We start from the raw sequence: 288,358 nt of genomic DNA, 5'->3' as shown, positions 1-288,358 counted from the left end.
AAGCATCAGGCAAGATTTACATACTCTTACTCATAATGAAAAAGTAGTGAGCTTAAACAAAATAACGATGTGGTTATTTTTTAAAATTCAAAACTTGAATTTTGCCCCTCAGTTCCTCATCTCTCCTAATCTGTCAGTGACCATTTGTGGGGTTCCTTTTGAGGACTGCCTTTGTCCTACTTTGGGGTGTGATATGCACCCAGAGAAGAGAACGGAGCGGGAATTATTGAAAGCCCCATTTCGGATCAGCATTAACAATTCATGGAGCTCATCTCCAGTTCCACCTGAGGTGCTGGAAAGGACACAGACAAGCACCGAGGGCTTGTTCAGAGGGGCTCCTAGGCTGCTCTGAAACGCACGGGGGGTCAGGGCCAACTCAGGTCAACACCTCGCCCTTCTTCCTTGTTCTGTGAGCTGCCTGGCTGCTCTTCTGCGAGAGGAAGTGAAAAGACAGACTGACTGCACACCCACCGGGTGTCTGGCTGGCCGCTGAAGGGTCTTTTGAAATGCAAACCTCCAGAGCTGAGGGTTGGAAACTTGTCTTCTATTCGGGGCCACTGTGACACAAATGGGGAAAAATAATCACCAAAAAGTAATTTAGGCTGACTGGTTTACCAAGCGAGATGAATCAAAGGGTTAACTTACGCTATTTAAATACTGAGAAGTGGGAATATTCAACGTGATTAAGTGCGGGCAAAGGCAGTTCAGTTTCAGATGCAGAGCAGGTAAGGGTGGGTGCTTATACCTTCACCAAATTTCATGCAGGTCCAACAAATGGGTCCATATCAAGACTACCCTAAGGCAACGTGTCCTCCAGGCAACACTAACCTCTTCTAGCTTCTGAGATGCCAAAATCTTACTTTCCTCCCCCTTCCTAAACTCTCCTCCTCTGAGTCATTTGCTGAAGGGCATGGCAACCCACTCCAGTATTCCTGCCTGGAGAACCCCATGGACAGAGGAGCCTATCAGACTACTGTCCATGGGGTCGCAAAGAGGCAGACACTACTGAAGTGACTTAGCACACACCTCCCATCTCAGACCTGGAAGTTGTTTGCTCATGACTTGGTCCTAAGTCTGCTTTGATTCCTTCCACGTGCCTTCTACCTGAACTGCCCCTTTTCATGCCCTGATTTCTCTCCATGTCTAATTCTTTTTTTTTTTTTAAAGCTCCAGGCCCAATTGGAAGTTTGACATTAGCAGATGCAAACTAGTCTATATAAGATGGATAAACAAGGTCCTACTGTATGGCACAGGGAACTCTATTCAATATCCTGTGATAAACCATAATGGAAAAGAATTTAAAAAATTGAATGTCAAAAGAATTTTGGAAATTTTTCAGCAATTAAAATAAATATGCAAAGCAATTTTTGGTCTTCCCTGGTGGCTCAGAGGTTAACGCATCTGCCTCCAATGCGGGAGACCCGGGTTCAATCCCTGGGTCGGGAAGATCCCCTGGAGAAGGAAATGGTAACCCACTCCAGTATTCTTGCCTGGAGAATCCCATGGATGGAGAAGCCTGGTACAGTCCACGGGGTCGCAAAGAGTCGGACACGACTGAGCGACTGAACAGAACAGAACATGCAAAGCAAAAAATTTTCTAAAATAAAATAAAACAGATTTATGGTTGTCACGGAGGAAGGGGTATAGAGTGGAGGACGGGATTAGCAGATGTAAGCTATTTTATACAGAATGGATAAACAACGTCTTATAGAACAGGGAACACTATTCAATATCTTGTTGAAGTGGAGCAGGATCCTATAGTCCTTCCCCCCCATATCCTCAGCCTACCTTTTGTCTGTGGGAAACCTTTAGTCAAAGAATAAGTTTAATCAGAGAAGTGAGAAAATGCAGAAACAAAGCAGTCAAATAGGACAAAAAAATAAAAATAATAGTTTAGTCATTAAGCAAAGTCAAGGACCTTTAGTTCCTTCTCAAGGGCTAATATTCTGAGCCATATCCTGTGAGCTGTCTTACAGGTACTGAAACCCCACCAGGTGGAAGACGTTATTAATAACTACATGATGACCAGACTGTAGCCATGATGTAAGCTGTCACAGTCCCGAGAACTGGCCTCAAGGAAATGGGAACAAACCGGCCCTGGAAGAGAATGCTAACTGCATAGAAACAATCGAGATGACGCTGGTTAGACGACCGATGACCAGTGTCAAGGAGCCCGTCAGACTGTGCTGTTTATACATGGAGCCCGCTCCCTCTGCCCGCTGATTGGGGTTGGGGAGGAGTCGGCCTTTGGCTATGAGTCCCCTGCCCTTGGCTGGCAGCCTCCAAAATAAAGCAAACTTTTCTTTCCACTAACCTTACCTCTTCATTGGCTTTCCAGCAGCAAGCAGACGGACCCACTTTCGCGAACAGACTTTGGCCCCAACGTGACACTGCGCTCTCGCGATATCTGGCTCCTGGGGTTTTCTCGGTCGGTGCTGCTGCCGTGACGACGTTCTAGGAAGGCTGTGAGGAACCTCGCTGGCCCCAGGAGGAGGTCTGGGGAGGCTGTTCCTAGCGGCTGCCTAAACCGTTGGTTTCGGGGATCCTCCCTGCTACTCCTCTGCTCGGCACTGGCTGCCCATATGTGCTTCTCCTTGGTGGAATGAGAAGACACCTCTGGACACGCTGACGAGCTCCCAGGCCCAGTAAGTTCACCGGTGTGCGCCTGGCAACGTTTCTTTCGAGCTGGAAGTGCTATATGGGTGTTTTGCCAGTTGGTTCCGACCTGTTTCTGATGTGGAGCCCCGTTTGTACTGGGAAGTACACTTAGAGAACACTGGCTAGATAAAATGCTGTTTTCAGAATTTTGACCACAAAGAGAACAAAAATATGCCTAGGAGAAAGCTTGAAGTTAACTCTTAAATCATGCCCTTGAAATGTTAATACAAACACAGTCCACTCCTACTAAGAATTCAGCCTTAGGTTAATTGGTAGAACTTCAAGAAAAGGGGGGAAAAGGTGGGTGGAGAAGCCTTTTAAACCCAACTGAGTAAATTCAGTTTATTCCAACTATTATTTATAAACTGATAACTTCTCTATTGAAATATCTGATTTGAGATCTCTGTCTGAATATTATATGGCTATATGTAACATTGTCCAAAATGAAATCAAAAGCTTTCAGATAAACTCTTTGAAAATAGTTGTTTCAGGAATGTCTACCTAAAAACAGCTTTTCCAGATTTTTGGTGACTTAAAACCTTACAGTTTTGCTAAATTAAGTTAAACTATAAAAGTTAATTGAATATTTAGATAATTTTTAAGATAAAATACTGGAACTTTGCTGAACAATTGTAAGTTTGCTTACTTTTGCCTTCTTACGTATTAAGTCTCTTCAGTCATTTCAGATCCATACGGACTGTAGCCAGCCAGGCTCCTCTGTCCATGGGACTCTCCAGGCAAGAATACTGGAGTGGGTTGCCATGCCCTCCTCCAGGGGATCGTCCGCATCCAGGGATCAAACCCATGTCTCTTATGTCTCCAGCATTCGCAGGTGGGTTCTTTACTGCTAGTGCTGCCTAGGAAACCCTTCTTAGGAGATAAAAAAATCACTAAAGATGTTTAGGTTTACTAAACAGACATCATGTAGTACATTAAAAAGAACATTATGGTATGTGGGGAAAAAATGTATGTTTTTAGAGGTTATGCAATATGTTCTTAAGTTTGCCAATCAGTAAATGCTGGTATAATTTACTTGATTCTTGTTTTTGTTAAGACTTTTAAGGACTAAAAATTATAACATGTAATTAAAGTTCCTAGAAATGACAAGGGGAGCATTTCAGTGTGTAAAGCAACTAGGATATATGTTGTAAGTGAGAGAAGATACAGAGAATAGAGATGTTTTTGTTGTAGAAAAATGATGATAATTTTGTCATAGAGCCAGTTGCTTCTGGATAGGGAAAAATAATGGAAAAACCGTATGGATACAAAAAGTGATAAAAGGTTTGTAAAAAAAAAGAGAGAGAGAGAACTTTGAGAAAATAAATGTGTATGTTGTCAGGAGTAATTAAGATCAGATTTAATTAGGTAAATGAACTTTTGTTATTAATAGTAAACTGGTTTAAGACTGGAATTTGGTTTTCTTCCTATTATGAGAATGAAATTTTCCTGGAATATTGAGCTACTTTTGATAACAGATTGTAAGTTTCTTTCTCTAGCTAATTTTGAGTATTCCAAAGGGCCCCAAGGTAGCTATTAATAAGAAGAAATCTTAAAATGCCTAGGATTTTGGTATGTTAAATTATTTGGAACACATTTGATAACTTTCAGACCATTCTGCTGAACTGGGTAAGAAAGTTAAAGAATTCTAATAGAAAGCTATTGTTTTGCTTCAGAATATATTTTTGACTCCAATGTTCAGGATGCGAAAATTGCCTAGTGAAGTTATCACAGAGTATAATTACTTATGGTATGTATCACTCCTGGCTTTAAGTTCACTGCTAAAAGCACACGTACATTGTTTGTGTCACAACTGTGCATAAGTGATGAAATGTATGCCTATGAAATGTTTCCCGGTCAACATATCTCTCTGTACTTGTTTGTTAAACCTGATTAGTTTTCTCCTAACATGGATAACTAGGCCAATATTTAAACAAAAAGTTGGCCTAGCACCAAGGGATATGAATGGCTCCAGAGCAGGAAACTGAGTCACTCTGGCAACGATGAAAAAATATGTTGTTTATCAATGTTTTCTGTGGAAAAATTTGCCATTATTAATAAAAGGGGAAAATGATGAAGGGAAATTTCACATATTGAGGTATGGGAAAATCATTCTGGTCTATACATGATTTAAGTTGAACTTTAGGCTAACCAAACAGCCTCTATTAAACACACATTGTAACACTGTAAATCAAAAATTGAAAATAGTAAGCAACACTCACATACATACATTGTACATCTGCTTTAACCATTAGGGAAAAATACATTCAGAGAATAATACAAAGATGCATTTTGGTTGTTATCTTCATTGTAATATGTCTACTAATTTTCAAGCATTTGTCTAAGTGCTGTGACAAGGTAATCAAAGAGAGGTAACGTTTTCACAATACAAAATATTGATGCTAGACTTGGAACTTGAAATTATTTCCAATTCTGTGTCCATTCCCCAAATTAGGTAGGACTGCATCCCACTTCAGCAGAAAGTAACCGGAGCAGTCCACACGCTCAAAGACTTGGGGAATATTGGAACAGAAATGGAACTAAAATCGAGTTCCTCTACCAAGTTTAGGATTAACTTCTCTATCAAAAGCTTGATTCCATCTCTTGTCAGTACCCATCCCTCCTCAAAATTGAGGAGATTTAAAGAAAAGGGAGAATTGAAATGGAGCAGGACCTTATGGTCTTTGCCTCCCATGTGTTTGGCCTGCCTTTTGTCTGTGGAAAAACTTTAGCCAAAGGATAAGTTTAATCAGGGGCTTCCCTTGTGGCTCAGCTGGTAAAGAATCCGCCAGCAATGCAGGAGACCTGGGTTTGATCCCTGGATTGGGAAGATCTCTTAGAGAAGGGAAGGGCTACCCACTCCAGTATTCTGGCCTTGAGAGTTCCATGGACTGTATAGTCCATGGGGTCGCAAAGAATCAGACACAGCTAAGCGACTTTCACTCCCTCACTCAAGTTTAATCAGAGAAGTGGGAAAAAATTGCAGAAGCAAAGGAAAGCAGTCAGACAGGACAAAATAATAATAGTATCATCATTTAATAAAGTCAGGGACCTTTAGTTCCTCCTCAAGGGCCATAGGCAATATTCTGAGCCATATCCTTTGAGCTGTCTTACAGATACTGAAACCAACACCCACCAGGTGGAAAAAGCTAACTGCATAATGACCAGACGGCAGCCATGACGTAAGCTGCCGCAGTTCTGAGAACTGGCTTCAAAGAAATGAGAACAACCCTGGAACTAAATATTAACTGTATTTAAAATAATCAAGATGATTCTGATCAGACCACCACATGACCAGTTTCAAAATACTGTCAAAGCTGTCATTCAAAAAGATACATGCCCCCCAGTAGTCATAGCAGCACTATTCACAATAGCCAAGACATGGAAGAACCTAAATATCCACATCGACAGATGAATCAATGACAAAGATGTGGTACATGTATACCATAGACTACTATTTAGCCATAAAAAAAGAATGCCATTTGCAGTAACATGCATGGATCTAGAAATGATTGTACTAAATGAAGTAGGTCAGAAAGAGAAACAAATACCATGTGATATCACTTAGATGTGGAATCTAAAATATGACACAAATCAACATATCTATGAAACAAAAACAGACTCACAGATATAGAGAACAGGCTTGTGGTTGCCAAAGTTGGTGGGTAGAGGAGGGAAGGATTGGGAGTTTGGGATTAGCAGGGGCAAACATAGAATGGGTAAACAGGTCCTACTATATAGCACAAGGTGCTATATTCCATATTCTATGATAAACCACAATGGAAAAGAATATATGTGTGTGTGTGTGTATGTGTGTATGTGATAAGTCACTTCAGTCACATCCAACTCTTTGTGACCCCATGGACTGTAGCCCACCAGTCTCCTCCATCCATGGGATTCTCCGAATACTGGAGTGGGTTGCCATGCCTTCCTCCAAGGGATCTTCCCAACCCAGGGACCGAACCCATGTCTCTTACATCTCCTTCATTGGCAGATGGGTTCTTTAGCACCATGGGTATAACTGGGTCACTTTGATGTGTAGCAGGAATTAGTGCATTAAAAATGAAGTATATTTCAATAAATTTTTTTTTTTAATAAAGATGACTCCTCCTATAAAAGCTCTTGCCCACTGATTGTCAGTGGTGGGGAATCAGCCTTTGGACAGGACATATTTTACCCTCCTCCCCAGTTGCTGACCTCAGCTTTCCTTATCAAACTTTCCTTTCCACCAGTCTTGCCTCTTACTGGCTTAAAGCAGTGAGGAGCTGGACCCCACTTTCAGTAACACTTTCTGAGTGAGTGTAGGTCCACCTACTCCATTTCAAAAATCAGAACACGAGGAGTCAGTCTTGAAACCTCCCTGTCCTCACCTGCTGTCTACTGCATCTTCAAATCCAAAATACTTCTGCCTTCTGCTCCTAAAGTCCCAGCTGCCAGCATCTCTCTGTCCAAAATGGCAATATGTTATTATCCAGTTTCTCTGAACCCATTTTTGGCCCCTCCAGTTCATTCTCTATGCACCAGCCAGGGTAGGTCTCTGCAAGGCAAAGCAATGCCTTCTAATACATTTAGGATAAAGACTGACATCCTATCATGGCCCACACAGCCCACCTCTGCAGCCTCACCTCTAGATGCCTCCCGCCCCCTAGGTGTACTCTGAAAACCACACAGGACTCGCATTTCCTCCAACTCGCCCAGCTCCTCCTCATGTCAACACCTTTAGAAAGGCTTATTTTCTCTGCAAGCGCCTGCTTTCTCCCATGAATCTGCTGAGTCAGTTTCCTTCATCCTTTCAGTGTCAGCAGAATTACCGCTTCCTCACCTCATACTAACCATCCTGCATCCCCAAGGTCAAGTCAGAACCTCGACTTTGAAACTGAAGGGAAGAGGAAGGGGTACAACTTTTAAAAGTAGGACAAAGCCATGCAGGATATAACATACACTGGTTAGAACCAAGCAGGCCCAAGATGGTGGAAGATTTGTCTACTGGTAGACCTTGATCTTCATTGTGTACTCATTATATTATCATGCTAAATGACATACCCACAGGCATCATGACAGTTTCAAGGCCACTCAGAAAAGGCACAGAAGTGGGTGGTGCCCCAGTTCCTGGAAATCCCCACTGCTTCTCCAAGATAGAATACCCATCCCACTTGTTAGTTTATGGAATTAGCCAGCCTGTGAAAATTAACCATCCCCATGCCTAGGGCTGCTGTCAGTTTCCAAGGGGACGCCGTGCCCTGAGGCCACCTCTCACCTGAGATGGAGCACATTCTGCCCATGGAATGTGCATCTCTGCTTTCTCTCTACTACCACTCACCCTTGAATTTCTCCTGCCTCAAGTCCAGGACTCTCACTTGGTGGCCTGTCCCAGGAACCCACCGGAGACTGCGACATGACCATTCTCTTGCACCCCATTTTTTGTAACATCTTTACAAAGGAAGAGGGGGAGGGTGGTCTTTTCTTCTTCACTTTGCCTTGGTTTAATAAATTTACTTCTCACCCATCACTTTTCCTCTCACTGAATTTCTTCTGCACCAACACACTCAGAACCTTAGCTTCTTTAAGTCCTAAGATAAGTTGTACAGTTTCAGTTGAATTATTGTCGGTTTAAGTGCAGTTTGAGGTGTGGTTTTATTCCTGGCCCCCTCCCCTGTCTCACCCTGCTCCTCCCCCAACACCTTCAGAAGGGCTCGTTTTCTCTGCAGCTCATTTTCTCTGCTTTCTCCTGGTGAATCTGCTGGGCCAATTTCTCTCATCCTTCTAGTGTCAGCAGAATTACCACTTTCTCACAGCAACTATCCTGCATCCCCAAGGTCAGGTCAGAACCTCCACTTGTCCAGTTTCATAGTCTCCTTGACTCTACTTTTGTAGGATTTGTCATGCTTTCTCGTTAACCCACTCTGAATAGTTGCTTGTTTCCTGTTTTTTGCATTGTTGTATGTCTAGTGCTTGGCACTGTATCCTGCACATTCGATGAAACTGTCCTGAATGAATGAAAAAGCGAATAATAGAAGCAGAGATAAAATCACAAGAAAGGAGAAACTTTTTCTGGAACTAAGTTAAAATTTGTGTGTTTTTATCCCTGTAAAATGAGACGCTCTTCCTCGGTGGCTCATGTTGAAACCCGTGATCATCGTAAACCCCAGTGACTTTTTCCATGTTAACTGATGTTGAGTTAGGTGTGCCTCTGTGCTGAGGTAATTGTGTTTCATCTGCACATAAAGTTCTTAACTTTGGAGAAAAATACAGTTTTTAAACCAAATTCTGTCATCCAAGATATTAACTGACGTCACCAGGTGTCATTTGAAAATAATGTAATTATGACTATCGTGCCTTTTTTCAACTTGTTAATAAATGGTCTGTCCATGTTAGCCCCCAGAAAACCCTACAAATACCCCTACAGTCCTCTTCCTCAGTGTGGCAGACATAATTGGTCAACTCATCCAATAGCCATTTCCCCAAACTTTCTTATTCCTTGCTCTCTTTTAATTACAGAGGCTGAGAAAAGCCAAAAACCCACTATGCCAACTTTTCTATAGCTAGTTATGGCTAGTGAGGCATAAAGAGACATCAACAAGGAGGAAGGAGCATAGGGAAATATTCTGCTCCCATTTTTTTAAAAAAAAGCAAAGTCAGTGTAAGGTGTCCTCTCTTAACACTGATTATTCCATTATTTCTACCTTTGAATGTGATTTTGATGCCTGGAGCCATAGCAGCTGTCTTGTGACCATGAGGTGACAAGCATAAAGGCAGAGGCAATATTAAGATGGAGAAACTTTGAACTATTATGGCTATAGCTAGAGTTCTTGTTATGAGAAATAACTGTCTTTATTGCTTAAGCCAGTAATTTTAAAAATATTTATTTATTTGGCTGCGTTAGATCTTCACTGAAGCACACAGGATCCTCAGTCTTCATTGAGGCATGTGGGATCTTTCGTTGCTGCATGTGAACTTTTATTTGTAGCATGTGAACTCTTAGCTGCAGATGTGGGATCTAGTTCCCTGACCAGGGATCCAACTTGGGCCCCCTACATTGGAAGCCTAGAGTCTTAGCCTCTGGACCACCTGGGACGTCCCTTAAACCACTGTTAGTTAGGTTTTCTGTGCTTTACAGTCCAACATGGCTTGAATCATACCTTTAGTGAAAATGCCAACGTGAATCAATATTAAAAGTATAGTTGATCAAACAGACACAATTCTGTCTAACCACAATGAACTCCAATGTTCATATTTTTATTTCATCCATGAAGGTATCATGAAAGACTTTATTCCAATTTTTCCCTCAAGTCACAGTATACTGAGACTATGATATCTCCCTCCTTTGACAGTTCTATAGATTTACTCTTTAACCATTGCTCTTGGCCTGGAAAGAATGAAGATAATAGATGTGTTGTGTTCATGTCCTGTTTCTGTGATATTTGATCTGGATTAACATTAAGCCTCTTAAGACCTTTTTCTCCTTAAGCTTCATCTTTCTCTTTTTCATAATTATTTTTTAAAGTGGGCAGGTATTGTTTCCTTCTGAACACATAAAGATGAAAAAGCCAGTGAAACAAACAATAAGGTCTCTGTGCTGTTCTTCCAAACTCTTTCATGGTTCCACATCCTGAAAAATCTTCAAAAGTAAATAGAATCTTTCCAGTAAATAGAACTGTCACACTCTTCTCTGACACTAGTGAGAATATTAGTTGGGCTTCTGTGTCATGGACTCAAAATAACAATGGCTTTGATAAAAAAGAAAGATGATTATTTCCAGCCTAACAATTCAGACACTAACAGTCTGGGGTGGTTTGGTAGCTCCATTTTGTCAGGCACCCGTTTTCTTTTTCCTCTAGCAGATCTGGTTGGATTTTCCTCTTGGTCAAAAATGGCACCTATCATACCCACATTCAGGGCCTCAAGATGGAGAAAGGGGAATGAGAGATGTCCTTTTGGGACTTCCATGGTGATCCAGTGGCTAAGACCCCACCCACATGTGTGTGGCACAGCCACAAAATTAAAAGCAAAATAAAGTTAACTTGCTTTTTAAAAGATGTCCTTTCCCTTTAAGGCATGACCCAGATTACACACATCACTCCTGCTCATGTATAACTGACTACAGCTTAGCCACATGGTCATGTCTACATGTAGGAAGGCAAGGAAATATAGTCACTTTTCTGGGAAGCCAGATGCCTGGCTAAATAGCTGGGCTTCTACTACTATAGACAAAGGGAGGAGAGATTTCAAGGAATAATTTACAGCCTCTCTCAGACTTTCCCCTCAGAGAAATATGAATTCCTGGACTGAAGTTGCAATAACAAGCAATAATGTAATGATGTATGTGAAATCAAGCCAAAGGCTTGACGCTTTCTCCTGAGCCAGACAGAGATCAACCACTTTAATGAGCGAGGCCCAGTATTTTTGAAGTTTCTCTATCACATTGGTTTGCAGAGTGGCTGGGACCAACAACACCAGCATCACCTGGGAACTGCTAGGAATGCAAAGTGTTGGACCGCACTGGTCTTTCTGAATCAGAAACCAGGGATGGAGCAGGTAGCCTGTATTTTAAAGAACTCTGCAGGAGATAGTGATATACGTCCAAGTTTGAGAGCCGCCATGCTGTCAAGTATCACATTCACAGGTCTGTGATGAACATTTATAAATTCCTATAAGATGACACCTAGTACCTGAAGAGTTCTTGCACTCAAGTGGGCAATAAACTATTCCATTAAGAAAATGTTCTGATCATAAAATGGATTCCAAATATGTATCCTTATATTAAGGAGTCTAACTCTTAAGAAAGGTTCTATCTGATTTGTCATTAACCTTTTCAAAACCAATGGTTGTGAAGCAGTGGATTTAAAATGAAAGAAAAGGGCAAATCGCCTTCTTACTAAATGGTCGAACAAAGACATGGACCAGCTCCGTTTCTAAAGCAGTCAGTATCATGAACGACATATCCAGTGGGGACATCTTGCCTCCAAGGTTGAGGGGCCCATGACTGATTCACTAGATGGAGATTGTAGGAGTCTCTGGGGGCACCCCGTCACACAATGCTTTCTTTTTCTAGTTCATCAGTTCAGTTCAGTTCAGTCGCTCAGTGTCCGACTCTTTGCGACCCCATGAATTGCAGCAATCCAGGCCTCCCTGTCCATCACCAACTCCCGAAGTTCACTCAAACTCATGTCCATCAAGTCAGTGATGCCATCCAGCCATCTCATTCTCTGTTGTCCCCTTCTCCTCCTGCCCCCAATCCCTCCCAACATCAGAGTCTTTTCCAATAAGTCAACTCTTCGCATGAGGTGGCCAAAGTATTGGAGTTTCAACCTCAGCATCAGTCCTTCCAATAAACACACAGGACTGGTCTCCTTTAGAATGGACTGGTTGGACCTCCTTGCAGTCCAAGGGACTCTCAAGAGGCTTCTAAAGCATCAGTTCTAAAGCATCAGTTCTTCGGCACTCAACTTTATTCACAGTCCAACTCTCATATCTATACATGACCACTGGAAAAACCATAGCCTTGACTAGACAGACCTTTGTTGGCAAAGTAATGTCTCTGCTCTTTAATATGCTGTCTAGGTTGGTCGTAACTTTACTTCTAAGGAGTAATCGTCTTTTAATTTCATGGCTGCAATCACCATCTGCAGTGATTTTGGAGTCCAAAAAAATAAAGTCTGACACTGTTTCCTCTGTTTCCCCATCTATTTCCCATTTCTAGCTCATAGATGTGAATAATTACTTATTTACATAATCTTTACTTTCTCCTATGGTTTTATTAATTATACGACATAATACATGGTCTTTATAATCATTTTCAGCAGAGCCTCTCAAACTTTGATTGGCAGATGAATACCCTGGGGATCTTCATAAAACACAGATTCTGATTCAGTGGGTCTTAGGTCGGGCCTGAGATTCTGCATTTCAAACTGGCTCTCAGGTAAGGCTGATTCTGCTGGTCCAAAAACCACACTTAGAGCAGCAAGGATGTGTAGAATAATAGGATAGAGAACAGAGGAACTGTTAGAAGACCTCCCAAATTTAGCTAAAGAAGTTGATACCCAGGAGGGCTGTTCAAATTAAGCACCCAACGATGGGGAGGTTAAAGGAGAAAAGATGCCCATTTACTGGGAATACTGGACAACGAGAGGAGAAAGGAGGGGGCCCATAGGGCAGGTCCCTCACGGAATGCTCCACCCTTGCTTCCAGGGAAGGATGTCTTCACAGCCCAGCTGTTTTCCCTGGGAATCATTGTGGTTGATGGCAGCTACTCCCTCATGTGTGCATTCATTAAAAAACGGCTTTAGTAAGCCCTGAGTACATGCCAGGGGGTCACCTGGAGTCTCACGAGATCAGTCAGAGAAGCAGAAGCTCACCGTCATGGTCCCACACTCTGACTGGGTCCCTGTCACTCCTGTCTGTCTGGGTGCTGACTGGTCTGCTGAACTTCTCCCCAGAAGTCATCTTCTCATTGAGTTGTTTAAAACAGAGGTCCCCAACCTACAGGATCTAATGCCTGATGATCTGAAGTGGAGCTGATGTGACAGTAACAGAAATAAAGTGCACGAGAAATATAATGTGCTTGAATCATGCTGAAACCATCCCCCCCCACCCCCACCCACGTCCGTGGAAAAACTGTCTTCCACGAAACCAGTCCCTGGTGCCAAAAAGGTTGGGGACTGCTGGTTTAATAGCTTTAAGTCATAGGCGCTCATTTATATTGGTTTCTTTACTTTACCTTGCAGAAGCCCATGTTCTTGGGTTGGGGAGATAGTCTGTCTAGGAATGCCCCCATGGGTATCTGGCTCCTCTGTCTACTCACAGAGCTAGTACTCAGTATCTCCCCGCTCAACTGAGAAGCCTTTTTTAGTCAGTCTTAAGGACAGAAAAGGGTTTCCCTGGTGGCTCAGCAGTAAAGAATCTGCCTCAATGTAGTTCAGTCTCTGAGTCGAGAAGTTCCGCTGGATGGGGGCATGGCAACCCACTCCAGTATTCTTGCCTGGAGAATCCCATGGACAGAGGAGCCTGGTGGGCTACAGTCCCTGAAGTCACAAAGAGTAGGACATGACTGAAGCTACTGAGCATACATGCACGCAAGGACAGAAAAAGCTCTGTTTACTTTTCTACCCTAAGCCCAAACATTCTCAGTGTCTTAACCAAAAAATTAAATGTGCTTCTTCCTTCACTATTCCTCAAGGCAAGATGAACTTCTGGAAACTCCCCAGACACAAGCTGACCCTGACTGTCCCTTTCTTATCCCCCACAAAAGAACATTAAGAAAATTCTAAGAACCTTTCTAGTCAAGATAAGTGACCATGAGGGCCCTGGGGTAAATCAAACATTTTTTTTTCAAGCCAAAAATTAAGCATGTGCCTGAATATTCAAAAGTACTTTTGGGGACAAAGAAAAAAAATTAAGAATAAGCTTGTCCTAAAAAGTTTCAAACAGATATTCATCTTGGCACTGGTAACCAAAAGTGTTCTAGAGCTGACATAGAAGGGCGAAAAGGACGCAGAAAGGAACAGAAGCAGACAGAGACTGTGCATTCCATATGTTTACAATAGCCAAGACATGGGAACCACCCAAGTGTCCAACAGACGATTGACTAAGATGTGATGTGTGTATATGTATGTGTATACACTCACACACAATGGAATAAAAGAGAATGAAATATTGCCATTTGCAGCATCATGGATGAACCTGCAGAACATTATACTTAGTGAAGTAAGTCAGAGAAAGACAAATACTATGTGATATCACTTTTATGTGGAATCTAAAAAATAATACAAATGAATCTATATACAAAGCAGAAACAGACTTACAGACATAGAAAACAAATTTATAGCTACCAAAGAGGAAAGAGGGAGTTAAGTTAGGAGTATAGAATTAACAAATACAAACTACTGTACAGAAAGTAGGTAAACAACAAGGATTTACTATATAGCACAGGAAACTATATTCAGTATCTTGTAATACCCTGTAATGGAAACAAATGAAAAAAACATAATTGAATCACTTTACACCTGAAACTAACACAATATTGTAAATTAACTATACTTCAATTTAAAAAAAAAAGATTATGTTCTTCATAACTGTATCACTCAGGATAAGCCAGATCAGTTTTCTCAACCTATTTTTCATTATTGTCTCCCCAGAGAGTCTTTTCCAGACTTTTTTTTCTTAAACCACCCCCCCCATGAAATTTCATTACCACAGATACTTTATGTATTTGTTTATTTACAGTATGTATAGACTATGTTTTCACCAAGAACCAGTTTTTACCTCAATGGAAGTGATATAGTTCCTCTTAAGAATGCATGGGCTAGATGCTGCTTGGTAACAAACAATCCGAAATCTTAGTACCTACTTAACAGCAAAGTTTCTTCTCATTCATATTCCCTGTATATCAGGGGTCAGATGGTAGGGGTGGGAAGGGAATGGTGCGGGGGCTGCTCCCAAATCTCTTTACCCCAGGATCCAGGCTAACAGAGCAACCACCAATTTCATCATTGCTGGATACCAGTGGCAGAGGAAAAACAGTGCTTAGGAAGGTCTCACACCTACTGCTAAATGCTGCAACTCAGGAGACTTTCATCTCAGTTCGTTGGATAGAAATAAGCCATATGGTCCCCACAACCACAGGGGACCAGGAGGTTTAATTCTACTAAACTCCCAGAATATGGGAAGCAAGAAGAAATAGTAGGCAAAAGCCACTGAAAGCTCTCAAAACAACCTTGCCTTGGACATCCCTGCTATCAAAGAGTACATGTTGATCAGAGAGGCTCTTGGGACCACAGGATGTTAACTGTCCTCGTCCAAGACTCACCTGAGTTCGTGGTAGAATTAACCCACACAGACACGCCCCCTTCCTCATCCCCAGCCAGTGTCCGGTCCATTCATCCCCAGCTGCACTGTAGCCCCAACACCATGTTCCCTCTTCTCCCCTTTTCTCTTCTGTTCCAACTCCACAACTAAGGATCTAAACCAGCAAAAGAAAGGGAGAAGGCTAAGAAGGCTGTCTATTAGAGAAACTTTCGAGATTGCAAAATGGTTCAACTGCCAGCACCTTTTGGGAAAGCCACTGAATTATATACAAAGAGTTTAACACCAAAGAGTTTAAGATGAAACAAAGTAAGTGCTCCGTAAACACCTGATAGCTCAGTGATTGCAAGGTTGGACAAATTGATGAATGAAAAGCATGATGTGCAGCCCATTTCCCAAAGTCCTCAGCAGGACATTTCCCCTTTATTGTTGTTTTTCTGATCTTCATGTGGACCAGTGTCATATCCCAGTCTTAGCTTCACAACAAGCTTTGTTTCCTTGTGGCCCCATCGTTGGCTTGACAACTGTGTTCTGTGTACCTGTGTTTACGGCTCCACTTCCTCTTTCCTTCCCCTCTGTTTGCAGGCAAGGCCCTGTGACTTACACTGTCCTGTATCCTGTTTGACCTATGACTATTCAGGTCTCATGCTGATCCCCAACAAATTCTCTAGAAAGAAAAAAACCTCCTGGCATAAACACACTGACCATGAAACAATGACATGACAAGCAGAAAGAAAGTAACTGGATGTTGTTCCAAAATGTTAGAAACATGGGCACACAGACCTGTGTAGGTTCAGCCAATAATTGTTTTATGGGTTTGTTGTTTCTCATTTTGTTGGCGGGCACTGTCCTAAGCTAAGTAAGTCAGGCAAAGACAAATACTGTATGATATCACTTATATATGGAATCTAAAAATGCAGCATTCTGGTGAATATAACCAAAAAGAAGCAGACTCACAGAGATAGAGAACAAAGCAGTGGTTATCAGTGGGGAAGAGGGGAGGGGCAGTGCAGGGATGCAGGAGTGTGAGGTGCAACTATTCTGTCTAAAGTAAGCCACACGGATGTATCGTACAATGCAGGGAATACAGGGAATATTTTGTAATAACTGTAACTGGAGTGTAACCTTTAAAATTTGCATACAAATTGTTTAAAGAAATAGAGAAAAAAGAAGACCATATGAAGACATAGCAACAGTGAGACACACCTAAAAGATACCATGTCGAGGATGAAAGAGATTGGAGTAATACATCAACACACTGAGGAACACCAGGGGTTGCAGACAGCCGCCACCAACGGGGAACAGACAAGGAAGGGATCTCCCTGCAGCCTGCGCGGCCCTGCCAACTCCTGACTTCAGACTTTGGCCTCTGGCCTTCTGATGAATTCTCTACAGTGAGAGAATAAAGTTCTGTTATTTTAAGCCACCAAAAATAAAATAAGATTAAAAAATAGAAAATTAAATAGAGAAGATAAAATGTAAACTAACAAAGTATAAATAAAAATAGAGGCAGAATAAAATACTAATGAAGCAGGCATATAGCCATCAGTAGTATTCATCTTTACATGCATAGTTACGTGGTCAACCAGTTGCTCTCAGAAGTTATGAACTATGAAAAGAACAAATCAACTGTCCATATTTAGGCAGTTAATGTGTCCAAGTGAAGGCTTGTCCTGTTTAAATCAAAATATCTACTTGGAAATATAAAAATGTTATTGAAGCTCCTTTTGGAAGTCAAGGCCTAGGGTGAGGATGTGGGAATGAGAGTCAGACTTTCTGTCTTGCAGAGGAATGCAATGAATTAAAAAAAAAAAAAACTACCCTTTTAGGAAGGGAGAGGAAGAAGATGTTCCTGGTTGGCAGGAGTTTTGCGTCAGGAATTCTAGAATCAAGCCCCCAAAAGGCCAGTATAGACTTGTTGTGAACACAAATCTACTGTCATTAGCACACTAGAAAGCTATCCAGGTTGCCTTTATCCTGTAACATCCTGTCTCCAGCTTGTCCCTTGCTGTGTGCTTCAGAGACATAGATTTCTGTTTCCACTGCCAGTCATCTGGTATTCTTGACAAACAACGTCATGGAGAGGAGAGCATATGAAAGGCATAGAAGGAAAAGATCTCACTTTACCCTTTCCATGCAGGCAGCCTGCTCAGCATCCTGCACATATCACCAGAGCAGAGCACGGAGGCTTGACCTGGTCCCTGATCTCAAGGAAGCAACATTGTAATGGAGAAGAACAGATGAGAGAGGCACTAGCATGAGATCATAAGTGTGGGAAGAAAATTGACACAGGGGACTTCCCTGGCGGTCCAGTGGTTAAGACTCCGCGTTCAGGGCCGGGGTGCAGGCTCACCTCTGGTCAGGGAGCCAAGAAAACCAAAACAGGAAACTTCCCAGGTGGCTTGGTGGTAAAGAACTCACCTGCCAATGCAGGAGCCACAGGAGACTCAGGTTCAGTCCCTGGGTCTGGAAGATCCCCTGGAGGAGGAAATGGCAACCCACTCCAGCATTCTTGCCATGGAAATCCCATGGACAGAGGAGCCTAGCAGTGTATAGTTCACGGGGTTGCAAGGGGTCAGACACGACTGTGCGGCTGAGCATGCACAAAGCAGAAGTGATATTGTAACAAATTCAATAAAGACTTTAAAATGCTCCACATCAAAAAAAAAAAAAAAAACCTTAAAAAGAAAAGAAAACAAAATAAGGTGAAAAAAATCTTAGAAAAGAAGGTGATTTTTTTTACTGACTTGGGGGTTGGCTGTTACTTTACATAGAGCAGTAGGTGAGATTTTTCTAAGATCATATCATTTGAACTGAGACCTAAATGATGAGAATGAATACGTCCAAAGACCCTGCGGGAGTCATGAACCTGGTGCCTTCAAGGAGCATAAAGAGGGTCAGGTGCCTGTGAAAGTGAGGAGGGGGATGCTGCGAGGAAACTGGAGCAGTAAGCCAAACCTGGATCACCTGGGGTCTTAAAGACCAGGTTAAAAAGTGTGAACTTCTCCGTGCATGTAGAGGGTGGTCATCACAAGTCAGAGTGAGGAGAGCTGGCCTCGGTGGTCTCCCCGTGTCTCTCCAGCCCTACTGTGCATGAGCTGGGTAAGCGCAGGCTCACAACTAGTCAAAGTAAAAAAATTATTGTCCTAGGTGAAAATTGCTAGATGTAGACCCCAAGACAAGGACTCATGTCAAGGGACTTAGTAAGGAAGTATGCCCTGAAGAAGCCCATAAGGAAAAGTGGGGGAGGAATGCAGAGTTTCAAGGATGGGAGCTTCAGCCTGAGGCAGCTCTGAGGGAAGACGGTATCACTTCACAGCTGTGCCAAGTTACCATGAGAAACCTGACCTTTCACAGTCTCTTATCTGGCAGGTATTGGTTAAAGATCACTCCAGGAAAAGTAGGCTCCATTGTCCTGAGTGTGGATCTCCAAGAAAGAGCTGAAGGTGATAAACAGCTCAAGCAAAAGCATACAGCATGAACATTCACACACACACAAACACACACACAGCAAAATCAGATCCTCGAGGACTAGAAGAGTTCCTATATCATCCACAACACAGACTAACTAAAATACCTAGTTTCAAAATAAGTTCCCCCCACTTAGTACCTCTGTGATCTCACTCTTCTGCCTGCAGCAGGGGTCCCCAGACTCCAGGATCTAATGCCTGATGATCTGAGGTGGAGCTGATGTAATAAAATAGAAATAAGTGCACAGTAAATGTAATGTGTGTGAATCATCTCGAAATCATTCCCCACCCCTGATCCATGGAAAAATTGTCTTCCATGAAACTGGGCCCTCGTGCCAAAAAACCTGGGGACCTCTGCTCTTTAGAATGTATATAATCATAGCCCCCACCTTATGGGGTTATGCCAAAGACTTAAATAATGATAATGCATTTAAATTCTAGCACAATGCCTAGCATATAGTAGACACAACAAAAATATTTTTCACCTAGTCAGGCATTCCAAAATTTCCACAGCAATCTAATGGAGTATTTTCCCATTCGTTGTCTTCTCCACACTCATATGAGATCATAAAAGCTCCAACAGTTTCCATAAGTGTAATAGCTTAATAATAAGGCCAGTTGGCAAGCTAAGGGATTATCCTCAGAACTTTCAAAGAGAAATATGACTGCGTTCCCACCTAATTATACATCAAGGCATCCTTAAGAATCTCTCTTACCCCAGGGGGGAACTAGGAATATTCTTAATGATAACCAAGGACTGTCATTAGCTATCAGAAATAGCTTCAGAAGTCATAGATACAAAAGACTTCAGTCAAACTCTTTATATTCAGGTCCATTATGAGTGATAATAGACTCATGTCTGCTTCATGGATTCTTGGATGTATTTCACTGCTTCTACAATTGCACTTCAAATGCTATCCTGCTTCCTAATAATAAAGGCACTTGTTCACTTCAGCAGAATTTTTGTAACTTGATTAAAGGACCCAATGTCAAAGAATCTCTATTTAGCACTCAATGGGACTTTGAACCTTTAATCATATTCTCATGTCTTTCATCAGCTCACTTCCCAGCACCTACATTTTGAGCTATTTCCAGGTCTGCCAATGTCTTTCTGTCCATTACAACAAGCCCACAACAAGGAAAGGATGATCTAAGATATAGAAATTCAAAACCACAGGGTCCCATGTGGGATCCATATCAGTAGCAAGATATCACTCAGCTCAGAGCCTGGTTGGAAAGGAGAGGAATACACACCATTCTTTAAAGTCAACACAGTCTATTTGTATGGAAATTAAGGGGACTCGATTGATAAAGATTGTTTGTGAAGAGTAGTTGTCTTAAACTTCTAAGTAAGATGGATAATCCTCTATGGTTTTCTCCCTTTCCAGCCAGACTCCACTGAAATTCCAGCAAATTAAAAAAAAAAAAAAGGTGTTAAACCAAGAGGACAAGGTAGAGCAGAGGAGCTAGCAAAGGAATGAAGATAGAGGTGGGACTGAAAACAAAGCAGTGAACCCACATTCTGAACTACAAGAACCTCTTCTCTCTTCTGCTGCTGCTGCTACTGCTAAGTCGCTTCAGTCGTGTCCGACTCTGTGCGACCCCATAGACGGAAGCCCACCAGGCTCCCCGTCCCTGGGATTCTCCAGGCAAGAACACTGGGGTGGGTTGCCATTTCCTTCTCCAGTGCATAAAAGTGGAAGTCGCTCAGTCGTGTCCAACTCTTCGTGACCCCATGGACTGCAGCCTACCAGGCTCCTCCGTCCATGGGAATTTCCAGGCAAGAGTACTGGAGTGGGGTGCCATTGCCTTCTCCTACCTGTCCCCAAATAACAGCAGCCCCTTCATCTAACTCCATGTGCAAGCTGGATGCTCCTCTATAGAGAAACTAAACACAAATATAAGAGCTTTTGAGACAGATAAAGTCCCCCAATAAAAATACCCCATCATTACCTCATCATCTTCAGATGAAGCCCACTGGTGAAAAGGTTCCCTTCCCACAACACACAGTTTCCAGTCTGCTTTCTATAATTTCCTCTCAATTATACATGGAAAGCCAAAGATGACCAGATATGAGAGCAGATTTCTGGCATGAGAGACATCAAAACAATCAGAAAAGGAGGATCTGAGGGAAACAGGGGACAGTGAATGAAGTTTGAAAAACCTATAGTGTGTATTTTTAGAATGCTAAGAAAAGATATTTGTATTTGGGAAACAAGACTAAGAAGCTAGTAAAAAGTACCAGTCATATTACAATGAGGAGCAGCCTGCCTCCCTCGTGTCTCCTGCATTGGCAGGAAAGTTCTTTACCATTGCACCACCTGGGAAGCCCTATGTAAAATTTAACTGAAATTAAATTTTTGATGGAAAGGCTAGATGATAAATTTGAGGAACATGGAAGAAGGGAACTTACCAAGAAAGTAGAACAATTTTCTGAAGACAGAAATGGGAGGGGAAATGAAACAAAATTAGATAATCAGTCCAGGAAGTTCAATGTCGAATTAATATGAATTCAAGAAATAATAGAGGAAGGGAATGGGTAAAATTATTAAAGTCGCAAAGAAGAAGATAGTCTATGACTAAAGACATGTGTCCCTAGTTCTATAACTGACAAATACAATGAGTTATTAGTGTCTCAGCCAAAGTCACACCCTCATGAAAAATCAGAACAGCTGGGATAAATGAAGCCACTTTCACAGTGAGAAAATATGTCACACGTGAATATTGAGGGCAAGCATGACAACAGTTCAGTTCAGTCACTCAGTCGTGTCCAACTCTTTGTGACCCCATGAATCACAGCACACCAGGCTTCCCTGTCCATCACCAACTCTCGGAGTTCACTCAAACCCACCTCCATCGAGTCGGTGATGCCATCCAGCCATCTCATTCTCTGTCGTCCCCTTCTCCTCCTGCCCCCAATCCCTCCCAGCATCAGACTCTTTTCCAGTGAGTCAACTCTTCGCATGAGGTGGCCAAAGCATTGGAGTTTCAGCTTTAGCATCAGTCCTTCCAATGAACACCCAGGATTGATCTCCTTTAGAATGGACTGGTTGGATCTCCTTGCAGTCCAAGGGACTCTGAAGAGTCTTCTGCAGCACCACAGTTCAAAAGCATCAATTCTTCAGCGCTCAGCTTTCTTCACAGTCCAACTCTCACATCCATACATGACCACGGGAAAAACCATACCCTTGACTAGACAGACCTTGGTTGGCAAAGTAATGTATCTAGGTTAGTCATAACTTTCCTTCCAAGGAGTAAGCGTCTTTTAATTTCATGGCTGCAGTCAGCATCCGCAGTGATTTTGGAGCCCAATAAAATAAAGTCTGACACTGTTTCCACTGTTTCCCCATCTATTTCCCATGAAGTGATGGGACCAGATGCCATGATCTTCGTTTTCTGAATGTTGAGCTTCAAGGCAACTTTTTCACTCTCCTCTTTCACTTTCATCAAGAGGCTTTTTAGTTCCTCTTCACTTTCTGCCATAAGGGTGGTGTCATCTGCATATCTGAGGTTATTGATATTTTTCCCGGCAATCTTGATTCCAGCTTGTGCTTCTTCCAACCCAGCATTCCTCATGATATACCCTGCATATAAGTTAAATAAGCAGGGTGACAGTATACAACCTTGACATACTCCTTTTCCTATTTGGAACCAGTCTGTTGTTCCATGTCCAGTTCTAACTGTTGCTTCCTGACCTGCATACAGGTTTCTCAAGAGGCAGGTCAGGTGGTCTGGGATTCCCATCTCTTTCAGAGTTTTCCGCAGTTGATTGTGATCCACACAAAGGCTTTGGCGTAGTCAATAAAGCAGAAATAGATGGTTTTCTGGAACTCTCTTGCTTTTTCCATGATCCAGCGAATGTTGGCAATTTGATCTCTCCCTCCTCTGCCTTTTCTAAAACCAGCTTGAATATCTGGAAGTTCATTGTTCACGTATTGCTGAAGCCTGGCTTGGAGAATTTTGAGCATGACTTTACTAGCGTGTGACATGAGTGCAATTGTGCGGTAGTCTGAGCATTCTTTGGCATTGTCTTTCTTTGGGATTGGGATGAAGACTGACCTTTTCCAGTCCTGTGGCCACTGCTGAGTTTTCCAAATTTGCTGGCATATTGAGTGCAGCACTTTCACAGCATCATCTTTCAGGATTTGAAATAGCTCGACTGGAATTCCATCACCTCCACTAGATTGTTCATAGTGATGATTTCTAAGGCCCACTTGACTTCACATTCCAAGGTGTCTGGCTCTAGGTGAGTGATCACACCATCGTGATTATCTTGGTCATGATGATCTTTTTTGTACAGTTCTTCTGTGTATTCTTGCCACCTCTTCTTAATATCTTCTGTTAGGTCCATGCCATTTCTGTCCTTTAATGAGCCCATCTTTGCATGAAATGTTCCCTTGGTATCTCTAATTTTCTTGAAGAGATCTTTTGTCTTTCCTATTCTGTTATTTTCCTCTATTTCTTTGCATTGATCACTGAGGAAGGCTTTCTTATCTCTCCTTGCTATTCTCTGGAACTCTGCATTCAGATGCTTATATCTTTTTTCTCCTTTGCTTTTCGCTTCTCTTCTTTTCACAGCTCTTTGTAAGGCCTCCTCAGACAGCCATTTTGCTTTTTTACATTGCTTTTCCATGGATCGTCTTGGTCCCTGTCTCCTGTACAATGTCATAACACCTAGGTGCCTCCAAATTTCTGAGAGTTATTATTCTTTTTTTTTTTTTTTGGCTGTGCAGGTTCTTCATCGTGACATGATACTTCTCTGTTGCTGCACGGAGGCTTCCTCAAGCTGTGGTCTCTGGGCTTCCCAGGTCGTGGAGCATGGGCTCCCACCTGAGCAGGCTCAGCAGTTGCGGCTCTCAGGCTTCTCTAGTTGAGGCACACAGGCTCTCTACTTGTAGTGCAAGTGTTTCGTTGCTCCAAGGCATGAGGGATCTTAGTTTCCCAACCAGGGATCGAAACCATGTCCCCTGCATTTGGAAGGTAGATTCTTAATCACTAGACTGCCAGGCAAGTCCTTGAGGGTCATTATTAATCTAAAATTCTATACAAGGTCTTACCACTGATCAAGTGCAAGGAGAAAATACATTTTCAAGCATAAAATCCTCAAATAAGCAAATCTGTCATCTACCCTTTTGATGGGAAACTATTAAAAAAAAGTATGCTTCAGTAAAAGAAGATACGAGTTTTAGTACACACCCTTTCTTCTTGAACCAAAAGAAATAGTGAAGGGAAGTCACAAGCAGATTGTAAAGGGAAAACTCATGTTGATAGCAGAGTGGAGGCCCTGAGATCAACTATTTCACATGGAACAGGAAGATACTGGGTTAGCCTAAAAGTTTGTTTGGGTTTTTCGTCAGCATCATACAGAAAATCTGAATGAACTTTTTGGCCAACCCAGTAGACTGTTGTAGGGAGATCTTCTGAGTAGGATGGAAAAAAAGAACCAGATTATTTCATGTGTTTTGTTGTTGTTCAGTCACTAAGTTGTGTCCAACTCTTTGTGACCCCATGAACTGCAGCACACCAGGCTTCCCTGTCCTTCACTGTCTCCTGGGGTTTGCTCAAACTCATGTTCATTGAGTCAATGATACCACCCAACCGTCTCATCCTCTGTCATCCCCTTCTCCTCCTGCCTTCAATCTTTCCCAGCATCAGGGTCTTTTGATCATTTGGAAAATATATGTTTATATATTGCTACCTTTAACAGATCAATGAGAGCATTTGGGGGAAAAATAGAAGTCTGTAGAAAACTAACCAGAAGTGAAAACAGGCAACTGTGGATGTAAGAGGCGGGGCAGGAGGCGAACAGAATTGGTGAAAGGGGTCAGAAGGTTCACACTTGGAGTTATGAAATAAGTAATCATGGAAGTGTAATATACAGCATGGTGACCATGGCTTACAGTGCTATATGGCATAAAAGATGCATCAGATCTTGTGTCAGCATGGGGGCTTCTCTAGTTGTGGCCCACAGACTCCAGAGGGGGAGGGCTCCATAGCTTAGTTGCTCCATGACAGGTGGGGTCTCAGTTCCCCGACCAGGGATTGAACCCACACACCCTTCACTAAAAGACGAATTCTTGACCATTGGACCACCACGGAAGTCTCTGTATGACATATTTAAAAGTTAGTTGATAAGAGAGTAAATGTTAAGGGTTCTTATCATAAGAAAAAAAATATTTTGTAACATGTATGAGGACAGATGTTAATTAGACTTATGGTGATCATTTCACAGTATATACAAACATCGAACCACTGTGTTGTATATCCAAAACTAATAAAATGTTCTGTGTCAATTATACCTCAATTTAAAGGACTAAAAAATAAAAAAAGCCAAGGAAGGGACTTCCCCGGTGATCCAGTGGTTAAGAATCCACCTACCAATGAAGGAGACAAGGGTTCAGTCCCGGGTTGGGGAAGATTCCACATGCCTTAGAACAATTAAGCCTGTGTGCCACAGTTACTGAGCCCACACTCTGGAGCCTGTGCTCACCACAATTAGAGAAAGCCGAAGTAACAGAGACCCAGGGCTGCCAAAAATAAATAAATAGTGTTTTTCTTTTTCCAAAATGCAAAGGCAGATATTTACTCAAACAAAAATTGTATTAAAATGCAACCACAATATATTACATTTCTCAGCAGTGAATGTTATAAACTGAAATGATGTAAACAATCCTTAATTGAACTAAAAATTGTGAAAGACTGGGTAGATGGCAGAGAGAAGTGGAAAGAGAATTGTAGAGAGTAGTATAAGACAGAGAAATTCTCAACTATCTAGCAGGAAGTAAAAAAATAATCTAAAGAGATTATTTAACATAAGAATATTATTTAACATGTGGAATTACAGGTCAGAAATAATTTCTAAAAAGGATTGAAAGTGGTTATTACTGGGGATCGGAGGTACAGAATGAAAAAGTTTTGAACAGAGGGTCACTTATTTTTCTAATAAGTATTTTGACACTACTTGAATTTTTTATATATGAAACTTCCGTATAAATTATTTTTTTAACTGTGAGGAAGGCTCATTTGCAAACCAAATCCAACAATATAAAAAAAGGATCGTACACTTACACTCAAGTTGGATTTTATTCCATGGACCCAAGAATGCTTCCATATCTGCAAATAAATCAAAGTGATACACCACATTAACAAAACAAGGATAACAACCAGATGATCATCTCAAAAAATGCAGAAAGAGCATTTGACAAAATTCAGTATCCATTAATGATAGAAAATCTCATCAAACTTGGTAAAGAGATAACATGTCTCAACATAATAGAGACCATTTAAGACAGTCCCATAGCTAACATCACACTCAGTGAGGAAAAGCAAAATGAGGGTGTGGGATTCAGAGATACAAACTACTGTGTATAAAATAGAGAAGTGAGGTTATATTGTGCAGCGCAGGAAATTATAGCTGTTATCTTGTAACAACTTTCAATGGAATATAATCTGTTGAAATCCTGAATACTACACTGTACAGCTGAAACTAATATTATAATGCAAATTTACTGCAGTAAAAGTAAAATAGGGAACAGATTAAAATAAACAAACAAATAAACCAATAAAGAAAAAAGGTCAAAGGCTTCTGTGATCCAATCTCTAGCAACAAATGCCCACAGGTAGAAAATTGTTCTTGTTGAAATGGTGCCCAGATCAAAGGTCTCTAAGGAAACCATAACCTACTCAGACTTTGAAAGACTAAGCCAGTTTGGAACTAAAAATAAAAAAACTTACTTAGCTCCCTAGAAAATAGATTCAAGTCAAGTAAATAAAATATCAAGTTTACTTTATGTTGAAGTCCAAAAATATATGTTGGTCTTTCAGTTTTAATTTTCTTTAATCATTTTAATGTGTATGTGTATATATATATATATATATACACACACACACACACACACATATATATACATATCATCCTTTATTCAAACCTCCATAAGATGTGGATTCTTATTTTTCATGCTTCACTTTTAATTATTTTGATTAAGTGGTTAACATTGTAATCCAGTTACTAGAGTTTCTTTCTTCTAAGAGTTTTCAGATAAAATACAAGATGATCAGTTAAACTGGAATTTCAGATAAAGCACAAATATTTTTAGAAGAATGTTTTTCAAATACTACATGAGATATACTTACCCTAAAATTATTCATTGTTTATCTGAAATTCAAATTTAAATGGGCATCCTAATTTTTATTTGCTAAATACGACAACCCTATTTTAAGGATTTCCTCTGGTGAACTCATCTCATATCTGTCTCTGAGTCAGTCTAAGCTGCAGCTGCTGTTTTCAGTCCATCTAAAGCCATCATTCTCTGTGCCTGGTCACTCCAGGACCTCCCAAGCCCTTGTTCATCCTAAAGTGGTACAGTCTTTGCCTTGCTGGCCTCAGCTAGTGGCACTTCCCTTTGCTCTCTTCCTCTTGACATCTGCCATACACCACTAACAGAGTCTGTGTCTTTGTAAAAGATTTGGTGACACTGGACACAGACTTTTACCAACAAAGGTCCTTATAGTCAAAGCTATGGTCTTTCCAGTAGTCATGTACAGATGTGAGAGTTGGACCATAAAGAAGGCTGAGTGCCAAAAAAATGTGATGCTTTCAAATCGGGGTGCTGGGGAAGATTCTAGAGCGTCCCTTGGACAGCAGGGAGATCAAACCAGTACATCCTAAAGGAAAGCAACTCAAAATATTCATTGGAAGGGCTGATACTGAAGCTCTAATAGTTTGGCCACCTGATGCGAAGAGCCAACTCATTGGAAAAGACCCTGAGGCTGCGAAAGATTGAAGGCAGGAGGAGAAGGGGCTGACAGAGGATGAGATGGTTGGATGGCATCACCAACTCAATGGACATGAGTTTGAGCAAGCTCTGAGAGATAGTGAAGGACAGGGTAGCCTGGTATGCTGCAGCCCATGAGGTTGCAAAGAGTTGAATATGACTTAGAGAAAACAGAAATAGAAAAACAGGTGGAAGAGATTTCACTTGGGACTTCTCAGGGAAAACTCTAGTTCCCAGATGGCTTCCTTGTCCTGTGGTCCACGACCATTACATCCTCCTCTGGTGATGAAACCACGTCCCTCAGTCCTTCAGAATATAACTTCCTTCCCCCTTTTAGCAGAGCCCACTTACCACCCAGAGGCGTGCCCTCCCATCCCCTTACCAGGGGAATTTAAGGGGTTAAGACTTCCCCAGGAGTGGTGGGAATGTTTCACATCGTGACTGCAGTGGGGAGTGTGTGAGTACACACGTTTGTCAGGGTTCATGAATTCTGCACATTGAATGCGTGCGTTTAATAATACATTAATGACACCTCAATGAAATGGATTTTTGAAAAATATCCCCTGGCAGTACTTTTACAAAAGCATGAATTAATCATTCTTTCATCTAAAAGAACACTACAGGGATTTCACCAGTCCAGGATGTTGCATCTCGAGTTTGCATTTCCCCAGGTTCTGGCACTGGGGTGAAGATGTGCCCTCCTGTGGGAGACTTCTCTGCTGGTCCAGTGGCTAAGACTCTGCATTCCCAATGCAGGGTCTCAGACTGGATGCCTAGTCAGGAAACTAGACCCCACGTGCCTCAACTAAGAGTTCACATACCACAACTAAGACCTGGTGCGACCAAATAAATAAATAATAATTTATAATAAGATTTATTATAATAAATGAATCTTAAAAAAAATTGTGCCTCCTTTAGTTTCTTGTGGTGGCCTCGTCTCTTGTGGGTACCTCTAAATAGCACACATGCAGACACCTTAGAGGTGGCGCAATATAGTTCATCTAAATATCTTACAGGGAATTCCCTGGCAGTCCAGTGGTTAAGACTTGGCCTGTCACTGCAGTGACCCCGGGTTCAATTCCTGGTCGGAGAACTATGATCCCACAAACCACACAGCATGGCCAAAAGAAAGGAAAAAAAGGGGGGGAAATTGTTTACTAATGAACTCTTGATGTGACCTGGAGACGCAAGATGGTGCTTGGTGGAGCAGTTCCATCAAGACAAAAGCATTCCCTCTCTACACAAATGCTCGCGTGTGAAGCAATATTAAAAATGGAATCGTTAAACAGGGATATCCTCTGAACTAGTACATGTGGGGTAGTGGGGTGGGGTTGGGGACGTGTTTAGTGTTGTTTTACAGGAATTGTCTTGGCTTCCAGGATTTTTCTACTCAACAAAGGGAAAATTCCATTTTCCGCTCAAACTCTAATCAGAAAATTATTCTTCCAAAAAAAAAAGATGTGTGTGGGGAGAGACGAGAGCAGCTGAAAAACTCTTCACTACTCCACGGCCCAGAAAATACAAACAGGACAGAGAGACCGGAAGAGTTTCAGCTCCAACCAGATAATAGCCATTTCTGGGTAAGGAGTAATTTAGGACCAGACACTCTGCAGATAATACAGGAGGAAACAAATCTCTTAAGTCAAGAGTGGGTACTTAAGTGAAACCTCTGAAAGGACGTAAACAAACTTGGACAACTTTCCATAAACTTTGATAAACAAGCGTGGGACTTCCCTGGCAGTCCAGTGGTTAGGAGTCCACCCTCCAGTGCAGGGGTGTCGGTTCGATCCTTGGTTGGGGAGATAAGACCCCACATGCCACAGGGCAACTAAGCCTATGTGCTACAACAAAGACCCAGTGCAGCCAAAAAAAACTTTTTAATAAAATAAATCCTTTGATACCAAAAAGAGAAGAAAGAAGAAATAATCCAATACCAAACCAAGACAGAGCCACGAGTCCCCAGTGAGCAGAGTGTCAAAAGAAACCAAAAGAGGATTATGACCAGACATAGCATAATAAGCATAACGTTGACAACTACCTTGAACAGCCCCTTTGCACTCAGAACTATTTCCAAGTGTTTTATATGCATTTGGTCCTCACAACAGCCTTGTGAGCTCAGACTATTATTCATCCCACTGTGCGCTCGATGAAACTGAAGCATGCAGACCTCAAGCTATTTGCACAAAATCACACTGCAGTTGAGTGACAGGGTCCGGATGCGAATCCATCTTCATCTGTTTGCAAATCCTTAACCCTTGAGCACCGTGCTGTAGTCCCATGCTGCTCAAAGTGTGTTCCATGGACCAACAGTAGCACGAGCAACCCTCCAGAGCTTGTTAAAATGCAGAATCTCAGGTGGCACCCCCAGACCTGCTTAATCTGAGTCTGCATTTGGTGGTGCTAGTGATAAAGAACCCGCCTGCCAATGCATAAGTGACTCAGGTTCAACCACTGTGTCAGGAAGATCCCCTGGAGGAAGGCATGGCTACCCACTCCAGTATTCTTGCCTGGAGAACCCCGTGGAGAGAGGGGCCTGGCAGGCTACAATCCATAGGGTTAAACAGAGATATGACTGAAGCAACTTAGCACACATGCACACACAGGTGATGCTATGAATATAAAAATTTAAAGAGCACAACTCTAGTCCCTTTCAGAAGACAGATCCGTCCTACCTGGTGCAGATTGATCACAGATTCCTTCTTGAGAAGGTACTGAAATGGATATCAAAAGCTGTTGCTTAGAATTCATCATTATTTTAAAGAAATTATGCTGTTTTTTATAGTAAATTGTTACAGGAAGGGCCACCCCATCCAGGACCTGAGGGTGGGCTTTTTTCAACACTCAAAAGTGAATTGTCCAAGGAGTCTCTGGTGCTGACAAAGCAAGAGACTTTATCAGGAAAGGGCACCTAAGTGGAAAGCAGAAGGATAAGGGAACTCAGGAGAACTGCTCTGACACATGACTCGCAGTCTGGGGCTTTATGGTGATGGGGTTTGTTTCCTGGTTGTCTTGGCCAATCACTGTGACCCAGGGTCCTTCCTGGTGGCGCACACATCACTCAGCCAAGATGACTTCCAGCGATGCGGATTCTGGGAGGTGGTAGGATGTGTGGCATCTCCTTTTGACCTTTTCTGAATTCTTTCAGTTGATGAGGGTTTGTTAGTTTCCTGTTCCTTAATAGGATCTCCTGTCATAAAATAGCTCAGGCACATAGTTACAATCGTGCCTGGCCAGGGCAGGCAGCTTTAGTCACCCTCTAACATAAGTAAAACAATACATAGCTTGCCAGGTTCTTTCAAGTTGCAGAGACTAGGCACACTCAAGTTAATTTACAGCCACACTCTTAAAACTTTTCCACCGAACACCCCAATAGCTGAGTGCATACCCTCAGAGGTCCTGGGAACCATACCCTTTTTTCTTTCTTTTTCTTTCTTCCCTATCTTCCTTTTGCTTTTTGGTAAACAACTTTACTGAGATGTAATAAGGTTGATCTGTTAAATTTGCAATTCAGTGATTTTTAATAAATTCACCAAATTCACGGAGTTTTACAGCTATCACCATAATCTAGTTTTAGAACATTCCTGTTCTAAATAAGTAAGACCCTTCATGTCTATTTACAGTTAATCCACATTCCCATCACCAACTCCTGTCTCTATAGATTTGCTGACTCTAGACATTTTATGTCACTGGAATCATGGAGTATGTGGCCTTTTTCATCTGGCTTTTTTCACTGAGTATAATCTTTTGGAGGAGTATCCATACTCTTCCTGACCCAGGGATCAAACCAGGTCTCCCGCATTGCAGGCAGATTCTTTACTGTTTGAGCCACCAGGGAAGCCCCACTGTAACCTGTAGCCTTGATTCTTTTTCTGCTCCACTGTCCACTGCATGGAGTTGAGGCAGGGTATAGGTGGGCTCCAGGCTAGACATTGACAACTGGCCTCCTGTTTATATTTCGTGGGGCAGGAAACAAGTGGGCTTCAGACCAGACGCTTAGAACTAGCCTCCTGCTTGCATTTCCTGAGTCAAGAGATAGGTGGGCTTCAGGTTAAGCATTTACAATCAGCCTCCTGTTTGCTCTCTGAAATGGAAATAACAGAAACAGTGTGAACAGCCAGGCTTTGTCTCTTAAAGTGAACACTTTAAGATAATAGTCATGGCAGAAACAGAGAGAGGCTAAAGCCTGTTTGAGCAAAAGATCAAGAGGTCATATATTTCCCATCCTTGGAGCGAGAGAGACATTGCACATGTTCAGAAAGGCTCCTTGGGCGTCAAAAGGAGAGGACACCACCCCACGATATGTGATGCCAAGGCTCCCCTATAGGCCTCTGGGCTGGAATCCATCTTGGGAAAAATTGTGCACACATGTTGGGGAGGGTCCTAGGGCAAGTCAGGTGTGGAAAAAGAAACCTGATAATTGGCCAAAGGTCAACAAAAGCCCAGAAGAACTGCCCTATATAAATGATTTAACCACGTCTCCTGCAGTTCTCCTCATTAGATCACCCACACCCTTCCTCTCTGGGTGTACATCTCTGCCTCGCTCCCACCTTAACTAAACAAATGGACCCTTTGTGTGCTCTCTGACTTGTTGTCCTGTGTCTCCAATAATAAACCTCACAAAGACACAACTCTGAAGACTCTCGCAGAATTTGCCTGCGTGTCTTCCCACATGTACTCTGCTTTTCCAATAAACGTTTTACTTTTTTCTTTACCTTCTGCTTCCTCATCAGAGTTCATTCTTGTCAAGGGAGGCAAGGACTGGGGACTCAGGCCCTAGCCATTAGCCTCTGTGGTCTAGCAATTAGGACTCCTGGGCAGAGAACTAAAGTCTTGCTTTCAGCTACTGTTCGCTGCAGCTGCTGCTTACTGCAAGCTACTGCTCACCACTGCATGTGTCCAAAAGCAGACCCATAGCCCCTCTTATTGTTTAGCAAGGATGAAAAAAAAATATTTGATGCCTCAATATGTATCTTTAAAATTCATTCCAGTGTTACACATGTCTATGTTTGCCTTAATAGAAAAATGTTTTAAATAATGTATTCATTTCCTCCAAATTATTTAAAAAGTTGATCTTTGCTCTAGTTTATCTTAGACTCCATCAGGGTGAGACATATAACCTCGGGAGATGAAGCACACGAGAAAGAGAGAAAGGTGTGGTCATTAAAGTCTTCAATCATCTAAGTCTTGAGTCACTGAAAACTAATCCTTCTGTAATTTGTTCCAAGTCCCAAGATAAAGATGCCCACCAGGTCCTGGCATAAAAGAGACAGCAGAGCAATATAGACATGATGGTGATATCACCATCGTGACAACTGCAGTCAAGATTTTAAGACTGACTATGAAGAACAGTGTGGAGGCTCCTCAGAAACTAAAACAGAGTTGTCATATGATCTGGCAATTCCACTCCTGGGCATATACCCAGAGAAAGCTATGATTCAAAAAGGTGCATGCACCTCAGTGTTCGCTGCAGCACTGTTTACAATAGCCAAGACGTGGCAGCACCTGAGTGCCCATTAACAGATGAATGGAGAAAGACGTGGCACACACACTGGATACTGCTCGGCCATAGAAAGAGTGCATGATGCCATCTGCAGCAATACGGACGGACCTAGAGACTATCATATTAATGAAGTCAGTCAGACAGGCAATAACAAACACCATATGATGTCAACTATATGTGGAATCTAAAATATGACACAGATGAGCCTATCTGTGAAAAAAACACAGACTCACAAAGAGAACAGACTTGTGATCGCCAAGAGGGGAGGAGGGAATGGGGGAGAAAAGGACCAGGGAGTTCAGGATCAGCAGATGCAAACCACTATATGTAGAATGGATAAACAGCAATGTCCTACTGTATAGCACATGATTAAACCAAAATTGGAAAGAATATGAAAAAGAACGTGTGTGTGTGTATATATATATGTGTGTGTGTGTGTGTAACTGAATCAGTTTGCTATACATCAGAAATTAATGCTAACTATAAATCAATTATATTTTGATTTAAAAAATGTGTGGAAGATTTTGAGGACTAAAACATGAAAAAAATAATAACAGTGTTGTTGCTCAGTCATGTCCGACTCTTTGCAACCCCATGGACTGCAGCACGCCAGGCTTCCCTGTCCATCACCAACTCCCAGAGCTTGGTCAAACTCATGTCCATCGAGTCAGTGGTGCCATCCAACCATCTCATCCTCTGTTGTCCCTTCTCCTCCTGCCCTCAATTTTTCCCAACATCATGGTCGTCTCCAATGAGTCAGTTCTTCACATTAGGTGACCAAGATATTGGAGCTTCAGTTTCAGCATCAGTCCTTCCAATGAATATTCAGGACTGATTTCCTTTAGGATTGACTGGCTTGATCTCCATGCAGTCCAAGGGACTCTCAGCATCATTCCTTTAAAAATATTGTTTATTGAAAGACTTTTTCTATCATGCCAAACAAGTAACTACCCCTCACCCTAATACCCCAAAAACTTCCTCTTAAAGGAAAGCCATTTCTTGGATGTTCTAAAGTTATTTTTGCTGGCTTTGTCAAATCTTGGAACAGCCGTGTAGGACTGTTAATTAACTCACAGATGATCAGCTCATTGTTCCCTAGCTGAGGTTCTATTAAAAGCACCATCAAGTAACCCAGCGCAAAAAATCTTGGTTTCTTTCTTTTTTTTTTTCTTTAATATGTTGTCCATCTTAATGAAGTGTTTATTGTGTTTTGTTCATTTTGGCTGCACCACATGGCATACAAGATCTTAGTTCCCCAACCAGGGATCAGCCTCACACCCCTGCAGTGGAAGCTTGGAGTCCTAACCACTGGACTACCAGGGAAGTCCCCAAAAGTCTTGGTTTCTAATATTTTTCCTATAAAATAAACCAGAGTTCCTTGGAGATATAGTTCATTCTAGGACTGGGGCAGGAAATATATAAGATGATCCTGGAGCCTCTTGTGGTCCTGGAAAGTAAGAAAGTATTTCCCCAGAATCATAATAATGAAGATATATCAAAGGGACACAAGAGCTGAGCTGAAAGAGCTGCCAAGGGCCAAAACTGGGACAGTTTGAGAAAAAGAATAAATAATGTAGGATTGAATTAAAATCCAAAGTGGTTATCCATGAGACCATACTGATATAAGGTATTGAATAAATAAACAAATGGAGCAGAAAAGACGATCTCCCATACAGAAAGTTCCAAATATTTTGTGTAGGGACTTCCCTGGTCATCCAGTAGCTAAGACTGTGCTCCCAATGCAGGGGACCCAGGTTCAGTTCTTGGTCAAGGAACTATATCCCACATGCTGAAACTAAGAGGTCACACGCAGCAACTAAAGACCCCAAGTGCCACAACTAAGACCCAATGCAGCCAAATAAATACATATTTTACAAAACTTTCAGTTCAGTTCAGTCGCTCAGTCGTGTCCGACTCTTTGCGACCCCATGAATCACAGCACGCCAGGCCTCCCTGTCCATCACCAACTCCCGAAGTTCACTCAAACTCATGTCCATCGAGTCGGTGATGCCATCCAGCCATCTCATTCTCTGTCGTCCCCATCTCCTCCCACCCCCAATCCCTCCCAGCATCAGACTCTTTTCCATTGAGTCAACTGGTCGCATGAGGTGGCCAAAGTATTGGAGTTTCAGCTCCAGCGTCAGTCCTTCCAATGAATATTCAGGACTGATCTCCTTTAGGATGGACTGGTTGAATCTCCTTGCAGTCCAAGGGACTCTCAAGAGTCTTCTCCAGCACCACAGTTCAAAAGCATCAATTCTTCAGCGAAACCCACAAATATTTTGTGTAGATACTCCTCTTGAAGGAGCTAGAACTTAATTCCCCACTTACTGGGCTTGGACTGCATTCAGTGACTTCCTGACAATGAGACAACTGTATAAAGGGAGAAAAAAGTTACTCCACCAAGGAGAAGCCTGGCAGCACTGCATTGGCCAAGTGACCAGCATGGACATCATCGATGATAAGTCATTTTGTAAATATGGGCACTTTAACTCACATGGTGAGAAGAGCAGTTTACCTCTGTGGCCTTCTTCCCAAGAAAGCCATAATCCTAGTCTAGCCATGAGAAAAGTGTCAGACAAACCCAAACTGAGGACAATACTACAAAGTACACCCTACAAGCGCTGACCAGCACTCCTGCCAACAAGGAAGGTCTGAATGTGTGAGGGCTGCTGCAGCCCAGAGGAGCCTCTAGAGACATGACAACCAAATGGAGTGGCATGGAGAAAGAACATAGGAAAAACTAACGAGACCCAAAGAAAGCATGGAGTTTCGTGAACAGTAATGTGCTGGTGTTAGTTCCTTAGCTGTGACAAATGCCCCCCTGGTAATGGAAGGTCTTACTATTAGGGGAAACTGGCTGTGGGGCAAGGGAACTGTCTCTACAATCTTTATAACGTCTGTAAACCTATGCTATTCTAAAACAAAAGATTTAATTGAATATTTAAAATTTTTTTACTTTTTGCTTTTTTTTAAATTGGAGTATAATTTCTTCACAATGTTGTGTTAGTTTCTGCCGTACAGCATCGTGATTCGGCTGTATGTATCCATGTGTCCCCTCCCTCTTGAGCCTCCTTCCCCCTCCCCCCAGCCCCCACTCCTCTAGGTCATCACAGAGCTGAGCTCCCTGTACCATACAGCAGCTTCCCACTAGCTCTCTAGTTTACACACAAAACATTTATTTAAAAAAAAAAAAAAACAGTAGTTACAACCAGAGTTATTTCAGAAATCTCTCTGCAGAGAAATATGCAGCCTATTAGACTAACCAATCAGCAACACCTAATAGACAACTGATAATTATCTGAAGAGAGACACTTGTTCTTTTTATTTTTGGCCACACTAGACGAGTTGATTTTCATTCTCTGACCAGGGATTGAATCTAAGCCCTCGGCAGTGAAAGCCCAGAGTTCTAACCACTGGACCGCCAAGGAACTCCCTCTTTCATTTTTTTAAGGAGTCATTCATGACCAGGTCGATGTCCTCCACAGTCCACGCCTTCGAAGTGCATGACAATTACTCATGAAGCTGTACAGCGACTGTCCCCAGACCCGATTCAAATACACAGAGCGTGATAAGCTTTCCACATTGCTATCACACAGGCCCCCAAACACAGGTCTATCTTTACTGGCTATTATTATAACAGTTTGAACATCCAGCACAGACTCACTTTCCAGAAAGCTGATGTTTGTGAGTGCAGCATCCTGGCTGGCCCTAGTGATTTGCTCAGCCTTTAAAATGAATAAATACATGTTATAAACCATACATGGAAAAGGTCCACTGGCAAATAACCCAGCCATTCCTAAGTGGTCAGGGCAGTCCTTGGGGTCAATCACTGAAAATAAACCGAAGCCAGTTTTTCAGTGGTAGTGATGAGGTGGGAATAGAGATTATGAATAACCTCCAATCTCTCCCTAAGGCTTCAAAATCAGGACATTGGGACCAGAGGCTGGGCCAGGGATGGGAATTCAGCCTCTCTCTTGCATTTATTTTCCATCTTTCATATATTCTTTCAGCAGTTATTTATCGAGCCCCTACCGTGACCTGGTGACCCTAGCTGTTACCTAATGCCAAGTGGTCTCTAGGTGAGCAGAAAAGAAGACAAGTGAGGGGAGCTAAGAATGCAATAAATCAAACCCAGGACTGCTCACATGCAAAAGTCCAAAGTTCTTCCCATCATCCAACAGTAGCTGGCTTATAGCAGTTGCTTAATAACTACTTGTTGAATGAGTAAGTGGATCAAGGCTTTCCCTGAATACCAGCGCGGATACCTAGAGGAGACGCGAACGAAAGAACTTTTCTGAAGAATCTACTTTCTGTGTGTCAAAGGAGGAATCACTTATCCTTCCCTAGTTTTCTTTATGACTAGTGACTTTCCCTCACACAAGCCCAGGCACTTCGTAAAACAAAAATAAAATAACTGTATCTAAGCAGACTGAGGGAAAATCCTTTGGAATGATAACGTGCAAGAAGGAACTGCAGATCCTCCCCACCCAACACACTTTATCCTGGAGCCCCTGTGACACGAGGGGACAGATTGAGTACAGAGAGCTGGTTCTCAAGCTAGACACCTAATTAAATTATTACAACGTTGTTCCTGTATTTCCCAGGTCTCTCTGATCTTAAAATTAGCTGAACAAGATCAAAACATCCTGAATATAGACGGAATAATCGTTTGTGAACAAATCTCTAACAGCGGAGTAATCAACATGATATCTTGGAAACAGTGCTGAATTCAGAATTAACAGCTGCGCTGGTTAGCTCGTCGTAGAGCTTTCGGTGGGTTACTCCACTTCTCTCTGGCTCTGTTGCGGTGGTGGTTTAGTCACTCAGTCGTGTCTGACTCTCTGCGACCCCATGGACTGAGGTCCACCAGGCTCCTCTGTCCTTGGGATTTCCCAGGCAAGAATGCTGGAGTGGGTTGCCATTTCCTTATCAGGGCATCTTCCCAACCCAGGGGTCGAACCTGGGTCCCCTGCATTGTCAGGCGGGTTCTTTACCAACTGAGCCACCAGGGAAGCCCAGGTGACTCTGTTACCTTTCCTTAAAAAAAGAGTATGAGGGACTTCCATGGTGGTCCAGTGACTAAGACTCCAGGCCCCTAATGCAAGCTGTTCAATCCCTAGTCAAGGAACTAGATCACACGTGACACAACTAAGACCCAGGTCAGCCAAAATAAATAAATAAATATTTACATTTTAAAAAAAGATGATGAGGTGAAAAGTTGGCATACCTTATCTTTAAGGTCCCTATTGTTTAAAACATTATAATTCTAAGCGCATTGCTCAAATAACAATAATACTATAATAACAGTTACTCTTTGGTTGTATTTACTGTGTGTCAGGCACTGTTCTATGTGTTTTTCAAGTATTGTTTCATGTAACCCCCAAGAACTGTATTGGATAGCTGTCAATATTTCCATTCTCCATGAGGAAACTGAAGCACAGAGGGTTAAGGTCCCAGGCAGTCTTCATGGTACACAATACCAAGGGCACAGGTCTGATATGTATGCAATTCTGTTAACACAGTGTCTGGAAAATTAATGACTGCCTGTAGTCAAAGCTATGGTTTTTCCAGTAGTCATGTATGAATGTGAGAGTTGGACCATAAAGAAGGCAAAACGCCGAAGAATTGATGCTTTCTAACTGTGGTGCTGGAGAAGACTCTTTAGAGTCCCTTGGACAACAAGGAGATCAAACCAGTCCATCAAAGGAAATCAACCCTAAATATTCACTAGAAGGACTGATGCTGAAGCTCTAATACTTTGGCCTCCTAATGCAAAGAGATGGCTCGTTGGAAAAGACCCTGATGCTGAGAAAGATTGAGGGCAGGAGGAGAAGGGGATGACAGAGGATAAGATGACTAGATGGCATCACCGACTCAATGGACATGAGTTTGAGCAAACTCTGGGAGATAGTGAAGGACAGGGTAGCCTGGTGTGCTGCAGTCCATGGGATCACACAACTTAGCGTCTGAACAACAGTGCACGAACTCAAGCAGCTCAGCTTCAGAGTCTGCATACTTAGTGTCCACCCACACCAGCGATTCTCAAAAGACAGCCACCAGCCCAGAAACAACATCATCTGTGAATTTGACGGAAGCGCTAATTCTTGACCCCAGTCCAGGCCACAGAATCAGAAGCTCTGGGGCTGGGACCAAGCGCTCTCTCTGAACAAGTCTTCTGGGTGATTCTGACGCAAGTCAGCATGAGACTCACTGCTCCGTCGCTCTGAGGAGCCATGATGGTGGAAGTCAGGGAGCAGGAAGTCTGAGGCTGGGGCATCCTCAAAGGCATCTCCTCTAGGTGAACTGAGGGTTTCTTAAACCTTAACAAGAAAATTTGCACAAGTCGTCAACTCTGCAGGCTAGTTACTGTTGTTGTTGTCGTGCTCAGTCATGTCTGATGCTTTGTGACAACACGGACTGTACCCGCCAGGCTCTTCTGTCCATGGGACTCTCCAGGCAAGAACACTGGAGTGGGTTGCCATTTCCTCCTCCAGGGGTTCTTTCTGACCCAGGGATTGAACCCCAGTCTCTTGCATCTCCTGCATTGGCAAGAGGATTCTTTACCACTGTGCCACCTGGTTACTTTTAGAGAGATCAGGTTCTTTTATCATAGCACCTCAGTGAATGAAGAATAAGAAAAAAACTCCATTTTTTCCCTTAAAAATATCATCTGTAACCACTTTTTCCAGGTTGAGGTATCTTCAGGACTTATCTCTAAGTTTCCAGAGTGCTCTCCAGGGATTTAGCAGCAGGAGTCTGATTAGACTCTGCAGGAGAGGTCCAGCCGGAGCCAGATGATGCTCTGAAGTATTCACCTCTCATGGACCGTCTCCCGTTTCAGACACAGCACTCAATGGTCTGAAAGTGGTGGAAAGCATTTGACAACCCTTGTATTTCTGTTTGGGCCCAATGTTGTTGATTCACTGGCTCTTTTTCTAAGAAGCACACCAGATTGTCAGCTTGCTTTCTTTAAAAAAAAAAACAAAACTTTCCAGGGTAAGATATTTAAGTCGCTGAGCCAATGGTATCATGGGAAGCCATTATAAAACCCTCTCCAAGTTAAGTCTGCATGCCTCAAAGAGCAAAAAATTAATATACTGTCATTACACAGTTGAGAGGGGAAATTAATTTATACGGAAACCTTTTCGAAGGCATGTTCATACTGCCTGGATACTGCTCCAAATGGGAGCATTATCTGCCTTCCCAAAATAATACACCATATGCCCTAATCTGGCAGACACAAAGATAATTGCATGACTCTGGCAGAGCCAATATGCTTGCTAATAAATGGAAAAATGAGGACAATGCAAATCTAAGCGAAGTTCAATGATTATTCAGAACACTGGGGAGGAAGCTACCTGCTACAATTAAACATGGTGACAGGCAGAAAATGGGTCTCTTGCATAGATTAAAGGAGCCCAAGCTGCTGGGAGGAGACCCATTTCTATCAAGGAATATTAACAGAGGAAGTGGGGTTGTTTGTGAGCACCTGTCTTAGGATTCCAAGTCACCTGGTAATTTCCCTTCTATTAGTCTACTCTTAAGGGATGCAATGGGAAGTTTTAGCAAAACCAAAGTTCAAAAACAGAATTCTGCACAACGATCTGCAAATTTAAAGCAAAGGGAACGGAAGGCAAAAAGGTGGTGTAGAGACTAGGTTTGCATGAACACAGATGACGTGATGGCCCCAAACCATGGAGAGCTCTAATCCACAGCAAAGAAATCAGACATCATAGGCATGCCCTTTAGAAAGCTCTCCCTTTTAAGTAAGCGATCTTTTATTCTTCATCATATTCTTGAAAAACTGCTTGGAATTCTCGTGTCTAAGCTTTGGATTCTGCATGCATGTGTACTCAGTCGTGTCCGACTCTTTGTAACCCCATGGACTGTAGCCCATCAGGACATGCGCTGAAAAGTGCTTAGTAATCGAAATTATCAAGCTTGACTCCACATGGCTACGAATGAAAGATACAGAGACAAAACAAACAACAAAAAAGTGTTGCCTTTACCTTGAAAAATATCCAGCTTTGCTGAGAAAATGCTTTTCCTACCACTTTTCTCTTTATCTTGCCCTCCAGTAAGCCCTTGGTCATAAGCACAGCAAGCCTTCCTATCTTTGCTTTTTTTTTTAAGTGAGCAGTAGTCTTTTTTTATTTCAATATTTATTTATTTGGCTTCGCAAGGTCTTTGCTGTGGCGCACAGGATACTTAGTTGCAGCATGTGGGACCTAGTTTCCTGACCAGGGATGGAACCCAGGCCCCCTGCATTAGGAGTGTGGAGTCTTAGCCACTGGTCCACCAAGGAAGTCCCTTATCTTTGGAATAGAAGGAAAAACACTGCTCTAGTGATGACAGAAGCATTGATGTGAGAGACTGTGGCTGAACACACTTAGCGTTGGATGCACTGCTATGTACGAGAACCAGCCAGAATCGTAAAACACAGCTAGGGTGAGATGTGGAGACACGGAACACCCTGGACAAGGGTCTTCAACTTAAAAGCCCCTCTCAACAACAGGAAAAGGAAAATCAGACCTTGGGACTCTAAGCCCTTGGAGAAGGAGTCCCACCTCGAATGCTAACAAATGCAGTCCCACGAGTGTCTCTTGCCAATTAGATTCCAGGAGAGTGACAGTGACAGATGTGGGGTGCCTGTGGGTTTGCGCTCTGTCAGTACAGATGCCTTCACAAGGGAACCTACATTGTACAGAGGAAGGCAGCAGTGATGAAATATTTACATATTTATAAATATATAGACATTAACAAGCTTGTCAGTTTTCTTCCATGCATTCTAAAGAGTTGTCCAGGAAAGAAAGAGGAGGGGATGGCCTTGATGGAGGGATGACCTATGCAAGATCTATCCTCCAGGAGGGTACCCACCATGGTCACTGATTACTGCAAGCCCAGAAATATACCTAATGTAACATCTCCTAAAGCATCTTCCACACTATTTCTGAGAGGTGAATGGGGGGGTGGGGGAGGGGAGCCTCATTTTCATCCAAACTTGGGGAAAGTTTTATTCTTAGAAACTTAAGGTATCCACCAGGCTAGCAAAGGCTCTGAAAATTCCTGCAGTAAAGTAAGCTGTTCAGTTTTGTTTAAGCCAACATTTCCCTGATGTCTTGGGTCATGAGGTTCCTTCTCTTCCCTGATACCTATGTCTCATACAGTCCAAATTATCCTTCACCACACTGTGTTACATGCTAGAATTTAACTCAGAAATTTTTCATTTGCTTATTAAGTAATGTCAAACAATACTGCATTTCTTTTCCAATAATCTAGACTAAGACAAGTTGTTGTTTTTTAAATAAGTGGGGGAAAAAGGGGGAACAGGATTGAAGAGCCTCTGAGGTTCTATTTGATTTAAATCTTTATTTATTATTCTTGTGTCTGAGGCCAAGGTCAGACTTGCTTTTCTCTCTAGACAGACATAAAAGGCACACCCATCCTTTGGATCATCCTCTGACCCTAAAACAGCTCTAGGTAGAGTGGGGATATATCATGGGGGAAGTATTTCTGAGAAGTGACTGGGTTTTTGTTTTTTTTGCCATCAAATCTTTTATTGACTTGAAAATTTTGAAAAATACCCCAATTAAGTTAGTACAGTTTATAGCAAGTCTTCTATGATATTATTGATTGTATTGTATAGTGTATTGTATTACTGTGGTATACTAATACCTTTTTAGAGTTGTTTTGTTTTGTTATGGTGTGTAGTTGATGTACAATATTATAGACGTTTGGCTTCCCTGGTGGCTCAGATGGTAAAGAATCTGTCTCCAATGAAGGAGACCAGGTTTCAATCCCTGGGTTATAAAGATCCCCTGGAAAAGGGAATGGAAACCCACTGCAGTGTTTTGGGGGCTTTCCTGATTATATAAGTTACAGGTGTACAATATAATGATTCACAATTTTTGGAGAAGTGACTGATTTTGATTGGTTTCCGGTCCAGCGTGTGTACTTGCTATAGTTTGGGGCAAGATGCTTAAGTCTTTTGTAAAAAGGAGCCACTGAGTTGTTGCTTACCCAGATTCATTATCATTTAAAACAGATTCTGAATATGAAACCGTCAAGATGAGTCCTCTTCCCTCCTCGCAGCCCCATGCAGGGCTGGCTGACTTATGAACAGCGTGCTGTGGCTGCTTTCACCTGTCAGCTCCAGGTCTGTCACAAGCTAGGATGGGCCCCGTATCCTTGCTTTGAATGCACCCCTGGTTCCTCTCAGTATTAATCAGCTACTGTCACAATGAAGCCACATAACAAAGTACCCCAAACTCAGCAAACACGTATTTTTGTCCCCCTCAGTTCTGGGAGATGGCTCTTTTGGCACTGGTTGGCTGGCCAAGCCCCGAGCTGTGTTTTGGGCTGTGGTCTGCTCCCATCTCTCTCCCCCCGGCTGCAGGCTAAGGAGGCAGCAGAAGCCATGCATCCTCACCTCACAGCAGAACCGGGAGCAGAAGAGAGCCCAGTAACACCATCCACGTAAGGGCTCTGTCACACCCTACCTGCTCACATGTTGTTGTTTAGTCACTCAGTCGTTTCTGACTCTTGCAAACCCATGGACTGTAGTCCGCCAGGCTCCTCTGTCCATGGAATTCTCCAGACAAGAATACTGGAGTGGGTTGCCATTTCCTTCTCCAGGAGATCTTCCCGACCCAGGGATCGAGCCCAAGTCTCCTGCATCGGCAGGTGAATTCTTTACCGCTGAGGTACCTGGGAAGCCCACTGTTCATATGCTACAGGCCCCAAATGTTACACAGCCAAGCCCATCCTCAACACAGTGGGAAGTGAGGGCCAGGTGAGTGAATATCTGCTGAGTAGGTTAAACCGTGTCATACATTTCTTGCCTTGCTTCTCCTGCTGCACGTTTTAAGGCGCATTCCCGCACTTCTTGTCTGACTTTCAGCAACTGGATGATTTTAACCACTCATATACTCCCTGCTTTCTAACTGGATCAAGTAGGGTGAAGAACATAAGGAATCCTAAGTGGAATGAGGGTGAATAGAAGCCGTGCTATTAGAGTGACATGAGTAACATGGGGAAGCCAATCTTACAGGTCAGAGGATTCTAGCACAGAAGATGTTAACAGATGAGCTGCGGGACTTCCCTGGTGTTCCAGTTGTTAACACTCTGCGCTTCCAGTGCAGAGGGCCTGAATTAGATCCCAGACTGGGGAACAAAGATCTCCCATGTCATGTAGTCAAAAAATTTAATACAAATAAATAAAATTTGGTCTTTAAAAGTATTTTTTTTAATTTTTAAAATTTTAATTGGAGGCTAATTACTTTACAATTACTTAATTGGAGGCTAATTGGTGGTTTTTGCCATACATTGACATGAATCCACCACAGGTGTACATGTGTTCCCCATCCTGAACCCCTCTCCCACCTCCTTCCCCATACCATCCCTCTGGGTCATCCCCGTGCACCAGCCCCGAGCATCCTGCATCATGCATCAAACCTGGACTGGCGATTCGTTTCACATATGATCATATACATGTTTCAGTGCCATTCTCCCAAATCATCCCACCCTCGCCCTCTCCCACAGAGTCCAAAAGACTGTTCTATACATCTGTGTCTCTTTTGCTGTCTCACACACAGGGTTATCGTTACCATCTTTCTAAATTCCATATATATGCGTTAGTATACTGCATCGGTGTTTTTCTTTCTGGCTTACTTCACTCTGTATTTTTTTTAATTAGAAAAACAAAAATCAGATGAGCCACAACAGTCAGAAGTTGAATTGATAGGTTGCAGGTCAGAGAGGCAAGGAGATTCCGCAGGTTCTTCTAGATGGTTCCCTCTTGGCCATCAGTCTTTTTCCCGGCTTGTGGGATCTTAGTTCCCCAATCAGGGATTAAACCCAGGCTCAGTGCAGTGAAAGCACAGAGTCCCAACCACTGAACCACCAGAAAATTGCCCATCACTCTTAATTTGGTTTGTCCCAGGCCAAATTTGTGACTGTGACCTACTGCCCCAGGGCAGCAGGCTGGACATGGACCCTCCAACACCTCACTCACCCCCCAGGCTGCATAGCAGTTACGGGAAGTGGCTTTGGAGCTCCTGTTTCAGCCTCAGCTTAGCCTTCCCTGTGATTGGCAAACAGACCCCTACTACATCTCTCCTAATGATTTCCCTTTTCACCAAAGCCAGAGATTCCTAGATTTTGCTTCATGTTGGAATCATCTAGAGATCTTTCTTTTATTGAAGTATAGTTGATTTACAGTGTTGTATTAGTTCCTGGTGACAGCAAAGTGATTCAGCTAAATATATATATATTCTTTTTCATTATGTTTGATTACAGGATATTGAACATAATTCCCTGTGCTATACAGTAGGACCTTGTTTATCCATTCTATCCATAAGAGTTTGCTATTCTCAAACTCCCAATCCAACCCTCCCCCACCTTCCCTTCTCCTTGGCGATCACAAGCCTATTCCATCTAGAAATTTTAAAAAGTGGCTCCTACCCCCAGGCATTCTGATGTAATTGCTCTGGGGCACAAACAGGGCACCAGAATTTTTTAAATCTCCTTAGATGATTCTAATGAGCAGTGCAGCAAAGTTTATACCCACAGATCTGAAGACCTAATCTAGCCAGTCAGACTATACACCAAGAGTTCATTTTAAATCTGCCACACTTCATTGGACAGGCAGAAGATGGCCCTGTTCTGGGTTTGTACATAGTTACTAGAGAGATCCCATCGACTCTGCATAGGAAAATACAGGTCCATAATCCCTTATTCTGAAATCCCAAGGACTCAGAAAAGCTAAAAGTTTTTTCCAAACTCAATGGTAACAAAGTCTGACCTGACTTGAACTCAACTTGGTGGCAAGACTCAACTATTTATAGTCTTTATCTATCACACTTAACATGAATATTCATGCATTTTGCCAGGAAATATTAATGTGTTTAATTACGAGTGCTTTCCCAGACCCTGCTTGAGCTATTACATAATACAGAATATGTGTACCTTTCTCACTCTAAAAGGATCAGAATTCGAAAAACAAATGTGTGGCCCCAAGGGTGTAGGCGAAAAGGAAGATAAATTCATAGAATTTGTTTTATTTCTCCCTTGATATAAATATCAGAAAGGAGAAGGGGGATCGAAGAAAGTAAAATGACCAGACAGCACGGTGCCTGTGTGACTTATCGGTGAGTGTCCCATTTGGGTGGATTATTAGAGAAAAGGAGTAAACACAAGCCCTTTGGTAAGACTCACAGCTTGACAAGCAGATTGCATGCTGGATTTCACCCTCTCTCACCTCCCTTGGCCACAGTCTTTCAAGCAATGCACAAACCACACAACCATACAAGCAGCCTGGCCAAGCAGTTTTGATAGCAGCTGGAACCTGACGTACAGAAATGGGCAAAGCCTTTTCTAAGTACAAGGACTCTTTTTTTTAATTTAATGTTTATTTGTTTATCGCTGTGCTGGGTCTTCATTGCCGCTCGGGGGCTTTCTCTGGTTGCAGTGAGCAGGCTTCTCATTGCAGTGGCTTCTCTTATTTCAGAGCACGGGCTTTAGAGTGTGGGCTCTATAGTTTGTCACATGGGCTTAGTTGCCCCACAGCATGTGGATTCTTCCTGGACCAGGGATCAACCCTGTGTCCCCTGCATTGTCAGGCAGATTCTTAACCCATTGGACCACCAAGGAAGCCCTAAGTATTTCTAATATTCAATTTCAGTGTCTGTTAATGAAATGAAAAGCTTTAGGGTGAAGAGCATTGGAAGGCCTACATAGAGTGTATGGGGACTCCCCAGTGGTTCAGTGGCTAAGACTCCCAAGTTCTCAACGCAGGGGGACTGGGTTGGATCCCTGGTCAGGAAACTAGACCCCGCATGCTGCGACTAAGAGTTCACATTGTCACAGCTAAAGATCCCACCTGCCGCAATTAAGACCCATTGCAGCCAAATAAATAAATATATATATTTAAAATATATATATCTATTAAAAAACATATGTCTGTATACACAGATGGAGAGAGAGAGCACATGCATGGGGAGGCATGGAAGGGCCAGAGTCCGTAAGACGCAGCACTGGGCTCTCCACAAACCACTGAACAGAGTCCAGAACAGTTACAGCCAAGCACTGAAAAGCAGTGCCAAGTGGGACTGCAACCTCTGTCTGAGCTACAGAATCATTTCAGTGAACACCTAATAGGTTGAATATAATACACACTATCTCAGATGAGCCTCACCCCAATTCTAGGGGAGGAAAGGAAGCTAGGAGTGATTAAGTCGTTTCTTCAAGTAAAAATAGTTAAAAAGTGACAGAGCCAATTGTTTGATCTAGATCTTTCTGATGCCAAAGCCAGTGTTCATCGCCACTGCTCTGTGCCTACATCATGCAGCTGTCGGAGCACTGGGCATGGTGTCTGCATAAACGTGCTCAAAGGCTCCTCTAGCAGAAGCAAAGATTGGTGCCCATGCAGCACTACATGTGGGAGAGTCTTGCTAAAACTATGCCTTAAAACTAAACCATAGGGACTTCCCTGGTGGTCCAATGGTTACAAACTCTCACAACGCAGGGAGCAGGGGTTCGATCTCTGGTCAGGGAACTAAGATCCCACATGCTGTGGGGCAGCTAAGCTCATGAGCCACAACTACTGAGCCCACGCACCACAGCCAGAGAGCCCATGCACTGCGACAGAAGACCCCACACCTGCAACTAAGACCCAGTACGGCCAAATAACTTAGTAAAACCGAAAGTCGCTCAGTCGTGTCCAACTCTTTGTGACCCCATGGGCTATACAGTCGATGGAATTCTCCAGGCCAGAATACTGGAGTGGGTAGCCGTTCCCTTCTCCAAGGAATCTTCCCAAACCAGGGGTCGAACCCAGGTCTCCCACATTGCAGGCAGATTCTTTATCAGCTGAGCCAAGAATACTAGAAAGGGAAGCCCAAGGGAATTGGATGAAAGCAGTCAAAAGGCACAAACTTCTGGTTATAAGATACATGTACTACAGTGGGTAGCCTATCCATTCTCCAAGGGACCTTCCTGACCCAGGAATCGAATAGGGTCTCCTGCTTTGCAGGAGGATTCTTAACCAGCTGAGCTATTATGATAAACACCCTACCAGACTAACACAAGCACGTGACACACGTGAACAGTTCCTGTATACTAACTGACCTCATTCACATTTATATAAACTCTACAATACAAAAGTACCCACAGTTTCAGCTATAATTTAAAGAGAAATGTTTTGTTTCAGGCATTTCATTTGTAGAAGTCATTCAACTGAATATCTCCAGTAGTTCCCTAGAAACCAAATACACTCTCATGTAGGCAAAGCTGAAAAGATTCACAGCACTGCTTATCTGCAAAGGTGGTTTCCATTGCCTGTGCCCATGTGAATATCAGCAGACCACCAGAAATTCATCCAATCAGGAACCGGTGACCAGCCACATGTGGTTCTGTTTGCATAAACTCCTATCAGAACCCAGCAACCAAACTGCACTGGTGATAGATATGGCACTTAGTAAGCAACATAGTTAAATTGAAAATATAAATTTCCTGCCGTTTATGACTATAGCAGAGACCCCTGATAGTCTACTATGGCAACAGCTAACTATGCATCAAAAATATGTCCTCCCCAAAGGGACTTCTGCAGTGCTGGTTATGCTCTGCTTCTAAATCTGGAGCTGGTCACACAAGTGTATCTGGTTTGTGAAAATGCACTGGACTAATGGTAACTAGACTCATCATGGTGAGCATTTTGAGATGTACAGAAATATTGAATCACTATATTGTGTTCCAGAAACTAGCATAGTACTCTAGGTCAATTATAGGTCAAAACAAACAGACTCATAGAGAAAAAGATCAGATTTTTGGTTCCCAGAGTCATCAGGGAGAGGGCAGGGGAATTGGATGAAAGCAGTCAAAAGGTACAAACTTCCAGTTTTAAGATAAATAAGTACTAAGGCTGCAATGTACAACATGATAAATATGGTCAACAGTCTTCTATATTACATATGAAAGAAACATAAGAGAGGAGATCCTAGGAGTTCTCATGGTGAGGAAAAAATGTATTTTATTTCTTGGATGGTGTATCTGTATGACGTGATAGATGTTCACTAAACTTACTGTGGTGATAATTTCATTATGAACATAAGTCAAATCATTATGCTGTGCACCTTAAACTTGTATAGCTCTATATGTCAGTTATATTTTTAACAAATACAAAGAAAAAGAAAATGCACTGAACTATACAATACATGCACTTTTCTGATGGTGAACTACAGTAAAAAGTACCTAAAAAACAATTATCCGGGGAATTCTCAGGCAGTCCAGTGGCTAGGACCTCACACTTCCACTGCCAGGGGCCTAGGATCAATCCCTGATCAGGGAACTAAGATCCAGAAGCCATGCGGCATGGCCAAAAAAAAATAAAATTAATAAATGAGAACAATTATCCAGTCTACACAGTATAGGCAAATAAAAAGACTACACTGAGGGAAAGGGTGTTCTTTTCCAGGTAAGTGTATTTAGTAGAAGCAAATGGCAGAAGCAGAGACTACATTCCCCAGAACCACTTGCTTCTAGATGGAGCCATGTGACTCATTCTCACTAATAGAATGTGAACAGCAGTGATGTGTCATTTCTGGGCCTTGGTGGCCAAGTCATTGTGTACTTTCTCTACTCTCTTCTCATCTGCCTAATAAATGAGGATTCCAGTGCCCTATAGCATAACTGATCAACAGAATGGAATGCTGCCCACTGACCAGGAAAACCCACACTAGACTTTTAGTGACCTGTAAATAAAGTTCTGTAGTGTTAAGCCATTGAAATTGTGGAAGTTCCTGGTTAAAGCAGCTAGCATCACCATAACTTGTACGTGTGTGCTAAGTCGCTCAGTTGTGTCCACCTCTTTCTGACCCCATGGACTGTGTCTGTCCATGGGGATTCTCCAGTCAAGAATACTGGAGTGGGTTGTCATGCCCTCCTCCAGGGGATCTTCCCAACCCAGGGATTAAACCCTGGTCTCCCGCATTGCAGGTGGATTCTTTACTGTCTGAACCACCAGAGAAGCCCTGACTTGTACAGGCACCCCAAATCTGTTCATTCTTGCTTTCTATAACTTCTCTATATTCCTTTGCAGAATATAGAGAGGTTATAATGTACAAAAACACCTACTTCTGCTTCATTGACTATGTGAAAACATTTGACTGTGTGGATCACAACAAACTGTGGAAAATTCTTAAAGAGATGGGAATTTCAGACCACCTGGCCTGCCTCCTCCTGAGAAACCTTTATGCAGGTCAATAAGCAACAGTGAGAACCAGACATGGAACAGTGGACTGGTTCTAAATTGGGAAAAAAGTACATCAAGGCTGTGTATTGTCACCCTGCTTATTTAACTAATACAAAATGCCGGGCTGGATGAAGCACAGGCTGAATTCAAGATTGCCAGGAGAAATATCAATAACCTCAGATATGCAGATGTCACCACCTTTATGGCAGAAAGTGAAGAGGAAATAAAAAGCCTCTTGATGAAGATGAAAGAAGAGAGTGGAAAAATTGGCTTAAAAAACTCAACATTCAAAAAACTAAGATCATGGCATCTGGTCCCATCACTTCATGGCAAATAGATGGGGAAACAATGGAAACAGTGACAGACTTTATTTTTTTGAGCTAAAAAAATCACTGCAGATGATATCTGCAGCCATGAAATTAAAAGACACTTGCTCCTTGAAAGAAAAGCTAAAAAACCTAAACAACATATTAAAAAGCAGAGACATTACTTTGCCAACAAAGGTCCATCTAGTCAAAGCTATGGTTTCTCCATAGTCATGTATGAATGTGAGAGTTGGACCATAAAGAAGGCTGAGTGCCGAAGAATTGATGCTTTTGAACTGTGGTGTTGAAGAAGACTCTTGAGAGTCCCTTGGACAGCAAGGAGATCAAACCAGTCAATCCTAAAGGAAATCAATCTTAAATTTCATTGGAAGGAGTGATGCTGAAGCTTCAGCTACAACACTTTGGCCACCTGATGTGAAGAGCCAACTCATTGGAAAAGACCCTGATGCTGGGAAAGATTGAAGGCAAGAGGAGAGGAGTTGACAGAGGACAAGATGGCTGGATGGCATCACTGACTCAATTGTCATAAATTTGAGCAAGCTCCAGGAGATGGTGATGGACAGGAAGCCTGGAGTACTACAGTCCATGGGGTCGCAAAAAGTTGGACATGACTGAGTGACTGAACAACAACAAATATTCCCTTGCAACTATTAATAGATACAGCTACATGATTCAGTCCTGGTCAGTGAGATATATATAAATGGAATTTGCCAGCTATGATCTCCTGGAAAACACTTTGTGTTCAGGTGCTCAGGCATGTCCAACTCTTTGCAGCTCCAAGGACTGTAGCCTTCCAGGCTCATTCTGTCCATAGACTTTTCCAAGCAAGAATACTGGAGTGGGTTACCATTTCCTACTCCAGGGAACTTCCCAAGCCAGAGATCAAACCATTATCTCGTGCATCTCTTGCATTGCAGGCAGATTCTTTAGAAGGCCAGGAAAGCACTTTTTAATTTGTTTTTTATTGAAGTGTAGTTGATTTACAATGTTAATTTCTGCTGCATAGATAAGTGACTCATTTATATACATATATACATTATTTTTTATATTATTTTCCATTATGGTTTATTCCAGGAGACTGTATATAGTTTCCTGAGCTATACAGTAAGACCTTGTTGTTTATCCATTCTATGTGTAATAGTTTGTATCTATTAACTCCAAACTCCCATCCATCCCTTGCCCCCCCAACCCCACTGTGGTAGCCATAAGTCTGTTCTCTATTACCATGATTCTGTTTCCATTTCATAGATAGGTTCATTTGTGCCATATTTTAGGTTCTACATATAAACGGTGTCACACAGTATTCGTCTTTCTGATTTACTTCACTTAGTATGATCTCTTGTTGCCTCCATGTCGCTGCAAATGGCATTATTTCATTCTTTTTATGACTAATATTCCATTGTGTATATGTTCTTGTTGATCAGTAGCTCAGTCGTGTCTGACTCTTTGCTCCCCCTTGGACTGCAGCACACCAGGCTTCCCTGTCCTTCACCATCTCCCAGAGTTTGCTCAGACTCATGTCCATAGAGTCGGTATATCCGTACCACATCTTTTTCATCCATTCATCTGTTAATGGACATTAAGGTGGTTCCCGTGTCTTGGCTTTTGTGAATAGTGCTGCTGTGAACATAGGGGTGCCTGTATAGTTTTGAATTATAGTTTTTTCCAGATGTACGCTAGTAGTGAGATTGCTGGGTCATGTGGTAATTCCATTTTTAATTTTCTGAGACCCTCCACACTGTTCTCCACAGTGGCTGTATCAATTTACATTTCCAGCAACAGTGTAGCATTCATCATTTGTAGTCTTTTAAATGATGGCCATTCTGACCAGTGTGAAGTGACACCTCATTATAGTTTTGATTTGCATTTCTCTAATAAGTAGCAATTTTGAGCATTTTTTCATGTGCCTACTGGCCTTCTGTATGTCTTTGGAGACACATCTGTTGAAGTCTCCTGCCCATTTTTCTATTGGGTTGTTCAGGAAAGCCCTTTAAAAGATTCAGCTTTACCCTGTGTGCAGCAGAGACATGTTCCATGAGCTGCAGCAGCCACTTTGCAACCATGAGAGTGTGTTAAAGATGGTCGTGAATTCCCTTTATGATAACCACCCAGTGAAGAAATTGAAAACTGCCACCACCCCAGAGATCCTTCATGTGTCCCTTCCTGATCGGAACCCCTTCTCTTTCCCTGGAAGTAACCAATATCCTGCTCAGCCTCTCCTATTCGTGGCGTTCCCAAACCCCACACACGTGCAACACACCTATGCTCAAACATTCCTTTTCAAAGTAGCATTCAGATATAAAGAGTAGGGACTCAAGAGTCTTCATGGCAATGGCAATGGTGTTCTCAGATCTACAGTCTCCTCTAATGACGAGCATAAGATGAGAGACCAACAAGACCCACGTATCCTACAAGTTCCCTTTTCTGCCTGTGTCTTTTTCTGCCTGACTCCCCTTTGCCCTAAACATCTCACCAGAGTAGACAGGTTTTCTCCTGTGTCATATTCTTTCTTCCAACTCCAGCCTCAAGACCAAATCAAAATGGGGATAAATATTTCTTTCCTTACTCGATAAGAGAAACTCTAGGAAGACTAGCATTTGCTATACTACAAAAAGAACTAAAGGAGCTTAGAAAAATCCCCCATCTTAACAATGTCTAATGCCCAAGACTACTGTTTGCCAAAGAAGTCAAGAACCTAACCTTTCCTGCTCGAACCACCAACCCTCCAGATTGGTAGTTCAAGGAGAATTGAGTGGCTTAAAATAACAACCCTTTATTCTGCTCATGAGTCTTCACGTCAGCTGGGCAGGTTCTTCTGATCTCAGCTAAGCTCACTCATGTATCTGAGGCCCAGCTCTGGATTGGCTGCTTGGCTCTGCTGATCTTAGTTGGACTCTCTCATATGTGCCCAGGGGTCACCTGACTCTCAGCTGGTCTGCAAAGACCTCGGCTGACCCATACGTCTCATCCTCTGGCTGACTAGCCTGGCTATCCTCTCAGGGAGAAAGCAGAAACGCACGAAGGATTTCTCAAGCCTCTGTTTGTAGCAAGTCTGCTAACATCCTTAGACCAGTGACAACACACAAAACCTACATTCAAGTGATAGGGAAATAGATGCCATCTCTTTCATGAGAGAGATCGTGAAATCATAGAGCAAGGAACTGGTGGCACAGTCAGTAAAGAATCTGCCTGCAATGTAGGAGACATGGATTCAATCCCTTTGTTGGGAAGATCCCCTAGAGAAAGAAATGGCAACCCACTCCAGTATTCTTGCCTGGAGAATTCCATGGACACAGGACCCTGACGGGTTACAGTCCACGGGGTTGCAAGGAGTCGGACATGACTGAGTGGCTAACACTTCCAGGGCAAACAGGATGGACTAAGAGATGATCAAAGGGGACTTCCCTGGCAGTCCAGTGGTTAAGACTGCACTCCCAATACAAAGGGCACAAGTTCGACCCCTGGTCAGGGAGCTAATATCACGCATGCCACATGGCACAGCCAGCAAAGAAAAGAAAGAGAGGGTCAAAGGACTGGTGCTATCAAACAAGAAATCTGCCATACCCACCAATTCCCATGTGCTGTTGATTTAGGACAGTTCCTCAGCACTGCCAGACTGCCCCACAAGCTGGGGTTAAGAGGAAGCCCTTAGGCAGAGAACTGCTAATACTGAGAGCAGTGCAGGGTTGATAATTACTGGAATGGTGAGTGATAAGGGACATGCGTGGGGCTCATCCATCACTCCACAGGTTGGTGGGTGGTTCGTGATAGAACAGACCTATCAGACTCTCACTCAGAAATTAGTCCTGGAGGCCTAGACAGATGTGACAGAAAAAGAAATTCACACAATTAGCAAGACAGTACCTAAGATTAGCTAGGTCTAAGGCAATGGCAAACCACTCCAGTACTCTTGCCTAGAAAATCCCGTGGATGGAGGAGCCTGGTAGGCTGCAGTCCACGGGGTCTCTAAGGGTCAGACACGACTGAGCGACTTCACTTTCACTTTTCACTTTCACACATTGGAGAAGGAAATGGCAACCCACTCCAGTGTTCTTGCCTGGAGAATCCCAGGGACAGGGGAGCCTGGTGGGCTTCCGTCTATGGGGTCGCACAGAGTCGGACACGACTGAAATGACTTAGCAGCAGCAGCAGCAGTCCTAAGCTACTCTATGTAGAAATGTGCAAGCCTCCTTGTATACCTAAATGAATCTATGTGTACATTGGTTGCCAAAAAATGGGCCAATTTCTCTATCTCTCCCTATCTCCATGCCCTTTGCAATGCAATTTTGTTGGTCTTTCAGTCAAAGAGTAAAAGAATTCCTCTTTATCCATGTTGGATACGTGCCAAGAAACCCCCATCAGTGGATGTCCGAAGCCTCAGGTAACACCAGACTTTTTTTTTTTTAACTGTTTATTCCTTTGCTTCTATACCTGTGATAAATTTCACTTTATAAATTAGGCACAGTAAGAGAGTATTCAGATTTCCAGCGCCCCTAATCTTGCTCTTTGGCATCATGGTTCAGTAAAACAAGGGCTACTTGAACTCAAGCACTGTGGATACCAAGGCAATCAATCTGATCACTGAGACAGTCTGCTAAGTTACTAACAGGTGGGAGGTGCTGGGTAAAGTGAAGATTCAAGTCCAGGGCAGGACGGAGCAGGACAGTGAAAGATCTCATCGCGCTTCTCAGAATAGCACATGATTTACAATATAAATTTGCTTATTTCTGGCATTTTTCATTTCATCTTTTCAGATCCCAGTTAATCACAGGTAACTGAAACCACAGAAAGCAAAACCATGGGTCAAAGGGGACCATTTATACATCCATGTCCAGACGTCCTGAATCTGGGCTCGTGTTGTCAGCTCCTTTGACAATCCAGTGCAGTGGAAGTGACGGTGTGCTAATTTCAAGTCTGGGTCTCAAAGGATGCACAATTTTTGTATTCTTGCTACTATCACAAAAAGAAGCCTGTTGGGGAATGAGAGAGCCACTCGGAAGAGAACAGTCTTTCCAGCCAAAGATATTCTAAACCCTTGAGCAGCAGCTGATCCTCAAAGCACAGAAGATCAGCAGAGCTGCTCAGGGAGTGAGCTCAACCCAGGCTGGAAAAATGTTCTACCTGACTCTAAGGGTCTTTCTTCTTTGGTGTGCCAATATGGTGGATTATATCAATCAATTTTTTAATATTGAACCAGCCTTGCTATTCTCAGGATAAACCCCACTTGGTTGTGATGTATTATTCCTTTATCATATTGTTGAATCCAAGTTGCTAATATTTTGCTGAAGATTTTTGCATCTGTATCATGAAGGTTCAGTTCAGTTCAGTCACTCAGTCTTGTCCAACTCTCTGTGACCCCATGGACTGCCGCACGCTGGGCTTCCCTGTCCATCACCGACTCCTGGAGTTTATCCAAACTCATGTCCATTGAGTCAGTGATGTCATCCAGCCATCTCATCTTTTGTCCCCTTCTCCTCCCTCCTTCAATCTTTCCCAGCATCAGGGTCTTTTCAAATGAGTCAGCTCTTCGCATCAGGTGGTCAGAGTATTGGAGTTTCAGCTTCAGCATCAGTCCTTCCAAGGAATACTCAGGACTGATCTCCTTTAAGTAAGATAGACTGGTTTGATCTCCTTGCAATCCAAAGGACTCTTAAGAATCTTCTCCAACACCACAGTTCAAAAGCATCAGTTTTTTGGCACTCAGTTTTCTTTATAGTCCAACTCACACATCCATACATGACTACTGGAAAAACCATAGCTTTGACTAGACGGACCTTTGTTGACAAAGTAATGCCTCTGCTTTTTAATGTGCTGTCTGCTGCTGCTGCTGCTGCTAAGTCACTTCAGTCATGTCCGACTCTGCGACCCCATAGATTGCAGCCCACCAGGCTCTGCCGTCCCTGGGATTCTCCAGGCAAGAACACTGGAGGGGGTTGCCATTTCCTTCTCTAATGCATGAAAGTGAAAAGTGAAAGTGAAGTCACTCAGTTGTGTCCTACTCGTAGCGACCCCATGGACTGCAGCCTACCAGGCTCCTCTGTCCATGGGATTTTCCAGGCAAGTGTACTGGAGTGGAGTGCCATTGCCTTCTCCAAATATGCTGTCTAGGTTGGTCATAACTTTTCTTCTAAGGAGCAAGCGTCTTTTAATTTCATGGCTGCAGTCACCATCTGCAGTGATTTTGGAGCCCAAAAATATAAAGTCTGTCACTGTTTTCATTGTCTCCCCATCTATTTGCCAAGAAGTGATGGGCCCAGATGCCATGATCTTAGTTTTCTGAATGCTGAGTTTTAAGCCAACTTCTTCACTCTCCTCTTTCACTTTCTTCAAGAGGCTCTTTAGTTCTTCTTCACTTTCTGCCATAAGTATGGTGTTATCTGCATATCTGTGGTTATTGATGATCCGTTGGATCATCCGTTGGATTGTGAAGGTTATTGGTCTATTATTGGGTTTTGGTCTTTTTCTTTTTTTTGAAACTGTACATTCTTTTTCTGAATCACTAATAATTAACAAAGATTATAATTGTATAATATTGGGAAGTATAGAGGAAAACACAACTATTGGAGCACAAGTGCGCTGCAGTATTGTGTTGGTTTCTGCCACACGTGGTCTTTTTCTTTCTTTTACTGTCTTTGGATTTTCTATCAAAGGAATGCTAGACTCATAAATGAGTTTGTAAGTATTCCCTTCTTGTGTATTTTCTGGTAGAGGTTTTGCAGAAATTGTGCTATGTCTTCATTAAATATTTGGCAGAATTTTCCAGTGGAGTCTTCTAGACCTGGAGTTGTCTTCTTTTTGCAGGTTTCTAAATATAAATTATGTTTCTTTGCTGGATATAAGGCTGGTCAGATGGTCTATTTTTTCTTGAATAAATTTTGGTAATTTTTTTTTTACTTTCAAGAAATTGGGCCATGCTATTTCTGTTATTGCATTTATGTTCGTAGTTTTCTCTTTATTATCTTTTTAAATCATGCAGAGTCTACAGTGATATCTCCCCTGTGTTACTTCTGATACTGGTAATTGGTGTATTCTCTCTTTTTTCCTTCAAAGTATGGCTGTAGGTATACAAATTTTGTTGATCTTTTCAAAGAATCATCTTTTTGTTTCATTGACTTTTCTGTCTTTCTGATTTTATTTCATTGATTTCTGCTTTTGTCATTACTATTTCCTTCATTCTGCTTGTCTTAAATTTATTTTACTAGCTGTGTAAAGTGAAAGTTTAGATTATACATTTGAGGCTTTTCTTCTTTTGCAGTGTTTGCATTTAATAACACAATTTTCTCTACATGCTGTTGTTGTTCAGTCACTAAGTCATGTCCGACTCCTTGCAATCCCATGGACTGCAGCATTCCAGGCTTCCCTATCCTTCATTATCTCCCAGGGTTTGCTCAAACTCATGTCCATTGAGTCAGCGATGCCATCCAACCATCTTATCGCCTTTTGCCTCCTTCTTCTCCTGCCCTCAATCTTTCCCAGCATCAGGGTCTTTTCTAATGAACTGGCTCTTCACACAAGGTGGCTGAAGTATTGGAGCTTCAGCTTCAGCATCAGTCCTTCTGATGAATATTCAGGGTTGATTTCCTGTAGGATTGACTGGTTTGATTTCCTTGCAGTCCAGGGGACTCTCAAGAGTCTCTTCCAACACCACAGTTCAAAAGCATCAATTTGGCACTCAGCCTTCTTTATGGTCCAACTCTTATATCTGTACATGACTACTGGAAAAACCATAGCTTTAACTATACAGACCTTTGTCAGCAAAGTGATGTCTCTGCTTTTTAATATGCTGTTTTTCATAGTTTTTCTTCCAAGGAGTATGCGCCTTAATTTCATGGCTGCAGTCACTGTTCACAGTGATTTTGGAGCCCAAAATTGGTGGGCCAAAAAGCATGTTCAGGTTTTTCCACAAGATGTTACAGAAAACCCCCAAAGAACTTTTGACCAATTCAATATTATATTTTTATTTTATTTTTTGAAAGCTAGTACCAGTACCATTTTATTTAGTGTTGTAGGAAATTTTAGGTTACTTCTTAAAAACAAAAACAAAGAAATTCAAAATTCCCAAAGTAACAAGGCAGAAGATAAGAATTCTATAATCCAGAAATGCTGGGTGAGCTTTCAGTCAGAGCAGGGAAGAGGTCACATCAGTAACTCACACAACAGATGCTGAGGAAACCACAGGGTAGATTGGTGTAAAAACTGGAGGTTAAGCTCTCCACCCCAGTAAGGCAGAAGATCCTTCAGCCTTGGGGGACCATTAGTCAGTGAATAGGTCTGAAAGAGAAGGGGCATGGAGGAGGGAAGATCGTGCCTAATTTTACATCAGATTGCCTCTGGCGTTCAGTCTGGCAGGTGGCTGGGGGTGGTGGACCCTCCTCCCTCCGTGCCCTTCTGAGCCCCTGCCACCAGCAAAGCTGGAAACCACACACGTGTGCCACTCAGCCATCCCCCACTCCGGGTCAATGGCTGTTCAGGTGGCAAAGGGCAGACTTTCTTGCTCCTCCATTCCACTACATGGGGAAGCTGACCCACAGAAAGTAAAAGAGGTGGGCAGGACATCTGTGAAAGGCCAACGACAGAAATGATATGAAATAACATGGCAAAGGATTGGCATTTTTTTCCAGATGCTGACCTCCAGTGGAAGTTCATCACAAGGTATTTGGTATTTCATTGGATGCTTCCCTGAAGTACTGACTGGTCTTCTGAGGGAGCAGCCAGGCAGGGACAAGAAAGAGCTGCTCCTGCTTCTGCAAGGCATGGCCTCCTCCCAGGGCCCATCAGTTCAGTAAGCATTCTCAGCAGCCAGAGGCTAAACCAGATTCTCCTGGTGCAGACAGCTGTGTGTAAGCCCTCAGACCCATGTTGGCTGCAGGAGCTCCAGCCCTCCAGTCCACCTGCCCCTGCGAACAGCTCAGAGCTGGCTCCAGCTTTCCCAGCTGAGATCTCCCTCACACTGGAGTCCTCAAGGACAGGTGTTAACTGTCATCCTCTAGAGGTGCAGGAATGCTACCCATGGAATTTTTTTCCAGCAGTTGGTAGAAATGGACACTCTTGAAGTTGATTGTCCTTCATTCTCCAGAGTTCTCGAGGGGCATCTCAGAGCAGAGAATTTCGCTCCCCCACCCGATGACCCTCTCAAACACGGACCAGGTCCCATCCCCAAGGTCCTAGCAGCAGATCTCCCACAATGAAAAGCTCTTGGGAAGAACGTGGGTCTCCACATGAGCTCTTCCCAGAAGAAACCACTCAGCGCCCCTGCCACCCAGTGCATGAGGGTTATCACAGTCCAAGTACACTGACATCAAGTGAAAAGCATTGCATAACAAATATATACACGTATATCTCCAGAGTTCAAGCGCACATCCAGTTTTCTTTATAGGGATGTAAATATATCCCGTAATGCTACAAAAATACGGAGTCAGCCGAGAGGTTTACAGTCGTCCCCGGTACTATATGTAGGAGGGTATTAAATAAAGCAGCTATCGATAATTAAAAGTGAATTAGTTCCATCAAGTTACAGTATCATCCTTCAGACTAAAATGCTCTGATATAACTAATGTGGCAGCAAACGTGATCCTGAGAAGGAATCCCACTGCCAATCATCTTGCCTCTTAACTTTGATACAATAAGAACGAACACAGAGAGAGTTCTGTTTAATAACTGCTCTTTCCTCAAGCCCTGCCCACCCCCTTGGCCTGTGACATTCTCTCCCGGGATTTGACAAGATTCTGTCTCAACTGGGACCAAAAAATAAAATGAGTAATATAGAAAACATGCTAATATTGGGTTACTAACAATGAAATTACCTGAAGAGTCTGAGTCGTTTAGTCACGAGTCATGTCCAACTCTTTGCAACCCTGTGGACTGTAGCCCACCAGGCTCCTCTGTCCATGTGATTCTCTAGGCAAGAATACTGGAGTGGGTTGCCTTTTCCTTCTCCATATATTTTTGTTTTCATTGAATATTCAAAATATTTTCTAATTTATCTTGATCTTTCTCTTTAACCCATAGATTTAAAATTTTTTAATTTATTTATTTTTAAATTTTATTTATTTATTTATTTTTGGCTGCACTGGATGCTCTTTTTTGCACAAGGGCTTTCTCAAGTTGCAACCAGCAGGGGCTACTGTTCGTTGAAGTGTTCAGGCTTCTCATTGCAGCATCTTCTATTTCTGCAGAGCATGGGCTCTAGATGTTCATGCTCCAGTATCTGCAGAAAGTACATGCTTATAATAATTTTAAAATATTGGGAGATATTTCGAATATTTTTTTGTTAGTGATTTCTAGTTTAATGCCAGTAAGGTCAAAGCTTATACTTGGAATAATTTCAATTCTTTAAAATTTGCTAAAGATTGTTTTATGATCCAGGATGCAGTCTATCATGATGAATGAATGCTCCACATGCACCTAAAATGAATGAGTATTTTGCTACTTTGGGTTTTTATAAATGTCAGTTAGGACAAGCTGGTTGACGGTATTGTTTAGGTCTTTACCACGGAGGACCCTGGTGGGCCACAGTCCATGGGGTCTCAAGAGTCGGACACGACTGACTGACTAACACTTTCACTTTCTTTACCCTTTCTGATTTCCTGTTTACCTTTTTTTCCATTCAGTTAGTGAGTGAGGAGTGTTGAAGTCTCCAGCTATAATTGGAGTTGTCTGCTTCTCCTCGCAGTTCTATCAGTGTTTGCCTCTCTTACCTACCCGTACTGTCCTCAGGCACACACACATCAAGGACTGTTGTGTATTCTTGGAGAATTGACCCCTTTACCACTGTGTTTTCCATGATAACTATCCTAGCTCTGAAGTCTGCTTTGTCTGGATTAGTGTAGCTACTCCAGCTTTCTTTAAAATTAACATGGTATAGCTTTCTCTCTCTCTATTTTCAATTTATCTGTGTCTTTATAGTTAAAGTGGCTTCTTATAGACAACATAGAATTAACTTACAGGTAAATTACAGTGTGGTCTTGTTTTTTTTCTAATTCCGTCTGACAGTCTCTGTCTTTTAATTGGCATATTTATTTAGACCATATACAGTTTAAATGATTATTAAAATACTCGGATTCATTGCTACCATATTGTAACTTTGTCACACATTAATTTGTTACTGAATTTGTTACTTGTTTCTGTTTATTTTTCTTTTGTGTTTCCCTCTTCTGTTTTTTGCCTTCACTGGTTTTAACTGAGCATTTTACATGATTCTGTTTCCTCTCCCCTCTGAGGATGTCAGTCATATTTCTTTTAAAAAATTTTTTGTGACTGACTTCAATTTTGCATTATACATTTACAACCAATCCAAGTTCACTTTCAAATAACACTGCATTGCTTCACAGGTAGTGCAAGCATCTTATTAAAATACACAGGCATATTCCTAACCTGTCCCTCCTAACATTGCTGCCATGCATTTCACTGATCCATAACCATAATCATTCAGTATATCGTTGCTACTAGTATTTTGGACAAATGATTATCTACTAGATTAATTAAGAATAAGAAAAATAAAAGGTTTTACTTTATCTTCATAATTTCTTCTCTAACACTCTTTTTTTATGTGGAGCTGAGTTTCTGACCTGCATCAGTTTCTTCTGTCCAAAGACCTCCTTTTAGAGGGTGGGTTGAATTGAGAGAGTAGCATGGAAACATATGCATTACTGTATGTAAAGTAGATAGCCCGTGGAAATTTGCTGTATGACGCAGGGAGCTCAAATCAGCTGCTCTGTGACAACCTAGAGGGATGGGATGGGGTGAGAGGTGGGAGGAAGCTTCAAGAGGAAGGGAAAAAGTGAAAGTGCTAGTCGCTCAGTTGTGTCCAACTCTTTGGGATCCCATGGACTGTAGTCTGCCAGCCTCCTCTGTCCATGGAATTCCCCAGGCAAGAATACTGGAGTCGGTAGCCACTCCCTTCTCTAGGGGATCTTCCTGACACAGGGATCAAACCTGTGTTTCCTGCATTGCGAGTGAATCCTTTAACATCTGAGCCACCAGGGAACCCCAAGAGGGAGGAGACGTGTACATATCTATGGCTGATTTATGTTGATGTCCAGCAGAAACAACACAATATTATAAAGCATTTACCCTCCAATTAAAAATAAATTTTTAAAAATCGAGAGCTCCTTTTGACATTTCTCATAAGGCAGGCCTACTGATGACCAGTTCCTTCAGCTTTTGTTTGTCTGAAAACTCATTATTTCTCTTTGACTGTTCAATGATAGTTTCACTAGATACAAAATTATAGGTGGAGAGTCCTTTTTTCCTTTCAGTACCTTAAATATTTCACTCCACTTTCTTTTGCTTGTGTTGTTTCCGAATAAATGTCTGATGTAATTCTTACGCTAGTTTCTCTACAGGTAAGATGAGCTTTCTGTGGTTTCTTGCAAGATTTTCCCTTGTCTTTGATTTTCTACAGTTTTACAGTGATATGCTCAGGTAGATTATTTAGTATTTATCCTTGTTAATGTTCTCCAAGCTTTCTAGATCTGTGATTCATGTCTTTCATTAATTTTGGAACATTCTCAGTCATTATTTATCCTGCTTCTCTGTAATTTGACAATAATATGCTTAGGTGTCATTTTTCATGCATTTATTCTGCTGGTTCTATAAGACCCCTGGATTGTGGTATGATGACCAACATTAATTGGGAGAAATTCAGTCACTGTTATTTCAAATATTCTATTCAAATTTTTCTGTTTTCTTTCTGATATTCTCATTTCATATATGTTACACCTTTTGTAATTGTCCCACGATAAGTGGATATTCTGCTCCATTTTTTTCCGTCTTCATTCTCCTTACTTTCCATTTTTGGAAGTTTCTATTGCCATGTCTCCAAGGTCACTGATTTTATTTCCTTGTCTATATCCAGTTTGCTGACAAGCCCATTGAAAGTATTCTTCATTTCTGTTATCATTGTTTTTATTTCTAGCATTTTGTTTTATACTTTTTTAGCATTTCTTTTTCTCTGCTTACATTATCCACCCAAGCTTGTATGTTGTACTTTTCCCACTAGTGTTGTTAGCATGTTTATTGTAGCTATTATAAACTTCTGGTGTGATAACTCCAAAATTTCTGCTGTCTCTGAATATGGCATGGATGTCTTCTCTGAATCTCCAGTGTTTTTTGAGGGAGTGGGAGGGTTGGGAGCAGCTTCCTGATTTCTAAGCAGCACCATCTTCCTTCTGTTGATTCTCCAGCCATTCCAAGGTTTTTACAACCAATTCTATATATTAAATCTGTCTCTGGTTGGAATATTTAGAAAGGTCATATTAGACATTGACTAAAATAGCCAGGTGGCACAGTGGTAAAGAATCCACCTGAAATGTAGGAGTTGCAGAAGACATGGGTTTGATCCCTGGGTCAGAAAGATCCCCTGGAGAAAGGAAATGGCAACCCAGTCCAGTATTCTTGCCTGGGAAAGCCCATGGACAGAGGAGCCTGGTGGGTTACGGTCTGTGGGGCCACCAAGAGTCAGACATGGCTGAGCAGGTGAGCAGAACAATGACAGAAAGATGGAACAGGGCTCTCATCTGAGGCTCCTGGGGCACCGGGCATGGACAGCCAGCATAGCTTCCGTTAATGCAGTTGTAGCGGAATCTGTTCAGAAGTGTGTGCCTTGGGGAGCAGCAGAAACATAGAGGTTGTCATGGACTGCAAATGAGAGAAAGAGACAAAAATTTTAATTCACAAATTTACTTGTGTTCTTATCCTGCTCTTAACTGCTGTTTGCCTTAACATGATATACACCACTGTTAAAATGTGGATTTTGTGCCATCTTGTAAAAATTGTTTTAAATTGATATTTTTAAATAGATGAACGGATAAACTGTGGTGCATCTGTACAATGTAATATTATCCGGCACTAAAAAGAAATGAGCTGTCACACCATGAAAAGGCATGGAAGAAATGTAGAAACATATTACTAAGTAAAAGAAGCCAATCTGAAAAGGCAGCATACTGTAGGATCCAACTCTATGGCATTTTAAAAAAGGCAAAACTCTGTAGAGAGTAAAAAGACTAGTGGTTGCTAGGGGTATGGAGGGAAGGAGAGATGGCTAGGCAGAGAACAGAGAATTTTTAGGACAGGGAAGTTACTCAGTATAATATTATGATAGTGGATATATTTTACATTTCTCAAACCCATAGAACATCCAACACAAAGAGGAAACCCTAATATAAACTAGAATCTTCGGCAGTGAATATGTGTCCATGATAGTTGATCGATTGTAACCAAGGTCCACTCTTGTGGGGAATGTCAATGGTGGTGGGGGTGGGGGTATATGGGAACTCTGTGCTTTTCACTAAAGTTTTGCTGTGAACCTAAAACCACTCTTGAAAAAAAAATTACGTGTATATATACACACAGCCACTGCTGTTTAGTCACTCAATCGTGTCTGACTCTTTTGCAACCCCATGGGCTGTAGCCTGCCAGGATCCTCTTTCATGGCATTCTCCAGGCAAGAATACTAAAGTGGGTTGCCATTTCCTTCTCCAGGGGATCATCCTGACCCAGGGATCGAACATGTGTCTACTGCTTGACAGGCGGATTCTTTACCATGAGTCACCTGGGAAGGTATATATACACATACACAAACACAATAATTACACTTAGAAGAATATTGTACAAAATATACTCAATTTAGTGATATGGACATTGGCTTATGAATCCATGTAACAAGAAGAAAACCAGCTTTCTTACAAATTTCCTCCTTTCCTACATTCCTATGAAAACCAAAATGATAAAACGTTATTAGATCAGAAATAAAAAACATTGGTTGCATTATACAGGAACTAGGACTAGTCCTTAGGCAGGTTTTAAAATCTTCTGTTTTGTAGAAATTAATCCTTTCAGAAACATCACAGAAACTGCAAGCTTAACTTCATGTTTCTGGAAAGAGGAGGGGAAAAGGGATCCTAGACCAACACGCACATGTCTTGGAATGCGCGCTTGCAAACACAGTCACATTGCTTCATGCTGAAGCAAGATCTCAGGGACATTCATAAGTGAACCTAAATGAGGGAATGGTAGCAACACGCCGAATGGCTTATTATCTGTGCCAGTCTGGAAAAGTACATTACACTCCAAAGCAGGAGATGACAGCACAGCTGAATGACAGGACATTTATTATTACAAGAAAAAGGAATTGCTCTAATACCATGGAACTGCATTTGATAACTGTTCTTTCAGTCAACAAACAAAAACAAAACTTTTTTGTTTTTACCATCTGACCTTTCTCCAACTGTTCTTGGCCCATGCTTCTGTCACAGTTAACAGTTGTAAGCCACAAAAGCTGGACTCGGGTTGAATAAGAAACAAGAATATTCAAAGGCCATCACAGATCCTTTGGAGGACTGGAGACCCAGGTTAAACATGAACTCCCAGAAACAGTTCTCAAATCCACACTGCAGAAATCGTCTGACTAGAAAAAGTTACACAGGCAGTAATTATGCAATTTGAACCACTGCAGTGTCCATGCCAGGAATTCTTCCTCACAGCCTTAACCTCCAAAGAAAGAGAGCAAGTCCACCATCTGTATTACTTCACTGGTTCTCCAGAGAAAACGAACCAATAGGAGCTACATACAGTTGACTATTGAACAACTCAGGTTGAACTGCATGGGTATGTTTCTATGCAGATTTTTTTTTCAGCAAATAAACACTGCAGGACTACATGGTCTGTTGTTGTTGTGAATGGATTTTTGGCTGAACAGGGGGTTGGGGCCCTTAACCTCCATCATGTTCAGGGTCAACTATATATACACAAAAGAGAGATTTATTTAGAAATTGGCTCATGTGGTTACGGAATCTTGTTTAGGTCCACAGTCTGATTGGGTAAGCTGGTAAGGCAGAATTGTAGTTCAAGTCCAGAGGCAGTCTGCTGGTAAAATTCCCTCTTGCTTGAGGGAGGTCAGTTCTATTCAGGCCTTCAAGTAATTGGATGAGGCTCACCCACATTCGGGCTTCCCCAGGGGCTCAGCGGTAAAGAATATGTCTGCAATACAGGAGCCACAGGAGACACGGGTTCGATCCCTGGGGCGGCAAGACCCCCTGGAAGAGGGTATGGCAACCCAACTCCAGCATTCTTGCCTAGAGAATCCCCATGGACAGAAGAGCCTGGCGGGCTACAGTCTATAGCGTCTCAAAGAGTTGGACACAACTAAAGCAATTTAGCACACAACCACATTGGGGAGGGAAATCTGCTGTATTCAGTCCATTGACTTAACTCTTAATTTCATCCAAACACACCCTCAGAGAAACTCGAGAATGATCTTTGACCAAATATTTGGTCAAAGACCATGGACCTACCTAGTTGACACATAAAAATTAACCATCACACCCTTCCAGCTCTCTGCTGTCACCGCCTTTTCGAGTCAAAGTTTGGCAAAGACATGTTTGGTTTACAGAGTGAACCAGCAGGAGTCCAGGCAGGAAAGAGATGGCACATGGAGAAGGATCATTGCAGAGTGTTTATTGAGGGAACTGTTTACAGTGATGTGGGGATGGATGGTGACACACTCAAAGTGCTAGCAGAAGGGGGAACCATTACCATACCTGGAACTGAAGGGCCAAGGGGAGGGAGTCATTCCTGAAGGTCAACTGAGGTAATACAGGTAGTCAATAGTTTCACTTTGTTTTGTTTTAAATTTTATTGGATTATAGTTGATTTACAGTGTTGTGTTGGTCTCAGGTACACAGCAAAGTGATTCATTTATATATGTATATGTATATTCATTTTTTTCAGATTCTTTCCCCATATAGGTTATCACAAAATACTGAGTAGAATTCCCTGTACTATACAGGAGGTCCTTGTTGGTTATCTATCTTGTATATAGTAGTATCTATGTGTTAATCCCAAGCTCCTGATTTATTCCTTCCCACAGCGTTTCCCCTTTGGTAACCATAAGTTTGTTTTCACCAACTGCAAATTTGTTTCTGTTTAGTAAGTATATTAATTTATATCATTTTTTAAAGTTAGATTCTACATATGTGATATCATATGATATTTGTCTGTCTCTGAATGACTTCAGCTAGTATGATCATTTCTAGATCCATCCATGTTGCTGCAAATGGCATTCTTTCTTTCTTTTTTATGGCTGAGTAATATTTGGCCACCTCATGCGACAAGCTGACTCACTGGAAAAGACTCTGATGCTGGGAAGGATTGGGGGCAGGAGGAGAAGGGGACAACAGAGAATGAGATGGCTGGATGGCATCACCGACTTGATGGACATTAGTTTGAGTGAACTCCGGGATTTGGTGATGGACAGGGAGGCCTGGCATGCTGTGTGATTCATGGGGTCGCAAAGAGTCGGACACGACTGAGCGACTGAACTGAACTGAACTGAACTGAATATTCCATTGTGTGTATATACCACATCTTATTTATCGATTCCTCTGCTGATGGACATTTAGGTTGTTTCTGTGTCTTGCCTACTGTAAATCGTGCTGTAATGAAGGGCACATGGATCTTTTCTGATTATGGTTTCCTCTGGATATTTGCTCAGGAGTGGGATTGCTATATATGGTAGTTCTATTTTTAATTTTTAAGGAAGCTCCATATTGTTCTCCATAGTGGCTGTGCCAATTTACTTTCCCACCAGCAGTGTGGGAGGGTTCCCTTTTCTCCACACCCCCCCAGCATTTATCGTAGGCTTTGTGGCAGTGGTCTCCCTGACTGGCCCTCATTCTGGTTTTGCTTTGCGTTTCCCTGATAATGATGTGAAGCATAATTTCCTGTGCCTTTTGGTCACCTGTGCGTCTTCTTTGGAGAAATGTCTATTTAGATCTTCTCCTTTGGAGAAGGAAATGGCAACCCACTCCAGTGTTCTTGCCTGGAGAATCCCAGGGACGGGGGAGCCTGGTGGGCTTCCGTCTATGGGGTCACACAGAGTCGGACACGACTGAAGTGACTTAGCAGTAGCAGTAGCAGCCATTTTCTGTTTAGATTTTTTTTTTTTACATATCACTGCATGAGCTGTTTGTATATTTTGGAGATTCAACACTTGTCAGCTGCTTCATTTGCAAATATTTTCTCTCATTCTGTGGGTTGTTGTTTTGTTTTGTTTCAGTGTTTGGGGCAAATTTACCGAGAGAAACTTTCAGGTACCAAAAAGATGCTGAGTTTTTCTCCATCGCTAGCAGGTGTCACGGCTGCTGGCTTTTTCATGAGAACTAGTTGGAAGGCCAGACTGCAGTGGCCACAATAGCCACAAGCAGCAATAACAATCACCAGTCATCCCACAAGATGCTGACTTTCTAGCCACCATATTCACACACCTGGTTTCGGTGCAGAGTTTCTCATCTGTGTTCTCCACCAGGTTGGCAAGGTCATCAGTGATCTCTCTGACACTCTCTCATCCCTTCTGTGTTCCTGCTACAGGAAGGACCATGAGAACACTTTATGGAACAGATGGGGCTGAGGGAATCTGGATCCCACTGCTCTCTCCTTCCACTCTCCAGTCTCCTGCTATTGGCTAAAGTCAACCAGAAGCCAGAGACAAGGAAACCATGTAAGTCCATGCAGGTCAGCCTCCTGGGGGCCAGAGCATGTAGGGAAGGGCAGAAAGCAGATCCAGAGAACCAAATGAAAGAGATCCATCACCCTGAGCCTAGGTCACGGGCCTGGACACCAGCTGTAAGTCTAGGAAGGTGAGGGCCGAGTGTGTGAGACTTGCCTCCTACCTTCAGGAAGTAGGATTTGTGAATGAGGGAAATTTCCAAAATAGAAGAAAGTTGTCCCCGTGATGCTGGGTGGACACACAAGAAAACAATTTAAACACCATCATTTGGGTACCTCCCCAAGGATCATAGACACCTCCACATAGTCGCCACTGCTGCAGACCACAATCTCCAACCTCACAGAAGCTGAAGACAACAAGGACCTCCTCATACACAGGACTTTATCTCCTCTTCCAGAACATCGTTGTCCTGCGACTCCAAATCATCTGTCTATTCAGTCAAGCCTTCATTTTCCCTTGAGGGAAAGCGGACACTTCTAATGTCATCTGAGAAAAAGAAACAAAAGACAAACATGCCTGTAACGAAAGAGAGAAAAAAAAATTTTTTTCATTTCAGCAAGGACCCCCTGAATGTGTAGTTTGGTACACAGGTCTCCAATGTAATCTTAGAAATGCTCCTCTCAGTGTTAGGGACGTTGGCCTGAGTGGAGGAGACCTCACAGGCCACTTAGCAGCCTCCTGCCCCCTAGCAGCAGCTGGGCGGGGAGTCGCCAGTCTGCAGTTTGGGGTCAGTGGATGATGCCAGCCCTCCCTCCAGACGTCCTCTTAAGACACACACATCTATGCACACACAAGCTTCGAGTCCAGAGCCAGAAGCCACACTTGTAACGCAGACCACGGCCACAGTTGCAGCCTGGCCATAAAGTCAAGCCTGCCTGGCCACAGTGCATCGCAGGGCCTGTGCCGAACTTCATGTTTTTTAGGTGCCAACATTTAAGAAGCGTAAAATTCAAAACCCACATCCAGATTGCCAACTTCTCCTAGAATTTAGGTTGCTCTCGGAAACTGCACCCATATTCCAGTGTGGCAGCACCCAGAGGGAGCCGGGAAATGACTGACTCCTTGGCAGGGCACAAGCTCTTCAGGCCTCCAGGGTTTTGTCCCCAAGAAACTGGAGCTGACCATGAGTGACTGACTGTATTTCTAATCATGCTTTTGTTTTGCTTATAGTAGAGTTAGAAAAATATTTCTCTATCAAAACGTGGGGAAGGGACTTCCCTGGTGGTCTAGTGGCTAAGACTTCCTGCTCCCACGGCGAGGGGCCTGGGTTCAGTCCCTGGTCAGGGAACTAGATCCCACATGCTGCAAGTAAAGATCCCGTGTGCCACAGCTAAGACCTGGTGCAGCCAAATAAATAAATACTTTTTTTGAAAAACTGGGGAAATTAGAGATAGAGAACCACATGTTTCAAGAAGAAGGACCGGGAGCCTGTTTCTGGGCCGCGATGACCCAGCCCGTCTCGCTTGTTAGTGCTTTGTGTGCAATCCCGAGTGACCGTGGGATTTTGAGACCCGGTTTGACCCTAGGCGACTCCTTTAGACCCACCATTGCCTCTCGCTTCCTTATTTGCTTCAACCGCCTTTTCAAGCTCTAAACCTATAGGCCGATCTCATTTTATTGCACTTTGTTTTATTATACTTCATAGAGTCTGCATTATTTTTTCCTTCCTTTTTTTTTTTTTTTAACAAACTGAAAGTTCATGGCAACCCGGAGTCCAGCAAAGCTATTGACACAATTTTTTTCTTTATTGACACAATTTTTCCGGCAGCCTCTGCTTGCCTCATGTCTCCATGTCACATTTTGGTAACTTTCGCAATATTTCAAGCTTTTACATTATTATTTTCATCTTATGGTGATCTGTCATCTTTGATGCTACTATTGCAAAACAACTATGAGTCACCGAAGGCACAAATAATGGTTAACATTTCTGAGCAGTAGGCGTTTGTTTTTATTTAAGGCCATGCTGTGCAGCATGTGGGATCTTAGTGTCCTGACCAGGGACCAAACCTCTGCCTCTGCATTGGTAGCACAGAGTCTTAATCACCGGACCACCAGGGAAGTCCCTAGCAGTAGGTATATTTTAATCAAGGTATGTGTATTTTTTTTTTTGCATAATGCTGTTGCACACTTAACAACTACTGTACAATATAACATAACTTTTGTATGTGCTGGGAAACCAAAAAATTCATGTGACTTGCTTTATGTGATGTTAGTTTTATTGTGATATCTGGAACCAAGCCTATATTATCTCCAAGGTGTGGCTGTAATTTTTTAACTCCAAAGTGCTCTCTGCCCCCTATAAACGTGGAGATGCTTGCTTTCTTATATATTCAATCGCTCAGCATGCATCCAACAAATAATTGAGCGCTTACAGGCAAGGCACCAGAGACAGAACAAGGCAGGCATGACCATGGCCCTCATGGAGCAACCACTCTGTCCAACTCTTTTCCAGAAACTTCCTGCAGAGTATTACCATGGGGAAACCTCATTTTTTGGCGAGCAGTTTCACAGCTTTCTCCTGAGCCTGTCCACTGACCTGTGAAATTATCCTTGCAAACAGTAATGGGAGTTACTTTATGAGCAAAAACCAAATAAGTTATTCAGTTTCTCAGTCATGTCCAACTCTGTGACCCCGTGGACTGTGGCACGCCAGGCTTCCCTGTCCCTCACTATCTCCTGGAGTTCTCCCAAGTTCATGTCCATCGAGTCAATGATGCCATCCAACCATCTCATCCTCTGTTGTCCTCTTCTCCTTCTGCCTTCAATCTTTCCCAGCATCAGGGTCTTTTCCAATAAGTTGGCTCTCCACATCAGGTGGCCAAAGTATTGAAGCTTCATGGATCACTGCCTTGTCATGGCGAAGGGGCTTGCATAACTCAGTGAAGCTATGAGCCATGCCATGCAGGGCCACGCGGGACGGACAGATCATAGTGGAGAGTTCTGGCAAAATGTGGTCTCCTGAAAGAGGGAATGACAAACCACTCCAGTATTCTTGCCATGAGAGCCCCATGAATAGTGTAAAAAGGCAGAAAGAAGGAGACAGCTGGACAAAAATCATTTTTGTTGATTACCGGTGTCATTCAGGATAGAAAGCCCCAAGCTGCAGTGGCTTATTTCTCGTTCCTGCTGCCAGCTGTCTTGGATCGGCCACAGTGCTCTGCCAGTTGGTGGCACAGCCCCTGGCACCCAGGCCAGCTGGTAGCAGGAAGAGAGCTGAATGGCAGCCCTGAGGTCTTCTGCTTGGTGTCTCACCTCATGGTTCTCTGGCTAAAGCAAGCCTCATGGCCACACTTGAGTTCTCCAGGGCAAGGAGGTACAGTCCTCTGTGCATCAGGAAGGGGATCACACGGAGAGACGGTTGATATTTTGAACAATAATATAGTCGACTACAAAGAGCGTTGCCATGCATGTCATTTGGTCCCTTGAGACCAAAATAAAGAGTTTGGCGTTAAAATCATATTCATCAAAAAATGACAGTCTCTATGGGATTTCCAGTGGTTAAGCATCTGCCTTGCAATACAGAGGATGTGGGTTTGATCCCTGCTTGGGGAGCTAAGCTCCCACGTGCAGTGGGGTAACGAAGCCTGCACAGCACAACTAGAGAAGCCTGTGAGCCGCAGGAAGAACCGTGTGCCAAAAGCAAGATCCAGAGCAGCAAAACAATTGAGTCTTTGGTGAAAAAGCCAAACAGTGTCTGGAAGGAAGAAAATGGGAAGCCAAGCCAGCTCCATCTTGTGTTCCTCACTGCTACAGCCCCAGCCCCATTTCCCCCCAAAGCAGAGAGATGCTCACACCGGGTACCCAACCTGCTTTCCAGCGTGAAGTTTCCCCTGCCTGCTCATTATGGCTAAGTGACTGAAACAGGAAGCCCAGAAAACTGTTTTGGGAGGATATTAAATAACTTCCTGACTTAATTGATTGATGAATAATAACTTCTAAAATTAGCCCTGCATTTCATTACTTAATGTCTGAAATGAAATCCACTCAGCTTACCTGAAATTCTGGGAAATGCAAACGTTGAACAAATAAATGTCCTTTACGTGCCCCAAATCATCTTCCTCCGAAGTTGTCTTCCAGGAGTGCCTTGGGGTGAGGGGGCGGGGGTGCGGTGCTCAGTCTCATCTGTACAGCCCAGATTTCCTCCACAGTTTCCAAGAAAATGTACAGGTTTACAGTCCTCATCATCAGAAAGGAATTAGTTCTTTAGAAAAAGACTGGGAATCAAAAAGTATAATTACTTGCCACCCATGCTAAGCTTTACCTTTCTCTCCAAAAATTCACCAGTAGAAACTGTCGAAAGAAGCAGGCGAGGAAACCAGAATTGAAAGAGACACGTGTACTCCATTGTTCATCACAGCACTGTTTATAATAGCCAGAACATGGAAGCAACCTAGATGTCCATCTGCAGACGAATGGATAAGAAAGCTTTGGTACATATACACAATGGAGTATTACTCAGCCATTAAAAAGAATGCATTTGAACCAGTTCTAATGAGGTGGATGAAACTAGAGCTTATTATACAGAGTGAAGTAAGCCAGAAAGAAAAACACCAATATAGTATACTAACGCATATATATGGAATTTAGAAAGATGGAAATGATAACCCTGTACACGAGACAGCAAAAGAGACACAGATGTATAGAACAGTCTTTTGGACTCTGTGAGAGAGGGTGAGGGTGGGATGATTTGGGAGAATGGCATTGAAACATGTATATTATCATATGTGAAACGAATCTCCAGTCCAGGTTCGATGCATGATACAAGATGCTCAGGACTGGTGCACTGGGATGACCCAGAGGGATGGGATAGGGAGGGAGGTGGAAGGGGGTTTCAAGATGGGGAACACATGTACACCTGGGGCAGATCCATGTCAGTGTATGGCAAAACCAATACAATATTGTAAAGTAATTAGCCTCCAATTAAAATTTAAAAAAAATAAAGTGCCAAAAAAAAAAAAAAAGGAGCAGGCAGCTGTGTGATTCTAAAGGCCTGGGGTAGGATGCGGAGCCTTGAAAGCAGTAAGGGAATTCTTTCATTTCCAGAGTGGAAGATATTTCATCCCAATAGGGGTGGAATCCAGAGGATCTATCTACAAACCATCTGTGAGTTCCCAGTTTATTTTCATTCCTTTGCTTTTAGCCCCAAAGAGACAGAAACTTAAATTCCCCCAAATTATTCTGCTGTAGACCACAAAATGTTAATTCCATGGGAAAACATGATTAAAAATAAGAAATACTGTTATTACAGATCTGAGACCCCCCTCTGTCAAGATTTGAATGTGGGAGAGTAAATGTGCTTTCCCAGATGTAAACTTCTTGTCCCACATGACCACTTCCTTTACCACTGCTTTCTAAACTCAGCAAGTATTCATCAAGCATCCTGGGATGCAGAGTAACTAGTGCAGAAGTTAACTCACCCACCAGGCAGTGAAGCACCTCCCATCCACTTCTGAGCAGACAGACATACAGGACAACTTGGTCAAATAAACAAGCTCCCATGGACTCTTAGACAAATCCCTCCCATAAAACATGAGAAGATGTGCATTTTCATCTGCTTGAGCTCATTCACAAAGAGACCTGGAAGAACCCTGATAGCAAAGCCTAGGGGTAAGACGTAAAATGTTCCAAAAGCCACACCATAAAGATGGCCTTCCATGATGCAAAAATGAACACCTTCAAAGAGGTAAACGCTACAATCAGAAAGAAAGAATGGTGGACATATAGCCAGTCCTCCGTGTTTGAAAGGTAAATGCTAGAGATACAGATGTGAGCAAGATGGACTCCATTCCCATTCCACATGGAGCCTGCAGTCTATGGAGAAAGAAGGAATATTTGGAAATTTGATGATTAGTATGAAAGGAGAGGTGCATGGAGCTGTGGATTACAGAACAGAAACATTTACTCTGAGGAAGTCAGAAGACGCTTACTTGGGGAAGTAGCTTAGCAGTTGAGATCTAAGAGTCTGTGGAACATTAGTTAGAACACATGGCAGTTCCTGTCGCTGCCTGTGGGGATTCACACTGTTGTCAGCTCCTCACTTTCCCATTCAAGAAGCTCCCGTGAGGCACATCCCAGCATCAAAGCGCAGCAGCAACCGCCCACCTTCTTCCAGTAGACAAATGAGAAGACAGATCCATGGGGAAATAGGTTAAGGATGACTTCAGCTCTAAAAACTTCAAATTGAGAAACCCATGATTTATTAGATGGGTCATCACAGAAATGAGCTAATTTTTATCCTATAAAACAGATAGTCACAAACTCTTGCCAAGGTCATGGTAACTGTACCTTCTCATAGTCAAGAATGGTGACCCCACTTTCTCTGAGACAGTCTCTAAAAGATAGTGTGATCTGAACTGTGGCTTTATAAATGGAAGAAGAAGGAACTTCTTGTTTGGCAAATGTATTTGAAAACTTTCCCTCAAGATGGATACAAAAAGACAATGTGAGTATTGTCAATGGTCAATATCATTCTTAGAATTATAGATAATACACATCACTTTGCTAAAATGTCATACTGTCATCAGAAGCAGAGTATTTGATCTTGTATTTTTCATCAACGAGCAACTACTCTCTTCAGCCAACAGTAATCCATTTGGCTATCAGATGCATGCAGTTTGAGCCAAATGACACGGCTGGATGTGGAAATCTTAACAAATTGATCACAAGCATAACTGCATGAGTATTAATAATTTTTCTGTTGAACAGGTGTGATCATAGTGAATAAAAATGTTCTTTGATGTGACTCTGATAGTTAGAATGCCAGTTTCTTCTGGGGGTTGTTTTAACCATATGCAGTGTCTTCTTCATTAGCCACATGAAGAGAACAGAATGCCAGTGTCCACTGCAGCACTGTTCAGAAAAGCCAAGGTTTGGAAGCAGCTAAACGTCCATCAACAGATGAACAGATAAAGAAGACATGGTACATGTACACAAAGAAATACCACTCAGCCATTTAAAAAGGAGAAAAATTTTGCCAATTTCAACAACATGGTTGGACTTGAAGGGCATTACACTACAAGAAACAAGTCAGGCAATGAGGAGAAAACATTGTACAATATCATTTATATGTGGAAGCCCCCAAAATACAACAAAGTAGTGACTGTAACCAAAAAGCAGACTTACAGACATAAAGAACAAACTGGTGGTTTACCAGTGGGTATGTGGGGTGAAATAGCCGGGTGGGGAATGGGAGGTACAAGAAGACTCAAGGATGTATCATACAACATGGAGAATACAGCCAGTTTCGTCATAACTGTAAATGGAAAGTAACCTCTAAGAAGTCTATAAAAAATAAAAATTATTTTTTAAAATGATTTAAATTTTGTTTCGGAGTATAGCTGAATTATAATGTTGTGTTGGTTTCAGGTGTACGGCAACTTGATTCAGTTATGTGCAAACATAGATGTGTTGCTTTTTTGATCCTTTTCCCATATAGGTTATTACAGAGTGTTGAGTAGAGGTCCCTGTGCTGTATGCATTCAGCACATATATAGAACCTATATACAGTAGGTTTTTGTTGATCATCTATTTCATACATAGTAGACTGAGCGACGGAACGGAACGGAACAGAGTGTGTATATGTTAATTCTAACCTCCTAATTTATTCCTCCCTCCGCTACCTTTCCCCTTTGGAAAAAAAAAAAAAATTTTTTTTTTTTAAATTTTAAAAGAGAATGGAATAGACCAAGAGAGCCATGAGAAATCTCATCTCATGCCCAAGTATATGGCCTTGGTATTGGAACCACAAGGACTTTCGGCTACCTTTTTCCCTTTTCCTCATGATATATACCACTGGCCTCATTCCTCTACCCAAACAAATTAAACCAGGTCTTCTTTGCTGACCTTGAAGCCATACTATTGATCAGAAGCACCTTAACTGAGACACCTTTCCTATTCAGCCAAAAGTAGAGAGACTGCAGAGTCTTAACTGGAAAATACTCCCTCAACACCCAGGATTCTTTTGTTGGGAAAGGGGGCCAGGAATGAGCATTTTCCTTGTGGCTCTGCACTGTGTTGTAACAGAAAAACGTCAGAAAAAAATGTGTCTGTTCTTTCTTTGAAATCAGTGTAACTATAACTGGGTGTCTTGGGATACACAAGTCTAGAAATGAACTCCTGGGTGATCACACACATTGTGATACATTTGCTGGGTGGGAATAAAAGTCTATGAATTATATGTCATTCTTCTTGGGATTAAATCTCATGAGAAAATTCTAGCAAAGCAATAGGATTTTTAGCTTTTTTCTGTTTAAAAATAAAAACCGATTTTTCAGATAGCACCAATGTGTATTCAATGTTTGTCATAAGAAAGCTGCATTTTGCCTTATTTGTAATGTGACTTGAGCAGTTATTGTTCCTACCATCTATATGATTCAGGAATGGTTACAATATTTCCACTGGGACTGCTGCTGCTGCTGCGTCACTTCAGTCGTGTCCGACTCTGTGTGACCCTATAGACAGAAGCCCACCAGGCTCCCCCATCCCTGAGATTCTCCAGGCAAGAACACTGGAGTGGGTTGCCATTTCCTTCTCCAATGTGTGAAAGTGAAAAGTGAAAGTGAAGTCGCTCAGTCGTGTCCGACCCTCAGCGACCCCATGGACTGCAGCCTACCAGGCTCCTCCATCCACGGGATTTTCTAGGCAAGAGTACTGGAGTGGCTTGCCATTGCCTTCTCCATCCACTGGGACTAACGTTCATCAAGCTAGTCAATACACTTTATTTCTTCTAAATATTCATAAAACATTTTAAACCTGATTTCTTAATTATGAATCATTTGGATAAACTAAAACACAATGAATTTTCAACATGTTAAGTCAGCTTCAGTGATTCTTCTGAAAGAATACACCAGCACATCCATTGGATGAATTACTGCCCTCCTTTCTTGACCTCTCTTCCATCAACACCAGAAAAAATAATCCTGCAAAGTCAGGTTTAAAATATAAATATTAGCTGACAGAGTTTCAACTTTCCAGATGTCAGTAGGAGAAATAAAAGGCTTCAGGCTGATTATTGATGGGAGCAGGACATACAAAATGACTCCAGTCTATCTACAGATCATCTTTTGTCTACCTCGTTGTAGACCTGATTGAAGTGATTCAAGCTCAGATTCCACTTGGAATATTTACAGTTCTTTTCTGTTCATGTAATTCTCTCTTCAAACTGATTAATGGTCTCTTCTTTTTCTCTCTTCCACTCTCTCTCCCCGTTCTCTAGGGGATTTGGCTTCTAGGAGGGACAGGACTGAACTATTCAGAAGTTTTTTAATGGCTCTAAAGAGAAAACCTCATATTTTCAGAAGGTGTTTTCCATTATGATCCATTCACATCTTTTAAGATCACCATTATGTTCACAGTTATTCACACTTCCTATATTGTTGTGATTCTCTTTTCTATAAAGATTCACAAAAAAGTAAAGATCCACGAATATCTCAAATTTACAGTTTCATTAATCATTTTCATGTGGACACTATCACACTTGGTACCATGCAGAATCAAAAAATTTCCCTGTGGAAACATCCAAGAACTAGCATTCTTCCTACTCTTTGACTTTCTTAAAAATCTCTCAGTTTAAAATATCCCAAATAAGAGACCTATTTCCTTCCTTTTTCTGATTTTACCATCTAAACAATGGGAGATTTTCTCCAGGAAAGGGAAATGAGGACTGGGAATCAAGGGTAAGAATGAAACTTACTTTTTACTAGTGATTTTAAAAACTTTCACAGCTTTAGATAATACAAACTTGTTATCTCACTGTCAAAAATCTGGGTTGATTGGTTTCTCTCTTCTGAGTTCCATGAGGCTGTAACCAAGGTACCAGCAAGGTTTGTTCCTCGTTGGAAGTTCCCAGGGGAAGATCTGCTCTGGGGCTCATTTAGGGTGTGGGCTGAAGTCGGTCGCTTGTGGCTGTAGGACTGAGGTCCCAGTATGCTGCTGGCTGTCAGTCAGGGCTGGTCTTGGAGTCTGTCGGTGACCTGCATCTGACCTGGTGCCCGGGGAACCAGCTAGTGCATCTCACTCACCCTCAGACTGCCTCCCTTCCTCATCTGCCACACCTCTCTGTTGCTGGCCAAGAAATTTCTCTGTTTTTAAGGACTCACTTGTTTAGATTGGGCCTACCTAGATAATCCAGGAAAATCTCCCTATCTAAAAGTTCATAAACTGAATAACATCTGAAAGTCCCTTTTGCCATGTAACATAAATTCATTGGCTCCAAGGATAAGGGTGTGGATATCTTTGGGAAGAGGCATTATTTGAGCTGCCACATCACTGTATGTTTTTCATTACATTTTGAAATCATCATTTGTACAATGAGTGTGTGCCATCTATTCAAAAAATAATTAAAATAATACAGAAAACATGTGGAATAACAATATGGCAATATTTGTGGAAGTTGTATATTCGCTGAGTACTTGACAAACATCTGGCTCTCTTCAAAGTACTGTCTATATATTACCTAATTCAATCATTACAACATTGTCATCTAAATTTTACAAATAGAAAACTAAGGCCCAGAGGGGTTAAGTCTTGGCGTGAGGTCACACAGCTAGCATGTGGCAGAGTCTTGCACATACACAGGTAGCTGGCACACCAGAGCCTGCTTCTAGCCACTAGACAGCACTGCCTGTAAGTGCCCAGCTGTGAGAGCTCTGTTCTAATTCCTCCTTCACCTCGCCCTCTAGCACAGATTTCTCTAGGGGAGTAAATGGCTAAGGGAAGTAACTTTAAGTGCAATTATGTTTTATGAGAGCCAGAGAAAGCTTTCTGGTTCTAGTAGATCAGCACTCCTGACAATCATTTTCCTCCTGCCCATCCCAAGTAGGAGAGAGTCAAGAGCCACCCCCAGCCCCTGGGCTGGGCCGGATGTGCCCGCATGCTCAGTCACTCAGTCATATCTGACTCTTTGCAACCCCAGTGGATGGTAACCCACCTGGTTCTTCTGTCTGGTTGCAGTTTTTACAGGTGGCAGGCTACAAATCCTCCCCCAACCCCTGTTCAGTTCAGTTCAGTTCAGTCACTCAGTTGTGTCTGACTCTTTGCGACCCTGTGGACTGCAGAACCCCAGGCCTCCCTGCCCATCACCAATTCCTGGAGCTTACCAAGACTCATGTCCGTTGAGTCGGTGATGCCATCCAACTGCCTTATCTTCTGCTGTCCCCTTCTTCTCCCACCTGCAATCTTTCCCAGCATCAGGGTCTTTTCAAATGAGTCAATTCTTTGCATCAGGTGGCCAAAGGATTGGAGTTTCAGCTTCAACATCAGTCCTTCCAATGAATATTCAGGACTGATCTACTTTAGGATGGACTGGTTGGATCTCCTTGCAGTCTAAGGGACTCTCAAGAGTCTTCTCCAGCAACACAGTTCAAATGCATCAATTCTTCCATGCTCAGCTTTCTTTGTAGTCCAACTCTCACATCCATACATGACTACTGGAAAAACCATAGCTTTGACTAGATGGACCTTTGTTGGCAAAGTAATATCTCTGCTTTTTAATATGCTGTTTAGGTTGGTCGTAAATTTTCTTCCAAGGAGCAAGTCTTTTGATTTCATGGCTGTAATCACCATCTGCAGTGATTTTGGAGCCCCCAAAAATAAAAGTCTCTCACTGTTTTCATTGTTTCCCCATCTATTTGCCATGAAGTGATGGGAACAGATGCCATGGTCTTAGTTTACTGAATGTTGAGTTTGAAGCCAACTTTTTCACTTTCCTCTTTCACTTTCATCAAGAGGCTCTTTAGTTCTCCTTCGCTTTCTGCCCAACCTCTGTGCCTGCTTGTAAATCCCTATCTTACCCCAAAGGCCTCTGAGATGCCGCCTAATGGTTGTCTGGCACTTCCTGCCCCAGACCACTTCTGAGCAAACGGGAGGTTCTATTTTACCTGTGACAGAAGGGAATCCCAAACCTCCATCAGCCCTCAGGAAGCAGAAGCGGGTGGAGGGCCCAGTGTGGGAACCTTGACAACTCCCTGCATATGTACACCTCAGGCATCCTGTCTATTTCTTGTGAAATTAAGATCTGTTTTTTTTTTTTCCAACTGTACAACTATCACAGTTTATTGGAAAAAAAAAAAGAGTAAAAGTTATACAGATGAGCAGAGAAGAAATTGCTCTCTTTCTCTCACCAAAAGAGAACCACTGCAATCTGCTGGGGTATGTGCTAACAGATGTGTGTGTGAACATGTGTCTGTGTTGTGCAAGCCAGGAGGAAAGGGGCAAAGACAGAGAACAAATAGATTTCTCTCTTTAAAAATAACAGAAAATTTATTTACGTTATTTCTGGCCACCCTGGGTCTCTGTTGCTGTGAGAGGCCTCTCTCTGGTTGTGGAGAGCTGGGGCTATTCTCTAGTTGCAGCGCGCAGGCATCTCATCGCCGTTTCTCCAGCTGTGGAGCACAGACTTTAGTTGCTCCCTGTCATGTGAGATCTTCCTGGACCAGGGATTAAACCTGTTCTCCTGCATTGGCAGGTGGATCCCTAACCACTAGACCACCAGACCGTTTTCCCATTTTAAAAAGCAGGATTATTCCAGCTGTAGGTTAACACCTTTTATTTACAATTGTTAGCTTTAGGAACATTGTTATCATGTCAGTAAACAAGCTTCTACAGTGAAACTCTTTTACAGTTCTAAAAATTTTTAATATTTTTAAATGAGTTACATAGTCATTGAAACCAAAGAAGGAGAAGCTCTATACAGTCAGCAAAAACAAGACCGGGAGGTGACTGTGGCCCAGATCATGAACTCCGTATTGCCAAATTCAGACATAAATTTAAGAAAGTAGGGAAAACCATTACACCATTCAGATATGACCAAGACCATCCTCAAGAAAACAAATGCAAAAAGGCAAAACGGTTGTCTGAGGAGGACTTACAAATAGCTGAGAAAAGAAGAGAATCTAAAGGCAAAGGAGAAAAGGAAAAATATACCCGTTTGAATGCAGAGTTCCAAAGAATAGCAGGGAAAGAAAACAAAGCCTTCCTCAGTGATCAGTGCAAAGAGAGGAAAACAATAGATTGGGAAAGACTAAAGATCTCTTCAAGAAAACTAGCAATACCAAGGGAACATTTCATGCAAAGATGTGCTCAATAAAGGACAGAAATGATAGGGACCTAACAGAAGTAGAAGATATTAAGAAGAGGTGGCAAGAATACACAGAAAAACTGTGCAAAAAAGATCTTCATGACCCGGATAATCACGATGGTATGATCACTCACCTAGAGCTAGACATCCTGGACTGTGAACTCAAGAGGGCCTTAGGAAGCATCACTATGAACAAAGCTAGTGGAGGGGATGGAATTCCAGTTGAGCTATTTCAAATCCTAAAAGATGATGCTGTGAAAGTGCTGCACTCAATATGCCAGCAAATTTGGAAGACTCAGCAGTGGCCACAGGACTGGAAAAGGTCAGTTTTCAGTTCAATCCCAAAGAAAGGTAAAGCCAAAAAATGTTCAAACTACCACAAAATTGCACTCATCTCACATGCTAGTAAAATAATGCTCAAAATTCTCCAAGTCAGGTTTCAACAGTACATGAACCATGAACTTCCAGATGTTCAAGCTGGATTTAGAAAGGCAGAGGACCCAGAGATCAAATTGCCTACATCTTTTGGATCATGGAAAAAGCAAGAGAGTTCCAGAAAAACATTTACTTCTGTTTTATTGACTATGTCAAAGCCTTTGACTGTGTAGATCACAACAAACTGTGGAAATTTTTTAAAGAGATGGGGATACCAAAATACCTGACCTGCCTCCTGGGATATCTGTATGCAGGTCAAGGAGCAACAGTTAGAACTGTAAATGGAACAACAGACTGGTTCCAACTCAGAAAAGGAGTACATCAAGGCTATATATTGTCACTCTGCTTATTTAACTTATATGCAGAATACATCGTGTGAAATGCTGGGTTGGATGAAGCACAAGCTGGAATCAAGATTCCTGGGAGAAATATCAATAACCTCAGATATGCACACCACCCTTATGGCAGAAAGTGAAGAAAGACTAAAGAGCCTCTTGATAAAAGTGAAAGAGGAGAGTGAAAAAGTTGGCTTAAAACTCAACATTCAGAAAACTAAGATCATGGCATCTGGTCCCATCACTTCATGGCGAATACATGGGGAAACAATGGAAACAGTGAGAGACTTTATTTTTGGGGGCTCCAAAATCACTGCAGATGGTGGTTGCAGCCATGAAATTAAAAGACTCTTGCTCCTTGGAAGAAAAGTTATGACCAAACTAAACAGCATATTAAAAAGCAGAGACATTACTTAGCCAACAAAGGTCCGTCTAGTCAAAGCTATGGTTTTTTCCAGTAGTCATGTATGGATGTGAGAGTTGGGCTATAAAGAAAGCTGAGCACCGAAGAATTGATGCTTTTGAACTGTGGTGTTGGAGAAGACTCTTGAGAGTCCCTTGGACTGCAAGGAGATCCAGCCAGTCCATCCTAAAGTAGATCAGTCCTGGATATTCATTGGAAGGACTGATGTTGAAGCTGAAACTCCAATCCTTTGGCCACCTGATGCAAAGAATCGACTCATTTGAAAAGACCCTGATGCTGGGAAAGATTGAAGGCAGGCAGAGAAGGGGACAACACAGGATGAGATAGTTGGATGACATCACTGACTCAATGGACATGAGTTTGATTAAATTCCAGGAGTTGGTGTTGGACAGGGAAGCCTGGCATGTCACAGTCCATGGGGTCACCAAGAGTCAGACACGACTGAGCACTCAACTGAACTGAACTGATTCATTGAAGAAAAATTAGAAAATACAGACACACAAATATAATTGTAATTCTGCGCTGGGGAGACAACCACTATTAACATTTCCACCTTTGTTGTTACAGAATGCATTGTCTTCTAATCCTTCAAAATTAAACACTATTGCCAACGGTTTGCTAGACAAGATTTTGCTAGACAGGCAGCTGCAAACGTTAAGAGACGCCAAACGTTCCTCATGTCCCTGATTATTTTCTAACGACTAAGTTCTAGAAGAAATACTGGGTCAAAGGACATGCACATTTTTAAGACCATTGATTAATATCATCAGACTGTTTTCTGGGAAAGGCAGCAGGGTATGGAGGTACTGTTTTCCAGGTCCCCTCACCAATCTTGAGTGGTATAATTTTTAAGTCTTTCAGGCACATTATTTAAAACATTTTCACTTGGTGCTGCACAAAAGATGTATGGGGTCTTGGTTTGGGGACGCAGGCCACATTGTTTTCATCACATCCTGACTGACTGGGAGGATCAGACATGGTCTTGTGCAAGAAAAAAATCGCAAAAGAGACACGTCTACAAGGAGAAAACTATTCAATTACAAAAGAAAAGATTCGAATGAAGAAAGAAATAGGATGCCCTTTGAAATTGTTTCTAGAGGGAAATAGAGTCATCTTCACTTTGATTTTGTTTTCTAAAGACAATGACCCCAAGTTCAAGAAGTCCATTTATAACTTAAAGGCTGTGGCATCAAATGCCAATTTAAAAACCCTGAATAGGCTCTGACACTCCTTTGGTGAACACTGGAGAAAAAAGAAATACAGGAGTGTCCCATCCTGTCATCCCTTGCTCTGCTCATCTCAAGACCAAGCGCATGTTTTTCATTGGTTGGTTGGTTGGTTTATTCTTCGTTGTGCTGTGTCTTCGTGGCTGCGCTTGGGCTTTCTCTAGTTTCAGCAGGGGGGCACTCCCTAGTTGCAGTGCGCAGGAATCTCATTGTAGGGGCTTCTCTTGCTGCAGAGCAGAGGCTCTAGGGCATGGGCTCAGTATCTGTGGCACAGGGGCTTAGTTGCTCTGAGTCATGTGAGATTTTCCCAGAACAGGAATCAAACCCACATCTCTTGCATTGGCAAACAGATTCTTAACCACTGGACCACCAGGGAAGTCCTGAAAAGTGCATCTTTAAGAAGCGTCTCTGTCTTACGTGGATCTGGTTTCAGTCAGAGAGCATATAACATGGAACTCAGTCCCGTGAAGGCATTGGCCCATTTCCAGCAATTATCTGAGAAATTCTACTCCAGCCACTAAATCTCCAGTTTTAATCAAGTTGCAAATCCCCATTGCTCCCAGCAGTGAGCGATCGGTGTGGTCTAATGGAAGCAGTGATTGTGTCTGTCACCCCAGAAGCCCTCTCCCCACCAGCTGGCACTTGAAGTCCAGGGGTTAGGTCTCACTGTGTCTCATTAAAACTTCCCTGTTTCCTGATAAGATATCTGAACGAAGGAAGAAATGGTGCCCAGGTGTTGGAAGAGCTGCCACTTGGGGTGGACTGATGCTGGCTGCATCCCTCAGCTGGAGCTTACGGAAGAGAAAACAGTTACCCAGGAAATAGATGTGTATTCTGTTCTTAGCTTCATAAGATGCCTGGCTCAACCAGGGCTTTCTCTCCCAGCAGTTCCAGTGATGATGGCTCTAGTCATCTGACAGTGCCAGAATCAGAGGGTAATTGATTCCTCAGCTTATTTGGCTTTGGTACCAGCAGCCGTTTTGAGGCAACATTTACCCAGAGCTCTCAGTTTAACCGCAGCACTGAAGTTTTCTTGGCACTGCTAGAAGCTGCCACCCCACCCAGCAAAAACCCCAGCAGTAGTGCCAGTGCCCAGCAGAGGGTCCAGGCTGTATGTTACAAGTGGAATAGATCAATTATTAACTCTGGCTTGTGAAAGTCATTCATTCATTCTGAACAACTGCATGTTAAAAAAAAAAGAGCCAAGTGAAAAACTTTTCTGTTATAAGATAAATCTAGGCTTCCCTGGTGGCTCAGATGGTTAAGAATCCACCTGCAATGCAGGAGACCTGGGTTCAATCCCTGGGTTGGAAAGATCCCCTGGAGGAGGGCATGGCAACCCACTCCAGTATTCTTGCCTGGATAATCCCACGGACAGAGGAGCCTGGCGGGCTACAGTCCACGGGGTCTCAAAGAGTCGGACACGACTGAGCAACTAAGCACAAAATAAGATAAATCTAGGAAAGAATATCACAAAACTTACTGCTTTGCATTGTAGATTTTTAAAACAGCTATTTCTGCTTTTTTTTAAGGGTTGAGGTAGAAGGGAGAGGACAGAGGTAGCCAAAATTTGCCTTTAGAAAATGAGATCTTCCTCCCCAAATGGCTAAGACAAGGTTTTCTAGGACAAATTGTTGAAAATTAGCTCTCTCTATTAAAAAAATAGTCATCGAATTCTAACCAATTTCCACTTTTAAAAAAATTCATATTTGTGTTCTAATTAAACCCAACAAACATTTCTACAAGACATTTCTTCACTGGGGTCAGGAATGAGGAAGTTAGTTGTGCCAACACCACTGTCTGACACACCTGCCAACTATCTCTCCCACCTCACGCTTCTCTGAACAGCGGGAAACATTCAGCACTGTCACAAAACTGCTTCCCTGTGCTTTGCTACGCAAGCATCTTTCGCCTGCATCATTTTTCAGGGCTTATTTTTCCTACCTTGCAAAAAAGAAAGGGCATCTCCTTGTTCCTCTTCTTACAAAGATTCCTCCCACAGTGTGGTGTTAAAGTGCTTGATCGAACAAACAAGCTACAGTCTGGGATTCTTGCACGGCTTTCTTGCTTGAGTTGTGGAGTCTGTTAACTACTGGCAGATAATACGAGGTGAGTTACTACTACATGATGGTGCTACTCACTGAGTTACTACTAATGATCTGACGGTGCCAACCTCAGGCCAGCCACACTCGGAAGAAAGCCAGAAGAGCCGGGGCGTTGACGCCACCACCCCTGCCCCACAAGGTGGTCCTTACCCAGTAAGCAGGAGCATGAAAACCTGAGGTTGAGATAACTCTGACACATAATTCCCTCAACAGGATCAAGCTGGAGATACTCTCTGTAGAATTTGGCTTGAAATCTTACTCCTACTGGGTCTCTGTTTCCGTGATCTGTTGCTGCATCACAGTCTACCCCAAATTCAGATATCTATTGTTGTGTAAAGAACTGTCCCATACTTCAATTATCTGTGACTACACAACATCCCAAAGACAGGTGTCCTGTGAAAAGGGAAAAAGAGAAAAAACAAAATTTAACCAAATCACCTCTTGCCTTGGGGACAAAATCTTATCACTGCTATCAAATAACATGGGTTGCAAATCTGGTTTCCAAACTTGATTGCTCTATTTCAAATCTAGGAGTGGAGTGGCTTCTTTTCTTGGCTGAATAAGAGTCACAAATATATACTCTCTTAGATATTTAGAAAAGCAAATTCCATTTACCATGTACTGTTTGCCTTATGGCATACAACATTGAGAATGTGATTCCTCACTCCCACTAGTGTTTTATAGAAATAATACCTAGCTTTCTCTTCGTGAGGAACAAAAAAATCCTGATTATATCAGTGCCTGAGTTGGGGGGGGGGCACGAAAACCTGTCTTCCACTGCCATTTATTAAGCTTCAAGGGTGAAATCTGCCTATTAAAGATCCATAGTCTAGAAGGATATTTCAGAGAAGACCCTTTTCTTGGCTAATTCTGCAATAAATAGGGTTTCTCGTTTTCTTTTTGTTGAGCCTGTTCGTCTTTAAGTGATTCAAAAGAGACAGTGTTATAACTTTCTGTTATTATATTTTCTTATTAAACTTTAATCCTAATTCTCAATTTAGTTCCTCTGATTATTGGGTTTTAGTCTCTAAAACGTAGTTTTTAAATTAGCATGATAGAGATCAATGTCATACAAAATATGTGCTAACACAGAGCTAGATTTTGCTCTCCTGTACATGGAAGCCAAGTGTGGAGAAGACAATCTGCCCCAGGTTCAAGGGAAACTAAATCTCATCCTAGAAATAATAGCCTATTTCACAGGAAGCAGGAATCCTGCAATACCGAATTTTAACAATGTACTTCCTCACACACACACACAAAAATTTAATACACATGTAATGAAAGTGCATCTTGTGATTATCATTGTTTGATTGCCTTCTTCTTTCATAGTAGTACGTTCAGTAATCGCGTCTCTTAAAACTGGTAATATCTGCGTCTAGATGAAACATGGCAATCCACATCAACTCAGCCGGAGAGAACTGAATCGACTTTATATTAAATGCAGGTGTGTGAAAGCAAAGACAAAAACGGGATTTCCTCTCTGATGGAGTCCCTTTTGGACAATTCCAGAAGCCAACAGCTACGCCCAAAATTCTAGTGCTATTTGCAGCTCATTATCTGTATATAACCCCTCTCACCTATTGCATTTTGGGGCATATTGACCACATTTAGAATGAGCCCTATAAGAGACTCATTCTAAACATGAATGAGTAGCTTTGCAGTAATAAATACTGCAATTACCCAGCTGGCATTTAGTTGGGTTTCTATGACATGCTTCTCTGTTTCACAGAAACTGCCCCTGAGTTTCTGATGCTAACACGAGCTCCAAGCCAGAAGAGCGATAATTCTCAAACTTTAATGAGAATCGTCTTTAGCATTTGTTACACATATTCATCCCATTGCCTCACCCCAGACCTTCCAATTCAGGAACTCTAGGGGCATGGGTGGTTGGGTTCAGGAGGCCAGCTGTGAGATTGACAAGCTCTTTGGGTGGTTTGAATGCATATCACAGTTGACCACTGCCCTAGTGGTGTGAAAATGCCAGTGCTCCACGTATGTGCACTGATTCTTTAGTGGTGAGATTTCTCTAGCCCCCATCTGCCTGGAGTTACCTGGCTGGGGGCTCACACTGATCCCTGGGCACAACTCAAGTCCATTTCTCTCCACATGTGTGTGTGCATGCTAAGTCATTTCAGTCATGTCCAACTTTTCACAACCCTATGGACTGTAGCCCACCAGGCTCCTCTGTCCATAGGATTCTCTAGGCAAGAATACTGGAGTGGGTGGCCATGGCCTTCTCCAGGGGATGTTCCTGACCCAGGGATCAAACCCGACTCCTCTGCGGCTCCTGCACTGCAGGCAGATTCTTTACCACCGAACAACCTGGGAAGCTTGTATCTCTTCACATCAGCTCTTTTCCCTATGAACTATTGTCTGTCCTCCATGTGGCTCTCCAGATCCAGGGAATATGTGGCAACAGTTATTTTTTTACCTTTTATTGGAGTATAGATGATGTACAGTGTGGTGGTAGTTTCAGGTGTACAGCAAAGGGAATTAGTTCTTGCTGTCTTTCAGTCACTAAGTCATGTCTGACTCTTTGCAAACCCATAGACTGCAGCACACCAGGCTTCCCTGTCCTTCACCATCTCCTGGAGTTTGCTCAAAGTCATGTCCATCGAGTCGGTGATGCCATCCAACCATCTCATCTCTATCTCCCTCTTCTCCTCCTGCCCTCAGTCTTTCCCAGCATCAAGGTCATTTCCAATGAGTTGGCTCTTGGCACCAAGTGCCCAAAGTATTAGAGCTTCAGCATCAGTCCTTCCAGTGAATATTCAGGGCTGACTGATTGGATCTCCTTGCTGTCCAAGGGACTCTCAAGAGTCTTCTCCAGCACCACAGTTCAAAAGCATCAATTCTTCAGCATTCAGCCTTCTTTATCACCCAGATCTCACATCCATACATGACTACTGGAAAAACCATAGCTTTGACAATGTGGACCTTTGTTGGCAAAGTGATGTCTCTGCTTTTTAATATGCTGTCTAGGTTTGTCATAGCTTTTCTTTAGTTTCATATCTTCACTCACCATCTGCAGTGATTTAGAACCCAAGAAAATAAAATCTGCCACTGTTTTCATTTTTTTCCCGTCTATTTGCCGTGAAGTGATGGGACCAGATGCCATGATATAGCCTTTTGAATGCTTGATTTAAAGTCAGCTTTTCCCCTCTTTCACCTTCATCAAGAGACTTTTCAGTTCCTCTTCACTTTCTGCCATTAGGGTGGTATCAAATCTACTTTTTTTTAAGATTCTTTTCCCATATAGGTCATCACAGAGTATTGAGTAGCGTTTCCTGTACTGTACAATAGGACCTTAGTGTAGCAATTGTTCCAAAAATGCTTCTTCAGTGAAAAGGAACTGGCCTAAACTGGTTTACTTCAAATAGTGAAGGGGCAAGGAAATTTGGGTTCATTAACATTGATTTATTTGCTGAATAATTTTCATTTCAACGGCCACACGGAAGCTGCCTTTTCCAGTACACCCACGTGTATTTCCAATACATGTCACGATTCTAGCCCAGCTTAACACTCAGGGCGGGGCCTCTGCCTCCTCTGCATTTAATGCACGTTCCAGACAGTGGGCCTCAAAGATGTCCATGTCCTAATCCCAGAAGCTGTGAATATGTTATCTCACAAAATGAAAGGGTCTTTGCAGGTATGACTAACTCATTACTGACTGGGAGATTTCTGCAGAAAGTAACACCTGTGGCCGGCGATTTTTTAATTTGGCCAGCCAAAAATTAATTCTGTTATTTCACTAATGCTTTGTGGCTTATTACATTCAGTAGTTATACCTGATACACCTGTAAAGTCTTCTGCAGCACTATAAGTTTCATGTTGACTTTCCATATCAGAATCAACCACTAAGGTCTGTTGTCTTTTTGTTGGTCTAATATTGACATTGTCTGAACTGGAACTATATTCTGAAGAACTATCATCTTCTGAGACACTAGTATCTATGTTGCTGGGACAATCAAGGAAAGTATCTGCATAAAACTCACCAAAAAGTTTTTCTTCATTCAGAATTTCCTGCTGTGTCATATTCAAAAACTGTATGTCTATAAGGTACACAAGGTTGGAACAAAAACCCAACAGAGCAAAATGTGAATGAGAAGGACAATATAAGTTGTATAAAGAACTTGTATTCAATCCTAAACTCTAACAACTTTGCACAGTGCAGTTAATTAAATCACTCTCTAAAAACACATTAATACATTAAGCAGAGCATAGCCTAGGTTGCCCAGCTAGACCCAATGTAATCTGATTGGCCTTATAAAAGCAGTGTGGGCAGCTCAAAGTCAGAGAGAAAAGACAGAAGCAGAGGTCAGGGAGGAAAAAAGTGCTGGGCTACTGACTTGGAAAATGGAGGAAGGAAAACAGGTGGCTCTAGATGCTAAAAGAGGCAAAGAAATAGATTCTCCCCTACAGTCTCTAGAAGGAATGCAAGTGTATGGACACCTTGCTTTTATTATATTATATATATATATATAAATGGCTTCCCTGATGGCTCAACAGGTAAAGAATCTGCCTGTAATACGGGAGACATAGGAGACACAGGTTCAATCCTTGGGTCAGGAAGATCCCTTGGAGGACATGGCAACCCACTCCAGTTCTCTTGCCTGAAAAAATCCAGGTACAGAGGAATCTGATGGGTTATAGTCCGTGGAGTCATAAAGAGTCGAACACTACTGAAGCGATTGGGTATACATAGGAGTACGTCAAGGTTGTATATTGTCACCCTGCTTATTTAACTTATATGCAGAGAACATCATGAGGAACGCTGGACTGGAAGAAGCACAAGCTGGAATCAAGACTGCTGGGAGAAATATCAATAACCTCAGATATGCAGATGACACTACCCTTATGGCAGAAAGTGAAGAGGAACTAAAAAGCCTCTTGATGAAAGTGAAAGAGGAGAGTGAAAAGGTTGGCTTGAAGCTCAACATTCAGAAAACGAAGATCATGGCATCTGGTCCCATCACTTCATGGGAAATAGATGGGAAAACAGTGGAAACAGTGTCCGACTTTGTTTTTTTGGGCTCCAAAATCACTGCGGATACTGATTTCAGCCATGAAATTAAAAGACTCTTAATCCTTGGAAGGAAAGTTATGACCAACCTAGATAGCACATTAAAAAGCAGAGACATTACTTTGCCAACCAAGGTCCGTCTAGTCAAGGCTATGGTTTTTCTCGTGGTCATGTATGGATGTGAGAGTTGGACTGTGAAGAAAGCTGATTGCCGAAGCATTGATGCTTTTGAACTGTGGTGCTGGAGAAGACTCCTGAGAGTCCCTTGGACTGCAAGGAGATCCAACCAGTCCATTCTAAAGGAGATCAGTCCTGGGTGTTCATTAGAAGGACTGATGCTAAAGCTGAAACTCCAATACTTTGGCCACCTCATGCGAAGAGTTGACTCACTGGAAAAGACTGATGCTGGGAGGGATTGGGGGTGGGAGGAGATGGGGACGACAGAGAATGAGATGGCTGGAAGGCATTACCGACTCAATGAACATGAGTTTGAATGAACTCCGGGAGTTGGTGATGGACAGGGAGGCCTGGCGTGCTGTGATTCATGGGGTCGCGGAGAGTCAGACACGACTGAGCGACTGAACTGATACTTGGTCTTTAGATGCAACCCTTGGGGTCTTAGCTGAGGTATGGGAACTCTTAATTGTGGTATGCAGGATCTAGTTCCCTGACTAGGGATTGAACTCGGGCCCCCTGCATTGGGAGCATGTAGTCTTACCTACTGGACCACCAGGGAAGTCCCCTAACACCTTGGTTTTAGACCAGCATTACCATCTGGGACCATAGGTAATACCATTGTGCTGTTTAAACTGCTATGGTTGTGATAATTTGTTGCAACAGCAATAGAAAGTTAATAGAGTGGGGTTTTAACTTATCTATCTCACTATAGAGCTGAAAATTCTCTGAACACTTAGTGGCTCTTGGGAGGCCCAGGCAAGCAGGCCTTACAGGGAGCCTGAGAACCGGGACACTGGCTGTCCCTATTTCTCAGAAGCAGATGGGATTAATCGACTGTGACTTTGATTCTTAAGTAACAAATGCCAAGGTCTCTGGGCTCCATCTAAATCAGCTGTAATTCTGCAACCAAATGGAAGCACCCACGAGTCTGCAGGTCTCTCCTCTTCAAACTCACTTGTGGCTATAAGCATGCTTTCTTGCCTCTTCCTGGGAAAGGCTGAAATTTCTGTTAGAGTCTTTTTATTTTAACATCTATTTTTATTTGGCTGCACTGGGTCTTAGCTGAGACACGCTGGATCTTGATTGCATCATATGGGATCTTTAGTTACAAAATGTGAAATCTAGTTCCTTGACCAGGGATCGAACCTGGGCCCCCTGTGTTGGGAACGTGGAGTCTTAGCCACTGGACCACCAGGGAAGTCCCCTAAGAGTTCAGATGAAAGTTTATCCAGCAGTGTCCCAAAGATGATGAAGTGTGTCCCATAATCTGTGTCCAGCATGAGTGAAGGGGACTAAACCATCCCACACCTGGAGGCCTTCCAAGCCTCTGAAAGGGAGGTGCTGCCTTTTTCTGTCCATTCAATGTCCAACCCCTGGCCCTCTTCCCCAGCTCCTACATCCCGATAAGTTCATCCTACACCAGTTCTGAAGCCTTGGGCACCTTGGCATGACATTCTGCACCAGGAAGAGGATGAGGACCTTAGGGTGAGGTGCCAGATGGTGTCTTCTCTTTCAGCCCTGGAGTGGGTAGCCTTTCCCTTCTCCAGGGGATCTTCCCAACCCAGGGACTGAATTGCAGGCAGATCCTTTACCAGCTGGGCCACCAGGGAAGCCCGTCTTAGCCCTACAACCCCCTATTCTAAGCTGCTTCTCCACTGCCCAGCCCAGAGCCTGCAAACTACACTTTCCAGCCTGGCTTTCCACTTGGCTGCTTGGCACTGGCAGGAGTTTGGAAGAAGCCTTTTACGTTTTTTTCCCATGGACCTGGTTGTGCTTCTGCAGAGGCGGGGCAGTCATAGCAGGGGAGGAAGGGGTGGCCAAGGGCAAGGACAGGCTCCTGGGTTTCTGCCAACTCAGCCCTGACAAGAGCACACTGAGTTCACAGAGCAGCATGTTTTATTCCCTTTGCTCTTTCCCGATCTGGAGGCGGCAGCCACTTCCTATAGAGACTGATCTCCGGGAAATCACATCCTCCCACCTACCCCCAGCTCTTCTAACACCTCCCAACAAACTCCCTATTTCACAAGCTACATCATTTGCTTTCCTGATTCGATGAGGAGAACCCAAATCTTTCATTTGCCTTGACAAGGACCAGAGTGAGTGAAATCCATCAACTGGCTTCAGTATCTTGGGTTTTGGGATTCCACTGTATTGGGATCAAAAGACTCAAATTACGGACTTACCCAGAAAGAAGAGGTGGCTTGAGTTTGGTGATGTGTATCGAACAAACCAGGTTGGAAGTCAATGTTTTTTCTGAGATATTCTTGGTCTTAGGTTAGTTTATCCAGAAAAACTACCTGAGGTGAGGGTCCTGTGTTAGTGACTTATCGTGGTGAAGTGGGCAGGCCTCAGAGGGTCACTCCAGGCTGGTCCTCAGGAGAGCTCTGGCAAGTGAGCCACCTTAGAGCTTTTGGAATGATTGTAGTCATCAGTCACCTCCAAGGACCAGCCTCAGGAGCCATAAACTCCCAGGTGATTTTGACTGACCCTTGAGAGTGCCTTGGACAGCAAACAGATCAAACCAGTCGATCCTAAAGGAAATCAACCCTGAATATTCATTGGAAGGACTGGTGCTGAAGCTCCAGTACTTTGGCCAGTCGACTTTGCTATGAGGCCAGTCGACTCATTGGAAAAGAGCCTGATGCTGGGAAAGATTAAGGGAGAAGGAAAGGGAGGAACAGAGGATGAGATGGTTGGATGGCCTCACCGACCCAATGGACGTGGTTTGAGCAAGCTCTGGGAGACAGTGGAGAACAGAGCAGCGTGGGATGCTGCAGTCCATGGGGGTGCAGAGTTGGACACGACTGAGCAGCTGAATAACAACAGGTAGTCTGGTAACAGGCTTCTGAAGAAAAGCTGCAGATGTGAGCCTTTGGAGCAAAAACACACAGAAAAATTTGGGGACCTGGGGGATCTGGCCAGGGAATTGACAGAGCCCTTCTGATTACAACCCATACTGTATCTGACTGTGAAAAGGCTTTCAAAAAGGGACTGCCAGTCCTTCACTTCTGCCTCCCCAGTTTTACACAAATTTCTCTTTGGCCAACTCAAACCCAGAATCATAGTGGGAGAGGGATTCTAGGAAATCTAGTTCCCAGCTGAACCATGTTAATGACAAAAGAGGCCGGACATCTCGCCCAGCTGTTTTAATAAATATCACCAAACCCAGGTGATGGGTGGGCCTCCTGTCACTAGAATATACACAGGAAACTGTTGGTGGGAGACCCCACTGTACCAGGAAGAACTGTTTGACACAGTTCTTCTGCGTGACCTCTGTGCCGTGCTCCATCACATGGAAAGAAGTGCTCCACAGGTGGGGAGGCAAGTCCCTAGGCAGCAGGGACTTCCCTGGTGGTCCAAGGCAAGTTAAGACTTTGCCTTGCAATGCAGGGGATGCGGGTTTGATCCCTGGTCAGGGAACTAAGATCCCACCTGCCTCAGGGCAACTAAGCCCGAGGTTTGCAACTACTGAGGCCGAGTTCCATGACTAGATTGCCTGCATGCCGCAATGAGAGATCCTTTGTGCGACCACTAAGACCTAACACAGCCAAAATAAATCATTAAAAAAAAAAATGTTCTGAGCAGCAGCCTGGCCATGGAAGGTAGCAGGCCAACTCCATACCTCTCCACATGGCTCCAGTATGGTCAGCTCACCCTGGCAACCCCATCCCCAGCGTTCTTGAGACTTACATGTTGATTCTTAGTGCTCACTGGGGAATTAGACACCATCACTAATGACTTTGATTCTCTTTGCATATAAATATAAAGGCAGTGTGGTGTTGCAGCAAAAAATCATAGTCTCAGAAGCTAGATTTCTGGGTTCAAGGACCAGGTCCACCATTTCCCAGCTGTGCCACCTTGACCAAGTTATTCAATCTCTATGCCCCAATTTTTTTCCTCATATCAAGTAGGATAGTATTACTCTGCTGCTGCTAAGTCGCTTCAGTTGTGTCCGACTTTGTGTGACCCCATAGATGGCAGCCCACCAGGCTCCTCCGTCCCTTGGATTCTCCAGGCAAGAACACTGGAGTGGGTTGCCATTTCCTTCTCCAATGCATGCATGCATGCTAAGTCACTTCAGTCGTGTCCGACTCTGTGTGACCCTATGGACAGCAGCCTACCAATATCCTCGGTCCACAGGATTCTCCAGGCAAGAATACTGGAGTGGGTGGCCATGTCCTTCTCCAAGTATACTCTATAATACTACTATATGGTTTTTGAGAGAATGAAAGGAGTTAATGTGTCAATCACTTAGAATTTATGTGAATACAATTCATTAAATTTCAATGACTATAAGTCACTTTTTTTAGTGATCGTATATTTCTTAGTTTCTTTGTATTCTACCAAAGCATTACCCAATAGGATCTGACAATACTTTGGAACAAATTAGCATCATCATGTGTAAAAAAAAAAAAAACAGAATGATAATTTAAGACAATGGTAAGAAAACAATGTTATTTTCAAAACTTTCATATTTCCACATGTTACTATTTCAGAATGACCTTTCCCCAAATTTGTGAGGTTTTATCATCTATGGATGAATTCCCAGGTGACTTAGTGGTAAAGAATCTGCCTACCAATGCAGGAGGCACAAGAGAGGTGGTTTCTCTCCCTGGGTCAGGAAGATCCCCTAGAGAAGGAAATGGCAACCCGTTCCAGTATTCTTGCCTGGAAAACCCCAAGGACAGAGGAGCTTAGCGGGCTATAGTCCATGGTGTCACAAAGAGTCAGAAATGACTGAGCACAGCACACACACACACACACACACACACACACATCATAAATGGAATTTACTCATATAAGGCAGTCTTTAGGGAACTTTTCTAATAGTGATTATAGAAAAGTTAAAGATCAAGTATGAGGCAAAGCTGTCTTATTTCTATCAATAGCTGGCAAATTTCACCCACGACTGTTTGCTGAAGTAGCAGGAACATAAAGTCATAAGAAAGGTTCGCAATGTTGGGTTTCATTGAAGATCTCAGCAAGAGTAGAAAGGTGTCCTCCCAGAGACATAACCTTGAGCTCCATGTGCTTGGTCTCTAAGAAGTAACTGGCATAGTCTCGTGATCCACTATGAATCATCATGATCAGAATTTTCCCTGTAAAAATATTCTCGTAAGCTAGTGGGACTGTGTGTTTGATCCAGCCTCTTAGGAGGACAATGGAGAGGTGTGTCAACACTTTAACTGTTTGTACCCAGTGATGTGCTCAGTGTTAGTTGTATGGATATGATGGAGAATCGAATGGTCTTTGTCCCTGGTTAATGGGATGTGTGCTTAGTCACTCAGTCATGTCCTACTCTTTACAACCCTTTGGGCTGTAGCCTGCCAAGCTTCTCTGTCCATGAGATTTTTCAGGCAAGAACACTGGAGTGGGTTGCCGCCTCCTCCTCCAGGGGCTCTTCCTGACCCAGGGATTGAACCCACATCTCCTGCATTGCGGGCAGATTCTTTACCTGCTGGGCCCTTGGGGAAGTTCAATTAATGGGATGGAGCCTCTTCAGTTCAGTTCAGTCACTCAGTCATGTCCAACTCTGTGACCCCATGGGCTTGCAGCACGCCAGACCTCCCTGTCCATCACCAACTCCCAGAGTTTACTCAAACTCATGTCCATTGAGTCAATGATGCCATCCAAACCATCTCATCCTCTGTTGTCCCCTTCTCTGCCTGCCTTCAATCTTTCCCAACATCAGGGGCTTTTCAAATGAGTCAGTTCTTCGCATCAGGTGGCCAAAGTATTGGAGCTTCAGCTTCAGCTTCAGCATCAGTCCTTCCAATGAATATTCAGGACTGATTTACTTTAGGATGGACTGGTTGGATCTCCTTGCAGTCCAAGGGACTCTCAAGAGTCTTCTCCAACACCACAGTTCAAAAGCATCAATTTTTCCATGATCAGCTTTCTTTATAGTCCAGCTCTCACATCCACACATGACTACTGGAAAAACTATAACTTTGACTAGATGGACCTTTGTTGCAAAGTAATGTCTGTGCTTTTTAACATGCTGTCTAGGTTGGTCATAACTTTTCTTCCAAGGAGTAAACATCTTTTAATTTCATGCCTGCAGTCATGGTGCCTCTTAACTCTTAGAATTTCCTGAATGTTAAGAGTGCCACCTATTCATGCTGGGCTCCTGGGGTCGCACGTGGGTTTCTGTTAATGAGTTAACTTTGACTGTGACAGTGATGGGCTTCTAGGAAGTTTTAAGATGGGGGCTGGCCATGCCAGAAAGATGGATCCTGTGATTAGAGGACTGGGGCTTAGGCCACCCACTGGTAGCCCATCCTTCCTTCCCTGGGAGGGCACATGGCTAGAGACTAAATTAAATCACATGGGCAATAATTGAATCAATCACACCACCTTAATGAAATGCCAGTAAAAGCTCTGGACACTTAAAGCTCCAGTGAGCTTACTGGTTGGTGAACACTTTGATGTGCCTGATGGATGACGAGTCCTGCAGGCCCCAAAACTCTTCATCCGGGACTCTGTCAGGTCTCACTCTAATAGGTTTCCTCATTTGGCTGGTCCTGATTTGCATCCTACATGGTGGCTCAGCTGGTAAAAAAGCTGCCCACAATGCAGGAGACCTGGGTTTGTTTCCTGGGTTGGGAAGATCCCCTGGAGAAGGGAAAGGCTACCCACTCCAGTATCCTAGCCTGGAGAATTCCACGGACTGTATAGTCCCTGAGGTCACAAAGAGTCGGACACGACTGAGTGACTTTCACTTCACTTTCACTAATGTAGCCATAATGATAAGTGAAGAACTGAGTTCCATGAGTCATTCTATTAAATTATCAAACCTGAAGAGGTTATGCTAAGTTGCTTCAGTCGTGTCCGACTCTTTGTGACCCTATGGACCATAACCCTCCAGGCTCCTCTGTCCATGGGATTCTCCAGGCAAGAGTACTGGAGTGGGCTGCCACATGCTCCTTCAAGGGATCTTCCTGACCCAGGCATTGAACCTATGTCTCTTATGTCTCCTGCATTGACAGGAGGGTTCTTTACCACTAGCACCACCTAGGAAGTCAGAACAGGTCATGGGAACCTCCAAGTCTGTAACCAGTTAACCAGAAGTGTGGGTGACCTGGGAACCCCCAGACTTGCAGCTGGCATCTGAAGTGAGGCCCGTGAAGTCTGCACTGACTCCAGGTAGAGATAGAATTTAATCATAGTACTGCAGTGTTTGACAACCAGCTCTCCAGGAGAGATAAGTGAAGCCCTCTTGTGTAATGATTGCAGGTTTCCATGATGTAAATACTCTCACTGTGGCCAAGTCAAGTTACCAGTGTGATGTCATTGACTGTGGGGCTGGGAAAGGATGCATTTGGCCTGGTCCTCATGGGTGTGTGTGAACTAAGTTAACGTCAGTTTACTCTCGTATCCTTGGGCCAAGCAATTTTGTAATTCTCAAAATACATCTTGCAGGTAGGCTGGCACATTTTCCGCATCCCAGACATTTACAGGGATGTTCATTGTGTGTTGTTTGTATTCATAAAAGACTAAGAACAAGCTATAGGCCCACCAATAAGCTTTAAAAAAAATCGTCGGACATGAATAAAATGAAATGCTCTGCAGAGTTTAGAAAGAATGAGGCAAATCCATACTGACGTGGAATAATTTGCAAGATGTATCGTTAAGTGAAAAAGGGAAGATGAAGAACCTTCTCCTGGTTGCTACCATTTGGTATAATGTGAAGGGGGATATATATTAACCTGGATACATGTGTAGGCTTTCTTGGGAAGGAGTACACGAAAATCTAGTGAATAGGGGAGACTCTGGGAAGGCAGATTGAGAGATCTGAGTGAGAGACACTACTTTTTATGTACACACTTTTGTACTGTTTGCATTTTAATGGCGCCTATTTAAAAACATTAAAGATGAAAGCAATAGGCCATGATAGTAGGGTAATTGGCATGAATGAGTAAATAAATGAGTGAATGAACCTTTGAACAAAATGACCTTAGCTCTTTCTTCATAGTTAATACACTTGTCACAAATCGCTGGGCACAGCTCTGTTCTGAAAGTGACAGGGTTCCAAAGGAAACCATGTGGCATTGACAGTGAGGTCAAACGTGGAAATCCCTGTAGAAGCCGAGCAGGGACCATGAATTCACGAAGCTGTCCATGGAGCCAAAAGGCTCCTGCCAACCTAAGGGAAGCCTTGATTCAGCTACAGTTGCTGTTGGCTGGCAGAAATGCGGGCCCAGGGTTGCCAGATCTTCTGAGTTCTTCAAGAGAATTCAGAAAAAAAAAAAAAAAACTAGTTTAAAGCAAGCAACTAGTGCAAATCTTTTAACAACATAATATGAGCCAGATAAAAATCAATTATAAGTTGGTAGCAGAGACATTACTTTGCCAACAAAAGCCTGTCTAGTCAAAGCTATGATTTTTCCAGTAGTCATGCATGGATGTGAGTTTGAAAAGTTTTAAAAGTGCAAGTTGCTCAGTTGTGTCTGACTCTTTACAACCCCATGGACTATACAGTCCATGGAATTCTCCAGGCCAGAATACTGGAGTGGGTAGCCTTTCCCTTCTCCAGGGAATCTTCCCAACCCAGGGATCAAACCCAGGTCTCCCACATTGCAGGAGGATTCTTTACCAGCTGAGCCTAGACTATGAAGAAAGCTGAGCACTGAAGAATTGATGCTTTTGAACTGTGACATTGGAGAAGACTCTTGAGAGTCCCTTGGACTTCAAGGAGATCAAACCAGTCAATCCTAAAGAAAATCAGTCCTAAATATTCATTGGAATGGCTGATGCTGAAGCTGAAACTCCAATCCTTTGGCCACCTGATGTGAAGAACTGACTTATTGGAAAAGACCCTGATACTGGGAAAGATTGAAGGCAGAAGTAGAAGGGGATGACAGAGGATGAGATGGTTGGATGGCATCACCTACTTGACGGACATGAGTTTGAGTCAACTTGGGGAGTTGGTGATGGACAGGGAGGCCTGGTGTGCTACAGTCCATGGGGTTGCGAAGAGTCAGACATGACTGAGAGACTAAACTGAACTGAACTGAATTTTAAAGAGGATGTTTGTTTCCACCAGGAACTTGCTATTCATCTAACTTCAGGCTAAGCAGGATTTGACAGTCTAAGATTTTCATCATTTTTTCTCCTCAAGCCATCATTATATTTAATAATGGTATGGTATTGGTAAAAATCAGTGTCTTAGTCCATTTGTGTGCGTGTGTGCTCAGTCACTTCAGTCATGTCCAACTCTTTGTGACCCTAAGGACTGTAGCCCGCCAGGCTCATTCTGTCCATGGGATTCTCCAGGCAAGAATACCAAAGTGGGTTTCCATGCCCTTCTCCAGGGGATCTTCCTGACCCAGGGATTGAACCCGAGTCTCCTGTGGTTCCTGCACTGCAGGCAGATTCTTTACCACTGAGCCACCAGGGAAGCCCTAGACCATTTGGGCTACTATAACAAATAATAATTTTAAAAAATAAATAAAACTACTGCAGACTGGGTAACTTAGAAACAACAGAATTGTAGGATTTCCCTGGTGGTCCAGTGGTTTAAGAATCTGTGCTTCCAATGCATGGGTTTGGGGTTCAATCCCTGGTCAGGAAACTAAGACCCCATGTGCACACATGGTGTGGCCAAAAAATGAATTAAAAAAAAATGACAACAAATTTCTCAGAGTTCTGCATGCGGGAAGTCTCAGATCAAGCTGCCAGCATGGTCATGTTCTCTGAGGGCTTTTTTCCTGGCTCACGGCCAGTGACCTCCCTCTGGGTGGGGATGCTGTGGGAGGAGTTCCTAGAATGTTGTTGTTTTTTTTAAGTTTTTATTTTGTGTTGGGGTATAGCCAATTAGCAATGTGGTGATAGTTTCAGGTGAATAGTGAAGGGATTCAGTCATACATATGGCTGTATCCACTCTCTCCCAAACTCCCCTCCCATCCAGGCTGCCCCACGAAATTGAGCAGAGTTCCCTGTGCTACACAGTAGGTTCTTTCTGGTTATCCATTTTGAATATAACAGTGTGTACCTGTCCATCCCAAACTCCATAACTATCCCTTCCCCTTATCTTTCCCCCAACGACCAGCAACCATGAATTTGTTTTCTAAGCTTCAAGTCTGTTTCAGTTTTGTAAATAAATTTATTTGTATCCATTCTTTTTAGATTCCACATATAAGGGATTTCATCCAGTATTTCTCCTTCTCTGTCTGACTTCACTCAGAATGACAGTCTCAAGGTCCATCCATGTTGCTGCAAATGGCATTATTTCTTTCCTTAGTGGTTAGGATTTCAACCTATGACTTTGGAAGAAACATGAGCATTCAGACCATAGCAGTCAGTTAAGTCTGAAACCAATTTCCCTTGGCAGTATATACCAATTAACAGATTTTAAAAGCTATAAGAAATTGTCAGACCCATACAAAAGTGAGGGATGAGAGTGTGCAGAGGAAAACTTCAGTGGGAGAAAGCTCTAACAGCCACAGCTGGGCAGACCCAGGAATGCAGCCAGAGCAGACCCCAAACCGGAACAGTGAAAGGAGAGGACCACAGTAGGGCTGTCCCCCTCCCCACCCCAGAAGGAGGCGGAAGAGGTCAGAGATAGGAGGTCCAATCATTATAAGGCAGTCTTTTCCAGTGGGTTTTCTTGTTTATCGATCTGCCTTCCTGAATCCCCTGTGTTTCCACTCTAGTTTCATTAGAATTGCCCGAGTCCATCAATATCCACATTATAACTTATTTATCCTTACTGACTGAGATCCTCCCGTCACCCTCTTGGCTGAAAGTGTGCAGGCTTCCTGTTGCTCTGGCTTTTTAAAATCTCAACTGTCAGGCCATGCTTCCATGCAAGCCCAGGCCCACAGGGTTAAGCAAGCCCAGATGGAAGTGAAATTAATGGGGCTGTCTGTGTTACTGCAGAGGGAGAGAAAAGAGAGACGTTAATAATAATGATGACGAGACTAGCAGCTTTTATTATAGGCCAAGGGGCTTTATAGGAGAGGCGACCGGAAGTCTCACCCTATTACTCCATCTAGCTCCAAGCCCAGAATCTCTGGGGAAATGTGCCTTCCTCTGAGTCATGTCCACGTATACTTTCTCAGAGTCCTGGAATGATCAATTTAAATATTTCAACAAACAATGGTTGAAAAAACAAATAAGGTAACCACAGATGACTCCTTTTTGGATAAAAGCAAATAGAGTCAACCAGGACATCCAGTCCTGAGCAGGCTCTAGCCAGCCAGAGAAGACTGGCAGGCACTCCAGTCCTTGGCAGTGAAGCGATGTCCTTGGCCAGCCAATCTGGCCGCACATGGTTTTGCAAACAGAAAAGACTTTTCGTAGCAAGGTTATATCCTGTTTCCTCTTCTAAGAGCCATCTTGGACCAAACTTTGTCCCATTCTCTCAGGACGCAACCGAAAGCTACAAGAATGAGCCAACACACTCCAACATTCAGATTTTTTTCTACATAAGTCAAAGCTAGTGTTCCATACTACTATTGTTTCCTATCTTCAGAGCCAGAAGCCAAAACTCAGCGAGATTAAGTTACTCACCCCATCACTAAGACATAGAGCACACATACAAATGGATTTCTCCTACTTTAATACACAATGGAGTATTACTCAGCCATTAAAAAGAATGCATTTGAATCAGTTCTAATAAGGTGGATGAAACTGGAGCCTATTATACAGAGTGAAGTAAGCCAGAAAGAAAAACACCAATACAGTATACTAACGCATATATGTGGAATATAGAAAGATGGAAATGATAACCCTGTATATGAGACAGCAGAAGAGACACAGATGTATGGAACAGTCTTTGGGACTCTGTGGGAGAGGGTGAGGGTGGGATGATTTGGGAGAATGGCATTGAAACATGTATATTATCATATGTGAAATGAATCACCAGTTCAGGGTTGATGCATGTTACAGGATGCTTGGGGCTGGTATGCGGGGATGACCCAGAGGGAGGATAAGGGGAGGAGGGAGGTGGGAGGGGGGTTCAGGAGGGGGAACTCATGTACACCCGGGGCGGATTCATGTCAATGTATGGCAAAACCAACCAATATAATATTGTAAAATAATTAGCCTCCAATAAAAAAAAAGAAAAAAGAAAATAAAAAAATAAAGATTATTGTTCTTTCTATTTCATCATTTATAACTTTTCATTTCTAACTACAGAAGTAAGTACATAAGTGTGATGGGAAAATTGGAATATACGGAGATGGATTTTGCATTTCTTTTCAGGCTCACTTTTATCACTTTTACCGTTACACGCGTGCAAAAAAACACAGGTCACATTTCATCAGGATTAGTCACTGCATACGCTTGACAAAGTGCAGAATTCTCACCCTCAGGCAGGAAAAACAGCCCCAAGAACTGGAAAGTTTCCCATGGTTTATAGCTTAGGCGAGGACAACCTTGAAATTACTTCAGATGGGCTTGTATTTCACTGGGTTAATTTTCAAATAACCCATTATAATTAATAATCCAAGTACTAGATAAATGGAGATTTTTTAAAAATATTCTGCTTCATGCCTGCTTTCAGAAATGGTGCTGGGACATGATGAACACCAAGTTCACTTAAAGTCAGAGTAATCCTGGCCACCGGCAGGGTGAGGAGGTGATACACAATAAGGTCAGATAGTCATCCAGTCATTTATCATTCAACAAGTAAATCAGGGACTTCCATGGTGGCCCAGTGGCTAAGACTCTGTGCTCCCACTGCAGGGGACCCAGGTTCAATCTCCAGTCATGGAACTAGATCCCACATGCCACAACTAAGACCCAGTGTGACCAAATAAATAAATATTTAAAAAAATGGTTCAGAGCACCTTTCATGGGCCAGGCACTGGTTTCAAATTTGAGATACAACAGTACCCCAAACAGTCCCTGCCCTCAGAGGGCTTCCACTCCAGGAAGGGAGACAGACAATAAACAAATGAACTGAGAAAATGCCGGGCTGTGAGAAAGAACTGTGCAGAACAATAAAGCAGAATATAGGGAATGTAAAGTGCTGAGGTAGGAGGTTGCTCCTTAATGCACTATATTATTCTGCTCAGGCTGCATAGCAACATACCACACACTAAGTGGCTCAAACAACAGAAATTATTCTCTTGCAGTTCCAGAGGTTGGATATTCAAGATCAAGACCGCCCCCTATTTGGCCACAGTGGGAGCTCTTCTTCCTGGCTTGCAGACTGCCACCTTGCCTCAGCATGGCCTCACATGGCCTTTCCTCAGCATGTACATACAGAGGAGAGAAGGGAGGGAAAGAGCTCCAGCTCTCTGCTATCTCTTGCATGCATGTGCCTGATCAGTCATGTCTGACTCTTTTCAACCCCATGGGCTGTAGCCCACCAGGCTCCTCTGCCCACGGGATTCTCTAGGCAAGAATACTGGAGTGGGTTGCCAATTCCTACTCGAGGGGATCTTCCTGACTCAGGGATTGAACCCATGTCTCCTGCATCTCCTGCATTGGCAGGCTGAGTCTTTACCACTTGAGCCACCTGGGAAGCCCCCCTGTTTTCGCTGGAAGAAGCACCAACTGGAATCAAGATTGCCGGGAGAAATATCAATAACCTCAGATAAGCAGATGACACCACCCTTATGGCAGAAAGTGAAGAGGAGCTAAAAAGCCTCTTGATGAAAGTGAAAGAGGAGAGTGAAAAGGTTGGCTTGAAGCTCAACATTCAGAAAACAAAGATCATGGCATCTGGTCCCATCACTTCATGGGAAATAGATGGGGAAACAGTGGAAACTGTGTCAGACTTTATTTTGGGGGGCTCCAAAATCACTGCAGATGCTGATTGCAGCCATGAAATTAAAAGACGCTTACTCCTTGGAAGGAAAGTTATGACCAACCTAGATAGCATATTAAAAAGCAGAGACATTACTTTGCCAACCAAGGTCCGTCTAGTCAAGGCTATGGTTTTTCCCGTGGTCATGTATGGATGTGAGAGTTGGACTGTGAAGAAAGCTGATCGCCGAAGAATTGATGCTTTTGAACTGTGGTGCTGGAGAAGACTCTTGAGAGTCCCTTGTACTGCAAGGAGATCCAACCAGTCCATTCTAGAGGAGATCAATCCTAGGTGTTCATTGGAGGGACTGATGCTAAAGTTGAAACTCCAATACTTTGGCCACCTCATGCGACGAGTTGACTCACTGGAAAAGACTCTGATGCTAGGAGGGATTGGGGGTGGGAGGAGATGGGGACGACAGAGAATGAGATGGCTGGATGGCATCACCGACTCGAGGGACATGAGTTTGTGAACTCTGGGAGTTGGTGATGGACAGGGAGGCCTGGCGTGCTGTGATTCATGGGGTCACAAAGAGCCAGACACGACTGAGCGACTGAACTGAACTGAACTGAACTGAATCCTATATGACCAGAGCCCCACCTGTTTGATTTCATTTAACCTTAATTACTTCCCTTCTCCAAACAGTCACACTGGAGGGTTAGGGCTTCAATGTATGATTTGGGGAGGAGGGTGCAGCAGGGAGGGGATACACATACATTCAGTCCATAATATACAGAGTAATCTGAGAAGGTAACTCTGATAAGATGGGGCAGCCAGCTTTCAAGATGGCCCATGGTGAGCCTCACCTCCCTGGTGTTTACACCTTTGTGTGTCTCCTCCCACAATAAATCAGGGATGGCCCCTTGGCCTATAATAAAAGCTGTTACCCTCATCATTGTTATTAATGCCACTGTTTCCTCTCCCTCTGCAGTAACACAGATGCCCCATCAATCTCACTTCCATCTGGGCTTGCTTAACCCTTTGGGCCTTAGCTTGCTTGGAAGCATGACCATGCTGACAGCTGAGATTTTTAAAAAACTAGAGCAACAGGAAACCCACACATTTTGGTTTTTTGGGTGACTCGCTTTGGGGCAAGCCAAGCTTCAAGTCAGGAGGACACTGAAGCAGCCTTGAGAGAGGACCATGTGAAGAGGAATTCGGAACCCCCTCCAGGCTCTGATCTGTCAGAAGTGTGAATAAACCACCATGGGAGAGGAACCTCCAGCCCCAGTCAAGCCTTCAGATGACTGTGGCCCCAGCTCAAAGCTGCACTCCAGTCTCATGGGGAACCCTTAGCCAGAGCCACACAGCTGTTCCGGTCCTGAATTTCTAATCTACAGAAAAGGTGAGATGATGAAGCTACCGAGTTTTGAAGTAATTTTTCATGCAGCAAAAGATAAGTAAATATATAAGGTGAGTGTCCTCAAGGAAAGAAGCAAGATGAAGCCTTTCGGGAGGAAGGAAGAGCAAGTATCCAAGCCATTAGATGAGAGTGTGTACGGGAAGTTCACGGAACAGCACTGAGGCCAGTGTGGCAGGAGCAGAATAAACAAGGGCAGGAGGGGTCGGAGGTGGGGCAGAGTGGAAAAACGCAGGGTCAGATCACACAGGGGCTGTGTGTCCCTACCCTGCCAGCACGGGCAGAGACATCCCCTTAGGGGAGCTTCTTAGCTGTTCAGATGGAATATCCTGGTAAGTTTTGAATCTCATATCATCAGATTATGCCAGATAGCTTAATGTTCTCAGAAAGTATTCCTTTACTTTTTATTTATTTATGATTTTAAAAATAAAATGTGCCGTACTGAGTCTTAGTTGCAGCTTGCGGGATCTTTAATTGGCAAGTGAACTCTTCATTGTGTTATGTGGGATTTAGTTCCATGACCAGGGATTGAACCTGGGCCCTTGGTATTCAGAGTGCGAGGTCTTAGCCACTGGACCACCAGGGAAGTCTCCCTCACTCTTTTGGATATTACTTATGTTTACATCCAGCATATCGGCAAAAGACTAGAAACCCTGCTTTTAAATTGTGAACAGAATCCAACACGTCTCACCATCGCCAGTTCAGTCACTGTCCTCCAAGCCACAGTTATTTCTTGTCTGGGTTATGGTACAAGTTTCCTAACCAGTTTCCCTATACCTCCTATGGTCTGCTCTCAGACCTGTAGCCAGAGGGAGGTTTAAACATAGACGTCAGATCACGTCATTTGTCGGCCCTTAATCCCCCAGTGTCTCCCCGTCTCACTCGGCATAAAAACCGAAGCCTTCATAGGATAAGCCCTTCAGGATCTTGCCCAATTATCTTTCCAAGCTTGTCTCCAGTTACTCTTGCCCTCATTCACTCAGCTTCAGCATCAACAGCCTACCTGCTGTTCCAGAAACAAGCCAGGCACACTTCTGCCTTGGGGGCTATGCTCTTGCCTGTTCCTTTCATCTAGAATACTCTTTTCTCCAGCATATACAAGATTGACTCCCTCACCTCCTTCAGGAAATGTGCTTCGTGTTACCTTGCCAGCAAAATCTTCTGGGACCACACTATTCAAAATTGCAACCCCCATCTCTCAAATCCCTTATCTCTTCTTTGCTTTATTTTTGCACAGAGGTCTTATCGCTACCTGACATGTTATGCATTTTAATTATATTTTGTTTTATTTATTTTTGTAGGGCTCCTGCTATTACAGTATAAGCTCCTTAATGGTAAGAGTTTCTGGTTTGCTCACTGCTGAACCCCCAAGGCCTAAAACAGGTCTTATCACATAGTAAACACCTAATAAACACTTGAATGAATAAGTAAGACCCTTAGTGCAGATGTAAGAGCCTCTGTTTGGGAGGTGAACAAATGTTGAAACATGGTAGCTAGCCTGGCAGGCTTAAGATAGTGGGGAGAACTTAAGATGCTCTAAAGAGTGAGGAAAAGAAAAACAAAGGAAAGGTAAACAGAGAAGGGCCCAGCATAGCTAGGAGGAACCTGGGGAGGGGGAGCCAGACAGAAAGCTCTTCCCTTGGAGGTGGGTTCAAAAGACTGGGGAAATCAGAGACTTCCCTGCTGGTCCAGTTGTGAAGACTCCATGCTTCCACTGAAGGGGCCATGGGTTCAATCCCTCTTCGGGGAACCAAGATGCCGCAAGACATAGCCAAAGGAAAAAAAAAAAGACTGGGAAATACTTAAGGGGACTTTTAAGCTAGTTTGTTATGGGATGTGCAATGAAAACCTTAGTCCTCCACCTTCCTTGCAAAGTGTTTCCACCACTTCTTCTCTGCTTGATAATGCTTCTGCAGGAGGGGATTCTCGCTGGAGAAATGGACGAGGACTGACTTTTGCATCCACGTTGGCTAATGGTCAGCGTGTTTAGTGCAGAAGTCAGAGGCCAAGAGCACAGCTGATGTCTGAGTTGCACCTGCAAGCTTTAACCTTGCTGTGTATTTCCTTGGCTGGCTTCTATTGAATAGATGGTAACTTGAACAAGGACCAGGGTTTTTAATTCATCATACACTGTGCACTGTGGCTTGGGTCCAATTCATCTTAAGGACAGCTGCTTTTCTACACATTCTTCAATTCATACTTATAATCATTATCAATCAGCACATACACACACAGTGTACCAGACATGACAGCCTGAAAAGACCTGATCTCTGAGCTCAACAGCTTAGTTTCTCTTTTAATCATACAGTTCTAGGGTGTTACTCTCCCACTTGTTTTCTAATAGAGTTAGCTGATTCAAAGCAAGGAGACTTTTTGAATTTCCCTCTCCATGAATCTTGCTCCAGCCTGTGCTTTGAGAGAGCAGCAGGCAAAGAAATTTCTTTCAAGAACAACTCACCATCACTGGAGAAGGGCCAGAAAATTAAAGCATGGAAACAAGAAGTGTGTTATTTTTGTATTGTTAATATAAAATCACATTGAGATAGTACTTATAATAAGATAGAGAAAAAAATATTTTTGTAGGCTAAAAAGCCATATTCGCAAAAGTTATATTCTTTTTCTCTACATCCTATCTGGCTTTTATCTGCCTTTATTTTGTTTCCATGATAGTTCTTAAGGTAGCAATAAAGTGCCATAGGCCCAAAGAGCCATAAGGGTTCTTATCCTTTGCTGTCTTCCATCCTGAAACCCCAGCTCTGAGCAGCCTCTTCCCCCTTCCCATCTTACCCAGCCTTACTCATCATTTACCTTCTGTTTTGAAATAATTGGCCTTTCAGGTCTTCTCTCCAAAACATATTTCTTACCCTCCAGGTTTTCTATTGGTAAAAAGAAATTCATAACTTTTCCCACTCTCAGATTTGTAAACTCAATTTCATTTAGTTCTAATACCACAAGTGATTTTTTAAAATAAATCAATAATGCCGATGTTACAAGTGGGTGAGTGAGGACAGAGATTAACAGTGATGCCTAGTAGACAGAGGGCTTCCCAGGTGGCTCAGTGGATAAAGAACCCGCCTGCCAATGCAGGAGACACAGGAGATGCAGGTTCTATCCCTGGGTCGGGAAGATCCCCTGGCAAAAGGCATGGCAGCCCACTCCAGTATTCTTGCCTGAAAAATCCCATGGACAAAGGAGCCTGATGGGCTATTGTCCATAGGGTCGCAAAGAGTCGGACCTGACTGAAGTGACTGAACACACAAACACTAGTAGGTAGAATTCAATACAACTTCAAACCAGATCAGCAAAATACTGTTGGGATATATGAGGAGGCACAGGAAGAGCCCAATTCTCCAGTCCAGGGAACTAGACTTGATTTTCCAATCCAATTCTCTGCTCGTAGCCATCGAAAGCATGTGTAAGTCCTACATTCAAAAAAGCAGACAAGACTTCCTCAGCAGTCCAGTGGTTAAGACACTACCTTCCCATGCAAGAGGTGTGGGTTTGATCCCCGATTGGAGAACTAAGGTCCCACATGCTGCAGGGTGTGGCCAAGAATTTTTTAAAATAAAATAAAGAAAGATTTAAAAAAAACCACAGAGAGATGGACAAACAGGCCAAAGGAATAGGACAGAGAACCTAAAACAGGTGTCTACTTAGAAAGACACTTGGTGTGTAATGCAAGTGGCATTTTACAGCAATAGAAAAAGACAATCTTCAACTAAATGGTGCTAGGACAGTTGAGTGTCCATGTGGAAAATTTGAAACTGAGCAGCTGCTTTCCAACATATACAATAAACTCCCAGTAGATTAAGGATTCAAATATAGAAGGTAAAACCCTCCAACTTTTAGAAAAGAATATCTTTATGACCCAAATATATTCATGTTGCTGTACAGCAGATACTAACACATGGTAAATCAACTATACTTCATTTAAAAAATTGTTAATAGACTACATATACCAATAGCAGTGCTTTGTAAATGATGAAGTGCTGTACAATTTCATACAGGCTTCCCTGGTGGCTCAGATGGTAAAGAATCTGCTGGCAATGCAGAGACCTGGGTTCAATCCCTGGGTCAGGAAGATCCCCAGGAGAAGGGAATGGCAACTCATTCCAGGATTCTTGCCTGGAGAATTCCAAGGACAGAGGAGCGGGCTACAGTCCATGGAATCTCAAAGAATGGGACACAACTAAGCGACTAACACTTTCACTTTCATACACTTTCCTGTTATGATCTTTAGAAGTTTAACTGGGATCTATACATAGGAGTGAGCCTGATGAGTTGTACACAGACTGTGTACATCTTCAACCTCACCAAGGAAGGCCAAGTTGTTTTCTACTATGAGTACAGAATAGAGTTCCTATTGATCTACATTGTTTCAAGACTTTTTAGTTATTTTAGGTACTAGACTTGATTTTCCAATCCAATGTGTATCTCATTATAATATACATATTCCTGATAATTTACAAAGACCATATTTTTAATATTTATTGATCACATTATATTTGTTGGCTATATTTAGAGTTGTAATTGTCCACATTTTTTACTTATTGAACAATTGTGTGTGTCTTTTTTTTTTTTGCTTTCTCATACATTCACAGAGAGCTCTTTTTGTATTCAGAATACTAATACTTTGTTGGTTACCTGTTGGAGATTCTTATTCTCAATTTGTGGCTTGCTCTTTCACTTTTTTTAGGCTGTCATTGGATGAATACAAGCTCATAATTTTAATGGTCTAGTTTACCAAATAGCAGATTCTTTACCATCTGAGCCACCAGGGAAGCCTGTATGAAATTGTTAGTATCGGTTGTACAGCAACATGACTCCATTATGGACATATATACATTCTTTTTTATGTTCTTTTCTCTTATGGTTTATCCCAGGATACTGAATATAGTTCCCTTTGCTATACTGTAGGACCTTGTTGCTTATCCATTCTATATGTAACACTTTTCATCTGCTAAACCCAAATTCTCAGTCCATCTCTTTCTCACAGCCCTCCCCCTTGGCAAGCACAAGTCTTTTTCTCTATGTCTGTGAGTCTCTTTCTCTTTTGTAGATAGGGTCATTTGTGCCATATTTTAGATTCCACATACAAGTGATTGCACATGAGATTTGTCTTTCTCTTTCTGCTTACTTCAGTTAGTATTTTACTCTCTAATTGCATCCATGTTCTACAAATGGCGTTATTTTATCCTTGTTTATGGCTGCGTGGTATTCCATTGTATACATGTACTACAGCTTCTTTATCCATTCATCTGCTGATGGACGCTTAGGTTAGTTCTGTATCGTGGCTAATGTGAATAGTGCTGCTCTGAACATTGGGGTGCATGTGTCTTTTGAATTATAATTTTATCTCAATATCTACCCAGAAGTGGGATTGCTATTTTTGGTAATTCTGTTTTCAATTTTATGAGGAACCTCCATACTGTTTTCCATAATGGTTATACCAACCTACATTCTCACCAATAATGTAGGAGGATTCCCTGTTCTCCACACCCTCTCCAGCATTTGTTACTTGGTTTACAAACAATTTTTTATCCATTTTTAGTACACATTATTAACTCTACTTTTCACAGAGGTTTAGTTATCCTTTTAAGGTCACATGATTGGTGAGCAGTACTGATACTCCCGTTCTCCTAGTAACGGCCCCCATTTTTGTCCTGAGTATCTACCTTCCCCACTCTTATGAGATCCGGTTGAGGCTCTATCCAGACATGGTCAATTAAAACAGCACAGTGATTGGTCTGGGGACAAGATGGATCTCGGGTCTGTCCATTCAGAGGACAGAGTAGTCCCTTAGGACCACTGGGAAAGTTTCCTGCACTTTCTTGCTGGTCTAGAGCCTGGGAGAAGATGAGACCAGAGCTGAGATGACCTGCCATGTGGAGTCTGAGAAAGAGGCAGGGTGGAGTTGAAGGATGGAAGGAAAAGAAGCCTTCATGATATAATTAATAGCTCTGAGCTGCTTGAAGACAGATTTACCCCCAAACATGTAAGTTACTTCAGCAATAAGCTCTCTTTTTGCTTAAGTGACTTTTAAAATTTTATTTATGATTTATTTATTCATTTTTGGCCACACTGGGTCTTCATTGCTGCACAGGGTCTATCACAGTTGCGGGCTTCTCACTGCAGTGGCTTCTCTGTTGCAGAGCACGGACTCTAGGGTATGGGCTCAGTAATTGCGGCTCATGGGCTTAGTTGCCCCTTGGCCTGTGAAATCTTCCTGGACCGAGAATTGAACCAGTGTCCCCTGCATTGGCAGGCAGATTCTTAACCACTGGACCACCCGGGAAAACCTGCTCAAGTGATTTTGTGTTATTCTTTCTGCAAAGTACAAGCCAGTGAGTTCCGGGCCACACAGTGACAAAGCCAACAGTAGAGCCCAGCTGTCCTACTGTGCAGGGCTCTGTCCATAGCTCTAGCTAGCAGGATGGAGCTGCTGTTATTTGGATGCTGGCTTCAAAGCCAGCAACAAAAAAAATGGAAACAGTATTTAGCTTTTACCTAGACAAGACTCTTTGGAGTGTTTCCCCAGCCTATTACACACAAAAATTTTCTTCCCTCTTATTTCTACAGGTGTATGTCTAGTTTGTATCTTATCCAATTCAAGGTCAACTACTTCATAATTGAAGTAGTTTCTTTATCAAAAATTTCCCCTAACATAGTCAAGGACAACATTCTGTAATTATAGATTAATTCATCCAAGCTGCCAATTGTGTTTAAAGGTGATGTGAGGATATATGTTAATTATTATCTAACAACAGGAAGAAAGTATGATGACACTGTAAAGAAAATAACCAAGAATACAGAGTGGTAAACAGTTCCTCTCCACATGGGAGAGTGGCAGATTGTCAGAGTTGTCAAGAGAATGTTCTTGTCTTCTGACAGAGGCTGACTACACCCAGAGAGAGGGGCCACCTTGCCAACTGGAATTAGTGAACTGGAGCTGAGGGGCTCTGGAAACCATGCCCGTCATTGTAAGACCATGATTCCCAAAGTTAGTCTGATGTATTTATGAGGACAATAGAACAGGGTATTTGAAAGCAAGACATCACAGGAATTCCAGAATGGTGATCAGCAATGTAGATAATAAAAGCCACTCCCAGTCAGAACAAAGAGATCAAGTTATCAAAGAATGAGCATGAGCTATCAGCATAGCTGCCGAAATTACAAAGCACACAGGAGTGGTCTTCGAAGTCCCCACTGCTCCTTTGCCTCCCCTCCTGAACTTTCTCTGTTTCCCCAAAGCTCCACAATGAGGCACTGGCTTTGGATGCTTTCTCTTTGAAAGGGCTTAAAATTCAAATTAAATGTTTTTTCTCTCCGTCTCACTCAGCAAAACTTCCATTCCCTCACAGAATCATGAGCACCAGATCCAGGCAGTGCTAAGTTAGAAGCCAAGCCATGAGACTTCCCTGGTGGCCCAGTGGATAAGAATCCGCCTGCCAGTACAGGGGATAGGGAAATCAAACAAAGATTCCACGTGCCCTGGGGCAACTGAGCCCGTGTGCCATAACTACTGAAGCCCACATGCCCAGAGCTTGTGCTCCGCAACAAGAGAAGCCACCACAACAAGAAACCTGCATGACACAACCAAGAGTAGACCCTGCTCACTGCAGCTAGAGCAGAGCCCTTGCAAAGTGACACAGACCCAGCGCAGCCAAAAAGAAACGAATAGATGCTAAGCAGGCCACTGACGGAGAAACGAAGCTAAGCAAGTAAACATCTCTAGGCATCAATGTCCTCATCTGAAAAATGCGAATAATAATAGCCCCTCACTCATAGTAGTCTTGAGAGAATTCATAGAGATAAAGCATGCAGTTTACCGCATGGGTGGTCCATTGGAAAAGTCAATAAACTTCAGTAATTATTATTGCTGCTACTGGTAATAATAATAATTATTATTATGATAAAGATGATCAATAGGTCTAACAATCCTGTGGAAGTTTACCTATTTGGTGGGGGGGGAAGAGCTTAATTGGTGGTTGATAACTTTCTGGAAGGAACCATTCACCATTTGCACCCTGCCTCCACTGCTTTCGCCTATGGGGCTTTCTGTACAACAAATCATGTATTCCTTACACATGTAAACTTCAATATTCCTTTTTCACAGGATCCACCAGCAGGTAAGCAACCCAAACAATTCAAAACAAGGTGGCAGCTCAGAGATCTGATACTAGCAATGTTGAAGAACTTTCCCCCCCCCCCTTGCTTTAGTGATTTACTTTAAGAATAAATTGCTTTTCTTTAAAGGTCACTTTGTTATTTTAGAACACTTTACACCTGACACTATCTTATTGCTGTAGGGAATTACACAAAGGATGATTTAAACAATATTTCCTAAGATTTTATCTATTATATATCGCAGTTCTCCTAGGGGAACAAAAAACAAGATGTTGACCAAAATGATTTTCCTGAAAATCAAATTTTTTAAAAGATTTTTTAAAATGTGGACCATTTTAAACTCTTTATTGAATTTGTTACAATATTGTTTCTGTTTCTTATGTTTTATTTTTTTGGCCATGAGGCATGTGGAATCTTAACTCCATGACCAGGGATCAAACACATACCCTCTGCATTGAAAGGTGAAATCTTAACCACTGCACCACCAGGGAAGTCCCTGAAAATACAAATTTTATCAGAAATCAAAATAACAAGCAACCTTTTTTATATATCTTCCACCTGGGTAAGACATAATATGTAATTACAATTAATGTATATGAAATACTTCCTATATGCTCAGCAATAGACACTAAGGGTTTGTCATCTCATTGAGTCCTGACAATTACTTTATGAAGTTATTATTTTTCTCATTTTTAAAATAAGAAAACTAAGGCTTAGGGATATGAAGCAACTGAGCCAAAGTCACACATGTAGCAAAGGGTGAGTATAGGATGGATTCATCTTCCTCTCTAATTCAAGCTGCTTGGTGCAACCCAGCTCTTGCCCTTGACACTTTCAAAAGGCAATGTTAGGAGATGTTCATTGGGATAGCTGTAAATCAAAACAGCCAATTCCAGCCAATCTTACAGACATTACTCTCTTAGCTTCTTCAAAACATCCATCATTAACTTCCCATCCACTAGGATGGGATACGAGAATCTCCCAATTCTGAAGCAGATTCATCATGAAACAAACTAAATACCGTAATGACTATCTGCCCAGGCATACACTATTTCCTTCCTTCTTTCCTATAAGGTTTTGAGGTGTGTATCATTTCCAGTTGACAGATGGGAAAATGAAGTTCTGAGACATTCTGTTCAGAGACCAGAGCCTGCTCTCAGCTCACAGGGATGTTCTTTTTGGCCCAGAGAGTGGTATTAAAACATTTGAGCCAACATTGAAAGATTGGATGACATGCTAAAACCCAGATTGCTGGGTTCTATTAAGACTCTCAAATTTCCAAAACCCCTGGCCACATTCCTTCCTGGCATCAATAGCTAAAACTGAGGAATAGTTGCCCAGGGCCCACTCTCTCCAGGCCACCACTGTCCCCATCAGCCAGCATCACTCATTTCCTTTTGTCTTAAATATCCACTGGCTCCCATCTCATAAAAACAGGCAGAATATTATAACCAATTGTTGACTTATCTCCGAAAGACCCAAACCATGGGAAATACTCACTCTGACAAGGCCATCATCTTCAAAAGATGACCACCTGCTAGGAGAGCCAGAGTAGTGGCACAGATAGCGGACACTAAATGTATTCTCTCAGTCTATTAGAAATACTATTTGCCACAGGACACATTTTTGAAATTGTCACAGGATATTGTTTTCATTAATTGTCTTGTGTAAGTGTCTATTATTCAGATAGACTTTGTGGTTTTGCCATATGACTTGCCTAGGAGCAATTCTAGTAAAAGGTTTAGAGCATATAGTATCTATGTTCTCCTTCCTTTTAGTGGTAGAACCCCTGGGTTTTAGCTAGAAATCTCGTCACCCGGGAAGAAACTACATTTCCCAGACTACCTTGTGGCTTACTTAGACCAATGGGATGTAGACGACTTCCAGGTCTTCTAAAAGACTGACCCAGACACTCTCTCTTCCCTGCCCCAGGCTAGGTCATGAAGGTGGAAGAGAGCCAGCATCAGCCATAAGGACATTCAAGGAGATTACAGGGCGATAAGATGGAAGGCATCAAGGTCTCTGAATGTCTTTGCAGAGCAAAACCACCCTACCCGCAAAAGTGAGCTCATTCTAGACTGCTCTTGGGAGCTACATAAGCCTATTTACTTAAGCCATTACAGTTTATATGTCTTTGTTCCAGGATCTTTCCTCTCCTTATCCACTCCCTCTCCTTATTTTCAGATATCCTTCGTTCTTCTTTGGGTTTCAGAGGATGTGTCCTTCCCTCACTGCCTAAAGTACAGCCTTAAATCCTAACACAGCCTCTGAGGAGCAGTATGGCCTTGGGCAAGCTTCTTACCTTCTCAGAATCTAGTCTGCAAGATAATAGTTGGAAGGATTTGTCAAAAGAAGAGAGTACAGGTACATCTACATTGTATTTTGGGATGTCTTTAGCCTGTATCTTATACAGCCACTTTCCAACCTACTTTTCTCTAATGAGAAAAGAAATTTAAATTTCCTTTTTAATTTCTCTTTTATATACATATATTTGGCTACACCAGGTCTTAGTTTGGCATCAGTTCAGCTCAGTTCAGTTCAGTCGCTCAGTCGTGTCCGACTCTCCGCGACCCCATGAATCACAGCACGCCAGGCCTCCCTGTCCACCACCAACTCCCAGAGTTCACTCAAACTCATGTCCATCGAGTCGGTGATGCCATCCAGCCATCTCATTCTCTGTCGTCCCCTTCTCCTCCTGCCCCCAACCTTTCCCAGCATCAGAGTCTTTTCCAGTGAGTCAACTCGTCGCATGAGGTGGCCAAAGTATTGGAGTTTCAGCTTTAGCATCAGTCCTTCCAATGAACACCCAGGATTGATCTCCTCCAGAATGGACTGGTTGGATCTCCTTGAAGTCCAAGGGACTCTCAGGAGTCTTCTCCAGCACCACAGTTCAAAAGCATCAATTCTTTGGCGATCAGCCTTCACAGTCCAACTCTCACATCCATACATGACCACGGGAAAAACCATAGCCTTGACTAGACGGACCTTGGTTGGCAAAGTAATGTCTCTGCTTTTTAATATACTATCTAGGTTGGTCATAACTTTCCTTCCAAGGAGTAAGCGTCTTTTAATTTCATGACTTTTTTTTAGTTTGGCATACAGATCTTTTTTTAGCTGGGCATGTGGGATCTAGTTCCCTAACCAGGGATTGCATTTGTGCCCCCGCATTGGAACCATGGAATCTTAACCACTGGACCAACAGAGAAGTCCCTCTAATGCATTTGCTGAGCCCACACTCCATACTCAGTGGCACCCTGATTGCTCTTGGCAGTGAATCCAAGTTTCAAAAAGGCATTTAAAAGGCCCTAGATGACTGGACTCCAGTGCCACCTCCAGGCATGCTCTCCAGGCAGCCACAGATGCTCTCGTTGAGTTGGGAAAGGGCCCTTTGCCAACCAGGCCTGTCACTCTTGTTTCGAGGCCTTGCACTCTTGAGTTTCCTACAGCTCAGCCAACCAGAAGGCAGTCCCGGGTAGGGATTAAGACCAGAAGAAGCACAAAGATCTAGGTCCCAACCTTGGCTCTGTCACTGCCTCCTGTGAATTCTGGCGAAGGACTTAACTTCCCTGTAAAATGGGTGCCGTCCGATGACTCATCTGAGGTGGCCCTGATCATTATATCAGATGGAGGGCCCTTGGCTGAGAGTCCTGCCTGTGGTGGGCACGCAGTACACAGGCACTGCCATTATTTCCACTCTCTTTACTGGCTTTTTCCATTTTGTTACCACGCGGAAGAAGCATGGAACAACCTCCCACTGGTCAGCCTCTTTGTTGTTGTGGTTTAGTTGCCAAATCGAGTCTGAGTCTTTGTGACCCCACGGAGGGTAGCCTGCCAGGCTCCTCTGTCCAAGGGGTTTACCAGGCAAGAAAACTGCAGTGGGTAGCCCTTCCCTTCTCCAGGAGATCTTTGTGATCCAGGGATCAAACCTGCGTTTCCTGCACTGGCAGCCGGACTCTTTACCACTGAGCCACCAGGGAAAACTCCTCGGCCTCTCCCTGAGGATCTATTCAGGGCCATACACAGTGAGTGTCCCATCCCAAATTGCATCTCCCTGATGACAATGTGCCGGTGACACAGGATGGAGCCCAAGCTCTCTCCCACACACCTGCTTGTCTAGTGCATGTGGGGAGAGGCAGAGTGGTCTATGAGTAGCCAGCTCCCAGCACCCTGGTGCCCAAGCATCAGCTCCAGATCCTTCTCTACCACTTTGCCCCCAGGATCCACAAGCAAACTGACTCTGGCATTTGGAGTTCTCTGTTTGGAACCCTCAGGCTTAAAAGTCACTCTTATGAAAGCCCCAAAGTGAAAGCTGCTCAGTCAGGTCCGATTCTTTGTGACCCCATGGACTGTCCATGGAATTCTCCAGGCCAAAATAAATACTGCAGTGGGTAGCCTTTCCCTTCTCCAGGGGATCTTCCCAACCCAGGGGTCGAACCCAGGTCTCCTGCATTGCAGGCGGCTTCTTTACTAGCTGAGCCACAAGGGAAGCCCAAAAGCTCCAAAGCCCAGCTATATTGTGGTGCAATCATGCATCCATTAAAACAACAAGCCAGCAGCCAAAAAGTAATTTTTAAATAGCATTTTACTGCAGTTTCTCTCAAAGAACACCAAAGAGAAAATACAGAAGAACTTGTTAGAAATACTCTTTTCTTTTCCTTTCATTTCCAATTATTCCCCAAACCCTGCTGCTGTCCCAAAGACACTCAGCCTACTCTCTAAAGCAAGACATACACACATACACACCAGAGCTGGCTTGCCTCAGCTTGAAAAAGCCAGTTGTTCGATTTTCAGGAATTTTGCCAGTCAGTTGTTCAATGTGGCCATTATTAAAAATTAAATTATAGACACTTACAACAAAATAAATTATACACCAAACTGATAAATATGCAATACTCAGAGGAAGAAAGGAATGAACGTGGAACAACATGAGTGAATCTCAAAATAGTTATGCCGAAGCCAGGCAAAGGAAGAGTGCACATAGAATGATTCCACGTACAGAAAAAAATCGCCCTTGTAGTGCTAGAAAGCCAAATGAGTGGTCATCTGAGGGTGGGGCTGGGAGGCAGCGGAAGGGACAGGTTATAAAGAGGCATGAGGAGATTCAGGGGTATTCAACATATTGTGGTGGTATTTTCACAGGTGTATATATATGTCAAACTATCAAATGCGTGTATGTGCGGTTTACTGTATGGCAATTATACCTCAAGATCGCTGTAACACACACTCAAAATCCATCACTGTAACTATTTGACTATATATACTCTTTTTCTTTCCTTTTCTTTGCATTTGGCTGTATCAGGTGTTAGTTGCAGTGTGTGAGATCTAGTTCCCCCACCAGGGATCAAACCCAGGCCCCCTGCACTGGGAGCACAGAGTCTTAGCCACTGGCCCCCAGGGAAGTTCCTATCTACACACCCTTAAGGTTCCTTTACACTCTGCATCTGTAATTCAGAAATACTGTACAATGGTGCTTCTGGTCTCTTCTCCCAATTCCATTTTCAGTGACCTCATGTTGAGAGCCTGCAACTGGCTCTTGTGGGAGTGTTTACACCATGGAAATCAGCAAATACTCCAAACCATGGCTTGATATTTTTGTTTTCTTGGCTGTCAGGACTTAAAACAGTCATGGAAAAAAATGTTATTAATAGTAACACAAGTTAAAATTGTGTTATGCCTCACATTGTGAACATCCTTCCCTGGTGGCTGAGACAGTAAAGAATCTGCCTGTGATGCAGGAGACCTGGGTTCGATCCCTGGGTGGGGAAGATCCCTGAAGAAGGAAATGGCAACCCGCTCCAGTATTCTTGCCTGGAGAATTTCATGGACAGAGGAGCCTGGAGGACTACAGTCCATGGGTTTGCAAAGAGTCAGACACAACTGAGAGACTAACACTTTTACTTCCTTTTACTCTGTGAACAGGATAAAAAAGTTAAGAAATAGTTCAAACACGATTATCCAGTTCAGCAAAGGAGTCACTGACATCATTGATGACTGTGTAAATTAAACATAGTCTTTGTTGTTTCACTTTCTTGTGTCTAACTTAACATAAATGAAAATATTAACCAATTTTAGGTTAGGACTATATTCATTTATCAGTTGCAATGGCTCTAAGAGTTCAGCAAAAATCAATGAAAGCATTCTGTGGGGATCAATTGTTTGTAAAGAAATTATAATAAAGAATATTATATATTTTATTATCTGTAAATTGTGCATGACACAATAAAACCTATAATAAACTTACATATGTATGTGCAAACACACAGAGGTTTGTTTTTTCAGAAAGCCTATATGAAACATTTGCCAGCATTGTCACTTTAATGTTGCTGTGATGTTTGCAAGATAAACAGTCCATTTGATGGTGTCTCCTGTATTTCCTTCACATTCAGTCTTCATTCTATAGTTCTCTGGTTAAGAGTATTTTTTTTTCTAATTAGTTTTGCTTGCTTTTCATTTTTCTATAGGTGTTCAGTTTTCCCAATTCCAGAAAATAAGAAGGGAAGACCCTGGAATGACCAGATAAGCAAGAATCCTTCCTCCTTTGCGAAGGAGCAAGATTGCAACTGCTTTAATGTTAACCTCCTCTCTTTCCCTTTACTTCCGCCACATACATCTTTTTGGCTCAGTGCTTTGGGGCTGACAGGATGCTTTCACACAACTACGCTACGCTTACCCAGCTGGCTGCCCTCCCCTCCACATCCCCCTTAAGCCTCTTCACTGAGATCCTGTCATGAAATCCAGCATCCGTGTGCTGACGGCATCGCAGACTGAAGGCGTGCAGGTGTTCCCTGCATCACACCCTCCAAGCTCAGAAGTGACAAGCAAAAGCCTTGAATCCAAGATGGCCTGACCAGAAAATCGTATCAACAGTGATGACAGAGATAAAACCTTCGTAGGTTTTCCTACAAGACCTGGAAAGGCACAGGAATGAAAAATACTTGTTTATTTAGGTGGTGTATAAAAAAAATTTCAAGTGAACTTTCCCCATGTTTTGTATTCTATTCAAGCCACTCTTTTTTGCATTAACTATGGAAATGATTCAGAGAATGTATTTATGTAGAGTGCATCAAAACAGAGAAATTTCATTTGATTTATATTTTTTCTAGTCACCCTAAAGCACAAAGTGTTGTATAAATTCCGCATGCGTGTGTGCGTGCTAAGTCGCTTCAGTTGTGTCCGGCTCTTTGCAACTCTATGGATTGTAACCCTCCAGGCTCCTCTGTCCATGAAATTCTTCAGGTAAGAATACTGGAGTAGGTTGCCATGCCCTCCTCTAGGGGATCTTCCCGACCCAGGGATCAAACCCAAATCTCTTAAATTTCCTGCATTGGCAGGATCTTCCTGACTCAAGCATTGAACCCAGGTCTCCTGCATTACAGATGTATTCTCTACTGTCTGAGCCTTGAGGGAGGCCGTATATGAAGTATGTATGTGATAAATGCTAGTGGAATGAATGAACAAAAATCCTCTGGTGTCTGGATCATTAGAAAGCATCACTTTGGCTGAAGGGAAGAGAAATGCTGTGTCCCAGGCTTGCTGTATTCAGCTGGACAGGTTGGGTGCCTCATTGCTTGAGGAAGGTGTGATTTATGTCACGTCTGTGTGAATGGCACCCCCAGCCACGACCCAGGAAGACCCAACACCACCTCTAGATAATCATTCCTTGAAGGCAGGAACTTTGGGGTCTTTTTTTAATAACTGTTATTGGAATATAATTGCTTTACAATGTTATGCTAGTTCTGTTGCCTATCAAAGTGAATCAGATAGATATAGATAGATGGTGGTGGTGGTTTAGTTGCTAAGTCATGTCCGACTCTTTGCAACCCCATGGACTGTAGCCCACGAGATTCCTCTGTCCATGTCCAGGCAAGAATACTGGAGTGGACTGCCACTTCCTTCTCCAGGTGCTCTTCCCAGGGATTCCCTGGCCCAGGAATCAAATCCGAGTCTTCTAAATTGCAGGCAGATTCTTTACCAACTGAGCCACAAGGGAAGCCATTATATATATATATATATATATATAAAATCCCCTCCTTTTTGGATTTCCTTCCCATGTGGGTCACCACAGAGCTTTGAATACAGTTCCCTGGGCTATATAGTACTTTCTCATCAGTTGCCTATTGAGTTGAATTGAGTTCAGTCGCTCAGTCATGACCGACTCTGTGCGACCCCATGAATCACAGCACGCCAGGCCTCCCTGTCCATCACCAACTCCCGGAGTTCACTCAAACTCATGGCCATCGAGTCGGTGATGCCATCCAGCCATCTCATTCTCTGTCATCCCCTTCTCCTCCTGCCCCTAAGCCTTCCCAGCATCAGAGTCTTTTCCAGTGAGTCAACTCTTCGCATGAGGTGGCCAAAGTATTGCAGTTTCAGCTTTAGCATCAGTCCTTCCAATGAACACCCAGAATCGATCTCCTTTCGGATGGACTGGTTGGATCTCCTTGCAGTCCAAGGGACTCTCCAGAGTCTTCTCCAGCACCACAGTTCAAAAGCATCAATTCTTCGGCAATCAGCTTTCTTCACAGTCCAACTCTCAACACACATATATGGAATCTAAAAAAATGGTACTGTACAGTTCAGTCACTCAGTCCTGTCCAACTCTGCGACCCCATGAACTGCAGTATGCCAGGCTTCCCTGTCCATCACCAACTCCCAGAGCTTTCTCAAACTCATGCCCATCGAGACAGTGATGCCATCCAACCATCTCTTCCTCTGTCGTCTCCTTCTCCTCCTGCCTTCAATCTTTTCCACCATCAGGGTCTTTTCCAATGAGTCAGTTCTTTGCATCAGGTGGCCAAAGGATTGGAGCTTCAACTTCCTTCCAATGAATATTCAGGACTGATTTACTTTAGGATTGACTGGTTGGATCTCCTTGCAGTCCAAGGGACTCTCCAGAGTCTTCTCCAGCACTACAGTTCAAAAGCATCAATTCTTTGGTGCTTAGCTTTCTTTATGATTCCACTGTCACACCCATATATGACCACTGGAAAAACTATAGCTTTGACTAGACGGACCTTTGTTGGCAAAGTAATGTCTCTGCTTTTTAATATGCTGTCTAGGTTGGTCATATCTTTTCTTCCAAGGAGCAAGCGTCTTTTAATTTCATGGCTGCAGTCACCATCTGCAGTGATTTTGGAGCCCAAGAAAATAAAGTCCTGTCACTGTTTCCCCATCTATTTGCCATGAAATGATGAGGCCAGATGCCATGATCTTAGTTTTCTGAATGTTGAGTTTTAAGCCAGCTTTTTCAGTCTCCTCTTTCACTTTCATCAAGAGGCTCTTTAGTCCCTCTTCCCTTTCTGCCACAAGGGTGGTGCCATCTGTCTCTATGAGGTTATTGATATTTCTACCGGCAATCTTGATTCCAGCTTCTGCTTCATCCAGGCTGGCATTTCACATGATGTACTCTGCATGTAAGTTAAATAAGCAGGGTGACAATATGCAGCCTTGACGTACTCCTTTCCCAACTTTGAATGAGTCTGTTGCTCCATGTCCAGTTCTAACTGTGGAAAGTGGTACGGATGATCTTATCTGCAAAGCATAAACAGAGACCCAGATGTGGAAAGTGGACATATGGAGCTGCCTGTTTTGCATCAGTTCTGCCTATAGCACCTCACAAGGTGCTCTCCACCTGGTAGGTCCAACTGGCTATTTGAGGAATGAATGTATATGTCCAAGGAAATTTTTTACAAAACCATGGTAGCCAAGGGATTGCCCTTCTTCACATTAAGGATATTTTCATCTGTAGAACTGTGATGCATAGTCCAAAATGATGTCTTTTCCTCGCTACAAGCATTCATTCACTGAGCAGAATATGCCAAAAAGCCTGTTGTGTGCCCAACAGAGTCACTGCTCTGGACCCTAAAGGTATAGTGGTGAGAAATAAGAAGACCCCAGCCTCAGGGAGCTAAGATTCTAGTGAAGACAGATGAGAAACAGATTCGCAATGCTTTGATGAACCTATTTGCAAAGCAAAAGTCGAGATACATGCAGAGAACAAGTGTGTGGACACCAAGCGTGGAAAGAGGGGCTGGCAGGCACCAGGAGACTGGATTGACACAGATACACTATCGATGCCCTGTGCACAGAGCTGACTAGTGAGAACCTACTGTGCAGTACAGGGAACTCTGCTCCGTGCTCTGTGGCGACCTGAGAGGACAGCCAAGAAAGGGAGATATGCGTACACATATATAGCTCATTTACTTGGCTGTACATTATAAAGCAATGTACTCCAAATAGAAAAGAAAGAAAGGAAAGATTAGCAAAGTAGGTGTATAATGCAATGTCAGGTAGTAGGAAATGAGAAGAAGAAATTTAATGCCAAGTTCAAGGACAGAGGGGAACAGAGACATTTTAGGGAAGGCGGTTGGGACAGGCCTCCATGAGGGCCTGATGTGTGAGCATCTTTCTAGGTTCCATGAAGCCCTTCAGTTAAAAATCAGCATTTTGTTTGTTTTCATTTCTATAAGTCACTTCTTATGTCAGGATTCCAGCTTACAACACCACTCAAGATACTGGGTTTGTTGTTATTGTTGTTTTTTACATCTTTATATTCCAAGTCTATCTTTTTGGTATGGAATGCTGAATTTAAACAAACAAACAAACATTTCTTCAAGCAGTACACATTTTCCTTTTTTTTTTTTAAGGAACATGAATGAGGAGGGATTGCCCATCCATGTGCACATAGCTGTCCACGATGAATCAGATTTTTGCTAAATATAATTTTTTAAATGGCTTTTTCCTGACCTTACCCCAGTTTCTAAGCATCTTCTCTGTGTAGGCTATTGGCAGTGTGACCATAAAGCAAGACATCTCAAGCAAAAAGCTAACAAGAGTTTCACTATGGAAAATTAAGATGGTTGAATTTGTATGTCTTTGTTTCCCTAAGCATGTGAGGTAGCAAAAACCATTCACCATTGCTCTTTTCAAAGACAGCCTGGTTAAATATTAACACTTTTCATCTAACAGAGATTCCTGCTATTCCTTATCAACCAAGTCCAATTTGACCAAAGCATTTTTTCTCTTTTTTCAGAAGGTACTTGTAGGCAGAGTATTATAAGGCTCTATTATCCTCTAGAAAATAATTCCTGAACATTTTTTCCTACCATGGAACACTGAGCAGTGAGGCGATGTGACATACTTTATGATCAGATGGGTTGTGCTGAGAATTCTTCGCTTTGGATGGACCGCATTGTAAGAGTCAAAACAACTCAAGTCAATTTCATTCGATCCCTACAATGTCATTTCTCTTCCTCACACCACCTTCCCGAGAAATAAATGATTGCTCATTTGGAAGGTCAAAAGAATAGCCACATTCAGACTAGAGCTTATGAAGTATCAGGATAGAGTGCACTCAATGACATTGTAAACAGTGGTTAAAATGCCTGCTTAGTCCATAAGTCTTTTCTGACTCTTTTGCAACCCCATGGACTGTAGCTCCTCTGTCCATGGGATTTCCCAGGCAAGAATACTGGAGTGGGTTTTCATCTCCTTCTCCAGGGGATCTTCCTGACCCAGGGATCAAACCCAAGTATCCTGTATTGGCAGGAAGATACTTTACCACTGAGCCACCTGGGAAGCCCGAAATGCCAATCAGTCTTACATAAAACCTTGCAAGAGACAATAAAACAATGCCTTTCCTAGCCTATTCTACATGAAAAATATACAGTTCATGATTTGGGAGAGAGGGGAGGAAAGAAAGCTGTATACGTCTTTATAAAGCTCCCTGGATTTCGTGGTGATTCTCTTGTTTTCTCCTTCTTTATTGTTGCTCTGTTCTGGGGCTATGTTTCTATGACTTTAAAAAAATGTCTATTTATTTATTTTCGGCTGCACTGGGTCTTCACTGCTGCATGCAGGCTTTTTCTAGTTGTGGCGAGCTGGGGCTACTCTTAGTTGTGCTGGGCAGGCTCTAGAACATACGGGCTCAGCAGCTGTGGTGTACAGGCTTAGCTGCCCCATGGCATGTGTGGTATCTTCCCTGACCAGGGATGGAACCCACATCTCCTGCATTGGCAGGTGTATTCTTAGCCACTGGACCACCAGGGAAGCCGTTTTCTAATTTTCTTAATACCTCTTCCTTTCCTTTTACCCCTCTCAGCTGATCATAATACAGATTTCAAGTGTATTTTGGAATAGCTATTGTATCTCTGAAATTAAGTTTATGTTTGCCATTCTTCATGTAAAGTCAGATTTTGGAGGAGGAGAAAGGAACTAACATTTATTAAATACTTTAGTGCCAGACGTTATGCAAGGTGCTCTGAGGACATAAATTCACTTAATCACTTAAGCAGTTGGTGGTAGATGATTATTATTCAGAAATGTTCACTCCCTCCTTCCCTCCCCATGTTCCTGGGAAGCATAGAGTTTCTGCTCCAAGGGTGCTGAATTTGCTTATGCGACTTGCTTTCACTTCTATGAGGTAGGTTGTACTTCCCCTCCCCTTGGCTTTGGCATCAGTCACATGAGCAGCTTTGCCCAATAGGGTGTTAGTAGATGGGATCCAAGTAGAGACTTGAAACAGGGCAACACATTCTCAGGCAGCCTTCTGGTTTCTGGAGGGAAATGAGACTCTCAGAGAACAAAACCCCTGCAAACCAGCAGCGCTATTTGCAACAGCGTGACATGGAAACAACCTAAATGTCCATCAACAGATGAATGGATACAAAAGTGTGTATTATATATGTATGTATGTGTGTATATATACATAGCCAAAATTTTTATTAGGTTTTTCCATAAAATTTGCAAAAATTTGAATGAATTTTTTTGCCAACCCAACTATCTACCTGTCTGTCTATCTATCTATATATACAGTGAAATATTACTCGGCCAGTAAAAGGGATGAAATATGCTATTTGCAGCCACATGGGTGCACCTAGAGATGATCATACTAAGTGAAGTAAGTCAGAAAAAGAAAGACAAATACCATATGAAGAATCTAAAAATTGATTCAAATGAACTAATTTACAAGACAGAAACAGACTCATAGACTTAGCAAACAAATTAATGTTACCAAAGGGAAAAGAGGGGAAGGGATAAGTTAGGAGTTTGGGATTAACAGACACACAGAATTACATGTAAAATAGAGAAGCAGCAAGTACCTACTGTATAGCATATAAGATATTTAGTATCATAATATCCTATAACATAAAAGAATCTGAAAAAGAATATATATGAATGAATCATTTTTGCTGTACACCTGAAATTAACACAGCTTTGTAAATCAACTATACTTCAAAAAAGAATAATTGAAAAAAAAACTCTCCAACCTACATTAGCCAACTCGCAGCTGACCTCACATGACATAAACAAAGATTTGCATGCCACTGCGATTTTGTGACTTTTGTTACACAGCAAGAGCTAACCAATGCACAATCATATGAAGTAAATAATAATATCCCTTTCTAACGAAACTGGAAACAGAATGACAAACAAGCCCGAAGTCACCAGCTAGAGTGCTGAAGAACCGGGATTCGCACAAAAATCCGTCTGATCTAAACTCCAGCGGTCTTTTACTAGTAGCATGTCTCTTATTTAAGCTTTATATTCCTCTTTCCATAAAATGAATAAAACTGATTTTATTTTTACTTAGTATGTCTCTTAGTTGATTTTTACCAAGGTACATAGTCCTCCCTGTGTTTCCCAGGTAGCTCAGTGGTAAAGAATCTGCCTGTCAATTCAGGAGATATGGGTTCCCTCCCTGGATCAGGAAGATCTCCTGGAGAGGGAAGTGGCAACCCAATCCAGTATTCTTCCCTGGAAAATCCCATGGACAGAAGAGCCTGGTGGGGTCCATGGGGTCACAAAAGAGTCGGACACAACTGAGCAACTAAACAACAACAGTCTTCCCTAGAAAGTGTTTTCTTTTCCCAGCCCAGAAATTTGACTTCCTAGGATCACTTTTCTCCTTTATTGTGTGAGTTCTCAATATGGCCTGCTGAGAACAGAAGCAAAAACCTAATAATTGGTTATTCCAGAAATGTAATTTTTATATATATGTAATTTTTTTCTTAAGCTCAGAATTAATTGAATATGAAGAGCAAGCCCTGGCTGCCAGCATGTGATGGGAAATCACTTTCTCCTCTTCTCTAGCCTGGAGGTCGAGTGCCTGATAAAAGGGGAGTATTCCAAACACTAGGTCCTATAACACGATTCTCAACACTCGGCAGGATTGGGTCGCCTTACTGCTGAGTCACTTGCCATTATTTTTCAGAACTAATAGGACTGAAGAGAAAAAGAATGAGGAGACAGGTAGATACAGTGCCCAGTAGTTTAAGAGGTCAGAAGACTCCCCTGGCTCTTCGAGATTGATCAGTTTAACTTCAATATCTGCAAAGGAACTCGACAGAAGAGTCAGTCAATTTGAAATGATGCTGTAGTCAACTCAATTGCCAACCAAAAGGGTTCCCATTTCACTAGCTTAACCTTGTGTGGTGAATTTTTAGATATCACCAACAATAGCTGTCAAGTTGATGGGGAATACTGTTTTTTTGTAAATCCATCTTTGGGATACAATTCCAAGTTTCTCAGTCTAGGCACTGTTGACATTTTGACTCAGATAAGGCTTCCCAGGTGGCTCAGTGGTAAAGAATGTGCCTGCCGACGCAGGACACATGAGTAAAATCCCTGGGTCGGAAAGATCCCCTGGAGAAGGAAATGGCTACCCACTCCAGTATTCTTGCCTGGGAAATCTCATGGACAGTGGAGCCATGGCGTTGCAAAGACTCAGACATGACTTAGGAGCTAAAAAATAACAAGCCTTTGGTATGGTGGCTGCCCCAGGCGTGGCAGATGTTTAGCGGTACACAGTGGCCTGGACCCCCCAGCTGTCAAAGTCCAGACATTGCCAAATGCCCCTGGGGGTCTAAAAATAACCCCTGGTTGAGAATGACTGGGACACATAAATACTGCCTCTAATTGCATTTGTGTTTGTGCTTGGGTTTTTTTTGTTGTTGTTGTTATTGTTCTGTTTGTTTCTTTTCCTTGCCAGGTCTTAGTTACAGCACATAAGATGTTTCACTTACAGCAGACAAACTCTTATTTGTGACATGGGGTATCCAGTTCCCAGATCAAGGATGGAACCGGGGCCCTCTGCATTTGGAGCTCAGAGTCTTAGCCACTGGACCACCAGGGAAGCCCCTCTAATCACACTCGCTTGATGTAACGAACTGTAATGTGACCTGCTCTCCTTCAGCCTTCCCAGACTCTGAGCTGTGGCTGCTGGTCTTGTACACAGGGGTGTGGCATAGGCTGTCAGTTCTCAAAGCCATGCAGTCTTGCCCTGTTCCTTCAGGGAATCGGCAGCCGGCGGGGCAGAGGGCACAGGTGTGGTTCTGCAGACGGTGCCTGCCGTTCCTTCCGCCTCTGCCCTCGCCTCCCTGCCCACCCCACCCCAGGTGTCTGCCACCTGGTAAGCTATTTGAGGACACCCCAATGGCTCTGCTGCCAGTCCCCATCAGGATGTCCCTGTTGCCTCTGGGGGCATTTACAGATGCCCGTGCTGGAGATGGCAGACTGACACCCCTTCCTGAGAGTCCTGCACTGGGCACCCGTCATGGGGCCTCTGTGCTTCAGCCTGCTTCACCTGCGCTCCAGACGAATACTGAGTGGCTTGAGTCTCCCTCGCACCTCTGAAGACCTGCAAGGAAAAGAACCCTCTGGGGGAAGTGGTTCTCAAACCGTTAGGCCAGGACTTCTCAAACGGACTGTGCATGAAGAACCACGTGGGAGAATGTGTTAAAAGGTAGACTCTGATTCAGGAGGTCAGCGATGGGGCGCCCAGGTGAGGCAGGTCCTGTCCTCCGCTTTAAGCCCCAACATCGTAGTAGGTGTCAGAGTCACCTGGGGTGTAGGTTCCTAGGCCCTTCCATCAGAGATTCTGATTCCGAGGGTCTAAGTGGAACCCAGACCTCCATGTTTTCTGGAATCTTTTTTACATTCTTTTTTCTTTTCATGTTCTTTCCCATTATGGTTTATCACAGGATATTGAATATAGTTCCCTGTGCTATACAATAGGACCTTGTTGCTTACCCATCCTAGGATAACGACTTACATCTGTTAACCTCAACCTTCCTCTCCATCCCTCCCCAGCCCCTCCCTCTTGGCAACCACGAGTTTGTTCTCTATAGATGTTTGTTTTTCATTGACTTTCACCAGGTATCTCGGAGTTCACACTTAGAGAACCACCTCATCGCTGCTTATCTTTGTAAGACTAAGAAACACATTCCCAGAGACTGGGTCTGCTAGTCTGGCTCCACACAAATGTTTTCTTCCTGGTCATAAGCTCTCTCCCTACAGGCAAACCGCCAAATGCAAACACCTCTCTGGTAGCACTCACAGGTCATCAGATACTCAGACGAGCCCAAGCACCCAGCAGCTAACCCAGGCTCCCAGCATATGGAAAGGGAAGAAAGTTTGGATGTCCTTCCAGGCTGGAGTAGTTGTTAAATAAAAGGCACAGTTGTGAGCCCACACAGGCAGTATGCGCATAACTCAGCTGCCTAGAAATGCAGAGTTGGAAGACCACAGGTCTTGCGGACCCTGGGCCATGGCCCTCCTTGCCCCTTGAGCAGTTGCCCCAGACACAGAAGGTTAGAGAGATGCACTTGTGTCGTGCTTTAGATTCCACACATAAGTGATATCGTATGGTATTTGTCTTTCTCGTTCTGACTTACTTCACTTAGCATGATCATTGCTGGGTCCCTCCATGTTGCTGCAAGTGGCATTATTCCCTTCTTTTGTGGCTGAGTAACAGTCCATTGTGTATGGGTACCACATCTTTATCCACTCCTCTGTCGGTGGACATTAGGTTGTTTCCATGTTTTGGCTATTGTGAATAGTGCTGTAATGAACATTGGGGTGCAAATATCTTTTTGAATTAGAATTTTCTTCAGATATACACTCAGGAGTGGGATTGCTGGATGACATAGTAGGCTCTGTTTTCAGTTTTGTAAGGAACCTCCATACTGTTCTCCATTATAGCTGTACCAACTTACATTCCCACCAACAGCATAGAAGGGTTCCCTTTTCTCCACATCCTACCCAGCATTTGTCATTTACAGAGTTTTAATGATGGCCATTCTGACCAGTGTGTGGTGGTACCTCATTGTAGTTTTGACTTTCATTTCTCTAGTAATTAGCAATGTGGAGCATCTATTCATACACCTATTGACCATTTGTATTTCTTTGGAGAAAAAATGGCTAGTGTAAAGATAGCATTTAAATACCACAATTTAGGAGAGTTCACATTTTTCTGAGTGTCTCTCCTTGATGGCATATTTGCACATGAATGTTCACTGCTTTTCCCTCCAGTATTTCTCTAAGCTCAACCCCATCCACCCTCCATTACCCACTAACCCCATAATGGCATCCATCAAGCATTTCAATAAGGACAGTACACAAAGAAACATCCAGACAAATCTGGCAGGATCAGGCTAAATCTACCCAGGAAGAAAATGTCATTTTCTATTTTCATAATAGACTTTTGAAGAAGCCTATCATAGTCCTCTCCTTCTTTATGAAAACCTATATTGTAAAGGATAAGCCACTGAGCCAAAACAGATCAATAAATATGCCATGTGGTTTGTCTTAATTCCAGTTTTCTCTGGTTCTAACTTCAAAATCGATTTCCGTCTCATTGCACACTATTTTTACAAAAAGAATGATCAACTTTTTACATTTTAGGTTATCATCCAATCTCCCAATCTCTGAAGAGATTGGATACAGTGTCCATGTAACAGGCCTTCCAGGGTCAGCCTGATTTCAAATGCTTTTCAGTCATCATCTTTAGGTCCTGGACTGTGGTTCACCTTGTGTCTAAGGATGCATTCATATTTTCCCCTTTGAACATAAGGAAATACTGGCTGCTTCAATCTGAAAATTGACTATCACATACTCTCGCTGGAATATGTTTTTTTAACAGGCTACCCAGAAACAAACTGCCCTTTTCTTATTTATTTATTTATTGGCTGCCCTGGCTCTTAGTTATGGCACGTGGACTTCTCTCTACTTGTGGCACGTGGGCAACTAAGCCCACACACCACAAGTACTGCACGGGCTTAGTAATTGCAGTATGTGCATGGGGCTTAGTTGCCCCACAACATGTGGGATCTTAGTTCCCCAACCCATGTCCCCTGCATGGGAAGGCAGATTCTCAACTACTGAACCACCAGGGAAGTCCCATTGGAAAAGATTTGATTCAATTAACCTGAATCCTTCCCAAATCTTCCCTCACTCCCATTTCTGCTTTTCCTTCTAATCCCTTAAGGGCCTACATCCATTTCTATTGTGTCACATTTCTATTATCTAATATATTATTGCAATGATAATATTATCAGGATATAATGATATCTTACCATATATGATTATATTATCATATATTATTGCGATAGTTGCTTGCTTTGCTATTTCACGTGTAGGTGTTAGTCGTTCAGTCATATCTGACTCTGTGCAACCCCATGGACTGTAGCCCTCCAGGCTCCTCTGTCCACGGAATTCTCCAAGCAAGAATACTAGAGTGGGTTGCCATGCCCTCCTCCAGGGGATCTTCCCAATCCAGGGATCTTCTGCATTGCAGGCAGATTCTTTACCATCTGGGCCACCAGGGAAGCCCACTATTGTACATACATGTAATTTACATGCATCTATCTTTTTTATATGGCTTCCCTGGTGGCTCAATGGCAAAGAACCCGCCTGCCAATGCAGCAGACTCAAATTCCATCCCTGGGTTGGGGAGATCCATTGCAGAAGGAAATGGCAACCCACTCCAGTATTCTTGCCTGGGAAATCCAACAGACAGAGGAGCCTGGTGGGCTACAGTCTATGGAGTCGCAAAAGAGTTAGACGTGACTGCAACTAAAACAACAACAATCTTTTTATATATTTATTACCCATTCACTTGTTTGCTTACTTATTTATTTGGCTGTGCTGGGTCTTAGTTGTGGCTTGTGGGATATTTTAGTTGTGGCATGTGAACTCTTAGTTGTAGCATATGGGGTCTAGTTCCCTGACCAGAGATGGAACCCAGGCCCCCTGCATTGGGAGCACTGCGTCTTAGCCACTGGACCACCAGGGAAGTCCCATATGCATCTATCTTGCCCAGATCGTTATTTTTTTGAAAATAGGGACCCATGGCATTTACTTTTATATCTACATGCATGACACAATGTATGTTCAATTACCATGTATTTTAAGTTAACAAAAATAAGTAAGTAAATACAGTTTTGCTCATAATTAAGTACAGAAGTAGGATTTCTGGGCACTACAGAGAAAATTGGGTCTGTTTAAGATGGATCACCCAGGCAACATGAGTGGCTTGGTGTGGATGGGAAGTAGAAAGGCAATCGCGTTAACGCGGGAGGTGAAAGGGAGCCGGCGACAAATGCGACCTCCTTCCAGTTTTGTCTAAAGTCTTCTTGTGCTCAGCAATCACTTGAGGGCTCAATTTAATAGCAAGAAGGGAGGTCAAGGGCCGAGGGCAGACTTAGTGGAACTAGAAATTAAATAAGTTCTGCAGTTGGAGAATGAAGAGTAAATGCCCTGCTGCTACACTCCAAGAACATCCTTAAGAAAAAGACGTCCCATTAATTTGGAGAGCCAGAAATATGGTTCAAAAGAGAGATTGTTTCCCCGCTCTATAAAAAGCTAACTGCCAGACGCTCTTGTCGGCTGATCCTGTGAGATGTGATCGTGGAATATGGCTTTTTTCAATGCAAGTGTTTTCCCTTTCACCAGGGAACTGAGGCCTTTAAATGGAATACTCAACAAATAAAATCAGGCAAAATTTCAAGGGTACTCAAAAAGACTTAATTTTATTTTTATCCTTTAGAAGAGGTGATCCAGAGGAAGAGGAAATTCTCTTGAACGATGAGAGAGAGATAAAGAGTTTGGATCTGAGCCCTCAAACTCCAGTCACTTCCTACAGCACCCACATCCACCAACCCAATTTATTTTCTACCAAAACAGGCAAAACTCACCCTCCCAAAGTTAGATTTTTCCAGAGCTGGAGAGAGGTCTACAGTTTGCATATTTCTTGATTCATTTGAGAAATCCGGATGCTTCCTCCCCCAGGTTCCGATTTTTGATCTGTGAATTTTATTTTTGCCTTGGTTGACAAAAGATAGTATATCCCTTCTTGGCTTTCTGCAACCCTCAACTTAGTCACCAGAAAAGCAGATGGCTAGAAACATGTGATCAGACTTTTTTTTTAATGATTTTATTTTTGTAAAGTCAATATATCAATACATGAAAGCAGGCGGCCTGATAGCCTAAAATAATAAGCATGACAAAAATTTCTGATGTTTGAAGTGAAAACTTTGCTCTTGTGTATTCTCTCAGGTGCTCCTTGCAGGCTATAAAGGTTCCCCTTCCTTTGTTCACGATGTTCATTAACCAGGGTCATAAGTGTTTCGGATCCTGCTCTCATATAAACGAACGGCTGTACTGGCAGTTTGATGGGCACAGAATTATAGACTGGGGCTTTGTGACTCAACATGTAGCCTCTGCTATGTTCTCGTTTCCTTTTAAGGAACTATGAACAGCTATTCCTGGTTATCCAAGTTCTTCTTGATGCTGTTACCCACTCAGCTTAATTAAGTCCTGTGTTGATATAAATAAGGTTCTGGTTTAACTGAGCTCAGCAAAAGGAAAAGTGTGTTTGTTAAAGTTCTTTGGTTGCAAACAAGAGAAATAAAATTAGATGAGCTCAAGTTCACAGAGAAGGGGGCTTTGAGACAGCGCAGAGTCTCAAAGGCCTGGAGACTGCAAGACACACAGCCTCAGGAGAGAAAGGACTTGGCAATGACAAAACTAGGAGGACACATTCAGTAAAGATATCTTCTACATTCTCTCCCCAAAGCAGCTTCATCTGCTTCCTGGAACCTGAAGGTTCAGCCAAGAAACAGACTCATCTTTCAATCTCAGCCTCAGATGCCCAGAAGACTGACAAGTGTAGAGCTGGTATGTGGCGCTGGTTCAGATAACATAACCAGAGATGAACTTACACAGAAAGACTATGGTGGCTGGAGAACCAGCTATTAAGATGAGAGCTGTTCCTGGGAAAATGGGGAGTTGTCTCATTAGCTAATCAAATATCCCCAAAAGAATCCACCAAAGAACAGCATCTTCCCTGATGGCTCAGTTGGCAAAGAATCTGCCTGCAATACAGGAGACGCAGGTTTAGTCCCTGGGTTGGGAAGATCCTCTGGAGAAGGAAATGGGAACTCACTCCAATAGTCTAGCCTGGGAAATCCCATGGACAGAGGAGCCTGGCGGGCTACAGTCCATGGGGTCGCGAGAGTTGGACAAGATTTAGTGACTAAACCACCATATGTTTATACCAAAATATTTAAACACTCTGTGATTCCATAGAAGGTGTGGGATAGCAAGTTTGGCAGTTGGGGTGGAAAATGAGGAATTCTTTAGGTCATTGTTTCATATTCTGCAAGAGAATGACCACAATTTCCAGCTTGTCACAGGGAAAGTAACAGGGATTTTGGACAACTTTCTAGTTCCTCTTAAACCTTATTTTTTTATTATTATTTCAAAACTTTAAAAAATGTTTGTTATTTATTTGTTTGACTGCACCGAGTCTTAGTTGCGGCATGTGGGCTCTTAGCTGAGGCATGAGGTATCTAGTTCCTGATCAGGGATTGAACCCAGGCTCCCTGCTTTGGGAGCGTGGAGTCAGGGCCCAGTGGAGCACCAAGGAAGTCCCGAACCTTATTTTTATAATGTAAATATGTTTGCTTTTTAGTTAGAAATGTTGTGATTTCCCACTGTGTCAAACAAATCCTTATCTTAATAGAAGTACCAAAATCCACTTAAAGGCTAACATATATGACTTATGAAAGTGTACTGTCAGATTTTTATCAATATTCCCTCCAAATTCCTAAGAACTGATGCATGATCAGTGGATCTCAGCTTGTAAATGTACAAAGGTCATATTTTTAAGATATTTTCCCCCAGTCATTCTCTTTTCCCTAAGTCCCTTCCCCTTGAGGCAGTTAGGCTGTTTTGAACTCCCTGCCTCTAGGCAGAGACACACCCTGGTGGATAGCTGAAACATGGCCTTCTCCTGGCTTGGGTTTCCAAAGTCCTTGACCCTGTTATGTGGCAGGCGAGGACAGAGAGACCACCCTCAGAGGAGACAGAGAAATTCCATGGTTGAGAATAGAACTGAGTTGAGGGGAGGTTGCTGAGTAGACTAGAGCTTCTTCAGAGTTGGGAAAGACTGCTTGATAGGCTGAAAGGGAGAAATTTGGGGACTAATTAAATATTTGGAAAATGGCAAGTCTTCAAGATTGTGGCTTTGTTTGCTTTTTCCAGGGCCCCCAGTGGGCAGCAAACTTAAAAAGTAGATTTGAAGGACCAAGGGGCAGCTACCTGGTCTCTGCTGACCATGTAACTGGAACAGCCCGGAGCCGTAGCAGAACAGTCTACAGACACCTGGGGAGTCGTGTGCATCTAGGCAGGCAGGACTTGGGTTCTCCTGTCCTCACGAAGCCCACTGTGGCACAGAAGCAGCTGGATGATTCTCCTGTGAAGCAGGCCATAGATGTGACCTCCTGGTAGTCATTGGCAGGGACTCACGTCAGACACAGACGAACATTTCAGTGGGAGTCTGCACAGAAAGATGCCTCAAAGACCAGATGCTCTCCAGATGCTGTTTTGATAGCATTTACATAACACCCCCACCCCAGGATCTAAATTTGATTGTGAAAAAGATAGAGACAGATAATTTTGAATTCAAGGAGGTCAAGTTTCAGCCTCTTGAACAGAGGCTCCAAACAGAATGAAGTCACATTAGAGAAAATATAATTTATTTCAACATTTGGATTTCTGAACTGAGATATACATCCACTAAATAAATATACAGAAAAACAAGAAAACATAAGAAACAATTTCATCAGACCTCCTAGAATGTCGTTCAATGCCTTTCAGGATAACGGTAGGTTTTCTTATTTTCCAGCCAAGTAGCCACTCTCTCTTCCTCACCTCTGTGGAGCTCCTCTGGTCCTGATGATGGGCATGGATAGAGGAATGTTGACAGACATGACACAAGTAAAGGCAGAGACATGTAAAAATATCAGTGCAGAGTTTGGCTTGATCTCTTGGGCTTTTGACTCTCATCATGAAAAGAACATGTGCCAGACAGTACTTAGCCCAGGATGGGGAGATGCTCAGAGCAGACCAGGATCCAAGTATCCAAGTATAAAGCAGTCATCCCTGCTAAACCCCAGTTCATGAATGAGAAATAAATGTTTGCTGTGGTAAGCCACTGAGATCTTTGGAATGTTTGTTCTGCAGCTTATTATGGTAATAGCTGACTAATACACATAAAAATCTCTAGCCCTAGTGTCACCAACCAGGGTTTTCAGCCTTCTTCATCAATAGAAATTGCTCTCTCACTCCCCAAGGTGGAGCAATCTTGTTCCTTACATAGGGTGAGGGTGGGTGTGTGCCCAGGGGTTGGGCTGGAGGGGTGGCTTAGGTGGTCTGCCCACCCCTCTGGTGGTGGTGTGTGCAGGGAGCATGCATAGTCCTCTTGTTTTTCTCCCCAAAGCCCTGTTTTTGTCCTAGGCTCCTCAAAAGTGGAGCCTGAGGTTTTTGGTCTCTTTGTATCCTTTGCATCCAGAATTTGCTCCAATGAATTTGCCCCAAGGGCACACGCACACAGTTATTTTTAGTCCCATACAGTTTCTTTGTATTTTGTTGCTGGAGGAGAGGTGTGTCCAGGTACAAGCACTGCAGCATTGCAGCAAAGGGTCCCAGTCCCAGGCCTGTCTCACTAGGAGTTCAGCAGCTGCTCTGATGACATAACCGAATCTTAGGGCCCTTGTGCTCAGAAATAGGTGTCCAGTGATTCCTTCTCTTGACATTCTGCCATTATGGCTACTAAGGCGGGTATCAATGAATGACTCTACCCAGTTTCTCTCCCTTCTTTGGGGAAATTTACCCTCTTTCTCTTGAAGGTCTGTTTTTTCTCTTGTGGGAACCATGAAGACTGTCAACCACAATACACAGCGCCCCCCCAGCCACACTGATTTGTCCAATGATGGTTTTGTGACCCAAGCAGACCAATCAGAGCCTCTCCCTAAAATGTTTTAGTGGTAGAGCTACCATGTCCCCTCTCCCTACAGTAATGATGCCCACTGAAAAATAGAGAAAACAAAACACACAAAACACAATGGAAACAAGCTTACAAGACAAAAGGAAAAATTTCTGGTTGGGATCAATTCTTGTTTCTCATCCTACCAAACCACATACCCAATCTTCATGGCTGTGTCAGCCAATAAATTTCTCCTTTTTGCCTAAGCAAGTTCAGGAAGGGTTTCTGTCCCCTGAGACCAAGAATTTGACCAATGATTTTCTGCTTTTGCTTCTGTTACTGCAGCCATTGTCAACTGACTCCCTTCTCTTCCTGTGACAGCATCGGCACTTAGAGGCATCTCTTTATTACATCCCTGGTTCCATGTGACCCTCCTCTTGCTGTATGTCTCTAGGTGTCCCATCCTTCAACATCCTCAGACTAGCCAGTCATGAACCAGCATAGATCCAGGCCACCTGGAAGATTGCTAACTTTGGGCCATCTTTGAACCTGGACCCCATCAATAGTCCAATCCGATGTGGCCTAGATGGCAGGGGTGCGTGATACAAAGCATGACGTCTCATGAGTGAAGGGCTCTGCAGAAAAGGACTGTGGGCTCTGAGGGTAACCGGAAGGGAACAGCATAACCAGCCAGTACCTTTCATGGCCTATCATCTCGCTGCTTTTATTGCTCCACAGCATTGCTTTCTGTCTATTTCACAGACAAGGGAGTGTTCCCTGAAAAGGAAAACAGAAACAGGATTTCTAATTAGAGGATATTATAGGGTATATTTGGAGGAAATTAATTGGTTGCAAGTTTCAACAATGCAACTAAGAAGAAAAACTAGTTTTTAGTTTCCAGCGCCTCCATTTTTTCAAAGGTCTTCCTGGTAACAAATTCACCATCTGAGAGTTCTCATTTTCAGTGTTTTCTTCTGAATAAAAAATAAAAGGTCAGAGATCAGATCATTCATTTATTCAATTAACAAACTAATTAATTAATTCAGTATTTTTCCTGAAGTATAGTTGATTTACAATGTTGCATTAGTTTTAAGTGTACAGCAAAGTGATTCAGATATATATGTATTTAGATTCTTCATCCTTTTGGTTACTACAAAATACTGAGTATAGTTCCATGTGCTATACAGTTAATTTAGTACTGAAGCCCAATTCACCTTGTTTCTTAAAACTGTTTTCAGTTAATTCCACCAAAGTTTTCAGTAAGTATTTAACTAATCATATCTTTTCTCCTCTAGAGTTTTGTGTTGAAAATGCCAAACACGGAGAAGTTGCAAGGATCATCAAACACACACCAAAGTTTACTCTCCCTTTAGGTTGACCAGTTAACTTTGTTCCAATATTCCAGTTTTTTTTTTTTTTTAACTGCACCATGTGGCGTGCAGGATTTTAGTTCCCTGACCAGGGATAGAACCCGTGCACCCAGCACTGGAAGCTCAGAGTCCTGACCACTGGGCCACCAGGAAATTCCCTCCAATATTCCAACTCTTGATTAGAATATTACTTAGTATCAGTGAAAGTGAAAAATATCAGACTGAATCATAAAAATGAAAAAGACAAAGCAAAGCCCCAGAGGAGCTCAGAGTCTAGTCAGCATTTCCAAATAGCAAAAGCAGTTCTAGTCACAGACTGCAGGAGGAATCTTTGATTCAACAGGTCTGTAGTGGATGGAGCCCAAGGAACAGAACTGATAATAAACTCAGCAGGTGACTCTGCTGTAAAACCAGGCTTGGGCCCACTGGGGTAGTAGAAGAGAGAATGAACAAAGAGAGAGGTGTGATGTGATTGGCTGAATTCAAGATGCGAGGATGTTCTGTGAAAACAGAGGATGTAGCAGGACTGGAGGGTTCAAGTGGGGCTAATTGGTGGCTAATTGAAATTTCCCAAACGGAGCTGAGTATGAGGGTAAGACAACTGTCCTCAGGCCCAGCTTTAGAAACCTCTGCTTATCCTCTCCAGTAACCGCCCCCTGCAGTCTGTCATAAAGGGTGTGCACTGGGTACTTCCTTTCCCACAGCAATTAGAAATTTCTAGACCATGGAGCAAGAGGCTTTCTCATTTGCAGAAAGGGGTGAATGTGTTTTCCAATTCATTTCATGAGTTGCGGTACGAATCAAAGCAAAGAAAGCTTATGAGCCTCCTTTGTTGTTTGGCAAGAGATGCAGACGTTGAGAATAATTATTACCACCCTCAGCCGGTCTATCCAGCTCACATGCGCACCATCCACGGAGGCTGGGTGCTACTCCCCACAGCAGCTTTGTTTCCGAATGTGTGAAGAAGCACAGAGTACACGTGAAATTTGTGTGAACCTCACTTTGGGGCTTTGCTGTTGATGTTGCTGTTGTCTTATTGGGGCTGCTTCAGGTCTCAGGAGTTGCACGTGGGCTCTTCCTTGCAGCACAGGCTCGGTAGCTGCAGCGCACAGGTTGCCCTGCAGCATGTGGCATCTTAGGAGGTTCCCAGCCAGGGACTGAACGTGAGTTCCCTGCACTGGCAGGTGGATCCTTAACCACTGGCCCACCAAGGAAGTCCCTTCACCTTACTGTGGACAGTGCCAGCAACTAATAGTCATGCCATAAACTTTCATTGACTAATTCACGGATAGGCTTTTTCCCATTTCAATCTTCCCTGGAGACGAAATGGACTTTGTTTGACATATTTCTGGTCTTAGATCATTTCCCCTCCTGAATATAGGATCTCGTAGTAACAAGCAGATATTGATTCTTGCTCAAGGAAGATATAACACCGCCCTGAGTGACACAACCCCAGGTGCGTTGTCTGAAATTCCCTTATTCATATGTAGAGGGTTAGAGCTCCTTGTAAAACCATTGATTTGCCGGTGGGATTATCTCTTCGTCTCGTTTCCTAGTTCCTCACATCCATCCGTGTGAATAGAATCATCAGATTCGGTCGGGTTATTTTCCGATCTGGGCAAGCTCTTCCCGGTGATAGTTGCTGCGGCTGTGTCCTGCCCCACAGCGTCTCAGAGGAAACCTGTCATCAGGCAGCCCGCGTGGGCTCTCTTAACTGGTTAGCTTGACTTTCTTTGTTTCTTGTTAAGTACCCTCGGAAGGGTGACACACGTTGGGAGCCTGCTGTGTGTAATTAAGAGATAATTGTAGTTGTCTCGGCATTTTGTGCCGCTACCCCATTAGCTTATTTGCAAGTGATGCCTAACTAAATATGCTTAGGATGACGGTTTCAAAAATAAATCAAGAATACATTTTGGGGGAAGGAGAAGAATGGGCAGGGAGTTGGGGTTGGTAGACACAAACTATGACATTTAGCATGGACAGACAACAGAGACCTACTGTAACTATATTCAAAATCCTAGGATAAACCATAATGGAAAAGAAGATGAAAAAGTATGTACCAAAAAATATACTGTAAAGGATGAAATGTGTGATCATTGGAAAGAGCACTTTACCATGTTTTGCAAAGATGGGCTACATTCTAGCCTGATGTTTTTAAATGAAGCTTGAAGTTTTTAAATGAAGCCAACCTGCTTGGGTTTCCAAGAGCCCTTATCACATATTTTGTCCTATTGTGTACAGCCTGGAAGACTGTCTTTCTAACATAACTTTCCTCCTGAGGAGATGTGTAACATAATCTTTGCACAACTGGATCTGATTAAATGCATCACAGGACAGTGAATAATGATTCCCAATGAATTTTGGAGCAAGCCTATTCAATTTCATTATATTAGCTAGATGAAGAAATTGTCTGATATTATCCTGGGTGTGACTTTTCACTCTTGTACTATATGATGAATGCTAGTGAGTAATTCATGGGTGAAAAAAATTCCTAAAATAATATGCAGAAAACTATTCATCTCACCAAAGAGTGGGCAGATGATAAGCCAAAGAATAAAGGCCAGAATTTGAAAAGTTGGTAAGAGCTAAATAACGCACATACTTTTGGTTTCATCATTGTTTTCTCCACTGAATTCCCCACAATTTACATTTGGTTTGGGCTCCTTCCAATAAGGAGCCAGTTCTTAAGGCTAAGTCTGGGAACTTCCCTGGTGGTTCAGTGGCTAAGACTCTGAGCTCCCAGTGCAGGGGGCCTGGGGTCAATCCCTGGCCAGGGAACTAGATCCCTCATGCTGCAACTAAAGATCCTGCATGCCACAACTAAGACCTGGCAAAGCTAAGTTTAAAAAAAAAAAAAGAATATATTTTTTAAACGCTAAGACTGAGCTGTACATGCAAAGATAGACCTTCAGTGTACATTTGGTGAAACAGTCTTGTTGTCTATGGAAATACACAGAGATGTTACAATCAATCCACTTAGGCCCTCAACATGAGTGGAGGAATGTGAAAAACCGCCAAGTCACCTGAGAAGAAATTCAGTTTGCTTTGAACACAATTGCATAGCCTTACCACCCCCTAACAGTGCTCATCTTAGGAAAACGCTGTTTTTTTTAGCTTTTAGATGACTCAAAGAGGACTGATGGCACTTACCTTTCACAAAATGCAGCACTTGATTTGCTCTTTTGCAATAATTATATCCCTTCACTAGGGTAATGGTTACCATAAATAGCATAATCTTAGAACTGTCATTATTATCAAATATTTATCGAGTCTTCCTTCCCTGCATGCGCAGATAGTAGAGATTTATAGAGTTGATTAGAAACAGCCAGTGTCCTCAATAGTTCATAAGAGATAATTCTGAAGAATGGAAAAGACACAATTCTCTTGAAGCTAGGAATGGCCTGGTCTCTTCTTCTGTGGGTCTCATCTCTCGTGGTCCTTCTGGAGCATCCTATCCTAAATGCATGCTCCCAAAAGTCAGTGCCTGAGACAAGATTTTGGGTTCAGTTCAGTTCAGTTCAGTTCAGTCGCTCAGTCGTGTCCGACTCTCCGCGACCCCATGAATCACAGCACGCCAGGCCTCCCTGTCCATCACCAACTCCCGGAGTACACTCAAACTCATGTCCACAGAGTCGGTGATTGGGTACAAACCATTTATTCGGGAGTCAATCACAGAAGCACAGAAAAAGGTGGGAAGTGAGACAGTAGAAGGAGGAAAACCAATAAAGGGTCTGCTCACAAGGATGTTACTGCTGTTGGCAACTGAGTTTCAGTCCTTCTGGGGAACCCCTAGTGCCTGCACAGAACACATCTCGGAACTGTCCCTTCTCCCAAAGGGATAAAAAGATGTGGACATTCATCCTCCAGCCCCTGGCCCTATGTGGGTGAAGGTTGCTATTGGGGCATCCTCCTCACCAGACCCCACACATCACTGGCAGAGAGATGCAGGCAAGCGGGAACTGTGCAAGTAGAGGGATTCTTCACGGGAGCAGCAGACCACCTCTGCAGGAGGGGGAAGGGGCAGGGGGAACGGGGAAGTGAGTGGGCCGTTTATAACACCTGCCACATCTCCTTTTCTCATTTGGGTAAAAGTTAGTTCTGGACCAAAGCCATCATCAGAATACCAAGGATTCAAAACGTTCTAACATTATCTGAAGGCACCCTATACTTCTCTTATACTAAAAACTATGCTGCATCTACTTGAGTCCTGAATAACCTTTCCCGATGTTGAATAGCCTAAAAATTAGTGCTCATAGCTGGATTATTTTTTTATCACAAGTGTGGTACATTGGCATTTTTCTTGCCAGCATTTTTTCTGATAGGGCAATGGCTACCTAAGAAATTTTCACCTTAGATACTTCCCTGGTGGTCCAGTGGTTAAGAAGCTGCCTTGCAATGCATGGGACCCAGGTTCCATCCCTGGTTGGGGAATTAAGATCCCACATCCTGCGGGGCAACTACTGAACCTGTGCACTCTGGAGCATGTGTCCCAAAGCAAGAGAGAGAAGCCCCCTGTACCACGATGAAGAGCCCCCTCACCCCCGTGAAGAGCGTGTGTGCTGCAACGACCCAATGCAGCCAAACAAATAAATATTTTTTAAAAAAAGGAAAAAAGAAATTTCCATCTTATATAAAAAGATAATTATCTCAAAAGAATCAAAGTGAAATCTGTACTAACCAAAATAGTAGACACTTCAGTGTCACCAGGCAAATACATATTATATTTCTGAGGTTATAGCCATGCCAAAAAGGTTCAGTTAAATTCTATTTTAAAGGACTGACTTCAATAAAATGTATCTTTAGAGGTTGTCTTCATGTCAGGGAAGAGCCAGATTGAAGGTTCCCCCCAGTTTCTTAAAAGGTTGTGTGGGTGACCTAAAGATACAGTGCATTTTAAGTGGGCAGAGGCAAGTCAGCGCAGGGGCATGACCAACCAACATGCATATCATCACATCCTTCTGAAAATGAGCTGAAGCAAAAGAGCATTAAGTAAGCACAAGCAAACGTAGATGGTGGCCTTTTACAGACACTGAAGAGGACAGACCGAGTCAGAGCAGGTGGCAGAGGCAGAAGGGAGAGCAGACAAATCAAGACAACGCTGTTTTCACACACAGGCTTCCAGCAAGAAACCCAGGGCACACTGAAGCAAAAGTGTGGAGAGAGCTTAAGAAGTACATTATTTACCTAAGTGTGGGCAGGCAGAGGGAAACCACCATTGGGTGGTGTAATATTCAGGGCCAGTGACGGCAGGGAGGAGGTTCAGAATCCAGAGGCGCAGGGAGTAAGAGAGGTTAGCAGAGATCAGAGGGGAGAAGGCCACCTGGCAGGGGCCGTGTCAGCACTGCTGACGCCACAGAAAGGAGGCCAGAGAAGCAGACACCCCAAACTCCCTGCCTGCACTCACCGATGGACAACCCCAGCTAGAAGGCGGAGCACAGGGACCACGGGGATGTCAGCCATCCAGGTCGGCCACCAGGAGCAAAGGGCAGGTAGAGAGTGGGTTCAGGGGACGGGAGGAGGTATCCAGCGCCACTGGCATACAAAACCCCCGGCTTGGTTCCTATGTCTGGTAAACAAGAGAGAGCAACCCTGGGTTGTCTGCAATAGTCCTGACGCTGACCTGAGGGAAGGCAAGTACAAGGTCACCGTCTCAGTAGGCAGTCAAGTGTCCCCTAATATCGGGCATGAGAGAAAGGCGGCCGAGTCTAAAGCGTCAGGATGCCATTTATAATCCTAAAGAGGATGTGTAGCTCCCGAGTCCCATTAATTCATGCCAGATTCAGAGAGGAGTCCTCATATTCATAAATCAGCCGCATCCCCCGACACACCTAGGCTTTCGGAGCATTTGACCTTGTGCTTCGGAAGCTTTAGGGGTCTCCGTGGTGCTCCCACACTTAATTGCATTAGCCTGGGAGCCCCTGCTCACCGTGCCCTCGGGGAAAGGAATGGAGTTCTGAATACGCCTCAAGTTGAACACATTCTTCTAATGCTCCTAAGTGAAGGACACCCAGAGTGCTCCCATTTCCGGAACGTGGCCTCGTGGCCTCGTGAGCATCGGTGGTGAGAAGGCGGACTCGCGGGGGCGCTCCCCGTCGCTGTGTTTTGCAGCAACTTTTCTCCGAGCCGCTTCAGAAAATGCTATGCGCATGCGCTTTGGGAGGCGGCGGTGATGCTAAACCTCGGAGAGCCAGGGAGAACTTGGACTGTGACTGCGATTTCCCTTGCTTGAGAGGAGCTCTCTGTTAGATAAGAAATTGAGCACTCCTTTCTCCTCAGCCATATGGTGCTGTGGTATAATTTAAATTCAAAAATCCAGATTTCATAGCCTGAGAATTCCAGTTGGTAGACACTCCTAATCACTTTACTGTTGTAAGTAGGGACAGAGACGCATAATAATTTAAGTGAAAACCGTGCTTTCAGAATCTGATAGAAAAAACCTCCAAACCTACTGTTTTGGATTGTCTGCTTCAAAGGAAAGATCCAGAAAAAGAGATGCCAAGGGAACAGGCTGGGCAAATTGATTATATTAGCAAAGTTACTTAAAAAAAAACCTGGATTGCTGACCAACTGTTTGGAATCCTTTAAAACAAGATCTATTATGGCAGGGTTCTCAGATCAACAGAAAGCAATCCATTAAGCTCTAATTCTCATAGATGCTGTTAACGTTAATAAAAGTCAGAATTGAGGAAGAAGACGTGGGTACGCAGCCAAGAGAGAATTGAGGAAGAAGACGTGGGTACGCAGCCAAGATGTTGGACAGAGAAGTTTTTACTAAATAGGGAAAGAATTCCAAGGAACATTTGCTAAAAATAAGTAAAAAATACCTAGAATCGGTTGAGCTGAGATTTACAGCTTAGGAGTCTTAGTAGAGATTTACAAGCCAATATATTTTAAAATTTTTAATCCAATACCAAAAAAGGCAAGTTCTAAGAAACAGCAGCTCCCTCTCCTTTAGGCTTAAAGGAAATAGAGCATGGAAATGCATAATTTGACCCTTAGGAGATATAAGGGAAAATTCAGTTGCCTTTCCGAGTGACTGTGAGGGGAATGGAGAGCTTGAGAGAACAAAGAAATAAAGGTGATCTTATATGCTGTTTGGCGGAATCCTCCTTTCTGTACCAGTCAAGATTTTTTTTCAGTTAAAAAAGAGAATGAGAAAGAAGGAAGAAAAACAGAAATGAAGGAAGGAAGAAGGGAGGGAATAAGGAAAGAAGGGAGTATTATTAGCTTAAGTAGCAGGGGTATTTTGGCTTCAGGTACAGCTTGATCCAGGGGTTCAACGTTATCACTGGGACAAGATCGATTTAGTTTCATCTTTCAACTCTGCTCCTCCAGAGCAGACTCTATTTATAGTCAGGCTCTCCATTGGTGGAGGGAGCAGCAGAGAAAGCTCATTGTCCACCCACAGCTGTTTCCCCTTTGCTTCCTTTGTCATAAAATATCTCACCTGTGGCTGGGAACAGCCTCCTGAGATAAAGACCACATTTCCATGCCTCTGTTGCAGTTAAGCATGGTAGTGTGGCCAATGGCATACAAGCAGAAGAAGCGTCATGAGAAATTTTCAGAAAGTTGTCCTTGAAGGATCCCTTTTCATCACCTTCTATTTCCCTATAGCCTGGAAAATCAAGCATCTGTCTGGAACCATCCATGTTATCAAGAACGACAGAGCAAGAGAGAAACCACGCTCTGCTGGCCATTGAGCCACCACACAGCCTCCCTAAATTGCTTACTGCAGACTTCATTCATGTAAGAAAAAATACACCTGTATTTTATTTAAATTATTGTAAATATGAGGTTTCTGTCTCTGAGCAAAACCTAATATTAATTAACATGCATGGCAGAATGCTTACCACAGTTCCAGGCTTATCTCCTGTGGGGTAAAGCTCTGCAGGATACTCTGCAGGATACTGCCTCTTCCTCAAAAACTCTAAGAAGATGCAACTGAGCATCTCCATGGCTCTGATCAGGATGGGCCAATTCCTGAGCTGATTCCTGAGACCTAGAGCTCTGAAAGGTTTCGCAGCCACACCTGCCACTAGAGCTTGGGTGCAGTTCTCTCCATCTGTATCACTCTGGCTAAGATTCAACGAGGTTTCCAGAGGGCAAGAAATAAATGTTCAGTATGCCTCCCAAGCCAGAATCTTCCGCTTAATTTTCTGATTTCTATCAAAGATGTCATCATTCCTCTAGGATCACAACCTTTTAAAGCTAATCTGTTACCTCTTTTTTTTTTTAATTGAAATATAGTTGATCTACAACGTTGTGTCAGTTTCAGGTATACAGCAAAGTGATTCACTTGTACTTACATATTTATCTTTTTATTCAGATTCTTTCCCCTTATAGGTTATTATGGAACATTGAGTACAGTCCCCTGTGCTATACAGTGGGTACTTATTAATTATCTATTCTATATATAGTAGTGTGCAGTCCATGGGGTCACTAAGAGTTGGACATGACTAAGCGACTTCACTTTCACTTTTCACTTTCATGCACTGGAGAAGGACATATCAACCCACTCCAGTGTTCTTGCCTGGAGAATCCCAGGGATGGCGGAGCCTGGTGGGCTGCCGTTTATGGGGTCTCACAGAGTCAGACATGACTGATGTGACTTAGCAGCAGCAGTGTGTATATGTCAATCCCAAACTCCTAATTTATCCCTCCCCATTATTTTTTTTTAAGTTTTCATCATTTATTTTTATTTTATTGGATTATAGTTGATTTACATCATCATGTTAGTTTCACGTATACAGCTAAGTGAATCGGTTATACATATACACATGTCCATTGCTTTTTCAGATTCTTTTCCCATATAGGTTATTACAGAATATTGAACAGTTTCCTGTGCTATACAGTAGGTCCTTTTTAGCTATCTATTTTATATATATGTAGCACTGTGTATGTGTCAATCCCAATCTTCCAATTTATCCCCCTGCCATTGGTAACCATAATTTGTTTTCTACATCTGTGACTCATTTCTGTTTTGTAATTAAGTTCATAAATTCATTTGTACCATTTTTTAGACTCCATATAAAAGCAATATCAAATGATACTTGTCTTTCTCTGCCCATTATTTCTTGAGGTGGTCTCTTATGCTTGCTATGTCTCTTCCCCAACATCTCTCAGGAAATGCAAACAAAGGGGCAGAGACAAGAGACACGTGATGATTCAGTAGGCTAAAGTTTGTAGGCTAAATGTGTCCCCAGTTATCTGAGAAAAATATTTTAGTAATTGTTAAAAACACAGTGGTCTTGCATATAGGGTCGTCTTTACCATCTTGGCTGATTCATGTCAATGTATGACAAAAACCACCACAAAATTATAAAGTAATTAGCCTACAATTAAAATAAATAAATACAAAGAAAAAAAACCACAATGGTCAAAAGTACACACATCAATAAAAGCGGTTCAGTATTCTAAAGTGCCAAGGTTATGAAGGACAAGAGGACTGTGTACAGATAACAGGTGTGACCACCATGGAGGACCTGTCCGTGTGAATAATCGTGATCGCCACCCCCTGGTGGTAACTGTGGAACCACCCCGCCCCCCGCCTTGACTGTTTCTGACCAACAGAACCTGGCAATGGTGATGGATGTCGTTGTCCCTGTGATGGTGTCATGTTAGAGAAGGCTCCATGTTGCTGGCAGGCCCGCTCAAGAGAGTTCTTCCAGCTACCTTTGGAGAAGCAAGTGGCCATTTGGGAGACCCATACTTAGGCTGAGAGTAGCTGTCAGCCAGCAAGAAGCCAGGGCCCCCAGTCCTACAGTCTCAGGGAAATGAATTCTGCCAGCACCTGAGTGAGTTCGGAAGTGGATTCTTCCCATTCTAGCCTTCAAATGTCAGCCCAGCTGACACCTGGATCACAGTTTTGTGAGACCCTTCACAGAGAACCCAGTGAATCTGTGCCTGAACCATAACCCACAAAAACTATGCAGTAATTAATGTATTGTTTTTAGCTGCTGAGTTTATGGCAATTTGTTCTGCCACATTAGATAGCTATCTTAATCAGCTCAAGCTGCAATAACAAAATATCATAACTGGGCAACTTACTAACAGAAATTTATTTCTCATCATTGTCAGGGCTGGAAGTCCCAGATCATAGTGCCATCACGGTTGGATTCTGGTAAGGACCCTCAAGTGGCAGATGGCTAACTTCTCACCACATTCTCTCATGTAGAAGGAAAGTTCTCGTCCCACCTTACATAATCCTACCTCGGGCTCTACCCACCATGATCTAAGCACATCCCAAAGGCCCCGTCTCCAAATTCCATCATAATGGGGATTAGGGTTTCAATATATGGATTTGGAGTGAGGAGACATATTCAGTACATAACACTGACCAATACAACAACTAAAAGCAACATAGTATTCTAAAACAGACAAAGAACAGTAATAGAAAAACTGGTGAAATTCAAAGTCTCTAGTAATAATCAAGCACCAATTTTTTTTTAACTTTTATTGGACTATAGTTGATTTAAGATGTTAATTTCTGCTGTACATAAAAGTGAATCAGTTGTATGTATACATATATCCGTTCTTTCAAAAAATTCTTTTCCCGTATAGGTCACTACAGAGTGTACTGAGAGAAGAGTTCCCTGTGCTGTAAGCAGACACATGTATATACAAGAGAATGCTGCTGCTGCTGCTAAGGCGCTTCAGGCGTGTGAGACCCCCATGGACAGCAGCCCACCAGCCTCCTCCGTCCCGGGGATTCTCCAGACAAGAAGACTGGGGTGGGTTGCCATTGCCTTCTCCAATGCATGCATGCATGCTAAGTCGCTTTAGTCATGTCCGACTCTGTGCGACCCCATGGACAGCAGCCCACCAGGCTCCTCTGTCCATGGGATTCTCTTGTAAGAATACTGGAGTGGGTTGCCATTTCCTTCTCCAATAAGAGAATACCACTCAACCATAAAAAAGAACAAAATAATATCATTTGCAGCAACAAGGATATACCTAGAGACTGTCATATTTAGTGAAGTGGTCAGAGAAAAACAAATATGATATCACTTATATGTGAAACCTTTAAAAATGGTACAAATGAGCTAACTTCTTAGCTTTAACCATTGCACTATGATTATGTGAGGGGCAAGCAATAGGGGAAGCTGAGTAAAGAGCATGGAGGAACTCGGTTTGGTACACTTCTGGGATCTCCAGATAAAAAATTAAAAAATAAACACACAGGTAACCATACTCCATATTCTGTAATAACCTATAAGGGAAAAGAATCTGAAAATGAACAGATGTATGTGTGTGTATGACTGCACCTCTTGGCTATATACTGAAACTAACATGACATTGTCAGTCAACTATACTTTAATTTGAAATAAATACATACAAATAAATTTAGAAGTGTACTAATCAGTTCAGTTCAGTTGTTCAGTTGTGTCTGACTCTTTGTGACCCATGGACTGCAGCATGCCAGGCCTCCCTGTCCATCTCCAAATCCCGGAATTTACTCAAACTCATGTCTGTTGCATCAGTGATGCCATCCAACCATCTCATCCTCTGTCGTCTCCTTCTCCTGCTGCCTTCAATCTTTCCCAGCATCAGGGTCTTTTCAAATGAGTCAGTTCTTCACATCAGGTGGCCAAAGGACTGGAGTTTCAGCTTCAGCATCAATCCTTCCAATGAACTTTCAGGACTGATTTCCTTTAGGATGGACTGGTTTGGTCTCCTTGCAGTCCAAGGGACTCTCAAGAGTCTTCTCCAGCACCACAATTCAAAAGCATCAATTCTTTGGTGCTCAGCTTTCTTTATAGTCCAACTCTTACATCCATACATGACCACTGGAAAAACCATAGCCTTGACTAGATGGACCTTTGTTGACAAAGTAATGTCTCTGCTTTTTAATATGTTGTCTAGGTTGGTCCTTTTCTTCCAAGGAGCAAGCATCTTTTAATTTCATGGCTGAAGTCACCATCTGCAGTGATTTTGGAGCTCCCCAAAATAAAGTCAGCCACTGTGTCCACTGTTTCCCCATCTATTTGTTATGAAGTGATGGGACCAGATGCCATGATCTTAGTTTTCTGAATGTTGAGGTTTAAGCCAACTTTTTCACTCTCCTCTTTCCCTTTCATCAAGAGGCTCCTTAGGTCTTCTTCGCTTTCTGCCATAAGGGTGGTGTCATCTGCATATCTGAGGTTATTGATATTTCTCCCAGCAATCTTGATTCCAGCTTGTGCTTCATCCAGTCCAGTGTTTCTCATGATGTACTCTGCATAGAAGTTAAATAAGCAGGGTGACAATATACAGCCTTGACGTACTCCTTTCCCTATTTGGAACCAGTCTGTTGTTCCATGTCCAGTTCCCACTGTTGTTCCCTGACCTGCATACAGATTTCTCAAGAGGCAGATCAGGTAGTCTAGTATTTCCATCTCTTGAAGAATTTTCCACGTTTTATTGTGATCCACACTGTCAAGGCTTTGGCATAGTCAGTAAAGCAGAAGTAGATGTTTTTCTGGAACTCTCTTGCTTTTTTCGATGATCCAATGGATGTTGGCAATTTGATCTCTGGTTCCTCTTCCTTTTCTAAAACCAGCTTCAACATCTGAAAGTTCACAGTTCACGTACTGCTGAAGCCTGGCTTGGAGAATTTTGAGCATTCCTTTGCTAGCGTGTGAGATGAGTGCAATCGTTTAGTAGTTTGAACATTCTTTGGCATTGCCTTTCTTTGGGATTGGAATGAAAACTGACCTTTTCCAGTCCTGGGGCCACTGCTGAGTTTTCCAAATTTGCTGGCATACTGAGTGCAGCACTTTCACAGCATCGTCTTTTAGGATTTGAAATGTCTCAGCTGGAATTCCATCACCTCCACTAGCTTTGTTTATAGTGATGCTTTCTAAGTCCCACTTGACTTTGCATTCCAAGATGTCTGGCTCTAGGTGAGTAATCACACCATCGTGATTATCTGGGTCTTGAAGATCTTTTTTGTATAGTTCTTCTGTGTATTCTTGCCACCTCTTCTTAATATCTTCTGCTTCTGTTAGGTCCATACCATTTCTGTCCTTTATCGTGCCCATTTGTGAAAAACAAGCTTTGATTCTGCCTATTAGCAGTAGTGGAAAATTAACAAAATGTTGACCAAAGTGGAAAAGAAAGCTATGGACAATGGGATACAACGGTTCCCCGTCTGATGCTCAGCTTCCCCTGCTGCACAGGCTTGTCGGCTGCATCAACAGCTGAGCTGCTTTGCTTCCCTCAGCATGCAGATTTCTTACTTCCAGTCAATTGATGTATCACAGCTAGAGTTAGCTGTGGTTTTATTCTTAGTTACTACGATTGTTTGAAAACAAGATTTATATGAGATCCTTCCCCCACTCTCCCTGCTCCCGAGAAGACTCTCTTGCTTCTGTCTCTCCGTAACTACATCACTTCTTTTCTTTCCTTTCTTCACCTCTTTGCTCTCTCTTCACATCTCTTTGTTACATGGTGTGAAATTTCTAAGGAAGGCTGAACAGGAATGACCAAGATAAGAGAAACAAAGGTACCTGATGTGTTATTATATGTTCAACACAAAACCCACGTCCACTTCTTTTTAGTTGTACAGTGCTGAGTCAATCCAGGATTCATCACTTCCCTCTACTTAAATCTGTACAATGGCATCTCAGCCTAGGGTAAAATGTGCCCAAGATGTTTTACTTTCTTGACCTCAAATATGTTTTATTACTTCAGAGGAAGTCATTTAAATTTTTTAGTAATTTTTTTTGGTGGCTTTAGTGGTAAAGAACCTGCCTGTCAATCCAGGAGATGTAAGAGATGCTGGTTTGATCCCTGGGTCAGGAAGCTCCCCTGGAGGAGGCCACGGCAACCCGCTCCAGTATTCTTGCCTGGAGAGTTCCATGGACAGAGGAGCCTGGTGTGCTACAGTCCATGGGGTCGCACAGAGTTGGACACGACTTAAGAGACTTAGCACTCACGCATACAATTTTAAAGGTTACTTTCCATTTATAGTTATTACAGAATGTTGGCTACATTCCCCATGGTGTACAACACACCCTTGGGCTTACGCTACACCCAATAGTCCGTGCCTCCCGTTTCCCCACCCCTGTACTGTCTCTCCTCCCTTCCCACTGGGAACCGCTAATTTGTGCTCTGTATCTGTGAGTCTGCTTCTGTTTTATTATATTCACTATGTGTTTTATTTTTTAGATTCTGCACACAAGTGCAAAATATCATACAGTATTTGTCTTTATCTGACTTAATTCACGTAGCATAATGCCCTCCAGGTCCATCCATGTTGAAACAAATGGCAAAATTTCGTTCTCTTTAAGGCTAATATTCCATCATAGATATATCCCACCTCTTTATTATCCCTTTTTCTGTTGGTGGACACTTAGGTTGCTTCCATATCATGGCTATTGTAAATGGTGCTGCAATGAACATTAGGATGCATGTGTCTTTTTGAATTAGTGTTTCTGTGTTTTTCAGAAAGCAAGTCACTTTTTAAAATATAGATCATGTATATGCTTGGCAAAGGGAATTAATGTGGAGAACCAGAAACAGTTATTAAAAAACAGAAGAAAGAGAGAACAGAATTCATTCTTACAGCCTATTGTTTGGAAAATAAATAGCTCAAGCTGAACCCAAACAAAACAAGAATAATAAATGTGCCATTGACTTGGTGGAAATGCCTTGTACCTGGTGGAGAGGAGCATAAATATTCATTGAGTATGTTCCTTACATTTGTCTTGGTCTGCAAAGTTAAAAACCTCTTAAACTTATTGAGACCTCTCAGGGCTATTTCTTGCTACTTTCTCTGAGTGTTCTGAATTCCTGTGTAGGCCTTTTTTTTAATTAACTTTTATTGGCTTGTAGTTGCTTTACAATGGTGTGTTAGTTTCTATTGTATATCAAAGTGAATCAGCTATACATATACATATATCCCTTCTGTTTTGGATTTCCTCCCCATTCAGGTCACCAGAGAGCTTGAGGAGAGTTCCCTGTGCTGTGCAGCAGGCTCTCGTTAGTCATCTATTTTACACACAGCATCAACAGTGTATGTAAGTCAGTGTCAACCTCCCACCTCCTCCCATCCTCTCTCTCCCCCTTGGTATTCACACATTTGTTCTCTATGTCAATGTCTCTGTTTCTGCTTTGCAAATAAGATCATCTACACCATTTTTCTAAATTTCATTCATATGTGTTAACATATGATATTTGCTTTTTTCTCTGTCTGACTTACTGCACTCTCTCTACTGTGTAGATCTTAATCTCAACAAAATCGGGTCAGTGTTTACTGTGTAAACTGGGCTGACATGCTCTGCCTTTGATGCTTATTTATTTCTCTAAAACTATAAAACCTCTTCTTTTGAAGTTGAGATGGAACAAGGCATTCCCTAATACTAATGCAGGGGCACAAAACCATAATTATATGTAGAGTATAAAATAAATTTCTTTTATTCAGAGGGCACAAAGATGAATAGGGGGAAATAGGAAAGAACTAAATTAACAGCCTCAGTATACTCATAGAAGTTACTAATAGCTGTTCATGATTTTTGTTAACTAATGTACAGTGAAGGAGACTTAAATGTCCTCTTTCAAAATTGCTTGCTTTTTTAAAGTAAATTTTAAAGTGCACTTAGAGTCTTGGGTGTTTTCCTTATCTATGTGACACAGTAAGTGTGCAAACACTTGATGAGTGCTCTCAATGTAGGGAGAGAAAAACGTGAATTCAAGCAGAAATCAATTTAGTTTTAAAGTTAAGTCTTCAGATTTTTGGTATACCTGAATAAGATTTCATTCTCACAAATGTCTGGGTTCTCAGTGGTGAAATGAAAGGGAGTTGAGTGCATCCAGGAGACGCTGGCAGATGAGAGAAGGCTGCACTGGCAGGTCAGGCAAACTCCTGGGAGCCGGACTTTAGTCTCACGTCCCTGGTGAGGGCTGGAAGATGTAATCGTGCTGGCGATTCCTGCGCAGAGCCCCTGGGAAATCACATTCCCCACAGAGACTGTCCAGAAAAGAAGAACTAAAAGTTCAAGAAGTACTGGGGTTTTCTGGAATGTTATCTATTCTCAGTAGCCAAGGGGAGACTGAATAGATTTCATGTGTGTGTGTGAAATGAGAGTACGTTAAAGGAAACCTGTATTTTCAGTCTATTTTTAATTCTTGAGTCATGTATATGCAAGACTCTGTTTAAAAGTATAATTCAACATGATACATGCACCCCAATGTCATAATACCACTATTTATGAAATATTATCCTGCCATGAAAAAGAATGAAATGTTGCCTGGCAGCAAAATAGATGGAGCTAGAGGACATGACTGAGCAACTTCACTTTCACTTTTCACTTTCACACATTGGAGAAGGAAATGGCAACACACTCCAGTGTTCTTGCCTGGAGAATCCCAGGGACGGGGGAGCCTGGTGGGCTTCCGTATATGGGGTCACACACAGTCGGACATGACTGAAGTGACTTAGCAGCAGCAGAGATGATCACACCAAGTGAAGTAAGCCAAATACCATGTGATAACACTTCTCTGTGGAATCTAAAATATGACGAGTGAACTTTTGTACAAAACAGAAACAGACTCACAGAGGGCGAAGGGATGGACTGGTAGTTTGGGATTAACAGATGCAAACCATTATATTTGAATGGATGAACAACAAGGTCCTACTGTATAGCACAGGGAACTATATTCAGTATCCTGTGATAAATCATAATGGAAAAGAATATTAAAAAGAATGTATACATTTACGTATAATTAAATCACTTTGCTGTACAGAAGAAACTAACACAAGATTGTAAATCAAATAAACTTCAAAATAGAGATATAAAAATTTTTTAAAAATAACAAGACCCTGTCTGAGCACATTATGTTATGTAAAGGCTTCATGAGAATGGACTCTCAAGACTGAATTTCATGTGTGGTTTGTCCAGCATCTCTCTGCTTGACATTTTGTACTTTGCGCGCACACACCCTCGCGTTTGCTGCTGAAGACCACACAGCCCAGCCACTTTCAACTGAACATGACCTTTGAGCTGTTTTTCCAAGAGCGGTTTGAGGTTTGCGCTGTTACTCCCTCTTGTGCGGTTTCCCTTCGTGACCCAATGCACATGGGTCCACGAGCTCTGGCTGAAGTTAGACGCTGCAGCTGAAGAATAGTTTTCTTCAGTGAAAAGCAAAGTGGTTCAGTAATAATAATGACAAGAATTATTGAGCACCCACTGTATGAAGCTCAGTCCTCAGGCTTCACTTCAACAAACGCATTTAATCTTGACAGCCTTGTTGTGTAGACCCTATTATTAATATCATTAGTATTTCCTTTGATAAATGGACAAAACTGATACACAGAGAGGCTGAGTAATTCACCCAAGGGCACACAGCCCATAAGAAGAGCCAGGATATGGACTCAGGAAGTCTGGTTCTAAGGCCCCCACTTTGAATCGCTCCATTACTTCTGCCTTTTCAGTTTTCTACATTTACTAGAAGAGAAATCATTTGCAACTGGTACATTAAAGCAGTAAAATAAGGGGATTCCCTGGTGGTCCAGTGGTTAGGACTCCGCATTCTCACTGCCGAGGGCTCAGGTTCAATCCCTAGTTGGGGAACTAAATCGCACAAGACCCATGGCACAGTCAAAAAATAAAATAAAGTATTGGCAAGGGATAACTTTGATGGTCCAGTGGCTAAGATTCTGAGCTCCCGATGCAGGGGGCCAGGGTTTTGTCCCTGGTCAGGGAAATAGGTCTTCCAGGCTGCAACTAAGAATTCACATGTCACAACTAAAAATCCTGCATGCCACAGCTAAGACTGCTGCTGCTAAGTCGCTTCAGTCGTGTCTGACTTTGTGCGACCCCATAGACGGCAGCCCACCAGGCTCCCCCGTCCCTGGGATTCTCCAGGCAAGAACACTGGAGTGCGTTGCCATTTCCTTCTCCACAGCTAAGACTAGGCCCAGCCAAATAAGAAAATAAAAATAAAATTTAAAGAAAAAGGAACTGGCAATTTAAAAAAACAAGAAACAAAAAACAGTGAAGTAAGATATCAAGGCAAAACATCTCCCCAGACCCCCAAAACATTAGGGTCTAATGGACAGATTACCTATTTTATAGTTAGGAAGAGTTTTGATTTTCTCTAGTCGTGAAGTTTGCTGCTCACTGGATAACCAAGGGCTCCCCTGAATGTTCTAAGCCCCTGGTAACATTTAAAGCCAAGTGGCTAGTTCTGGCGTAAGCCGAAAGTGCAAGTGATGCAGACCACCTCTGGACGGAAAAATTTAATTCTTCAGTCCAGTGGTGGTCCTTCGGGTCTCTGTTGACCTCCATGGTGATGGAGAAAACCACTGTGGTCTCGATGCTGTTGCTAAAGGTTGGTAAAGCCTCCGTTACCCCATCTGTGAGTAATCGCACAACCCCCCCCAAGCCCACTGGGCTGCAAACTATGAGTGAGGAATAAACCTTAGTTGTGTTCTAAGTTTCAGTTCAGTTCAGTTCAGTCGCTCAGTCGTTTCCAATCTTTGCGACCCCATGAATCACAGCACGCCAGGCCTCCCTATCCATCACCAACTCCCCGAGTCCACTCAAACTCATGTCCATTGAGTCTGTGATGCCATCCAGCAATCTCATTCTCTGTCGTCCCCTTCTCCTCCCGCCCCCAATCCCTCCCAGCATCAGAGTCTTTTCCAGTGAATCAACTCATCGCATGAGATGGCCAAAGTATTGGAGTTTCAGCTTTAGCATCAGTCCTTCCAGTGAACACCCAGGATTAATCTCCTTTAGAATGGACTGGTTGGATCTCCTTGCAGTCCAAGGGACTCTCAAGAGTCTTCCCCAGCACCACAGTTCAAAAGCATCAAATCTTCGACGATAGCTTTCTTCACAGTCCAACTCTTACATCCATACATGACCACTGGAAAAACCATAGCCTTGACTAGATGGACCTTTGTTGGCAAAGTAATGTCTCTGCTTTTTAATATACTATTCAAGGTTGGTCATAACTTTCCTTCCAAGGAGTAAGCGTCTTTTAATTTCATGGCTGCAATCAGCATCCGCAGTGATTTTGGAGCCCCAAAAAAATAAAGTCTGACACTGTTTCCACTGTTTCCCCATCTATTTCCCATGAAGTGATGGGACCAGATGCCATGATCTTTGTTTTCTGAATGTTGAGCTTCAAGCCAACCTTTTCAGTCTCCTCTTTCACTTTCATCAAGAGGCTTATTAGTTCCTCTTCACTTTCTGCCATAAGGGTGGTGTCATCTGCATATCTGAGGTTATTGATATTTCTCCCAGCAATCTTGATTCCAGCTTGTGCTTCTTCCAGCCCAGCGATCCTCATGATGTACTCTGCATATAAGTTAAACAAGCAGGGTGACAATATACAACCTTGACGTACTCCTTTTCCTATTTGGAACCAGTCTGTTGTTCCATGTCCAGTTCTAACTGTTGCTTCCTGGCCTGCATACAGGTTTCTTAAGAGGCAAGTCAGGTGGTCTGGTATTCCCATCTCTTTCAGAATGTTCCACAGTTTATTGTGATCCACACAGTCAAAGGCTTGGCATAGTCAATGAAGCAGAAATAGATGTTTTTCTGGAACTCTCTTGCTTTCTCCATGATCCAGCGGATGTTGGCAATTTGATCTCTGGTTCCTCTGCCTTTTCTAAAACCTGCTTGAACATCTGGGATTTCACGGTTCACATATTGCTGAAGCCTGGCTTGGAGAATTTTGAGCATGACTTTACTAGTGTGTGAGATGAGTGCAATTGTGCAGTAGTTTGAGCATTCTTTGGCATTGCCTTTCTTTGGGATTGGAATGAAGACTGACCTTTTCCAGTCCTGTGGCCACTGCTGAGTCTTCCAAATTTGCTGGCATATTGAGTGCAGCACTTTCACAGCATCATCTTTCAAGATTTGAAATAGCTCAAGTGGAATTCCATCACCTCCACTAGCTTTGTTCGTAGTGATGGTTTCTAAGGCCCACTTGACTTCACATTCCAAGATGTCTGGCTCTAGGTGAGTGCCTGTAATTTCAGTTTTTTGTGTGTGAATATGCTAGAGGAGAGAAAGTCACTTAAGGAAAAATGTATTGATCAGCTAGGTTGTGATCAACTCTGGCTTCCCAAATAGAGTATCACAAACTGGGTAGCTAAAAAAAAAAAAAAAAAACTTCCGTTTATTTTCTCACGGTTCTGGAGATTGGAAATCTAAGATCAAGGTGACAGAGGGGCTGGTTTTTGGTGAGATCGCTCTCCTTGGGTGGCAGAAGGCGGCTCTCTTGCTGTGTCCTCACATGGCCTTTCCTCTGAGAGCAAAGCACAGAGAGAGAGACAGTACTGGTATCTCTCCCCCTTCTTGTAAGGACACTGGTTATGCTGGAGTAAAGTCCCGCCCTTGCGCTGTCATGTAATCCTGATTACCTCCTCAAAGGCCCTGTCTCCAAACACCGTTGCACTGGGGATGAGGGCTTCAACATGTGAATTGAGGAAGGCATAGTCCAGTCTGTCACAACACGTGCAGTGACACAGGGACTCAGCAGGAAGAACACAGGCTGTGTCTCCAAATATGCAAGCGTTAGGGTGAGACTTTTCTGCCTACTGGAATATCTAAGCTGTCTTCCATAGACAAATGTCTTACAGACCACCAGTTCAGTTCAGTTCAGTTCAGTCGGTCAGTCCTGTCCAACTCTTTGCAACCCCATGGACTGCAGCATGCCAGGCCTTCCTGTCTATCACCAACTCTCGGAGTTTGCTCAAACTCATGTTTATCAAGTCGGTGATGCCATCCAACCACCTCATCCTCTGTCATCTCCTTCTCCTGCTGCCTTCAATCTTTCCCAGCATCAGGGTCTTTTCCAATGAGTCAGCTCTTCACATCAGGTGGCCAAAGGATTGGAGTTTCATCTTCAGCATCAGTCCTTCCAGTGAATATTCAGGACTGATTTCCTCTAGGATGGACTGGAGACAGCCTGCTAGGGGTCAAGCCCTGGCTCGACTTCTGAGTCATGTGGCCTTTGGCCCAGTTCTTCACCTCTGTGTGCCTTGGTCTCCTCATCTTCAAAGGATAAGGGTGAGCACCTTTCACTTAGGGTCCTGTGCTGTGTGCTTAGTTGCTCAGTCATGTCCAACTCTTGCAACCCCATAGATTGTAGCCCGCCAGGCTCCTCTGTCCATGGGATTCTCCAGGCAAGAATACTGGAGTGGACTGCCATTTCCTTCTCCAGGGGATCTTACTGACCGAGGGATCAAACCCGCATCTCCTGCATTGGCAGGCAGATTCTTTACTGCTGAGCCACCAGGGAAGTCCATGACAGCACTTTGGCCCCATCCAATTCCTGCCTTCTTATTTGGATCAAAGGTCGTACTCCAAAACTCTATGGACATACTCAGGTTATCCTACATCAAGGACAGCGTCCCTGGCCCTACCCCATGGCCTAAGGATAAAGTGCTGCAGCTTTCGGCGTTTCACCAAACATACACTCACTCTGTCTGGAGCACAGGTGCTGACAGTCAGTCTCTTGCTGACATTCTTCCACCAGGCCTTCACCTTTAGTTTCACAGCTTTGCTTGGCCACTGCCTGTGCATTCAGGACTTTTAAAAAAATTTTTTAAATCTAGCTGCATATTGGGCTTCTTCCCTTTCCTTGACCTCTCCCTCCCTTGACAACTTCTCCTGAGGGCACTTCCTCAGTAAGTCACACACAAGCCCATCTCAGGGGCTTCTTCTGGGAAAACGGATCTCAAATGGATGTGCAAAGATCTCATGAAAAGCAGAAGGATGTTCAAGAGAGGGCACTGCAGTGGGAATTTGCTGTATGACTCAGGGAGCTCAAACCAGGGCTTGTAACAACCTAGAGGGGTGGGAGGCAGGAGGGAGGTTCAGGAGGGAGGGGACGTATGTATCTGTGTATGGCTGACTCCTGTTGATGTATGGCAGAAACCAACACAATTCTGTGAAGCAATTATCCTTCAATTAAAAAATTAATTAATTAAAAAAGAGAGAGAGCACGAAGCCTCAGAGGAACGGGAGCCGTAAGGAAGCCTGAGGAAGAGTCTCTGAGAACAAGAATAGTGAGTGTGTTCAAGGGTGGAGGCAGGAAAGCAGTTACAAGGGGAACCAAGACAGAATAACGACGTCAGCATATACACAGGGTGCAAGGAAGATGACAAGTCCTGCAACCGGCCCGGCGGAGTTTCGTTGAGACACCAGAACTGCTGTGCATCCCCAAATAACTCACTGTTTTCTCTGAGGTCTGGCTGTGCAGCCGTAGAGGGATCTTCCTGTCTCTTTCCCTCCTCTGTGCATCCTTTCAATAAACTCCATTATCCAGAACCCAAATACATCCCTGTTCTTTGAAAACTGAAAGAGGCTAAGAAATCCACACTATCAGAAATAAAATGAACACCCCAATCATACCTACATGCATAATGCTGGTATTCAGAATATTTTTACAATTAATATATCCCTTCAGCTCCTTTTAACTTTATTTTTATTATCCAAATTATAACATAGTTTTCAGTTTTATGACTTCCAGCTAATGTGCCTTCCATTCTTCATTATGTCACTAATTTAATAACCAACAAAATCTCTTCTAATTTCTTAATAAATGAGTTTGTTTTGTATATTTATTAAGGGGAAGATATTTCTTCAGCAAAATATCTAACTTTAAAATTAAATATTTGAGACATGAACAATTTACAGTAGAAAGAAGTGGGGAGATTTTAAAAAATGAATACATAAATTCTGAAGCTCAATATATATTAAATTCTCTGGTTCAGCAAGAAAAAAGCCCTTATGTCAAGTTTTCCTGTTTTCTGGACAACTATAGGATGAAATAAACAGTATCTTCATATTATATAAATTTTGAACCTGACTCTTATTTTATGCATGTGTGTGTGTGTGTGTGTGAGTGTGTGTTTGTGGTGTTCAGTCATTCCGTTGTGTCCAACTCTTTTGCGACCCCATGGACTATAGCCTGCCAGGTTCCTCTGTCTGTGGAATTTCCTAGGCAAGAATACTGGAGTGCATTGCCACTTCCTCCTCCAGGGGATCTTCCCAACCCAGGGGTTGGACCCACCTCTCCTGTGTCCCTGGCATTGGCAGACAGATTCTTTACCACTGCACCACCTGGGAAGCCCCAACTTATTTTACATTAGAATATAATTTAACATAATCTTTTACAAATAATGCAGTTATTGATTCTGTGATCACTTTACAATTTATATTAAAAAAATCCCCAGTGTATAGGAACAGGTGATTGCAGTACATTAGATCACTATGACTGTAACTGAAATATATTAAAAAATATTATTTACTAACCTAGACAGCATATTAAAAAGCAGAGACATTACTTTGCCAACAAAGGTCCGTCTAGTCAAGGTTATGGTTTTTCCAGTGGTCATGTATGGATGTGAGAGTTGGACTATAAAGAAAGCTGAGCACCAAAGAATTGATGCCTTTGAACTGTGGTGTTGAAGACTCTTGAGAGTCCCTTGGACTGCAAGAAGATCCAACCAGTCCATTCTAAAGGAGATCAGTCCTGAATATTCATTGGAAGGACTGATGCTGAAGCTGAAACTCCAATCCTTGGCCACCTCATGCGACGAGTTGACTTACTGGAAAAGACTCTGATGCAGGGAAAGATTGGAGGCAGGCAGAGAAGGGGACAACAGAGGATGAGATGGTTGGATGGCATCACCGATTCAATGGATATGAGTTTGAGTAAACTCCGGGAGTTGGTGATAGACAGGGAGGCCTGGTGTGCTACAGTCCATGGGGTTGCAAAGAGTCGGACATGACTGAGCGACTGAACTGAACTGAAAATAACCTATTTACCTGTCTGTTCCTATAAGACTCTCAGGAAGAGGTGCACAATTTAGCTTCATATCAGGAAAGCATAAAACTTCCTGACATTAAAATAAAATGAAACAACCACCTTTCTATCAGAGGAGGCATTTGCTAGCAGTTACTTTATCTTTAGAAATATTCTACCTGAATTTCTTAATGTACCATAAAAAATCCCTTCATTACTTCAAAGGTACTTTCATAAAGTACATGATCTAGAGTAGATAATCTACGGGATATGCTAAATTAAACAGTAAAAGAGTTTGGGGAATATTTTTAGGGACAGATTTGCATGAATTCAATGTATATGACCTCATTTTCTGAGCAACCAGCAAATAAAACTATACATGTTAATGGTTTCCATAATATTGGAGCTACTACCCTGATAAGTAAGCTTAAAGATACACAATCAATGCTGGCAACTCTGCCTCATTGAGGATGTGAAAAGATTGCCTTAAACACAAAATCAGGTACCCTTAAGCTTTACGCATAAGGGAAATACAGATTAAAACCATGAGTTGCATCTCACTAGTTGGCAAAAAGACAACCATTTCTTTTATTTGTTTATTTATTTGGTTGTGCTGAGTCTTAGTTGTGGCATGCAGGATCTTTATTTGCAGCATTCAGGATCTTGTTCCCCAACCAGGGATCAAATTCAGGTCCCCTGCATTGGGAGCATGCAGTCTTAGCCACTGGACCACCAGGAAAGTCTCCAAGCCAACCCTTTCTCAATGTACATTGTTGATGAGCCCTGGAAGGTGGGTCTCTCACACTCTGGTAAGGCAATTGATTTGAGCCCAGATAATAGACAATTTATCTACTGAAATTATAAATATTACAAATTTCCATAAGTTTATCCAATCAACATACTTCGGAAAAATTACTTCTTTATTCATTTTGTCCTTGTTTGTAGTGGCATAAAATTGAAAGCAACTCAAACACCCACCAGTGAGTTACTGATTAAATTAATATGCTACATCCATTCTATGGAATATCATGCAGCTGTCAATAGGAATGAAAATTTTCTCTATGAACTGATGTGGAAAGATCTTGAAGATAAATATTTAGAAAAAATAATTAAGATAGAGAAAAGTGTGTCAAGTATGTAAAAAGGATGGAAAAATAAGAAAATATATGTGCTTGCCTTTTCATAAAGAATGCTGAAAGAATACGAAAGGAAATAATAAAAATGGTTTCCTAAGGGAGAAAAGTGAAGGACTTTGGCTTCAGGACAGAGGAAGGGAGGCAGAGTCTTCACGCAACTCTATTACCTCTGCAAAGCCTTCAGTAATAGTAATGATAGTGATAATGATAGTAGCAGCAATAAATCAAGATCTCCAATGTACATAATTTCAGAGACGAGGAATACTGTAGTTCAGGAGGTGGCAAACTACAACGTGCAGACCAAATCTGACCCAACAGCTTCTGATAAATTGCTTTATTGGAACACAGCCACCTCACGGGTCTATATCACAGAGTATTTCTTATCCTCTTAGCCAAGGTATTTGGTCAGGAATTGGCACTTGATCAAAGAAAGGCCAATCAGACTCACTAAAACCCAATTTTAGGATTTTTGCTTGAACTATCCACAAGACCAGATGTGCCTGAAGAAGTGACACTGGGGCCCTGGGGCAATAGAAAGTCAAGGTAATCACAGTGGGGTGGCAGGGGCGGGTAGTGGGTTCTTGCCATGACCTAAGAGAAGATAAGTTAATATCTGGGAGAACTTTGTTTTCCTTAAAAAGGGGAGACATACATGATTGACACTTCCTGTTCCCCTAACATTCTGCTTCAAACACTGACATGATGTCTGGATCTTCAGCAGCTATTTTACAATGGTGAAGCAGCAGTCAAGAGAATGAAAACCAAACTTGCAGGGCTGTGGAGAGTCAAAAAGTCTGCTGCTCTAGTTATTTGACAGGTTCCTGTGGGCAGCTGACCTGCCTCTTGAGAAACCTGTATGTAGGTCAGGAAGCAACAGTTAGAACTGGACATGGAACAACAAACTGGTTCCAAACAGGAAAAGGAGTACATCAAGGCTGTGTATTGTCACCCTGCTTATTTAACTTATATGCAGAGTACATCATGAGGAACGCTGGGCTGAAGGAAGCACAAGCTGGAATCAAGATTGCTGGGAGAAATATCAGTAACTTCAGATATGCAGATGACACCACCCTCATGGCAGGAAGTGAAGAGGAACTAAAGAGCTTCTTGATGAAAGTGAAAGAGGAGAGTGAAAAGGTTGACTTGAAGCTCAACATTCAGAAAACAAAGATCATGGCATCTGGTCCCATCACTTCATGGGAAATAGATGGGGAAACAGTGGAAACAGTGGCTGACTTTATTTTTCTGGGCTCCAAAATCACTGCAGATGGTGATTGCAGCCATGAAATTAAAAGACGCTTACTCCTTGGAAGGAAAGTTATGACCAACCTAGACAGCATATTGAAAAGCAGAGACATTACTTTGCCAACAAAGGTCCGTCTAGTCAAGGCTATTATTGTTCTTCCAGTGGTCATGTATGGATGTGAGAGTTGGACTGTGAAGAAAGCTGAGCACCGAATAATTGACGTTTTTGAACTGTGGTTTTGGCGAAGACTCCTGAGAGACCCTTCCATTCTAAAGGAGATCAATCCTGGGTGTTCATTGGGAGGACTGATGTTGAAGCTGAAACTCCAATACTTTGGCCACCTGATGTGAAGAGCTGACTCATTTGAAAAGAACCTGATGCTGGGAGGGATTGAGGGCAGGAGGAGAAGGGGACGACAGAGGGTGAGATGGTTGGATGGCATCACCGACTCAATGGACATGGGTTTGGGTGAACTCTGGGAATTGGTGGACAGGGAGGCCTGGTGTACTGCGGTTCATGGGGTCGCAAAGAGTCAGACATGACTGAGAGACTGAACTGGACTGTGGGCAGCTTCAGGGAGCTGCCAAAGGTCACTTGACTTACTGGCAAGACCTGATCCAGGATGCAACTCTCAGATGCCCGTCCTGGGCTCTTCCACATGAAAGGCTCTTCAAGTTCTAGAGCCGAAGTTGAAATGTCAACTTTAATCTCATGCCATGTTTCCCAACCTATGTCTGCGGACGAGGTGTTTCACAGCCTCTTAATGGGTATTATGAGGAAAAGAGGTCCTAGGGTCAAATAGGCTTAGGCAGTGCAGGGTAAAATCAAGTTATTGCAAAATTTTCCAGAGCACTGAGTATGGCAGTACTGATCACAAATTCCCAAGGGGAAAATAAATGATGTTGTTTTTTTGTCTGGGGGGTATGCGGTGCCACACTGGGTCTTTGTCGCTGCTCGCAGGCTTTCTCTAGTTGCAGCAAGTGAGGACTGCACTTCATGGTGGTGCATGGGCTTCCCATTGCCGTACCTTCTCTTGTTGAAGCACACGGGCTTAGTTACTCTTTGTAGCACATGGGATCTTCCCAGGCCAGGGATGGAACGAACCAGTCCCCCTGCACTAGCAGGGGGATTCTTAACCACTGGACCACCAGGGAAGTCCCCATGTCTATTTTTTGACCAGGAAATCTTGTTTGTTTTCTCCCAAAGAATCTTACGGGGTAAGTGTGCCTTAGAAATTGTTTGGGTGATTAAGTGGTTTCTTTTCACATTTGCAGGTTATTTAGGTACATCCTAAGAAAACTGATGAGAAAAATCCTGATAACCTTGTCACTCTTTGTTTCCTCTGGGTTAGTTTATCCATAGCTGTGTAGCAAATTACACAAGGCCTAAAATAATACACATTTATTATCTCACAGTTTCTGTGAATCAGGAATCTGGGTGCAGCTCAACCAAGTCCTCTGGCTCAGGATGCCTCCATAGGCTGCAGTCATCTCAGGCCTGGGCTGTCAAGGTATCTGCTGCTAAGCAAACTCTTGTGGCTGCTGGCAGCGTCAGGTCGTCACAGGCTGCTGGCCAGAGAAGATAGTTCTATGCTACATGGGGCCCCTTTACGGGACTCCTCATAATATCATTGTTCACTTTCCTGGGAGGGGAGAGAAGAAAAAGGAGATGGAAAAGGAGAAGGAGAAAAATGGAAAGGCAGAGAGGAGAGGGAAGGGGGAAGGGAGGAGGAGGGGAAGGAGACGAGACTAGTTATTTATAACCTAATTTTTTAAAATATTTATTTATTTTTGGCTGTGCTGGGTCTTTGTTACTGCGCGGGCTTTTCTCTAGTTACAGCAGGTGGGGGCTACTCTCTAGCTGGGGTTCATGGGCTTCTCATTGTGGTGGCTTCTCTTGTTGCAGAGCATGGCCTCTAGGGCTCTCGGGCTTCAATAGTTGTGGCTCCTGGGCTCCAGTGTTAGTCGCTCAGTCATGTCCAACTCGTTGTGATCCCATGGACTGTATCTTGCCAGGCTCCTCTGTCCACGGAATTCTCCAGGCAAGAATACTAGAGTAGGTAGCCGTTCCCTTCTCCGGGGGATCTTCCCAACCCAGGGATCGAACCGAGGTCTCCCACATTGCGGCAGACTCTTTACTGTCTGAGCCACCAGGGAAACCTCCTGGTCTCGAGCCCAGGCTTAATAATTGTGGCGCACGGGTTTAGTTGTATGTGAGATCTTCCTGGACCACGTCCCCTGCATTGGCAGGCAGATTCTTAGCCACTGGGCCTCCAGGGAAGTCCTATAACCTAGTTTTGGAAGTGACAGCCCATTACTTTTGCTGTATTCTGTTGCTTAGAAGCGAGTCACTCAATGCAGCCCACACCTAGTGGAGGGGATCACAGGGTATGAACACCAGACATCAAGGATCACTAGAAGTGGCCTACCACACCCAGTCTCTGAGATTTTCTCGCCACCTTACTGCCTGCTAGTTTATCCAGGAGATATTTTGGTGAAATAGCATGCCTGGGTGGTAGCTAATTTGAGACAGGCACTCTCTAGTTTGAAGAAATGGAGAAGTGTTCAGGTGGACTCAGGTCATCAGGGATTCTCTTCAGGAGACCCACAGAAGTAAGTCTCACGGTCCATCTGTCATCATTCTAGATACGGAAGTAGTCCGAGTAATAGTGTCAAAAACCTTCGTGGATTGTATGCTTCCGTCGTGCTGGGTGTTGGTCCCAGTTGTCCCGGATTGTTTCCTTTATTCCTCACTAGGACCCTCAGTGGGCACTTCCCTCGAAACTCAGTCGGTAAAGCGTCTGACTGCAATGCAGGAGACCTGGGTTCGATCCCTGGGTCGGGAAGCTCCTCTGGAGAAGGAAATGGCAACCCACTCCAGTATTCTTGCCTGGAGAATCCCATGGACAGAGGAGCCTGGCGGGCTACAATCTATGGGGTTGCAAGAGTTGGACATGACTGAGCGACTAAGCACACAGCACAGGACCCTAAGTGGAAGGTGCTCACCCTTATCCACGCTTTGAAGATGAGGAGACCAAGGCACACAGAGGTGAAGAACCAGGCCAAAGGCCATGTGACTCAGAAGCCGAGCTGGGGCTTGATCCCCAGCAGGCAGGCTCCAGAGCCTGTGCTCTAAACCACCAGCTAACTCTGCTTCTGGGAGTTCACAAACGCATCACTTTTCTCCCACATCTCTCCCTCTACGCTTCCCTCTCCTCTCTGGGGCTACAGATCACCATCAGGTCCTCTGACTGACACTTATCAAAACGCGATGATATAAGAGTCAAGAGTTCCTCAGTCAACAAAGATTTATAAATGCCAATTCAATGCCAGACTCTGGCTGCCCCCGCCTGTGGTGTGTCCAGTACAGGAGTGTTGGTCATGCTGTTTCTGTTCCTCTAAAAAGGATGAAACCTTCTCTGACACCTGGGCCTCTCATGAGATACAGAATCATCACTTAAATCTTTCTTGCCCACAGTGGAAATGCCAGGCGCTGAGAATCAGTCATTTTGTCTTTTCTTGGCCTGACTTGATCCTCCGTGTACTTTCTAAGCCAGACTTTCAGAAAAACGTAGTTTACAGGCCCTGCCTCTGTACCCTTTGCTTCCCTCTCCACTTCACCCACTGCCATCTGTTTTCTGCTCCTTACTGCTTCCCCACACCAGCTTTGTGAAAGGTAACTGACCAACTCCTGGTTACCAACAGGGCACACTTCCCCGTGGGGCCATGCCCTTGTCTCTGTGCCAGCCAGCCTCCCTCTGTTCCTCTTCTCCACTGAGCTGCTGGGACAGCACCCTCTCTGCTCATTCTCCCATCTCCTTGGCTCCTGCCTCACCTCCCTTGCAGGCTCACTTTTCATCTTAATTTGGGATTTCCTTAGGGTTCTGACCCCAATCCCTTTCTCATTCTTTCTAAATTTGATTCCACCAACATTTCATCAATAGCCCAACCTTTATCCCTAGATAACCTCTTCCTCTTGAGCAACAGATCTATCTTCCTCTTTTTTTAAAAAAAAATATTTATTTGGTTGTGCTGGGTCTTTTTAAAAAATGTATTATTATTTTTTGGCTGTGCTGGGTCTTTGCTGCACACAGGCTTTCTCCAGTTGTGGTAAGTGGGGGCTACTCGCTAGTTGTGGTTAAGTGCTGGCTTCTCATTGATATGTCTTCTCTTGTTGAAAAGCACAGGATCTAGGGTGTCCAGCCTTCAGTAGTTGTGGTGCATGGGCTTAGTTGTCTCCCGGCACGTGGAATCTTCCCAGAAGAGGGATTGAACCCATGGACCATGCCCTGGCAGCGAATTCTCATCCACCAGACAACCAGGGAAGTCCCGTGCCGGGTCTTAGCTGCGGTGCACAGGATCTTTAGCTGTGGCATGCAGGATCTAGTCCCTGACCAGGGATTGAACCTGGGCCCCCTGCATTAGGAGCGGGGAGTCTCAGCCACTGGACCACCAGGGAAGTCCCCAGATCTCTTTATGTGCCTGCGTGGGTCTTTCTGTCTACGTTTTGGACGTCCTCGAGAGTCTGAGCACACGTCCAAAGCCGATCTGACCACCTTCCCTCCAAGTCCGTGCCTTGTCTCTTGAGCTCCCCGTTTCTGTGATGCTGTCTCCACCCCCGACTCATCTGAACTCTGACTTCCACCATCAGTTTCTGGATTCCTCTCTCTTGACACCCCTCCAATCTAGTTCTTCCTCTGGATCCCACCTCTGTCAACTCTCACCTTCCCAGTATACTCTTCACATCAAACCTTTTTTTTTTTTGCATCAACCAAGTCTGATGGTTTTATTGTTGTCCTAAATGCTTTGATGACTCCCAGCTGCTTAAAAGTTAACACCTCAACTCAACAAGGCAGACAAATCCTTGATAATATGGCTCTTACCTCCTTTGCAGCCTCATCTTCCAACACACCTTCATTAACACTGAGCTTTGAGTATTTCTTCCAAGGACTTCCTTGTTCCTGTTTGAAATCCTGCCCTCCCCCCACCCCCTTCCTGGTGTGTCTAGTGAATTTTTACTCAGGTGTCATCTCAAACATTTGTTCTCCTCAGAAGCCCCGAGGTGGAACTGGGTGCACTCTCTCCTCCTGATGTACCACCACTCCGCTAATCACACTGCATGGCTTACAACTGACTGTCTAACTCCACGGAGACTTGAACTCAGTGAGGACATTATAAGCACCTAGTAAGATCAAGAAATGCAGAGAGATAAAACAATACACCCAAGCTTCATGCACAAACTGGAAACTATTCTGTGTTGGTGAGCTGGAAACCGAGAATTAACCTTATTGCAATTTATTTCTATGGGTTCCTTCGTGGTTCTTCAGTAATGCATTCCTCTCAGAAGTAACTTCTGAAATATCAGATGTTGGCACTTGGAGCTTGATGAGATTTCTCAGTGGTTCCCCCTTCCAAAGTTCTTTCCACAAACTAAAAAGCCTCTTGATGAAAGTGAAAGAGGAGAGTGAAAAGGTTGGCTTGAAGCTCAACATTCAGAAAACAAAGATCATGGCATCTGGTCCCATCACTTCATGGGAAATAGATGGGGAAACAGTGGAAACAGTGTCAGACTTTATTTTTTTGGGCTCCAAAATCACTGCAGATGCTGATTGCAGCCATGAAATTAAAAGACGCTTACTCCTTGGAAGGAAAGTTATGACCAACCTAGATAGTATATTAAAAGCAGAGACATTACTTTGCCAACAAAGGTCCGTCTAGTCAAGGCTATGGTTTTTCCCGTGGTCATGTATGGATGTGAGAGTTGGACTGTGAAGAAAGCTGAGCGCTGAAGAATTGCTGCTTTTGAACTGTGGTGCTGGAGAAGACTCTTGAGAGTCCCTTATACTGCAAGGAGATCCAACCAGTCCTTTCTAAAGAAGATCAATCCTGCATGCTCATTGGAAGGACTGATGCTAAAGCTGAAACTCCAATACTCTGGCCACCTCATGCGACGAGTTGACTCACTGGAAAAGACTCTGATGCTGGGAAGGATTTGGGGCGGGAGGAGAAGGGGACAACAGAGAATGAGATGGCTGGATGGCATCACCGACTCTGTGGACATGAGTTTGAGTGAACTCTGGGAGTTGGTGATGGACAGGGAGGCCTGGTGTGCTGTGATTCATGGGGTCGCAAAGAGTCGGACACAACTGAGTGACTGAACTGAACTGAATCATTTCAAAACACACACCTGATCATCTTTCTCACCCCATTTCACACATACTGCATCCTTCTTAAAGCTCTTCATGGCTTCCTATTACTCTTTGACTACAACAAAAGAAAAAAGAAAAAACACCTCTTACCATGATCCACGCCATCTGGCCTTTTCTTCAGCTCCTACTGTCTGTGTTGTGGCCATACTACTCCTTTCCTGGGTTCCTTGTGCCTGTCTTCCGAGCCCCACTGAGGGCTCCTCTGCCTGTGCTTCTCTGGGTAATTCTTTTCATCCTTCTTCCCCTGGGCCATTCACTCTTACCTCCAGACCTCAGCTCTAGTGCTGCCTCCTCAGGGTAAGGTTTTCATCTTGTGTGGATCAAATCCCTTCCACTGTGTTTGTCACACTCCATTTTTGGTACTTAGTAATGTGATGGTTTAGTCAATGTCCATGTCCCTAGGGCTGGAACCACATCCCTCATGTTCCCTCTTGCATCCCATTGTCCACATCGAGCTTGGCATAAAGGTGTTCTGATATAAGCCCCAGGAAGGGCATGGAGCTTTCAGTATAATCAACACTCAGTAAGTAAACACTTGACTGAGTTTTCACGTAAATTAAGATTTATGTAAAATTGGTTTCTTGGGCTCCAAAATCAATGTGGATGGTGAATGGGGTGAAGAAATTAAAAGATGCTTGCTCCTTGGAAGAATAGTTATGACAAACCTAGACAATGTATTAAAAAGCAGAGACATCACTTTGTTGACAAAGGTCCATATACTCAAAGCTATGTTTTTTTCAGTAGTCACATACAGATGTTAAAACTGGATAATAAAGAAGGCTGAACACAAAAAAAGTGATGCTTTTGAACAGTGGTGCTGGAGAAGACTTTTAAGACTCTCAGACAGCAAGGAAATCAACCAGTCAATCAACCTAAGGAAATCAACCCTGAATATTCATTGGAAGGACTGGTGCTGAAGTTCCAATACTTTGGCCACCTGACGTGAAGAGCTGAGTATTGGAAAAGACCCTAATGCTGGAACATATTGAGGGCAAGAGAAGGGGGCGACAGAGGATGAGATGGTAGGATGGCATCACTGACTCAATGGATATGAGCTTGAGAAAACTCAGGGAGATAGTGAAGGACAGGATAGCCTGGTGTGGGGTTGCAAAGGGTTGGACACAACTTAGAGACTGAACAAGTTAGCATAGAAGGTTTGGGCTTTGACAGAGAGTGTCACAGACTCATTCAATGAATACCCGGGTCTGTGAGTGCGTGAGTAAACGAAGTTCAAGAGTAACAGTTTTCCCTTCTGCTTTTACCCTCACGGATACTCTGTATTTGTGTATGTTCCTTAATAAATTTTCAAAATATTTCCAGATAAGTGGTCTAATTTGATATTAACAACTGACTTGAAGAGTAGAAAGGGCAACCATTTGCAGATGACTTGTCCAATGTTACATGGCTAGTAAGCAACAAAGTGGAACCAGAACCAAGACTAGTTACTTTTCAGACCAGGGCTCTGGCCATTAAACAACAAAAAGGAAGCAAAAGAAGAAAATGCACAACTGAATAGGCCGCATCTACACAAAAGACAATAAATAGAGATTAAACAAATAAAAACGATTTATTTTAGGCTGATAGACCCTGGGTTCATTGAACGTAGGCGCAAGTTCTCTAAATTCTGGCATGTTAGCATAGGTTAGAGCTCTGATAAAGAGCACGTCACCTAGAATTCTGGTACAACAGGACTCAGTTAATATTCTATCATGCTGCTGCTGCTGCTAAGTCGCTTCAGTCGTGTCCGACTCTGTGCGACCCCATAGACGGCAGCCCACCAGGCTCCCCCGTCCCTGGGATTCTCCAGGCAAGAACACTATCATAACTTTCATTAAAATTTGGAGGTTTAATAAATGTCGGCTATTAAGTCGTTAGTGGGAAAGTTTATTTCTGGAAACCTTTTCATTCTTTCTTTAATGAGACTATTTATTATTGTAAGGAAAGGAGAGAAAAGTTAATCACTTAGTGGGCTAAGATTACGAAGCTGGATCCAGTTGTTTTAAAGAGCAGCCTCTAAAAAAAAGTAAAGAGCAGCCTCTAACGATACTTGTTCATTTAGCTCATATCAGAGCACTTCTAATCTTTATAGACGCTAATTTTTATTGAAAATAGTTTCAATAAAACTTGATTACCCCACTTACATTTAAACTCATTTTGCTTTGCGTTTAGTGTACCCGGTAGCACTTTCTTCTGGGGGCAGGGGCGTGGGTAAACGGGGAGAAAGATGCAAAAATACAACCTAGACGTGCAAAAATTCGTATACAGGAATCCGTAATTCGCTGTCACCTGCTAAAAACAGGATTGGGTAATAGCTGAAAGTCCACAGAAAGTTTCACTCGACTGATGGAATGTACGCAATTGTTAACAACGATGTCCTACATTTGCCCACATTTCCAGAGAGTCAACGTTATCTCTGCATTCAGGAGAATACAAGAAGCGAAAAACGCCGGAGAAAGTCGCACTTCGCTTGCCCCACGTGGTCCTTCCCGAGCTGGGGGCTCCTCCGCCGGCTCCAGCGAGTTTCCAGCGCCGGCAGACGCGCCCTCGCGCGCGACCTTTGAAGCCGGCGGCGGGTCGCAGCTCGCAGAACGGGATCTGAGCGCGGCCGCGGGCGGCTCACTTGACGCGCCAAGTGCGGGCGCCTCGGGGCTGCCCGGCTCTGCGCGCCCGACCTACGCGCCGCGCACTGGGGCAGAGCGCCTGCGCGCCCGGTCACGTGTGGGGCGCTCCGCGCAAAGCGGGTTAAAAGTGACGACCGCGGAGCGCCCGTGAGAGCCGCGCCGATCCGCGCGGCGCCCGAGTCCCCTCAGCCAGTTCTAAGGGAGGCGTCCGGCTGCCCTCTACCGCGTCCCGCCCTCCCGGCCCGGTTCAGCTCCGCGCAACGCCTAACACACTTCCTCGCCGCCTACACCGCCTCTTTCAACTGACAATGAAGCCGTAGCCGCGCAGCACGGCCGCTGCGGGCCAACGGGCGCGAGGCCGGGAGGGGGAGGGGGAGGGAAGAGGAGAGCGGCTGGGCCCCGCCCCGCCCCAGATCGCACTCCTATTGGCCGGCACCAGGCCTCCGGGCCCGCCCCCTAACGGACCTGTCGCATTGTGACAGGCGGAGGGGCCAGTTCCTGTTGGGTCGGGGGCGGAGTCAGAGGTAGCCTGAGCTCCGCCCGGACGCCCAGGGGCTCCTCCTCCGGTTCCTCACGGCGCGGCGGGCGGCGGTTGTGAGGGGAATGTCACTGCCGCTCCGAGCGGTGGTGCCGCCTCCGACTGCTCCTGCTCTTTCTCTGGCGCCCTCGTCCCGTCAGCTTTCGCCGTTGCCGCAGCTGCACCGAGGAGACGGATGGCTAGAGGGGCGCCGGGGCCATCCGAGTTGAGAGAGCGGCGGTCGCGGCCGCTGCTGAGCCGGAGACTCCCCGCCGCCGCCGCCACCCCCAGTTCTCTGGCCTCGCGGCGCTGAGGGCGGGCGCGCGCCGCGCTCTTCCCTCCTCCCTCTCCTCTTTCTTCCTCCTCTTCCTCCTCCTCCTCCTCTGGGTCCCCGCCCAGCACCCCTCGCACCAGGCGGCGGCGGCGGCGGCGGCGCGGAGCGAGACCCGCCGCCGGGGCACAACATGGCGGAGCCCTCGGCCCCGGAGAGCAAGCACAAGTCGTCCCTCAACTCGTCCCCGTGGAGCGGCCTCATGGCCCTGGGGAACAGCCGGCACGGGCCCGGGGCCCAGTGTGCGCACAAGGCGGCGGGCGGCGCGGCGCCCAAGCCGGCCCCCGCGGGGCTGTCCGGGGGGCTGTCGCAGCCGGCCGGCTGGCAGTCCCTGCTTTCCTTCACCATCCTCTTCCTGGCCTGGCTCGCCGGCTTCAGCTCGCGCCTTTTCGCGGTCATCCGCTTCGAAAGCATCATCCACGAGTTCGACCCGTGGTGAGTGCCCGCCGCCCCTCCCCCCCCGCCGCCCGCTCTGCCCGGACCGGCCGTGGGTCCCGAGCGCGGGCGCGCCCCCGCCCGCGGGCGAAGTTTCCCCGCGCGGGACCTTGACCCCGGGCCGGGCGTGCCGGCCGATTCCGGGGAGGGCGAACGTGGCTCCTCGCGGCCGGCTCGGCCCCCTGGCGCCCTACCCGCCTCGCGGGATGCGGGACGGCGGACTCCCCGCCTCCCCACTGCCCGGGGCTCTCAGCTGCTCGGGCGCCTTTTCGGCTGCCTTGGGTGGGATCGCCCATGGGGGTGCCCCGTTGCACTTGGAGGTGAGTCCCGATGTGCCGGAGCCTCGTCTGCCCAGACTCGCAGTTGTACGCTTTTACGTTGTCTCTCTGGGCTCTCAGACGGGAAGGGAAAAAGCGAGGGAGCGAGGTGTTAGAGGAAAGGAAATAATATCCCTGAAAGTGATCTGAAAGCTAGGGACGCTAATTTATTTAACGGGAGATATTGTTAAGAGTGGCTTTTTTTTTTTCACAGCCCTTAAGTGCATTCCGCGCCTCACCGGTCCACAATTACCTTGGCTCATGACACCTAACTGAACTGTCACCCTCTGTGTGTTATGCACAATATCCGACAGCGTTACATTAGTTCCTTTATTGGTCTCTGTAGGAAGGTTTGTGGATTAGAGAACAAACAGTAGCATAGTGGATGGGAGCCCTGGATTTTAATACTGAAGTTGCACATGGCATCAGGGACTGACCTCAGATTTTAGGAAATTACCCCATTAAGAGCACTGGCTAATTTATCTAGTTTAATTCATTGGTCTGTGATAGGAAGAGTGCTTTAATTTTTTTTTGCAACTTGCCCAGCCTAGGTTAAGTTTCTTGTGGGTTTAATTTTAGTCTTGAGTCTGTGCTTTTTAACTAACTGAATTCATCTTGACCCATCACCATTGCCTTAATCTTACTTCCTTATAATCAGACCCGACTAAACTGGTATTTATCGCTGGGATTAAAGAGAGAGAAAATCTTCTTAAGAGTTACTAAATATATGACTAATAAATATTTGGGGGAGTGATGTTAAAATACCAATTGAAGTTCTGTCACAGAGAGAAAAATTGGTAGTGCATCATCTGTTGAACACCAGAGGGGCCCACTCCTGGAGAATTCAATTTACATAGATAATTAACAGCTGTGACATGCTTCCATGAAACGTTTTCAAAAGCATTCGAGAGGGTTTTCTTTTTTCTTTTTTAAAATAACTTTTGTATTACTTGGAATCACAGAAGAAAATAAATTTCCTGTGAAGCCTTATGAACCAGAGTATTCCTAGTCCTAGCTTTTAGACACATAAGCAAGTGAGATAAAAATGAAATTGGAACCAGAAAATGAAAACTGCTAATATGTTGCTGAACAATGTGAAAAGAGAAAGTTCTGTTTTTTCAGATTACAAGAGCAGAAGTGCATGGTTGGCCAAATGTTTTGGGTAACAAAAATTGTGAATTCTGTTTCTGGAGAGTATAATTTTTTAAAGCAGAATTTTTATTAGTAACATTGAAGATTAAAGATTGAAGAGAAATTAACAGCTGCATAATGAGACGATTGGTATTTTTCCTTATTTTGAAGTAAGGTTAGACCTGTGCATCAAGCCAGCCAAAGTTTCTACTAAAATTGAATATTATAGTCATCAAAAGTCTTACAGGATTGCTTCACAAATAAGTTTTTTTTTAATATGGCAAAAAATTAAAAGTTGATTCTTCTCTAGTTTTGAAAATATACTCCAAGGGTTTTTGGAGGATTTTTGTTTTCCAAAAACCCTTTTTTACTCACACAAAAATTTGTTTTGTGTCCCTTTTTCTATGTATAAGACACATTTTAGAAGCATCCTTTAGTAGAATATATAACATTTGACTTTGATTCATATACTCTAAAGTTATATAAACCTCAGAAATCTTAAAGATCTTTTTGATGTAGCTCTTTAGCTTACTGATAGTTTTAATATTTACATTTTGTTATATTCTTGGTTAAACATTTATGTTCATAGTGTTAGATAATTCTGACTAGTAGTAAATAACCTTTTATAATAAAGGAATTTTCCCTATCTTTTATTGTGAATGGAGATTTGCCAGTATAAATCTTAAATATAATTCAGATGACTTAGAATTTTCAGTCAAAAAAAAATATTCCTTGTTCGCTCACTTATGTTTTTCCTGTCATGTCTTTCAAAGAATTCTGGTATCCTTAAAATCCATTCTTATTGAAAAATTTAGATTTTATAAGTAGTTTTTCTTCAAAGCTACTAATAGTACCAGCACTTTGATTCTACAAACACTCAAGTATTATACTGTCTTGGGAGTCTCTCAGTTACTGTTTTAACATGTAGCAGTGACATGAACCTTTAACAATATTTGAATGTTCCTCTCAGGTTCTGTACCCACAAACCAATTTTTCTCTGACCTTCCCTGGCTTCACTTCTGAGGTCTTTTTAGTGAAAAGTTTACTTCCTCTGTTTGATTGTAAGTTATTTCTATAAGTTTTAACAGTAGTATTTATATTGTGTAAGACTCTAGTTAGCTGCCAAAAGTGACTCATTGTCACAAAGTTATATTCGTTTTTTGAAAAGTTTGTCACTCAAGTTATAAATCTTACCAGTTGTTAGAAGGCGTGGTATGTGATGTTCATTAATGTTCATTGAATTTTAAAGTACACCGCGGTTTTTTAGAACTTCACTGCATTTTGGGTAATGATCTGTTCCCCACTTCACTTTGGTAATTTTCCCCCTTATCAGTTGAGTTGATCATACATGAGGACACAGTTTGAGAATTTGTTGTTTGTACTTGGCAAACATTTGGTTGACCAACTTGTTTAGCAGCACCTAATTTTATCTTTTTATCTGGCACAGAATGTAGTTTCTGCTTATTTTTGTTGTAGCTGTTAATACTTTTATATTAACTGAGTGCTTTTCCCATAAACATTATCTTCTTAAATTGTGGTAACTTTTCCCACAGATGCAGCGGAAAAGCTCCCTATAAAAGAGGAGTTGCTCTTTTCCTCTGCCTGCAAGGGGAGAGGGGTTCTCCCTGGAGGCCTGGAAGGAGAATTCTCTCAGCTTTGAGTTTTGACTGCAGTTAACTGTAAAAGGGTAGCAGGGCAGAAAGCTGCAGTTTATGGAATTGAAACTTGGGAGGCAATTTTTCATAGAAACTTTGGTATAAATAGGTTAATTAGTACAAACATGTTTTCAGAGGAGTGATAAACCTTTGGAACGTAAGCTGTTTGTAAGTTGGGGACTACTTCCTGTACTTTGAGGTCTCCCTGTTTTTGTTCACTTGACAGATGACAAAAAGAGGCTATTGACCTCAGTTCTGAAGATGACAAAATGGGTAACAAAACCAATTTTAGAACAGAAGTGTCACAAAATCTTAAGTCTGTTTACAGAATCGTTAGCAACAGCAATCCAGAGGCCCTTCAGAACAGGTATACTGTCACTGATTTCTTTGTAATTTAAAACTTCTCAAGCCTTGAGCTCTGGAGATCTTTCCACTTGTAAGAATACATAGGGAGGAGGCGCAGGGAAGTGTGTGGAGCGCCTGGGTTGGATGAGGGGATTGGACCTGCTCCCACTGGCTGAGTGTGGTGGCTCCTGTAGGTAGTAATCACAGGTTTCCTGAGGCATCTCATAGGTGCTGGGGAAGTTAGACTCTGTCAGCAACCACTCTGGAACTTTTTTCTGTCTTTATTCATGTATTGAGGGCCAACTTGAATAAGACTGCCATAAGCAGTTTGCACAACGTTGGTCTGAGAAACTTCGATTAAGGAATTGCATTCTAGGTTCTGACCCAGTTATTATGAATATGGGCAGACGTATTAGCCTGTCCATGCTTTGTCTTTTCTGATTTTTATGCTTTCAATAAGTTTTGGGTGCTTTGTGCAGTATGAGAAAGTGTTAAAAGTTGTCTTCATCGTAGTATCTTATTATGAATCAGTGCATACATGCTCTCAGAAATAATGGAATGATTAATATTCTCAAGTGACTGAAACATTTTTTCCCCTCATTTTGTTTACTTTGAAAACTTAATGCTATTAGGGAAAGACAATACTGCAGTTAACCTGTATTATAAAGCACTATACAGTTCAGCAGCTCGGTATATTGCTTGATTGTTATATTATGAAAATTTTCAAGCATACAGAAAAGTTGAAAGATTTTTACAGTGAGCACGCATACTGAACATGTAGATTCTGCATTTTGTTGTTTAGTTACTAAGTCGTGTTCGACTTTCTTGTGACCCCATGGACTGTAGCCCTCCAGGCTCCTCTCTGTGGGATTTTCCAGGCAAGAATACTGGAGTGGGTTGCCGTTTCCCTCGCCAGTTAGTATTTACTTAATTTGTTTTATCATGTCTTTCTATCTGTCCATTACTGCTTTTAAATCCTGCTTGTAGGATACTAATAGTACACTGTAATGTGAAGAATGTTATCTTTGTTCCTCAACTCTGTGATAAAGAGGAGCTCTTATCTCTGGGTAGCATTTATTTTCTATAATACTTGAATATAATGAGCATAAATACTGTTTAAATATCATCTTCAAATTGAACTGCAGGTTAGAATTAGATTCAGTGTTTCTGGGTTTTGGTTAGTAACTCACCTGAGTACATTATTCGTCAGTGCTTTTAGCCCAAGTCTGTTAAACAACTTGAAAGTGAAAAGAAAATGAAGTCGCTCAGTTATGTCCGACTCTTTGCGACCCCATGAACTGTAGCCTGCCAGGCTTCTCTGTCCATGGGATTTTCCAGGCAAGAGTACTGGAGTGGGTTGCCATTCCCTTCTCCGAAGTTGAATCCTATATCTCAGGAGAAATTCTGAAGGTATTGATGTTGGTTTTATTATATTTAGTTTTTGTGGAACTCCTAAACTCGTTTGAATCATTGGTGAGCCTGTGCTTATTATGAGTTTCTTTCTTTCTATTTTTTTTTTATCGTTTGGGCTGTGCTCTATTGCTGTGCAGAGACTTTCTCTAGTTGGCGCTGCATGGGCTTCTCACTGTGGTGACTTGTAGAGCACAGCCTCTAGGGCGCAAGGGCTCAGTAGTTGTACATGGGCTTAGTTGCTCTTTGGCCCATGGAATCTTCCTGAACCAGAGATTGAACCCCTGTCCCCTGCATTGATCGGTGGCTTCTTAACCACTGGACCAACAAGGAGTCTTCTGATGAGTCTTATTCATGCTCTTTTTTTTTTTTGCCATGTTTCATCCACATGGAATGTGTAATTGAGTATTATGTATGATTGCAAAAGTCCCTGCAATAAATGGGAAGAAAGGAAAACATTTTCAAACAATGTAGGACCCTCAGTTGTAACACATGGGCAAAATTAATACTTTTGAAAAGGAAAAATATATAAATGGTTAACCTGCTATTCGATCTTTACTCCTTCATTTGCTTAATCTTTATTCTGGTGGCTTCTTTGTTTTTAAACCTCTTGCTCTTTTTCTGAGAGGGTTTCTATGATCTTACTTTATCTTCTTACACAAAAATAATTTCCAGGAATTTAGAAATTGACAGAAAATGTGTGCTTAGTCGCTCAGTTGTGTCCAACTCTTTGCGACCCCGTGAACCCCACCAGGCTCATCTGTCTATGGGGATTCTTTAGTCAGGAATATTGGAGTGGACTGCCATGCCTTCCTCCAGGGGATCTTCTCAACCTAGGGGTCAAACCCAGGTCCTCCCGCATTGCAGGTGGATTCTTTATGGTCTGAGCCACCAGGGAAGCCCAAGAATACTGGAGTGGGTAGCCTATCCCTTCTTCAGGGGATCTTCCCAATCCAGGGAGACCCAGCGATGGAACCAGGGTCTCCTGCATTTCAGGCGGATATTTCGCCAGCTGAGCTACCAGGCAATACTATAAGGTTAAAAGAAAAATCTGTTAGGGGAAGGTCAGAGCTGGAAGCAATAGGAGCAACTACCCAAGGCTCTCATATCTTAGGTAAATGTAGGTTAACTGGCATTTGTAGACTTGCCAGGAAACCGAACTACTGTTTGGAGCCTTATTTCTTTGGAAAAGGATTTTCATAGTTTTCAATGAGCCTTATTTCTTTGGAAAAGGACTTTCATAGTTATAAATTAAAGACATTTAAACAAACATATTTTGGAATATAACCTGTATTTAAGTTGGTAAACATCTTTATGTTGTTCAGGTTTGTACTATTTTTAGAAAAGCACATTTCTAGGAAATTGTGACTGGTATACTAAGCTGACCGTGTCATCTGTGATTTTTCTTTCTTTGGAACTTAATATTGCAGGATAACTTGAATGTATGTTCTAAAAAGTGGTAAATGCTTAGTTTTTACATGGTCTTATTACTTGATTTTAGATCTTAGAATTGAAGAGATAAGGTAACGTCTTTTATTTCAGTAGATAAAAGATATTTCAATGCAATATTACTCTCAAAGATGGAATAATACAGGTCTTCCTGTTCTCCAGAATCTGTCCCTTTTATTTCATCTTTTGCCTCCAAGGCAGGATTAAATGACAGCGTCCTCTATTTAATTTATGTTTTTTAATCAGCCACCCTGATTTAAGTCTTAACACGTTGGCCTATCAGAATGCCTGGGCACACACAGTTCCTGCTCTAGCTAACTACACACTCACTAGTTGGATGATGGCTAATTACTTCGTTTGTTGTGATGTAGGGAAGAGAGAAGAGTTGATGGTGGCTGAAAGTTGTTATACCTGAATGACTAGGCAGTTTTCAGAGAGGGGCTTTTAAGGGAATAGCTGAATGAGAGGGAAAAACAATTGAATCCAACTGAATGTTTTCATTTAAATTTGTCTATAAAAAGTTGAGAAAAATGAAGTTGGAAGTATTAAGCCATTCCAGTTCAGGGAATTATAGTTGTTAACTGTTCAGTGGCTAAATAGTGTCTGACTCTTTGCTCTTGGAATTCTATAGTCTAAAGGACTTTTTTAGAGAGTTAATGTTTGTCAGCTTGTCTTGTTTTCAGGACAAAGATTCTGACTGCCAGAGGACTGGAGTACTCTTCTAAGATAGTATAGTTGTGGGTTGGACAAATTCTTTTGTATTTTCTTTGCATCTGTGTTTGCATTAGAGGAAGTTTTTTGAGAAGTTGTTTGGAGATTGTTACTTCAAAAGATGAGGGGAAGTTAGTGTCTTCAGTTCAGTCGCTCAGTCATGTCTGACTCTTTGCGACCCCATGAATCACAGCACCTCCCTGAGGCCTCCCTGTCCATCACCAACTCCCAGAGTTCACTCAAACTCATGTCCATCGAGTCGGTGATGCCATCCAGCCATCTCATTCTCCGTCGTCCCTGTCTCCTCCTGCCCCCAACCCCTCCCTTAAATTGACAGTCTGGGAGATGTTCGCAGTCAAGTTTAGCTATGGAAATGGCTTTTGTGTGAAGTTTGACTCTTTTAGAACTGCTGCTGCTAAGTCACTTCAGTCGTGTCCAACTCTGTGTGACCCCATAGACGGAAGCCCACCAGGCTCCCCCGTCCCTGGGATTCTCCAGGCAAGAACACTGGAGTGGGTTGCCATTTCCTTCTTCAATGTGTGAAAGTGAAAAGTGAAAGTGAAGTCGCTCAGTCGTGTCCGACCCTTAGCGACCCCAAGGACTGCAGCCTACCAGGCTCCTCCATCCATGGGATTTTCTAGGCAAGAGTACTGGAGTGGCTTGCCATTGCCTTCTCCGCTTTTAGAACTAGTGATTTTCAAAACTGCATCAGTTATCTGTAATTTCTGTAAGTTACTAGTTTCCATAGTTTAACTTTTCAAACTTCTATTTTTTATTTTTTTTTCTTTATTCTTATCTCACGGGAAATATTACTGCAGAAAAACATAAAGAAATTCTGTATTTCTGTTAGTAAGTACTAGTGATTTGCTGATAACCAAGTTGGTAATATTTCTTTTGGAATTTCCTTTTAATTTCTTTTTCATGCCTTGAAGGTTTATTATCTATTCTCAAGTAGTTAAAGATTTTTCTTCATACTGTGAATGTTCTTTTCTTTAGTGAAATCTTGCAGATGACTTGGACTGAATTTAGTTTTTAAATTTAAACTATTGGATTCCATTTTTTTAGATAGTTCTTTTCTTGGATTCCATTTTTTTTAGATAGATAATATTAAACAGTGTATACTGTTTTTCATACTATTTTAAAAATTAAAATATAGTAATGCATAATTAATTTCTAAAATGTTAGTATATGCATACCTTAAATGTGCTGCTGGCCAAAACCTGGAAACTCACTTGTGATTATCATGCCTTTTTAATTTTTTTTAATTGAAGTGGAATGGACATATAATGTTAGTTTCAGATATATAACATATGATTTAATATTTGTATACATTTTGAAATGATCACCAAGGGAATTCCAGTTAACATCTATCAATCACCTTATATAGTTACCCTCCCCCCTTTTTTTACTGTGATGAGAACTTTTTAGATCTACTCTCTTAGCAATTCACGCTTATTCTTAAAACACCAGTAACTCCTGTTAAGTAGAATGGAACCTGTTTAAGTAGTTTTTATTATTAAAGTAGTTATTAGACCATCTTACGTATGTAACTCACAGGAAAAATAATCGAGTACAGAATTACTGGAACGTGGCACTCTTAGTTTTTGAGATATTCTGAAAATGTCAAATATTTACATAAACAAAAAAAAAGCATATTCTATCAGTGAGAAGATACTCAGCTTCAGTCTTTTAAAAATTTTTCTCCTACGGCAAAACACATTCTGAAAAGTATATAAACCTCATGTACAGTGTAATGACTGATTATAAAATAAACACCAGTGTGACCATCACCTACATCATCAAAAGAATTGCCACCACCAAAACGTCCCCTGGTGGTCCACTGCCTAAGACTCAGAACTTGTAATGCAGGGGGCACGGGGTTGATCCCTGATCAGGAAACTAGATCCCATGTGCTGCAACTAAGGCCCAGTGCAACCAAATAAATATTTTTTTAGGAAAAAATTGCTGCCACCTCAGAATTCTTATTGTGTGCTTTGTCAATCCATCCCGCTCCCCACCACACACTTGATAGTAATTACATTCTGCTTTTTCTTATACGTGGTATAATTCTGAGTGCATTCCTAAATAATATAGTTTTGCCTATCTTAGAACTGCAGAAAAATGAACTTGTGGCTTTTGTGTCTTGCTTTTTTGTTGTTCATCATTGTAAGATTAATCTCCAGTGCTTGAAGGGTGTTGAGAGTATGTCGAAAATAAGGTTTGACAATAATTTGATTAACCATACTTTTCAACCACCTGAGGAGGTTGCCTGCTCTTTTGCATCAGAAGTATCTGTTAGACAAGTTTTTTTAAAGGTATGGAGAGATTTAATCTTTTCAGACCAACTACAAAGAAGAGGGTTGGAGGAGGAGACATCACTTTCAGGAGACAAATGATAATTAGATAAATGCAAAATTATTGGCTTTTTAAACTAACTTTTGGCAACTGTTCTTTTTAAAGTATATACTTTAAAATTTACATAAAGAAAAGTTGCTGTAGTTCTTGAAAGAGAATGTTGAAAGGGAATCTGAACTATAGGAATTTAGGAAAACCCTAAGACTGGACTGTTGAATGTGTTAATGTTTCTGTAGAGGATTGTTGAGTCCAGGTTGTCTGTGATTATGTGTGGATATGATGGGCTGTTGAATAGGTTTCTTTTCTCTGAGTGTTGTTTTCATGTTGCTTTCTTCCAGTCTTCCATGGCCACCACTTTATTCTTTTCTCATATTGTTACCCATTTGGGTTCTTCGGGCTTCCCTTGTGGCTCTGCTGGTTAAGAATCTGTCTGCAGTGAGGGAGACCCAGGTTCAATCCTTGGGTTGGGAAGATCCCCTGGATAAGGGAAAGGCTACCCACTCCAGTATTCTGGCCTGGAGAATTCCATGGACTGTGCGGTCACAAAGATTTGGACATGACTGAGCGACTTTCACTCTGGGTTCTCCAGTCAATAGAAATTGATAAGAGGCCTCTTTAATCAATAAATATTGATTAAAGGACTGCAGCAGGAGGGAACAGAAATAAGTAATGGGATCCCTTGCTTGCACTCTGCAGAGGGGTGAGCTGGTCCCTTAGGGGTGATGGTAGGATTGGAGGGTCGAGTCAGTTGGGTGGCTTAGGTGGTCTTTCTACCCCGTTGATGCTGTGTGCAGGGATAATGTGCAACTTGCTTTTGGTCCTGGCACCTCGGAAGTAGCGGTTTTTTGGCCTTTTTATGTGGTGGTTTTAATAATTTACCCCAACCTGCACATGCACAGAATTATTTTTAGTCCCTTATAGTTTCTTTGTATTCTGTTGCTCAGGGAGATGTTTGTCCATGTACAAGCACTGTAGGAAACGGTCCCAGGTCCCAGCCAGTTTCAATATCTTTTTTTCTTCTATTGATTTAGTAGTTATCTTGGTCTTCAGGAAGAATGTGAGAGGGGTGATAGTAGAATCCTTTCAAAAGCGTCTTGAGGGGATAAATTTTTTTTTCAGAGAAAGGTAAAGAAGAGGTCGTTGATCTTTATGTAGGAACTTAGTATTTATTGGGGTGTGAGAATTTGTCATGTATTAGGAAGTGATTTTTATCAGATTTAATGGTATTTTTCTGCTGTGTATTAGTATGGAACCCATGCTACTTGAATGGATAACAGTTGGTTTCTTTTGTGAACAAAAAAGACTATAGTTAATTCACTAATAGTTGAAGGCGAAGATAAATCTCGGACTGTTTTTCTTCAAACTTCCAAGTGAGCTAACCGGTATTCATAAGGAAGATGTATTTACTATACTTTCTTCTCCAAATCCCATGTAATACATGCCAGAGAGAAACTTTGAATTAGGCTCTGTTTGTATAATGGTTCAACTTAATGATTTAAGCTATTTTAACACCTTCAGTGTTTCTCGCGTGAATTCTTCAAGGAAGTAGCTCTGTTTTTCTAAAGAAAATGTATTAACTATTAGAAAATGCCCAGCATACTTCTTTCAGAGATAACAGTCCAATATAGTTTATCTTTTTTGTGAGAGTTAGTTAGGTACAAGTTTTATTAATCCCAGTATAAAGCAGACTGACTTCAGTTAAATTTTGTTTCAGTTCAGTTCAGTTGCTCAGTCGTGTCTGACTCTTTGAGACCCCATGAATCGCAGCACGCCAGGCCTCCCTGTCCATCACCAACTCCCAGAGTTCACTCAAACTCATGTCCATCCAGTCGGTGATGCCATCCAGCCATCTCATTTTCTGTTGTCCCCTTCTCCTCCTGCCCGCATGACTGTTCATTTAACTAAATAGGCCAGAGTCATTTTGAAGAAGATTTTAACACCTGTAATGTAAAAACACTTAAGAGTTAAGTTGTTATTCCTTCTTTGCCTAAATTATTATTGAGATATTTTTGTGGTGTTATGGTGCTTATTTCCCCCTCTAATGAATAACAATAATTTATAATTTGTTATTACTGTACAAAGACAAAGGAAGATCCTTAAGAAGATGATCTTCCTAGAATACCTACATTATATTGGGAATGTAGTGAATGTTCAATAATGATAGCCACATTTTATGTTTTGGTCATGACAGTGATGGAACGAGAAGTGCTTACTGTGTAATACTTTGATAGACTTTGTGCTGTCAGGAAACTCATGTGTAGTTGGGATAAAGTGATTTATAATAAGTCATATTTGGTCTAAATCCTCTTCTGTGTGTACTCAGTCATGTCTGATTCTTTGCAACCCCATGGGCTATAGCCTGCCATGCTCCTCTGCCCGTGGAATTTTCCAGTCAGGAATACTGAAGTGGGTTTACCATTTCCTCCTCCAAGGGATCTTCCCGACCCATTGAACCCTTGCCTCCTGTGTCTCCTGCATTGGCAACCGGATTCTTTACCAGTGTGCCACCTCGGAAGCCTTAAATCTCCTTGGAGTTTCCTAAATGTTGGGAGCTTTGAATGTGTCATTTGTATGTTAATGAGTGAAGTTTGGAAAGCCCCTGGCTCACTTGAGGATGGGAGATGGTTGCCAGTGGGTCTGACTTCCAATTCCACCCCCTGACCTCCAGGGAAGGGAGAGGAGCTGGAGTGATCTAATCACTGGAATCACCAGTGGCCAATAATTAGTCATTCCTATGTAACAGTCTCCATAAAAACCAAAACAACTGGGAGTTTGGAGAACTTCTAGGACCTTGTGGAGATTGAGTGCTGGGTTCGGAGAGAGCGTGGAAGCTCCGTGCCCCATCTGGCACACCATCTCTTTCATCTGGCTGTTCGCGAGTTCTCTCCTTTTACATTAAACCAGTGATCTACTCAATGAGATATTTGAGTTCTGTGAGCTAGTTTATTAATCCAGCTCAAGGGGTCATTGGACCTCTCATCTGTAGATGGTTGGTTAGAAGCACAGGTGACACCTGGACTTGTGATTGGCATCTGAAGTTGATGAGGTGCTCAGTCTTCACCTGTGGGATCTGATGCTGACTCCAGGTAGATAATGTCAGTTGAGTTGTAGGACACGCAGCTGGTGTTGGAAAATTTCTTGGTGGTGTGGGAAAACACCCCCATTCCCTGCCCCCGTCACACACACTGGAGTGCTGTGGTGAACTGCTTATAGTGAACATCAAGATCTTACTCTGAATAAAGATGTCATTTTAATGTTAAGAAAGAAAGAGTTGAAGAAAGTAGATGATAATGTTTGTAGAAGTAATCTACCTGAGCATCAGGAATTGCCATCAGCAAGTGAGAGATGGCTATTTGGATGGATGGATACCTTAGGAATAATTTTAAGGGAGGGAGATTTTAGTTCCATGAGTAAATATTTCTTCCAAATACCAGCAACTCTTAAGTAAAAGTTTTGTCTCATGTTTTAACTTACTAGTTAAGGAACATTGAATAAGAAAAGACAGGTAAGTTAATATCTGAAAATCATATGAATGATAGTTTCAGTGCTGTGGACTTTTGAGATGATAAGTGTAAAAAGATATCAGCTATAGAAGTAAAATTCACAAGCTGGCATTTTGTTTGAACTTGAGAAATAATACCTTGATGTGGAAGAATAGGAATGATCATTATATACAGGTACTAGTTAGAATATACTAAATTCATAAAAATAATGAGTTTGGATGTGGTTAGATTAATGATCCCTTTGGTTTCTCTGTTCTTGACTTAGCTTTATGGTAACATAATTAATATGGAAATTAAGCAATACTTTAGGAAGCATTCCAGCTTTGTCTGATCGAATTTTTAAGCTTTACCATAAAAAGTTAAAGGATACTAAATAAAAATACTCGTTAGGGATGAAATAAGTTGTTTGTCTCCTTTAAAGTGTCCACAGTGGAAATGGTTTGGTCTATGTCTAATCACTGGGAGAATCATTGAATGTTGTAGATCTTAAGAGTAAAGTAAACCAAGATGTAAACTCTGTCTTCTTTTACTGTGTGTTGAACTCTAACAAAATGATTGATCCGCTCTTTAATTATACTATTATTCATGTAATAGTAACAGTATTCCTGTGAGTCCTAAACCTGATGTGCTGTAGTGATATTTTTGCTTAAAACTTTTTTTTTTTTTTAACCTTTATCCATCAGGGTGCCTTTAAAAAAATCTGTTATAGTGAGTAAGGTTTGTTGAATATATTGACAATTAAGACATTGAAAGTGTTCTTAAATTTAAAAATTTAATGAACTTGCTTCATGGAAGTTTAATTTTAGTCCTAATAACATTTTTATTCTAGTTAGCTAAAAAAGAGTTTTGTTTTAATATACTAAGCAGCTTTCTGGCATTTGAAGGAACAGGATCATGAAACAGTGTGCAGCAGATGAACTGTAATCTTAAAACTGTCAAGTCCAGTCATGTGTTCAAAGTAGAAGAATGAGCTTGAGGAGTGACTAAAATCGTTTAAAATATGAGGTTTTTTTTGAAGATAGTTAAAAATGAGTTAGTCACTTACTTAGAAAGGGAGATCTTTTCTCCTGTTTAAGATACTTATTTTGGTTGTTAAAGTAATTTGCTGCATTTAAATGAAGTGTCTGATGTAAACAATTTAAAGCAATAGAAAAGATTTTCCTTCTGAAATAAGAATTGTTTTGGATTTTTAATAAGCGTTTGTGTAATTAGTGTTGGAGGTCATAATTGTTGGTTGTGAATTGCCTCATAATGTTCTAAATAAAATTTTTACAAATCAAAACTAGATTGAGAATGCAACTTGCATATAAAAGAATGTATATACCCATATGTACTGCAAGGAAATCCAACCAGTCCATTCTAAAGGAGATCAATCCTGGATGTTCATTGGAGGGACTGATGCTAAAGCTGAAACTCCAATACTTTGGCCACCTCATGAGACGAGTTGACTCACTGGAAAAGACTCTGATGCTGGGAAAGGTTGGGGGCGGGAGGAGAAGGGGACGACGGAGAATGAGATGGCTGGATGGCATCACCGACTCTGTGGACATGAGTTTGAGTGTACTCCGGGAGTTGGTGATGGACAGGGAGGCCTGGCGTGCTGTGATTCATGGGGTCGCGGAGAGTCGGACACGACTGCGCGACTGAAAAAAAAAAAAAAATAGTTAGGAACATGATAAACACCTGCGAAACTCCTCCACAACTAGAAAACTGGAACATTACCAGTTTCACATTATCTGTGTTCCTTCTGTAGCCTTTCCTCCTTGTTTTCCTTTTCACACTAGGAAACCACTATCCTGAGTTCTATTTAACATTTCCTTTGAAATACTGAGGAAAAAAAAACCTCATGTATGTATTTCTAGACAGTATATTGCTAATTTTGCTTTGTTTGGAGCTTTTATCCTGTTATCGTATATAGTCTCTGACTTGGATTTATATATTTTTTTTAGGTGAACATTTGGGTTTCCTAGGGGGGGCTTCCCTGGTGGCTCAGAGGTTAAAGCGTCTGCCTCCAATGTGGAAGACCCGGGTTCGATCCCTGGGTCGGGAAGATCCCCTGGAGAAGGAAACGGTAACCCACTCCAGTATTCTTGCCTGGAGAATCCCATGGACCGAGAAGCCTGGTAGGGAGAAGCCTGGTAGGCTACAGTCCATGGGGTCGCAAAGAGTCGGACACGACTGAGCGACTGCACTGAACTGAACTGAATGCTACTATGAATATTAACAAACTATATTTTCTGATGCATATGTGTACATGTTTGCTAGAGTGTATACCTGGGAGTTTTGTCGTGTGTTTTGATTGTTTATAAAAAACAAACCCCCACTCTAAACTTAGTGACAAAACAGCATTTCATTGTTTTGCAGTCTGTGTCTTGAGTGGGTGGTTCTTTGGCTTCATGGTATCAGCTGTGGTGCTGGGATGATTATGGTCAACAGGCTGCAGTCTGCAGGGGCTAGGCTGTGATGTGGGCAGCTGAGAGTCATCTGGATTCTTGATTGGGAACTCAGCCAGGGTGGTTTTTTTTTTGGCTCCTTCACGTGGGCCTCAGGACTGCCTCACAGCGTGGTGGCTGGGTTCTGAGAAAGAGCCTCCCGAGAGAGGAAGTTGCCAGGCTAGTCTTGGAGTTAAGGGAGACGATGCATGTACCGATAGGGACAGAATTGTTTCCGGCGTCTATGGAGACTGACTGCCACAGTGTGTCACTTTTATCTCCTCTGTGAAGTCACTTAGGTTTTTGGTCAGTTTTTTTAGCTGGGTTGTTTTGTGTTTTGGTGTGTGTGTGTGGAGGTGGGGTGGTGGTGCTGATACTAAGTCTAGGTTAAATTCTTTGAAAAATTTCTCCACATTTTGGCTTATTGGTTCTTAAAAGCAGTCCTTTGAGACAGATATTTTATTACATTCATTTTATAGGTAAAATCAGTGCTGCTTCCTATGTTAAAGTAGGTCTTAAAAGTCAGCCAGCCTCGGGATATTTTTGGTATAAAGAATAGCATATGTAAACGTGAACAGTTAGGAAGTGACATGCTTCCCTCAGTCTGCCTGCTGCACCACTGCTGCTACCCCGCACCAGAAGACTAAAGCTTGGAGAAGTTGCCAAGTTTCTCGTTATTCAGTTATGGTTAGTTACAGTGTTTTAGGTGAAGTGTGACTTTCGTTAGGAAACTGAGGCTTGGTGATGCCAGGGTGACAGAGCTGGAACCAGTAGTACACTCAGGTCCACGTTCTCTATAGTCTTCCTGCCTTCCCCCATCCTCACTTTTTTCCCTCTAAATTCTTCAGTTGGATCATCAGCAGGATCTGCCAGTACATTTCAGACACTTGTGTTTTTGATAGCCAAACTAGTTCTGCTCTCAGCCTCCCACTTTGAGAATTTGCTGAAGTTCTCAGAACACAGTGGAAAGGAATTGGCTGATATTGGAGATTTCCTTGACTAACCCTGCTTACAAACTGTATTGGAAATTAAGATGCATAAGTGTTGTGGTCAGAATGTTTTATAAGAATTCTAGTAAACCTAGAGATTCACAACTGATATTCAAATATCCGCCATATGTATGTACTTTAAAAAGAACACTGTAGGCTTGCATCAAGCTCAGCTGAGTTGCTTTAAAACTGAAAATGCCATGGGGCAATTCTGAATTCTACAATGCAAGGCTTTAAAATGAAGCAGCTTTCTCTCATGCCTGAGCAAATTCAGAGTATATAGAAATAAGTGTGTAGACACTTCCCAACCCTCAAACTTAGGAAAATCGTTGTGTTAAGTATAGTTTCTGATCATTACAATCCTATTAATATATGTTGAATTCAGACACCTCAGTACAATTCTCCAGTGTTAAAGCAATGCTTCAGGCATCATGACTTACTTTCATGTCACTTCAGATTCCTTGGGTCCAAAATTCAAAAGCAGAAATGAAGGTGATAATCGTAATTGTACTTACTGGAGGAATTTTTGACGAACAGTGGAATTCAGAGTAACTTCGGGCTTTGACTTAGAAATGTTTTTTCCCAATGATAACAGCCATTGCAGGACTGAGCCTCTCATTCATTTTTATTTTTCAGCCCCATATTCTTCCATTTCCAGTGTCCTGCATATGAAGATTAGTTACCCTTCCTCAGGAAGTAAACTGAGATAGAACATATTTGCTATACTGTTTCTATGACAAAGTATAGCTGTCAGGTCATGTGGCAAAAAGCTTAACACTAGATACCACCAGGTGATTATAGAACAATACCATTTGTTTTTTTTTTTTAAAGGAAAAAATTAAATTCATTTAAAAATTCAATAAATTCACTGAACATTTGTAATTCTAAGAATAAACACATTTTAAAATAGAGTATACCAAAAATATGCTATTCTCTGAGTCTCTGAGGCATTTAATGCATGTTATTAGTTTATAGAAATTAACAAAATTACCTTTGCTCTGTGAAGGACACCACAGCTTTCTTATATTTCACTGTTTCCTGTCACCTTTTCCTTGAGCCTGAAATGTGGGTCAGAAGGGAGGAGAAAATGGAATCACTCTTTTACTCTTTCATTACTCTTTGAGTGTATTTGCTGGTAATTTGAAAATGGGGTGATTAAAACTAGGTGAACTGGATCGCTTTCCCCCAGCCTTGGAATGTAGAATGAACTTCATACCCAGAAGAGAACATAGCAATTACTTGTTAGCACGCATGCATGCTCAGTCTAGTCTGACTCTTCGACCCTGTGGACTGTAGCCTACAAGGCTCCTCTGTACGTGGGATTCTCCAGGCAAGAATACTGGCGGGGGTTGCCATTTCCTCCTCTAGGGGATATTCCCTTCTCAGGGATCGAACCCAAGTTTCCTGCATTGACAGTAGGGTTCTTTAACACTGAGCCACCTGGGAAGGTTATTATTTGTTAGAGTGTTTACCAAAACACTGTGCAGAACACATATCCCAGGAATTGTAGTTCAAAACTAAAAAGTAACCTATTATAATTTAAATTTGGAAAAAACTGAATACCCTGTGCTCTTTATAACAGTACATATTAACATGTTAAAGGCTGAGACACTTTTGACTGTAGTATTGATTTTATTTAGTAGTTCAGTTCAGTCGCTCAGTCGTGTCCGACTCTTTGCGACCCCATGAATCACAGCACGCCAGGCCTCCCTGTCCATCACCAACTCCCGGAGTCCACTCAAACTCCTGTCCATCGAGTCGGTGATGCCATCCAGCCATCTCATTCACTGTCGTCCCCTTCTCCTCCTGCCCCCAATCCTTCCCAGCATCAGTCTTTTCCAGTGAGTCAACTCGTCGCATTGAGGTGGCCAAAGTATTGGAGTTTCAGCTTTAGCATCAGTCCTTCCAATGAACATGCAGGATTGATCTCCTTTAGAATGGACTGGTTGGATCTCCTTGCAGTCCCTAGGGACTCTCAAGAGTCTTCTCCAGCACCACAGTTCAAAAGCATCAATTCTTCGGTGCTCAGCTTTCTTCACAGTCCAACTCTCACATCCATACATGACCCCTGGAAAAACCATAGCCTTGACTAGACGGACCTTTGTTGGCAAAGTAGTGTCTCTGCTTTTTAATATACTATCTAGGTTGGTCATAACTTTCCTTCCAAGGAGTAAGCGTCTTTTAATTTCATGGCTGCAATCAGCATCTGGAGTGATTTTGGAGCCCTCCAAAAATAAAGTCTGACACTGTTTCCACTGTTTCCCCATCTATTTCCCATGATGTGATGGGACCAGATGCTATGATCTTCGTTTTCTGAATGTTGAGCTTCAAGCCAACCTTTTCACTCTCCTCTTTCACTTTCATCAAGAGGCTTTTGAGTTCGTCTACATATTAGAGAATCTCTGTAGCTTTTTTTTTTTTTTTTTAATTTTCTGTGCAATGCAGTTTGGGAAAGACTGATCTGGTTGCTTTATTTGATAGATGAGGAATCTGAGGCCTAATGATACTAAGTGGCTTCATAGAGCTACAGCTAGGACTGACAGCCTTGCAGGTTTGAAATCTTTCTATCTTTATTTTTTAGTTTGAATTACTACATTGTGAACATCAAGTGTATCTACCTTACAGTGGGAGCATGTATGTTTTTTCATTATGAAACAGGTATCTACTCCTTTATACCATCACCCCATTCGTCTTGGTGACTAAGTTGGGTGTTTTGACACTCTTCAGTACTTGGTAATTTGTCAGATTTTAACATTGCCCTGGATGTTCATTTTAGGGACTGATGCTGAGGCTGAAACTGCAATACTTTGGCCACCTCATGCGGCGAGTTGACTCACTGGAAAAGACTCTGATGCTGGGAAAGGTTGGGGGCGGGAGGAGAAGGGGACGACAGAGAATGAGATGGCTGGATGGCATCACCGACTCTGTGGACATGAGTTTGAGTGTACTCCGGGAGTTGGTGAGGGACAGGGAGGCCTGGCGTGCTGTGATTCATGGGGTCGCGGAGAGTCTGACACCACTGAGCGCCTGAACTGAACTGAACATTGCACTATGGCAAAGAGTCGGACACGACTGAGCGACTGAACTGAACTGATGGCTTATGACTATGAGGGCCTATATACATTGCTTATTTAAGTGGCTGTTTCAGTTTCTCTCTTGATATTACTTTCCCCCTGAATGTTGTTCACTTTGCGTTTGAATTAGCCACTTTGGTTCTTATAATCACAGCAAATTGTGGATCAGGGGATATTAATACTGTACATGTGTGTGCATGCTTAGTCGCTCAGTCTTGTCCAACTCTTTGCAACCCCATGGACTGTAGCCCGTCAGGCTCCTTTGTTCGTGGGATTCTCCAGGCAGGAATATTATTGAAGGGGGTTGCCATTCCCTACTCCAGGGGATCTTCCCAACTCAGGGATTAAACCTGAGTCTCCTGCATTGCAGGCAGATTCTTTACCATCTAACCACCTCGTTAGTTGGAAATGTTATTTCTGTAGTATATAACATGTCTTGGGTTAAATATATGTATTATAATACATATTTATATATCAAATGCTTGTTAGTTGGAAGTTAATTACGTTGTATATTACAGTATAGTGCATATAATTATGTAATGGCAGTGTTAGATAAATGGGCTTCCCAGGCGGTGTTAGTGGTAAAGAGCCCGCCTGCCAGTGCAGCAGATGCAAGAGACCTGGATTCAATCCCTGGGTTGGGAAGATTCCCTGGAGACGGAAATGGCAACCCACTCCAGTGTTCTTGCCTGGAAAAATCCCATGGACAGAGGAGCCTGGTGGGCTGTACAGTCCATGGGGTTGCAGAGAGTTGGACATGACTGAAGTGACTTAGAATGCACAGCATGTTTATATGTATAACATTTATTGGAGATCTTGTTGCTTTTATGTATGGATGTGTGCCTGACTAAAATGTGTATGACACATACATGTGTGTGCTTTGTAGTGAGAAAGAATACGTGCAAGTGTGTGTAACTGTCTGTTGGGTAGGTTTTTTAAGATTTCAGTCTGTATTGCATTTAAGCAAAAATTATCATTGTATACTTTCAATGTATCAAATACACTATTTTATGTATGACCCTAGAATTTTTTTAGATTTTTTTAAATGACATTAAAATACTTATTTTGATAGAAGTTTTTGGTGCCAGCCTATCATTTCCTTTTTTCAGTTTTTAAAGTGTCCTTTATAAAGCAAAACACACTCCTTTTTCAAATGGTTACTTATGAAAATTGATAGCTGTCATTGTCAGTTAAGGCAAAAGCTGAGAGAGAAGTAATAATGCTTTTGCTCTGTGTTCTTGTGAGATCTAGTATCTTTTGTGTTTAATGCATCCTACCTTTGTGGGATGGCTCAGAGAAGCTCTGTAGGACATTCCCAGCTTTTACACCGTCCTTGTTTTTTTCTCCCCATGTGTTGCTCAGAAATATAGAAGCAGACTGTTTGTCCATGTGAAACATACAGCATGCTTTCTGCTTACAGAAGATCTTGAGGCAAAATGACCCCCACACATCATGTGTAAGAACCAGGGATGTTATTGAGAGTAATCTTAGACCCAGTAACAATTACTTTTCCTTAAAAGAGTTGTCATTTGATGGTGTGCTAGCGGTCAGTCTGCATTTGTGGGTCTTTTCAAACTTCAAGATTGACTTAATAAAACAGGTTTAAAAAAAGACTTCTTTATTCTGTGCCGTTAGTAATCCTTTGAAATTCTGTTGTTTTGCTGTTGTCACTTTAATATTGGTATGAATCTCTATAATCGTGTTCAGTTCAGTTCAGTCGCTCAGTCGTGTCTGACTCTTTGTGACCCCATGAATCACAGCACGCCAGGCCTCCGTGTCCATCACCAACTCCCGGAGTTCACTCAAACGCACCTCCATTGAGTCGGTGATGCCATCCAGCCATCTAATTCTCGTCGTCCCCTTCTCCTCCTGCCCCCAATCCCTCCCAGCATCAGAGTCTTTTCCAGTGAGCCTTTAATGTATCTCTACATACAAGTTTCCATAGTTCCCAATTGGCTAAAGTGTTCATATGTATAACATGTTAGGATTAGAGTGTTCCTTTTAGTAGTTTTAGTAAATTGAGGATTTTTTTCCCTCTCTTAACATTTCAATGTGGCATACTTTTGTTTTTGATACTGCCACTAGATTGCAGGAATAAAAAAAAAGGTATATTGAAATGCTGATATGAACTAGTAGTCTTAGCTGCTTTATATTAATACTTTCCCCTGGCTCGGTTGTTTTCTATTCCCTTTAGTGCTGAATTTGGGGTGTGTATATACAGAGTCTTGTAACTACTTATATATGTAGATCTGGTACCTTGTGTAGTCTCTTCATTCTGAGACAAGGTAAAAGAGAAGAGAGGGAAACAAAAAACATTTAATTCTGGATGTAATCACTGGTGGCGTAACACTTTGGGTTTCACTTTGATTATCTCTGTGAAATTCCGTTCCTTTCCTTTATTTTATTGATTCGCTTCCGTTTACATTGGTATCCGTAGTTGGTCATTTTTGTTGGTGATAACTAGTTGGCTTCTCATCTATCAGATGAATACATATTAACCCAGCCAATTTTGTAAGATCTTGTGCTATACTTTGTAAAACAAAAACCTCTGAGTTACAGTTGACTGTGAATCTTTTCACAGAATGAATTATTTTTGAAAGAGCTTGTCGATAGTTTTTAGAGAATGGAGTGGTGGATAGAGGCGAGTGTGGTGGCACGTAGCTTCTATCTTAACATAATGTGAGATTCTGTCCTACTATTGGACTCACACATACCAGCAATGCCCCTTGCTGGCATTATGAAGTACTAAGTGGCCATGTTGGAGAAGTCCATGTGGCAAGGTACTGCGGGTGGCCTCTTGTCAGGCTCCACAGAACTGCCAGCAAGAAACCAGGGTCCTCAAGGAAATGAATTCTTCCAGTAATCTAAATGAGCTTGGAAGTAAATTCTTTCCCTAATTGAGTCCCAATGACAGCCCAACCCTGGTCACACCTTGATTGCAACCTTGTGAGACCGTACAGGGGTACAATTAAGCTGTGCCTGGATTCCTGATCCATGAAACCACGAGATAATGAATATATGTTGTTCTGAGCCAATTGAGCTTGTTGTAATTTGTTACACAGCCGTAGAAAACAAATACAAATACCCTTGATAAACCTTTCCCATCTCTGAATGTTACGTATTTGCCAGGTATTTGGATCCAATGGTGTAAACCCAGACAGATATGATTCTAGTCTAGTCAGGGAGATAGACTTGAAACAATTAAGAATGACAAATGGGTGTGAAGGTCATACCACAAGAGCATCTAACTGACTTAATGAAACATGAGTATCTCTTTAAGGCTTCCCTACTTTTATTTATTTGTTTAAAATTTTTTATTAGAAAACAAATTTACAGTGTTTATATCACTCACTGAGTACATGGCATTTAAAAACAACATTACTTTTAAAAATACTCTTCCTAGGTCGCCTCCCCCCACCCCCACCGCACCACTGTCTCTCTCTCTTTACTACTGGCAGTATATTCTTACATCACAAAACTTGATATAGCTTAATTTTCTATTAGCATTATGAAAACTAGATTACAGCCTTATTATTCCCTCAAATTAGTTTGCAAGCCACTCCAGTACTCTTGCCTAGAGAATCCCATAGATGGAGGAGCCTGGTGGGCTGCAGTCCGTGGGGTTGCTAGGGGTCGGACACGACTGAGCGACTTCACTTTCACTTTTCACTTTCCACTTTCACACATTGGAGAAGGAAATGGCAACCCACTCCAGTGTTCTTGCCTGGAGAATCCCAGCAACAGGGGAACCTGGTGGGCTTCCGTCATGGGGTCACACAGAGTCGGACACGACTGAAGTAACTTGGCAGCAGCAGTAAGAGAATGAACTGTAATGTTTATAAATGGAATACCACTCAGCCAGAAAAAAGGAACAAACTGCTGCTACATGAATCAGTCTCAGAAACAGTGTGTTGAGTGAAAAAAGCCAGACACCAACAGAAAGTAAAATCTATGATCCGTTTATAGGAAATCTGAGAACAAACCAAATCAATCTGTGATGAAAGAACTCAGAAAATGGGAGGGGGAAATGACTGAAAAGGTGATGTGAGAACTTTCTTTAGTGATGGTTTTGGGTAATAGTTACGGTTGATGATATGTATAAAATTGTCAGAATTCAGTGTGTTTTAATGCATGTAAATTATAGTTCAAATTTTAAAAATAAAAAAAGTTAGATATCCTTTAGTATCTTTTAGTGGATTTAGTGTCCTTTAGTGGATTCTTTTCTCTGATTGTATTTTCTTCTTGACTATCCCTCCTTGTAAGATTGTCCAAGATTGTGAGCTTCATGAGGTCAGGGACTGAGTTTGCCTCTGGTTGTTACTTAGAATTGTGTGCTTGTATGCATAATGCCCAGGCTTATTTCCTCTGAGGGAAAAGTTATTTGTCAACTATATTTATTCGTAAGTTGGTAGCCATATTTCATGGTTGTGTGTTTTAAGAAAAATATTTGTATTATTTCAGAATTTTGTAACAGTGTTTTTTTATGTCGTTTCTGTTTAAGTGTTGGTAATCTTGTTCCAGTTTCATCTTTGCCAGCCAGTTTGAGATAACACCATGCTATATTTATATACCAAAATTTAAAAATCAGATTTTTTAAAAAATGTGAAGTTTATTATATTCTCTTAAATGAAAACTATATCTTACTCCTCTTTCTGCCCTCTAATTTTTTGATGGGGAGCAAAGAATGGAGGTACTCTTGTTTTACAGTTTTGATACAAAAAACCCTTAAGTACCACAGTAATTTGAAAAAGAACCAGATGGCTCCATAGTACTTTGGCTAATTGGTGCTATCCCTTGTAGTCATGGTGTTATTTTTTCCTCTGATAAAAATAACAGTAAAATTTAAATGATTTAATGGCTGGTCACAAACTTGAAAAATAAGTATACTCTGAAACTAGCAGATCACAGGTGTAGTTTTTCTGAACTGTTGAAAAAGATAACTCAGAATAGGTTTTTCAGTGCCAGAAAAAAATGCCTTTCTATTGTGACTTACATGTTGGGGGTCTTTAAAAGTAAATTCAGAATTGTGCAGATTTTTTTTTGCATATTCTTCTGATGAGAGAATTCATATTTTCATCAGATTCTCAGAGGCCCTTATCCAGACAGATTAAAATACCTGATTGTCCCTCCTTTTTTCTCTTAGGATGTTTTTATTGCCAGCTTATGGGTTGCCAACTTTTCACAAACATAACCAGCTCTCAGTAGGCAGGAGGTTACTCTGTACTGTGTTCACCTGTACTGAACAGTTTGAAAGTGTCATGTTTGTTTCAGTTGGTTCCCTATATTTCTTCTTTGTTTTTTTCACTGTTTTTCTGACCTTTTGGGTTGCACAGCTAAATCATAATTACTGAGTTCCACAGGCTGTTCCCTTTGCTTCTGCATTCCAGACCATTACAGACATAGGTATAAGAATGGTGGAGAAATACTTCCATAAGTAAACCTGATTTTTGTTAGGGAATCTCTGGTCAGAAATGGTTGTCCTCAATTATGATACCAGTTTATTTGGAGGAAAATAATACTTCCTGGCAAGATGTTTAGAAATGTCAAAGTCTGAAACTGTGGCTACATGCATATTCTATCATTTGTTAGTTTATTCTGTCCTATTTCTAATCTTGCCACTGTTTTCCTTGAGGTGGTACCTAGCTATAATAACCTATAAAAAGATAAACTAGCATGATTCTTACAAAAAACTAATTAGGATAAGCTTCATATTTTAAGAAAATTCATATTAGAGTTGCTGCATTTTGATATCCGTTTTCTATTTGAGTTTAAAAGACATTGTCATATTGAGATACATTCAATCAAAATTTAATTGTGGAAATGACGTTTTTTATCCTTTCTGTTGAGAGTTATGTTACTCATACCTCTCCTATTTTGCCTTGATTGCTGGGAAATGAAGTCAGATTTAAAGTTAAAATAATAGGCTCTTTTGACTTACTTGGTATGTTTTTACCTAGTCTTGAATTTTTGTATATGTATATTTCTCTTGTTGCTGCTAAGTCACTTCAGTCGTGTCCGACTCTGTGCGACCCCATAGATGGCAGCCCACCAGGCTCCCCTGTCCCTGGGATTCTCCAGGCAAGAACACTGGAGTGGGGTTGCCATTTCCTTCTCCAATGGATGAAAGTGAAGTCGCTCAGTCGTGTCCGACTCTTAGCGACCCCATGGACTGCAGCCTACCAGGCTCCTCCATCTATGGGATTTTCCGGGCAAGAGTATTGGAGTGGGGTGCCATTTTGTTTATTTTTTATTAGGTATTATTGCAGAACCAGAAGGTAATAAATTAAGACAGTTGATAGGTCTTAGAATTTGGAAAAGCATTGATTTCCTTCCTCCCCCCACAGGCCTTGATTGCATATCTGAACTATAGTAGAGCAAATGCTTTTTGTTCTAATTTACCTTTAACATTCAAGTCACATAACAAATATTTACTGTGTGGCTTGCCTAGTGGCTCAGCGGTAAAGAATCTGCCTGCCAATGCAGAAGATGCAGGTTCAGTCCCTGGGTCGGGAAGATCCCCTGGAGAAGGAGATGGACTCCATTTCCACTCCAGTATTCTTGCCTGGAGGATCCCATGGACAGAGAAACCTGGTAGATTGCAGTCCATGGGATCGCAAAGAGTCAGCATGACTTAGCGATTATGTGCCAGGCGCTGTACTGAGCGTTTGGAATATATACGGGGTCTCTGTTGTAATGGAGCTTATTTTCTGGCAAGGAAAATATAAACAAAAGATCTAGATCATTTCAGTTAATGATAAAAGCTGTGAAAAAATAAAATAATATGCTAGCAAGTGTCTGGGATGTTGCTGTGGGGCTACCACTATAGAGAAGGAAGCGAATGCGGCCCTTTTGAGGCGGTATTTGACCTAAGATGTTAGCTAGCCTGTGAAGATGACAAGGAGTTAGCTAGCTCTGTGAGGATCTGGGTTAAAGGCTATCTCTGCGAGCAGGAACAAATTTGGCATGCTGAAGGACGATAAGGCCCCTGTGGCCAGGATACAGTGAGAAAGGATATAGTGTGGATGGGGATAGGATAGGAGATTGGGGATTGTAGGGGTTAAATTCTGAATGCAGACTAAGTTTGAAAAAATAAGTGGAACAGAAATTAATTTGGCTGTAATAGATGTTTTTCATTTCTGTGTGTAATACTGAGTGGTTTTGTGGGTGGCACACAGGATGGATATAAGACTTCAGAGGTCAGAACCTGAAGAGGTAACCAAATAGCACTGACTGTGTGGAGTGCTCAGTTGCTCAGTCGTGTCTGACTCTTTGCGACCCCATGGGCTGCAGCACGCCAGGCTTCCCTGTCCATCCCCAACTCCCAGAGCTTGCTCAGACTCATGTCCATCTAGTCGGTGATGCCATCCAACCATCTCATCCTCTGTGCCGCCTTCTCCCGCCTTCAGTCTTTCCCAGCATCAGGGTCTTTTCCAGTGAGTCAGTTCTTTGCATCAGGTGCCCAAAGTATTGGCGTTTCATCTTCAGCACAACGGAAATTTTTTAAAGACCTTTTAAAACTTTTTATTTTGTATTGGGGTATAGCTGACTAACAATGTTGTGATGGTTTCAGGTGTACAGCAAAGGGACTCAGCCATACATATACATGGATTCATTCTGCCCCAACCTCCCCCTCCCATCCAAGTTGCCACATAACATTGAGCAGAGTTATGTGCTGTACAATAGTTCCTTGTTGGTTATCTGTTTTAAATATAGCAGTGTGTACATGTCCATCCCAAAGTCCCTAACTATCCCTTCTCCCCATTCTTCTCCCCTGATAACCATAAGTTAATTCTCTAACTTTGTCTCTTACACAGTGGAAATTTGATTAAACCGGTTACAGTATTTTTATTGCCTTCTACCTGAATTCTGTTTCTATAGAAGAGCAGTTTACCTTAGAGTGGGAGTTAAAACATTACACAACTCAGAACTCACATTAGCATTAAATAACCTTACTCAGGGGACATCTGTGGGAAAATATTTAAAAATTGGATCATATGTGAAGTGTTCAGAGGCACTTTAACATTTGTTGAAATTACTATATTCAGGGTGTTTGGCGATAAGGGGGATAGTAAGATCAAGTCATTCATCTTTGCACACCAGATCATGTGACTCCTGGCTTTGCTGTTTGTTGAGTGACCTTGAGCCAAGTTAACTGTTTGCATTTCATTTCTCATTTATAAATTGGGATTGACATGGCTGATTCATGTCAGTGTTTGGCAAAAACCACTACAATATTGTAAAGTAATTAGCCTCCAATTAAAATAAATTAAAAAATTGGTATTGACAATAGTACCCATCTCAGTGAATTACCATAAAGATGGAATACACTCACACAAATAAAAGTACTTAAAACAGTATATAATTCATAAAAGGCACTCAATTTCACTATTTGTTTATTTTGTTACTGTTCACTTACGGGGGCTTTCCAGGTTGCTCAGTGGTAAAGAATCTGCCTGCTAATGCAGGAGACACAGGTTTGATCCTTGGGTCAGGGAGATCTCCAGGAGAAGGAAATGGCAGCCCACTCCAGTATTCTTGCCTGGAAAATTACATGGACAGAGGAGCCTGGCAGGCTGCAGTCCATGGGGTCACAGAGAGTTGGACAAGACTTGGTGACTGACCAACCAACCAATTCACTTACGATGAAAGCTAATAGGTAAATTTATGCTGTTTAGTATGTTGGTTGGAAAGAGTAAAATGTGGAGTACAAGATCCACTAGAGGCATAATGGAGGGTTTCCACCCCTTAGCTGAAAAGGATAGTTATGACTTAATAGCAGGTATCTTTTGAGTTAGGTCTTGAAATATAAGTGTGGGAGAATTTGGAGGAGGATTTGCTCTTCAGGAAAAAAGAACAGCTTGTGCAAAGGTATAGAAGTATGAGAAAGCATGAACAGTATATGTTTAAGGAGAAACAAGTTTGGATCCATGAGGTAAGAAAGAGGTCCGTAGGGATCCATTTCAGAGTGGGGATAGGGAAGGGAGTCTAAAAACATTAGGACTTTGTCCTATAGATTTGGGGAAATAGTGAAGGACTAATGTGTTTCATTTAAGAGAGAATTTGTGGAGGATGAATTGGGAGGCAGGAAGTTAATAAAGAGGCACGTGAAATAGAATACGAAGAGGTTTTTTTTTTTTGACTGCTCCTCAAGGCATGCTAGGTCTTCTTCCCCTGAGCAGGGGTTGAACCTGTACCAGCTGTATTGGGAGCACAGAGTCTTAACCACTGGACAGCCAGGGAAGTCCCTGAAGAGGACTTTTTATTGGGGGATTTTAAGAGCTGAATTTTGGAAATGAGTATAAGATTGACCCCGATACCTCTGTAATAATGGTAGCCTTTTTAACTAAGAAGAGCCTTTTTAACTAGTGGAGAGCAGAGTAAGTAAGAGTTCAGTTTTAAGTATGTTGAGTATAATGTGCCATCATTTCCAATGTGAAGACGTCTCGGCAGCTGTTCTGGTGGGCTGCTTTATATGAGGATTGAGAATTTAGGCAGAGGAATTCTTAGGAATCATCCATGGTAGTCAAATGGACAAGGAAAGAGGAGAGGTAGCAGTAAAGAGAGTCTGGCGTCAGTCAGACTCTTTACATCAATCTTTGAAGCATAGTGAATAAGAAAATTTGTGTACATGATGCACAAAATTGTTTTTCTTCTAAGGGACTCAGGGGAATGGGCACTTAGGAGAGACTTTTCAGGTTCTTTATCTTGTTGTTTGTCCCTGAGTCATGTCTGACTCCTTTGTGCCCCAATGGACTGTAGCCCCCCCCAGTCCATCGATGCGATTTCCCAGGCAAGAATACTGGGGTGGATTGGCATTCTTCCTCCAAGGGAATCTTCCTGACCCAAGGATTGAACCCATGTTTCTTGCATTGGCAGGCGGATTCTTCACTGCTGAGCCACCAGGGAAGCCCTGCTTCTTTATGTGCTTTTTCTTAAAACTGAGGTCCAGGCAACATGGGGCTTCTCTTTCCCCATCTCCCATTGCACAGCTATCCATCTCCCGTTTTCCAAAAGGAAAGCATCCCACTCATGTGTCCCTATATGTTGCCCTGAGCTATAAAAATCTCTGAAGGTTTCAGATGAAGGCACAGTACAGTTGACTGTTGGTGTGGAGATACTCTCCTTTCTTTCAAAGAGAGCAAGTAAGATCTCTGTTATAGGGTCTTCCCTGGTGGTACATGGGCCAAGACTCCACACTCCCAATGCAGGGGGCCAAATAAATAATGCATTTTTAAAAATATCTGTTGAGTTTTTGAAAATTTATTTGCTGGATCATAATTGAAACAGATTGAATGTAGCAAATTTAACTTGAAAAAGCTAATATATATCCTGAGATATTTGTGAGAGTAAGTCTAAAAAACATTGACTATCCTACTAATTTTAAAGCATGAAATAGAGCAGAAAAATCAGTATTAAATGAGAAAAAAATGGACAGAGGTCAGTTTTACAGATAAAAATCATAGTATAAACCTTGAGTTTGCATTTGGTACGGGATGTCTCATTTGGAATTTCGATGTACAGATGGTCTCTCTCAGGACAGACTAGCTTTGATAGAGCTTAACATAGATTTTCTTTCTTACGCTGACAAAGCTGATGATGATTAAACAGGGTTCTTTAGGAAGCAACATAGAACTCTGAAATTAGAAAACTAGATCTTTTCTATAAAACCAGTCTTTTTTAGAAGACAGTGCTTTTTCTTCTTGTGTTTTCATATAGTTTTTACTGCTATATTTGAAGAAATAGGAAAGTTCCTTTTCTCTTAAAAAAAAAACTAGAGTAATGCAAGCAAGAAAAGATAATAATTGAAATAGTTAAATATTAGAAGTATATAAGGGAAAAGATAGGGCTTCCCTTAGTAGGGCTTAGTGGTAATGAATCTGCCTGCCAGTTCAGGAGACCTGGTTGTTCAGTCCCGTGGTTGGGAAGATCCCCTAGAGAAGAAAATGGCTACCCACTCCAATATTCTTGCTTTGGAAATCTCATGTACAGAGGAGCCTGGCAGACTAGTTCGTGGGGTTGCAAATGAGTCAGAAACGACTGAGGCTAAACAATGGCAACAAGAATGGAGAAGGTATTTTCCCTTGTTTCGTTTAGGGTAGAGACTCTCCTTTTTGGTAATGTAATGAGTAAATGTAAAGAGTGCAAGTCAGAGGGAGCTAAAATTGCCCACTCTTGCACATTTTTGACATTTTTCCTTGGAAAGAGAGGGAGAATGACTTTTAAAGACAGACTTCATTTCTGAAATGGGTATATGAATAATTTTCTCACTTGCTTCTCAGTAGCAAGACTGCTTAAAGATTATGGGTAAAATGGGATAAGGATTAAACTGTGATTTTTAAATTAATTAAAAGAAGAGAAACAACTATACTTATTGGAGGATTCCTATTTCATATAAAAAGGCCAGTTCACTTTTATAATATTTCTATTATACATGGGTGAAAAACTTATAGAAAACTGTCAACTTCTCATGAAAAGAATGCAGGACAGACTTGTTAATGGTGGTGGTGGTGGCAGCTTAGTAGCTAAGTCATGTCCTACTCCTGAGACCCCATGTACTGCAGTCTACCAGGCTCCTCTGTCTATGGAATTTCCCAGGCAAGAATACTGGAGTGGGTTGCCATTTCCTTTTCCAGGAGATCTTCCCGACCCAGGGATTGAACCCGAGTCGCCTGCATTGCAGGCAGATTCTTTACCATCTGAGCCACCAGGGAAGAAAATATCATGACATGGAAATGGCAACCGACTCCAGTATTCTTGCCTGAAAAACCCCATCAACAGAGGAGCCTGGTGGGCTGTACAGTCCTTTGAGTTGCGGAGAGTCAGACATGACTGAGCGTGCACACACATACAGTATCTCTTGTGCTTTTCACCAGTATCTGGTTTCCCTCTTTTCTCAGCACATGAGTTGGGCCATGTGACTAGTACTAGTGGTGAATCTAGACTGTAAATGATGTGCATTTCCTTCCACCTGAAAATTTGTTGTTCCTGAGCCTCCAACTCTGTGGACATGAGTCTGAGTGAACTCCGGGAGTTGGTGATGGACAGGGAGGCCTGGCGTGCTGTGATTCATGGGGTCGCGGAGAGTCGGACACGACTGAGCGACTGAACTGAACTGAGCCTCCAAAGTTCTCTTCTGTCAGGCAGAATGATTGCAACATTCAAGGTAGTGGCTGTTCAGGCCAGGATAGTTTAAAAGGTAGTACCTGTACCAGAGAGGTGAAACCTGAAATGATACAGTTAGAGATGTGGTGGGCCTCCCATCTGTTTGTTTCCAAAGTTACTTAAGAGCAAAGCTTCATGGTTCAAAGTTGCATCTTAAGAGAACTTGCTAATGATTTTGCTTATATAATTTCAAATATATGCCAGTGTTTTTCAGACACTTGTTTTTAGCTCTTGAACCCTTTCTTTAAATGAGAGTTTATACAAGAGCCTAATTAATACATAAACAGATAAGTATGGTTAAAATAGGATGATTCCCTATTCCCTTGAAAACTATATATTCTGTTCGCTTCAAAATGTGTACCCCACTCCTATTAGAGTAGTAAGGGTTCTTTGGAATCTGAGGTACGGGGAACTATTTAAGATTCACAGTGCCTGGAAGGTGATGCAAATTAATATTTGGATTTATTACTCTTGCTCTTTGGAATCATCATGCTCAAGAATGTGGGCTCTGGAATCCGAGCTGCTTAGTTCACATTCCATCTTGACCAGTTAGTGGCTGTATGACTTTGGGTAAGTAATTTAGTGTCTCTGGTAGATTGGGCATGGTATCCTACCTCAATGGTTTGTGTTTTTTGTGAAGAAAGCTGTTCTTACCACAGTACCTGACAATTGTTGATGGTTTTTAAAAGAATGTGCTTAGTCTCTCAGTCATGTCCGATTCTTTGCGACCCCTTAGATTGTAGCCTGCCAGGCTCCTTTGTCCATGGGGATTCTCCAGGCAAGAACACTGGAGTGGGTTTCCATGCGCTTCTCCAGGGATCTTCCCACCCAGGGATCAAACCCAGGTCTTCCGCATTGCAGAATATTCTTTACCGTCTGAGCCACCAGGGAAGCCCTGATTGTAAATAAATAGTGCTGAAAATGCATTTCTTTACCACTCCCCCTCTTGGATTCTTTTCTCTCCTTAAATACACTAACCTCTCCCGTCTCAAGGTCTGTGCACTGGAGATGGCTCTCCCCTACTCTCCCATCATTAAGGTCTCACAGATATTAAAAGACTGCATTTATACCCGCTTAAAGGCACCTTTACCCTTCTTCCCATTTCACTCTTCTGTCCTGTCCCTTTAGTGTCTTCCAGAGCTTTTGCTTCAACCTGTAATTATCTGGTTTGTGTTTATTGTACTAAAGCTCCAGGAGAGAGATACTGTCTCTTTTTCACTGCTCTGTTCTAGTGCTGAACAGATACCTGGGACACATTTGTTGCTTAGAATTTTAAGAAATAATAATAATAAATGATTATTACTTTAAAAAAATGAAAACCACACTAATGATCAATGTAGAATAGCAGTCCTTAGAGGCACATATTGTAATATCTTGACAGACAAAAATTTGGGGGAGTTACTCATGTTGATGTATGGCAGAAATCAAACCAATATTGTAAGCCAATTCTTAATTAAAAATAAATATTAAAAAATAAAAAATGATTACACAAGTGCATAAGTAAAGAAAAAAGTAGGGTGTACATGATAAATGATAAAACTAGTGGAACTATGCAAGTAAATCTTTTCTGAATGCCACGATTGGATTAGTTTCACCAAAGTGAATTTGTGTTGCTTCATGTACTCTCTAAAAGGAGTGTTACTTTTATTTTCTTACTAATATTATTGGGGTCTCTGTCAGCCAGAGTAAAATTAATTTTAAAAGAAGCTTTGAGGAAGACTTTGAAAACGTGCTGTCAAGTTGACATAGGAGCCATAGACAACTCTTAAGCCCTCAGTTGGAGTCCATGTATCCTTATTTTTGGTAGAAACTGAAGTGCAGTTGACCTGGTATTTCAGTGCAAAGCAGATTAAAATAGTGGCATGAGTCTAGACTGTAGCCTTAGAGAGGGGACTGTGCTGAGGTGTGCTGGCACCTGGGACAGAGCTCTGCTACCCCCCTTCCCTTCTGTTGCATCTCCTTCCTCCCATTCCCTTTGCTGCTTTCATTTTATGTTCTGTATCGTCATGGAACGGAGCTGCTTGCCTTGCTTTGTTTCCTCCGCTGTTTCTGGTTCTTCTATTTTTTAGGTTTTATTTGCGGAGGCTAAGCTAAATTAGACTTGTGTTGTTTTATGGAAGTCAGATTCGTGCGCTGACCATTTGTGGGGTGTGGGACATGTTTGTCTTCCATCTTCTCCGAGTTTATCTTGCTATTTCATTGCTGAAAACATTCTTTTTCTGCTGTTTTTTAGTTATTTCCTAATTTGCATCTATTTCTGTAAAGCCTGTTTTCTGCACTTCTGAGGTTTTTACTTTGTTCCTCTAAAAGTGTGTTAATCTTGGATCTATATAAGAATCTAATATAGATGTGAAAAGAGTAGGGGATATTACAGGAGGCACTTATTTTGAGACAGTCATTTCGATGCCAGTCTTGTAGAAAAGCAATGACATAGCCCCTGGAAAATGTCAAGTAGCAAACTGTAGTTAAGGGTTTAATTATATTTATGTGCATTTGGTGGATAGTTGTAGAGAAGTAATGGTTTAGGGAAAAGGAGGACAGAACTGGCCCTTGGGAAACTTGGCTTGTGTTTTACTTTTATAGCACTGGCTGTAGCCCATTTCTTTGGCCTAGAACCTTTTCTGTCTTTTACATCCATAGCTATAAATTGAGACCTTTATTTCTCAGCTTGTCTAGCTCAAGTTCTACATATACTGTATATTCTGTTACAAAAGCTAGTCACAGGGGTCTTAGACAAGACTTCAGGTTGGCCACAACTTTAAGGCTAAGAATATACTGTTCTGCTTATTCTTAGACATTTTCCAATTATTTATTAGTTTTGTGTGTATATGTATGATAAAGTGCCATGTTTTTATAGAGGACTGGAAGTGTTAAACATACAAAACCCTTTGCTACCTCAGAAGTTTCCTCTTGAAGATAGAGAAGCCTTTGATTGATATTAGGACTAAGGTATATATTTTTTTAACCTTCAAGATTAAGGGTATATTGTGGTATTTTGTTTTAATACATAATCGTGAGATTCTGTAGTTGGTTTTGATTGTATGTTAGTGGTTCAGAATAGCATAAAATGAAATAACAAACCTAACATGAAATGTATCAAGTGGTTAGGTCATCAGCAAGATCTATAGAAGGAAAATATGGTTGTTCCTAAGGGCAAGGAGTACGTCAAGGTAGTATATTGTCAACCTGCTTATTTAACTTATATACATCATGAGGAACGCTGGGCTGGAAGAAGCACAAGCTGGAATCAAGATTGCTGGGAGAAATATCAATAACCTCAGATATGCAGATGACACCACCCTTATGGCAGAACGTGAAGAGGAACTAAAAAGCCTCTTGATGAAAGTGAAAGAGGAGAGTGAAAAGGTTGGCTTGAAGCTCAACATTCAGAAAACAAAGATCATGGCATCTGGTCCCATGACTTCATGGCAAATAGATGGAAAAGCAGTGGAAACAGTGTCAGACTTTATTTTTTTGGGCTCCAAAATCACTGCAGATGCTGATTGCAGCCATGAAATTAAAAGACGCTTACTCCTTGGAAGGAAAGTTATGACCAACCTAGATAGTATATTAAAAGCAGAGACATTACTTTGCCAACAAAGGTCCGTCTAGTCAAGGCTATGGTTTTTCCCATGGTCATGTATGGATGTGAGAGTTGGGACTGTGAAGAAAGCTGAGCGCCGAAGAATTGACGCTTTTGAACTGTGGTGCTTGAAGAAGACTCTTGAGAGTCCCTTGGACTGCAAGGAGATCCAACCAGTCCATTCTAGAGGAGATCAATCCTGGGTGTTCATTGGAAGGACTGATGCTAAAGCTGAAACTCCAATACTTTGGCCACCTCATGCAACGAGTTGACTCACTGGAGAAGACTCTGATGCTGGGAGGGATTGGGGGCAGGAGGAGAAGGGGACGACAGAGAATGAGATGGCTGGATGGCATCACCAACTTGATGGACATGAGTTTGAATGAACTCCGGGATTTGGTGATGGACAGGGAGGCCTGGCGTGCTGTGATTCATGGGGTCGCAAAGAGTCGGACACGACTGAGCGACTGAACTGAACTGAAGGGCAGCCCTAGTTTCTGAATGGATTGATACTGAATATTCTCCTCAGGAAACAATATGGAATATGTTTGATAAGCCTTAAATCAGTTTCTGAAATTATATTTAAGCTATAATGTTTTGAGTTCCAGTACTAGACTAATCTCTACTAGAATTCAAGAAGTATAATTTAATTTCATCTTGCTACTGTAGTTTTTAAGCACAAACTTTTCTTAGTTTTTGAAGAATTTCTTGGGATGAAGAATTAATAGTATGGAATTTACAAAGGTTTAAAATGAATATGTGGCTTTCAGAAGCAAGTTTTTTATTCCTATCTTCTTTCTTTGCATTTGTTCCCTGTAAATAGAGGGAAAAGCCATTATAAAATGTGGTATCTTTGAATAGCCAGAGGACACTAGGTCTTTTAGGAATATGTTGGAGAAGCAAACAAATTTAAATATCAGCTTCTTTGTGAAGATTGGTCTCTTAAGACCTCTTTTAATTTGTCATGTGGCTGTTTCTCTTTTATCAAATTTAAAACTCATATTTCATTTTCATACCCAGTTTCTTCTTACATCATAAAATAGTTTGTTACTCAGAAATAGCCAAATTATTTATACGCCCCTTTCAGAATGAAAACGTTAATGTGAGAATAATTTTGTCTGTCATAATAAATCATGCTCCCACACTTTATTGGAATTTGAGGGTGACTAGAGATTGGGTTAAGAGAATTTGGGGGAAGGCATTCATTATTTTTTAAAAGAACTTTTGTGAAAATGTGAAATGAATGTAAGTAGAGACTGTAGTGAACCACATATATCTACTATCTGTATTCAGTAATTATCTTTTTGTCACACTTGTTTCAAAACACATTATTTTATTGAACTTAAAATACCGAAAGTTGCTCTTGCAATATTGATAAAAGTGTATGTAAAAGGTGATGGTTTATTCAAACTATTTTAAGTTAGATATTATTTTACCACTTATCTTTCTCTTTTATTTCAGTTTTACTTTGGTGTCTCCTAACCTTTGACTTACTGGAAAAGAGTCTGATGCTGGGAGGGATTGGGGGTGGGAGAAGACGGGGACAACAGAGATTGAGATGGCTGGATGGCATCACCGACTCGATGGACATGAGTTTGAGTGAGCTCTGGGAGTTGGTGATGGACAGGGAGGCCTGGCGTGCTGAGATTCATGGGGTCGCAAAAAGTCGGACACGACTGAGCTACTGAACTGAACCTTTAATACATAATTTCTCAGTCAATTCACCTAGTTTTACTTGTCGGAAACTAAGTTATGTGTATGGCATATGTGTGTATTTGTGTATGTGTGTGAAGTTTTCCTACAATTGACTTGAAACAAGGAGACTGCCAGATGTTCCTTTAGCAAAAATGGATTATTCAGGATCAGCAGAGAATTGCAGTTTAGGGTCTGCAACACATAGCAGGCCATGTGCAAGTCCCAGCACGCCATTTTATAGAGAGGAAAAGGAAGTTAGAGTGGCTCTAGTAAACAGAATCCATGGCTTTTCATTGACTGCTGAGCCCTCACCAGGGAAGAAGAGGAACCTTTTTCCTGTTGGGCTTTGCTTTCCTTACAGGGCATCATGAGAGCTCCCTTTTCTGGTCTTCCTACTCTATTTATTCGGAGTTTATTAATTTTTAACAATATGTGTTACATTACTCACATATATGATTATGTAGATCATATATCTATATATATAAGTTGTATTATAATTGCATATATAATGGATGTTTTATATATACACATGCACATGTGCAATATCGTGGAAAATTTCAGGCAAAAAAAAAGAGCTAATGACCAACAGATAGTATATTAAAAAGCAGAGACACTACTTTGCCAACAAAGGTCCGTCTAGTCAAGGCTATGGTTTTTCCAGGGGTCATGTATGGATGTGAGAGTTGGACTGTGAAGAAAGCTGATCACCGAAGAATTGATGCTTTTGACCTGTGGTGCTGGAGAAGACTCTTGACAGTCCCTTGGACTGCAAGGAGATCCAACCAGTCCATTCTAAAGATCAGTCCTGGGTGTTCATTGGAAGGACTGATGCTGAAGCTGAAACTCCAATACTTTGGCCACCTCATGCGATGAGTTGACTCACTGGTAAAGACTCTGATGCTGGGAGGGATTGGAGGTGGGAGGAGACGGGGACGACCGAGAATGAGATGGCTGGATGGCATCACCGACTCTGTGGACATGAGTTTGAGTGAACTCTGGGAGTTGGTGATGGACAGGGAGGCCTGGCGTGCTGTGATTCATGGGGTCGCAGAGATTCGGACACGACTGAGCAACTGAACTGAACTGAATACTGTAATGAACCTCCGTATATCACCCAGCTTCAACAGTTTTCAATTTATGGTCCATCTTTTTTCATCTATAACACCCTCCCCAGGTATTTAAATGTTTTTTGAATATTTAAATTGGACATGCTAAAATTGAAGACTACTTTTGTGCACATGATAGCTTGCATTTAATGAAGAAGAGCTAAGATTTAAGTTAGTGTTAGCACTCACTACTAGTATGCTAGAAAGGAGAATTAATTGACCCTTATAAGTGATGTGCCAGGAACTATATGATGCCTCCAAGGATACAAAAATCAGGAAAAAATATTCCATTGCCAGGCGAACTAGAGTAAAGATTCCAACTTGATGTCTTCAAAACACAAATTCAGGTGGATTGGGAAAGGGAGGATATAGTATTAGAAAATGCTTCTTCAAGAATGAATTTCAGATTTGAGGAGACTTGCATGAAGAAAGGGGAATAAGATGCATGGCTGTGGTTTCTATGTGAATGGAAAAAAGAGCTAAAAAAAGATCACGCTAAAATTGCTCCATAAGAAGGTGAAACAAATGAGTGATAGACGTATTCTTTTTGTGGTTATTTACTGTAATGGAAAAGAGTAGTTGTACGATTAATCCAAGTGCCTTTTATATTTGTTTTGAATTTTTTTCCCCCATTATTAACCCTCCCACCCAGATTCTTTTTTTTTCCAATTGAGGTATGACTACTATATAACAATGTATTAATGTAGTATACATCCTAATGATTTCATATATGTATATGTTGTGAAATGATTACCACAATAAGTTTACTTGATTACCACACCTAGTGACAGAGTTTTTTCCTTGTGATGAGAACTTTTAAGATCTGAATAACTTTCAAATACATAATACAGTATTGGTAAAACCGTAAATTTGAACCTTTGGACTACCTTCATCTATTTCCCCCACCCCACCTCTGACAGGTAGCAGTCTATTCTCTGTATCTGAATGCTTTGGGGTTTTTTGTTTGGGGGAGAGGGTTAGATTCCACATAAAGGAGATCTCGTTTATGTCTTTCTCCCTGACTTATTTCACTTAGCATAATGCCCTCAAGGTCCATCCTTACTGTTTCAAATGACAGGATTCCTTCTTTTTTATGTGTGTGTTTGTGTGTATGTGCTCTGTCATGTCCGAGTCCGTATCCTTTTATGATTGAATTATATTCCTTTGTGGGTGTGTACTTGTACATGTGTACGCCACATTTTGTTTTATCTGTTCATTTGTTAGTGGATACTTGGTTTGTTTCCATACTTTGCCTTTGCTGCAACAAACATGGGTGTACAGATACCTATTAAGGATAGTAATTTGGATTAATGCCCAGGAGTGTAATTGCTGGGTCATGTGATTGTACTATTTTTATTTTTTGAAGCCTCCATACTGTTTTCCATAGTGGCTGCATAAGTTTACATTCCCATTCAGTGTGCATGGGTTTCCTTTTTTCACATTCTTACCAACATACATTTCTTGTCTTTTTGGTAATAGACTTTCTGACTGGTGTATAGTGTTATCTCTTGTGGTTGCGATTTGCATTTCCCTGGTGATTAGGATGTTTAACACCTTTTCAACTAGCTGTTACTATTTATATGTTTTCTTTGGGAAAATGTCTAATCAGTTTGGATTGGGTTTCCTGGAAATTCAAATAGAATGAAATAACCAGACTCTACTTGTAGTAACAACTGAATCTGTAACACAGTGTTACAAATTAAAATTTGGGTACTTCTGGTTTCAGTTCAGTTCAGTTCAGTTCAGTCGCTCAGTCGTGTCCGACTCTCCGCGACCCCATGAATCACAGCACGCCAGGCCTCCCTGTCCATCACCAACTCCCGGAGTACACTCAAACTCATGTCCACAGAGTCGGTGATGCCATCCAGCCATCTCATTCTCCGTCGTCCCCTTCTCCTCCCGCCCCCAACCTTTCCCAGCATCAGAGTCTTTTCCAGTGAGTCAGCTCGTCTCATGAGGTGGCCAAAGTATTGGAGTTTCAGCTTTAGCATCAGTCCCTCCAATGAACATCCAGGATTGATCTCCTTTAGAATGGACTGGTTGGATCTCCTTGCAGTATAAGGGACTCTCAAGAGTCTTCTCCAGCACCACAGTTCAAAAGCATCGATTCTGCGGCGATCAGCCTTCTTCACAGTCCAACTCTCACATCCATACATGACCACGGGAAAAACCATTGCCTTGACTAGACGGACCTTGGTCGGCAAAGTAATGTCTCTGCTTTTTAATATACTATCAAGGTTGGTCATAACTTTCCTTCCAAGGAGCAAGCGTCTTTTAATTTCATGGCTGCAATCAGCATCTGCAGTGATTTTGGAGCCCAAAAAAACAAAGTCTGACACTGTTTCCACTGTTTTTCCATCTATTTCCCATGAAGTGATGGGACCAGATGCCATGATCTTCGTTTTCTGAATGTTGAGCTTCAAGCCAACCTTTTCACTCTCCTCTTTCACTTTCATCAAGAGGCTTTTGAGTTCCTCTTCACTTTCTGCCATAAGGGTAGTGTCATCTGCATATCTGAGGTTATTGATATTTCTCCCAGCAATCTTGATTCCAGCTTGTGCTTCTTCCAGCCCAGCGTTCCTCATGATGTACTCTGCATATAAGTTAAATAAGCAAGGTGACAATATACAACCTTGACGTACACCTTTTCCTATTTGGAACCAGTCGTTTGTTCCATGACCGGTTCTAACTGTTGCTTCCTGACCTGCATACAGGTTTCTCAAGAGGCAGGTCAGGTGGTCTGGTATTCCCATCTCTTTCAGAATGTTCCACAGTTTATTGTGATCCACACAGTCAAAGGCTTTGGCATAGTCAATGAAGCAGAAATAGATGTTTTTCTGAAACTCTCTTGCTTTCTCCATGATCCAGCGGATGTTGGCAATTTGATCTCTGGTGCCTCTGCCTTTTCTAAAACCTGCTTGAACATCTGGGAGTTCACGGTTTGCATACTGCTGAAGCCTGGCTTGGAGAATTTTGAGCATGACTTTACTAGCATGTGAGATGAGTGCAATTGTGCGGTAGTTTGAGCATTCTTTGGCATTGCCTTTGGTTTACTCTCTCTAATTTGTACCTATATGTGTGTATACATATAATGAGAAATATAAGCTTTGTTACGTATAGGTACTTAATCTTGAACTGAAGTTTTCTACTAGGCTCTAAACTTTCACATCATTTAATTGAACGGTATCTTTAACAGCAAGAAATACTTTTTTAAAAAATGATTACTGTTTGACAGGTACATCTAAGTCAAATTTTTTTTTACAGTTTTGTGACCAAAAGAAAATAACAAATTTGATGAGATGGTTAGCATCTTTGCAACTATGATATGTAACCTCAAGTTTAAGATTCTGTTTCTGAAAGAACCTAATTGTTCTTAATGATTGACTTACTAATAAATGTTTTAAATATAGGCTTAAATTTCTATTTTAAAGATACTTTTATTTTTCCTTTATTTTTAAGATTTTGTTTGAATAAAGGTTTAAGACCTTTAAAGTTTGAGAATGTAGTAGCTTATTCCATTTTGAAATTTCATATTACATATCTTAGTTAAATATTTCAATTAAATGTCTTTACTTTGAAATTAATGTTTATCTGTATTTTCTGCTAATTGAAAAGATTGGTAGTTATAAGAAAGAATGAAATGATTTGGGAAGACAATATTACCTCTTATAACAGGGTTTTAAAAATTTGAAACTTGTCAAGTAGTAGTCTTTGAGACATCTCTATTTAACATAGTCATAGGGGTATTTATTGATTTTCAGATTTAAAGCCTGAAGGAATCTAGTGACGTTTCTAGTTATAAAATCAAAGTAAAATATCACAAGGTACCTGTCACTATGTCAAGCAGAATTTTTTAAAAATAAATGATTCTATTAAAAATGGGAATAGATCTAAGCAAACAATGTGTGAGACCTCTGAGGTGAAATTATACATTTTCTGGAGAGACATTAAAGAAGACCTAAATGAAAGAGTTAAAGTGTATTTATGGGTTGGATGGGTTAGTATTGTAAAGATATTAATTCTCCCGAATTAATGTATGGAATTAATGGACTTTCAGTCAAAACCCAACATGATTTTCTTGGTGGAATTGGCAAGCTTAGTTTAAAATTTATGTGAATATGCAGAAGGGCAAATTATAAGAGGCACAGTTTTAGAATGTTCTTTGAACTCAAGATTTTATTTGACGCTCTACTTATGTGAAGCTCTACTTATAAAGTTTGCATATTATGGGAGGACATAAAGATTACTCAAGCAGAATAGAGTCCAGAAACAGATCTGCACTGATGAATCCTTAGTTTATGGTAGAGGTGGAACTGTACAGCAGTGGAGAAAAAAAAGCTAGTTGAAAACTAGTTGTTTCAGTTAATGGCAGGGGAACAATTATTTATATTAATACAGAGGAAATAAAGTTGAACCCTTATTTCTCATGATATAAAATAATTGATTCCAGGTGTATTACATGCCTAAATAAGTTTAATCTGTTAATTGTCATGAAGAAGAATACAATACCTTTATGACCTTGGGGCACCAAGTGACTTTTTTAACTAGAAAAAATGCCCTAATCCATAGCAAAGAATTGATGAATTAGGTTTATGTCAAGAATTTCTATTTAAAAAATACCATTATGAGTGAAAAGAAGCTATGGAATGACAGCAGTTTATAAACTCATATAACTGACGAAAGAACAGTATAAAGAACTTCATCAAATTAATTAGAGAAAATGTTCAAAGTACTTCAGCACACACTTATGAGGAAGGTTAAAGACCAATAAATATATGAAAAGTGTTCAACCTCAGAAGGCATCATGGAAATTCAGTTACTTTTGTTGGCAAAAAGCCTTTGGTAGTCCTAAATGTCGGTAATGTTACTAAGCAGCAAGAACACTTAGGTAAGGTGTCCACCATTTATATATCTCTGTAGTTAATTTAGCTGACAGACAGGACTGATTAGTTTAGTGGTAGTGGTGTGTTGTATGGGGGAAGATAGGGCTTCCATGGTGGCTCAGGTGGCAAAGAATCTGTCTACAATGCAGGAGACCTAGGTTCGATTCCTGGATCAGGAAGATCCTCTAGAGGAGAAAATGGCACTCCAGTATTCTTGCCTGGAGAATTCCATGGACAGAGGAGCCTGGTGGGCTATAGTCCATGGGGTTGCAAAGAGTTGGACATGACTGAACGACTAACACACAGGGGCAGTAATGTATTATGTGCCTGAAAGAAGAGAAGTGACTGCTGTTACTTGAAAGTGCTCAGTGAAATAAGAGAGTGGGGCTTCCCTGGTGGCTCAGAGGATAAAGCATCTGCCTGCAATGCAGGAGGCCCAGGTTCAATCCCTGGGTTGGGAAGATCTCCTGGAGAAGGAGATGGCAACCCACTCCAGTATTCTTGCTTGAAGAATCCCATGGACTGAGGATCCTGGCAGGCTACAGTCCACAGGGTCGCAAAGAGTCGGAGACGACTGAGCAACTTCACTTTCACTTAAGGGAGTTTTGGGAGCCTTGCGTATCAGGATTGACTTGACCCTGGGGATAAAATAGGGCAAAAAGCTTTCTTCATTCATGTTTAGTTTTTTTATTCTTTGAGTAGGTTTTCAATAGAATCTTAATGAACTTGCTTGTTTGTTTTAACTCTAATTCTGCCTTCAGGTTTGGATCTCAGGAGGTATAGTTAAACTGGTTTTAGTCTTTAACTTTGGGGATACCACTTAAAGTTGACCCTAGGTAGCTATCTGGGAAGCTATCTAGACTGTATTTCATTTATTTAAAACATATTTTTGAAATCAGTTATTTATTCAACGAATATTTTAGGGCTACTATGTACCAGGTGCTATGCTAGGTGTTGGAGACATGTGGTTTCCTTGTGGAAGTATTTATCTACCGCGGTAAGTATTAATCAAGTAAACTAATGTGAAATTGCATCTGTGGCAAGTGCTAGGGAGAAAAAAGTACACTGAATCTCCCCCTGCCCCCGCCCCCCCAGAACAGCATCCGCAGAAAATGTGCTGAAGTTTGAAGGATGAGTTATTTAGGCTGAGAGGGGAGATGGCAGTGATAGAGGTAGGGGAGTGGCAGTCTGAGGTTGGAGGGGACAAGGCGAGTCTGGAGGGCTGGAAGGTGGGTGTGTGGAAAGTAGGGAGGTGGTAAACTGTGAGGCAAGACCAGAGTTACCGCAGAGCTAGAGTGTGTGTGCCTCTGTGTTAAGCCAAGGTTCCTTCCATTTCATTTTAAGAGATGAAGCCCTTGACTAGTTCAGCAGAGGACTGCAGTGTAATTACATTTGCATTTTGAAACCACATTCTTTGTTGAGAAACAGTATTTACAGATTGGGGAATGAGATGGGCAAAATGGATATAGGGGGTTGAGTTAGGGGCTATTGCAGTAAGTAGTGTAGTTTAAAAATGATAGCTTAGATTTCTGTGCTAGTATCCGAGTAGGAAAAGATTAGACAAATTTCAAAGCTATTTAAATAGTGAGAAGGAACACTCCAGGATGACACCTAGAGTTTTGTGTTTTTCAATTTAGGTGGTAGATAGGAAACACTAAAAGCAGACACAGTGTATGTGCTTGTTTTGAAGGTAGAGAGGTGGGGTCCAATCATGAGTCTAGTTGAATGTTGACTTTGAGATGCCTTTGTGACATTCAAGGGGGAAAAAACATATAGATAGGGAGATGACATTGGCAAATTGTGGGCATAGTGGCATACAGTCATACCCAGCTATGACTGACATCCCTTGGGGAAGAGTTTAGAGTTGCTAAGAGGATCTTGGGTAGAGGAGTTTGCCTGTACAGAAAGCAGAGAAGAGAACTGGAGATATAGGGTAAAAATTAGGAGACTATTGTAGTTTTAAGAGCCAAAGAAAGAGAATGATTCAACAAAGAGGGAGGAGAGGTCAAGAGTTATATAAAATGAAAAGTTAAAAATATCACGCAGAACAACTTTATAGAGTTGGAGCCCCATGTTTCTTAGTTTTCAAAACATGTTCATAATCCCTTGGAGTCCTTTTTTTTTTTAATCTGAAAAATTGCATTTAAAATTTAAAGCCCTGGTTCTCGCTAAAATACTAGGCCTTCTGCCATTGAAATACTTTGACCCATGTTTAGCATTTCTAGCACTAGCTTAGATTTCCAGAATTGTTGCTGAAAAATAGACGTTGTTTTACTAAATTCTGATTTTAAAATCGTTTTCCTATAGTCAGAAATTTCATTGCCTTTGTAGCATTCAGTGATGGCAATTAATTGATATTCCTTCAGAGAAAATCTGTTTATTTTCTGTGGATGATTTTAAGTTACACTTTATGCTTGCTGTTCAGTGTCTCAGTAACCCCATGGACTACAGCATGCCAGGCTTCCCTGTCCTTCACCATCTCCTGGAGCTTGCTCAAACTTATATCCTTCGAGTTGGTGATGCCGTCCAACCATCTCGCTCTCTGTCGTCCCCTTTTCCTCCTGCCTTCAGTCTTTTCCAGCATCAGGGTAGTTTCTAATGAATCGACTCTTTGCATCAGGTGGCGAAAGTGTATTGTAGCTTCAGCATCAGTCCTTCCAATGAATATTCAGGACTGATTTCCTTTAGGATTGACTGGTTTGATCTCCTTATCATTAGTGTTTTGAAATTTGTGTTTTTTCATAATCATCTGTGAAGCATAGTGATTCTTTTTTTTTAATGATTAAATGTGAAAACTGGATTTACGTTTTATGATTTCTTAAATTTTTCATTAATACTTTTTTCCAGCTTTATTGAGATACAATTGACAAAGTTGTATGTATTTAATGTACATAATGATTTGAGATACACATACACATCGTGAAACGATTATCACAATCATAACACATCTGTCACTTCACGTAGTTTTTTTTTTTTTTTTTGGTGAGAACTTTTAAGATCCCATCTTAGCAAATTTCAAGTATATAATACAGTATTACTAAATCTAGTCATCTTGCTGTACAGTAGAGCCTTAGAACTTGTTTTAATTGAAGTTTGTAACCTTTGACCTGTGTCTCCCCATTTATTCCATCCCCCATCCTCTGACATTCACCATTCTACTCTTTCTGAGTTAAACTTTTTTTTTAGTTCATATGTCAGTGATCCTATTCAGCATTTTTCTGTCTGGCTTATTTCACTTAGCATAAATGCCTTTCAGGTTTGTACATGGGTCATAAATCACAAATGGCAAGGTTTCCTTCTGTTTGTGGCCAAATAATGTTTCATTACATAAATGCATAATTATAAAATGTTGTGTATATATACGTTATTATTTATGTTATAATATAACTCCACTTTCATTATCCATTCATACATCAACAGCCCCTTAGGTCGTTTCCATGTCTTGGATATTAGAATAATGCTGCAGTGCACATGGAAGTCAGTGCTCATGCATCTTCTGTGTACTAATCTTGTCTCCTGCGGGTATACAGCAGACCCTTGAACAGTACAGGTTTGAATTGCACAAGTGTACTGATTTACATAGGGTCGTGGAGAATCGGACACGACTGAGTGACTGAACTGAACTGAACTGATCCACAAATTTTTTTTTCATTGATAAATAGTCTGCAGCTGGTTGAATCCATAGATGCAGAGGAACTGCAGATGTGGAGGAAGCAAGTATCTTGGAGGGCTGACTTATTTTTCAGCTGCAGAGGCTTGATGCCCCTAACCCCCATATTGTTCATAGGTCTATGCTGCTGCTAAGTCACTTCAGTCGTGTCCGACTCTGTGCGACCCCATAGACGGAAGCCCACCAGGCTCCCCCGTCCCTGGGATTCTCCAGGCAAGAACACTGGAGTGGGTTGCCATTTCCTTCTCCAATGTGTGAAAGTGGTTCTGAAAAGTGAAAGTGAAGTCGCTCAGTCGTGTCCGACCCTTAGCGACCCCACGGACTGCAGCCCACCAGGCTCCTCCATCCATGGGATTTTCATAGGTCTATAGTGTACCCAAAAATAGGATCTCTGGATCACATACTGGTTCTATTTTAATATTTTAAAAGGAATCTCCATACTATTTTCCATAATGGCTGTATGAATTTACATTCCCACCAACAGTATATACCAAGGGTTCCCTTTTCTCCACATCCTTAACAGCATTTTTTACCTCATCCTTTTGGTAATAGCCATCCTAACAGATGTGAAGGGTATATCTCATTGTGGTTTTGAGTTGCTGTTTCTCTGAATAGTGATGTTGAACACCTTTTCTTTTTCCTGTTGGCCATTTGTGTGTCTCTGGGAAAATACCTTTTCAGGTTCTTTGAACATTTTTTTAAGTCCTATTTTGTATGGGTTTTTGGATTTTTTTGTTTGCTTTTGAGTGGTATGAGTTCCTTATATATTATAGATAATAACCCCTTATTAGATATATGGTTTGCAAACATTTTCTTTAATTCCATGGGGTATCTTTTCATATTGTGTAGTCTTTCCATTGTACACAAGCCTTTTAATATATAGTCCTGCTTATTTATTCTTTTATTGCCTGTGTTTTTGGCATCATATCTGAAAAAATCGTTGCCAATGTCAGGGAGCTTTTTCTCTATGCTTTCCTCTAGGGATTTTATGGTTTCATATCATACATTGAAGTCAGTAATCTATTTTGAGTTAATTTTTTTCTGTGGTGTAAGATAAGGGTCCAGTTTCATTCGTGTAATATCTGGTTTTCTAACACCGTTTGTTGAAGAGACTAGTCTTCCATCATTGTTTATCTCTGATGCCCTTGTCAAAGGTTGGTTGACTGTAAGAGTAGTTTTTTTCTGGGTTCTGTATTCTGTTCCAGTGTTCCTCTCTCTTTTTTTTTTTCTTTGCTAGTAACATACTGTTTTGGTTACTGTAGTTTTGTAACATGATTTGGAATCAGGGAATTTGATGCTTCCAGTTTTGTTGTTCTTTCTCAAGTTTGCTTTAGCTATTCAGGGTCTTTGGGGATTCCATGCAAATTTTGGGTTATTTTTCTGTTTCTGTGAAAATTAGTATTGGAATTTTTATAGGTATTGCATTGAATATGTAGATTGCTCTGGGCAATATAGACTTCAGAATTTTTTTTTTATTGGAGTATGACTGATTTACAATGTTGTATATATGGACATTTTAACAATACTGATTTTTTCAATCCACGAGTGTGGAGTATCTTTCCATTTGCTTTTGTCTTCATTTATCAATGTCCTATACTTTTCAGTGTACAGGTCTTTCACCTCCTGGGTTAAATGTATTCCTAAGCATTTTACTGACTTTTTAAACATACTGCTGTAAATGGTATTGCTTTTCTTAATTATTTTCAGATAATTCATATTTAGTGTATAGAAATACAACTGCTTTTTTAATGTTTTTCGTGAATCCTTGGTAAAATTTTTAGAGTTTTCTGTATATGAGATCATGTCATTTGCAAACAATTTAAATTCTTCCTTCCCAATTTGGAAGCCTTTTATTTCTTTTTCTTATCTAATTGCTAAAGCTAGGACTTTTAGTACTGTGTTGAATAGAAGGGTGAGAGTGGCATTCTTGTTTTGTTCTTGATCTTAAAAAACTTTCACCATTTCACCATTGAGTATGATGCCAGCTATGGACTTCTCATATTTTGGTGTTTATTATGTTGAGGTAAATTTCTTCTGTACCTACATTTTTAGTTTTTGTTGTGAAAGAATGTTGAATTTTATAAATGCCTTTTTTGCATCTATTGAGAGGATTATATGATTTTAATCCTTCATTTTGTTAATATGGGATCACATTTATTAATTCTCATATTTTGAACCATTCCTGACTTCCCAGGGATAAATTCCAGGGAATTGTGGTGTGCTATGTGCTAAGTCGCTTCAGTTGTGTCTGACTCTTTGTAACCCTGTGAGCTGTAGCCTGCCAGGCTCCCCGGTCCATGCAATTCTCCAGGCAGGAATACTTGAGTGGGTTGATCTGTCCTCCTAACCCAGGGATTGAACCTGCATCTCTTCGGTCTCCTGCATTGGCAGGCAGGTTCTTTACCACTAGCACCATTTTAAATCCATTTTAAGTGGCAGCCCCTAATAATGGTGCATGCTCCTCTTAATGTGCCTTTGATTTCGATTTGCTAGTATTCTCTTAAGGATTTTTGCATCTTTGTCCATCAGGGGCACTGGCCTGTAGTTTTCTTGTTGTATTATCTGACTTGGGTATCAGGGTAATAATGGCCTTGTAAAATGATTTTAGAAGTGCTTTTTCTTTCATTTTTTTGAAAGAGTTTGAGATGGATTGGCATTAATTCTTTAAATGTTTGGTAGAATTTGCCAGTGAAGCCATCTGGTCCTAGACTTTTCTTTGAATTAGTAATCAAAAGCCCCCAACAGTCACCTTTCTTGTTAATGGTCTGTTCAGATTTTTTAAGTTTCTTCCTGGTTCAGTCTTTGATATAGGTTGTTTCTAAGAATCTGTCCATTTCTTCTGGGTTATCCAATTTGTTGGTATATAATTGTTAATAATCTTTTACAATCCTTTGTGTATTTGTGGGAGTAGTTGTAATCTCATCCTCTTTAGTTTTTTTTCTTTTAAAATTTTTTTGCCTTAACGTGGTGTGTGGGATCTTAGTTCCCCAGCCAAGGATCAATCTTGTGCTCCCTGTATTGGAAGCTCAGAGTCTTAACAACTGGACTACCGGGTAAGTCCCCTCCTCTTTTGTTTCTGATTTTGTCTTTTTTCTTAGTCTAGCCAAAAGTTTGTCAATTTTGCTTATCTTAAAAAGTGGAATAAAACTTTTTTCCTGTTTTTTTTTTAAGTCTCTGTTTCACTCATTTATGCTCTGATCTTTATTTCTTCTCTTTGGGCATAATTTATTATTTTTCAGGTTCCTTGAGGTATAAAGTTAGACTGTTTATTTGAGACCTGTTTTCTACTAATGTTGATGTTTATTGCTATAAACTTCTCAGATTGCTTTTGCTACATTTTACTGTGTTTCCATTTGGGTCTGTCTCTTTTTTTTGGACCCATTGATTAAGGAGAATATTGTTCAATTTCCACATATTAGTGAATTTCCTAGCTTTCTTACTGATCACTAATTTCATACTGTTGTGCTCAGAAAAGATACTCAATATAATTTCAGTCTTAAATTTGTTAAGACTTGTTTTCTGACCTAACATATGAAGTGTGGATGTGAGAGTTGGACTATAAAAGAAAGCCGAGCACCGAAGAATTGATGCTTTTGAATTGTGTTGGAAAAGACTCTTGAGAGTCCCTTGGACTGCAGGGAGATCCAACCAGTCCATCCTAAAGGAGATCAGTCCTGAATATTCATTGGAAGGACTGATGCTGAAGCTGAGACTGCAATACTTTGGCCACGTAATGTGAGGAGCTGACTCATTTGTAAAGACCCTGATGCTTGGAAAGATTGAGGGCAGGAGGAGAAGGGGATGACAGAGGATGAGATGGTTGGATGGCATCGTTGACTCAATGGACATGAGTTTGAGTGAACTCGGGGAGTTGACGATGGGCAGGGAGGCCTGTTGTGCTGCAGTCCATAGGGTCGCAGAGTCAGATACGACTGAGCGACTGAACTGATATGAAGTATCCTGGAGAATATTCTCTGTGCACTTGAGAGGACTGAATGTTCTACTGTTAAATGGAATGTTTTTTGTTGGATTCATTTGGTCTTAAGTGTAGTTCAAGTCCACTATTTCCGTCTTTATATTCTTCTTCTCATCTGTTCTTTGAAAGTAGGGTATTAAATCCCATTACTATTATTGCATTGCTGTCTATTTCAGTTTTTGTATCTTGATGAATTAATTCCTTTATCATTATGTAATGAATGACCTTGTATCTCTGTTACAATTTTGGGGTTCTTTGTTTTTTGGTCTGATAAAAGTATAGCCAATCTTGGTCTCTTCTGCTTTCCATTTGTGTAGAATATCTTTTTCCGTCTCTTCACTTCCAGGCTGTGTGTGTCCTTAAAGCTGAAGTGAGTTTCTGTTAGCATGTTTGGGTATTGTATTTTTAATATATTTGCTTACTCTATGATTAGTGAATTTAATCTGTTTACATTGAAAGTAATTATTGATAGGTAGAGATGGTTGGATGGCATTACCGATGCAATGGACCTAAGTTTGAGTAGGCTCTGGGAGTTGGTGATAGGGAAGCCTGGCGTGCTGCAGTCCATGGGGTCGCAAAGAGTCAGACATGACTGAGCGACTGAACTGACTGACTGAAAGACTTAACTGCTGCCATCTTGTTATTTGTTTTATGATTGTTTTGTAGTTCTTTTGTTCCTCTCTTCTCTTGCTATCTTCCTCTGTGATTTGATAGTTTCCCTTCATAGTATTCTTTCTTTTTGTATCTACTATAAGTTTTTGCTTTGTGACTACCCTGAGGTTTAAATAAAACGTCTTTTAACAGTCAACTTTAAGCCATTATGTCAGTCTTTTTATGTTTTGTATTTAATAAATTATTGAAACTGCAGATATTTTTATTTTTGTTTTTCAACCTTTATACTAGTTAAGTGATTTACACACAGTTACAGTACTAGAATATTCTGAATTTGTTTATGTCCGTATCTTACCAGTGAGTTTTGTATATGCATTTAAGTTACTAATTACTGTCCTTTCATTTCAGCTTGTAGAACTCCCTTTAACATTTCTTATAAAGCAGGTCTGGTAGTGATGAACTCCAGCAAATTTTCTTTCTCGCTCTCTTTTTTTAGTTTGGGAATTTTTTTTCTGACAGTTTTGCTGAGTATTCTTAGTTGGCAGTTTTTTCTTCTAGCACTTTGAATCTATATACCTTATTCTGGTGCAAAGTTTCTACTGAGAAATCTGATAGCCTTATGTGGGGTCTCATGTATGAGTTTCTTTCCTCTTGCTTTCTGAGTTCTCTCTTTGATTTTTGATAGTTTTATTAGATTATCTCTCAGTGAAGTCCTGTGTGAGTTGAATATGTATTGGGGCATGTGAACACCACATGCCAGGATGACTCAATTTCTCTTCCCAGATTTGGGAAGGTTTAAGCCATTATTTCTTTAAATAACCTTCCTACCCCATCTCTCCTTCTAGAACTCCTATAATGCAGTTATTACCCTTGATGATGGCCTATAGTTGATGTAGGCTATTTTTCACTTACTTTTCTTTTCCTTTGCTTTGATAATTTCAAGTAACCTTTCTTCTGGTTTTCAGATTCTTCTGCTAGTTCAAGTATACTATTAATGTTCTCTACTGCATTTTCTTTTTCATTTTGTTTAATTAGCTCCAATATTTCTCTTTGGGTTTTTTTTTTTTTTTTAAGTATAATTTCTGTCTCTGTTGAACTTCTTATTCTGTTCATGTGGTATTTTCCTGATTTGTTGAGTTGTCTATCTGGGTTCTCTTGTAGCTTGCTGAGCTTCCTTAAAACAATTACTTTGAAGTCTTTGTTGAGAAATAGATTTATTTCTCTGTGGTCAGTTACTGAAAAATAATTGTGTTCCTTTGGCGTTGTCATGTTTTCTTGATTTTTTTTTTTTAACATTTCTTGTAGCCTTACTTTGTGTAGTGTGTTAGTCTCTCAGTCGTGTCCAACTCTTTTTGACCCCAGGCTCCTCTCTCCATGGGATTCTCCAGGCAAGAACACTGGAGTGGGTTGCCATTCGCTTCTCCAGGGGATCTTCCCAACCCAGGGATTGAACCTGCGTCTCCTTTATTGCAGGCAGATTCTTTACCATCTGAGCCACCTTTATGTCTGCCCATTTTGTGGAATAATTTTGGTGGGGAAAGACCTTCATCTGTGGGTTAGTGCAAGAGTGACAGCTGGATAGACTGGCAGTTCTTATCCCGGGTAAGATCCAGGGGTGTAGTCTTCGTGCAGTTCTAATAGCTGAGTTTAAGAGAAGACTGCACACTGTGGAGGTTCTCAGTGGCCAAGGCTGCCAGTGTCCATGGGGGCTGTAAGGGCTACTGGGGACCTTCTGATCTTTTTTTTCTCCCATGGCGAGTTATGTGGCCAAGGAAATCTTTCTTGGCCTCTGGCCCAGCTCACCGGTGTCTTCCTAATTGTGTTACTGGCTAATGCCCGTGGAGTCACCATGGAGCTGGGAGCTAGAGCACAGGCAGTGGTGGCTCAGCTGTAGATCTGGGGCCCAGAGCATAGGCACTTGTCGAGCCAACCATGGAGCCGGGATCTGGAGCTTAGGCGGCTGCAGAGCTGGAATCTGAAGTGTAAGCACTTAACAGTTGGTTCTGGGGTTCACGAGTATTTGTGGGACCGTGGTAGCCCTAGTCCTGGGACAGTGCAGCAGCAAATCTTTCTTGTTGAGAGCAATAGCAGCATCTCCCTCTCCAGGGACCCTGTGGCAGTGATGACTTTTGGTGAAAGCTGTTGTCTTCTGTAGAGCAGGCCACTGGGGTCTGCTCTGATGAATACTTAATGGGGTCCTCCTTTGTGAAAACTCTCATGGGTGCTGTTGTCCTCAGTCAAAAAGCCTGCCTAGGTCCACCACAGAGCAGACCATGGGGAGTGCAGGGGTACCTGCCACGTGGCTGATCCTGATGGCCTCCACCCTTTGTTGATCCTGGTTGTCTCCAGATGTCTCAGCTAAGCCAGTCACCCTAGTGATCCTTCTTCCATCCGTGTGGTTGCTCTCCATCCTTTGCTTCATTGTGCTGCTGTAGGGTCTCAGTTCTACTTGAGCTTCCCGTAAATATTTTCCTTTGTGGATAGCTGTCTGTTATTTTTTATTGGGGGTATGAAGGCTGCTGTCACCTACTTTGCCATCTTTACAAATGCCACCTCTCAAGACACTTTTTGTCTTGTTACTAATTTGCTTTGCATTTTTAACCTTTTTAATATTTAGCTTATTTTTAATTTGACATTCAAAAATTCAAATAGTGCTTTTCCATTCCGTTCCGTCGCTCAGTCGTGTCCGACTCTTTGCGACCCCGTGGACTGTAGCCTACCAGGTTTCTCCATCCATGGGATTCTCCAGGCAAGAATACTGGAGTGGGTTACCGTTTCCTTCTCCAGGGGATCTTCCCGACCCAGGGATCGAACCCGGGTCTCCCTCATTGGAGGCAGACGCTTTAACCTCTTGAGCCACCTAGTAACAGTAGCCTCTGGGTGCTTTAGGGACATTATATTGTTTATTTATCAAAGCCACCTTATTGACATAGGTACAATTTTTATTCCTTTTTTACAGAGGAAGAAACTAGACCACAGAGAATATAAGTCATTTGCCCAGCCAAGGTCACATAGCTAGTAAGTGTGGAAGCAGGCTATCCAAACCGAGGCAGTAGTATTCTAACACTTGTACTCTAAACCTCTTGGTTATACTTCCTTTCAGACTGTGTGGCTTATCTTACTTCTGAAGTTATTCTCATGTCTGTTGGTATTAGTTCTTCTGTTGGTTGATTTCGATGCTTAGTTTTCATGTTGCTTATTTTTCTCGTTTGATTTTTGGATGTGTGCTTATTTGTATTAGATCAAGTCTGTCTTTAAAATATTACAGCATTTTGTTTCTAGTGATCGTGCGTTGGAAAGTCGTGATTTGCTATTGGGAAGGATATATCAAGCTGACTTTGTATATGAGGATTTCCTATTCATCTGGAAAGCATCGTTCCACTCTTTGAATTACTTGGCTATGTGTGTTGGAGATACCCCTGAGGCCCACTTCCTTGCTTGGCAATGGTCATCTACAGGGATCCACCTGCCTAGCAGTTCATATTGCTCATTACCCTGAGGTTGATGCAGGATTTTCTTTTGCCTCTCTCCCACCCTCAACAACTTTATATTAAACATGAACCATCCTGAATATTGCCTCTTCAACTCTCCCCCTTCCCGCACCCAGGCGTGCACACATGTCCACACACACACACCATAGTTTGCAGTTACTTCAGGTTGCAGTTTGGACTATGGCTTCTTCCATCTCATTTCTTCTTATTTGTTAGGTTGTCTTTCATTGATCAAAATTCTCATTCGTTAAGGTCATGTTCTTATTTTACAGTACACAGTTCACCTTATAGTTATTTATAACTTAACTCTTTCTTTCTGTGATTTTTAGAGTTATAGTTGTTCAGTCACTAACTTGTGTCCAGCTCTTTGCAACCCTGTGGACTGCAGCACGCCAGGCTTCCCTGTCCTTCACTATCTCCTGGAATTTACTCACATTCATGTGCATTGAGTTGGTGATGCTGTGTAACCATCTCATCCTCTGCCACCGTTCTCCTTTTGCTTTCAATCTTTCCCAGCATCAAGGTCTTTTTCAATGAGTCAGTTCTTCATATCAGGTGGCCAAGGAATTGGAGCTTCAACATCTGTTCTTCCAGTAAATATTCCGGGTTAATTTCCTTTAGTATTGACTGATTTGATCCCAAGGGACTCTCAAGAGTCTTCTCCAGCACCACAAATCAAAAGCACCAATTCTTTGGTGCTCAGCCTTCTTTATGATTTAATTCTCATATACATTCGTACCTAACTACATGGAAAAACCATGGCTTGACCATACAGACCTTTGTTGATAAAGTACTGTCTCCACTTTTTAAATACCTGTCTAGATTTGTCATAGCTTTCCTTCCAAGGAGCAGGCTTGCATCTTTTAGTTTTGTGACTGCTGTCACCATCCACAGTTATTTTGGAGCCCGAGAAAATAAAATCCATCACTGTAATCACTTTTTCCCCCTTTTGTTTGCAATGGGAGCATATGCCATGATGTTGGTTTTTTGAATGTAGTTTTAAGCCAGCTTTTTCTACTCTCATCTTTCACCCTCATCAAGAAACTTTTTAGTTCCTCTTCACTTTCTTCCATTAGAGTGGTGTCATCTGCATATCTGAAGTTGTTGATACTTCTGGCAATCTTGATTCCAGCTTGTGATTCATCCAGCCAAGCATTTTGCATGCTGTATTCTTCATATAAGTTAAATAAGCAGGAATTGAAAGCAGTTATATTGAATGTACAAGCTTCATTTTGGTGCTGTATTCTGTTAGTGGTTTTTAATGTTTTGAGAGTCATTGACATCTTTGAAGATTTGGTAAACTTTATGTACCATCACATTTTTTGTTCAGATTCATAGCTATGTACCATCTGTACCCCAAGCAATGGCCAAATGTTAATTTGATCATTACTAGTTGTGTAGACTTGTTTTTGGGGGGAGAATGGGCTCTGTTTTTAGTTATTTTTAGAGGTATAACCCAATTTCTTAGAAAATAATCTGCTGTTCGGGTTTGAGGAAAATTGTTATGAAAGATATATTTATATAGCCATAGATTTATGTATAAAGAGTTAAATATAAAATATAGTATTAGAAAGCTAGAGCTATTTCTTTCTATTAAACCAGGTTTTATAACATTTCTTTTTTTCCTATTTTCTCTAGGTTTAACTATAGATCAACACATCATCTTGCGTCTCATGGGTTTTATGAATTTTTAAATTGGTTTGATGAAAGAGCATGGTATCCACTAGGAAGAATAGTAGGTGGTACTGTAAGTATATATGCAGTTACTCATGTTAATCTTAAATTTTTTCAGTGATTTGAGTAAATCATTCATCACTAAGGTGATGGCAATTCTTAAAAGTTTTATATAGTTAACTGATACGTTTTCTGTGGCTGATTATCTGTTATTTAATTTGTTAAATCTCTTTTCCTGATACACTTCTTCACACACCCCAAGCCCCCAGCCTGTTTTGGGGTTATCTCATACCAGCCATTATTTCTGACAAGTGGTGGAGGTTAGGGGGAGAAGCTCCTGTCACACTCTTAACTTCAGGTTACTTGGGTTTTTGTTTTGTTCTATAGAAGCATTATTGAAAAACACATTTTGGCAGGAAATAGAAATGTAGAACAATCAGATAATTCTAATTTTCCAGGTCCTAAACCTGTCTCAAATTACTCCAGGTAGATTAGGTATTGTTCATAATTTATGGGAAATTATAATGTCCAGAAGATGATAGAAAGGAAAATGTTTTTAGGATTTGGGATGTACGGAGAATGGTTTGAGAGAAAATGAAAGACAAGGCACCTACTGGAGAAACATATACATTTAACATTTTTTTCTTGATCACATTTGTCAGAGGTTTATCAATTTTAGTAGATTCTTTAACCCAAAGAAACTTTGTTGATTATTAAATATTTGTCTTGTGTTAACTTCCGTTTGTTTCCTTCCTCCTCCTTTCTTGGAGTTTGATGTTTTTATCTAGTTTCATGATACTGTTTGCTCAATAATTTTCAACTTTTCTTTGTTACTAATCTATTTGTTTTGAAGCTCCAAATTGCCTCATGATCACTGTATTAGTTACATTGCTTAAGTTCTGATATGTGTTGTTTTCATTGTCTTCAAATCAAAATTATTTTAATTTCTGTTATAATTTTCTCTGATTCATGAGTTACTTAGGACTGTATTTAACTTTTAAAAATAAGAGAATTTATTCATCATCTTATTTTTCTTTTTACTTCAAATATATTAGTGTTAGAAAACAAATTCTGTAATTTTAATCCTTTGAAATTTATTGAGACATGATTTGTGGCCCCAAGATATAGCCAAATTTTATAAATGTTCCCTTTTCATTTGGAAGGAATATGTTCTCCATGATAGTGAGATGTTATATGTATAATCTGAGACATCTTTTTGTCTTTGTAAATAGGGATAATGATACAGAAGAATAGTCATTATAGCCTCTGAGGTTGATTAGAAAGGTATTGAATGGTGAAAAATATGGTAGATGACTTTTATCTGTATTGCTTGTGGTGTGAATGCTGTCATATATTTTATTGTACTAATCTTTGATTACTATAGTTTGTTTCCTGGTATGTCTTTAACTTTTTATCTTGAATTCACCCTCAGTGAAGGCTGGTTTTCTGAGATTCCTGGTGTCCTGGTATTTGGAACCATCCTTATAATAATCTTTTTCACTTCCTTTTGCTGGATCCCTCAGAAGTTTAGGACTGTTTTTAGAAGTTGTTTCTCAATCTAAGTTTCTTTTTTTTTTTTTTAATTGGAGACTAATTATTTTGCAATATTATATTGGTTGGTTTTGCCATACATTGACATGAATCTGCCCCAGGCGTACATGAGTTTCTTATATCTAAGTTTCTTATATGTGAAGTTGTTGTAAATGTGGAGAGGGCTTCCCTGGTGACTCAGTGGTAAAGAACCCTCCTGCCAATGTAGGAGATACGGGTTGGGTCCCTGGGTCGGGAGGTCCCCTGGAGAAGCAAATGGGAACCCACTCCAGTACTCTTGCCTGAAAAATCCCATGGACAGAGGAGCCTGGTGGGCTACAGTCCATGGGGTTGCAAAGAGTCGGAGATGTCTTAGTGACTGAGCTTGCATGTATAAATGTGGAACCCATACTCACCCATGAGGTGAATGTGTTATTTCTTGTTTTGTTTCTATTTAAAGATTTGGAAGTAAGGCAGAAGTTGCTTACTGTTTCATTTGATGAGTGGGTAGAATTCTCTAGTTTCATAAACAGGCCCTGGGTTTGTGCTGGGAATTAGGCCTTTTCTTTAATCTCAGTGGTGAGCAGTAACTATCCCCCAACCACCTAAAGTACCTAAAGTATGTATTAGGGCCTCGAGTTTTGTTTTCTTAAGACTTCTCTGGTATTAGTGCCTAGTTTGAAATGCTTCTTTATGTTTAGAACCTAAAGGATTCCCTTCCAGGTTCTCTTTCTTTTAAGGTTAAACATGCCTTTTTTGTTGTTGAGTAGTTTTGTCATGATCTTTTCATCTAATACTTCTATGTATTATTTCATATGTCAGTTCAATCAACCGTATTTAGATATTTTCAGATTTATTTCCATTTAAAAAAATATTGCCTGCAAAACTGTTCACTTGGGACCTGGTATTGTATATGTAATGGAACAAAATTTTAATTTTTAAGAATGGTGATGATTGCCATACTTTTTCCCCTTTCCTTACCCCACTCCTTCCCTGTGTTCAGTAGATATTGTGCATCTGTTTTATGCCTATCATTGTTATTTGGATGCTGGGGAAATTTTTCTTGTTATTCTGGAGCTTGTATTCTGTGAGAGCGTTTATTTATTTATTTTTGGACATGCTGTGCAGCATGTGGGATCTTAGTTGCCCAACCAGGGAGTGAACCCATGCTGCCTCCATTGGAAGTGGGAAATCTTAACCACTGGATCACCAGGAAAGTCCCCAAGGGTATTTACTTAATAGTAAGTAAATAAGTAAAATAAATACTATGTGAAATGGTGATAAGTGTTATGGAGAAAAAGCAAAGGAGTGGGTTTAAAGACCATGGAAAGTTTGCAGTTTTAAATAGTATGGCTCAGAAAGTAAATTTATAACATTCTTTATAGTTTCAGTGATGGAGAAAGAAAAAATCTTTTAGGATGTAGCTAAGGATGAAAGTGTAAATACACATTTTAATCACAAATAGCTCAGAATTAATGTCCTGTTTATTGTTCGTTGAATCTTAAATGTTTCGTGTTCCTCCTTTGGGGAGAGGTTGAAGAGTACAGCTATTAACTGGGCCTTTTCTAGTTTATTTGCTTTCCATTGTTAAGTATTTTAAGAAGTGTAAAAATGTCAACCTTCGAGGAATTCCAAAATATTATTTTTGAATTCTCTAACTAGTCCTCCTTTTCCTAGCTAGAATTGTTCACTTTCCAGATCTTGACTTTGAAGGGAGGAAGGGATCATTTATAAACATCACTTAAATAATAACTGCACATAACTTTTTTTTCATCTTCTGTTTGTTTCTCAATCCCTTAAACACAAATATGGGCAAAATTGTTAAAACCCCATCCTTAAGGATGTGTTAGATAGATCCCTGTTTATAGTGAAAGATTGAGTTAGTGGGGACAATTTTAAAGTTACCCAGTGTTCCATCATTAAACATCTTCACTTTTATTCCTTCATTCAGTCTGATCTTTCTTCTTTTGCTTAAATATATATCTCTGCATATGAGAATTTTTTGTGTCCAGGTGAAAAAGAACATTTAATTTTGTAGTATGTAAAAAAGGCAAACTGTTGTGAGAGCTTATTCTCAACCTAATTTGTAATAATAAAGAGCTTAGTGTTTTCAGCTACCTTCTTATATTTCTAATTAAATTTTCCTTTTTTTTTTCCATAGGTTTACCCAGGGTTGATGATAACAGCTGGCCTTATCCATTGGATTTTAAATACGTTGAACATAACAGTTCACATAAGAGATGTATGTGTATTCCTTGCACCAACTTTTAGCGGCCTTACCTCTATATCTACTTTCCTGCTTACCAGAGAACTTTGGAACCAAGGAGCAGGACTTTTAGCTGCTTGCTTTATTGCTATTGTACCAGGTTACATTTCTCGGTCAGTAGCTGGATCCTTTGATAACGAAGGCATTGCTATTTTTGCACTTCAGTTCACATATTACTTGTGGGTAAGTAACACTTGATGTTTTGTTATCATTAATACCCATGAAGTTTCTACTGAAAGTTGTCATTATAGTTGCATGCAGAAAACTGTTAACTGTTTATGACAAATAAGTCACAGCTCCAGTAAAAGAGGCTATCGGAAAATAAGCTATTGACTTTTTTGTTGACCTCTCTCCCCACTAGGAAAGAAACAAAAGTACTTAAGAAAGTTGAAGTGTGGTTCAGTGGCTTAGGATGTTGAATTCTGTGTGTGAAATTTGCATTATTTTACTGTTGCCAAGTTATTTCTTCTTTCCCTATCTATATACCTTCTGTTTCTTTTTCTTGACTTGCTGTATTAACTAGTACTTCCAGTATGATGTTGAAGAGGAGTAGTAAGATGATCCTCACCTTGTTCCTTTACTTAGTGGGAAAGCTTTGAGTTTCTCACTATTAAACATGTTGGTTATAGGTTTTTTTTATCTTATTTATCGAGTTGAAGAAGATCCACTTTAGTTTGTTGAGAGAGTTTATCATGGGTCAATGTTGGATTTTGTCAAGTGCTTTTTCTCTACTGATACATGATTGATCCTTGAACAACACAGGTTTGAACTGTGCAGATCCATTTATACGTATATATTGTTTTCTATTAAATACATACTACAGTACTTCACAATTTGGTTGAATCCATAGATCTGGACCCAAGGATTATCTAAGGGCCCTACTATAAAGTTATATGTGGATTTTTTTATGCCAAAGAGGTAGTCACTGCCACAACCTCTGCCTTGTTCAAGGGTCAATTATAGTTATATATAGTCGTAACTATATGTAAATTCTTTGACCTTTTGATGTCATGAATACATTATTTTCAAATGTTGAACCAGTATTTCATACCTGGGATAAATCTCACTTGTTTATGGTATATAATTGTTAAAATACCTTGTTAGACTTGATTTCCTCATATCTTGTTGAGGATTTTGTATCTAATGAGAGAGATAATGGTCTGTAGTTTTCTTTTCTTGTAATGTCTTTGGTTTTAGTATTGGTTCAGTACTGGCCTTGTAGAATGAGTTAGGAAGTATTTCCTCTGCTTCTGTTTCCAGAAAGAGATTGCAGAGAATGGTCATTTTTATTTATTTATTTTTTAATCATTTGGTAGAATTCATGAGTGAACTCCCCCTTGGCCTGGTGCTTTCTGTTTTGGAAGGTTACTAATTATTTATTTATTCCATTTCTTTAATAGAGATCTAATCAGATTTTCTGTTTTTTTGTTTGCATATTACAGATTTTGTCTTTCAAGAAATTGGTTCATTTCGTTTAGGTTATCAAGTTTTTGGACATAGAATTGTTCATTGTATTTCTTTATTATCCTTTCAATGAATGTCCAGGGGATCTGTAGTGATGTTCCTTCTTCCATTTCCAATGTTAGTATTTGTGTCTTCTTTTTTCCTAAGTTAGCCTGGCCTAGAGGTTTATTGATTTTTGTTCAGCTTTCAAAGAACCAGTTTTTGGGTTTATTTATTTTCTTTATAAATTTCCTGTTTTCAATTTCATTGCTTTCTGCCCTGGTTTTTAATTCTGCTTTCTTTGGATTTAAATTACCCTTCATTTTATAGGTTCCTAAGGTGGAAGCTTAGATAATTGTCTTAGATCTATCTTTTTTATTGTTTACAGTCAGTGCTATAAATTTCCATACTAACACTGCTTTTTGCTGCATCCCATAAATTTTGATCAGTTGAGTTTTCATTTTTATTTAGCATTATTTTGAAATTTCTCTTGAGGTTTTTGACATTTGAATGTGCTTATTTAAAGGTATGTTGTTTAACCTCTATGTATTTTGAGAGTTTCTAGTTATTTTTCTATTAGTGATTTTTTTGTTTGATTCCATTGTGGGCTGAGAATACATATTATATGACTTTCATTCTTTTAAATTTGTTAGGACGTGTTTTATGGCCCAGATGTTTATCTTGGTGATATTCCATGCTGGCTTGAGAAGAATATGTATTCTATTACTGGATGAATTTGTCTTAGATGTTCACCATAGTCAGTATCCAGTTGATTGGTGGTGGTGGTGAGTTTTAGCTCTATCCTTACTGATTTTCTACCTGCTAGATCCATCTGTCTGAGAGAAGGGTTTTAAGTCTCCAATTATGATAGTTGATTTGTCCATTTATGCCTGTGGCTCTATCAGTTTTTCCTCATGTAGTTTGACACTCTATTGTTAGACATGTACACTTGAAGGATTGTTTTGCTGTCTTTGAGAATTAATCCCTTTATCATTATATAATGCATTTCTTGATCTCTGATAGCTTTCCTTGCTTTGAGGTAGGCTTTATTATATATATCTTTATCAGTTCAGTTCACTCAGTCATGTCCAACTCTTTGCAGCCCCATGGACTGCAGTACGCCAGGCCTCCCTGTCCATCACCAACTAACTCAACGTCCATCGAGTTGCTGATGCCATCCAAACATCTTGTCCTCTGTCACCCCTTCTCCTTCTGCCTTCAATCTTTCCCAGCATCAGGGTCTTTTCTAATGAGTCAGTTCTTCGCATCAAGTGGCCAAAGGATTGGAGCTTCAGCATCATTTTTTCCAATGAATATTTAGGACTGATTTCCTTTAGGAAGGACTGGTTGGATCTCCTTGCAGTCCAAGGGATTCTCCAGAGTCTTCTCCAACACCACAGTTCAAAAGCATCAATTCTTCGGTGCTCAGCTTTCTTTTCCAACTCTCACATCCATAATGACTACTAGAAAAGCCGTAGCCTTGACTAAATGGACCTTTGTCAGCAAAGTAATGTCTCTGCTTTTTAATATGCTGTCTAGATTGGTCATAGCTTTTCTTCCAAGGAGCAAGCATCTTAATTTCATGGCTGGAGTCACCGTCTGCAGTGATTTTGGAGCCGAAGAGATGGGACTGGATGCCATGATCTTAGTTTTTTGAATGTTGAGTTTTAAGCCAGCTTTTTCACTCTCCTCTTTCACTTTCATCAAGAGGCTCTTTAGTTCTTTGCTTTCTGCCATAAGGATGGTGTCATCTGCATATCTGAGGTTAGTGATATTTCTCCTGGCAGTCTTGATTCCAGCTTGTGCTTCATTCAGCCCAACATCTTGCATGATGTGCTCTGCATATAAGTATCTTTAAATATACTTCAGAGTTTTTTAAATCTTTATAAAGATTATTTATTTTTCACTGCCCTGGATCTCCGTTGTGGCACATGGTAGTCTTCACTGCTGCGTGTGGGCTTTCTTTAGTTGTGGTGTGTGGACTTCTTGCAGAGCACGAGATCTAGGACATTCAGGCTTCAGTAGTTGTGGCACTTGGGCTCAGTGGGATCTTAGTTCCCAGACCAGGGGTCGAACCTATGTCCCCTGCATTGACAGGTGAATTTTTAACCACGGGACCACAACATGAGGCCCTGTATCTTTGTATTCAAAGTGGGTTTCTTGTAGACAACATATAGTTGGGTCTTGGTTTTTGATGCACCCTGACAATTTGTTTTTTAATTTGTGCATTTAGACCATTGACTTTCAAAGTGATTCTTGACTATAGTTGGTTTAATATTTACCACATATGTTACTGTTTTCTGTTTGATACCCTTGTTCTTTGTTTTGCTTTTGTTCTTTATGCTTTTTCTGCCTTTTGTAGTTTGAACTGTGCATTTCATGTGTTCTGCTTTCTCTCTGTTTCTGGCACACCGGTTATGCTTTTTTAAACTGTTTATAGTGGTTGCCATAGAGTTTGCAGCAGACATACACAGCTGATTCAAGTTCACTTTCAAAGAATACTATGCAGGCATACCTCGTTTTAATGCACTTCACAAATACTGCATTTTTACAAATTGGTTTGTGGCAACCCTGCATCAAGTGAATCTGTCAGCACTAGACATTTGCTCACTTCATGTCTGTCATATTTTGGTTTTTCTCACAATATTTCAAACTTTTTCATTATTATATTTGCCACAGTGATCTATAATCAGATTTTTGATGTTACCATGGCAAAACGATTATAACTCCCTAAAGGTTCATATGATGGTTAGCATTTTTTAGCAATAAAGTATTCTTTAAAGTATTATGTGTTGTTTTATTAAACATAATGTACTCTTAATATTGGGGACTTTCCAGGTGGCTCAGTGCTAAAGAATCCACCTGCCAGTGCAGGAGTTGCAGGTTCGATCCCTGGGTCAGGAAGATCCCCTGGAGAAGGAAATGGCAACCCACTCCAGTATTCTTGTGTGGGAAATCCCATGGACAGAGGAGCCTGGTGGGCTACAGTACATGGGGTTAGCAAAAGAAACATGACTTAGCAACTAAACTTAGAAGCTCATAATAGACTCCAGCTTAGTGTAAACGTATCTTTTATATGCCTTGGGAAACAAATTTGTATGACTGGCTTTACTACAATATTCAGTTTATTGTAGTGGTCTGGAACTAAACCTGCAATATATCTGAACTCTGCATGTACCACTTTCTAGGCAGTGTGAGTACTTTATAGTAACAAAATAATCCTAATGCCTCCCTTTAGTCCCTTGTGTCATTACTGTCAGTACACTCATATGTAATACATACATAATAGATTGCATTGTTGGTATTATTATTTTCAATAAACTTATCTGTTGAATCAACTAAGAATAAGAAAACTAAAAGTTTTTAATTTCCCTTCACTTATTCTGATGCTATTCCTTTCTTTAGATTCAGATCTATGTTATTTTCCTTCTTGTTAAAGAACTTCTAGCATTTATTGTAAGACAAGTCTGCAATAAATTTCCTCAATTTTCATTTATCTGAGAAAGTCTTGAAGTATAATTTCACCAGGCCCAAATTTCTAGATTGTTTTTTTTTCTTTCTTTCTTTCTTTCTCAGTTCTTACATATTTCACTCTAATCTCGTTTTGCTTGCATGATTTCTGAATAGAAGTCATGTGATCATTATCCTTTTCCTTCTAGAGGTAAGGTATCTTGACCTCTGGCTTCTTTTAGGGTTTTTTCATTATCATTGATTTTCTGTAGTTTGAAAAAGATACGTCTAGGTGTGGTTGGTTCTTCTGGCATTTATAGCTTAACATTTGAGCTTTCTGAATCTGTAGTTAGTTTGGTTTCTGACTTTATTTAGGGGAAATTATCAGTTTTATTGTTTCAAATATTCTGTTCCTCTCCTGGTACTTCCATTACATGTATGCTATACCTTTTGAGGTCTTTTAGCTAATAAGTAGTATTTAACATATATTAAGTATATATTTTGACAATATATATGTCTGGATCTTGATAGTATAATGCCAAGTGGAAAAATTAATTGAGGTAGAATACATACAGTAATTTTAAATAGTACAGACTATATTGTATATTGTCAGTTTATACTTATTTATAATGAAAGTATAAAAATATGGCATTTATCTATCATATATACCAACTTTATGATAGTGGTTACTCTTGAGTATGGGTGAGTGATACTGGGGAGGGAAGTATGAAGGGGGAGGTTCAACTATATCTGTTAAAAAATTTTTTTAATAAAATCGTCCAGAGCAAATATGTTTTATTTGCATTTGGAAGTCTGGATGGCTATTATTCTCTACTCTTCTATATGTTTGAAACCTTTGGTAATAAATTTTTAAAATAATGTATTCTGTTAGAAATTTAAAAACATATAAAACTAATGTAACGAAACCATCACCCAGGTATTACTGTTATTTGCGTTTTGTCATAGTTTAAATTTTTTCATGCTTTTATGAAATGCAAAAGTGTTACTGTTTAAATATTTTTTTATTCTTTTAAAAATAGCATGAGTCTGAACCATTGTAGTAGTGCCTTAACTGGCATGTTAATTACCTTTCATCATTTAAAAATTTAAGAAATTGAGACAAAATTCGTGACATAAATTCACTTTCAACCATTCTAAAGTGTACAATTCAGTGGCTTTTAGTATCCTCTGTTTACTTGCAGAACATTTTATACCCCCTAAGGAAATCTTGAACCTCACCATTCCTTATTTTTTAATTTCTGTTTGAAGACTTACTATTCTGGACATTTCATGTAGGTGAAATCCACATAAAAAAATTCATTCACTTAGCATAATCTTTGGTATTTTTGACATGTAACAGTATTTCTTTTTTGTGGCTGAATAACCAATTGAATTGCATTGTATGGCTTCCCTGATGGCTTAGATAGTAAAGAATCTGCCTCCAATACAGGAGACCTGGGTTCGATCCCCAGGTTGGAAAGATCCTCTGGAGAAGGGAATGGGAACCCACGCCAGTATTCTTGCCTGGAGAATTCCATAGACAGAGGAGCCTGGCAGGCTACAGTCCATGGGGTCTCAAAAGAGTTGGACGTGATTGAGCGAGTAACATTTTCCCTTTCAACCCATTGTATATCTACCACATGTTTAAAATCCATTAGCTGATGGACATTGAGTTGTTTTCAAGTACTAACTATTAGGGGTAATACTCCTAGTGACATTTGTGTACTCGTTTTTGTGTGGACATATATATTTTTTCATTTTTCTTCCATATATACGTAAGAGTGGAATTGGTGTATTTGCCAGATTATTTCCCGCAGTGGTGTCCCCCTTTTACATTTCCACTGGTAGTGTATGAGGATTTTAATTTCTCCTGATCCTCACCAAAACTTTTTTCCCCCTAGTTTTTTTTGTTTGTTTTACTTGACTGTTGGTATGAAGTGGTATCTCATGGTTGTTGCTTTGAGTTTTTTGTGTTTTTTTAAATTGTGGTAAATTATATGTAACATAAAATATACCATCTTAACTATTTGTAAATGTAGAATTCAGTAGTGTTTAGCATTCAGTAGATTCATGATGTTATACAGTCGTCTGCCTATCCTTCCCTAGCCCCTGACCCACTACCATTCTGCTTTCTGTCTCTATGTTTTTGACAGCTCTTAAGTATTTCATATACGTGGAATCATGTTTTTGTCTCTTTGTGACTGGTTTATTTCACTTAGTGTAATGTCCTCAAGATTCATCCATGCTGTGGCATATGTCAGAATTTCCTTTTTTATGGCTGAAAATAATATTCCATTGTATCTATATACCACCTTTTGTTTATCCATTCATTTGTCGATGGACACTTTGGTTGCTTCCATGTTTTAGCTAACATGGGTATACAGATATCTCTTTAAGACCTTGCTTTCAGTTCTTATACCCAGAAGTGAAATTGCCAGATCATGTGTTAGTTCTGTTGCAATTTTTTGAGAAACCACCATATTGTTTTCTGTAGCAGCTGTACTATTTTACATTCCTACTAGCAGTACATAAGGTTTCTAATTTCTTCACATCCACATGAACACTTTGTTTGTTTTGTTACCTAATGGGTTTGAGGTAATAGCTCATTATAGTTTTGATTTGCATTTTTCTAATCAGTGATGTTGAGCATCTTTTCATGTGGTTAATGGCCATTTGTGTATCTTTGGAGAAATGTTTACTCAAATTCCTTGCCCATTTTTGAATTGGATTGTTTGGTTTTGGATTGATGAGTTAGGCGTTCTCAATGCATTCCCAATATTAATCCTTTATAAGATACATGATTTGCAAATGTTTTCTCCTATAGTTTGTCTTTTTCACTCTTTTGAGTCACCAAATATTGAATTTTTTCATGAAGTCCAGTTTGACTGTGATTTTTTCTGTGCCTTTAGTGTCTTATCCAAGAGAGTACTGCCAGATCCCATGTCATGAAGCTGTTGCCCTGTAGTTTCTAAAAGTTTTACAATTTTAGGTCTAACATTTAGGTCTATTTGAGTTAGTTTTTGTATATGCTGGTAAGGGTCCAACTTCATTATTTTGTACATTGATGTCCAGTTTGCTCAGCACTGTGTACTAAAGGGACTGTGGTTCCCCATTGAAAAGACTTGGCGCCCTTATTGAAAATCATTTGACCATATATACAGAAGTCTGTGAGTTTTTTATTTTGTTCCATGTATGTGTCTTCATGCCAGCACCACACTGATTACTTTAGCTGTGTAGCAAGTTTTCAAATCAGGACGTGTTTGTCCTCTTTGTTCTTTTTCAGGGTTCCTTTGGCTACTAGTGGTCCCTTGAGATTCCATATGAATTTTAGGGTGGCGTTTTTACTTCTGCAAAGAAAAAATCATCGGATTTTGATATGGATTGCATTGACTGTGTAGATCACTTTGGGTAGTATTGTCATCTTCCAGTCCATGAATAATCATGGTGTGTTTCCATTTCTGTTTTCTTTAAACAGTGTTTTACAGTTTTCATCATACAAGTCTTCTACTTCATTAGTTTAATTTTATTCTTTTTGATGCTATTGGAAATTTTTTGTAATATCCTTCTTGCATCACTATTTGTTAGTGTATAGAAATGCAGTGGGGTTTGTTTATTTATTTTTCCTGTGTTGACTTGTATCCTGCTGTTTTGATGAGTTCATTTATTAGCTCTAGCAGGTTTTGTGGGGGGGCTTTCTCCATATGAGATCATATCTGTGAACAAGGGTGATTTTACTTCTTTCCAACCAATTTGGATTCCTTTTATTTATTTTTCTTGTCTCATTGCTCTGGGTAGGACTTAAGTACTGTGTTGAATAGAGGTGGTGAAAGCAGGCATCCTTGTCTTCTTCCTGGTCATAGAGGAAAAACTTCAGTCTTTCACCATTGAATATAGTCATTGTAGTTTTCATATACGGCTTTTGTTATGTATTACATATTATTAAGTATGTAATATATTTTATATACTAATATATAGTATTTTGTGTTTTAATATTGTTTACACATTTTTTTTCTACATGGTACCGCTAGTCTCATATGGGAGAGTTTGGCTAGATAGAAAGGTCTAGGTCATTTGTTCTTTACTTGAAAGTTTTGAAATTGTTGTACTATCATCATTTTGCTTCTTATTGTTCACCTAATTTTATTGTTTCATAAGAAACATCTTTTTTTTTTCCTGAAGAAATAATGAGTTTTTTATTTTTTGTTTTATTACCTATATAGCATTGAAATCTAATAGATTTCGTAAGATATGTACCAAAGTTGATACTCCTGATAATGGTAAACCCTTTCAACACAGTATATTGTTCATTTTTATTTCTGGAAAGCTGTCTTTGATTATAGTTTCAAATATAGTTTGTTTCACTGTTTGTTTTTCTTGGATCTTCTTCCTCTTTGTTTAAATTCCAGTTCTGTCTCTCGGAGTTGTTTAAACCTCCTCCATGTCTATTTCATCAGTTATAAAATGAAAGACAAGTGATACTTATATACCCATACAAATTTGAGGGAAAATTTTTATTTCTTTAGGTTTCAAAACTGTAATGGATATAAAGCAAAAATAAAATCCTGTTGCAAAGTTAAAAAAACTTATATGGTTTCAGTAAGCGAATTCATATAAAGGTACAGAGCATTGTAGGAACACAGAAGGGGTGAGTCCCCGTTTGTTTCCATTGTTGCTGTCACCCAAACTAGAGGTGATGCAGATAGAATAGTACTGAGAACAGTACTGCTTACCGTGAAAGTGAAAGGGAAAGTTTAGTCTCTCAGTCATGTCCGACTCTTTGCGACCCCATGGACTGTAGCCTACCAGGCTCCTCCGTCCATGGGATTTTTCAGGCAAGAGTATTGGAGTGGGTTTGCATCCTGTAGTTGTGGGATTTTAAGTTTCTTCCTGTGCCTTAGTAATCAGCCTTGTCCTTAAACTGTTATTACTTGCAATCACAGATCTGATTTCCGTCTGTATTATCTCTGGGAGTTTCTTTTCTGGAATGCCATGTTATAGAAACAGTTTGGGGTGGCCCTTTATGTCTGACTTACTTCATGCAGCATAATACTTCTGAGAGTCATCTTAGAACATGGTATCTCTTTTTATTATTTTATTTCTCAGTTCTTGCTTTAATTTTTCTAGATCATTATATTAGTCATTTGAGATCATCTCTTCTAATGTAAGGAATCTTCCCAGGTGGTGGCTCAGTGGTAAAGAATCTACCTACCAGTGCAGGAGACTCAGGAGATGCGGGTTTGATCCCTGGGTTGGGAAGTAGAAATGGCAACCCACTCCAGTGTTCTGGAAAATCCCATGGATAGAGAAGCCTGGCGGGCTATAGTCCATAGGGCTGCAAAGAGTCAGACACAGCTGAGCACTCATACACTTCTAATATAAGGTTTCCCTTTATGCACTATTTTAGCTTCACTGCACAAACTTTTTTTGAGAATAATTTACATACTACAAAATTTAGTCTTTCAAAGTGTACAGTTCAGTGGCTTTCAGTCTATGAATAAAGTTATAAAACAAACTTCCAGATTATAATTTTCTCACTTTAAAATTTTTTAATATTTTAATATATCCCCTCCCCATTCATATTTCAGAATAGGACCCATTTTATTTTACCCTGTCCAAAGGGAAACCTTTTCAAAGTTGGCATGGTTTGGGGGAGGAGATCGGAGTATATTTTGGCATACACGTGCACTGTATTCTGAGCAGTGTTTCGGAACACTGAATTCTGAATTCCCAGAAGTGTTTCGTAGGCTATTAGAAGTCTCAGGCAGCTTGAAGTGTGAAATAGGAATGTTTTCTCTTTTCTTCCTCTTTCCCTTCCTTTTTTGTTACAATTTCCCCAAAGGTTGATGTCACCTGTGGTTTGTTTTAATGTACTAATATACGGTCACTTTGAAAATAAAGAATTCCTGAAATAAGCTCTGTATAATACTGTTAAGTTGTACTTCCTATCATATCTGGACATAAAGATAGCTTTTAATACAGGATCGCTTATAATGGGCCTTATGTCTATCATTTCTTTAGGACATTCACTTGATTCATCTTAAAGATGACCCATTGTTCTTGGCATAAGTATTCAGAGCTTATGCTTTTAAAATTTTAAATTCTGTTTCTGAAGGTGCTGTATTTTGCTCTTTCAGACGAACATATAAACTCTTTGATTAGTTTCTTTTTAGACCATAGACATTTGTCAACTTTTTAAACCTTCGTTTACAGAACGTTGTCTTTCCAGTTGAGAGTAATTGAGAGTTTTACTGACATTAGGTCTTCTAGAAATTTAAGAATAAAAACTTAATGAAGATGCTGATTGTGATGTCTTAAAATTTCTAGCTTAATTTGTTTTCAAAAATGAATGTTCATAATTAATATTGATATATAGATGATCACATTCAGATGAAGAAAAATCACAGATTAAGGTGTTAGGTCTAAGCAAACCTGCCATATAAAAATGTGGAATTACTAAACAAATTTATTCTTTAGTTGAAAATCTTAATTTGTTGATATTAATCATTTTAAGATAGAAAATAGAAAAAATGGAAAAATATACATTGTTCCTTTTCATATAATTCTTTTTACTAAAAACTACATAACTAAAAAAAAAAAATCAAAGCTATTCCTGAAATGTCTGACTACTGTCCAGTGTTAGTAAGTGGATCTAAGTATCTGTGTAATCTCATTACCCTTTTTAAAGAATAATTTTTGCTGTTTATAATACAAATTTACTAAACACTTAACCTTTTTTCAATCAAAAGGAACATTTATAAACATTTTTATATATCAGTTGCTTGTTTGTTTTTTAGGTAAAATCTGTAAAAACTGGGTCAGTTTTTTGGACGATGTGCTGCTGCTTGTCGTATTTCTATATGGTAAGATTTCATACTTTCATACTTGAAACTGAATACATAGGTCTAAGTCTTTGGCAACTAGACCAGTGCCTTCTCTACTCAGCCAGGGCAGTTCTCCACTTCCTTTCTCCTGAAGTCTTTAAGATCTTTTATTTAATGCATTCTTTTTCCATACTACCACTTTCTTCCCTACTCCTGTCTTCAGGGTCTTGTATGGACTTCTCCTTTATGGGTGATGGAGGACTAATACTCAACCTCTCAAACATAATATTTGCAGCAAGTGAAAACAAAAACTTTTCTTTCAGATGTACAACTTTTTGTAAATAATGGTCACATTCTCTGGGTTAACCTGTGAACTACTTGTATAGTCTTTTCAACAGGTTACTTTAGACTGGAGTTCAGTAGCACCTCTTTAATCTCCTGCCTTTCTTCTTACACCACAGCCTATATGGTTTTCTTATGCTGAAAATTAATGATAATCTTAGGTAACTTTTTTTTGGTTGTTAAACAAATGTCATGGAATTTGTGTTTCCAAATTATCCATGCCCCTTTTAAAGTGGTTAAAGGTTAGGACATATTATGTGCCTAATTAATGTGTCCTAGACAAGCTGTGCTCAGTAATAGCAAACTTACTCTCTTTTAAGTTTAGACTTAAATTTTAGAAATAACCAGAAATCCTTCAGGTAGAACTGGAGCTCAACCAGAGGAATGTTGTCTTTGGTGAAAAAATAGCACATGACTGAAGCAGTAAACTGATATTGTTATATGAATTGTAAACAAAAAGCAATTTCTTATATAAGTGGTTCTGAAATATTTTAGACAGGGATAGATAGCATTGTTAGAATGTATGTTAACATATAGTCTCCTAAGGTGAATGTTGATTCAAATGGTTCTGTCAAGCTTTTCATTATTAGAGCACATGAAAGAACTTTGATCTTGACAGACCTTATTATTATTATTGAATTGAATGTTCTTAAAAATAATAAATTCTGTTGGTTTGGAATAAGCATAATCTTTAGGATCTTTATTAATTTAGACCAGAACACACTCAACTGTCTGATAAATAGAATTTTTCTAGCTTTGTGATACAGGCTAAACATTAAACTAGGATCCTGGTTTGTATCCATTAGTAGGAAGAAATTTATACTCCAGGTAGCACTTTTTATCTTGAGTATCACAAAGGGTATCCAGATTATCTGAGTATTCCTTTTAGTTGTGGTGTTGACTGATGTTAACATCCATTGTTCTTACTCTCTGTGAAGTCTCTTGCAGTGTATTTACCATAAAAAATGGGGGAGAGCAAAGGGTTTATTGCTTTTAAAAGTTTAGGATGTGTGTTGTAAAGTCTGTATCTCTGTGACAGTCTTTTTATTACCAATTCACAAACTGTTCTGAATGTTCTTAATAAGTTTAATTTAATTTGACCATTCCTCTAGTGGATATAGGAAAGTGTATTGGATTTATGGGATTGTGTTGTTTTAATTATCAATAAAAAATAAAAAGTAGGTTATTTGTATGTTATAGAAAAAATAGGTTATTTTGAAGCATCTCAAAATTGCTGAAAATCCTAGTGTTTATGTTTAGACTTTAGTGGCAGAATTTATCTACTTTAAGAAGCAAATATGTAAATTTTTTAACTTAGCATTTCTTCACTCATAGGTCTCTGCTTGGGGTGGTTATGTGTTTATTATCAACCTTATTCCACTGCATGTATTTGTGTTGTTACTGATGCAGAGATACAGCAAAAGAGTCTACATAGGTGAGTGATGACTTCTGATATCTGTCAACTTCTAAGAGGTGTTTCGTATACATTCTTTCATTGTCAGACATTTCTGTTTGGTTGGTATTACCCATGAGTAATAAAGCTAACTTTACAGTGTTTTGCTTTTGTGTATTCATAAGGAGGGTTAGGCATTTTTACCAGAGTGTTGTTATTATCAACTTAATGAGTTTGTTTTGTTTTTGCAGAAATAAATCTTGATTTAATGTTTATCAGCCTTTTTTTTTTAATTTGGGGAAATGATATATACACACTATAATCACACTATTGCACTATATATACACACACATATACACACTATTCTAAGTCACCTTACCCACTGTAAGAGACTGAGCATCCTTAACAGTTTAATGAGCTTCTGAAAGCCCTTTCTGAATAATGTACAGCACACTGTCTTAGTCCATTCAAGCTGCTATAACAAAAATGCCACAGACTGGGTAGTTTATAAACAAGAGAAATTTATTTCTCAATTTGGAAGCTAGAAAGTCTAAAATCAAGGCATAGTCTAAAATCAAGGCACCAGAATGCTCACATTCTTCTGAGGGCTCTTTTCCTGTTTCTTAGCTTGATACTGTCTTTGTCCCCACATGGTAGAAGGAATGAGCCAGCTCTCCAGGGCCTCTTTTAAAAGGGTACTTGTTCCCTGGTGACTTCATTACTTAATCATTTCCCAAAGGCTGCCTCCTAATACCCTTTCCTCGGGTATTGGATTTATAAACATTCAGACCATAGTGTAGACTGAGTGTTTTCTCTGCAAGATTTTAATTTGCTCTGCAGGTTTTAGAACACATCTTTAGAATAAGATGCTTAGTAATAGATGGTGTCTTGAATCTTAGAACTCATTTTCTATGATAGAGACACAACTTTTATAGGTTAAAGAAAGGCAATGCCAAAGAATGCTCAAACTACCGCACAGTTGAACTCATCTCACACGCTAGTAAAGTCATGCTCAAAATTCTCCAAGCCAGGCTTCAGCAATATGTGAACTGTGAACTCCCAAATGTTCAAGCAGGTTTTAGAAAAGGCAGAGGCACCAGAGATCAAATTGCCAACATCCGCTGGATCATGGAGAAAGCAAGAGAGTTCCAGAAAAACATCTATTTCTGCTTCATTGACTATGCCAAAGCCTTTGACTGTGTGGATCACAATAAACTGTGGAACATTCTGAAAGAGATGGGAATACCAGACCACCTGACCTGCCTCTTGAGGAACCTGTATGCAGGTCAGGAAGCAACAGTCAGAACTGGACATGGAACAACAGACTGGTTCCAAATAGGAAAAGGAGTACGTCAAGGCTATATATTGTCACCTTGCTTATTTAACTTCTATGCAGAGTACATCATGAGGAACGCTGGGCTGGAAGAAGCACAAGCTGGAATCAAGATTGCTGGGAGAAATATCAATAACCTCAGGTATGCAGATGACACCACCCTTATGGCAGAAAGTGAAGAGGAACTCAAAAGCCTCTTGATGAAAGTGAAAGAGGAGAGTGAAAAGGTTGGCTTGAAGCTCAACATTCAGCAAACAAAGATCATGGCATCTGGTCCCATCACTTCATGGGAAATAGATGGAAGAACAGTGGAAATAATGTCAGACTTGACTTTTTTGGGCTGCAAAATCACTGCAGATGCTGATTGCAGCCATGAAATTAAAAGACGCTTACTCCTTGGAAGGAAAGTTATGACCAACCTAGATAGCATATTAAAAAGCAGAGACATTACTTTGCCAACAAAGGTCCGTCTAGTCAAGGCTATGGTTTTTCCCGTGGTCATGTATGGATGTGAGAGTTGGACTGTGAAGAAAGCTGATCGCCAAAGAATTGATGCTTTTGACCTGTGGTGCTGGAGAAGAGTCTTGAGAGTCCCTTGGACTGCAAGGAGATCCAACCAGTCCATTCTAGAGGAGATCAATCCTGGGTGTTCATTGGAAGGACTGATGCTAAAGCTGAAACTCCAATACTCTGGCCACCTCATGCGACGAGTTGACTCACTGGAAAAGACTCTGATGCTGGGAAAGGTTGGGGGCGGGAGGAGAAGGGGACAACAGAGAATGAGATGGCTGGATGGCATCACCAACTCTGTGGACCTGAGTTTGAATGAACTTCGGGAGTTGGTGAAGGACAGGGAAGCCTGGCGTATTGTGATTCATGGGGTCATGGAGAGTCGGACATGACTGAGCGACTGAACCAAACTGAACTGAATCATAGTGAAGTTGTCATCTGAAACCAGTGTCTTTATAATAAAGTAATACAATTCTGTTATAATAATGTTGGAAAACATTAACCAAAATAATAAAGCTGTTTACTTGATTAGAAAACAGTAGTAGTTTGGCAAGAGGCAATGGCAAGCCACTCCAGTACTATTGCCTAGAAAATCCCATGGATGGAGGAGCCTGGTAGGCTGCAGTCCGTGGGGTCGCTAAGGGTCGGACACGACTGAGCGACTTCACTTTCACTTTTCACTTTCACACATTGGAGAAGGAAATGGCAACCCACTCCAGTGTTCTTGCCTGGAGAATCCCAGGGACGGGGGAGCCTGGTGGGCTTCCGTCTATGGGGTCACACAGAGTCGGACACGACTGAAGTGACTTAGCAGCAGCAGCAGCAGCAGCAGTAGTTTGGCAGTTTATCAAAAACTTAATGATAAAATTACTGTGACCCACAAATCCACTCCTTGTTATATACCTAAGAGAACTGAAAATTATGTACTTACACAGAAACTTGTAATGTTTCTGTTCATTAGCAGCATTCGTTATTCATAATAACCAAAAACTGAAGACAACCCAATGTCCATCAACCGATGTGGATAAAGTGTGGTACAGTGGAATGTTGTTCGGTAGTGAAAAGGAATAAAGGTGATACAAGCTGCATTGTGAACCTTGAAAACATTGCTTAGTAAAATAAACCAGACACAAAAGGCCATATATTGTAGAATTCTTTCTGTATAAAATGTCCAGAGGTGTCAAATCCATAAAGACAGCAAGCAGGTTAGAGATATAAAGTTGGTTTAGCCAAGGGTTTGGGGACTAGAGTGACAGCTTAATAGATACGGGGTTTCTTCTGGGAGAGGGGAAGAAATGTCCTAGAATTAAATAGTGGTGATAGTCACACAGTGGAAAGAGTGTCAGACTTTGTTTTTTTGGGCTCCAAAATCACTGCGGATGCTGATTGCAGCCATGAAATTAAAAGACGCTTGCTCCTTGGAAGGAAAGTTATGACCAACCTTGATAGTATATTGAAAAGCAGAGACATTACTTTGCCGACCAAGGTCCGTCTAGTCAAGGCAATGGTTTTTCCCGTGGTCATGTATGGATGTGAGAGTTGGACTGTGAAGAAAGCTGATCGCCGAAGAATCGATGCTTTTGAACTGTGGTGTTGGAGAAGACTCTTGAGAGTCCCTTATACTGCAAGGAGATCCAACCAGTCCATTCTAAAGGAGATCAATCCTGGATGTTCATTGGAGGGACTGATGCTAAAGCTGAAACTCCAATACTTTGGCCACCTCATGAGACGAGTTGACTCACTGGAAAAGACTCTGATGCTGGGAAAGGTTGGGGGCGGGAGGAGAAGGGGACGATGGAGAATGAGATGGCTGGATGGCATCACCGATTCTGTGGACATGAGTTTGAGTGTACTCCGGGAGTTGGTGATGGACAGGGAGGCCTGGCGTGCTGTGATTCATGGGGTCGCGGAGAGTCGGACACGACTGAGCGACTGAACTGAACTGAACTGAACTGAACTGATAGTCACACATCTTTGTGACTATAATAACCACTCAGTGGTACTAAAATTTTAAAAGGGTGGGTTTTTTTTTTTGTATGTATCTGTCTTAAAAAAAAGTTATAATCTGCTAATTAGGTTTATACCCACTTCAGCATACTTTATAACAATCACCAGTGAAATAGTACATATGTCTATATCAGGTGGTTCTTATACACCATGAACTGTCCTAAGTTCTTTGCATGTATTGAACTCGTTTACTCTTTTTAACCTCACCTTGAGGATAGGTCCTGTTAAACAAGAGAAGACATAATTTGCTCAGGATCATGTAGCTAGTAATGGAGCTGAAGCCTAAATGTAGATTTTTGGCTCCATACCCTGTGATGCAAAAAACTACTGTAGCTGTGTTGCCTACCATATAAATAAATACCTTACTGTGAAAATATATCAACATGTGATATATATCTCATTACCCTGAAAACACTGTAAGCCAGCATTGGAATCCAGAAAAGATGATGGATTAAACAATAACTCGGAACTTTTTGTTTTGGAACGGTATAAGGAAAAAACATTTTTAAATTAAATGGTTATGGGGAAGAACTGAGTTTCTTTGTTTAATTTTAAAAACTTAGGGCCCTAAAAATGTAGTGGTCAGGAGAACAGAGTTAGGGAGAAGATTGAGGGGTAGACCTTTGTGAAATGCCCTTGAATCAGGAAGTGGAAGAAGAGCTAAAGGAAGTGAAGTTAGATTAGCAAAGTCTAACTTTCCTACCCTCCTCGTTTCTGTTTAGCGCTAGAATTTACCAAGGAGGAGCATCTTACAGTTTTAAATTATATTTCTTCGTTGTTCTTTCTGCTATCCTATGCTTGATTTAATTTTAAGTATCAGTACTAGGTATATTTGCTATTTTTAAAAATTGTCATTGTGTCTCCATTCAGATGTTTTGCACAAGTCACGTCTTCCGGCTTTTACAAATTGAGCTTATAAAATAGTTTAAAAGATTCATTCAATACAGTTTATAATGAACCACATCCTTGAAAGAAAAATTATTTTTTCTCTTGTGTGTCTGTTAAGTTAGTCATTATAGTTCTCTCTGCTGGTCAAGAAGAATCCGTGGAGGGTTTTTGTTTGTTTCTTTTGGTTTTTTTGGGGAGGGCGTTCTTGTAAGCTATAATTTCATGTATGTTCCTTCCCATCTTTCACTCCCTTTATTTATCGGCATTCACAGTAATCAAGCAGTAAAATATCTTTATTAATTAAAGATTTCAACAGTCTTGTAAGCCATTAATCATATTTATGAATAATAAAGCAAAACTGGTTGAATTTTAAAGTATTTTCTGTTTCTTTTGGTTAGTGCTGTTGTGGTTGAGAGAGAAGAAATGGCAAAGGAGTGTTTTGCCAGCCCTTTCTGTTAAATATCACCCAGGAGATAGAGCGAATGCTAAGGTGATTACATGGTATATTAGAGTTAACTGGAATATAATATTCACAAAACCTTTTCTAACTTTATTTACATAAAGGAATGTACAGTAGTACTTTAAAAACATGAAGGGTGCTGTCAACTTAAGTTGTGATGTTTCGTCAGGGAGAAAGAAAGTACTTGAAGGTTATTTTGGGGAACAGCAAGAGCTTCTTGAAAACTGGGCATTTCTTTCATACTCGAATCAGGCCTTTTGGTGCCTTGTATTTTACAGACCAGCTCATTTGTGCACCTTAAGCCAAGAACAGTGGTTTGTTTCTTTTCTATGTCAATCTAGTCCCACCCAATACCCTTGGGGAAAAAAAGTACTGTAAAAGTGAAAAGATGTTTAGGTTCTATTTTAGAACTATTTGTCCCAAATCAAAGAGATTTTCTTTGTTTAAAAATAAGCTACCAGACTTTGTATATATCTTCCTAATGATAATCTGAGGGGATTTCTAACACATTGGAAGTTTGATCTGCAGGAGTAAATTGCCGCTAACTTAGAAAACGAAGATCATGGCATCTGGTCCCATCACTTCATGGGAAATAGATGGAAGAACAGTGGAAACAGTGTCAGACTTTATTTTTTTGGGCTCCAAAATCACTGCAGATGCTGATTGCAGCCATGAGATTAAAAGGCGCTTACTCCTTGGAAGGAAAGTTATGACCAACCTAGATAGCATATTAAAAAGCAGAGACATTACTTTGCCAACAAAGGTCCGTCTAGTCAAGGCTATGGTTTTTCCCGTGGTCATGTATGGATGTGAGAGTTGGACTGTGAAGAAAGCTGATCGCCAAAGAATTGATGCTTTTGACCTGTGGTGCTGGAGAAGACTCGTGAGAGTCCCTTATACTGCAAGGAGATCCAACCAGTCCATTCTAGAGGAGATCAATCCTGGGTGTTCATTGGAAGGACTGATGCTAAAGCTGAAACTCCAATACTTTGGCCACCTCATGCAACGAGTTGACTCACTGGAAAAGAGTCTGATGCTAGGAGGGATTGGGGGTGGGAGGAGACGGGACGACAGAGAATGAGATGGCTGGATGGCATCACCGACTCGATGGACATGAGTTTGAGTGAACTCCGGGAGTTGATGATCGACAGGGAGGCCTGGTGTGCTGTGGTTCATGGGGTCGCGGAGAGTCGGACACAACTGAGCGACTGAACTGAACTGATACTTCCACAGGATGGCAGTGTGGTAACATTGTCATGATGTAATGAATGATTTACCACACTTTTGGTCTTGTTTGTTTTCTTAGAACTTATTACTTTGATGGAAAGAAAGCTTTATTCTGGTTTAAAGGGTAAAAAAATGTAGGTTAAGATAGATGGATAGAAGGTTGTGAAGATGTAGACCATAGTTTGGTCAGGTTTCAGAGTCTGGAGGAAGAACTGGTAGAGAATGATTGCTTTGTGCGTGAGCTGTTGAGTTTTTGAGAATGTCAGAGAATGGTGCAGGTGGTGTTATGTGCCTCTTCAACGTCCAGGTCAAGAAGCAGAGAGCTCTCCCCCTCTAAGTTCTTATTACAGAGCCAGGGTTTTTTCCACCAATATCTCATATACTTGCTCCATTGTATTGTGGTAATTTGTGTACATCTTTGATTTTCCAAATTAGATATCTGATTCTTAGAAGGTTGGATTGTATTTTTAGAATGTCTTGACCATAATAGACCATAACTTAATATTTGAATGAATTAAAGAGATAATATTTAAACATACGGTACAAAGATTCGAGAAAAAACGTTTTTATTTTGCATTGGAGAATGGTTTAAGAATTGAGGGTTACTTTACTATTTTTTCCAGTTTAACTGTTTCTTAATATGTATTTCTAATTCATATTTTCTGTGTTTTAAAACATGGGTTTGTAAATGGGATTTAAGTTGAGGTATGGTGATGTATGTCTAATTTTACAAGTTCAGAAAGAAGGGCAATATTAAGCAAGATGAACTTGGAATTTTTTTTTTAACAAATTCAACTGAGTGAATTTTAAGTATCTAATTGGCTTTATTAATGATTCATAAGTTGGGCCGCATCACTAATCTAGCCAAGTAGAAAGGAGCTCCAAAGAACCACAGTAAGAGAAAGATTTTTATAGGCAAGACAAGGAGTTCGTAACCAAAAAAGCCTTTTAGGCTTAGGTAACCTACCTGTGGGGGAGGGAAAGGGTCTTTGTGGCAGATACCCTCTTCTTTCTTTGGGCAGTGGGGGTTAGAAAGAATTACCTCATTTGTCTGACAGAACATTCCATGTTGACCTAGTAGAATAGTATTCCTGGGGAAGGTTGTGACTGCAGTTAGGAGTAGGTATTGAGTCTTGAACTTCAGCACTGCTGACTCCATTTGGGGCCTTTAACAGTGGAAATATTTGTGTGATGGAAAAACAGTGGAAACAGTGTCAGACTTTATTTTTTTGGGCTCCAAAATCACTGCAGATGCTGATTGCAGCCATGAAATTAAAAGACACTTGCTCCTTGGAAGGAAAGTTATGACCAACCTAGATAGCATATTAAAAAGCAGAGACATTACTTTGCCAACCAAGGTCTGTCTAGTCAAGGCAATGGTTTTTCCCGTGGTCATGTATGGATGTGAGAGTTGGACTGTGAAGAAGGCTGATCGCCAAAGAATCGATGCTTTTGAACTGTGGTGTTGGAGAATACTCTTGAGAGTCCCTTATACTGCAAGGAGATCCAACCAGTCCATTCTAAAGGAGATCAATCCTGGATGTTCATTGGAGGGACTGATGCTAAAGCTGAAACTGCAATACTTTGGCCACCTCATGCGACGAGTTGACTCACTGGAAAAGACTCTGATGCTGGGAAAGGTTGGAGGAGAAGGGGACGACAGAGAATGAGATGGCTTGATGGCATCACCGACTCTGTGGACATGAGTTTGAGTGTACTCTGGGAGTTGGTGATGGACAGGGAGGCCTGGCGTGCTGTGATTCATGGGGTCGCGGAGAGTCGGACACGACTGAGCGACTGAACTGAACTGAACTGAAAGAGTACTATGAAGCAGAACATACATCCCTCTATGTAAAAATCTCAGTATCATTGATCCAAAAAAGATAAAATAGTAGACATGAATCAAGTTCTCCTAAAAGAAAATGGTTATCTTCAGATTATTGCATGTATCACGTTTATTAGTTTTGAATCATCAGTGCATGTAAGCAGGTATAAATGAGGTTAGTTTGGATAGAGGAATATTTATAGGTAAAATATTGTGGAGAACTTGTCTGTTTCTATTGAGATTTGTTTGACACTAACTCATATTTACAAAGTAATGTGTTTGCAAGTTAAAGTCCCACCTGGCCTTCTTTATGATTCTTGAGATTGAGTTTCTTTTTCTTGAACCCATCTCCATCACTTTTTTTTATTAACTTGAACTCTAGTGTACCACTTCTTTATAGTTTTCTTTACCTAATGGCAGTGAATGCCTGTGTAGCTGCATGAAACCACTGAAATAATATTAGCAGATTTAACCCCCACTGCCCAAAGAAAGAGGAGGGAATCTGCCACAAAGACCCTTTCCCTCCCCCACAGGTAGGTTACCTAAGCCTGAAAGGCTTTTTTGGTTACGAACTCCTTGTCTTGCCTATAAACATCTTTCCCTTACTGTGGTTCTTTGGAGCTCCTTTCTACTTGGCTAAATTAGTGATGTGGCCCAACTTGTGAATCATTAATAAAGCCAATTAGATACTTAAAATTCACTGAGTTGAATTTTGTCTGTTTTTGAATATACCTGGAAAAGTGGAAACAGTAACAGATTTTCTTGGGCTTTAAAATCACTGTGGATAGTGACTGCAGCCATGAAATGAAAGACACTTGTTCTTTGGAAGGAAAGCTATGACAAACCTAGACAGTGTATTAAAAAACAGATATATCACTTTACTGACAAAAGTCTTTCTGGTCAAAGCTATGGTTTTTCCAGTTAGTCATGTGTGGATGTGAGAGTTGGACCATGAAGAAAGCTGAGCACCAAAGAATTGATGCTTTTGAACTGTGGTGTTGGAGAAGACTCTTGAGAGTCCCTTGGGCTGCAGGGAGAGCAAACAGTCAATCCTAAAAGAAAATCAATCCTGAATATTCATTGGAGGGACTGATACTGAAACTGAAGCTTCAATAATTTTGCCACCTGATGTGAAGAGCCAGCTCAATGGAAAAGACCCTGATGCTGGGAAAGATTGAAGGCAAAAGAAGAGGGCAACAGGGGGTGAGATGGTTGGATAGCTTCACCAACTCAATGGACATGAATTTGAGCAAACTGAAGGAAATAGTGACAGGGAAGCCTGGCACATTGTAGTCCATAGAGTCACAAAGAGTTGGACAGGACTTAGTGATTGAATAACAAACAACAATAGTTCTTCAAGGTCACAAAATGACCATGTTCCCATTCCCCCTAATTCTGACTCCTTGACTCTTTGTGCATCTACACGGACTGATTTGTAAGAGAAACATACTGGTATTTGAACACCATCAACCAAAATGATTGGCAGTTCAAATATATGTGACATAGAATTTCTTGTTCATATTTACTTTTATTGCATTTGCATTCACGTATGTCGTTGAGAGTAGTTCTAGTCCAACACTAATGTGTCTGGAAAGTACATTGTTGGATGAGTTTGTTCCACAGGATCCTCTTGGCAACCAGTTCTCTGTTAGCTTGAGGTCATCAGAAACTTTATACATTGGTCCTTCCTATTACATTTACTTAAGCTTCTTAGCCTTTTCCTAGTACTGTAGTCAACTCTGATCAGACAGCTTGGAAGGCAACTTAACTTTTGAAATATTAACCCATAATTTACTTCATGTAGATGGGTTTCTTTTAACAGTGAATAAGCATTCTTTCTCAGCTGAGTTGGGTATGCTGTGCTGTACAGTGTGTAGCATACAGACATATCTGCTGAACCGTTCTCTTGCAGTCTTTTTTTCCTAGTACTTTATTTGCCAAGCACTAAATATTGACTATCTTTCATGAGGTGATGTGTATAATAAGCTTTATAAATGGAATATTTTTCACATTTACTTATTTCAGAAGAGTTTTAACTTTTTTTCAAGGTAATTTTTAATTACAGCTATTCCAGATACTTTCGCTGTAATGATCTGTGAACACATTAATTCCAAAACAAGTCCTTTATACAAGCTGTAACCACTCCCCAATTTGCCTGTACACTTAGGTTGATATAAGCCAAGAATACTACACAGTATATTCAGTGCAGAAAGCAAATAAGTTTCCTTTATTAGATCCTAATAAATTTGTAACTAGTCTGTTTTATGACTTGGCCTCTGTACTTGGTTCTTTTGTTCTTTAATCATAGAAAACCTAGTAGATGGACATAAAGTTTCTTTAAACTGGTTCCATACTGTACAAAAATATTAGGAGGTTATAAAAAGGTTGTGAAATACTTAAAAGCTTTTGAGACTGCAAGCTACTCGCATAGGATACTGATAAACTTTCATTTGGTCATGCATACTTTGTGTTAATGCTAATAGTAATGGTGTTTACATGCTTCTTGGGTCATGTCGACAATTGTTAATGATAGATTGAAAAAATTTGATTACATTTTCAGAAGAAGAAAATGGCACCAGTCTCCTCAAAATAATACTTTTTTAAAATGGCAGAAAAGAATTATATATTTTATAATGTATGATTGATTAATCATCAAATATGTATCAAATAGAATAGTCACTTCAAAATTCTATTAAAATTAGTTCAGTTCAAACTTTGCTTAAAAAATATATGAATCATGTATGTATTTATGTTTGAAGTACTTAATGGGAATAGTGAATCGTCCTTGTTTCCTTCTTTGTCTTTATAGCATATAGCACCTTCTATATTGTGGGCCTCATATTATCCATGCAGATACCTTTTGTGGGGTTCCAGCCAATCAGAACAAGCGAGCACATGGCAGCTGCAGGTAGGACAGATATCTGTGTTCTCTCTTCTAAAGGACCCGTGAATGTATGACTGACTGATCTTCAGTGGGATGAAGGGTTCTTCTGGGGTGGTGGTGGTGTTTCTAATTTTCATTGTGTTAGTTCTAAAACATCACTGCTGTAAAATATGAATATCACCACTGTAAAATATGACAGAATTTATTGAGACTTTCTGATATTGGGCTTCTGAAAGTTCCTGTCTTCCCAGGTATGGCTGTTTTGAGAAGGTAAAACATCCTTTCTTGCCAACACTAAATAACATTTGCTTTGTATAAACTAATATTAAATAGTAATGTATCTGCATACTGAGTTATTATACCACTGAGTTGCCATTTTACCAAATTTAGATGGAACATTTCATTTTTATGTTCTTTACATCTCACTAAAATATTTTATCCATCCCTACTAACTAGAATTAAGGGCTTTTTATGTTGATTATAGAGTCACATAATTCTCCCTAAAGCAGAGCATTTTGCCATCATTAATCTGGGTCACGGATAACAAGATAATAATGAGAGATATGTGAATAAAACTTTATCAGAGATTTCCACACAAGTCCGTGACCCATAGAAAATCCGTGGGTAGTCGTTTTGTTTGTAGCATTTTAGAAATATCAGTATATTTAACTTTCTGAGATGATGATGGTTCATAGCTTTTATCATCAGATTTCCAGTGAGAATCTTGAACCACACACACCTACCCCAGCTATGAACAGTAACCATATATTGTTGTTCAGTCGCCAAGTCATGTCCCCACGGACTGCAGCACACCAGGCTTCTCTGTTCATATATTAGGGGGAAAAAATATGTAACAGAATTTTTTGGATGTATTAATTGGTTACCTGTCATTTGACAGAGGAAATGTCAGATCACTGAATCGTACAGGATATTCTAAGTCTTCCAAATTAATGTTTCTCAATGTTCTTGGAAAAATGCTTCATTGATTACTTATATGAACCTTCTCTTTAATTAGGTGTCTTTGCATTGCTGCAAGCTTATGCTTTCTTGCAGTATCTGAGAGACCGGTTAACAAAACAAGAGTTCCAAACCCTATTCTTTTTGGGTGTGTCACTAGCCGCAGGTGCTGTGTTCCTTAGTGTCATCTATTTGACTTATACAGGTAGGTGTCATCCCCTGTCGGATGTGAATCTTATCTCTAGGTCATTGCAAAAGGTAAATTCTTTTGCAAATTTTGTACATGTTCCATTTATCCTAGTAGGTCAGCTATTGTTTCCTTATAAACAGTATGAAAACAATAAGTCAGAGGTTCTGAAATCTGAACAGCACTACAAATTTCTTTTTTTTTTTTTTTAAACAATATCTTTGTTGCTTCAGGTTCTGCTAAATCCACATTCAAGCATCCTTCTCTTGATAGATGATTAGGCCCAAAATGTAAAAAATGCAAAGTTTCCAGTGTTAACAGCATAGGTTTACCCTCCCTAGTGTGTATATACTCTGTCTCCTGCTTCTAAACAGCCAACCAGATCAGTTTTCAGTCAGCTTCTGGATTCTAAGTTACTTTATTTTCCTGACTTTACTAGTCACTAAAAACAAATCAAATTCTTTCTGAAGGTATGTCAAATTAATGTACCAGCTTAGCTCGTAAAATCATGAAGAATTAATTGACAGGAGTAAAAGGCACAATGTTTAAAATCACCTTTGTAATTGATCTAAATTTGGCATACTGGACACGTCTCACTTTTTTAAATTATCCAGTGCTATCTTAATATCTATATTTTGCTAGTCAGTTAGAGGTTTAAAAGAATTGGAAAGCTGTCTGCGGTGTTTTCAGTCAGCTTGTTGTATTTCTTTGGAAATGTAATGTCCATGTGTATTTTTTTAATTTGATCCCTAAGGCTCAGACAGTAAAGACCTGCCAGCAATGCAGAAGACCTGGGTTCTATCCCTGGGTCAGAAAGACCCCCCTGGAGAGGGGAATGGCAACCCACTCCAGTATTCTTGCCTGGAGAATTCCATGGACAGAGGATCACAAAGAATCCGTAGGATCACCAAGAGTTGGACATGACTGAGTGACTTAACACTACTACTACTGTTATTTTATCTGATGACCAGTTGTGTGAAATACATACAAACTTTTTTTTTTAAGGCAGTTCTTTTAACATAAGCTTAAAATTAGTCCAAATAATCAGTAAACATAAAACCAGTAAAAACAATGAAACGGCCAATGAATTTCCTTTGCATTTTTCCTTCCAAGGTTACATTGCGCCATGGAGTGGCAGGTTTTACTCATTGTGGGACACTGGGTAAGTGCAGATAAGTAATTCGCCCTCATGTTATTTAAATATTCTTTTGTCTTCTTTATTGTTAATATTTCTGTCCATACCGGGCAACATTCTAAAATACTTAGCATATACCAGTTTAGTAAATGTTGTATTTTGTCTTTGTTATAATATCTGTTTGGAATTCACCTGTAGTTTGATATGTAAGTCATATTTTTGTACTTCGTGGGCAACTCCTTATTTTGTTTATTAAAACATTTCAGGTAACACGTGCCATTTTAATGATTGATTTCAAAGTTTCCATCTGTTAGTAATATTTACTTTTTAATGCTTAAGGATAGATTCTGTGTTATAAATCCATATTCGATAGATATGAGAAAAAATTTAATTTTACCTAAGTTTCTTCGTGTTTTTTAACCATCAAATATACTAGAGGATATTTGTTGCATTTTTTAAGAGTACTTTTATGAGATGAGTTAATTTAGAAAAAAATAGTTTTACATTAGCTCAATACTCTTTCCTAACTCTAAAAATGTTTTCCTAAGGATAAGAAAATACCTCTTGGTGATAATTGACCTCTGTCCCTTGATTCCGCTATTCTTTTTTGTTATCCCATGTGGCCCAATAAAAAACCTACTGCATTTTATTGAACAGGCCTGTCCTTTGATATAATACCAAAAAGGCCCCTAGCCAAGCCTAATAAAGGGCATAAGCAAATGATTTATGGGTGGCTGAAGCTAACAGACACATACTCCCAGAGATCAGCCTTTGCATCACCAGAGAGTTTGAGGGAAAAACCCCAGTTGTAGAAGTTAATTAATTCTGACTAGGTTAAAAATTCTTAGGTTAAAATTTATTAGTCATACTTATTCTTGTTTTCAGACTTTACTTGCCCACTTTGAAATCTTAGGACATTTCAGAGTAAGTCTGTTCTATCCTTTCCATTTCTCTCACCAATCACCTCTGTGCCTTCTCCATGTTAGGAAAGGTATTGTCGCAATAGAATATCTTATTGGATGAGTTATTCTGCTAGTCACACATCCAAAAAAGGTAGTCAAACTCATTGGTGCAAACTTAGGAAGTGCTTGTTCAGTTCAGTCCCTCAGTTGTGTCCAACTCTTTGCGACCCCATGGACTGCAGCACGCCAAGCTTCCCTGTCCATCACCAACTCCCAGAGTTTACTCAAACTCAAGTCCATTGAGTCGGTGATACCATCCAACCATCTCATCCTCTGTCGTCCCCTTCTCCACCTGCGTTCAATCTTACCCCAGCATCAGATCAGGGTCTTTTCAAATGAGTCAGCTCTTTGCATCAGGTAGCCAAAGTATTGCAGTTTCAGCTTCAGCATCAGTCCTTCCAATTAATATTCAGGACTGATTTCCTTTTGGATGGACTGGTTGGATCTCCTTGCACTCCAAGGAACTCTCAAGTGTCTTCTCTAACACCACAGTTCAAAAGCATCAGTTCTTCGGCACTCAGCTTTCTTTATAATCCAACTCTCACATCTCTACAGTTCAGTTCAGTTCAGTTCAGTCGCTCAGTCGTGTCCGACTCTCCGCGACCCCATGAATCACAGCACGCCAGGCCTCCCTGTCCATCACCAACCCCCGGAGTACACTCAAATTCATGTCCACAGAGTCGGTGATGCCATCCAGCCATCTCATTCTCTGTCGTCCCCTTCTCCTCCCGCCCCCAACCTTTCCCAGCATCACAGTCTTTTCCAGTGAGTCAACTCGTCGCATGAGTTGGCCAAAGTATTGCAGTTTCAGCTTTAGCATCAGTCCCTCCAATGAACATCCAGGGTTGATCTCCTTTAGAATGGACTGGTTGGATCTCCTTGCAGTATAAGGGACTCTCAAGAGTCTTCTCCAACACCACAGTTCAAAAGCATCGATTCTTCGGCGATCAGCCTTCTTCACAGTCCAACTCTCACATCCATACATGACCACGGGAAAAACCATTGCCTTGACTAGACGGACCTTGGTTGGCAAAGTAGTGTCTCTGCTTTTTAATATACTATCAAGGTTGGTCATAACTTTCCTTCCAAGGAGCAAGCATCTTTTAATTTCATGGCTGCAATCAGCATCTGCAGTGATTTTGGAGCCCAAAAAAATAAAGTCTGACACTGTTTCCACTGTTTAATCCCAGACCACCTCACCTGCCTCTTGAGAAACCTGTATGCAGGTCAGGAAGCAACTGTTAGAACTGTACATGGAACAACAGACTGGTTCCAAATAGGAAAAGGTGTACGTCAAGGTTGTATATTGTCACATCTCTACAAGACTACTGGAAAAACCATAGCTTTGACTAGACAGACCTTAGTCAGCAAAATAATGTCTGCTTTCTAATATGCTGTTTAAGTTGTTCATAACTTTTCATCCAAGGAGCAAGCGTCTTTTAATTTCATGGCTGCAGTCACCATCTGCAGTGATTTGGGAGCCCAGAAAAATAAAGTCAGCCCCTGTTTCCACTGTTTCCCCATCTATTTGCCATGAAGTGATGGGACCAGATGCCATCTTTCTGAATGTTGAGTTTTAAGCCAACTTTCTCACTCTCCTCTTTCACTTTCATCAAGGGATTCTTTAGTTCTTCTTTACTTTCTGCCATAAGGGTGGTGTCATCTGCATATCTGAAGTTAATGATATTTCTCCTGGCAATCTTGATTCCAGCTTGTGCTTCCTCCAGCCCAGCGTTTCTCATGATGTACTCTGCATATAAGTTAAATAAGCAGGGTGACAATATACAGCCTTGACATACTCTTTTCCCAATTTGGAACTCTCTTGCTTTTTCGATGATCCAGTGGATGTTGGCAATTTGATCTGTAGTTCCTCTGCATTTTTCTAAAACCAGGTTGAACATCTGGAAGTTCACAGTTCACGTACTGTTGAGGCCTGGCTTGGAGAAATTTGAGCATGATTTTACTAGCCTGTGAGATGAGTGCAATTGTGCAGTAGTTTGAGCATTCACTGGCATTGCCTTTCTTTGGAATTGGAATGAAAAGTGACCTTTTCCACGCCTGTGGCCACTGCTGAGTTTTCCAAATTTGCTGGCATATTGAGTGCAGCACTTTCACAGTATCTTCTTTTAGGATTTGAAATAGCTCAATTGGAATTCCATCCCCTCCACTAGCTTTGTTCGTAGTGATGCTTCCTAAGGGCCACTTGACTTCACATTCCAGGATGTCTGGCTCTAGGTGAGAGATCACACCATCATGATTATCTGGGTCATGAAGATCCTTTTTGTATAGTTCTTCTGTGTATTCTTGCCATGTGTTGTTAATTTCTTCTGCTTCTGTTAGGTCCATACCGTTTCTGTCCTTTATTGTGCCCCTCTTTGCATGAAAAGTTCCCTTAGTATCTCTGATTTTCTTGAAGAGATTTCTAGTCTTTCCCATTGTATTGTTTTCCTCTGTTTCTTTGCATTGATCACTGAGAAAGGCTTTCTTATCTCTCCCTGGTATTCTTTGGAACTCTGAATTCAAATGGGAATATCTTTCCTTTTCTCCTTTGCTTTTCGCTACTCTTCTTTTCATAGCTCTTTGTAAGTCCTCCTCAGACAACCATTTTGCATTTCTTTTTCTTGGGGTTGATCTTATCACTGCCTCCTATGCAATGTCATGAACCTCTGTCCATAGTTCATCAGACACTCTATCAGATTTAGTCCCTTAAATCTATTTCTCACTTCCAGTGTATAATCATAAGGGATTTGATTTAGGTCGTATCTGAATGGTCTAGTGGTTTTCCTTACTTTCTTCAATTTAAGTCTGAATTTGGCAATAAGGAGTTCATGATCTGAGCCACAGTCAGCTCCTGGTCTTGTTTTTGCTAACTGTATAGAGCTTCTTCATCTTTGGCTGCAAAGAGTATAATCAATCTGATTTCGGTGTTGACCATCTGGTGATGTCCATGTGTAGAGTCTTCTCTTGTGGTGTTGAAAGAGGGTGTTTGCTATGACCAGTGCGTTCTCTTGGCAAAGGCCTAGCCTTTGCCCTGCTTCATTCTGTCCTCCAAGGCCAAATTTGCCTGTTACTCCAGGTATTTCTTGACTTCCTACTTTTGCATTCCAGTCCCCTATTAATGAAAAGGATGTCGTTTTTTGCTGTTAGTTCTAGAAGGTCTTGTAGGTCTTCGTAGAACTATTCAACTTCAGCTTTTTCAGCATTACTAGTCAGGGCATAGACTTGGATTACTGTAATGTTGAATGGTTTGCCTTGGAAACAGATCATTCTGTCGTTTTTGAGATTGCATCCAAGTAGGACATTTTTGGACTCTTCTGTTGCTATGATGGCTACTCCATTTCTTCTTAGGGATTCTTACCGGCAGTAGTATATATATGGTCATCTGTTCACTGATTCCAAAAATGTTGATATTCACTCTTGCCATCTCCTGTTTGACCACTTCCAATTTGCTTTGATTTATGGACCTGACATTCCAGGTTCCTATGCAATATTGCTCTTTACAGCATCAGAACAAGTGCAAAAGAAATTCCTATTTGAGCAAGGATTTTTGTGTTAGAAGTCAGAGCCAACACTTTTATAACTGGCCTTAGATAATTCTAATTTTAGGGGGAAGTATGTTTATTTTGGTTTTACCAATTTATGTCAGCCACTGCAGCAGGTAACATTGGAATGTACTTCTAAGCCAGAAGAGGGAGAGATGGGAACCATATCTATTAGTACAATCAAAGAAAGTTTATTCACCTAAAAGGAACTTCTGTTTTATCATTTAATTTTAAATAATGTTAACTTCTTTAATACCAGGTATGCAAAAATACACATTCCAATTATTGCATCAGTGTCTGAGCATCAACCTACGACTTGGGTATCTTTCTTCTTTGATCTACATATTCTTGTGTGTACCTTCCCAGCAGGCCTGTGGTTCTGCATTAAAAATATCAACGATGAAAGAGTATTTGGTAAGAGGATTTTAATAAATACTTTGATTTATTTTTGTTATTGAGATTATCATTCCACCTTAAAGTTTTGTTTGTCATTGCTCGACTTTGCATAAAGATAAACTTTCCTCTCTTACTTTGCATAAGTGCTTAACCAATAAAAATTAAGTGAATTTGCATTATATATGCTCTTAATTATTAACTGTTTAAATTTTGGACTAGTATATAAGCTTTTCATTCAATTTATTGTTTTCTGAGAGGTTAATGCAATGCTAGTCTGTGGCTGAGAATTGGAAATTTTAACTTTGTCGACAGAATAGACTTGACTGTTTTCTCAGTTAATTCTGAGAAATTTTGCACGGGCATCCATGATCCAAAAAATTTCAGTGGAAAGTACATTTTCCATAGAGTAAGAATCACCTGTAAGTAAATATCCTCTTGGCTGATAGATTTGTGTAATTTTCAACCAACAAGACAGAATTACAAACTATTTTAAAGCCAGTGTTTAAGATAAAACTTGAAACTGAAAACGCTTTGTAATATGCACAGGGTCACAAAAGCAAATATCTTGTACAAGTACATGGCCTGGACCATGCATGACACTCAAAAGTTAGAGTTTCAGAGTGAACTCAGGAGAGAGAAAATAACATCTGCATAGGTGCTAACCAAAGAATGGCACTCATTCTTTTCTGGTTTATATAGGTCAGTGGACTTTGGAGAAAGCCATGTTAATACTGCATCACTCAAGAAGAATTAGCTTAACGTATTGCCATTCATGATTTAGCAGTCCCAATCCTAGATAAACACTAAGAGAAGGCAGTGTGTGTGTCTAACAAAGGACATGTCTAAGAATGTACATAGCAACTTTATCCATAATAGCCCCTAATTAGAAACATTCCAAAGGTGATCAGCAGTAGAAAAAAGAGATTCTTAAGCATTTGTAGAGTGGAATACAGCACAATTAATACAAGAACAGCGTGGGTAAACAAAAGAAGTCAGTACAAAAGAGAACATTTTTATATAATTTTATTTCTATGAAGTTTAACAATAAGGAAGCATCACTACAAACAAAGCTTGTGGATGTGATGGAATTCTAGCTGAGCTATTTCAAACCCTAAAAGATGATGCTGTTCAAGTGCTGCACTCTGTATGCCAGCAAATTTGGAAAACCCAGCAGTGGCCACAGGACTGGAAAAGGTCAGTTTTCATTCGAATCCCAAAGAAAGGCAATGCTCCAACTACCACACAGTTGCACTCATCTCACACGCTGGCAAAGTCATACACAAAATTCTCCAAGATAGGCTTTAGCAGTACATGAACTGAGAACTTCCAGATGTTCAAGCTGAATTTAGAAAAGGCACAACCAGAGATCAAATTGCCAACATCTGTTGGATCATAGAAAAAGCGAGAGAATCCCAGAAAAATATCTGCTTCATTGACTTCGTGGAAATCTTTGACTGTGTTGATTATAACAAACTGGAAAATTCTTCAAGAGATGGGAATACCAGACCACCTGACCTGCCTCCTGAGAAATCTGTATGCAGGTCAAGAAGCAACACTTAGAAGCAGATGTGGAACAATGGGTTCCAAATTGGGGAAGGAGTATGTCAAGGGTGTATATTGTCACTTTGCTTATTTAACTTATATGCAAAGTACATAATGAGAAATGCCAGACTGGATGAAGCACAAGCTGGAATCAAGATTGCTGGGAGAAATATCAATAACCTCAGAGAGGCAGATGAGACCACCCTTATGGCAGAAAGTAAAGAACTAAAGAACCTCTTGATGAAAGTGAAAAAGGAGAGCGAAAAATCTGGTTTAAAACTCAACATTCAGAAAACAAAGATCATGGCATCTGGTCCCATCACTTCATGTGAAATAGATGGGGAAACAGTGGGCTTCAAAATCTCTGCAGATGGTGGCTTCAGCCATGAAAGTAAAAGGCACTTGGTCCTTGGAAGGAAAGCTGTGACTAACCTAAACAGCATATTAAACAGCAGAGACATTCCTTTGCTGACAAAGGCCCATCTAGTCAAAGCTATGGTTCTTCCAGTAGTCATGTATGGATGTGAGAGCTGGACCATAAAGAAAGCTGAGTGTTGAAGAATTGACGCTTTCAAGCTGTGGTGTTGGAGAAGACTCCTGAACGTCCTTTGGACTGCAAGGAGATCAAACCAGTCAATCCTTAAAGGAAATAATCTTGAATATTCATTGGAAGGACTGATGCTGAAGCTGCAAGGACTGACTCATTGGAAAAGACCCTGATGCTGGGAAAGATTGAAGGCAGGAGGAGGAGGAGGAGGAGATGACAGAGGATGAGAAGGTTGGATGGTGTCACTGACTTGATGGACAGTAGTTTCAGCAAGCTGCGGGAGGTGGTGATGGATAGGGAAGCCTGGCTTGCTGCGGTCCATGAGGTCACAAAGAGTCAGACACGACTGAGCAACTGAACTAAGAATAAGGAAAGTTAAATTATTGCTTTAAAAGTTCAAATAGTGATTACCTGTTTCATGGGAGAGGGTAGTGCTTATTGACTAGGAAGAGGCATGAGGACTTCTCCTGAGGAGGGATACAGATGTTCTGTATTTTGATATGGGTGGCAATTACATAGGTGTGTGCATATAAAAATTCACTGAGATAAACAATATTGTATAGTAAATGTATTTTTTAGTCAGGAAAAATATATGAATTCTTTTCAAGTGAGATGGGCACTCAGATGACTCAGTAACTTTGTGAAGTCACAGCCTCTAGCCAGAAATGAATAGAGCCTTTCCCCGTGGTGAGCACATTATCTGGAACGGTTTGGCTGTTGGAAAGTACTTCCCGATTCTTTAGGTTTCTTGGCAGTAACTTCATAAGTTCCTCCTTTGGTTAATAAATTATTTTCTTCTCATCCTATTCTTACTTTAAAGCAGGCTTTATGCCAAATATTGGCACGAGCTTTTCATAGACTCTATTTGATTCTATAAACTTACTTACTGTGACTAATAATATAATTCACCAAACACATTTTCCTCTGTTATGGAATTTTCTAATACATGATGCTGTTGACCAATAATGAATTGTCTCATTCCCCATAATAGCTCTAATTAATTTGAATCCTGATACATTTCTCTCAACTATTGATACGCAGTGTTTATTTGGTCAATACTAGTTATAGTCTCTAAATAGGACTTGGAAATTGGTTCAGATTATCAGTTTAAAAACAGTTAGCTCTTTTATGAGATGTTTGTCTGTGTTTCGATTGTTCTTTCAAGTAGTTTTGAATATTCAGTGGGTCTTCCTGGGACCCTTTCTTTCCTGAAGTATTACAAGAGAACTTGTCTTTGCAGTTGCACTGTACGCCATCAGTGCCGTCTACTTTGCGGGCGTGATGGTGCGGCTGATGTTGACCTTGACTCCAGTCGTCTGCATGCTGTCTGCAATTGCCTTCTCAAATGTTTTTGAGCACTATTTGGGGGACGACATGAAAAGGGAAAACCCACCTGTGGAGGACAGCAGTGATGAGGATGACAAGAGAAACCCAGGAAATTTGTATGATAAGGTGGGAAATCTAAAGTAAGGCCTTTAAAAGTTTTATGTGTTTTGTTTTTCCACCATAGTAAGAACCGTATGTATTAAGAAGTGTGATTAAACAAGAATCTAGACAAACTGACACTTCTAGTTTGTCTTTTCACTCAGAATAAGAAAGCAGTGTCATCAGAGTATATTATCACCTTTTGGGTCAGGTTTTATAACTAAAACCCAATTTTGAGAGCAAAAAGCTGATGCTCTTACTAAATTACATAAAATTTAACACTATAAATCTTTCTGAAACCATGTGCCCAAGGGTTTATCCTTAAAGTCCATATTGAGTGTAAACTTTTAAAATATCTGGTAGATTGAATAGTGAATGAAGGATATTGTGTGTGCTCAGTCGTGTCTGACACTTTGCGACCCCATCAACTGTAGCTCACCAGGCTCCTCTGTCCATGGGATTTTTCAGGCAGGAGTACCGGAGTGGGTCACCACTTCCTCCTCCAGGGCATCTTCCCACGTCTCCTGCATTGGCAGGTGGATTCTTTACCCACTGCACCACCTAGGAAACCCCATATGAAGGGTATTAAATGCCTTTTTTCAAAAAAAGTCTTCAGTTCATTAGTACTAGGTGCTGGGCCCATATAATGTAATTCACTTTTAAGATCTCAGGAAACAGAGCAGAATTATATTTGGTGGAAGTGTGGAAAGACTTAGAGCACTTGTCTTGAACAAGAAATTAAACTTTACTATATTAACTAGGTTTTTAAGTAGCAGTTTAAAAATTTTCTGTCCTTACTATGATAGGTCCAATATCATTCATACAGATTAGTCTGTTAAAGCACATGCCTTCTTTTGTGTTATTTTTGTTTTGTGGTTTCTTAATAATTAACCTTGCAGTTTAGAACCTCTGACTCTGTCCTGTTCTCTCCTGGTTTTTGATGAGGTTTATTGTTTTAAAAAATACAATCTTGATGTTAACAAACCTATTGATTTAGGGTTTGGAAATTGGAAAACTCATTCTGATAATGCGTTTTTTTCCTGTACTAAAGTCCTACAAAGTCCTGGACTATAACTGAACATTGCTTTTTCAGGATGAGGAATTCAATTTTTTTACAAGGAAAGGTTGCCAGGATGAGACCATTTGGTTCTCCCCTTCGTATTTATGTAAACATAAGGTCAATTGAGTTCCGAAGCAACTTCTTCCTGGAGATATTTTGCTCTGCAACCAGTTCCTGGATTGGGTTTAGTTCCAGGAAGTCTTCTCATTGACAGTTGACTTGAGAATCTACCTTGATAATTTTTAGAAAACATTGTATGACCCACACAAGAATTCCTGATGGTTATACATTCTCCTCTTGAAAGAATTAAATTGATAGATGACATTCTCCCAACTTCTCCATGTAAATGTCTTAATGAAAGCAAGTCAGATGATGAATTTGTCTCATCAGTTTTCTGTATTTTCAGGCAGGCAAAGTGAGGAAGCATGTAACTGAGCAGGAAAAAACGGAAGAGGGATTAGGTCCTAATATAAAAAGCATTGTTACCATGTTGATGTTGATGCTGTTGATGATGTTTGCAGTCCACTGCACCTGGGTCACAAGCAATGCCTACTCCAGCCCAAGTGTGGTCCTGGCCTCTTACAATCATGACGGGTAAGAAGATGGCTTGATACGAAAGGATTCTACACCTGCTCTTTTCTCTTGTCTCAAAAGATAGAATTCAGAGGTCTATCTGAATATCTTTGCATATATAACATACACATTAGTCTTTCTCAAAGTGTTGTGCTTGGACACAGCATCATCATCATCAGGAAACCCATTAGACATGCAGGTTCTTGACCCCCCCTCAGCATGAAGAGTTAGAAACCTGGGGGTGAGACTCAGGGATCCGAGGTTTAAGGAGCTCCGGGGGCTCTGCTGCAGCTGAAGTTTAACAGCGGGTGGTTTCTGTACCGCCCCCACATTCCCACCCCAGCTTCTGCTTCCCGTGGGTGCTCTTCAGACTTGGACGATATCAGGCTCCATTTCAGAACTGCTGAATCAGAATCTTCTTTTTTACATGATAGCCTGGTGGTTTGTATGCCTATTAAAGTCGAAGAAGCCCTAGTCTAGCTCTTTTTTTTCCTTCTTCCCTACCCTGGAGGCTTTTTAACTACCATCCATAAAATATGAAATTATTTAGTGGCCTGGCACCCCAAGATTTTAAGAAACCATCTTCACATTTATAAGGTCTTATTTAAATGAATATTGTGATTCTTTTTAGAACCAGGAATATTTTAGATGATTTCAGAGAAGCTTACTTTTGGCTAAGGCAGAATACAGATGAACATGCCCGAGTGATGTCTTGGTGGGATTACGGCTATCAGATTGCTGGGATGGCTAATAGAACCACTCTGGTGGATAACAACACCTGGAATAACAGCCACATAGCACTGGTAAGAACTTGACCAACAAAAGACCAAAAGTTACAAACCTTTATTCACTACTTAGACATCAGACTTCACTTGTGATTAAGTAGGAAAACTGGGGGAAAGTGCTTTTTGCTTGCTGAATTTTCTACTTCTCTACATATTTGTTCAGTAAAGTGATTCAAGGTATGCTTACTTATTTGGTTTTTAAGACTATAATTTGTTTACATATCATTCAGAATCCGAGGCTATTTGCTGGAGAATGAGGCAAAATCTGAAACTTACTATATTTGTCTTATATTTTCCATTTCATATATTAAGACAATTAGTTGCAGATGTGTAAAGCAAGTGCACTGTGTTTTATGAACATGCAAATTATGTTCACTCTAGCTATTAAATATCTAGTTTACGCTAATTAATCACCTCTTGTTTTCTAAAGATTTTAGATAGCTGGGTGTTAGCCAAATGAATTTTGTTTGTATCAGTGTTGTGGCTAATCATTAGATGTTTGGTAGGCTGAAGGAAAGGATATATTTGTTCTATCTAGATGGATGGTCATCTCCAGCCTGGGAGTTTGAGAAATTCTACTTCTTAAAATTAAATTAAAATGTTAATTTAATGCGACCAAATTATTAGGAAAATATAAGAGCATGTATTCTGATTTTGACATTTATGCGGTAGTTGGTTATAGTAAGGGGGTGCTTATAAATCTCATTAATTTGTTGAATTCATAGCAGATTGTTTCTATAAAAGGAATTCCATATAAATCACACTTTTGAGATGCATTCTATTTTAAGGTAAAAATGTGCATTCATGTTTATTTTTAGTGTTATTTTGGGACTAAGAACACATATTCTCACTTTTTTAAAATTCTGTAGGTGGGAAAAGCTATGTCTTCAAATGAAACAGCAGCCTATAAAATCATGAGGAGTCTGGACGTAGATTATGTTTTGATTATTTTTGGAGGGGTTATTGGCTATTCTGGTGACGACATCAACAAGTTTCTCTGGATGGTTAGGATAGCTGAAGGGGAACATCCAAAAGATATTCGGGTAAGAAACTAGGTCGTTCTTGGTATGTGAAGGACCGTTCCCAGAGTCCAGGTAACCCACTTCCCTTTCTGACTGCATTCTATTTGTTATCATCATCCTGTCTCCAGAGCAGTCCCTCACTCTACTAAAGACAGCATAAGCATTTTCCCAGGTTTAAAACTTTTGAAATCTGGTACTTCCATTTTCCTCTAGGAAACAATTTATTTTCGAGATTCTTGATTTTAGTCCTACAGCTACTCTCATTTGCCCTTTCCTTCCGTCTTTGTTGCTTCCACTCTGGTATTGACCCCAGTGCTCATAAACCTGAAATAGGACAGTAGCCTTCAAATTGCTGTCTTTGCCTTAGTCTGTTTCCTCTCCCAATCTTACATGACACTGATCATGTTACTTTACAGCTTTATTTTTTTTAAGCCTCCATTAGTTTAAGGAAAGGAGCCTCAGAAAAAAAGCAGACAGATAAGAGTTGCAACCAAACCCTGCCGCTGTGAGCTTGGTGCTGTGGGCAGGTTGTTTTTCAGCCGGTCAGCATTCTATGCTTCGAGCAGTAGGTCTTGTTCTAGGTTCCAGTGTTAACAGTGGTGATCAGGGCCATTTTGGTTGATAACTAATAGAGATGCCAAGAATAATTCACTTGTAGTGCTGTTATGAGATTTTCTGGTAATGTAGATGAACCCTCAGCCTCATGACTGGTTTAGAATAATCAGAATGATGATTGAAATAGTAAATCATTGGTACAAAATCAAAACCTCTTAACTCAGAATGCAACCTCTTAATACTTCCCTTTGCTGGCCTCTTGTCCTTCTATCAATGTTTTCTACTCTGTCACTCTCCCCTAGCCCATGAAACTTGTTTTGTGTTTTCTTTCTTTGGCTCATCTGACATGCATGTTATAATCTTTTCTTCTTGGGGTACCCTCCCTACAACAGTTCTGTCCCCTTGGCAGAGGTCCTTCTGTGGTACATCCATGTCTCGACTCATCAGGTCATGTCCAGCCTGTTTTGTAGGTAGACTCTGTTGTACCCTCCCACTCAGCTATGAGCTCAGAGAGGATGGGCCACCCAGCAGTGAGGTTACATGATGAAAGCATAAAAGAGGAGAGTAGGATTCACTGCTGATCCAGAATAAAAGAACCTTTTGGGGAAACGTGGAAATGTGTTTTGTGTGACCAGGGGTAAAGTTGAGTAAAGCCCCAGATTTCCTGTTTAAACATAAATGCTTAACTACCCGACATTATCCCTTAACTGCCATTACATTAATAAATAGTATTTCCTTGTATTTACATTGGTCTTAATCTTCAAGTATGTGAGTTTTCACTTGTGGATTTGCTTTTAGCAGTGTTAAAATTGTGACATGATAGATTGATATATGTTTTGAACATTTATGTAGAGAAAAATCCTAATTTTCTGTGCTTTGTGAGGAGGTAATTTACACATTCACATGGTTCAAAAAATGAAATATATAGGGACATATAGTAAAAGTTTATCCCTCCCCAGAAAAAAGTCCATGGTAATCTCTTGTTATTTTCTTATTCTAATTGAAGCAGATAACTAGTAGGAAAATACACATTTTCTTGCTTTTTTTACTTCACAATATTCTCTGGAGATCTTTACATATTAAAATATGGGGATCCTTCTTCATTTCTGTTTTTTTACATCTGTATAGTGTGTTCCATTTCATGTATGCCCTCTGATTTATTTAACCTGTCCCTGTTAATGGATATTAGGGTTTTTCGAGTTTTTTTAATCTGAAACAGTGGTGCAATAAGTAACTTGCTACACTTATCATTTTGCCCACATTTTAATATCTGTAGGATAAATTCCTAGAAAAGACATTTCTGTCAGTAGTATCAGAAGGCGCTTTCAGAGGTTAATATATAAATTTGATGAGCTCACAATAAAAATTGCTGTAAGAGTTTTCTAAATGTTCATCTCCCAACTAAAAAAAATGGTTTTGACGTTCATATGGAAAAATAAAACAAATTTAGGAAAACTCTGAAAAGGAATAATGGCTGGGGAAGGGGAGACAGTTGGAGAGAGTCAGCATACCTAGTATTAATTCATGGTATTGGTACCTTTTTTTTTTTTTTTAAATAATTATTGAGGTTTTGTTGTAACATGGTTTAAAATCTGGTAGAATTAATTGCTCTCCTTCATCCAGCAAACTATGGTTCTCTTTATGTTTTCTTTGAAATATTTTTCTTTTAATAAATAATTTCTGGACTGAGTGTTAAACACCCATGATAGTTTTGTGGGTTTTTAAGAGATCACATTAAATTTATAAATTTGTCTTCTGATACTGTGTTTTTTTGAGATTTAACTAAATATGGATTTATGAAGATAACCTCAAAAGCTAGCTCTTACGGGGAAATGAAAAGGAGAATCTGTAGTTGTGAATATGTTATATTAAACTGACACAGAAACTTCTGGATTCTTTCCTATAGGAAAGTGACTATTTCACCTCACAAGGAGAATTCCGTGTAGACAAAGCAGGATCCCCTACTTTGTTGAATTGCCTTATGTATAAAATGTCATACTACAGATTTGGAGAAATGCAGGTTAGTTATAATCTTTGTTTTTTTCTATAATCTTTATAAACTTTATTCTAGATTTTTTTCTGTTTATTCATGGGAATATTTTAACAATAGTCTTGTTTGACTCTAAAAAGCAGGATAATATTTTGGTTGTGCTCTAAAGAAAAATGTGCTCATCTAAAATTTTGTCTACTCTATTAAATTTACTTTCTGAAACTTCTGTGTGAAAAATGAGGAAATATTTTTTAGAGCAGAGGTTTCTTTCCAAAATGTTAATTAACAGAGGCTTAAATCTAACCCTTGCCTGCCATCAAACATTGCTCTCCCTGGGAGAGGTCTTCCAGTTGGGAAGCAGTGTGATCTTAAGTAGCTTACTCTACTGCCTGGTGAGGGAAAGCCGGAAATTAAAGTGTTGGATTATTTAGTCACTTCACGCATTTATTCTCTCCCTGTTCTCCGTTACCTCAAATAGCTGGGACTCTCTAGGTCAGCGTTTCCCAGAAAATTAGAATGATGTGCTACAAAAGATTTAGTCAATGAAAGGAATGAATGGACAGGGAAACATTGTCCAGGCAAAAGGAATGAACAGCAGACTGTCACAAACCTGGGGTCCTGATCGGGCTCTCTCATATCATGTAATCCTTGGATGAGTCACATTCTCCCTGGATTTGGTTTTTTCCTTATCTGTATATAATGGGGCTTCTGGTGGCCTCTGCTGTTCTTCCTAACTTTCATATTGCATGACTGTCATACCAAGTTACACCTTCATACTAAGGTTATATTGAAAACTTTCTGGTTTTATGCTGCTTCTGGTTGATACTAGAAGGCAGAGGAAAAATTGCTTGTTTAATTTTGTACAAATACCACGGATCAAGATAATGTTTCTGCATTACTCATTTGGAATTACTCTGCAAGTAGCTTTAAAAAATAATAATTTTACTACTAGGTTTAAGTTTGTGTTTTGATTTCTTTTGAAGGCAAACTGCCTGGTCTCTAAACTCATGCTATATTAAGAGAGAAGTACTAAGGACACAATAACCAGCTACCCCAGAAAATGGGTGAAAGATGAGTTTCTCTATTCACTAATGATAACATTGATGGGCCTTTGTTTTTCCTGTCTGATTGAGAGCTCTAAGCCATGCATCTAGCATGCATTCACTTTGATGCCTTTCCCTACTCAAGAATATGTTCAAGACATGAAGTATAACTTTCCTCTTGTGAGATATGTAATAACAAGTTATTCCCTCATTGGGCAACATTTGTTTTCTGGTCTTATTTTTAAATTGAATTCACTTAGGTTCTATGTGACAGCATAAACCTACTCTGAGAATTTCTTAGAATCCTCTCCCTTCCCTCCATTTTTTGCTCTTCTCGTCCCTGGTTAATCTTCCCTTGGTTTGGTTTAATGTCCTTTGTAGTTGCCACTCTCAGGATGGTTAGCATCAGACTTACTTGTGCTCTGATTTCACAAGTAGCACTGGTGAGATAGAGCCACAGTAAATAAGGTAAAGTCATTGTGCACCTTACCTCCTAGTGGAGGATGCAGGTAATTTTGAAAATAAATAAAAATTTTAGCAGCAAACACTATAGAGTAAAAGAATCAGTGGAGGAGACTTCTCAGTCATCAATCTCAAGAAAAGATTTCCCTGAAGTGATGGTATTTGGGCTGAGACCAGAGAATAGAAAGGAGCCAGTCATGCAGAATTGCCAGATGAAGAACTTTGAGGCTGACAAAGTAATCTGATAGTGCAAGGTCCAGGCAGGGACCTTCTGTGTGTTTGCTCTGAAAACCTGTAAGAAGGGCTTTCATGGATTTCATTTTGCTGTTTTGGGTTTTTTGTGCCTGCAGGCCACTCGTCCACTCTAAGGGTTCAGTGAAACTCTTAATTCTTATGCATTGAGTCTCTCTCTTGCTGATTTCTTCCTGTCTGGTTAGCAGCATATGAGGACTGTTAACAGTATATCACTCTGATTCTGTTTCCCTAGTTTAAAAGCAGAGAGTTGTACTCTGGTGATAACATTCCCTTCTAATACTGAATGTTTTCCAGTGCGTTTAACATCCAGTACTCATATCACTTTTGCAGCTGGATTTCCGTACACCTCCAGGTTTTGATCGGACACGTAATGCTGAGATTGGAAACAAGGACATTAAATTCAAGCATTTGGAGGAGGCCTTCACGTCAGAGCACTGGCTTGTAAGGATATATAAAGTGAAAGCCCCTGATAACAGGGAGACACTAGACCACAAACCTCGAGTAACCAACATTTTCCCCAAACAGAAGTATTTGTCAAAGAAGGTGGGTACCACATGAAGTCAGGTCTATAAAAGAGTAACTCAAGATTGGTCGGTTTGTCTGAAAAATTATTAAAAATTGCTAATAGGTTTTCATTTGCCAGATTTGTAAAGACCAAGGCTTATATACAAAGTAGATATCAAGTGCCAACCTACTGAGGGCAGTCCTTACAAACTGAGCACTTAAGCTACCCCAGGAAGCAGCTGTTTCTGGAGAGTTCTTCATGGGAAGAGTGGTTATCAGTGAACTGAGCCAAGATTTTTCAGAGACATTCTAGCTTTAATTTGTGCCACTCCCATTACAAAGACTGGTTCGTCAAGTAAGATGTGCCTGTGGCCAGCAGTTTCTGAACCTTGTGAAAGTAAAAAGGCCAGACACTCAGTGACAGTATGATTGATTCATGATCATTTGGTCAACGCAAATTTATACAGCATTTTCACGCTCCAGTCTCAGTACAGTGTTACTGTATTATTCATTGACTTTAAAAAAGTTGACTTGAATTGAGTCCTGAATCCTCAAAAAATTTATCTTTAGATAATTATTAAGTATAATTGTCATGAAAAGCATGATGAGACCATAGCAGTCCTTCTGTAATACTTAATAAGACAGTAAGCCTTTTATTAGAGGTCATTATGGCTCACTTAAACCAAATAGATCTAATCTTTGCTATAAAAACTATTGAAAATGAGTATATGGTTTGCCCTCTGTGGGAGATTGAAAATAATGAGCAGTCAGATGAAATATGAAGATTGTATTTTAAAGTACAACCCTTAATAATACGAGTTGTTATTAGACTGATTTCAGTCTTAAGTCTTGAAAGATGCTTATGTTTACATTGTCCAGATCAGTTATTTTAAATCATTGAAGGGGCTTCCCTGGTGTCTTAGTCGGTAAAGACTGCCTCCAATCCTGGAGACCAGGGTTCTATCCCTGGGTCAGGAAGATCCCCTGGAGAAGGGAAGAGCGGTCGCAAAGAGTTGGACATGACTGAACAACTAACACTTTCACTTTGTATTACCTAAAATATACTTCAAATATGCTCAGAATACAAATCCAGTTTATACTATAAAAGTACTAAATATTAACTGTATGATATGTAAGTGGAAGCTTTAAGTGAATACTTCCTGTGCCAGGAATAGGTCACCATGTCTTGCCTAATGCACTGAAACGTGTCAGAGAGGTGGCGCTCACTGTGTCAGTCGTGTCAGGTGACCTGGTGTCTCTTGAGCACACAGTGGGAGAAACCAGTGGGTCCCATCAGTGCAGAGGCCAGAGCGCAAGCTGCTGGTCCTGAGGCAGTCGGTCCCGAGGCAGTCAGTCCCTCCGCAGACATCTCAGCCCCGTGAAGGTCCCCCTCTTCTAAAAAACATAGCCGTTGAACTAGCGGTCCTGCTGATCTTAATCTGACCTCTCTGTCTTCCCATCATTTCTCCCAAATAGACAGTTGAATGGGTAAATAAAAATCCATCTGTCTTGTATGCCCCAAACATATATTCTAGTTGCCACCAGTGTGAATCTTATATTTCTGATTTCCATGGCTTTATAGGCAGTTTGTACTAGCAGGAATGCTTTTTGTTTTTTGCTTTCCTCCCCATCCCAGTTTCTGCTTTTGAGGGGGTGAGTACAGCAGCCACTGTGAAGGCTGTCCAGCCACTGCCGTGCCAGCGGGGCTGAGGCCCTGCGAGTGGTAGTCCAGGACTGCCCGCTCAGTACTGCGAGAGAGCCCGCACCCTGAGGGCCTAGCTCCATACTTGCAGAAACCTGGGGCATCTTACAGGAGCTCCTAGAAAAGGTTTCAGGTTAGAAATATGGGGGTAATGATGATAAACTCTTGGCCTGGTTTAAAGTTTTACAAATTGTACCCTCTGAATTTTTTTTTTTTTTACTTTTTGTCCTAATAAGTTAATAATAAGGTAACCTATGTTGTGGACAAGTTAACAGTAGTTAATTTTTGTGATCTTAAGGATTGAATTTTGCCCCATATTTTTATTCCCCAAAATTTTGTTGGAAAAATTTTAAATTGTTTTAATGTGAGCATCATAATAGGTATGTGCACGATACAGCATTTGCCAAAGTTTCTGAAAAATGAAAGTGTTAGTCGTTCACTTGTGTCTGACTCTTTTGTGACCCCATGGACTAAAGCTTGCCAGGCTTTCCTGTCCAGGGGATTTTCCAGGCAAGAAACTGGAGTCGGTTGCCATTCCCTTCTCCAGGGGATCTTCTGAACCAGGGATTGAACCCGTGTCTCCCATATTGCAGACAGATTCTTTACCATCTGAGCTACCAAAGTTTCTGAAACCACCTCCATAGTTATATTTAAATATGAGAATTGAATCAAGGGATCAGTCTCTTGAGTCTTCACCCACTGCTAACCCAGTGCTTTGATGGTGCACTGAATTACTTGTTGAATTATGAAAAAAAGTGTTTCTTTTTTTCAGTGTCTATGAAAATGTCAGATTGTCAGACACATGTCCTATATGATTTATCTTGTGAGACTCTAAGGTAGCAAACATTTTTGCAGTGATTTGTTTCTTACACCACAGACATCAGTTTGACAGTATTTTTTTTAAAGATGTATGAAACTCAAAGGATGTTACAGCTTTGTTTTTTTTCCCCTTGATGTTTGCGTTTTGTTTTTGTTTTGAATATTTAAGTGCTGGAGAATGTGCCACGTAACTTTATTCTATTTTTGTGGATAGGTATAGGTCATCCTCATTTTTACAGATAAGAGAATTGGGGCTCCAAAAGTTACCAAATTAATTAGGATTTCTGACATAGCTAATTCTCGGAGCCTAAATCAGGAGCATCAGTAACAGTTCCTGAATCTTTAGTCTAGTTATATACTCCAGCATGCTTAGAAATGAGTCATTACAGCTAAGCATTTCATGGTTGAGAAGGCAGGTCGGGGTCCATTCACTTGGTGACGAAGAACATATGACAGGCTTTGGAGGAGCGCTGTGGTGGTCCATTCCTCATAAAGCTGAGGACCTTGTCCAGCTCATCCTGGATCTCCACATCCTCGGTGTAGAGCAGCGGGGCGTGCTCGTTGACAGTTCAGGGAGACCAAACCCAGGAAGAGCTGAGTGCTTAAGACAGTCTTCACCACTCTGCAGTAACCATGTGTGTCTCTGTGATTTTAATCCATAAGAAACCTGCACTAACACCAGGTATTCTGTTTTCTTTTTAGACTGCGAAAAGGAAGCGTGGCTACATTAAAAATAAGCTAGTTTTTAAGAAAGGCAAGAAAATCTCTAAGAAGACTGTTTAAAAACACTGTTCTGGTTCCTAACTTGAAGCAGATGTCTTTGTGACAACCGGTTTTTGCCTTTAGCTCATGTCGTGTTTCACAGCAGCGGAGGGTGCAGAACCATCACTGGTCCAGGGTAACATAAAAATCTCTGGCAACACCTGATTTAAAAAATAAAATTGGCTATTGAGAACAGCTGTTTTCGATTTGTAATGTGAAGCAAGACAGAGCACTGCTGTAAATGTCTTAACAGCAGATTTTTTTTTTATTGGTACATATTATCCTTCAAATCTGAAAATTTGGACAAATCGCACCAAAGAACCCTCTAATTTGGTCCCTGGCACATGCATACTTGTCAAGGTTTTTTTATTCTTTTACAAGACCTGCATTTTATTTGAATGACCCAGATAGCAATATGTAAAATACAAATGACAAAATGTGATGCAAGCTTCTTGAACCAGTAAAACTAGTACAGGTCTGAGAAAGAGGTATGAGAAGAATACTTCCTTGAACTATATTTATTTTCATGTTTCTCCAGTGCAAAGAATGTTTCATCAAATGTACATTTTCTATTGCTTACTGTTTGCTCTGAGAAGAAGCTGCTGTTTTAAAGATGGACCTCTAACTCATTGATTCAAGTAGTTTTTTTGTTTTTGTTTTTAAATGTTGAAACATTGCTGCTGTTAGCAGTTGTTTTCACCAGGTACTTACAGAGCAGATATCATACATGGTTCATTCAAGGGCTAAATTTATATCCTTTGGCAATCATGGCAACACACAGAATGTTGCTTGTTAGCAGGCTGGGGTTCGGTGTCCTACACCTAAGTTGAGCACTGTGTTTACATACAAAAGATTAAGGAAGAAACCCTTAAAGTGGACAGGTATCCAGAGTTCGTTTTGTGTGACTCTTCAAAATGACAAAGGATTTGTAAAATTCTGGCTTTCTCTCATTTTACAACAGTTTCATCCATCACAATGACTTTTATCGTTTGCTCCATATTTTGTTAATCCCTTAAGCATTTGATGAAACACTCTTTAATGCTATGTGCATTTTCTTACTTTTATTAAAAATGTGACAGTTGTCAAAAAATGCACTAAAATGTCAATGGAGATTGAACATGTTCACTTTCCAGCTCATAGGCAACTTTATATAGACTTGAAATTTTTCTCCTGTTTAGTAAAAGTGAAAGAGAAAGGGTTTTTCCTGCCACAGGATATCTTTCCTTTTTTTTTTTTTTTTTAATATAAACAAGCATAACTTACACCACTGCTTTTGGTGGAAAAGTGCAGAATAGTGTGTACCTTTTATGAAGAAAAGTGTAATTTACAATATTCAGTGAGAATGTTACTGCTGATTTTCTTTTTCCAAAGTGTAGAATATTCTTTGATTTATAGAATTCATTTTTGACCCAGATGATGGTTCTTTTACAGACAAATAAAATGGTCCAACATTTTCACAAATGAAGTGTAACTGAATCTGGATTTCTGATACCTTGTCATTTGGGGGATTTTATCTTACTTTGTTGCTTTAAAATTCAACGCAGAGAAGTTGTTGACTGTAGGGAAAATAAAGTTAATTCAAATTTTGTGTTAAGTGTTGTCTTTTTACAAATCTTTTCTTTAGAGTCTTGAGCACATGTTTCCTTCTTGTTTGCGTTGACAAAGGTTTGAGAGAACCCATGTGGAGAATCAAAAACAATAAAAACAAAGGCTGTTACTATAATTTTACTTTTATATATCTCTAATTTCACTTTTCTGCTACATTAAGACCTACCATTAAGACTGCTACATAGCTTTTATTGATGCAGTTCATGGAAACAAAATGGGGTTCCCCAAAACTAGCTCAACTGAGACCTATTTTGTTACGCCTTTCTCCGCCCATCCCCACCCCCAGAGTGAAAATTTCATTTTGACTTTTTGTGGGTAAGTGAGGGGAAGACACCTAACCAAAAAGGAATTTTTATCTCCATGTAGATGAGGGCAGAACTCTTAACCAAAGCTCTTCTCTGTAAAGTTCTAGTTAAACATCACTGAAGTCTTACTTAATTTTCTCATTAAGAGCAGGAATGACCTCTCTCACCTCCAGTTCTGGTTCAGGGGATTATCTCAGTAAAAACTATATTGTAACGAAACTTGCGGTTTTATTATAACAGAAAAGTGAAATTATCGACATATTAAATAGCTTTTGTTTTATTCCACATCTTAGAATTGAGCAAACTGAGTGCTTTGTAGTAAAAAAACATTAGGCTGCAAGTCCAAAGATAAAATTCATTTTGCAAACTCACAGTTACCTACTGGAGAGTGTATTTGTAGAATTTTACTTTTAGCCCCCAGACCATGACCAAAAGACCAGAGGACTGAACAGTATAAAAGCATCCTATAGAGTATTACTGTTTCTGTAGCCCAAGGGTCATATTATGAAATCTGGAGCTACTATACATTTTTTTTTAAAGGTGGTGAAATATAGAAGATTTAACATCCTAACCACTGTAAAATTACAGTTGTGTTGAGTGCATTCACATTCTTGTACGACCCTCTCCAGAAGCTCTTCCTCTTGCTGGAACAGCCGCTGTTGAAGTGGGGACTGTCAGACCTCTGCTTTGTTACCCAGGTAGGTGGAGTCGTGAGTGAATGTAGAAACAGCAGCCTGTAAGAAATGGCAGGTGTCTGAAATGAAAAGGTAAGTCTTTTTTAGTGTGAAGTGTAACACAGAGAAGACAAATGTCCGCCTTAGCAAGTTACCACCAGATGAGCAACTCTGTAACCACAATTCAGATCAAGACCACAGCACTGCTGGGGCCTTGGAAGTTTCCTCATGCCCCAACCCGATCACTGGCCTGTCCCCTTGCCCCTCCAGAAGGTAATTGGTCTCCTAGCTTTTACAGTAATTACTCTTTCTAAACATATTTAATTGTACCTATTCTTTGAACACAAAATGCAATCAAAATAGATATTTTTTGTGTGTCTAGCTACTTTAGCTTAATTTTGATGAAATTCAGAATGTTGCATGCAGCTGTAGGTTTATTTTCATTGATGTATAGTAGTCTTTGTCTCACATACCATTCTATGGTTGATGGATATTTACATTTCCAGTTTGAGGATATTATAGTTAAGGTTATAGCAATTTCTATTACTCTCTCTTGGAGATTATATGCACACATTTTTGTATTTACCTAATAAAGTAGAATTACTGGGAAAGGTACAAAGGTTCTTGTTTACTCCCACATCCTAATCAGCCCTTGTCAAGCTTTATAATTTTCTTTCCAGTAGGTGAATGATGGCTTTTTGTTGTTTAGTTGCCATTTCTAGGTTACTAGTGAGGTTGGTCATTTGGAAATCCCCTTTTTACAAGGTTTTGGGTGTTCTGTTGATTTTTATTTTTTCATTGTATTAGTAGGGGTTCTTAATATAGCCTATATATAAGCTCTTCATCATTGTGTTACAAACCACCTAGTTATATTCCAACGTTGTATTTTTCAGTCTTCTATCTGCCTGTAGCTTTCTGTGCCATTTAGTATTCCTTACCTGTGTTGTGAAGATAGTTTATTGTGTTTTTTTCTGGAAAATTTATTATCTTTTATACTTAGCTTTGCAGTCTGCCTGGAATTCAGTTCAGTGCAGTGTGAATAGCTTTGGTTTTGTTTTGGGTTGGTTATGTTTTTGTTTTTTCTCCATATGTGAGTCTTACTTTTCATTTATTGAAAGAACTATCCTTTTCCTGCAGCTCTGCAGTTCTCCTTTTGCAGGAAATCTGTACATGAATCTATCTGAACTGTTACTTTTCATAGAGTTCTTAGTTTTCTGTATTGACTTAATGTGCTTTAACATACTTCAGATGGTGATGTAAGTCCCACTCCACCTTTTTAGACCTAGCTTGGCAATTATTACCTGTCCTTTGTTTCTCCACGTAAATTTTGGAACCAGTTTATGAAGTGATACCAGAAAAGAAAGAAAAAACTTGTCTTTTTGACTGGGCATTGAGCATTGAAACTATAGATTAGGAAAAATTTGCACCTTTGAGTCTTCTAACTGTGAATATGGCATATCCTACTATTTATAGAAGTCTGGGTAATCTTTAATTTCTGTATTGTTTTTAAATAGGTGTTACTCATTTTCATAAGTTGTATTGCAATACTGTCCTAAAAATTTGTTTTCCAACTGTCAGGATATAAAATGTGTGGTTTTATGTATTAAAATCATACTAAACAACCTGTTAAAATCATTGTAATAATTTTAGATTGTTATTATAAACATATGCCATTGTAATTAGGAAACAATGACAGTTTTATCTCTCCTCTTGTAGTGGTTATACATTTGACTTTGTTTTTGCTGCACTGGTCAGGACATGGAGTCTAGTACTGCATAGAACAGGTAACATCTTTAGCTTGTTCCTGTCTCATAAAGGAATTTATCCGTGTTTCTTCTTTAAATATGTTTGAAAGTGTCGGTCGCTCAGTCATGTCCAACTCTGTGACCCCATGCACTGTAGCTCACCAGGCTCCTCTGTCCATGGGGATTCTCCTGGCCAGAATTAGCCATTCCCTT

At 41.2% G+C, this 288,358-nt stretch overlaps 1 protein-coding gene across 1 annotated transcript; it reads left to right on the top strand.

The window, feature by feature from the left end:
• The first annotated feature begins 175,924 nt into the window (after positions 1-175,924).
• On the top strand, positions 175,925-285,407 carry STT3B (STT3 oligosaccharyltransferase complex catalytic subunit B). Its single transcript, XM_055414755.2, has 16 exons — positions 175,925-176,986; positions 233,174-233,282; positions 236,901-237,188; positions 248,693-248,758; positions 250,397-250,496; positions 261,514-261,612; positions 262,604-262,750; positions 263,846-263,894; positions 268,631-268,785; positions 272,097-272,308; positions 273,748-273,935; positions 274,546-274,717; positions 275,569-275,742; positions 278,183-278,296; positions 280,357-280,569; positions 283,754-285,407. The coding sequence occupies exons 1-16, from the start codon at positions 176,685-176,687 to the stop codon at positions 283,832-283,834; spliced, it is 2,469 nt and encodes an 822-aa protein (XP_055270730.1). The 5' UTR covers positions 175,925-176,684; the 3' UTR covers positions 283,835-285,407.
• The last annotated feature ends 2,951 nt before the right edge of the window (positions 285,408-288,358 follow it).

This window comes from Moschus berezovskii, chromosome 24 (assembly GCF_049115385.1).
Source record: "Moschus berezovskii isolate FMDL1 chromosome 24, NW_MosBer_1.0, whole genome shotgun sequence".
NCBI lineage: Eukaryota > Metazoa > Chordata > Mammalia > Artiodactyla > Moschidae > Moschus > Moschus berezovskii.
This window is presented reverse-complemented; position numbering and strand designations above follow the sequence as displayed.

Excerpts from the sequence above, each read along its gene's own strand:
- STT3B (XM_055414755.2), top strand. The coding sequence starts at position 176,685 with ATGGCGGAGCCCTCGGCCCCGGAGAGCAAGCACAAGTCGTCCCTCAAC. Across the intron at positions 268,786-272,096 it reads CAACGATGAAAGAGTATTTG|TTGCACTGTACGCCATCAGT; the intron begins GTAAGAGGATTT and ends TTGTCTTTGCAG. Across the intron at positions 280,570-283,753 it reads AGAAGTATTTGTCAAAGAAG|ACTGCGAAAAGGAAGCGTGG; the intron begins GTGGGTACCACA and ends TTTTCTTTTTAG.